This window comes from Ovis aries, chromosome 4, assembly GCF_016772045.2.
Source record: "Ovis aries strain OAR_USU_Benz2616 breed Rambouillet chromosome 4, ARS-UI_Ramb_v3.0, whole genome shotgun sequence".
In the NCBI taxonomy this organism is placed as follows: domain Eukaryota; kingdom Metazoa; phylum Chordata; class Mammalia; order Artiodactyla; family Bovidae; genus Ovis; species Ovis aries.
In genome coordinates, this window is record NC_056057.1 from 27,244,111 (window position 1) to 27,532,468 (window position 288,358).

Sequence of the window (288,358 nt, forward strand, 5' to 3'; positions counted from 1 at the left end):
TGCCAACTAAGGTCTGTCTAGTCAAGGCTATGGTTTTTCCTGTGGTCATGTATGGATTTGAGAGTTGGACTGTGAAGAAGGCTGGGCGCCGAAGAATTGATGCTTTTGAACTGTGGTGTTGGAGAAGACTCTTGAGAGTCCCTTGGACTGCAAGGAGATCCAACCAGTCCATTCTGAAGGAGATGAGCCCTGGGATTTCTTTGGAAGGAATGATGCTAAAGCTGAAACTCCAGTACTTTGGCCACTTCATGAGAAGAGTTGACTCACTGGAAAAGACTCTGATGCTGGGAGGGATTGGGGGCAGAAGGAGAAGCGGACAAACCGAGGATGAGATGGCTGGATGGCATCACGGCCTCGATGGACGTGAGTCTGAGTGAACTCCGGGAGATGGTGATGGACAGGGAGGCCTGGCGTGCTGTGATTCATGGGGTCGCAAAGAGTCAGACACAACTGAGCGACTGAACTGAACTGCACTGAAGTAACTCAAATTACACTTCTTTAAGCCTATTTTACTACAGTGGCTCTTTGAAAAATGGTCAGTAACCAACTTTTTAACTCTCAAAAATTTCCATGTACTATGTGCTGGAGCACCAGTTGTAAATGTGGATATCCATGAATGATGTTTTCCTTCATGTAAGTGCCTGTTCAGAGCTTCAGATTTTTTAAATGCCAAGTATTTTCATGGTCACTTGCATGTAGTAATCTGGAAAACATTCAAAACAAATTGAAAGCCAATAGTATTTAACTAGCCTCAAATGGTGCAACCATGATGTATAATAAAGAATTTGGAACAGATATTGAGCTTGCTATTTGAATGATTAAAATATTTATATTCTGAAAGAAAAAGAAAAAACACCAGTGCTTGTTTCCTTTGTCTGGGTTTCAGTTCAGTTCAGTCGCTCAGTTGTGTCTGACTCTGCGACCCCATGAATCACAGCACGCCAGGCCTCCCTATCCGTCACAAACTCCCGGAGTTTACTCAAACTCATGTCCATTGAGTTGGTGATGCCATCCAGCTATCTCATCCTCTGTCATCCCCTTCTCCTCCTGCCTCTAATCCCTCCCAGCATCAGAGTCTTTTCCAATGAGTCAACTCTTCGCATCAGGTGGCCAAAGTATTGGAGTTTCAACTTTAGCATCAGTCCTTCCAAAGAAATCCCAGGGCTCATCTCCTTCAGAATGGACTGGTTGGATCTCCTTGCAGTCCAAGGGACTCTCAAGAGTCTTCTCCAACACCACAGTTCAAAAGCATCAATTCTTCAGCATTCAGCTTTCTTCACAGTCCAAATCTCACATCCATACATGACTACTGGAAAAACCATAGCCTTGACTAGACGGACCTTCATTGGCAAAGTAATGTCTCTGCTTTTGAATATGCTATCTAGGTTGGTCATAACTTTTCTTCCAAGGAGTAAGCGTCTTTTAATTTCCTGGCTGCAATCACCATCTGCAGTGATTTTGGAGCCCCAAAAAATAAAGTCTGACACTGTTTCCACTGTTTCCCCATCTATTTCCCATGAAGTGATGTGACCAGATGCCATGATCTTTGTTTTCTGAATGTTGAGCTTTAAGCCAAACTTTTTACTCTCCTCTTTCACTTTCATCAAGAGGCTCTTTAGCTCCTCTTCACTTTCTGTCATAAGGGTGGTGTCATCTGCATATCTGAGGTTATTGAGTTCTCCTGGCAATCTTGATTCTAGCTTGTGTTTCTTCCAGTCCAGCGTTTCTCATGATGTACTCTGCATATAAGTTAAATAAGCAGGGTGACAATATACGGCCTTGACATATTCCTTTTCCTATCTGGAACCAGTCTGTTGTTCCATGTCCAGTTCTAACTGTTGCTTCCTGACCTGCATATAGGTTTCTCAAGAGGCAGTCAGATGGTCTGGTATTCCCATCTCTTGAAGAATCTTCCACAGTTTGTGATCCACACAGTCAAAGGCTTTGGCATAGTCAATAAAGCAGAAATAGATGTTTTTCTGGAACTCTCTTGCTTTTTCCATGATCCAGCGGATGTTGGCAATTTGATCTCTGGTTCCTCTGCCTTTTCTAAGACCAGCTTGAACATCTGGAAGTTCACGGTTCACATACTGCTGAAGCCTGGCTTGGAGAATTTTGAGCATAACTTTACTAGCGTGTGAGATGAGTACAAGTGTGTGGTAGTTTGAGCATTCTTTGGCATTGCCTTTCTTTGGGATTGGAATGAAAACTGACCTTTTCCAGTCCTGTGGCCACTGCTGAGTTTTCCAAATTTGTTGGCATATTGAGTGCAGCACTTTCTTAGCATCATCTTTCAGGATTTGAAATTGCTCCACTGGAATTCCATCACCTCCACTAGCTTTGTTTTTAGTGATGCTTTTTTAAGGCCCACTTGACTTCACGTTCCAGGATTTAAAAGATGCTTAAAAGACACTTGCTCCTTGAAAGAAAAGCTATGACAAACCTAAAGAGCATATTAAAAAGCAGTGACATTACTTTGCCAACAAAGGTCCATCTAGTCAAGGCTATGGTTTTTCCAGTAGTTATGTATGGATGTGAGAGCTGGCCATTAAGAAAGCTGAACACCAGAAAGCAGATGTTTTTGAACTGTGGTGTTGGAGAAGACTCTTGAAAGTCACCTGGACAGCAGTCGCTTGAACAAACCATTCAACCCTAAAGGAAATCACCCTTGAATATTCATTGGAAGGACTGATGCTGAAGCTCCAATACTTTTGTCACCTGATGTGAAGAGCTGACTCATTAGAAAAGCCCCTGATGCTGGGAAAGATTGAAGGCGGGAGGAATAGGGGACGACAGAGGATGAGACGGTTCGGTGACATCACTGACTCAATGGGCATGAGTTTGCGCAAGCTCTGAGAGTTGGTGATGGACAGGGAAGCCTGGAATGCTTCAGTCTATGGGGTTGCAAAGAGTAGGAGATGACTGAACAACTGAACTGAACTGAACTGAGGGTTTCCAGATGTGCTCAGCTGGAGAGTTTGTCTTCAGTTAACTACTCTGTTATTGGCAGGAGCCAAAGGTCAATTCTGCTGCTTTGGACCCTACTGTTTTGCTTAGAAAGTTTCAGGCTAGAGTCATGATTTCTCTACCATGTCCAACATGGACGTGCACCAGGAGCCTACAGACAGGCATTTCCTCAGCTCTGCCCATTTATCTCAGTGCCTAAAGCATCTTTTTGACTCTCATCTTTTGGACTGGTGCTCAGTAAGTCAAGCTTTTCATGGTATAAAGGTGTTTCCATTCAGGGCCTAATTTAAGATCACGTCTTGCCACTTGATATAAAAATTTAATAATAAATTATACTGTGGAATAAGGCTGAAGACTAACAAAGATTCTACTCTCTCAGATTCACAGAACAGTCACAATGTTAATGATAATACTGTATTTATAGTTTGAAATTGCACTCTCATCTACTTCTACATTAATTTCCTATAGGGTAAATGAGACACACAGGGCTTAAATTTCCTGATCCCAAGGCTAGCTAAGACTGAAATCTATTGAATATATAGACTGTTTTTACCATATTCGACTACACTCTATTTTTTTTCTGCTTCTAGTTCAGTAAATCTATGTAAGAGAACTGTGATGTTTGCTATCTAAATGGTGGTCACTGTAGGAGGCCTTGTCTACACAGTGGCCTGGTGCTTCTCGGATTGAGCATCCCTTCCCTTTGTAATTTTTTCCAGGCCTCCTGGTTAGGCTTCTGCAGCTCAGATGTTCTTGCTGTCTGAGCAGTGCAGAGCGGTGAATCCCCTCCATGCAGCTTTAGTCTCTCACGCTGTCTCCAAAGGTTTTCTGGTTGTCTCAGTAGTGCCCCACACTTCCTTAAGTAATTTCTCTGTCTTGCTCATGACCTCAAAATAGCGGCAAAATCCCAGCAGGGCCATATGAAGCAGCCTTTGTGCTCCCTACTCCTCCTGAATGCAATTCAGTGGCCCAGGCTGACACCTTTGCCTCACTTTGACAATCGTATAAACGTAGCCTGGCATTTTCCTGAAAAATAACAATCTCTGTCTAAACAAGTGAGCATTCATTAGGACTGAATACTCCAACTTGGGCTTCCAGTTCAGTTGCCCCAGCATTTACATTTATGCAAAGAGTAATCAAGCTGCGAGTTCTCACCCCAAGGTTTGGTGTTTGGCGACACAGAAGTACAACATTCAAAGGATTACCTTCAGAATCTTTTCTGCATAAGTGGGACTTTCTGTCCAATTGGGGTGTCCACATGTATGAAAAGGGCCTCAGGTTCATTCTTTTTAAGGATCTTTTTTAAAATGTTTATATTACTGGGAGTATAATTGATTACACATGAGAGTATAGTTTATACATGGGAGCATAGTTGAGTGAAGTCGCTCAGTCGTGTCTGACTCTTTGCGATCCCATGGACTGTAGCCTTCCAGGCTTCTCTGTCCATGGGATTTTCCAGGCAAGAGTACTGGAGTGAGTTGCCATTTCCGTCTCCAGGGGATCTTCCTGACCCAGGGATCAAACCCAGGTCTCCTGCATTGCAGGCAGACACTTTACCCTCTGAGCCACCAGGGAAGCCCAAAGCTAACAGGCATATAGCAAAGTGATTCAGTTATACTTATACATCTATCTATTCTTTTTCAAGTTCTTTTCCCATTTGGATTATTATAGAATATTGAGCAGAGTTCCCTGTGCTACACAGTTGGTTCTTGTTGATCATTCATTTGAAATACAGCAGTGTGAACATGTCAAGTTCATTCTAATACTGTTCTTTGGAAGGAAAGTTGGATATACCCAGTACTGTTAATACCAACTGATAATTTTCTTTTTTTAATCTTTTCTCTTTGGTTTCTTGGCTCTATCATTACCACCATGTGATGATATTTGGTTAGTCAGTGACTAAAACTGCTAAAAGCAAATGATCAAATACAGAGTTGAACTCTAACATTAACCCTTCAAAAGCCAGGAACTGTTTTTATTTATTTGCACCCCCAGGCACTGTCATCAGGTTCAGTTAGGAAAAAAAAAATGGATCCTGTATGGTCTGGATTAGCAGACTCTGAGAGCCTGCATGGTCCCTTGGGACATATAAAAAGGAAAATGTTTAATAAGTGGCTGGTATTTCTATGCTTTTTTGAGAAAGTTTAATTTTCACTTTTGTCAAGTTGCCCAGTTACAAGGATGGAGGTGATAACAAGCAGAAAAGTTATATATGTGCAAAATCCCTTGAAATTAAAAAATTAATTTTCTTTTGCTTATTTATGGATATCCCAAGAGAATTTTACTACTTTCTAGAGGGAGGAACTTAACCTCTAAAAAAAGAAAATGGATTCATACCAACAGTGGGAAAAGGCAGTTATATATGGAGAAAAAAGTGTCAAATTCATGTCTTTATATTTAAATGTAGCACGAGAGATTTCTGTCCATTTGTTCCAGATGTTTCCTTAAACCTTACTAGTAGTTCATTTATCTGTGAATAAAAAGGATTTGCTCTTTCTCATTATTTCTGCAGATCAAGTTGAGCACTTCTCTTGAGCAAAAAATCAATGTTGTTAGGACCAGCTCTCACTTCATGGGAAATAAAAAACAGTGTGTTTCAAAACAAAGTTCCTTCCACCTAATTTTTTTTCTGTATGAATTTACCTCTCACTCTTGATCAGAATCAAGAACTCCAATCTCAAGTGCATCCCTCAGTGTAAAAGTAGAAAATATTCTATTGAATTCCCTGAAGATAAAAAGAATGATTATTGGAACATAAAGCCTGGCTTTGAAAAATTCTAGAATTTCTGTCAGTGAACAGGAATTTGTCAGTTTATTGGGACATTTTAATGCATATTTATTACAAGGTACAATGAGGTTTATAGAATAGCTTGTAAATCTATTCTTGCCCCAGTAGAAATTTAGAATTGCTTAATTGTTTAAAAAATAATCCTTAATATTCTATCGTACCTAGAAAAAATAAACCTAAAATTTATAAACTCTCAAACACCATGATACTTATGTTTAAGACCTTTAACACATTCATGCATCTAGAAAGCACTCAAAATTTTTGTCAACCATACTATTCTCTGCACTGCTAAAAATTACGGTAAAAATTAGCTGCTTACCTTAATCTACTTTTCATTAACTTTGTAACCCAGAAGAAAAGAACAGTGACACAAATATCTATGAAAATGTGGGGATCTGTTGGTTTGGGATATGTACACTGACTGCGATTGTTTTCATGCTTCATATATTAATATAATGGTGTCTGTTATGAAACCACAGAAAACTTCAAGCTTAGTTGTTTTCTTTCATTAAAAATGAAGTACTTCTGGACTTCCCTGGTGGTACAGTGGATAAGAGTCTGCTACAAATGCAGGGGACGCACATGCAATCCCTGGTCTGGGAAGATCCCACATACTGTGCGGCAACAGCCCATGCACCGCAACTACCGAGCCTGCGCGCCGGAGTCCACCAGCAGCAGTTACTGAAGCTCACATGCCTACAGCCTGTTCTCTACAAGAGAAACCACTGCAGTGAGAAGCCCATGAACCTCAACAAAGAGTAACTCCCACTTTCTGCAACTAGGAAAGCCCGCATGCAGCAACAAAGACCCAACACAACCAAAACAATTTTTTAAAAAAAGTATTTTCGCCCTAAAACATGGGAATCTTGAAGATACTGATAGCAAGTTTAAAAGGTATCCTGTATGGACTGCATTTTCTCATTTATGTAAATTTGTGTAAGATTTTCTCTATATGCACCTGGGCTCAGAGTCATATCTAGAGGTGCATTCATAAAAGCATATAACAATGTTTTTCTCTGGTGGAAAGACTGAAGATGAATTTTACTTAAAATTTCATATTTTTCTTGATTATTTGACTAGCTTTCAAAAGAAGACATGATTTTTTTTAATTTATTTATTTTTATTTTACTTTACAATACTGTATTGGTTTTGCCATACATTGACGTGAATCCGCCATGGGTGTACATAAGTTCCCAATCCTGAACCCCCCTCCCTCCTCTCTCCCCATATCATCTCTCTGGGTCATCCCAGTGCACCAGCCCCAAGCATCCTGTATCCTGTATCGAACCTAGACTAGTGATTCATTTCTTACATGATAGTATACATGTTTCAATGCCATTCTCCCAAATCATCCTACCCTCTCCCTCTCCCACAGAGTCAAAAAGTCTGTTCTATACACCTGTGTCTCTTTTGCTGGAAGACATGATTTTTATTGGTATGGTCAAATCATGTATTCAGTTCAGTTCGGTCACTCAGTTGTGTCTGACTCTCTGCGATCCCATGAATTGCAGCACGCCAGGCCTTCCTGTCCATCACCAACTCCTGGGGATCACCCAAACTCATGTCCATCGAGTTGGTGATGCCATCCAGCCATCTCATCCTCTGTCGTCCCCTTCTCCTCCTGCCCTCAAGCCCTCCCAGCATCAGAGTCTTTTCCAATGAGTCAACTCTTCACATCAGGTGGCCAAAGTATTGGAGTTTCAGCTTTAGCATCAGTCCTTCCAAAGAACACCCAGGACTGACCTCCTTTAGAATGGACGGGTTGGATCTCCTTGCAGTCTAAGGGACTCTCAAGAGTCTTCTCCAACACCACACTTCAAAAGCATCAATTCTTCGGCACTCAGCTTTCTTCACAGTCAAACTCTCACATCCATACATGACCACAGGAAAAACCATAGCCTTGACTAGATGGACCATCATTGGCAAAGTAATGTTTCTGCTTTTGAATATGCTATCTAGGTTGGTCATAACTTTCCTTCCTGTATTGGATGCCCCCAAATGAAAGTTTTGTTCCTTGGGCCATTATTGTGGTTTGCAACTTGAAACAAGGCCTTCTGACCTCCTCAGACCAAAGGTAGGGGGCAGCTTCTTGCACACAGAGGCTTTCTAAGAGCACCTTCAGAGCTGGAACTGGCATAACTTCCCGGGAGTTTCTTAATTATTAGCAACACCTATTTGCAGAAACCTATCAGTTATCACCACATACTCTGCCCTTATCCCACTCAGCTGACAAAACTCACCAGGCAAGGATGTTCCGTTTTTGACCCAATGTGTCTGGAATGGGACCTGGATATCTGTATTTTTTCAACAAGATTATCAGGTGATGCTGAAACACAGCAAAGTCTGGAGCATTTGGACTCAGCATTTCCCAGTGAACGTTCTTTGCCACGGAACAGTCTTCTGTGCTCCCACATTAATCCATTTGGTCAAAGTCTTAGCAACCAGTGAATGACTCCTGAGGTGACTCCTCAATAACATGGTGAACCGGAGCAGTGTCAGAACAAATGTGGCTTAGAAGCCAGGCCTGATCACTAAGAAAGAGCTCCCTCTTTAGCAGGTCCAAGACCACAGGTGTCTAGTGAAAGCTGCCTCAGCTTCTCTCTCTAGCTCAGGAAGGCCTTCGAGCATTAGCACATTCTGATCAAGAATCCAGACTTTGGATCTGACAGACTGGTTTTCAATTCTGGCTCCATCATTAGTTCGTTTGGCCTTTAGGAAGGAGTAGTTACTGTATCTATTCAATAAAAGTAATATTTACTTCATAAGATGTTTTGAATTTTCATTTATTAACAGCTTTACTGAGATGTAATTTGCATGCCACAGAATTCACACATTTAAAGAAAACAGTTCTTTGATGTGGTGGTTGTTGTTTTAAGTCAATTCACAGTTATACTATCAGCACTACCTCCAGAACATCTTCATCACCCTAAAAAGGAACCGCAGACCCTAATGAGCGGTCACCCTATAGCATCCTTTCTTCCTCAGCTCCTGGTAACCACTAATCTACCTTCTATCTCTGTAGATTTCCCTAAATGGCCACATTATGTGGCCTTTCGTGCCTACTTTCTTTTGTATGTTTTCACGTTTTATCCATGTTGTAGCACATACAATACTTATTATTATTGCCAGATATTCCATTGTATAAATATGCCACATTTTGTGTATCCATTCATCAATTGATGGACATCTGTGCTGTTTCCTACCTCGGGCTATTAGGGAAAATGCTGCTATGAACATTCATGTAAGATTTTGTGTGGACATTCATTTTCATTTCTCTTGAGAATATGGTTAGGAGTAGAACTCCTGGTCGTATGGTAACTCTGTGTTAAACAACTTGAGGCACTACCAAATTGTTGTCCAAACTGGTTGCACTACTTTTACATTCTCACCAGCATTGTGTGAGGTTTCTATTATCTCCACAACTTTGTTGTCTGTATTTTTGATTAAAGCCACCTTACAAGTGAATATGAAGTGATAGCTCCTTGTGATTTTGATTTACAATGACTAATGATGTTGCCATCTTTTCACATGCTACTGGCTACTTGTGTATCTTCTTCAGAACAAGATCTATTCCGATCCTCTGCCTATCTTATAATTGGGCAATTTGTCCTTTTGTTCAGTGAGTTGTAGGAGTTCTTTATATATTCTGGACACAAGTCTCTTATCAGGTACATGATTTGCAAGTATTTTCTCCTTGTGGGTGGCCTTTTCACTTTCCTGATAGTGCTCCTTGAAATAAAACTCTCAGTTGGATGAAGCTCAGTTCATCTACTTCTCCTCTGGTTTGTGTTTTTGGTACTGTTGCCAATCCAAGGTCATGAAGATTTCTTTACTCCCCTGTTTCTGGCTTCCCAGGTGGCTCAGTGGTAAAGACTCTGCCTACCAAACAGGAGATGCTTGCCAAGCAAGAGATGCGGGTTTGACGCCCGGTTGGGAAGATCCCCTGCAGAAGGAAATGGTAACCTACTCCAGTGTTCTTGCCTGGGAAATCCCATGGATAGCGGAGTCTGCCAGGCTACAGTCCACAGGGTCACAAAGATTCGGATATAACTTAGCGATTAAACAGCAGCAGCTGTCCTGTAGAATTTTGGTTCAGATTAACTGAGATAATGTATGTGAATTCTAGACATGTAAATACAAGCAGAAAGTAATTATCACATTTAATATTATTATTCAGATAACTCTGGGCTCTGCCTGCCATCCTTATCTGGTTTCTCTAGTTTCCACCCAGTGCTTTTTTCTAGGAATTTCTTCTTGTTTGGACTATCTAGCTTTGATTTCAGACTCTTGCTGATACACTGCCTCTGGAAACTGCATGACTTTTAATTTGAAGCAGGTGAGCTGACCCTTGCTTAATCCAGGCTCTGGACTGTCCAGGAGGGGGCATCAGACAGCCAAAAGAGAATCACCTGGAAAAATCAGCTCTAATCAAATAATTCCTACTATTCACTGAACACTTGCTATATGGCATACTCTTTACAAATATTAACTCGCTGGAGTAACTGTAGCCTTTAAGAATTATCACTTCAGTGCTATTAATGAGCCAGTTGATTTCCAGGGAAGTTTAGTAAATTCCCAACATTTCTTAGGAATTGATGTCCTGAGGTTTGACTGAATATGAAGCCTGTGGTCTTTCTTGTATGCCACTGAGTCTTGCTGTTACAGAATAGTAAGAAGTCTTGAAGCAGCATTAGAACTTCTTTCTTTAAAAGCTCTAAAATGTATTAAAATATAAACAAGAATAACCTCAGAGACTATGCTCTGGACTTGAAGGGCACTGAAGAAACTGGAAACCAACTTTATGGAACTCAAGGACTTGCAATATAAATTAGAATACAAAACACAGACAAGCAGCGTACCCTGAAGGCAGTTACAAAAGGATCCCGCCTCAATAAACTCAGCATTTTCTCTTCTGGACTGGTTTAGGATGTTTGCTATAGTTAAAACACTGACTTAACTTTTAAGAAACTTGAACCTGACCAATTTCTCTGAGTTACTATGCTTACAATTCAAATACCCACCCAGGGGGACAGTTAGCAGTACTTTCTCAAATTTTTGTCTGGGACCACCTGCGGCAGAATCCCTTGGGATGCCTATTAACATGCAGATTCCAGAGCTGGTCCCCACATTTTCTGACATACAGCCTCCTGCCTGTCAGGCTGCATTTCTAAGCAGCTCTTCACTAAAAGCCCAGAAACAGCAAGTAAGAGAGTTATTTCCTCGTTGCTGGATCCCACTTTTTGCCTTTAAGAAATAGCATCTCCCCCTGAAATTCTCTTTTACTATGGGTTCTAAACATTATAAAAATACAGGTTTATTCAAAGCCAAGCCAATTAAAAGCATATTGGAGCAATACAGGAGACCTAGGTTTGATCCCTGGGTCAGGAAGATCCCCTCAAGAAAGAAAAAGAAATGGTAACCCACTCCCATTTTCTTGCCTGGGAAATTCCCTGGATGTAGGAGCCTGGTGAGCTACAGTCCATGGGGTTGCAAAGAGTCTGACACAACTGAGGGACTGAGTGCGTGTGTGCACACATACACAAAGCATATATTGTTTGACACATAGTGATAATAATAGCAATATCAGCAAGTAATAACTAATAGAAAGTAGCATTGGCCTGGTACTATTCTAAGTCCTTCACCTAGATATTAACACATGGGATCCTCCCAAACATCTCATCTGATTGATACTATTACCTTACAACCCACAATGCTGATGAGGAAACAGAGAGGCCCAAGGTCAAGGTTAAGCAGCTTAAAATTGAAAATAGTCAAAATGGGAACCCACAGGCAGTTTAAGCTCTTGAACATCACAATTGTTTTTCTTTAAAAAATGATTTAAAGCAAAAGATTAGAAAACACAGATCCATATGTCCATCAATAGGGTACTGTGTTAAGAAATCACATATTCCCCAAACAATGAAAACCAGATGAAAAAATATGAAGAAGCTATCACTGAGCTAAAAGCCTGTGTATAATGCACTGCCTTTACGTGTAGAATAAATATTTTTCAAAATGACTTTTGAGGGATCTTGTGTGCTGGGCATTCAGCCTTTGTTGTAACAATTTTCTTTCCAGTTGATCATTTGATTTTTGATATGGTTATGGTGTAATTTACCATGAAAAGTTATTTTTCTTTTATGTACTTGAATTGGAGAAGGCAATGGCACCCCACTCCAGTACTCTTACCTGGAGAATCCCATGGATGGAGGAGCCTGGTGTGTTGCAGTCCATGGGGTCGCTAAGAGTCAGACACAACTGAACGACTTCACTTTCACTTTTCACTTTCATGCATTGGAGAAGGAAATGGCAACCCACTCCAGTGTTCTTGCCTGGAGAATCCCAGGGACGGGGGAGTCTGGTGGGCTGCCGTCTATGGGGTCGCACAGAGTCAGACACAACTGAAGTGACTTAGCAGCAGCAGCAGCAGCATGTCCTTGAATTAATTTTTCCTTTCATATCTTTTGGATTTGGAGTCATCACCAGAAAGATCTTTCTCACTTCAAGGATATAATGAAATTCTCCCAATATCTCCTTGATGCTTTTATGGTTTTTTTTACATCTGGGATTTTAAATGTATTTTAAGTTTATCATGATATACTGTGAGGAGTGAACAAGATATTTTCACAACACCCATTATTAAATTGCCTTCGTTGCCCCACTGATATGTGATGCCCTGCTTATCATAAAGAAAATTCTCTATGTATTTTGGATTTTTTGTGGATTTATTTTGTTCCTTTGGGGACCATGTTTTTGATTTACAAGGCAGCCAGAAGTCTTTGCCTTATTTTGTGTGTGTGTGTTTTTCAATTAATTTATATTTAATTGGAGGATAATCGCTTTACAGTATTAGGGCTTCCCTGGTAGCTCAGTTGGTAAAGAATCTGCCTTCAATGCAGGAAACCCCAGTTCGATTCCTGGGTTGGGAAGATCCACTGGAGAAGAGAGAGGCTACCCAATCTTTTGCTTCCCTTGTGGCTCAGCTGGTAAAGAATTCGCCTGCAATGCGGGAGATGTGGGTTTGATCCCTGGGTTGGGAAGATCCCCTGGAGAAGGGAGCTTTACAATATTGTGTTGGGTTTCCGTCATGTATCAACATGAATCAGATCAGTCATAGGTATACGTATGTCCCCTCCTTCTTGAACCTCTCTTCCACCCATCCTGTGTTGTACAGAAAATTCCCACTGGCTATCTATGTTACACATGATAGTATATATTTTTGCCACTATACTCAAATATCATTTCAGTCCTGCAGATACATTTATGGCCTATGTAATGTACCATGTTACAGCCAATATGGGGAAGCTACAGAAGTAAGGAATGGTGTTTGCACAGTGATGGCTTCAGAAGCAAACAGGTCTAGGAAAACACTGTCCTGGTTGATGAAGATTATTGTGCCACTCCCCTGATGAGACTTTCTAATTCAGACAAGACTGTCCACTCAACTCTGCAGGTACCTTTGAGAAAATAGCAGCCATGGGAATTGGGATTAATTTCACATCATCTGCGACCTTGAAGAGAAAACATACTACCTCTATCCATTCATATGCCCTTGGCATTGTGTGAAAGTGCAGGATCAAAATCAAACCTTTCAACTTTCCAGACTCTTAGTTTGGAATGTGTGTCTGCTGTTGGCTTTCAGAATCTGCCCATATTTCCCTCAAACCACAACAAAATGGCAGCTTGACTCAAGAATGTGGAGAGAATGCCATAGGGGCTGCTCTAACTAAAGTCGCTCTTCATTATCACAAAGCTCCAGCATGGGCCACGTTGTGACCCAAAGTCCCTTTAATCCCCCAGAAAGCCTGTTTGAATGGGATAGACTTTCAAACAGTTTTTAAACTCTCCAGACCCCATATCAGACCCATGAGTCTCAAGTTACCCACGGATAGCGGGATAAGGCAGTGAGAGTGCTGAGCCACAAGACCTGCGTGTGATGGGGCCAATGCTCTTAGTTCAACCCCTGCCCCGTGTTAAGTTCCAATAACCCCAGATGAGTGTGGGTGTACTCTTTAAACCTGAACAGCTGGGAAGAAGGGGTCAGTCACAAATTAAATTAGGAGGTGTAAAATGCCGTGGGAAGAAAAACAAACCAAGATGGCAGAAACAGGTGCCAAAGGGCATCTTTTCACAATTTCGTCACAATTTCATTTCTTTGTGTATGATAAGCAGCTAAGCTGCATTACAGAAAATTTCATGCTTCTTTGACCTTTTGATTTACTGAAGAGAAAAAGAAATAACATCTGTTGCTGAGTAGTACGAAGAAGGCAATGGCACCCCACTCCAGCACTCTTGCCTGGAAAATCCCATGGATGGAGGAGCCTGGTAGGCTGCAATCCATGGGGTCCCTCAGAGTCGGGCATGACTGAGTGACTTCACTTTCGCTTTTCACTTTCATGCATTGGAGAAGGAAATGGCAACCCACTCCAGCGTTCTTGCCTGGAGAATCCCAGGGACGGGGAAGCCTAGTAGGCTGCCGTCTGTGGGGTCGCACAGAGTCGGACACGACAGAAGCGACTCAGCAGCAGCAGCAGCAGCTGAGTAGTATCCTCTGTTCCCCAGCAATCTCAAGTGCTCAAATATTTCACATTGCGTATGAATTTAAAGACGTGTCTTTTACATCTATAGAGAACAGACTTGTGGAGACAGTGAGGAAAGGAGACGGTACAGCAATTGCGAGAGAGGCATTGAAATATATATACTACCACATATATGTATATATTTGTAACTTATATGCAGAGTACATCATGAGAAATGCTGGGCTGGAATAAGCACAAGCTGGAATTGAGATTGCCAGGAGAAATATCAATAACCTCAGATATGCAGATGATACCACCCTTATGGCAGAAAGGGAAGAAGAACTAAAAAGCCTCTTGATGAAAGTGAAAGAGGAGAGTGAAAAAGTTGGCTTAAAGCTCAACATTCAGAAAACTAAGGTCATAGCATCTGGTCCCATCATTTCATGGGAAAACAGTGGAAACAGTGTCAGACTTTATTTTGGGGGGCTCCCAAATCACTGCAGATGGTGATTGCAGCCAGGAAATTAAAAGACGCTTACTCCTTGGAAGGAAAGTTATGACCAACCTAGATAGCATATTCAAAAGCAGAGACATTACTTTGCGAACAAAGGTCCATCTAGTCAAGGCTATGGTTTCTCCAGTGGTCATGTATGGATGTGAGAGTTGGACTGTGACGAAAGCTGAGTGCCGAAGAATTGATGCTTTTGAACTGTGGTGTTGGAGAAGATTCTTGAGAGTTCCTTGGACTGCAAGGAGATCCAACCAGTTCATTCTAAAGGAGATCAGTCCTGGGTGTTCTTTGGAAGGACTGATGCTAAAGCTGAAACGCCAATACTTTGGCCACCTGATGCGAAGAGTTGCCTCATTGGAAAAGACTCTGATGCTGGGAGGGACTGAGGGCAGGAGGAGAAGGGGACGACAGAGGATGAGATGGCTGGATGGCATCACCAACTCAATGGACATGAGTTTGAGTGAACTCTGGGAGTTGGTGATGGACAGGGATGCCTGGCATGCTGCGATTCATGGAGTTGCAAAGAGTCGGACATGACTGAACAACTTAACTGAACTGATTCACATATATTTGGAGAAGGAAATGGCAACCGACTCCAGTATTCTTGCCTGGGAAATCCCATGGACAGAGGAGCCAGGTGGGCTACAGTCGATGGGGTCCAAAGAGTCAGGCATGACTGAGCGACTAAACACACACACACACACACATATATGTGTGTGTATACCATATATGTGCATATATGTTTGTGTATACCATATATGTGTATATGTACACACATATTTACCATGTGTAAAATAGCTCGTGGGAAGCGGCTGTAGAGCAGAGGGAGCTCAGCCTAGGGCTCTGTGATGACCTGGAGGGGTGAGTTTGGGGGTGTGGGTGATAAGGAGGCTCAAGAAGTAGGGAATATATGTATACTTACATTTGATTCATGTTGTTGTGTAGAAGAAACCAATACAACATTGTAAACCAGTTATTTTCCAATTAAAACCAAAAAAATAAAAAATAAAGATGTGTCTTTTAGAAACCAACCTTTTCAAGCACTACCTGAACAGTACAACTGTCTCTTTATTATAATTTTTCAATAGTCTAAGGATTCAGCTCAGTTCAGTTCAGTTGCTCAGTCATGTCCGATTCATTGCGATCCTATGGACTGCAGCACGCCAGGGCTCCCTGTCCATTACCAGCTCCCGGAGTTTACTCAAACTCATGTCCATTGAGTCGGTGATGCTATTCAACCATTTCATCGTCCCCTTCTCCTCCTGCCTTCAATCTTTCCCAGCACCAGTGTATTTTCAAATTATCAGCTCTTCTTATCAGGTAGCCAAAGTATTGGAGTTTCAGCTTCAACATCAGTCCTTCCAATGAATATTCAGGACTGATTTCCTTTAGGATGGACTGGTTGGATCTCCTTGCAGTCCAAGGGACTCTCAAAAGTCTTTTCCAACACCACAGTTCAAAACCATCAATTCTTCGGCGCTCAGCTTTCTTTACAGTCCAACTCTCACATCCATACATGACTACTGGAAAAACCATAGCCTTGACTAGATGGACCTTTGTTGGCAAAATAATGTCTCTGCTTTTTTAATATGCTGTCTAGTTTGGTCATAACTTTTCTTCCAAGGAGTAAGTATCTTTTAATTTCATGACTGCAGTCACCATCTTCAGTGATTTTGGAGCTTCCAAAAATAGTCTGCCACTGTTTCTACTGTTTCCCCATCTATTTCTCATGAAGTGATGGGACCAGATGCCATGATCTTCGTTTTCTGAATGTTGAGCTTTAAGCCAACTTTTTCACTCTCCTCTTTCACTTTCATCAAGAGGCTTTTTAGTTCTTCCCTTTCTGCCATAAGGGTGGTGTCATCTGCATATCTGAGGTTATTGATATTTCTCCTGGCAATCTCGATTCCAGCTTGTGCTTCCTCCAGCCCAGTGTTTCTCATGATGTACTCTGCATATAAGTTAAATAAGCAGAGTGACAATATACAGCCTTGATGTACTCCTTTTCCTATTTGGAACCAATCTGTTGTTCCATGTCCAGTTCTAACTGTTGCTTCCTGATCTGCATACAGATTTCTCAAGAGGCAGGTTAGGTGGTCTGGTATTCCCATCTCTTTCAGAATTTTCCACAGTTTGTTGTAATCCACACAGTCAAAGGCTTTGGCATAGTCAATAAAGCAGAAGTAGATGTTTTCTTGCTTTTTCGATGATCCAATGAATGTTGGCAATTTGATCTCTGGTTCCTCTGCCTTTTGTAAAACCAGCTTACCCATTTGGAAGTTCACGGTTCATGTATTGTTGAAGCCTGGCTTGGAGAATTTTGAGCATTACTTTACTAGCATGTGAGACGAGTGCAATTTTGCAATAGTTTGAGCATTCTTTGGCATTCTAAGGATTACCTATTCTTAACCCTGAACTTTTTATTGGAAAGACTTTAGAAAGTTTCAAGCTTATATCAGAAGACAACTGATGGGTTTGTCATAGTCCAAAGCAGTCCTGATGTGCCCATGATGCTTCATGAACTCCAAGCAGGAGACCCAAAGTGCCATATGTCTAGACAATGGCCAACGAGCTTTGCCAGCACAGCCCGTAAGTAAACACGGGGTTGTAAGATAGCCACTTGAGTCTCTGGCTCCACTCACCCTTGCTGGGGGCCCTGCACATACTTGAAGTTTCCCTCAAATTATCCTAGGAGGCATCTCGGTGTTCCTTTACCTAGTCTTCCTGGCTACCCTTTGGCTCTCAGCCTTTTCTTCCTTGTCCACTTGGGGTCACTGTGTTGTGCTAATTAACGCCTGTAGAGGGCATCACCATGGCTGCTGAGGTCCTCATTGTCACTTCTGTGTCCGAATGCAAACCAATGAGCTCCATACTGCGGGATTATCTCTTGGTGCTGACACCCAAGTTCCTGACACTTCATGCCCTCAGGATCCTGGCTTTATTCATTTTTGACCAATCTTCCTTTATACTTTTATCCTTCAGACTCAAAGTGGATACAGGACTTGAGGGCCATTTAAATGAGTAATAGACATCCTGCTCTTCCCTCGAGGCCTACTATTCTTGAACTCTGCCCTTAGAAGAGGTTCTAAGAAGCTTCTTCCATCTCAAAAGTCTTCTCAGTCCTTCACACCAAGGGAGCTCTAGCCAGCCTGCTCCCAGTCCTTCAGACAAGTCTGAGGCCCTGGACAGACGTTCTGCTATGAGATTAAAAGCATCACCAACATGATACAACTTTGAAAATGCTACTTCTTCTTGGTTAAAATGCTATTTCTTCTTGGAATTGGCATTCTGAATATATAATCCTACGGATGTAGAACACTACTTTTATTTCCTTCCAAATCACTGGACGGCAGCAAGCGTCAGAAACTCACCAAAGAAATGGTCTGCAACCATGACTTTCACTGCACAGAAACAGGGCCACTAGCTGGTACACAGCATTAAACATGTTCCACAGTCCTGTGTGCAGCCCAAGTTTCTAGGGGTTATTCTCTTCAAGTGTCAGATGAGCACAGCGGAGGCTCAAGCTGTTCCCAAACCCAGAAGGATTTTGTCGGTGACCAGGGTACAGAGCCAGTGGGTCACAGAACAACAGCTGAGAGTCTTATCCTAGTGTTCTTTCTCTATTTTCCCTCACTGCAAGCTGCCTCACTCCATGAAACAGCACAGGACAGGAGTATGAAAATGACCTTGATTTTCCTCTCCCCAAAAGTGATTCTCCTTTTCCTACTTTCTCTCCCTTGTAAGCTTTACTGGATAGACATTTGCCATACCTGGGATGCTGGACACGTCCATGACATCTATCAGAAATCTCCTTGCCTCCAGTGCCTGCTGAGATAATCAGCTGTAGGCAACCATGCTCTATACTATAATGCACTGCCACAGAGGACCAGACAGAGAATGGCTCCTGATCCAAGGCAGACCTCTGAGGTGGTCCATCATGAAATTTCCACCCAACAGGAATGCCCTAAATTGTATGCTGATTGGATGAGTCAATCAAATCCTCTTTTCTGGACTGAACACAAAGAGACAAAAGAATGGAAACAAATCAAAAAAATGTAGTGATGTCCTCCACAGAACTAACAAATGAATAAGTGGAATCCCAGAAAATGTAAGAGAACAAGAAATAAGAAATGAATGAAGATAATTTGGGGGGGCTTCCCTTGTGGCTCAGCTGGTAAAGAATCTGCCTGCAATGCAGAAGACTTCGGTTCAATCCCTGGGTTGGGAAGATCCCCTGGAGAAGGGAAAGGCTACCCACTCCAGTATTCTGGCCTGGAGAATTCCATGGACTATATAGTCCATGGGGTCACAAAGAGTCAGACACGACTGAGCGATGTTCACTTTTCACTTTCACTAATTTTCCAAAAATAATGAAATACATAAAATCACGAGAAACTCAGTAACTGTTCCAAGCAAGATGAAAAGAACACGTGTGCACATAGACACAGGCAGAAGCACCCACAAATCTAGATACATCAGAGTCAAACTGCTGTGAAGCAGAGATAAAGGAAATAATCCTGAAGTCAGCTAGCATTTTTTTAAAAAAGGATACAACGTACATAAAGAAACAAACAGAATTACATCACACTTCTCATCCTAAACCATGCAAGACTGACAATAAAGTGACGTTTTAAAGAAACATGAGTAGACTTCATTTTTGTTAGTAGTTTTAGATTTACAGAAGCAAGAGATTGTACATAGAGTTCCAGAGACCCAGTCTCTCTCCTGCCTTACCCTCCAACTCTGCACATACTTTTCCCTACTATTAAGATCTTACATCAGTATTGTATACTCATTACAATTCCTTATTGTACTATAATAATGTAGTTAAAGTAATTATGTAATGTACATTATTAGTGTACAATTTTAACAATGGAAACTATGGACTACATTAACTATAGTTTGTGGTTTATACTAAGGTTTACCCTTAATTGTAGTTCTGTGGGTTTTGACACATGCTTAATAACATGTATCACCATTTGATTTACAAAATATAGTTTCCCAACCCCAAAATCACCCCTCTACTTTATCTCTCCCTTCCCTCCTCCCAAACTCCTGGCAACCACAGATTTTTCAACAGTCACAGAGTGGTATATTTAAACTACTAATGGGGAAAAAATATGATCAAGCCAGAATTTTATGCACAGTGAAAATATTGCCCCAAAATTAAGATGAAATAAAGACTTTCATAGACAACCCAATGACAGCCAATATGTACCACAGCAGTGTTAATAAAAATTTTCAGGCAAGAGTACTGCTGTTGCTGCTGCTGCTAAGTCGCTGCAGTTGTGTCCAACTCTGTGCGACCCCATAGATGGCAGCCCACCAGACTCCTCCATCCCAAGGATTCTCCAGGCAAGAACACTGGAGTGGGTTGCCATTTCCTTCTCCAATGCATGAAAGTGAAAAGTGAAAGGGAAATCACTCAGTCGTGTCCGACTCTTAGCAACCCCATGGACTTCAGCCTACCAGGCTCCTCCATCCATGGGATTTTCCAGGCAAGAGTACTGGAGTGGGGTGCCATTGCCTTCTCCGAAGAGTATTGCTACCAAGTGGAAACTTGAATTTGTACAAAGAATTGAAAAGTACCATCAGTGGTAAATATAAACAGTTTTTTTTAATTAAATATTTGACTAACATAAAATAGTCTACTGTAGGGCTTCTTTGTGAAAATAAAATATACAAAAACAATAAAACAATAATAAAGGCAGGAGGAATTGAAAATATACTCTTGTATAATTCTCACATCACATATAAAGCAGTGTAATATTATTTTAAGGAAGCTGTGATAAGTTACAGTTGTACATTTTAAACCTTAGAGGAATCATTAATTTTCTTTAAAGAGGTAAAGCTAAAAGTCACAAGAAAAGATAAAATGGATTAATAAAAAGTACCCAATCCAAAAGAAGAGGGAAAAGGGAATAAAGAACAGAAGGGAAAAATAAAAACTATAGCAAGTTTTTATTGTCAGGTTGCTTTATTTGTGAGCCTTTGTTCATACCCATATTTAAGATATTTATGTAAAAAGCCAACTACGGCTTATCAGTGAGAAACTTCTTAACACTATAGCCCATGGGCTAAGTCTAGCCTGAAGTATTTTTTTAGGGCCTTTATTAATATTAGACAAAGCAGACATAAGAACAAAGAATATTAGCAGGGATAAAGAAGAACATTAAGCAATGATAAAATACATCATTATACAGACATAAAAATCTTAAATATGGGTATGAGCAAAGGCTCACAAATGAAGAAATCTGACAGAACTAAAACAAACCATAGAATCACAATTGCAATCAAGACTTCAATACCAACAGTCCTCTTTCAGTAACTGAGAGATAAAAGTAGGAGGGGGAAAAGGTAAAGATATAGGCCAGAATATTACAACCAAACAATTTGACCTAACCAATAATCACTGAACACTCCACCCAAATACACATTCTTTTCAAGTGCACATCAACGATTCACCAAGATAGATTACAGTCTGGGCCACAAAACAAACCTCAACAGAGCTAAAAGAATAGCAAATATGTTATCTAATCAAAACATAAATAAACTAGAAATCAATAGCAGATATGTGGAAATATCCAAAAATGTTTAGAAATTAAACATACTGCTAAATAACTCACAGGTCAAAGAAGGAGTCAGACAGAAATATCTTTCTAATTACATGAAAATGAATAAAAAACAATTCCAAATTTATGGGATGTTAACTAAATCATACTTAGAGGGAAATTTATAGTTTTAAAGAAATATATTAGGAAACAAAGTTCTCAAATTAGTGATCCAAGTTTTCATCTTAAATAACTATGGAAAAAAACAGCAAATTCAAGCAGAACAAAAAGAAAGATTAGAGCAGAAATAAATGAAACTAAAAGCATAAAATGAATGAAAATCAACGAAATAAAAAATAGTTCTTTGCAATTATTAATAAAATTAATTAAACTCTAGCTAAACTGATGAAAGAAGAGGCAGAGCAGAAGGAGGATGGAGAAAAGAAAAAGACACAGATTAACAATATCATAAATAAAAGAGGACATGGATCCTATGGAGCTTACATACATCAAAAGATAGGAGGGGAGTACTATGAGAAACTATGCCAATGGACTTGATAACATAAATCTGCAGTTCCCAACCAACAGCACACCCTTGGCGAAATATCTGAAGACGCAAGAGGGGGACCTGGCCCTGGTGTCTCGTGAGTAGAGTTCTGGGATGCAGCTAAACATCCATCATGCATGGGATACTCTCCCACAGCAAAGCATCATCCTGTCCAAACACCACTTTGGTTGAGAAACCCTCACTTAAATGAAATGGACAAATTCCTTGGAAGACGTCTACTAACAGTTTTCTCAAGAGGAAAACAACCTGAATAATTCTATGAAAGACATTGAATTCACAGTTCAATATTTTCCACCCAAAAAAAAAACCCAAAAGAACCCCAGAAAACTCTAGGCCCTCGTGGCCTCACAGGTGAACTCTAACAATTTGGAAGAAACAATACCAATTATTTATACATTCTTTCAGAATATAGAAGAGAGAACACTTTCCAACTCATTTTATGAAACCATTGCCCTGTTATTAAAGCCAGACATTACAGGAAAACTAATGTCTAGTATCTTTCATGATCACAGGCATAAAAAAATTTAGTAATAGTGGTTCAAATCCAACAATTTATAAAAAGGATAATAAATCATGAGCAACTGGGATTAATCTCAGAAATGCAAAGTATATTCAACATTGGAAAATCACCACATCACCACATCACATCAACAGACTGAAAAATAACAAGCATATGATCACTGAAAATGATGCAGGCAAAGTATTTGAAAACCATCAACATCCGTTTGTGATCAAAACTGTCAGTAAATAGGAGTAAGGGGAACTCCCTCAGCCTGCTGAAGAGTATTTACAAACACCCTACAGTCCACCTCCAAACTTAATGGTGAAAGAACAAGGCAAGGACGCCACTCTCATCATTCCTATCCTGCAACAGGCTAGAGTTCTTTGTCAATGAAGTAAACCAGGAGTGCAGGGGGGAGGGAGGGAGATGGGGAAGGGGACATTCACACTGGAAATGAAGATTTAAAACTGCCTTTATTAACAGATGACATGATTATCTATACAGAAAATCTCAAGGAATCTTTAAGTGGGCTCAGCAAGGTCACAGAGTAGATCAATATAAAACATTGCATTTCTCTATATCAGCAATGAACATTTGGAAGTTAAATTATAGTACCATTTGCAATAGCATAAAAAATGAAACACTATTAAATCTAAAAAAATGTAAAAAACTTGTTTAATAAAACTAGACAACTGAGAAGTCATACCAATTCATGGACTGAAAGATTCAATAAAATCCATACTTATTATATAACCTACCCATCCTTCTCAGAGAAATTCACCCAAGACAATGAAAGCATATGTCTACACACAGACTTGTACTGAGAGCTTACTCTGACACCAGCTGGTGTACTGAAATACAATTTTGATGTTAACCACTGAGTTAATATCACAATCCACAGGTTTAAAGGCACAGTCTCCAACAAGACTGCCCTTATTCCTGATGCCAGCCATACTTGGGGGTGCCCAGGCCACTGACACTTGTGATTAACTGGGAGTCACCACAATCCCCTCAGGTTCAGTAATTCACTGAATATGCTCACAGAATTCAGAAAAGCAATAAATCATTATTATGGCTTTACTATAAAAGATAAAAATCAGGACCAGTCAAGCAATGAGACACCAAGAGTAAGGTCTGGGAGGTCCCGCAACATGGAGCCTCCATGCTTTCTTCCCTCCCCTCGGAATCAGGGTGGGTGGTCACACTCACTGCCACACAGTGGCAGTGGTCTCCAGCCAGGATGCTCTACTGAGCTTTGATGTCTAGAGTTCTTATTGAGCTTTCATCACAGAGAGATATGACTGAAAGCATTGGCCATTGGCTGAATTCAATCTCCAGCCCTCCTCCTCTCCCCAGAGGTCAGCAGGCTCAAAGCCCCAAACCTTTAATCATACAGACTGATTTCTGTGGTGACAAACCCCATCCTAAGTCAACTACCTTCTTAGTAAAAACTCAAAAAATGATTGAAGGAACTCATTAAGAGCAAAGACAATCCTAATGCTCACACAAGTCCATGGATTTAAAGTCTACCTCCTAGGAACTAAATTCTTTATTATACAACAATGTTTATAGCAGCTTTATGCTTCATTATCAAAATCTTGAAACAACCCAAATGTCCTTTCAACTGTTGAGTGGATAAAGTAATTGTAATATAGTCATGCTCTGGATTAGTATTAAAGATAAAAGGATGAGTTGCTGATATATGTAGTAACATACATGAAGTTCAAAAACAATTATGACAGGTTTTTTTTTTTTTAACAGAGGCATTGTAAATGCAATAATTATCTTCATAGCATTGGCTTATGACCTGTAGCATCAGAGGAATACATCCTTTTTTTTAATAATTACATTTAGTTCAGAGTTTGGCAACCTCAGTGCTATTGACATTCTGGAGCAAACAAGTCTTTGTTGTGGGGTGCTATATATATATATATATATATAATATTATACTATATTATACTATTATTATGCTATATATATATATATTATAGCATGAGATATATATTCTATCTTATATATAGCATATTTAGCAGAATCCCTGGCCCTACTCTTTAAGATGCTGGCAGCAATTTCTCCAGCCCTGACAGTCAAAAATGTCCAGACATTCTCAAATGTTCTGAGAGAGGTAACTTATCCCCAGTCTAAAATTGCTAATGCAGTCAAACACAATTTTTAGAGTTTTCATAATATTAACTATTTTGTGGAGACAAACATTACTTAAATCAGTGCAGGAAACTTGTGGCATTCAAATTATGCTTTCCATAGGAAAGCTCATCCAAATTTTGTATAAGTTAGAAACTTTAGAGTATTATTACTTTTCACACCAGGTAAAAATATATAGTTGTTTTAAACCAAAATTATTAAAGCTGTCTAGTTTGTCCAAGTACTCCCTTTGTTTAGTAATAATATCTAGATTTTTATGCATTTATACACCTAATTATTAGAACAAGAACAAGCATTTTTCTTGTTATTTCTTCTTGTTTTACACATACAACCTTTGTTTCTTATGTTATATCCCAGGTAATCAGGCCATTAATTTAAAGAATGGCTGATTTTTACCCACCTTTTTCAGCAAGTGTTTGAGTTTCACTAAAGAGCTAACAAACTAATCCAATGGACTGTTTTTAAGTTTCTCTCTGAAAATTATTTTTTCCTTTCATTTTAAATGTATTTAAGTCCTACTTAGTCTTTGTAATCTAACTTATTAATTTTGTAGGGACATAAGCAAAGGCATATGTCTATCAATAAATACATTTAGAAAATACTTCGTACTTTGATAAAAGAATTTTACCCATCTCCTGAGCAGTGTAAAGGAACCCTGGAGGAGTTGAGTTTTGGATTTCTTGCTATTTCAGTATTTATATTTTGTTTTGTCTTTAACATAAAGCTCCTTTTCCTATTTTCACCTGCCTCACCATGGAGTTTTGTTTTTAAAGAAATGAGAAAGAAAAATCGGGCTACTCAGCACCTTTCAGGTTGCCTAGGAAGTCAGGAAGTTTGTGACAAACCAGAAGGAATCTTTCCTATTCAATCTGCAGTTCCATTCCACCATACATACAGACTGTTTTATAAAACTGTTATAAGAACCAAGGAAAGTTCTTAATTTCAATCACTCATACTCTACAACCACATGAAACCAATTTCAATTTTTAAAAAAAGTTTTGCATGAATTTTACTTGATGATTAATCTGTATATCTGAATTAGATATCCTCAGTAGTGCATATAAACAATTTAAATGCTCAATCAATTCCCAGAAGTTGAGAGACAGTAACGTGGGTGAATGCCAGCCACAAATATAGTATTACAATTATATACAGACCATTTATAAAAGGCTAATTACTTCTTTTACAAAGACAGAAAAGTTTTCCCACTTATGCGCTTATACACACACACACACAAGAAGCAGGCTCACTTATACAACCTCATCCATGAATCAAAAATAAAGAACAAAACTCACCAATTTGTTGTAGCAGCTTTGGAAGGAGAGTGGTCAGAACACAAAGGATGGAAAGGAGCCACTATCTTTCAAGCAGGCACAAAAACCTTTTTCCTTGAATGTCTTTTTTAGCTTATTTAAGCGCTGTATAAATGAAACAACATGGAGGATTCTACCTCTGGCAGAAGAAACACCATTAGTGGGTGTAGGCGGCAATGCGAACTTCTTAATCTCAAGGCAAGACCAGGTATTGGCTTGGGTAAACCTAGATCTGAAATGCCAGTAAGGATTCTTAACACGCCTCAAGGCAGGCAAACGAAAAAGCAAATGGCTGCTTGAGAGAGAATCAGAAGGTCAGACCACAGAAAAATCAGCTTCTCCACATTGCTTCCACCAATCGAGAAATGAAACAGCTATGCACTAATCAAAATCAGAACCAGATTGACCAAGGCTCAGAGAAAGAACCAGAGGGGCAAAGTAGAAACAGTCAGCCAGGGTGAAAGCTCCAGTTGTTGACTGAGGTTCGTCTGAAGAGGCAAATTCAGGGCAGAAGGTGAGTCACCTGTGCATCTCCAAGCCCTTTACTTGTCAAAGGGAAACAGACACAAGGGGATTTTAGGAAAGGCTTTTTGCCTGTAAAGAAGACTGTGAGGGAATTTTCAGACTCTAGAAGGATTGGCTCACAAATAAAAAGAACAGCAGTTATTTGAGATAAAAAATATCCCAGAAGCATCAATGTTATTGAGTTAATAGCCTGGTTATGGGAGTGAAACAGCAATTTTCTCATGTAATCTTTCATCTCGCATTTTTAAACACCAAGAAAAACCTCGTGTTTCTTGTTTATCTCAGTTGCAAAGTCTCTCTCTTCCCAGCTAGGAAAACTATGCCTACTCAATTTGGTTTTGCTGCCTCTAGCCTTCTCCTCTTAAAGTAGGGAGAGGGGGCCCACTTACATTTTCCCTACACGACCAGACACAAATTTGTAGGTGTAGAAAAGACAATACCCAGAATCGAAGTCTTCAGTTCCTACTGTATTTTGTACATGAGAGCACAGAAGAACTATACAAAAAAGATCTTTGTTACCCAGACAATCACAATGGTGTAATCACTCACCTAGAGCCAGACATCTTGGAATGTGAAGTCAAGTGGACTTTAGGATGCATCGCTACAAAGCTAGTGGAGGTGATGGAATTCCAGTTGAGCCATTTCAGATTCAAAAAGATGATGCTGTTAAAGACTAGATCACCAGAGTTGACATTTCAGCCTGATCACTTATCAGGTCTAAAACTTTCGTATGCGTGAGTTTTCCCATCTATAAACTGAAAAGTATCAATAGTATCTACACTTCAAAAAACTGAGATTCAGTTCAGTTCAGTTCAGTTGCTCAACCGTATCTGACTCTTTGCAACTTCATAAATCGCAGCACGCCAGGCCTCCCTGTCCATCACCAACTCCCGGAGTACACTCAGATTCATGTCCATTGAGTCAGTGATGCCATCCAGCCATCTCATCCTCTGTTGTCCCCTTCTCCTCCTGCCCCCAATCCCTCCCAGCATCAGAGTCTTTTCCAATAAGTCAACTCTTCGCATGAGGTGGCCAAAGTATTGGAGCTTCAATCAGTCCTTCCAAAGAAATCCCAGGGCTGATCTCCTTCAGAATGGACTGGTTGGATCTCCTTGCAGTCCAAGGGACTCTCAAGAGTCTTCTCCAACACCACAGTTCAAAAGCATCAATTCTTCAGCACTCAGCCTTCTTCACAGTCCAACTCTCACATCCATACATGACCACAGAAAAAACCAGAGCCTTGACTAGACGGACCTTTGTTGGCAAAGTAATGTCTCTGCTCTTCAACGTGCTATCTAGGTTGGTCATAACTTTTCTTCCAAGGAGTAAGCGTCTTTTAATTTCATGGCTGCAGCCACCATCTGCAGTGATTTTGGAGCCCCTCAAAATAAAGTCTGACACTGTTTCCACTGTTTTCCGATCTATTTCCCATGAAGTGATGGGACCAGATGCCATGATCTTAGTTTTCTGAATGTTGAGCTTTAAGTCAACTTTTTCACTCTCCTCTTTCACTTTCATCAAGAGGCTTTTAGTTCCTCTTCACTTTCTGCCATAAGGGTGGTGTCATCTGCATATCTGAGGTTATTGATATTTTCCAGGCAATCTTGATTCCAGCTTGTGCTTCTTCCAGTCCAGTGTTTCTCATGATGTACTCTGCAAATAAGTTAAATAAGCAGGGTGACAATATACAGCCTTCACGTACACCTTTTCCTATTTGGAACCAGTCTGTTGTTCCATGTCCAGTTCTGTTGCTTCCTGACCCGCATATAAATTTCTTAAGAGGCAGATCAGGTGGTCTGGTATTCCCATCTCTTTCAGAATTTTCCACAGTTTATTGTGATCCACACAGTCAAAGGCTTTGGCATAGTCAATAAAGCAGAAATAAATGTTTTTCTGGAACTCTCTTGCATTTTCGATGATCTAGTGGATGCTGGCAATTTGATCTCTGGTTCCTCTGCCTTTTCTAAAACCAGCTTGAACATCTGGGAGTTCACAGTTCAAGTATTGCTGAAGCCTGGCTTGGAGAATTTTGAGCATTACTTTACTAACGTGTGAGATGAGTGCAATTGTGCAGTAGTTTGAGCATTCTTTGGCATTACCTTTCTTTGGGATTGGAATGAAACTGACCTTTTCCAGTCCTGTGGCCACTGCTGCGTTTTCCAAATTTGTTGGCATATTGAGTGCAGCACTTTCTTAGCATCATCTTTCAGGATTTGAAATAGCTCAACTGGAATTTCATCACCTCCACTAGCCTTGTTCGTAGTGATGCTTTCTAAGGCCCACTTGACTTTACATTCCAGGATGTCTGGCTCTAGATGAGTGATCACACTATTGTGATGATCTGGGTCATGAAGATCTTTTTTGTATAGTTCTCCTGTGTATTCTTGCCACCTCTTCTTAATATATTCTGCTTCTGTTAGGTCCATACCATTTCTGTCCTTTATCGAGCCCATCTTTGCATCAAATGTTCCCTTGGTATCTCTAATTTTCTTAAAGAGATCTCTAGTCTTTCCCATTCTATTGTTTTCCTCTATTTATTTGCATTGATCAGTGAGGAAGGCTCTTATCTCTTCTTGCTATTCTTTGGAACTCTGCATTCAGACACTTACAACTTTCCTTTTCTTCTTTGCTTTTCGCTTCTCTTCTTTTCACAGCTATTTGTAAGGCCTCCCCAGACAGCCATTTTGCTTTTTTGCATTTCTTTTCCATGGGGATGGTCTTGATCCCTGTCTCCTGTACAATGTCATGAACCTCCATCCATAGTTCATCAGGCATTCTATCTATCAGATCTAGGCCCTTAAATCTATTTCTCACTTCCATATGATTTAGGTCATATCTGAATGGTCTAGTGGTTTTCCCTACTTTCTTCAATTTAAGTCTGAATTTGGCAATACGGAGTTCATGATCTGAGCCAGTCAGCTCCTGGTCTTGTTTTTGTTGACTGTATAGAGCTTCTCCATTTTTGGCTCAAAGAATATAATCAATCTGATTTCGGTGTTGACCATCCAGTGATGTCCATGTGTAGAGTCTTCTCTTGTGTTGTTGGAAGAGGGTGTTTGCTATGACCAGTGCATTTTCTTGGCAAAACTCTATGTCTTTGCCCTATTTCATTCCGCATTCCAAGGCCAAATTTTCCTGTTACTCCAGGTGTTTCTTGACTTCCTACTTTTGCATTCCAGTGCCCTATAATGAAAAGGACATCTTTTTTGGGTGTTAGTTCTAAAAGGTCTTGTGATTATAAGTGCTAAAAAACTGTTTGCTGTTGGAATCTTATTGGAAATACACAAATAGGTTCCTGCAGCTTCTAGGATTGCAACATATAACATTATCACAGTCATTTTATTTCACTCGCATAACCCTTTCACCTGCATCTAAATCCTGCCATGTTTTCACTTCTAGGCTTCTACACAAGGATAAATGGTAACGATCTTCAGTGCAACTTATCACCTTCTACTAGCCATTTCTTTGAATCAACGTATATAGCTGTGCCAAAGAGAGTCAACATAGCGGTATTACTGCTATCCTTTGAAAGTTCTGCTTGTAACGCTGGCCTCTGTTCTCAGGTATTTGAGAACTTAGATTTTAGGAATATTCCTACCGTTCCCAAAACTGATAAAAGTGGCTATGTGTAAACTGTTTGTATATAACATATGGTTTGTGTGTGGAACACGCATTTTCCAGCATTTTGGTGTCAAGCAGTCTTGAATGAGCATCCTTAACCAACCACATTTCACACCTATTGTCACAAGTCATTGCTAGGGGAAAATTAAGTATATCCTGCAAGAGTGCATTGGGAGAGAACTTTTTAAGCTTGTGGCCAGCTTCCCTCAAACTTAGCCATGTGCATCCTTTCCTGTTGGTCTTCTGTGTCACTTTGCTGTAAGAAGTCTGTACTGTATGACTAAAGGCACAGTCCTGTGAGCCCTCCTAGGGAATCATCACATGGTGGTCTTGGAGTTTTCCAACAAACAAGTAGACCTATTGTTTTATTCCACTCAATGACATGTAATAGTTCATGTTTACCATCTTAATTAAAATATCACATTTCATACAATTCTTATACACTGTGCATTGGCAAACAGACACAAGTATAATTTTCATTCCATTAATTTTTTGTGTATGTGAAATACCAAGTTCTTGGCTGCTGCCTTAGATTCTATATCAAACATAGCATCTCCCTATCATATATGGATCAATGTCTGGCACACATTTTAAAAGCTGACCTGTATTACATTTCTCTTTTCTTTGCACTTCCTAGTCTCTTGGACTGCAAGATCAAACCTGTCAATCCTAAAGGAAATCAATCCTTAATATTCATCAGAAGGACTGATGCTGAAGCTCCAATACTTTTGCCACCTGATGCAAAAAGCTCATTGGAAAAGACCTAGATGCTGGGAAAGATTGAAAGCAGGAGAAAGGGATGACAGAGGATGAGATGGTTGGATGGCTTCACCAACTCGATGGATGTGAGTTTGAGCAAGCTCTGGGAGATGGTAAAGGACATGGAAGCCTGGCATGCTGCAGTCCATGGGGTCGCAGAGTCAGACACGACTGAGCGACTGAACAACTCTTTGATCGGGTTTCCCAGGTGGCTCAAGTGGTAAAGAATCTGCCTGCAATGAAGGAAATCTGGGTTCAACCCCTGGGTCAGGAAGATTCTCTGGCGGCCCACTCCAATGTTCTTGCCTGGAGAATTCCATGGACAGAGGAGCCTGGCTGGCTTACAAAGAGTCCACTGGGTTGCAAAGAGTTGGATGTGACTCAGCAACTAACACTTCACTCTTTGATCACATCAGCAAGATCCTTGGCAAGTATCTTTCCTCCTTCTCATGAGACAATACTCTATTATCCCTCACTGAATTCATTATTCTGGTACCTAGAAGCAAATTCAACTTCAATATGTATAATTAATTTTTCAAATTCTCCTTTCTTTCAAACACTGAACTCTGCATTGGAATGATTAAAAAAAATCCAGAAAAACAAAAACAAAATCCCCCATAACACTGTGTCCTAAATCCATTGGTTTTGTCTCAAGTTTCTATTTCCTAATTTTAAAAGGCTTCACTTTGTTTTCTTCCCTGAAGTGGAAGTCTTAGTTGCCCAGTCATGTCCGACTCTCTGAAACACCATGGACTGTAGCCCACCAGGCTCCTCTGTCCACGGAATTCTCCAGGCAAGAATGCTGGAGTGGGTAGCCATTCCCTTCTGCACAGGATCTTCCCCACCCAAGGATCGAACCTGAGTCTCCTGCACTGCAAGCAGATTCTTTACCGTCTGAGCCACGTGGGAAACCCAGTCATAAATATTTATAAGAAAAGATTCTATAGTTAACTAAGTTTGGGAAGTTAGAAAAGCAAAGTTAAACAGTTCTTTATTATATAACTTTTTAGAACCTTTGATACAATCATTTGAATTGTGAAGGAAGATTTCAGGGTTTTGGATAGTATATAGATTTGCGTAAGTTACATAAAAGTATAAAATTATTTCTTCATGAACATCTTAAAGGGGTCCATATTTTACAGTAAGTATTTTGAGAAACAATGTGACTGCCCCTGTTAGGGGAGGAGTAATCACACTGATGTCTGAGGTCTGTGGATCCAGATCCAAGATGGCTGCAAATATTATGACCAATGAGGCAGAGCTACACTGCAGAGTCCTGAATCTATTGCCTTTAAAACTGAAACCTCATCACAGCAGGCACATGATGAATTTAAAAGGAGGTCAAATAAAAATTGTTAACAGATTACTTATAGGTCTTTCCCTTTATGGGAAAATTATAATTTTGTATGTAGGGAAGAATGAAGTTTCTTTAATGCTGAGGTAGTAAATTACTTGCCCCATGAAAGGAAAAAGTAAATTCAATTTGTTGTAGTAAGTCAGTAATCACCCAGTAGTTTATCCATCAACCTGGAACTTGAGTTGCTTGATTTCCAAATTGAAAAGAAAGGAGAATACACACAGATACTAAAGGTAAGACAACTGAACAAGAACTTTTTTAAAAGTAATAAAAATACATCACTATGAAATAAAATTCAACAAAAAGGTTTGTTAATACTTTATTAGTATTTTCTAATGGACAAAACATAATGCAAACCAAATAAAATTTTAAATCTTTTTAGTTCAATAAAAATAACTGACATTCTGATTGCTGTTTCTTCTTTGTTAAAGAAGTATTGATAGAATAGTTAGGCACACAGTTGACACTTATTGTACAATGATATGCACAAGTTATCTTTAAACAATTGTAATCCTAAAATGTGCTCTTTATATTTTTCCCTTGTAATACAGGAGCCATGCTCCTATAAGCAAAATTTACTAATAACAAAAGAATTTTACAAGGAGTGACAAAACGACTTTTAAAACAAGTCCTTAAATAAAAGGATGCAACAACAACGGAATGTAAGTTGTTGGGTTAAGAAGACAGTTTAACTAGATCTCAAAACAGTAAAAATTCATTTATTTTACAATTACTCAAATACACATGCATTAAATGAAAATATTGCACAAATTAAAATTTTAGATTGTGAAATTTTATACTGTTCTTAATTTTTTAAAAATTGGTACACTTTCTAGTAGTGCTTAACTGTTTGATTTTTTTCCAAACACCCGCAGCAGAAACTTAAAATGAAGGAACTGCTATATTCAAGAAAGTTTTAAATGTTTTTTAAAATAAAAATTAAGGCTAACCAAGTGCATCCATTGGTCAATGGCACAATTGTTTTCAGCAACTATTCAGAAAACCCTAATCACAGGAAATGCCCACCTAAGTATTACATTTAAATTATACAATCAACTTTTTAGAGGAATGAACTGTAAGTTAGTAGTGATGGTTTCTAAATAGTTTATGTTACCTGAAAAATCAGAAAAACTCAAAGAATGATTAATTTTGAAGGTTCTTGCCTAAAGGCACCACTGACTTAAAAACACATTCAAAAATCAAATATCAGAAGACATAAAGCCTCTTCCTGTATATATTCATATATGCAATAAATGCATTAAATGTAGTAACTTCATTAAACATAGTACACTGTACTTATGGGTTAAATATTTTACACACAGCTCGACCAAATCACTCAAAAAGTGGATCTAATTTTAGCATGACCACGGCTTTCTCTGATGTAAAACACAGATGTGCAAAGAGAAGATGCACAACCGTTTACATAGACTACCATTTGACATTTCTGCTTTTGAAATATAAACTCTTTTAAAGAAAAATTACTTTAAAAACCCACTTACTCTAATAGTTTTTGGTATGACTGCAGTTAGCTTGCAGGGCTTCATGAAAATCTGCAATACTGCATGACCTTTCCCTGGTTGATGGCCAGCGTTCCTCACATTATCTAGAAATGCGTTTTCACATGTACACAGTAGACTCTTACATGAATTCTTCTGTTTACTCTTAATATTTACTTATGTCAAAAATATACTGGAAACGGGCAGGGGTGTATCTGAAAATCATTGCACTTACGGCCACGCTGATGCTTCCTACAGACATGTTTCACATGTTTCTTCTAAAGCCTGGGGCAGGAAGATACATTGAGAAGAAATATTATTTCTTCCACCAGAGTCAATAAAGATCTTTTCTCATTTGGAAGTTTAAATGAAAGGGATTTAATTTATGTAATTCTGAAGACATGCAACACAGGCTGAATATATGCAAACTATAAGTATGCATAACAGCATTATTAATAAATATGATCATTATCATAAAGCTTTAAAGGAAGGCTTTATTCTATCAGGCTTTGCTTAGTAAGTAGGATCTCAGCAAGAACAAGACAAAACCATCTTGTCCCAATCTTGGAACTCCCAAACAACTGGGATACCAATACTCTGTCCCTTTATCCTAAGCACCCGGAAGTTCTTTTAACACCAGCATCTTGGCTCAGTGGTCTGATAAATAGCTTCACTATTATAAGGTTTTAGTGTTAAATATTTTCAAAACAAAAAACACTGAGACGCCCAAACACTTAGTCAGTGGAAGTTAAACTATGCAGAAATCCTGCATATAAAACATATGAAGACTTCCAAGATGGACAAATGGAGACTGAGAAAACTATAGGAAATGCAGAAGCTCCAAAACTGGAAAAGGTATTTTGTTGTTGGTATAAAATTATTTTAGGGACTTAAATGTATACACCGAGGGGTTTTGCCAACTTGCTTTATTTAGTAGAATTTTACATTATGCAAAATATAAATAAAAGCATATTTTAAAAAATATTATAGTTCTGTTTTCATTATTTCTTTTCATATATGTACACTGTAATAGAGTTAGGAATTTGTACATTTACATATGACTTATAAGCTCATTTAATCCTTTGATTTGCTATTTTTGCAATCACCTAACGTATGTCTAGATCACACAATTTAAAATTATCCTAGAGTAACTTTCAAGAGTACTTTTTAAAAATTTTCATATTTTAAGAAGTATTTGGCAGTTCCTTCAACAAATTCTAGCCCCTATAATAATCAATAATCTCTTAAAGAAAGCTGTAATAACTTCAAAACTTAAGTAAGAGCCACCATATGCTTCTTTTTGCACACAGAATGCCAAAATGAAACTTAATTATGAGTACCATAAGAGCAAACTAGAGCCCTTAAGACATAGAAGAATTACTTAAAATCTGTTTTCTACCAATGAATAACAAATCCAATCAAACTTTGGTTGTGACTGGTTTTATTTTACACTAGGTTTTTATGTCATGAAAACAAAAGTGTAATTTGGATATAATGTCACTTCATACTTCAAGGGCATTCTGTCATTTTCCCTAGACCTGAAACAGATGTTTCAAAGATCATTCACCTGGCTAATCTACACTATATCAAAATTCCGACAAAGATATATAAAACCATTATGCAAAACAAACCCCTCCAAACAGTACATTGCACAGTTTCCCACTGTTAAACAAATTAGCCAATTTATCTGTGAACCATTGTTTTGTGCTTTCCTTAACTCTCATATATACACTCTGGCACTTTGTCATTGCTGGAGAATGCTGATTAGTTTGAAACGGAAGAGACCAACGTCATTCTTGCTTGAGATGTAGGCAGTATCCTCTCAGTGTTGCAAAAATATGCACCAAATCATTTAAGACACAGAAATCTCTCTTGGTACAAGTGGCTGAATTATAGACAATGATGAGAAGAATGGCAGTCATATGATGTATTAATAATCTATTCTGAGACACTAAAAGACTGGTGCAGACACAACAGTATATGAGTTAAGCCCCAGAAGATCCGTCCATACCATTAGTCCTGGACAAAATGAACACCAGTTTCAGAGATTGGAGTGTCACCTTTTCTGTAAAGAAGGCGCTTGAGTAGTTTGAAGTTTCTGTTTATATTTTTGCATCTGCTTTGACCGTGAATGCAGTTTGTTGAAAAGTTCACGGAATTTATACTGTGGAAATAAGGTTTCCAAAAAGCCTTCCAAAAAGACATAAACCATTCTCCTATTTAACTGGTTGTGCTGAAACATTTCAAAAACACGAAGAATACCTTTCCGTGTTGTCTCAGCTCCAATAATGTGCTTCAGTTCATCTAAATAAGGGGAGGGGAAATAAACACAATTCATTATCCAAAGGAAATACAAGGCCAAAAGTATTCTAAGTTAAAACATGTAAAGTACACATTTGAGTGACTGATAAATAACCAGTATTCAGTGAATGACCTTAATATAAGTTTAATAACTGACTTAAAACTTATATATGTCACAATTATGCACACACTTGTGTGGTATTGGGAGGCAATATAACAACAGAGAAAGCAGGACCCAGACTCAGAAACCCCAAATTATGTGTTATAATCTTGTCCCTTAACGTTACTCAGCTGTGTCCGACTCTTTGTGACCCTATGGACGGCAGACCACCAGGCTCCTGTGTCTGTGGGATTTTCCAGGCAAGAATACTTGAGTGGGTTGCCATTTCCACCTCTATGGGATATTCCCGATATAGGTTTGGAACCCACGTCTCCTGCGTCTCCTGCATTGGCAGGCGGATTATTTACCACTGAGCCATCTGGGAAGGCCTGTCCCTTAATACCTATATAACTCACCCACCCTGAGTTTCTTTCCTCATCTGTTTATAATAACCAATATCATTATTACTGTGAGAATTTATAAAGCTTTGATGAGATAAAGTGAAAAGTGATCTGTAAACTCTAAAACACTATAAAAATATTCTCCATCTAATGCACAATGAGAAATACTACAAAGAAACGTAGAAACTTGATCTCTGATTTAAAAAAACTTGTAACACACTAACAGTGCATTGGCGGGATCTGATTGGTATAAACAGATAAAGGATTTAAGAACATGAATAAGGAAATGAGCACCAAGTGGGGAAAACAAGCAAACAAACAAACAAGACAGGCTCAAGAAATGGGGTAGAACAATTTGGCTCAATTTTAGGATTCCTGTAAAAGAAAGTGGTGAAAAGAATGGAAAACTGGCAGTGCTTCAACTGGTAGGGTGAGCACATTTGGAGTTTACTCACAGGCAACATCAAGTTACTAGAGACACTTGAGTAAGGGAACATCATGTAGGATCATTCCTAATTATTTATAAACAGGGCCCCCCAAACAACACTTTATTGCTTTCAAAAGAAACATGCAACTCCCAAAAAGTATGTTTCTAACTACGGTACAATATAATTTTAAGCAAATAGTTTTTTAATTTACTAAAAAACAGGTGAGGAATTCTGTACATATAAAAATACCTATTTTTATATCTTTCCTCACTTCCTTCAAGTCTTCATGTAAGTGTCATCCACTCACAACTGCAACTCACCTGTCATTTCCATTTTCCTGCACTATCTGTCTCCTTGGCTCTTAGCACTATCCAATATACTGTGCTTCATCTATTTCTTTTGTATGTCTTTTGTGTCCCCCTAGTGGAATGTAAACTCTAAGGAGGCAAAGATCAGTGTAAAGAATAGTGTCTGGCTCACAAAATGCTCTCAATAAATATTTATTGTACAAATGCATTAAGATTTCTACTCCGTAACTAAGTACGTCTAAAGCACCATGTGGCTTATTATAAAAGTATATTAATATCCTAGGCTACTGTTTCCCTTTATTTTTCTAAAATGTTATTTCTATAACTTGCTTTTTATCTGCAAATGCAACAGTATAGTCAAGTGGAATAAACAGCCATGTGGCAAATATCCAATTTAATGGACAGAAGAGAATTATAGATTAAAATCTATAATGAAAATTTAAAGAAAAACAAAATTATAGGAAAAGAAATAGATACTGAAAACTTAAGTATTTTTCTATTCCTTACATCCATAATTAAAATGTGGAGAAGAGATATCTAGGTATTTTAAAAGACATTTATCACCATAGGAGAAATCAACAACCCAACCAAACAAAATTTCTCTTACTGAGAGAAGACAAATGGGCAAAGTAAATCTAAGTTAGTGAGATAGCAGAGTTCTAAAATAATTCAAATTACACCAAAACAATGCCACCATGTATACTTTCTTTAGGACCATGTTTTAGCAGAGGTTAAGCATGTGTCAAAGGGATTCTTTCAAAAAATGTGCTTGTTCTCTTAAACAGAACAAATATTCTTTTTTTGAAAACCTCATACTTCATTATACTTTATTATTAGCCCTTTCATCTGTCATGGGCTTCCCTGATTGCTCAGTTGGTAAAGAATCTGCCTGCAATTCAGGAGACCCTTGTTTGATTCCTGGGTTGGGGAGATCCCCTGGAGAAGGGAAAGGCTACCCACTCCTGTATTCTTGGGCTTCCCTTGTGGCTCAGCTGGTAAAGAATCCTCCTGCAATGCAGGAGACCTGGGTTCGATCCCTGGGTTGGGGACATTCCCTGGAGAGGGGAAAGGCTACCCATTCCAGTATTCTAGCCTGGAGAATTCCAGGAACTGTATACATGGGGTCACAAAGAATCAGACACGACTGAGTGACTTTCACTTTCATCTGTCACAGATTTTATCATCAACTTTATTCTTAAAATGTTTCAAGACAGCAAAGTGAAGTGGTTAAAAGTATAATTTTTACTGAAGTGGTGAATACAGTGGTTTCAAGAACTCAAAGCTAAGTCAGAGTTCCAATACTCACTCCTTAAACCTCGGGTGTGTGTGTTTTAGTTGCTCAGTCGTGTCCAACTCTTTGTGACCCTGTGGACTATAGCCCACCAGGCTCCTCTGTCCATAGAATTCCCCATGGAGTAACTATAGCACACCAGGCTCCTCTGTCTATGGAATTCTCCAGGAAAGAATACTGGAGTAGGTGGCCATTATTTTCTCCAAAGGATCTTCCCGATCCAGGGATCGAACCCCAGTCTCCTGCATTGCAGGCAGATTCTTTACCATCTATTCCAAGGTAGATATCAGGGAATCTACCTTGGGTATTTACACTCAATCCCTTTCAGCTGATTTTTTCCCTCATATTTAAAGCTGTGATGTTAACAGCTCCCTAGGCTTTATAATACTGTTATATTAGTGTGTGTATGTGTGTGTGTGTGTGTGTGTGTGTGTGTGTTAGTCACTTAGTCGTGTCTGACTTTTTGCAACCCCATAGACCATAGCACACTAGGCCCCTCTTTCCATGGGATTCTCCAGGCAAGAACAGGTTGTCATCTCCTGCTCCAAAAGGAACTATAGAAAGAAAAAAAGTGAAGGCACTCAGTTGTGTCCGACTCTTTGTGACCCCATGGACTGTAGCCTACCAGGCTCCTCCATCCGTGGAATTTTCCAGGCAAGAGTTACTGGAGTGGGTTGCCATTTTCTTCTTCAATACTGTTATGAGGATTAGTTAAACATATATGAGAAATAACTAGCAAAATGCCTCCTGGTATATAAGCCATCAAATTGATAAATTATTCTAGTCAAAAGGCAGCTAAATTTGCCATAAATTCGGAAGTACAAATTGAGATTTATGCTAAAAATGTTCACTTACCCGGCATAATTGAAAGTAATTTAGTTTTTCCTGCAACTCTTGTTCTCATTCGAATACCTTTATCTCTGCATGGGATAGTCTCGGCTAAAATGCCATTTGGCCAAAAGGCATCTCTATTTAAGAAGATTAAATAAATTTTGTAAACATTTTCATTTTCTAATGATACAAGTTGGTAAAATTATTCTAATTTTCTACAGAAAACACAAATGCAAACAGAAAAAGGAAACATCTCTGAAATTCTATAAAGGTGTGATATTCAACAGATAGCAGGGTTTACACAAGAAAAGAATAACAAAAGTATGCCCTGGAGTAACTGCACCCACATCTTACAGCTGTGTTGATTACAATGTTTCTTTCACCTATATAATCCATTCTTCTTTACTTTACAGTGTGCGGATTACTGTTCCTTAGTTCTTCAAGCCAATGAGAGGAATTAAGCACAATAACTAAGCTTCTACCTGGGATCTGGTCTCAGAGAGAGCCTGGGCAGAACAGTTCTTAACTGACAGCACACTAGAAACACCCAGGAGCTTAAACACTCAATGTCCAGGCCTTCCACCGGATGCATTAAGTCAGACTCTGCAAATGGGACCTAAGGATCTGTCAGCACTTTTTAAAGCTGTTCAAGTGATTCTAATGTGCCCTCCAGAGGAACAACATTTATCCACCCTGAAACAGAATGCACATGCCAGGGAAGGCAGTTCAGCTTTTAGAAACAATATGGTACAGTGAGGAGAAACTCAGCTTCAGATTAGAGAAACTTGTTTCCCCAACTTTCTAGCATGTGAGCCTTTGGGCAAGCTGTTGAACTTCTCAAATTCTCAATTTCCTTGTAACAAAATGGAAACAAAACCCCCTATCTCGTAAAGGAGGATAAAATCAGAAAGTGGCCATAGTCAAGTAGTTGGATGGTGCCAAACAAATATTGTACACTATTGATAGTTGCCTTGTTTCTGTTACTTCAAAGGACATGATGCCATGCATATTTGTGTCCTGCTTATCTCTTACTGTTAGAAAAGATGTTTATTTCTCTGCTGTGCCATGCATTCCTTGAAGGGACTGAATTTTACCTCTCAGTCCCCAGTTAAGTGGGCTAGACACAGAGAAGGGGCTGAGAACATTTTTGGAGAATTGATATATGAACTGGAGTATCACTGCTCTTAATCTGAACCTTTTCAGAGATTCTAAAAAAAACCTCTAAATAAAAGAGCCTAAATAAACATAAATACAAGGGTCTAAATAAAAATTTAGACCATGGTCAGACAAACAAATTTCTAAAATATCTCACTTAAAATCAAAGTTAGCAAATACAACTGAAAAAGATTAATCTCCAAAACTAGTTAATCTGATTATATGACCATGCCATGTAATATTTCAATTATTTTGAAGCCACATTACTGTGATAAAATGTAGCCTAAGATCTAAAAAGCTTTTTCATTTACAATTTTTTTTTTTCTATTCTGGTTCTAAAGAAAACAAAGATTAATAAGTCCAAGGGATAAATGTTCATTATAATTTTTACAAGTCTTTTTGCTCATCAGTGATGATTAAAACCAATGTTATGGCCAAAAAGAAAAGGAACGCAATAAAAGTTAGTGATAACAATGCTCAACTCTGTGCTACCTGCAGAAGACTGTGTCTAAAGACATACCTGAAACGTTTCACTAAGTCGGCTACTTGCTCCGGTGAGGTCATCCAATCAACATGGTCAACTATTTTTCTGAAAGTAAAGAAATTTAAATGAGTATGGTCAAGATTTTAGAAGGTAAATCAAATAGAGAATATTACTTCTTTCATGGAGTAAGCAACTTAAATTTGTGTGTAGATTATCTCTGAGAGCAATAGAATGCTTCAATAACCTTCTTCAAAGGCCCAGAGAAAGAAATTCCCCTACAAAAGTTTGGGTAATCTACTTCTAAAAGTAAAACTTTAAAAGCTAAGTAAGATCAGCTCTAAGTAGTTATTGTTTTTTTAAAAAAGTGGTACCTATTAATAGTATCGCCATATGTAGCTCTTATAAGTTGTTGAAGTAGGTTTTTGATATTCCTTCGCAACCACTGATTTCTCTCTTTTAAGTCGAATACTTCATCCATGAGAAGCAGCATTACCCTAAGTGGAATATTATCATCCACCTGAGAAAATAATGGGAAGAAATGAGATACATTTATTACTCTCTTGTGAATGGCTAATTTTGTTGCTTTTACCAAATGATTACTATAATTTACAGGTTGGAGAATAAGTTATACTATAGCCTTTATAACTGACTTTTTATTCTAATTTAGCAAAAAATACTTTTAACATCTGTTTTGACAGAAAACAGAATTCAACAAATCTACAATGATGAGTAAACTTCAAAGCTGCGCTGAAAAAAACTTCTCAAAGTGGATTCATGATGACCTTGACCTTAGGATTTGGGATCTTTTACTAGAGTCTCTGTTAGTTTATAATACATGCTAGCTAGCCCCTCTGCCTATTCTCTGGAGCAACTTTTTCAAAAGGACAAAATATTCTCAACATTTCTTCTTATTCAATAGAACAAAATAAAGTCTACACAGAACATTTTGCTTTGCTTGGTTAGTGAGTTGTACATATTAGGCATTCTTACAATAAAGAACCTGAAATAAAATCCAGTACACAGCTAACATTACAAAAGGTGACTAAATCACGAGAATTTTCTTTTAATTTTTAACAAGTAAAAATTTGTACACTTTCACCATGGGAATATTCAATTAATGATATAAAAAGTAAAGGAAGACAATGAGAATCCTTCGATGTGGAAATATATAGAGAAAACGAGAAAGGTGCAGATCCAGAACTGCAACAAACTGCATGACTGCTAGTAATTTTACAATTCTTTGATCACTAAGCTATTCTTTTCTATTTCCTCAACAATGTTGCAATTTGAATACTGAGAAAACAGCATGAGTCATTCATTTTTCACTGTGTTGTAAACATTTTCTTAAGTGTGCCTTCTCTTTACATATCAAAAGTTCATGGCTTATCTACTCTCAATACTGCTCTATTCTCTGATCAAGTATATTCATGAGCTTAGTGCCACCTAACAATTCTAATGAACAAATTATAAACATTTACTAAAAGGCATAATGTTACGGATATTATAACAGTACAACACATAATAAACATTCTAAAATATTCTTAAAAAACGAAAATATTATCTTTAAGACAGTTTACTGTAAAGAAATCCAATGAGAAACTGAAGGGGATAATTATAACTTTAAAATAAATCTTTAAAATAAAAATAATAGGACAGAATATAAAGCACAGACTCAAATACATAAAATAATTTAACTTGTAACAAGGGAGAAACATACAATGGGGAAAGCAGGCCTCAATAAATAGTGCTTAGGTCAATTGAACTTCTACATCATTCTACACACAATAAGCAATTCTAGATGAATAGCAAATCTAAGTTTTGGCATGGTGAAGAAAAATGATGTTTGAAGAAAAGCATAGGAGAACATCTATGTGACTGTGCAGTAGGTACAGATTATACACAGAGAATAAAAGCACACAAAGTGGAAGATATTTACAATATACAAATACTTGTATCTGACAAATAACCAATACTCGGATTATACAATGTACTCTTACTAATCAAAGACAAAGACAGACAGCCAAGCCAACAGAAAAATGGGGGAAAGGACTAGACATATAAGACAGGACACTCAAATGGACAACAGACTTATGATCAGGGAAATGTAAATCCATATGAGATACAACAGGCGTAACGTAAACATATTGAATTCTGGCAGGCTGTGAACCTCTGAAATTCTCATGCATTGCTGATGGTAATGTAACTGGTACAACAGTGTGGAAAACTATTTGAGAGTATCTATTAAAATTGAATATATTCATAACCCCTGACCAAGCAATTCCATTTCTGGGTACAGAGAGAAATGTATACACACTTATTTAATCAAAAGATATGTACCCAAATGTTTATAGGAGTACTGTTCATAACATAGCAAATAAATTGTATTATATTTACAAAATGCGGTACTGTAAGGTCACAAGAATGAAGAAACCACAATCACACAGAACAACATGGAAGGCTACCACAATGTTGAACAAAAAAAGCCAGGTATGAAAGGTACTGAAAGGAGTACATACCTTACAGTTTCATCTATATAAGGTATAAAAGCAGGGTAGAAGTCAGGACAGTGATTATCCTTGGCAGGGGAGAGGACAGTGATAGGAAGAGAGCATTAGGGGCTTTCTGGGGCACTGGCAACGTTCTGCTTCTTGTTTATAGTGCTGGTTACTTGGGTATGTTCAGTTTGTAAGAATTCATCAAACTTAATGTTTAAAATATGAGTATATTAATGACATATACATATTATAGTTCATTAAAAAGTTAAAAAGATCTGCAAAGTATGATTTGAATTCCAATTGACTGCTACCAAAACAAAAATTAACTCACAGTATCATCAAGTTGAGCTGAAACGCGACAATGTTCAGGATCTGAATCAGTCTTGGGAATTAAAGGAGGAACCTAGTATTAAAAACAACAACAACAACAAAGTAAACACACTAAAGCAGAAAATGAAAGGACACAAGATAATAAACTGAAACAAGGGTCAAATATAATAAAGAGCACTTGATTTGATTCTGGGGACAATGGATAAAAGTTATAGAGCATTAACAAAGTATTAACACTCTAAAATTAAAAACCAAATATAAAAGGGTAATTATTTCACTATCAACAGATTTTTTCCCTTAAAAAAAAAAAAGGATTCATTTTGAGTTGGAAGGAGATATTAGTATTTCAAACCTCCATACTTTTTAGAATTTAAAGCTAAGGAATGTTAAATGATTTAAAGACAAAAGTGAATAGCACAGTCAGAGAATAGAACTGCAATCTTTTTTCTTCTATCATAAAGAGCCTTGCAGTATGTTAACAGGCTGAAAGAAACTAATTAACTAATTGTTACATAATGTAAGCTGTTGAGAAAAGGGACAGAAAGACCAGTGCTAGCTGGTAATCATTTCTCAGTATAGGAAGGACCACCAAGATCACCTGTTATAACCCCTGCACATACTGGTCAGGAAAAAGAAGCCTACAGAAGTTCAGTATGAAGTCATATGGGTAGTTACCGGCAGAAGCGGCACCAGACAACCCTTCCTTCACTGTTAGTGCACTGCCCCACGATTAGAAGTTCAGATGGAGCATCAGAGAAGATATGAGAGTTGACAGAAGAGTATGACTTACACACACTATATTTTAGGAATTGTCTCTTACAACAAATAAATTCTATCTGTGTTTCTATATATTTCCTCTTCATGGAAACATGATCTAACAAACAAAGTTCTCATACCTACATGATTTCTTTCATAGTCTTGATTATAACTTTAAACAACTAGGTCGAAATTATTTTTTAAAATGTACATTAGGAAGCAAAAAACTACTTGATTCACCAGTATCCACTACTAGTATAATGAAAATGTTCCCAAGCAAACTCCTCTGTTCCTCTCACAGGTATCTACATACTAAGGATTGATGATGTTAAAAGACTCTTCCTCCCTTTCATCTCATGAATCTTAATCGTGTGACTCAGGAGAAATTTATGTTTGCTGATGAATACTAGTATAATTTATACAATAGCATGTACTGGTTTTGCTGTAAATTTTAACATTATAGAGTAAATATGGTATAATGGAATAAAACACTACAAAGAATGTTAACTTCACTAATTTTAAATGTGCTTTAAATTAATTTTTAAATTGTATTGCAAGAGACTGAGAAGTGAGTGCATTTTATAGTATCCACTTCTGATAATCAAGTCTCTTTAGCTTTTTAATTCTTTATGAGACTATGTGTCTAGAGAGCTTTGGACTTACAAAGAGAAATAAGGTAAACCTAAGCAGGAGCTCAGTAAATCTTAGTTGACTTAAAAATCATTTCCTTCAGACATTACTGAAAACACTTCTTACCTTGAAAAATGATTGCCTTATATCTTGACCTAATCTTTCTGACATTTTGCCCATGTTGTCCGACATTTTAGTCATTCCCTCTGCCAAGCTATCAGGAAGGGATTTGACTGCATTTGAAACATTCCTCATAGAATTTCGAAGTGGATTTACAAAAGTGTCCATCTAAAGGGAAAAGATATTATATCATGACTTCACTGTATCAAGTTTATTATTCAACTGAGAAGCCTCAGAAAACCAAATGCAACACACGAAAGGTGTAATAACTTTCCAGTCTGTAATAACTCATTGCCTTTTAAAAGTACTGAACTGTTGTCTTCAGAGTGTCTTTAAAATGTATTTTCAGATACAAATATACAAGTGATATATTTACAGGAAGAAAATGAATATAAACCTTGGGTTGCCTTCTTACTAAGAAAACCTCTGAAAAAAATGAAGAGTTTTCCCAAACAGAAACTTATCCAAGTATAAACAGCCACAACATACTTCTGCCGTGATTCAAGGCAGCAAAGACATAGATATTCTGAGCAATACTGGAAAGTAAATGAGCAGATACAATAAACAAACAGAAAGCTCAAAGAACTAAGATTTATTTAACAAAGTAGTTTTTAGGATAGGTTTCATCCTCAATTAGAATCTATGGAAGGAATCTGGAATCTATTAGGAAAAAGAGAAGCTGCAAATCAGACATGCAAGCCATATTTTACTAAGGCAGAATAGAAAAACCATAAAGAAAATATGCTAAGAGATATATAAAGAAATAATCTCAGAGGGATAGGAAGCTTTAAAATTGACATTCTGACTGTAATAGATGCCAGATAGTTTCAATTAAGAAAGGGAGAGCCATCTAATAAAGAAACCAAAGTAGATGCATATGGGATCTTGATTTTTAACAGATAAAAACAAACAAAACAAATGAAAGCAAGAGAGGAGGAGGGAGGGAGAGGAGGAGGAAGGGAAGGAAAGGAGAAAATAAAAACCAGACACCAAACCAAAGTCAAACAATACTAAGAATATTTTCCAGAAAGTGTTGAATCTTATAAAGACTACCACAGAAACAAATTATGTTCCATGCAGGAAGAAAAAAAAAAAAACACAATAGCAATCATAGCAAAAAACACTGAACTCCACTGTTTAAGAAACACAACATTAATAGATATTAATAAGATAAAATTATTTAATATGCTTTCATGATTTTCAACAAGAAAACCAGAAATGGTGAAATAGGTACTGTAATAAACAATAACAACAAAAGGGAATTTCAAGATAACTGTAGAAGTTTTCATAATTCTCTGGCGTAAGCAGGGACAAGTCTTACAGATATGTTTGCTGGAAAATACAACCTCTAGGAGGGACATTGTCACAATACAACAAATTCACAGTAGAACCAAAGGTGAGGAATGAGGAAGAGAGGCTTGAAAACCGCTGCCACTGAAGAGATACAGAGAATAAAAAGGGTAAAAAGAAGAAGTTAACCATCATGTGTGCACGTGCACTTGTGTGTAAAATTATATATACATATATATATTTGGGTATAAAATTATAATATATATGTATGTGTGTTAATCCTAATTCTATATACAATAGTAATTTTTAGTTAACCAGAACAGTATGTTCAAATCAGTCAGGACATTGCTTCTATACTGACACTATTGCCAGTGTTTTAGAACACAAGAATTCTTAAGAGAGATAAACATGAGAATACCACACTTAAAATGTACAACTTTAGGAAAAATGGCCACCATTCAACTAAGTTTTAATGTTCACAGATAAGGCAGAATTTCAGAAGCATAAAAGGCATGAATTTCATTTGAATCTATTAACTTACATTAAAAATTGTTTGAACACCATCAAAAGTACTTTAGAATTTTATATATCTTACACTTCACAGTGGAAACATGGGTTCAGCTAATACAATCTTAAGTTGGTTAAACGAATACAACCTCAATTGCTGTCCAGGCTTAAGGCTGATGCTGCTGCTAAGTCGCTTCAGTCGTGTCCGACTCTGTGCAACCCCATAGACGGCAGCCCACCAGGCACCCCTGTCCCTGGGATTCTCCAGGCAAGAACACTGAAGTGGGTTGCCATTGCCTTCTCCAGTGCATGAAAGTGAAAAGTGAAAGTGAAGTTGCTCAGTCATGTCCGACTCTTAGCGACCCCATGGACTGCAGCCTACCAGGCTCCTCCATCCATGGGGTTTTCCAGGCAAGAGTACTGGAGTGGGGTGCCATTGCCTTCTCCGGCTTGAGGCTATGCTATGCTAATTCGCTTCAGTCATGTCTGACTCTTTGAGACCCCATGGACAGTAGCCCACTAGGCTTCTCTGTCCATGGAATTTTCCAGGCAAGAATACTGGAGTGGTGTGCCATGCCCTCCTTTAAGGGGATCTTGCCCCACCAGGGATCGAATCCACGTTTCTTATGCCTGCTGCACTGGCAGGCATGTTCTTTACCGCCAGTGCCTCCTGGGAAGCCCAGGCATGAGGCTAACTACCACTAATACTCTTTCAAAATAAGAGAACTTAAATCTACACCATGAGTTACATAATAATTAAAAATAGCTGTCTGAGCACCAATCCTAGACCTTCAGGATCCATTTTTTTGTTCCTATTTTTTCACCATCCAATTTCTGAGGGTAAATCTTAAACATCTGTATTGGTGGTGGAAAGTGGAGGGAGCAAAGGAGCATGGAAAAACCTCTACACATGATTATGTCTCTCAACCATGAAAAAAGTAGAATTTTAGAAGCATAAAATCAGTCTATCACAATCTAACATTTCCAGCAGCAAGATATGTCTTAAAATAGATGTTTAGAGCAAAAAAAAAAAAAAAAAAAAAAAGACAATTACACATTACCAAGCAGACGAGTAAATTATTGATTGCCGGCAAAAGTGTACACTTTGCCTGACTTAACTAGATGTTAGCTATTCATTCAATTGTCACCTCAGTTATTTGTATCAGTTAAAAATGCAAACAAGGGAATTTGAATTTAAATTTAGGTCCCTACTTACAGCTTAAAAATGCCATTACACTCTGATAAAAAAAAAACTGGAAAGATACTGTGTGCATAGAGGAAGACCACTTGTCTATTATTCCTTCTAGGAACTGGCCCATAAATTTTGCAAAGCTAGGCAAATTGTGTGACCAAGATAACGTGTTATAAAGTATTTCTCAAGCTCTGATTCAGTTCAGTTGCTCAGTCGTATCCGACTCTTTGAGACCCCATAAACCGCAGCACACCAGGCCTCCCTGTCCACCCAAACCCATGTCCATTGAGTCGGTGATGCCATCCAACCATCTCATCCTCTGTTGTCCCTTTCTCCTCCTGCCCTCAATCTTTCCCAGCATCAGGGTCTTTTCCAATGAGTCGGCTCTTCACATCAGATGGCCAAAGCATTGGAGTTTCAACTTCAACATCAGTCTTTCCAATGACCACCCAGGACTGATCTCCTTTAGGATGGACTGGTTGGATCTCCTTGCAGCCCAAGGGACTCTCAAGAGTCTTCTCCAACACAATTAGCCACTGATAAAATGTTTGTAGATTATTTTCTCTAATAGCTATTTAATTTCCAGTAAAATACAATAAAGGAAAATATTAAACTACAATTTATCCAAAAAGGAAATGTAGCTGAAAACTCCTCTTGATGTTCATGAAAATTATCCCAACAATCTGAAAGATGTCAAGATGAACTTAGTAATTATTAATATGATTTATGAAAATGTATGTTACTGTGGATTCCCAGAAGTGACTCAAAAGGATTTTTAGACTCTAGTAGTGATTTTTTAAAAAAGCGACATGGAACTATTTGGAGATAAACACACACATACATACATACATACACACACATATGCACACGCTACTGTAGGGTGGTAAAAAAGAAACTGCCTACATTTAATATAATGCTCAAACCAGTCAATCCTGGAGGAAATCAACCCTGAATATCACTGGAAGGACTGATGCTGAAGCGGAAGCTCCAATACTTTGGCCACCTGATGTGAAGAGCTAACTCACTGGAAAAGACCCTGATGCTCGGAAACACTGAGGGCAGGAGGAAAAAGGGGCTATGGAGGATGAAATGGTTGGATGGTATCACTGACTCAATGGACATGAGTTTGAGCAAATTCCAGGAGATAGTGAAGGACAGGGAAGCTTGGCATGCTGCAGTCCATGGCGTCACAGAGTTGGACAAAACTTAGAGACTAAACAATATAATGCTTCTTTTATCTCAAAAGGCTATTATCAATTTATAATTTATCTCAAATAGATGCAATCTTAAGAGATAAACTAAGGTAAACATAAAAAAGATGGAATATTAACATGCATCTCTATTAACAATAAAGCTATTTTAGAGTTGGAATTAAAACTCAATCACTTCAATCATGAAATACAAAGATAAGGTCACCATATTTTCCCCCCATCATTATAAAATACATAACCTAGAATTTCTTATTAAAATAAAACATTCCATTTAGAAATATTAGCATTCACTTGGATGTTAAACCATGGAATCCTTGAGAGATCATTTGAAGTTCTTACAGTTGTTAATTCTTAGTTGTACCAATTCCTTAATCTTTTTTAAACAAGTTAATCTTTTTATAGGGGATGAGAGGTGGGGAAGTCTTTTAATTTTCATTTTGAAATAACTTCAGACTTTTAAAAAGTTGCAAAAATAATACACAGAATTCCTAGTTAGTTTCCCCAACTAATGCTGCAGCTCCTGTTACTATTGTTACTACTTCTAAGAGCCAACACTGATTCAGACAGGCACTGTCATACATAGATTATTCATTTGACTCACACATGCTCTCAATTGAGGATTAACACCTTCAATCTTGAGGAAACTAAAGGCCCAGAGGTTAAGTAACATTTTGCAGGCCACAACTAATAAATGGCAGAACAGGAATTTGAACCAAACATTGCCTGATTCCACTGTTTGCCTTCTCACCCAGTGAGCTCTCACCCAACCTGAGCAGTAAATCATTTATTGTCTTAACCTAGCATCTTATTTCCAGAACAGGCCTGTGTCCCTAAAAATTTAAATAACAACTATTTCACTAAAAAGGCATAAATACTTTCAGGACAGAGTCTTCTTAACATTTTTACTACCCTTACTCCAATTAAAAGACATTTCCTCCCAATAAGAAGGATTAACAGCTCCTTCTTAAACTAGTGAAAGCCTGTGGCTTGTCTTAGGCCAACTTTCCTTAAAGCATCATTCCAGAAACAAAGCTTCTATTTTATTTTCTCCCTCCCCTTTCCAGCTACTACTAGATTTTAATCCACATGTAAAAACAGGAGTTTATTAGGTATACCTATATATAGTAGGCTGGATAAAGCACCAGTTCAGTCATTCAGACGCGTCTGACTCTTTGATAAAGCACAGAAGACACCAAAGAACATTTAATAAAATTTCTAGTTTTAAAACATGCACATAAATTATCTTCTTTTACTGAAAACAAAGAAAACAGACCTATGCAGAAAGCCAATGCAATGGTCTGCTTACCTTGCGAGCAAAATCCCCTTTCCCTTTACTATAGGCTTTGTTCTCAAGGAAATCATACACATAGTGAGCCAAGGCTGGAGACGCTTTCATCATTTCAGGAGTTAGCAGTAACTAACAGGAAAAATAAGAGGCATCTTATATTGATAGGGTACTGGAAATTAACTACTACTTACAATGTCATCTGCTAGAAAGGTAAGAATGTATAGTAAAAAAGGCTGTCATTATTTTTAAAAATATTAACACATTTATCTATTACCTATCTATTTACTTTAGCCTCACCACGTAGCATGTGGGCTCTTAGTTTCCCCTGCAGTGGAAGTGTGAAGTCCTAACCACTGGATTGCCAGGGAATTCCCCAAAATGTTATTTACTATTCCATTTTCAGGTTTTACAGCTTATAACTAAGAAGAGCCATAGCAGTAAACTGCTGTTATCCACATTCTAATTTTAAGTTACCGTTAATGGAAAGTACATAAAACAATTAAAATGAAAACTTTTAAGTATTACAAAGAGGACCCAAAACAAACTGTTGCTTTTACAACATGATATAGTCTAACATTCTAGCTTAATTCCTTCAATGAAACATGTTTAGACATATTGAGATCATTAGGTAAGATGCAGACAGTATAGCCACAACTAAAACATACATTTATGGCACCAGATTTCGAAAAAGGTGCTTATTTTCTAAATTTTATAAATAATTGATACAGATTTTAATGCAACTAAAGTTAATACATTCTAAAAAATCAAAATGTTTAACAAGTCATATAAATAATATCATTTAGCCTTAAGCCAGAAGACAAAGGTGAATAACAGCAGATTTATGTTTTCCTAGCCTTTCAGTAAACTGTAGTGCTATGGAATAGTTGTAAGCAAACTCAATTAAACTTATAGACGTTTAAGAGAGAGAAAACTTCCCCCAAAATATCAAGTATAGTATTGGCTAAATTTCACTAAATATTGGGACATGGTCAGTAAATGTTTTATGTACAGTTTATATAATAATTGTTTTACGTTCTGTGATCCATAATCTGCTGCAACTACTCAACTCCAATGTAGTAGTGTAAAGGCAGTCATGCTGCTGCTGCTGCTGCTAAGTCGCTTCAGTCGTGTCCGACTCTGTGCGACCCCATGGACTGCAGCCCACCAGGCTCCTCCATCCATGGGATTTTCCAGGCAAGAGTACTGGAGTGGGGTGCCACTGCCTTCTCCAAAAAGCAGTCATAGACAGCAATAAACGAAACGAGTGGCTGTGTTCTAATAATATAATAAACTCTAATAAACAGGTGGCAGGCTGGATATGGTCTGTAGGCTGGAATTAGCTGACTCCTAAAGAGTGCAGTGGGGAGCTAATATTAACAGATGAGACATCTTTATAAATCATTCATTAGTATAAAAAACCATAAAGTGATATTATTAAAATCTGGTATTTGGGTACTACTTTCTAAAATAAAGTTATTTCTGACAGTCCTTATTCAGGAAATAACTTATGAGACACATTTTATTATTTCAGAAGTGAAATCTTCCGGGTGTGTGTATGTATCTGTGTGTGTGTGTAGGTGTGGGTGTGGGTGTGGGTATGTATTCATCCAAACCTAAAGGTAAGATTTCTAGCACTGAGTGTGTGTGTACAGGTGTGGGTATGTAGGTGTGTGGGGGTGTGTGTGTGGGGGGGTGTGTGGCTATGTTTTCATTCAAACCTGAAGGTAAAATTTCTAGCACTGAGTGTCCAGAAAACTTCTAAATTAATAAACAGAGAAATAATGTTTATAAATTACTGATCAGATTGCAAGTCACATCTCAGCACCTCAAAAGTGGCTGCTATCTCACTATTACAGTAAAAGCGTTCTCTACCAAAGAAATCAGCTGTATTTGTGTGCTCTATTAAAATGAAACCTACGAGTAATAAACCTGAACTTACCTGCAAATATGCATTTAGATCTTTCTTTCTCTTTTCTAAAAAATCTCTATCCATATTATTAAAAGTCTTTTTACCAGGAAGCTTTAATATGCTTGAGAGATTTTCAAACTACAAAACAAAATACATTCAATAATCTTAGATTATTTTTACAAAAAGAGAAAAGTATTTTCCAAGTGACAATTTCTCTATGTATCAGAAGTATCTTAAACAGATTTTGCAATATATTTTATCTTATTAAGCCGAAATCAGAAAATATAAAATACTGTGCAAATATATCCAAACCACAGTTCTAATGTTATTACAAAGAAGTTATTTTCTAAGAATGACAAACATGGATAACTGATGAACCACATGGTTTTTCATTTTAATAATCTCTCTGATTTTAAGATCATTCAAAATTTTCATAACAAAAGGTTTTAAAAAACATTTTGTTTAAAAACCTTTTGACAAGAATAAAATATTAGCAAATAAACTATTACTAATCAAAGTTACGAGTTTCTAGTTTCTTGAAAAAACTCAAGGAAATATTTTTATATTGACGATTTCAAATCAGTTAATCACTGTAATAGCTAACTATTAAAAGTAGAAGAGGCAAACTTCAAAATACAGATTACAGCTATAACTCTGTCTATATAATGACATATAGTATAACACTGATACTTTTCCCCTGTATGAAACTACATGAAAAATAAATTCATAATAACTAAGAAAATAAAAGAGCTATATAGCATATATCTTATATTTGTAAAGCCACTAACAAAAACAAGTGTACATATCTGAACTTTAGCATCTATAGACTTCACCTTCAGAAGTCCAGATAGTTAGCAATCCACCATGCCTTGTTAAAGCACAGATTTTAACCATACTAGCTGCTAACAAAGTGGAAGAACAATGTCATTCAGCAAGTTATTGCGCTTGGCCAACAATATCTAGTATCTAAAACTTCAATGAGGAGCTTCATTGCTTTTCCTGTGTGACGCATATCCAGGAAGCAACAAGCTGTCTAAAACCATTCTTTGATTAAATAACAATAGACAACAATGAGTCTGCAAAGAAAACTCATTCTTGGTGCAGAGATTAAAGAAAAGAGGAAATGAAAAGGTGTAGGATAATTTTCATCCCAAAACTGGAAGATTCTGATAAATTATTAAATGGAATGGCAAATCAGATGGTTGCTTGGAGCTATAATGTGACAAGTTCATCACATGTTATGCATGAAAGTTAAAAGTAGTTCTTTTACTCTAGCCAAGGAAAAAAAAGTGGGGGCAGTAATTTTCAGGGAAGATGTTATGCTGTAGTCATAAATCTGGTGGTTCATAAAAGTGTAAGAATGGGTTTTTATTGAATATGAATGTATAATATCCTGGTTTTAATTTTTTTAAACCACATTTTATAGAAGTAAATTTACATTTTTCAAGGTGTTCTAAAAGATATTTAGTTTCCTGGAATATGACTTTTCAATGGTATCTTAAACTACTGACTGAATTTTACAGAATGCGTGGTTTATTTAGGCATTACCAATATATTTTATTCCCTCATAATTCACATGTTGAAACCTTAACCTCCAGTACTTCGGAAGTGGTTGTATTTGGAGACAAGGCCTTCAGAGAGGGAATAAAATCAAAACAAAGCCCTTATAAGAGGGATTCAAAGAGCCATCAGGAATGGGAGCATACAATGAAAAAGTCATGTGAGGCCATATTCAGCACCATCTGAAAGCCAAGGAGAGCTGACTCAAGAGAAATTAAACTTGCCAACAACTTGATCTTGGACTTCTAGCTTCCAAAACTATAAGAAAACAGATTTCTGTTGTTTAAGCTGGGTATTTTGTTATGGCAGTTCTAGTAAACTAACATATCAAGGGAATATAGCAGTACTCCCCCAAACAACAATTTCCAAAATTTTGAAACATTAAACCTTATTAATAAAAATTTAAATGTAACAGTTATTTTCTTAAAGCCTAAATTATCAAGCTGGTTTTAAAATTATCTGTCTGTACCAGAAGCATTTTTTCTCAAATATTATTATTTTAAAAGGAAGAAAAATGGAAAAATTTAATACTCTATATTAATTCATTATTAGTTTGATATTTAAAAGATTATTTACAAGTACAAAGTAGTCCATTCCCTGCAAAGTAACAGGATTTCCTCTGCCAAAACGTCACAAAAATATTTTTAAATGAATAATAAAAAAAAAGAAACCTACCTAAAGAACTAATATAAATTAAAATATATTTCAATGTTCACAGAGAACTCAAATACTATACATAAATCACAGATATTCCAAACCCAAAGATTTTATCTTTCCACACTGAATATGTCAGGTCTAGAAAATTTGAAAAACATTTAGAATTTTTTATTAGAAGGATTCAAAGTTCATTTATATCCAAACACATAAAATACATTTTACTCAGTTATCTTAATGCATACTTAATACTTTTAAATTATTGGTATTTTATTTATAAACATAAGCTGCATATTTAGGAATAAGTCATCCAATAAAACTGAAAGGCACAGAGTTATCCACGGAATGCAAGCTCTTAGAGGCAAGGACTCGGTCTGTCCTGTTCATGGTCATAAGCTGAATAATGAACTGGTAGAGGTGGGATCATTTCTAAAATAATTTGGACATTCAACATTTTAATTATTTTCTTTTTTTTTTTCCCTTAAATTTAAAAAGGAAGAAAACATTTTATCCTGAACCCCCCCCACCTCCCTCTCCATCCCATTCCTCAATTATTTTCTTTTAATCCTATAAATCTTTATCCATAAAGTATCAAATTAAGAGTATAAAATTATAAAACATTAAAGAAAACAAATAATAGTTCAAATGTTTAGAATGGGAAAAAAATTTATGTCACAAAGTTAAAGAAACAAAATGAAATCTGTTCTAAAATAATTTAATACTTAGAGAGCTCTGTGGAGTTAGAATTTATTTGCATCCACTGGTTGTACTGTTGCCATCAGTGAACTAAAAGTTCACTGCATTTTCTTATACGATTTGTTTTAAAAATATAAATATAAAATAAAACTAAAAATATAAACAAGGCAGAACTAAAAGGCAAACAGTGTGAGTCTTATTTACAAGTGCTTAGTACTTTCCTTAAACCTAAAATTTCACTTAACAAGCTTAGGTTTTAATTTCTTAAGCTCCAAAAGCAATCCATATGCTTTAGTAATCACATACTATTGTAACTTTAACACATCCACTTCATTTGTCTGCGCTGAGCACTTTAAAACTGAATTGTGCTTTATCAGTTAGTTGCATTTAATTTTGGTGCTGTAATGAAAAGTAAATTTTCTACATGAATTGTTCTATCAATAGAGTTCTTAAAGTATGTTCTTTATCTATATTTGTCAATCTATAAACACAGTATTTACAGTCAACCTAGAATCTTTAAGCATGATTATTCCTTTGAACAGCAGGAAAAAATTACAACTATTCACACAAAGAAAATTTCATATTATACCAAATTCCCATAAATTTGCGAGTAACTAAAACTACTCTCAGTAATTCACATTACTTTAAAATTTGTCTTGTTAGGTTAAAGTGTGAGGATGAAAAGGAAGAGATATATGAACTATGTGATTTAAAAAAAATATCAAACAGGAATTTTGGGGGGCAGAAATTCTTTCACCTTTGCAAACAAATCAAGCTAAACATGGAGATCTATTTAACAAGAACAATAGAAGAGATAGGCCCAGAGTTATTAATTTCCTTATGAATATAATTAAAAACAGTCCTTTTAATATGGGCTTGTGGAGTCAATAATAACCTGGTTTCTAAACACTTTAAAGCTTTATCAGTAGGTTATCTCACTCTATTTACAAAATATTTTAATGAGATAATTATGGTGCCAACCACACATTTTTACATCCTAAGTGAAAGATATATGTTCTGATTATTTATGTAGTAAAATGTCATTTCAAAGCTTTAGTTCACCCAATCAAATGTCATCATTATTATTATTTTATTGGCTTACCAATAATTATATATTTTAAAACATTGCATGAAAGATTATCATGACTTAAAATAAATTTCAGATTACCTATTCCAATTTATCCACTGATAATTTATTTTGTTCTAAGTTAAAAAGAAGAAAAAATATTTAACAAAAGATAAAACAGAGAAAAATACAAATATTTACATTTGTTATGTTTAAGAGTCCTCACACTTCTATGAAACAAGAGAGCTGTATTTGGTAAGAATTAAAATCATTATTTAGTTAATTTTAAATATAATTTAGGCTTCGGTTCTTCAAACAACTTAATGGAGGATTTACCTGTTAGTAGTTGGGAAAGGATGCTATTTAAAATAACCACAGCTTTAAATTATATTACCAAACAGAAAATCACAAAATGTCTTACAATGATCTCTATCTATATGTTAAATAAACCCAAATACCTAAGCAAAGGACAAGATATACACACTCTCTTAAAATCAGACATACACATTTATTCTAATTTTCCAAGGTATATCATTGGTACTTTGTCACTAGTCCATAATGATTAGGACTGTTTAAAATTTATTCGTTAAATGGACAAAACCATTCTAACATTCACTGTTGATTATAAAAAATTGTTACCTTATTTTCTTAGCTTTGGTCATACCTTAGCATTATTCACAACCATTTAGAATCAAACATGGAATCACGGAACAATACACAGTACACAAACTTTAAAAATCTCACTACCTGTTCGGTGATCCTCATGTGGAAGTCGTGGAAGTCACTGTAACGACGGTAGGTTTTCCACATCTCCTCAGTGTTCACATTGCGCCGGTGTACAGTGATGGCATACAATGCGTATGTCTTGCCGTGATCATTACAAACGCCTGCCACAGCATATGGGTCATAGTGAGCATATACTAGTCATTTAAGACAAAATGAAGAGGAACAAAAGACACAAAAAGGAGGAAGATGAAGAGCGAAAACAAAAAGGACAACATGAAATGGAGAATTTGAAATGACAGATAAGACAAAAGGATGTCACCAGGATAAAACAGGCTCCTGTCATCTGTACTCACAGCCATAAGATGTTATATGTGTTGGTTCCATTACAAAATGACCTACAAGGCTATCATGATACTACCAACTACACAGTGATGTCTACTTTGGATTCTCTTTCCAAACAGCTTTTAACAGAAACAAAACAAAACAGTGTTAGCCTTCACTGTTCAGCTGTAACTCAATTAATACTGATAGCTCTGAAACTGAACTGCAAGCAAAAGCTACAGGGTAAGATCTATCTGGACTTCCCAGGTGGCTCTGTGGTAAAGAATCCGCCTGCCAATGAAGGAGATGCAGGTTTGATCTCTGGATTGGGAAGATCCCCTGGAGGAGGAAATGGCAACCCATTCCAGTATTCTTGCCTGGAGAATCCCAGGGACAGATGAGCCTGGTGGGCTATAGCCAATGACAAGACTGAGTGACTAAAACGACCACAAACAACAAGATCTATCTGATCTTTTGGCAAATCTTTCTCATTCAAAATATACAGCAATTTACAAGTGTAATTTATTCTGAAGACTTTTCTAAGAAGTCATTTTTTTTCTATTGAATTGACACAAACCATCCAAGTCAGGCAGTCTTGAAAATCAAAACCTATTCCTATTTTGTACAGATCTTAAGTAAAGAGATGTGCTTTGAATAATTCTTTCTCATTTTCCATTTTCCCACCTGAAAGCCATGTTGTATTCTACTCAAGATCACCTTTTCAGGTCTCTAACACTTTACTAAGTCTCCACTCATCTGTACCTGATCTGCTTTTTAATTCATTCACTCACCTTAATTTCAATAACTATTTTTTGATTTCTATAATTGGATGTGGTTCTTTTTTACAGTGTGGTATCCTTGCCTTATTTTATCTCTACAATTATTTTTATCATATTCCATGTGCCACAACTACTTCAGGATGGCTGAATCTTATTCCACCCACATGTGATATAAGACAGCCTTTCAATTTAATGAGTGATACCATTCCCAACCATGACCTTGACATTCTTTGTTCTTTCTTCTGACAGTAGGCTAAGTTCCTCTAGTTCCTCTTTCATATCAAGTCACCCTCTGTGAATCTGGGCTTTATGCAAAGGCCTGTGGTTCCAGGCTTTCCTCTGCCTTAGCCCATTTGTGCCTCTTTTAAATTTGACGACATAGAAATGCTATCAAAAGCAAAAGAGCAGTCTTTACACTCCTATAAACTCTTTGGCTTCAACTCCTCTTCATCTCCCTATATTTGCTTTTCCTCATAGTCTATTCCACCTGTAGATTTCCCCTTTTAGGTATTTTTATTCTACTGTTTTCAGTTTTTCTATGTATAGGAAGCAAAATTTTGCATAGCAGTTTAGACTATCATGTTGATCAGAAGTATAAATTGCTCTTGTCTAAAAAACAAGTGGCCAAGCTTTGGAGCTGACTAAATATTTTGTATTTTGTACATACCTAGGCAAAGAAAGGTCTGAGCACCTTCTTAGTAAATTAATCACAAAACAGCTACAAATCTATACTGGCAAATGCAGTATAGATTCAGTATTTCTACAGAAATCTCTCCCAGGTTTTCATGAACGTTCTTCTAAGATTTGCACTTTGTATTCAGAATTGTCCTTCATTTCCTTTCCATCTAATATCAGTGTTCCTGATTTGACAAAATATAAGACGGGACTGATGTTGAAGCTGAAACTCCAATACTTCGGCCACCTGATGTGAAGAGCTAACTCATTTGAAAAGACTCTGATGCTGGGAAAGATTGAGGGCAGGAGAAGAAGGGGACGACAGAGGATGAGATGGTTGTATGGCAACACTGTCTCAATGGATATGGGTTTGGGTGGACTCTGGGAGTTGGTGATGGACAGGGAGGCCTGGCGTGCTGCGATTCATGGGGTTGCAAAGAGTCGGACATGACTGAGCAACTGAACTGAACTGAACTGAAGACTGGGGATAGACCCGGGTCATCTTGCTGTCAGAGACTTTATTATTCACTGTTCACCTCTTTCAATTATCCTTCACTCGGAGACCTATGCCGAACAAACTGCACAACACTTTCATCACATTAAAAAACCACCATCACTCAACAGTGTCAGCATGTCAACAAGGCAATGGCTTTACACGCTGTGTTTAAGAAAGGTTTAGGAAAGGAAAACAGAAATCAGAGGCCACTTAGGCAGCACACCATAACCAATCAGGAGTTAATAAAAACAAAGAAACTAGTAAGAAACAGAAAAGGAAAGAAGAAAGGAATGTCAGAAAGCATCTTAAAAAATAATAATCAGATTTGATACAAATTTGATAGGCAGGAAGATCAGACTAGGATGGGTGCACAAAAGGAAGAATATGGGGCTATTATAAAACAAGCCCTAAGATACAAAGGTTATTTGATTTTAAAAGATAATGAGGCTACATACATTTTAACATGATGGTGAGATGTTACAGTGGAAATAAGAGGTTGTGTTTTCATTAGGACAATGTTACTACTCATAGCAGGTGCTGTGCAACCTCTTTGTTACTAATCTATAACCAGATAAGGACTAGGACCGAAATATAAGTAAATCTCATCACTAAGCATATGTCTAACCCAGCCACTACTTTTTAAAACAAGATTCCTCAATGAAGGGCCAGTCCACTAGTCCAAGAATCATTCCATAAGTGCACTGCACTAGTTCTACTTCCTGCCATAAGGTTAAGGACACGGGATCCAGACTCAAAGAGACTCTGGAGTCCAACTGGTAAATGTTTATCGAACAAACACTAATATATAATGTAATACAATTAGTCTATTAGTTCTATGAGGCAAGTATTACTATTATCCCATTTCACAGATGAGGAATTAAGATACAGAGAAGTTAAGACTCATCCAAGTTCACCCAACTATTAAGTGGCAAAGCTGGGGTTTCAACCCAAGCAATTTGGATAAAAAGTTGTCCTCTTAACCACTCTAGTGTACTGCCTCTTTAGTGATTATACATAATTTTGTCTGACAGAAATAACAACTTATTAAAAATGCTTAGTATTATGCTTCCATATCCTTTAAGAAGCTGATAAACAGTTGTTGAATGAATGGACAAAACAGCTAGGATATCAGAATCCTCAGAAAAGAGAGATCCACATAAGAATCATGAGAAGCCAGATAAGAAAACCATCACTGACATTATCTAATAACTCAATAACAATGATGAAAGTATTTTTTTCCTCAATTCACTAGCCATTTTGCACACATGCTAATTCAGTCACGAATCTCACCTCATTCAAGCATTTCTTGTTTTCATTTCTTGTTCTCCTATACAAAAGCTTCATTTACCCAGAAATCTACTGACTTCTGCATGTATGAAAACAAATACTAAACTAAAATCTGCCCCAAAACAATTTAATAAGAATTATGCAGACAATTATCAGCTAGAATCAAAGAAAAGATTGGTTTCAAAGTTTATCAGCAATGACAAAGTGCTCAGAATTTATCCTTTTTCAAATGATAACAGTAACAACCTTAAAGAAAGGAAATACACATATAATAATAAACATTATAGAATTTAATGAAGAATATGCTACAGAAAAAAAAGTAACATGAAAATATGGCTACAGAACAGAAAAATGATTTGTAAAAATAAATGTGGAAGATAAGGTAGGGGTAATGATACTCAATAGTTTTTAAGTAATAATTAAACCACAAAGTCTCTTACCAGTGTCTGAAATGTAAGCGTGAAGTTGTACTGAGTCATCAGAAGATACATTTGAAAGGTCATCTAAAGACTGATGAAGGAAAAAAATTAGAAAACAAAAATTTTAAATTCTATAGGAAAGAAAGTGTTAAAGATTTCTATATCATATATATTACTCATTTTTGCTGTACGTCCTTATCTGTACCTCCCTCTCACAAACAATAATTCTCTTTGTTTATACTAATAGGAGAAAGAGAAGATAAGATTAAACTGTAAAACAAAGTAATTTAATAATCAACTTAATAAATACATCAGATTATTTCTTCCTTCATTACCTGTCCACATACTATAATTTGCTTTTTCTCAATTATATTCAATATATGGCAAGAAAAAATGTGGACAAAAATAAGCAGACATGTTCTTCACTATCATTGTTTACTTTACAATATTGTATTGGTTTTGCCATACACAGACATGAATCCGCCATGGGTGTACATGTCTTCCCTATCCTGAACCCCCCTCGCACTTCCCTCCCCAAGTAGACATGTTCTTAAATCAACATTTCACTTTTTTAATGTTGAAATATATTAGAGCCAACTTTGTATTAACACTTTTGTTAACTTAGAAATAATTTTAGTTAGACTCCTTATCATAATTGTACCTACATCAAAGGGTATGTGAGGACTAAATGAAGACATGTAAAACGTTTAGAAGACTGCCTAACACAAAAAATGTTAGCTAATATTATGATTATTTACTAAATGAAGTGACTCTACAGTTAAGCTTTATTTTAAAAAAATAATAACCCCATAAACAAAAATTATTACTGATTGATTCAGAATAAAGTTTATAACTATAGACTTTGGCTCAAAACTTTTTTGCTCCATGTCTACACACTCACACTTACACAGAAGAGAACATAAGCATATAATGAAGGCGAGACTGTATGGAAAAGAGTTAACACAATAAACCTTAAGTTGCTCTCCTTATAAAGGACGGCCTGGGACAATATCTTGGAAGTTAGATTTAGAAAAAGTTCCCATCATTCCTAACTGCTAAAGTGGCTTACTCTACCTAAACTATCTGTATAGACAATGTGGTTTATACCAAATACCCGCTTTCCTTCTGGGAGTCAGTTTAGTATATGCTAGACAAATGGTGCCTTGTGTGATCTACCTCCAATAAAAACCTGGGCACTTTAGTCTCAGATGAGCTTTCCTGGTAGCAGCATTTCACACATGCTGTCATATTCACTGCCAGTGAAATTAAGTCTGTGCTATGTGACCTCCATGGGAGATTTGTGGAAACTTGAGCTGGGTTTTCTCTGGACTTTGCTCCATCCACCTTTTCCCTTTGCTGATTCTGCTTTATATCCTTCCACTATAATAAATTTTAGCTGTGAGTACAGCTATGCTGGGGTCTGTGAGTCCTCTTAGTAAATCAGTGAACACAGGAGTGGTCTTAGGGACCTATAACACACAGACAGTATATGATTCAGACATATTTTACACTTGAAAAACCATGGGATCTGAATGAACTTTGGATTCCTAATGTAGTATTGCCAGTTATTAATGAGTCATCTAAATGACCTTAATACAGTCATGCATATGACATAAAGCCATTTAAAATTAAGCAATTGCATCCTAACAAGAAAGCCAAAATTCTATCTACTAAAGACTGATCATCAGAAGAAACAAAATTTGGTAACTCCCTACAGATGATCCACAAGTAGAGTGGGAAAACCATTCAATTAAATTAGATCTAGTCAGTCCAGACTTTGCCACTGATAACCTTAATAGACTTTAGCCATATCAGTAAGGCTTTCTTGTATTTCAGTTTTCCCAATGGTAATGGTGTAATATCTGTCCTACAACTCTATCAGGATATAATGTGAATGAAAATACTTTGAAAAGAATTAAAATGCATTTAATTTTTTAACTGATCTACAACAAAACATTTTGACAAATAGCAGAACCTTTGTTTTAGAATTATTTTTACATGAAAGATAGAACCCCAAAGGAAATGGAATATTCTACAAAATTTAAAATTGTTATCTACTGTAATCTTCTTCTAACTATAAGCTAGTACAGGGAATATAAAACAATCACCTTTTTCAAAAAAGCATTATTATTACTGGTAACCCTCCTTTGCAGGTAAACATATAAAAAGTTATATGCTGTTTTCTTATTATTTTAACCATGTTAGCATCTTATACTATGTAAGCCAGAAACTGTTGAAAAACACTGTATATAAATGCCTTTTCTAGCACACATAAAATATGCAATTAATATTTACATTAAGTATGATGAAAAAATTCAATGAAATGTCTCTTAACCATTAGTTACAGTTATAATGCATGCGTAAATATCAACTAGACTATATACAGTTACAACTGATGACATTATAACCATGGAACTACACTGTGATTTATAAGTACTGATTAATCAAAGGAAACTGTGATTTCAAAACAAGTGCATTAATGTTGTCCTGAAATAAAAACACAGGTTGCAAAGTGACTATGGGTTAAGATTCCTGAACTTCTTGCCAAAAAAAGAAGTGTTTCCTGTAACATTATGCTAGGATAAAAACCAAAATTTGAAATTTACTACGATAATCAATTGAGTAAACAGAACTACAATGGCACTTCAAAAATGCTTATATCTATGTGCTAATCTCAATCAAAAAATAAGTAAACCACCACATTAAATATTTTCTTTGTTTAGTTTGCTGAAATAAACTATAATGATCCAGTTTACAATTTTAATACAACTAATAAACATTATCTTCATTAAATATGAAAAAACAATAGTCTTAAGAACAATTTTTTGTAATCAAACTATTGTTAAAATGCAACTGTTTATTCAAATTTATCTATATATTTAAAAAAAAGAATCCAAAAGACTCCAGCTACTTAAGAGCTGGGATTTAGCAGATTCGTGTGAAAAACAAAAACTGTAGGTCACTGATGTCAAGTGTCACCTTTTTCAATTCACAGACTGTTTTGCTTTTATATCACTATATGATAAAAGGAATCTCTTTTATTTGAAAAAGTATTTATCCCAGATAGGGAATGAAGAAAAAGATATTTTTAATAGTATTCAAACACTTGTACAAGAACTACAAACATGAATACTAAAAAATTTCAATGCAAGGAAAAGTTTCATCATATTTGGAAACTTTCTTCCTAATGGGCACTATATTGCTAACACTGTTCAGACTCCAGAAGCTATTCCTTTTTGTCATAACTCTATGGAATATTAGAAGGAAATGGTAACGATAGCAGATAATTTAGGAAAATACTTAAAACATTACAAAATATCTGACATAACACTATGGCTGATTTGCTTTAGTGTTTTGTTAAAGGTTATACATTGCAGTTTCACTTTCACTTTTCACTTTCCTGCATTGGAGAAGGAAATGGCAACCCACTCCAGTGTTCTTGCCTGGAGAATCCCAGGGACAGAGGAGCCTAGTGGGCTGCCGTCTATGGGGTCGCACAGAGTCGGACACGACTGAAGCGACTTAGCATCAGCAGCAGAATACATTGTACAATAACAGAACATTTATACAATAAGGTCATTTTAGAAATAAATGTCATACTAAGGAACATAAGACAATGACCTCTCAACTACTTATCTATTGCAAAAAGTTCAAAAGAAAAAGTCACGTAGGTAGTAGAAGGAAAAACAAAGCAAACCATCTCTCCCCATCCTCAACAAATTCTGGACGGAAACTTGCACACAACACTAATATTTCTCCCTAATAGCATTTTATGAAACAAGGTATTCAATGGCAAGCATGGATATATAAGAGAACTGAAATGTTCATTATTTCACATTTCACCTTGAATATATGAAATGCCAGTGAAGTTTATATGCTAAAAATGTGTCATTCTTAAACCTGTAATCACAGAATATAGTTGCTTAATTCTTGTAAAACCCTCTAAGCTTAAAAAATGTTTTTATTTTTATTTTTTCAATAACGTGAACTTGTTAGTATGGACCTTAAGAAATATCTTTAGGTTTTCAGGCATCCCAACCAGTTTTATATTTCTTTTCTAATTACAAAAAGAAAAAACTAATTCCAGTGTAAACATTTATGTGTCATAAATTTACTGCCCATCATAGCACTGACCAGAGTGAAATATTAAATACTGAGGTTGAAAATAATGAAATCATTATTATCACTTGCAACTAAATCAGGCAGGTGATTTAAACCTATTTTTTAAAAAGAAAATAAACTTCATTTCATTAAGTTCTAATCCACAGATCCCTTATAATGTGAATTTAATATTTCTATAGAAGTGCAACAGCTTCTTATAAAGGATGATTTGAGGGTTCTAATATATCATTTATTTACATATGTTAAGGATCAGTTTTTCATATTATTTTCAGGCCACTTTAAGAATTAAAGTAGTCATAACAGTACTTACCAAATTTATGCTTCCTGTAGGAGACCCATTAAAAGATTCTGTGAGAAGGAAAATTCAACTTAGTATACAGTCAAAAACTCTTTGAACAGTGCTTTATCTAAGGTTCAAGCCCAAGAATGAAAGCCACAGAAGCCAAGAGAGAACAATGAAGAAAACCGTGGTGTGCTCCTCCCAAACACCTGCATTCATGGTTTTCTAAGCCAGGTTGTTTCAGTGAAAACAGCTTTGTACCTAAGTTGTCTCCCCGCCGCAAAATGCATTTATGTACCCAAAAAAAAGCATTTTATATATTTTATTCTCATAGTATCATATTGTTGTTTAATATAAATGTAAACATGAGGTAAACACTGCAGAATGACACTTGAAATTGTAATTTGAAATGAATGACATTTCACAACAGCAAATGTCAGAGGTATTTTGCTACTTCTGTCTCACTGGATTAATATTACAAATAAAATTATTCTTTAATATGAAAAATAAAAAGTTGTTTATTAAACCTATAAAGTCCACTTATTCACAGTTGATCTGCATCAAAAATGCTGAAGTCTACATTCTTAAATCAATATACAATTAGAACAAAAGACACATAAAATTCCATGAGTAATGTCATTTAATTAAAAAGCAACTAGAAATTATTTTTTAAAATTAATGTTAGAGAGTAATTATTAAAAGCAATATCTTTTTCCTCAGAATTTTAGTATATATCTGATCAAATTAAGTTACCAATTAATATATCACTCTGTTAAAAACACAAAGGAATATACGGCAAAGCAATATTCATAAACAGTTTAAAGTTACTATATGGCTTGTAGCATATCAGTTCAGTTCAGCTCAGCTACTCAGTCGTGTCCAACTCTTTGGGACCCCATGAATCGCAGCACGCCAGGCCTCCCTGTCCATCACCATCTCCCGGAGTTCACTCAGACTCACATCCATCGAGTCAGTGATGCCATCCAGCCATCTCATCCTCTGTTGGCCCCTTCTCCTCCTGCCCCCAATCCCTCCTAGCATCAGTCTTTTCAATGAGTCAACTCTTCGCATGAGGTGGCCAAAGTACTGGAGCTTCAGCTTCAGCATCATTCCTTCCAAAGAAATCCCAGGGTTGATCTCCTTCAGAATGGATTGGTTGGATCTCCTTACAGCCCAAGGGACTCTCAAGAGTCTTCTCCAACACCACACTTCAAAAGCATTAATTCTTTGGTGCTCATCCTTCTTCCCAGTCCAACTCTCACATCCATACATGACCACAGGAAAAACCATAGCCTTGACTAGACGGACCTTTGTTGGCAAAGTAATGTCTCTGCTTTTGAATATGCTATCTAGGTTGGTCATAACTTTTCTTCCAAGGAGTAAGCATCTTTTAATTTCATGGCTACAGTCACCATCTGCAGTGATTTTGGAGCCCCCCAAAATAAAGTCTGACACTTGTTTCCACTGTTTCCCCATCTATTTGCCATGAAGTGATGGGACCAGATGCCATGATCTTCGTTTTCTGAATGTTGAGCTTTAAGCCAACTTTTTCACTCTCCTCTTTCACTTTCATCAAGAGGCTCTTTAGTTCCTCTTCACTTTCTGCCATAAGGGTGTGTCATCTGCATATCTGAGGTTATTGATATTTCTCTCAGCAATCTTGATTCCAGCTTGTGTTTCTTCCAGCCCAGTGTTTCTCATGATGTACTCTGCATATAAGTTAAATAAGTAGGGTGACAATATACAGCCTTGACGTACTCCTTTCTCTATTTGGAACCAGTCTGTTGTTCCATGTCCAGTTCTAACTGTTGCTTCCTGACCTACATATACGTTTCTCAAGAGGCAGGTCAGGTGGTCTGGTATTCCCAACTCTTTCAGAATTTTCCACAGTTTATTGTGATCCACACAGTCAAAGGCTTTGGCTCAGATATTATTTGTAGTTTCGATCTCGAGATGCATCTTCAAAGGAAATTTCTATTACTATTGACAGAGGCAGCTGGCACTGCCTTTCAACTTCAACACCTGTACCTGTCTAAGAACATTTCTCAGTTCCTCAAACCTCTGAACATAAAAATAGGAAATTCCACCTAGGATAATTAAAATGTATAAAAAAATAGTTCTTTATCCTCCTTATTCAATTATATGCCTCTTACCTTCTTTGGTCTGCCCACCTCTTAAGTCTTCCCACCAAAGACATGTCAAATTAAAAGAAAAACTTGGAGCAAAACAGGGGCTTCCCTGATGGCTCAGTGGTAAAGAACCCACCTGGAAATGCACGAGACATGGGTTTGATCCCTGGACTGGGAAGATTCCCTGGAGAAGGAAATGGCAACCCACTCCAGTATTCTTGTTTGGGAAATCCCATGGACAGAGGAGCCTAATGGGATACAGCCCATGTAGTTGCAAAAAAGTCACAACTTACCAACTAAATAACAAGAACAATGGAGCAAAACAAGGCATAGTTTACTTTCTTGATTAACAATAAGATTCAGAAAGTTAGACTGTCTAAAGCCAATGGAGATCTATATTTAATCAAGACTTTTACAACTGCTTAAAGATATTAGAAAACAAAAGAAGCTACTGTTTGACATGATGAGGAAAAAGGTGATTGAAATTAAAATTTAAAAGAGAAAGCATAATTTAAACATTTATAAGTCTGTGAATTAGTTTTAATAAAGGAAAAAACATCTACCCTGAAAATAACTTAGAGCTAAACTAACTAAAGAAGGCAATCTCAGGACAAAGACAAGGAAGACGGAAGAGAGAGAGCATGGGCAAGCAAGCCATGCAGCTACCTACCTTCCTACAGAAGTTTAGTTAAATAAGAATGAAATTTACTTAAATAGGAATAAAATTTCTTCTAAAACAAAGAAAAACTACCACAGGATACTATTATACATGGTAAGACTTTACCCACTAACTCTGTGTTCAATTAACCTCCATAAAGAAAAAGCTGGGGGGAGGGGGCAGCTACACACTGAACACTAGATTGGATCATTATTTCAAAATGTCTAAAAAGCAGCTGGAATTTCAGGACTTTAAAAAATACACAGAGTATCAGGAAGCTTAATTTTTAAAAGTCAGAAAATGAATTTATAACCAGAAAATATAAGGTCTATTTTAATTAAACAATCCTATACAAACAAGAAAATCATAAGCATTACTGCTTGAAAAACTTCTAGCAAATGCCTAAAACCTAAACACTGACAAGTATACATAACACCCATTTTTAATAAAAGTGTTTCAAATTATATCCATGATTCCATATACTTAACATGGTTTCAAAAAAGTATTAGGCAATTTCTCAGTTATAAAACATGTAACAGCTCATTAATTAGGACATGGAATGTTAAAAAGCAATGTACCAGAAAGACGAAAAGATGAATGTGTATATATTAATTCCAAACTACAATCAATGATTCCAATGTGAGGGACTACTCAATGACTGACATAAAAGAGTTCATTTGATTCAGATTAAAATCAGCTACAGGAAAAAAAAAAAAACCCTCTTAATCTACTTTGTGTTTTAAATAAATATGACATTTTGGGAGGTTTGAGATCACATAAATAATTTGCTTCCATCAGTCGCATACACGACAAATATAAATGGAAGCTAAAAGTCAGTTTAGAAGATTCTGGAAGAGTTTTTACACTACAGGATCAAAAACTACTCCCACAGAATATATCGCTACTATGATCACTATATGATACATAGATGATTATAAATTAGCTGCTTATGATTTAATTCATCTTCTTTCTTTCTGGGTCATATAGCAAATCCATTTCACTACACTAAGCAAATTTCTAAAGTAGACAAAATTAAAATATACAACGAAAACATTTATAATAGTCCTTTAAGGAAGAAGAGTTTCTACTACAAATTTCATATCAGCTCTGTGAAAGAATTTTCAACAGAGACAGTAAATAGATAAAATATATAATGAACTCGAAGTACACTGAATTTTACTACTGAGCTCCCAGAGAAGTGCTCTTAAAAATAGAAAACTCCCTCCATTAAGCAAACAAATACAGTTAACAGAATACTATTCCAGTTTTACAACAAACCAAGATACTAGATCAACAATCAATATAAAAGCTACTGTAATGTACAAATTTTTGTAACTATATTTCTTATATTATTTAAAAAGTAAAGTCTCACTAATATAGAATAAGGAGTGGGGAGGATGGGTAGAAAAGAGGGGAGGGTAGAGAGCTTCCAAAATAGAGGCATTTGCTAAAGCAATGCTAACCACTTAATACATCTATTGTATCTCCAACTTTAAGTGGTCCTGTCCATTAACTCCATTTATAAGTATATGAGCAAAATTAAAGCACTCTCTTAAATACTTAGTAAAGTCTTTCCCATTTACTTTGTATTTACATTGCTAATTTGCTAGAAAGTTTATCAAATCCTAGATACTCCGTTAGAGTTTAATAAGTACTTCTGCACTGAATCACCAGTAAAACTGGTCATCAGGGCTAAAGTCTGCAAACTGTCTAAGGGCTGCCTCTCGCACTGTTCTTAAACAGCCAATTATTTACTATGAAGAAAAACCGATATTTGTGTTTTAGTTTATATATCATTTTACATACAGAATTCCATTAAAATACAACTCTGAGGTAGGATATTACTACAAGAATATTAGCCTACATTTATAACTGAGAAAAATGAGGCCTAAAGAAATTAAGTGTTTGGCCAACATCACATAGGTAATAAGTAGTTGAAAAGGAGTAAAATCAAAGTGTTATCACTCCTAAAGCCTGTTTTCTTCACTATACAATGTGAACAGAAGAAAACTGAAAGATTGGAATAAATGACTCTTGTAGCTTCTTCTGGCTTATCTTATACAAGATTTGGAACAGAGTACAATTAAAAACAGAAAAAAATGTTTTTAAAATGTTTTATAGTTTACAGGACATTCAATCATCACTTGTTATCTCATTTAATCTTCTCAATGATCCTATCATTAATCATGACAATTATTACTTACAAGCAAAAAAGAAACTACCATAAAAATATTGGGGTGACAATCCCTTTGAAAACATGCTTCAAGAATTTAAAGGAAAATTCTCTTTTCTCTCCCTCTGTTTTTCTTTTATTTTCCCTTTTTTCCTTCAATCTTTCTTTCTTCACTAAGTAAGTTAAATTCTTGTGCTCTCTTTGCTATATTCCTCAGTTGGCAATCTGCTTAGGCTCAGTTTTCCAGATTGAGCATTAGTTAGCTCTGCTTTTAATTGATCAATATCACATTTGGTTTCCCTTGTTTACCAAGTCTATCTCCTGCACTCTTTTCTTTAGAATACTTTCATTACGACTGTATGTGTGGAAGTGAATGTACATGCCCCATTATTTCTGTAATTACCTACCTGCCTAATCTCCTCCCACTAGAACATAAGCACTAGTCACCCCTAATAAGAAGTCAACACAAGCCACTCAGACCAACAACCTCTCCCTCCAACGGCCAAAACCAAACCAAAGAAGGAATACAACCCTAAAGCCTGGGAAAGTGGGACAAGTTAGAAAAAAGAAAAAAAGAAAAGACAAGACAGAGAAATACAGCACAAATGAAAGAACAAGACAGAAAGTCACAAGACCAAATAAACAAAAATGAAATAAGCAATCTACCTGAAAGAGAATTCAGAATAATGACAGTAAAGATACTCCAAAGTATTTCAAATAGAATGGAAAAGATGCAAGAAGTAATTAACACAGTTAATACAATCACCAAGGACACAGAAGAAATAAAGAATAACCAAACAGGTATAAATAACACAATTACTGAAATTAAAAATACTCTAGAAGGAACCAATAGCAGAATAACTGAGGCAGAAGAATGGATAAGTGAGCTAAAAGAGAATGGTGAAAATAACTTCTGAAGAGCAGAATAAAGGAAAAAGAATGAAAAAAATTGAGGACAGCCTCAGAGACCTTTGGGACAATATTAAACACACCAACACTGGAGTTACAGGGAATCCCAGAGGAGTAAGAAAAAACAAAGGCACTTAGATAATTTCTGAAGAAATTATAGCTGAAAACTTCCCCAACATGGGAAAGGAAACAGTCAATCAGGTTCAAGAAGCACAGAGTCCCTTATAGGATATACCCAAAGAGAAACACATCGAGACACATATTAATAAAGCTAACACAGATTAAATACAAAGAAAGAATATTAAAAGCAGCAAGGGAAAACCCATATGCTTAACAGCAGATCTTTCAGCAGAAGCTCTGCAGGCCAGAAGGGAATGGCAGGATATATTTAAAGTACTGAAAGAAAAAAACCTATAACCAAGATTACTTTACCCAGCAAAGATCTCATTCAAAATTGGAGAAATCAAAAGCTTCACAGACAAGTAAATGTTAAGAGAATTTAGCACCACCAAACCAGCCTTACAACAAATACTAAATGGACTTACATACCCAGTAAACACAAGAGAAAAGAAAGACCTACAAAAACAAACCCAAAACAATTAAGAAAATGCTAACAGGAACATATATAATTACTTTAAATGTAAACAGATAAAATGCACCAACCAAAAGATACAGACTGACTAAATGGATACAAAAACAAGACCTACATATATGCTGCATACAAGAGACCAACTTCAGACCTACAGAAACACAGACTGAGACTAAAGGACGGAAAAAGATAGTCCATGCAAATGGAAACCTAAAGAAAGCCAGAGTGGCGATCCTCATTTCAGACAAAATAGACTTTAAAATAAAGAATATTATAAGAGATAAGGAAAGACACAACACAATGTTCAAGGGATTAATCCAAGAAGAAGACATAAAATTGTAAATATTTATGCACCCAACACAGGAGCATCTCAATAAGGAAAACACTAACAGGCATAAGATGGGAAATCAACAGTAATACAGTAATAGTAGCGGACTTTAACATGCCACTGACGCTGATGGACAGATCATCAAAACAGAGACTCAATAAGGAAACACAAACCTTACATGAAACATTAGACCAAATGGACCTCACTGATATCTTCACAGGACATTCCACCAAATGCAGAAAAATACACTTTCTTCTTAAGGACACATGGACTATTCTTCAGGACAGACCACACCTTGCGTCACAAATCAAGCCTCAGTAAATTTAAGAAAACTGAAATTGTATCAAGTTATCTTCTCTGACCACAATGTCATGAGACTAGATATCAACTATAGGAAAAAAGAAACTGCAAAAAACACAAACTCATGGAGATTAAATAATACATTACTAAATAACAAAGAGGTTACTGGAGAAAAAATTCTTAAAGATTAAGATTTCTTAAAGATTCATAAAGAATCCAAAGATTCTTAAAAACAAATGACAACGAAAACATGACAACCCAAAACCTATGGGATTCAGGAAAAGCAGTTCTAAGGAGGGAAGTTTATAGCAATAAATTCTACCTCAAGAAACAAGAAAAGCATCGAACAGACAACCTAAGTCTACGTCCAGAGCAGCTGGAAAAAGAACAAAAAATCCCAAAGCCAGTTGAAGGAAAGAAATCATAAAGATCAGAGGAGAAACAAATAAAAAAGAAGTGAAGTAAACAATAGCAAAGATTAATAAAACTAAAAGCTGGTTCTTTGAGAAGATAAAATTGACAACCCAATAGCCAGACTCATCAAGAAAAAAAGGAAGAAAAATCAAATCAACAAAATTAGAGATGAAAAAGTAGAGGTGACAACAGACAACACAAAGGATCATATGAGGATATTAAGAGCAACTATATGGCTAATAAAATGGACAACCTAGAGGAAATGGACAGATTCTTAGAAAAGTTCTACCTCCCAAGATGGAATCAGGAAAAAAAAAAAAAGAAATTATGAACAAGCCAATTAGAAACAATGAAATCAAAACTGTGATCCAAAATTTCCCAAAAAAACAAAAGCCTAGGGCCAGGTGGCTTCACAGGGGAATTCTATTAAACATTTAGAGAAGAGCTAATGTCTATTTATCTGAAAATCTTCAAAAAACCTTCAGAGGAAGGAATATTTCCAAACTCATTCTGCAAGGCCACAATCACTCTGATACCAAAACCAGGCAAAGACAACACACACACAAAAAAATTACAGGTCAATATCACTGAGGAACACAGATGCAAAAGTCCTCAACAAAATTCTAGCAAAGAGAATTCAACAACACATTAAAAAGCTCATATACCATGATCAAGTTGGGTTTACTCAATAAATGCAACAATTCTTCAACATACACAAATCAATCAATCAATCAATAGATACATCATATTAAAAAACTGAAAGATAAAAACCATATGACCATCTCAACAGATGCAGAAAAATCCTTTGACTAAATTCAGCACCCATCTCTGACAAAGATGTTTCAAAAAATGGGCACAGATGGAACCTACCTCAACACAGTAAAGGCAATATATGATAAGCCTGCAGCAAACATTATTCTCAATGGTGAAAAATTGAAAGCATTCCCTCTATGATCAGGAACAAGACAAGTGTGTCCTCTCTTACCACTATTATTCAACATAGTTTTGGGAGTCCTAGGTATGGCAATAAGAAAAGGAAATAAAGAAATCCAGATTGGAAAAAGAAGAAATAAAACTCACTATTTGCAGATGACATGATACTATACATAGAAAACCCCAAAGAAACTATCAGAAAATTACTAGAGCTATCAGTGAATTTAGCAAAGTCATGGGATGCAAGGTCAATTCACAGAAATCATTTGCATTGCTATATACTTACAATGAAAAATTAGAAAGAGAAATTAAGGAATCAATCCCATTTACCACTGCAACAAAAATAATGAAATTTCTGGGAATAAACCTACCTATTGACTATGCCAAAGCCTTTGACTGTGTGGATCACAATAAACTGTGGAAAATTCTGAAAGAGATGGGAATACCAGACCACCTGACCTGCCTCTTGAGAAACCTATATGTAGGTCAGGAAGCAACAGTTAGAACTGGACATGGAACAACAGACTGGTTCCAAATAGGAAAAGGAGTATGTCAAGGCTGTATACTGTCACTCTGCTTATTTAACTTATATGCAGAGTACACCATGAGAAATGCTGGGCTGGAAGAAACACAAGCAGGAATCAAGATTGCCGGGAGAAATATCAATAACCTCAGATATGCAGATGACACCACCGTTATGGCAGAAAGGGAAGAAGAACTAAAGAGCCTCTTGAAAGTGAAAGAAGAGAGTGAAAAAGTTGGCTTAAAGCTCAACATTTAGAAAACTAAAATCATGGCATCTGGTCCCATCACTTCATGGCAAATAGATGGGGAAACAGTAGAAATCGTGGCTGACTATTTTTCTGGGCTCCAAAATCACTGTGGATGGTGACTGCAGCCATGAAATTAAAAGACGCTTACTCCTTGGAAAAGTTATGACCAACCTAGATAGCATATTCAAAAGCAAAGACATTACTTTACCAACAAAGGTCTGTCTAGTCAAGGCTATGGTTTTTCTAGTGGTCATGTATGGATGGAAGAGTTGGACTATAAAGAAAGCTGAGCGCAGAGAATTGATGCTTTTGACTGGTGTTGGAGAAGACTCTTGAGAGTCTCTTGGACTACAAGAAGATCCAACCAGTCCATCCTAAAAGAGATCAGTCCTGGGTGTTCACTGGAGGGACTGATGTTGAAGCTGAAACTCCAGTATTTGGCCACCTGATGCGGAGAGCTGACTCATGTGAAAAGACCCTGATGCTGGGAAAGATTGAGTGCAGGAGGAGAAGGGGACGACAGAGGATGAGATGGTTGTATGGCATCACCGACACAATGGACATGGGATAGGTGGACTCTGAGAGTTCGTGATGGGACAGGGAGGCCTGGCATACTGCAGTTCATGGGGTCACGAAGAGTCAGACACTACTGAGTGACTGAACTGAACTGAAGGAGACAAAAGAACTGTATATGGAATACTATAATGATGAAAGAAATCAAAGACATTAAACAGAAGGAGAGATATACCAAGTTCCTGGGTTGGAAGAGTAAATGTTGTGAAAATGACTAAACTACCAAATGCCATCTACAGATTCAAAGAGATTCATATCAAATTACCAACAACATTTTTCAAAGAATTAGAACAAAACATTTCACAATTCATATGGAAACACAAAAGACCCTAAATAGCCAAAGCAGTCTTGAGAAAGAAAATGGAGCTGGAGGGATCAACCTTCCTGACTTCAGTCTATAGTACAAAGCTACAGTCATCAAGACAGTATGGTACTGACACAAAGACAGAAATATAGACCAATGGAACATGGTAGAGAGCCCAGAGATAAACCCATGCACATATAGGTACCTTATTTTTGACTAAGAAGGCAAGAATATACAATGGGGCAAAGATAACCTCTTCAATAAGTGGTGCTGAGAGAACTGGATAGCTATGTGTAAAAGAATGAAATTAGAACACTTCCTAATGCCATACACAAAGATAAACTCAAAATGGATTAAAGACCTAAATGTAAGACCAGAAGGTACAAAATTTTTAAGAGGAAAACATAGCAGAAAACATAGCAGAACACTCAATGACATAAATTAAAGCAAGATCCTCTATGACCCACTTCCTAGAGTAATGGAAATAAAATAAAAGTAAACAAGTGAGATCTAATTAAACTTAAAAGTTTTTTGCACAGCAAAGTAAACTACAAACAAGGTGAAAAGACAACCCTCAGAGTGGGAGAAAGTAATAGCAAAGGAAGCAACTGACAAAGAATTAATTTCCAAAATATACAAGCAGTTCATACAACTCAATACCAGAAAAACAAACAACCCAATCAAAAAGTGGGGAGAAGATCTAAACAGACATCTCTCCAAAGAAGACATACAATGGGCTAACAAACACATGAAAGGATGCTCAACATCACTCATTATTAGAGAAATGCAAATCGAAACTATAATGAGATACCACCTCACACCAGTCAAGAATGGCCATCCTCGAAAAGTCTACAAACAATAAATGTTGGAGAGGATGTGGAGAAAAGGGAATAGTTGCATTGCTGGTGGGAATGTAAACCGACACAGCCACTATGTTAGATGGTAGGGAAATTCCTTAAAAAACTAGGAATAAAACCACCATATGACCCAGCAATCCCATTACTAGGCATACACCCTGAGGAAACCAAAACTGAAAAAGACACGTGTAACCCAATGTTCAGTGCAGCACTATTTAGAACAGCTAGAACATGGAAGCAACCTTAGATGTCCATCAACAGATGAACTGACACAGACACTGTGGTACATATATACAGTGGAGTATTACTCAGTCATAAAAAAGGAATGCATCTGAGTCAGTTCTAACGAGGTGGACAAACCTAGAGCTGCTTATACAAAGTGAAGTAAGTCAGAAAGAGAAATATAAATATCGTATACTAACGAATATATATGGAATCTAGAAAGATGGTACCGGTCTATTTATTTTCAGGGCAGCAATGGAGAAACAGACACAGAGAACAGACTTATAGACACAGGGGGAGGGGAGGAGAGAGAGGGTGAGATGTATGGAGAGAGTAACATGGAAATGGACAACATCATATGTAAAATAAGACAGCCAACGGGAATTTGCTATAAAACTCATAAACAGGGGCTCTGTAACAATCTGGAAGGGTGGGATGAGGAAGGAGATGAGAGGCAGTTTGGGAGGTAGGGGACATGGGTGCGCCTATAGCTGATTCTTGATGTGTGACAGAAAACAACAAAACTCTGTAAAGGAATTATCCTTTAATTAAAACATAAATTTAACACAAAAAAGGAATTCTAGGCTCAACAGTTATGTTCTAATTTGTTATCAGGTTTTAACATTTAAGTAAACTTCATCATTTATTCATAGATTTTAAAATATATTACAATTCATATTTCAGCTTTAAGAACACTTTTATGGTATTTGAAAGGATTTCCTTTGGTAAGCAGAATATACACAGGAATATACATATATACACGGATAAATGTACAATGTGTGCTATCTTACCTCCATCACCGTCATCTGATCCTCTGAAACTAGGATCTTTTAACATATCCAGCTCAGCTAACATGCGCACATAAAGTGCATTCTGTCTGAAGGAAGGATAAAATCTTTCATCTCGAAGCATCAATTCATATACCTTATTGAAATAAATCAAGATATTCAATCATTAATACAAATAATGCACTAATTTCCACTAATAAGATTTCAACAAAAGCTAGACAGAGGTATTACTGTAATGAATTATAGGCTTCTTATTTATAAGATGTCAGTAATAAGACTATGTCACAACTAGTGATATTTTTCTGGCCCCTCTAGCATCTAAGTTATACTGAAGAGAGTTCTACTGCAAAACAAGCCACATGACAGCAGTTATACATAACGCTCTACAAAGCAGTGTTCTCTAAGAAACAAATCCAAATAAAGGCTCAAAGAACATATTAAATGAATCTGTTATTTATACATCATCTATTCATAAAATTCTAGAATCTGTATCTGTCACTTCAGCCAGATTCAAAGTAAATAACTCAGCATAGGGATTTTCTGCATTTCTACAGTAAATAAGCAAAGAAAAACGCTACTTTGTGAAGTATTATCACCATAACACATCTTTTTTAGTTATCACACTGTACTTTCATAACGTTTCAATAACCTTTTATAGACAGATTACATGCATATAGACATATACATTGTTTTCAAAAAAGATATAATGATAAATGATGTACATAATACCTTCCTTTGAATGTCATCAAAGATTTCAGGGGTTGGATCTTCATGATTCAAAGTATCTGCTAATTTTGCTACCAAATAATCATCAACAGTAACTCTCGGAGATGCCTGACAAACAGAGAAAAACACAAGTAGCATTAATCTTTGAAATTTCTAAATATAAGTTAAGCCTTCATAGTTGGAGAATTAAATAATTTGTTGTTCAGTCACTCAGTCATGTCTGACTCTTTGCAACCCCATGGACTGCAGCATGCTAAGCTTCCCTTTCCTTCACTATCTCCCTGAGTTTGCTCAAAGTCATGTCCATTTAGTCAGCGGTGCCATCCAACCATATCAACCCCTGTCACTCCCTTCTCCTCCTGCCCTCAATCTTTTCCAGCATCAGGGTCTTTTCTGCTGAGTTTGCTCTTTGCATCAGGGAGCCAAAGTAGGATAATTAAATAATGGAATCATAGTACTAAAAGTAACTGCCAAAAAATCCGTTTGTAAATGACACCTTGATGTTTAAAGGCTGAAATCAGAGCTAGCATTTTTCCGGCCATGAGGTACTACAGAGTAGACTTGTTAGAAAAACATAGATTTAAATCTTAACTTTTGCTGAGCAAGTTTCCTCTCACAAGGCTTCACTTACTCAATCTGTAAAATGGAGATAAATACTACATATGATTATTGTGAGGATGAAAAGAGATTTACGTAAGACTTATGAGTCCAGCACATAGGAAATACTGTCACCACGAGCCAGTGTTGAGCACTCAGTAGTCTTAGATGTGTATTTAATAAAATGTCAAAAGAGTATGCCATGTTGCTACTTATCATTTAACACTAGAAACAATCCTTTTGAATGGCACTTAAAATAGACTATCTTTATCCTAATTCAGTTTTATAATACTGCAGCAAAGTATCAGCATGAGAAGGGACAGAAAAAAATTTGAGAAGTTACTTTGTTTCAATAACTTTCATCTCAAGGTGCATAATGTGACAAATATTACAGACATTCCTCAGCATGTTAACTTTTGTATTTTTAAGTCTGAAGGCTATGGAGAATAAATGAGTGATTAAATGATGGTAACTTTTAGAGACAGTACCAAAACAATGCATTTTTTAGGCAATTTCTCTATGCTATCTGTTAGACTCTCTAAGGAACAGAATAGATAAACCAAGAAGAGAAGAAAAAGTATGTAAGTATCCTGGGCATACATCCAGACAAAACTGTAATCTAAAGGTAAATACACTCTTATGTTCAAAGTAGAACTACTCACAATACCCAAGGCACAGAAACAACCTCAATGTTCAGCGAGAGATGAAATGATAAAGAAGAAATGGTACACACACACTGGAGCATTTCTCAGCCATAAGTAGGAATGAAATCAAGTCATATGCAGCAACACGGACAGACCTAGAGATTATCATGCTAACCGAAGTAGGTGAGAGGGAGAAAGACAAATTACCGTTATCACTTACACGCACGACGTAAAACATGACACAAATTAACTTATCCCCTGGTGGCTCAGACAGTGAAGCGTCTGCCTACACTGCAGGAGATCTGGGTTTGATCCCTGGGTCGGGAAGATCCCCTGGAGAAGGAAATGGCAACCTACTCCAGTAATCCTGCCTGGAAAATCCCATGGACGTAAGAGCCTGGTAGGCTATAGAGTCGCAAAGAGCCGAGCGACTTCACTTCACAAAAGAGAAACAGACTCATAAACACAGAGAACAGACCTGAGATTGCCAAGGGGGAGAAGAGGATGCAGGAGGGATGGAATGGAAGTTTGGGATTAGCAGATGCAAACTAGTATACATACAATGATAAACAACAAGGTCGTACTGTATAGCCCAGGGAACCACACTCGAAAATTTGTGAAAAACCATAATGGAGAAAAATATGAAAAAGGAATGTGTATATGTGTAAATGAATCACTTGGCTGTACAGCAGAAATTAACACAATATTATGTATCAACCATTCTTGAACAAAAAAAATTTTTTTAAGTAAGTAAACAGGAGGGTATGAATGTGCAGCATAAGGGCTATACAACTTCTAATGTCCCCTTGTTAATTCAACACTCTTAGAAGTAAACTCAGGGAGGTGGTGTGGTGGTACTTTTTTGGTTCTTGTAAGGGGCTTTTTGGAGGAAGAAGAAAAGGACACTTACCTATTATTTGTTTGTGTATGGGTGTGGTGTTCCCTCTCCCACCCCAACCCTGAAAAACAGAACTCAACAGCTTCAACTATGTGACAAAGATCAAAGAGGAACATGATTTAAGTTAGTTTCTGTCCTTTCATGTGCCCTCTGAGCTCACTAAACTTAGTTTCTAGGAAATAAGAGACAAATTTGGAAAATTACATTTTCAATTTATCTAGCTTAATTTTTTCTATAATTTCAGGTACACAGAATTGGATTAAGCCTTATCCTTGGAATATGTATGGCGAGCAATACTTTCAGAGAGCTAACATTGGGTGAAACTAACCAAGTCCCTTTTTCAAAAAACCACAGTAATATAGAAGAAATATTTGCACATATGATACTACTTTAACATTAAAAATACAAAAACTGCATGTTTTCCCCAAAATTATCTATTAATCTGTATTGTTTACTTCCATATTACACAAATGTAGTTATTTAAACAAAATGACTAGTTAACAGTGGCAACTGATAATTAATAGGACTAATCAAAAAATATGTCTGAGAAAACAAAACAGTTTACTTAATAATATTACTGTTCTCTGATACAGAAACTTATTTTAACATTTTTTAAACTTTTTACCTAAATTTAAAATTGGTAGGCAATACCACTGTTTATTCTTAAAATATATATATCTAAGACTTTTTAAAAGATTATACACATAACAGGACTAATAAATACATTTATATTTAATAAAAAATAAACAATTACATTTACCTTTTATTCTATGATCTTGTAGGGTATTTTTGTGTGCCTTTTTAAACAATACTTTTCTGATCTACTTGCAGTCTTCAGGACAACCCTTTATACAGTGGTATAACTAAATACAATCAACTATAAAATAAAATTCACTATGACTTTCAGCTCTGATCTTGAGCCTTTATCACATTTATTTCTCTTACCACTGCAATGTCATGACATCAAGTGAAATATCCTTTCAACAAAATCATTTAGGCAAAGAATAATGGGATTTTACTCACTAAAAACAGCAAGTGTTTAGACCTACAAGGATTTGTTTCCAGCTTTCCCCAAAAAGTGTCCATCAACTTTGTATCTCCAGGTTTGGTAGACCAGCTGTTTGTCAATCAGGTTCTCTGCATATATGAATTTATCATACAGGTTGCCCATGTCTAAATGCCCATTTTTTAAGTACTTCAAAGCATAAAGGATGTCATAAGTTAACAACCTCTCCTTTTCAAGGAAAATGGTTCTAAAACACATAGATCATTTAAACGTGTGAGAATAAAGGGGCATTTCAAAGAAATTATAGTTTTATTAAAGAGAGTGAGGAAACTGTGTTTAAGCTGGCTGTTCCTTTCTGGTGATATCTGAGTTCTCAATAGCTTTATTTTCAAAAAATGAGTTATTTTCTTCATTGTATGAGTTCTTGCTATAGCCTACATGTACTCAGTTCTGTACATTTATTTCAAGGTTAATTTTAGTCCCTTCAAAAATCATTCAATAGTTTTAGAGAAAAATAATATAAATTTGTTTACTGTAATTCTTTTCACCACACACATTCTTGATGTATTTTCAAATGAAAGATGGATATTATTCTTGTCCCATGCTAAAAAAATATGATTACTGCCAACAATGGCATCTTTTCTACTGCTGGCAACAATGACAGCCATCTGGAAGGCAAATGTCTAAAGTTATCTCTCCTGACGTTTTTGTAATGTCAAAATCTCATGAAGCTGAAGCAGTAGTGTTATTTAGAACATATAGGTACAGGAAAACTGTATGGGAAAGTAAGTGAATAATTAGAGAAAAATGGCTTCATCAGAAAGCAAGAAAGTAAGGACAGACAAAGGCACATAGGGATCTTTTAAAATACAGATAAGTAACTCAGTTATAGCCAACCAACCCTTTGTGACCCACTGACTATACAGTCCATGGAATTCTCCAGGTAATCTTTCCAACCCAGGGATTGAACCCAGGTGTCCAGCATTGCAGGTGGATTCTTTACCAGCTGAGCCACAAGGGAAGCCCTTTAAAATACAATGGACGTTCTACTTCTAAAGCTGAATTGAGTATATAAAGGCATTTGCTGTACTATTATTCTTAAAACTGTGTACTCTTTTAAATACAATATATTTCATAAGGCAAAAATGTAAGCAAGTGCACAAATGAGTGGTTTCCAAATAATATATATACTTACAATTAAAATATAATTCTGTGCTAATAAGTATGAATTAAAAGGTATTATAGCAAGATTTTAAAATTAAAAAAATAAAAAACTGAAAAAAAAAAAAGGTATTATAGCATAGTCATTAAAAATACTGGAGTGTGACTCTTGAGGATTATTGTCCATATTCATGAGGGACTCAGTCTGTAGTTTTCTAAATGATGTCTTTGTCTTTGATAAGAGAATAACACTAAATTCATAAAATGAATTGTAAAGTGTTTCTTTTTTCTCTATTTTCTGGAAGAGTTTATGAAATACTGGTATTATTTCCTCTTGAAATATATGATAGAATTCACTATTAAAACCATTTAGGCGTGGGCTTTTCTTTGAAACATGATTTTTAATTATTAATTAAATTCATTTACTGTATTTTCTATTTCTTCTTGAGTCAGTCTGACAATTAGTGTATTCCCAGAAATCTGTCCATTTCATCTAAATTGTCTAATCTGTTGTCACAGTTGTTTGTAATACTTCTTTACGGGGCGTCCCAGGTGGCTCAGTGGTGAATCCACCTATCAATACAGGGTTTGATACCTGTGTTGGGAAGATCCCCTGGAGAAGGAAATCACAACTCATTCCAGTATTCTTGCCTGGGAAATCCCATGGACAGAGGAGCCTGGCAGGCTATAGTCTATGGGGTTGTAAAAGAGTTGGATACGACTTAGTGACTAAGCAACAATGGTATTTCCTTGTAGTCCCTTTAATTTCTATAGTCAGTGGTGATGCTTTCTCCTTCATTCATGATTCTGGTGATCTGTATCTTTTTTTATTGGCCAACTGAGCTAAAGTTTTCTAAATTTCATTGTTCATTTTACAACCTTTGATTGTACTACTGATTTTTCACTATTGTCTTTCTGTTTTCTATTTCACTGATTTCCATTTTGATCTTTACTACTTCCTTCCTTCTGTTTGCTTAGATTTGTCATGCTTTTCTTTTTCTAGATTTTTAAGATGAAAATGTATATTGCTGATGTGACATCTTTCTTTCTAATCAGGCATTTAAAGCTACACATTTGCCTTTACACATTTCTTTAACTGCATCCCATAAATTTTGATGTATTGTTTTTTTCATTTTCATTCAATTGAAAATATTTTCTAATTTCCTTCTGACATTTTTGACACAGACACTATTTAGAAATTTGTTGCTTAATTTTCAAATATTTATAAATTTCCTCAAATCCCTTGTTTTTGATTTCTAAGTAATTCTACTATGAGAAACGGACATACTCATATATAATTTTAATGCCTCTAAAATGAGAGTTGTTTTATGGCCTAACTTATGATCTATCCTGGAGAAGAAAATGGCAACCCATTCCAGTATTCTTACTTGGAGAAATCTGTGGACAGAGGAGCCTGGTGGGCTGCCATCTATGGGGTCACACAGTGGGACATGACTGAAGCAACTTAGCATGCATGCATGCACTGGAAAAGGAAATGGCAACCCACTCCAGCATTCTCGCCTAGAGAATCCCAGAGACAGAGGAGCCTGGTGGGCTGCCATCCATTGGGTCACACAGAGTCAGACACGACTGAGCAGCATGCAGCAGCAGCAGCATGATCTATCCTGGAGAATGCTCTATATGTATGCTTGAAAATAACACTGTTGTTAGGAGAAGTATTCTACAGATGCATTTGGTCTAACTGGTCTAAAGTATTGTTCAATTCTTGCACATCCTTGGTCGTTTTCTATCGAACTGTTTTATCAGTTTCTGAGAGGGGGTACTGAAGTCTCCAACTATTACTATTGAATTGCCCATTTCTCCCTCAATTCTGTCAGTTTGTTCTTCATGTATGTGTGGGCTTTGCTGTCTTATCATCCTGATCAACTGACCTATTATAAAATGTTCCTTGTTTATCTAGTAACTTTTTTGTCTTAAAATCTATTATCTAATATTAGTATGGCCACTCCAGCTCTGTTTTAGTTACTGTTTTCAAGGTTTACCTCTTACTTCCTATTATTTAAAGTCGTGTGACCCTGAATCTTAACTCTGTTATTTAGCATCTACATGACCCTGGACAGGTTAATTCAATTTTCTAATTCAATCAATTTCTTCACCTATAAAATGAGAATAATATACAAAATACTATGTTCAGGATAAAACAAGGCAATGTAAGACAGTTGTGCATAGCAGCATGAACAATGGATGTTTACAAGTACTACAAATCATTATTATCTTCTTTGGCAGTACCACTATTAATTTTAATTATTAATAATCTACCATTATTAATGACACTGTCAAAGAAGAAAACAAAAAGTATCCTCAAATAAATTAAAGTATATCCTCACCTTTTCTGATAAATACTGTTCATAAATTCCAACAGCAGCTGCTCTTAAAAGACCTTTCGTTTGGTTGGTTTGATGTTTTCCATCTTTCTGACGACTTGATAAAACTTCTAGCTGCTGTTGGGCTGTAACCCGGTATCCTTCCACTGTCATCCAAAAGAAGAGATGTGCCTGACCTCCAGTTTGCTGCATGTAGTCTACCAAACAAAATTCATAACAACAGGGATATTAAAGTCACAGATTTTTGAGTACACACAGCTGTAAGACAAGTTAAGAAAGATAATATTTGAAAGTTTCAAATACTTAAAACTTTGCATTTTGAACATGTTTAGAAAATGCTGGAGGTTAAAAAAAAAAGTCATATCATAAACTGGTTAAGCTGAAGAGACCAATTATGCAGAAAATAGAAATGGAAGTGCATTTTAAAAAACATCTGATTTTTCATGAAAACACCTCTTGGGAATAAAGCTGCCAGGGAAGGCTTCATCAGAAATAAACTACTCCACCAACATTCAGCTTCCATTCTCAATAAAAATTAACTATAATATTACTATTATATCGCATGTATTAAAAATAAGGATTGGGCTCTTCAATAAGCCATGCATTTCTTTTTGTTCATGAATATGAAGACTCAGGGAATTTTGCTGGAAACATCCCCTAGATAAAAGCAATTCTGTAACATGAATAAAATCAATTAACATTTATATATAAAATGGTATAAAAATAAGACCCTTTCCCCATTAATGCACAAAAATGATACAAGCAGGTTATATATACCATGCTTTCCTGATAAAGTCTCTTTTTCAAATAATTAAAATTCACAGTAGAATCTCTTGGGGTTTATTTAAAAGCAGATTAGCAAATGCACATTGGAACTGCAATAAACATTTATTTCCTTAAAACCAAACAAATCTCTATCCCTATGGTTTCTAAAATAAAAATGGGGGATGTTTCAGAAAATGAGGAGTGGAAGAGAGATATATATGGCATGCCTAATATCAAGTATTTAAAATTTAACAATATATACAATTATAAAAAAAACTTGAGGGTTGTATTATTTTTATAAAATGGATTTACCTACCCATAAAAAACTGTAGTGCAACATTGTCTACAAGAATGCTGTCCAGGGGGACTGTGCAAAGTTTCCCAAAGTTTGCTGCCAGTTTCACAGTATTTATCTCCTACAAATAAAAGTTTTTGCAGATTAACATCTCATCTATTCACTCACTATGTTAAAGATCCTTCAGTCAGTTCAGTTCAGTCGCTCAGCTGTGTCCGACTCTCTGCGACCCCATGAATCACAGCACGCCAGGCCTCCCTGTCCATCACCAACTCCCAGGGTTCACTTAAACTCATGTCCATCGAGTCGGTGATGCCGTCCAGCCATCTCATCCTCTGTCATCCCCTTCTCCTCCTGCCCCCAATCCCTCCCAGCATCAGAGTCTTTTCCAATGAGTCAACTCTTCACATCAGGTGGCCAAAGTACTGGAGTTTCAGCTTTAGGATCATTTCTTCCAAATAACACCCAGGACTGATCTCCTTTAGGATGGACTGTTTGGATCTCCTTGCAGTCCAAGGGACTCTCAAGAGTCTTCTCCAACACCACAGTTCAAAAGCATCAATTCTTCGGCGCTCAACTTTCTTCACAGTCAATTAAGTTAAAATGGAATAAAGTTTCTTCTTCTTGTACAGGTGGGTTACCAATAAAAAGTATCAGTTCACTGAATTTCCTAGAGTTATTTTAAGAGCTGCTTACTAAATATACATTAGAAGCACAATATGCACTCATTTCTTCTAATAAAAAATAAACCTAAATGTACTTTCATGTATTCCCTATTTTTACCCATTCCAAACAAAAATGAACATGATAGGGACTAAAGGGGCTATTATGTTGAAGAATAAACAAATCCCAATATTTTCAAGGAGAGGTTGAAGTCTACCTACTAGAAAAAAATAAAATATTCCTAACTAGTAGATTTGCTAATTGGGTAAAAATTCTATAATCTTTGTAGAAAATGTGTTTCTTTTCAGTCTACTTAAATGGTAAATTACATAAACTTCAAAGCAAGGAAACTACCCATATACAGAGAAAAAAGTTTCTAACAGGTTCAAAGTTTAGAGAATCTACACGTCCAGCACTGCGCTAGGTGCATTACACATATTACTTCATTAAATCTCCACAGCAATCCTACTGGATAAGCATCACCAATCCCACTCAACAGATAAGAGGTTGATGGTCAGAAATGTTGCCTATGATTGCAAAGCTGGTTAAAATGAGTCAGCATCCTCAAAATCTGATGCTCTTTCCACAAAAACCAACAATGTTTCTAGAAATGATTTCCACCAGCTTTTCTGCATTCCCAAATCCACACTCATAAACCTCTATTTTCAAAAAAAAAAAATGCACAGGTTTTCTGAAAGTTAGACACGGCTGCCTTATTTAGGGGCAGATACTAAATTAGGAAAAACAAGATGATTTGAAAAGAGGAGAAAAAACTTCTCTTGTAATTAGTATCTCCTCTTCATATAAGTACGTAAGAACAACAACAGATTACTGATTTGAAATTACTGGGGTAAAGCAATCTACTGCAAACTGCACTCCTTTCACATACTAGCAAGGTAATGCACAAAATCCTTCAAGCTGGACTTCAACAGTATGTGAAGCAAGAACTTCCAGATGTACAAGCTGGATTTAGAAAAGGCAGAGGAACCAGATCAAATGGCCAACATCTGCTGGATCATCGAAAAAGCAAGAGAACTCCAGAAAAACATCTGCTTTACCGACTATGCCAAAGCCTCTGACTGTGTGGATCACAACAAACTGGAAAATTCTTCAAGAGATGGGAATACCAGACCACCTACCTGCCTCTTGAAAAACCTGTATGTAGTAAAGAAGTAACAGTGAGAATCAGTCATGGGACAACAGACTGGTTCAAAATTGGGAAAGGAGTTATTTCAAGGCTGTACACTGTCACCTTGCTTATTTACTGCTACTGCTGCTAAGTCACTTCAGTCGTGTCCAACTCTGTGCAATCCCATACACGGCAGCCCACCAGGCTCCCCCGTCCCCGGGATTCTCTAGGCAAGAACACTGGAGCGGGTTGCCATTTCCTTCTCCAATGCATGAAAGTGAAAAGTGAAAGAGAAGTCACTCTGTCATGTCCGACCCTCAGCGACCCCATGGACTGCAGCCTTCCAGGCTCCTCCATCCATGGGATTTTCCAGGCAAGAGTACTGGAGTGGGGTGCCATTGCCTTCTCCTTGCTTATTTAACTTATATGCAGATGACATCATGTGAAATGCTAGGCTGGATTTCCTGGAGAAATATCAGTAATCTCAGACATGCAGATGCCATCACCCTAATGGCAGAAAGTGAAGAGGAACTAAAGAGCCTCTTGATGAAGGTGAAAGACGAGAGTGAAAAAACTGGCTTAAAACTCAACATTCAGAAAACTAAGATCATGGCATCTGGTCCCATCACTTCATGGCAAGTAGAAGGGAGAACAATGGAAACTGACAGACTATTTTCTTGGGCTCCAAAATCACTGTGGAAGGTTACTGCAGCACTGAAATTAAAAGAATTTAATTTTTTTTGAAAGAAAAGCTATGACAAACCTAGACAGCCTATTAAAAAGCAGAGACATCACCTTATCCACAAAGGTCCACATAGTCAAAGCTATGGTTTTTCCAGTAGTGAAAGTTGGACTATATAGAAGACTGAGCGCCAAAGAACTGATGCTTTCAAACTGTGGTGCTGGAGAAGACTCTTGAGAGTCCCTTGGACTGCAAGGAGATCAAACCAGTCCATCCTAAATATTCATTAGAAAGACTGTTCTTGAAGCTGAAGGTCCAATATTTTGGCCATCTGATGGGAAGAGTCAACTCACTGGAAAAGACCATGATGCTGGGAAACATGGAAGGCAGAAGAAGGGGACAACAGAGGATGAGATGGCTGGATGGAATCACTGACTTGATGGACGTGGGTTTGAGTGAATTCCAGGAGATGGTGAAGGACAGGGAAACCTGGTGTGTTGCAGTCCATGAGGTCACAGAGCTGGACACGACTGAGCGACTGAACAACAAAGCAATCTAGTACCAGCACATGATTCCCCCTATATAAGTCTTCCTTCCTCAGATTTGATCACTTCTTGGTTCTATCCAGCAGCATCTCTATAGATATGGGATGGAGAACAGTATTCACTATCACTTTATTTGTAATAAAAAGAATAAAGCATCTCAAAGACTTTAAGATAAGCAGTATGGTTAAAAAAAACTCTATCTCTGAAGATTCTGAATTTTCATCCAAAGTAATACATGCTATGACTTGAGCTATTAAAAAAGGTAAAGCTTCATATTCAAAATAGAGTTGACAAGCTTCCAAACAAAGTTTCTAAATTTTAAAAGGAATTCAGTATCAAAAAGTATTTAGGCAAACAGACTTAAATAATGATGCTTAAGGATCACCAGGGGCTTCCCTGGTGGCTCAGCAGTAAGGAATCTGCCTGCCAGTGCAAGAGACCTAAGAGAGGAGGGTTCAATCCCTGGGTGGGGAAGATCCCCTGGAGGAGGGCATGGAAAACTACTCCAGTATTCTTGCCTTGAGAATCCCATGGACAGAGGAACCCAACAGGCTACGGTCCATAGGCTCGCAAAGAGTCGAACACGGCTGAAGCTATTTAGCCCGCAGTACACAAGCATCACTAACTCTTAAGATCTAGGTAGGGTAACTAGATAAAGAAACAACAATCACAAGTGAAACCATATTATTCTTCTATTCTGAATTTACATGTGTATATAAATTCATTTTAAAATATAGTTAACTGAACAAAGACAGACATACATACACCTGCACACACACTTATGACAAATAGAGGCCTCAAATAATGTGTAAGTTATAATTAAACTAGCAAACTAAACTCAAAATTTAAAAATAAGGCTTCCATTCCTTAAGGAATGTAAGTATACTGCAAAATTACAAGACCAAAGAGTCACAAATCAATTTCCAATAGAAAACCAGCATAAAAAAGGTGACTACACTAAAAACTAAAGGTAGTAAAAAATTTGTTTCAAAGCCCCAGATCTCTGCTCTCTTACAATGAAACTCACCCAAACAGCTACCTATAATGACTGTTTCTAATTCATTTCTTCCCATTTTCTCCTAACTGACTCCCATCAGGGTTTTTCTCCACTATTCTACCAAAATGCTCTCATGGATCACCAACAACACCCCTGTGGCAAATCCAACAGTCAATTCTAAATCTTCATCTTACTCAATTTATTAGTAGTTTGTGATACACCTGTGATACACTTTTTTTTTTAGCACTTTCTATACTTTAGTTCTAGGATATCACACTCCTTTGCTTCAAACTCAACAGTCATTTACAGTTTGTTTGGCTAGATCTTTGACTTTGTCTTAAACACTAATAACTGAAGGGCCTCAGGACAAAGTCTTTGGTATCTTCTTTCTTAAACTCATTCTTTTAAGTAATCTCATCCAATCTCTCAACTTTAAACAAGCAGCTTATAATCCTGAGGATTCTCAAAGTTTGTTTCATTCACGAAATTTCCCTTGCACTTGAATTTACCAATTAGAATGTCTACTTTAACATCAAACAGGGATCTCAAGATAAAACATTCAAAACTTGATTCTCTCTTCCAAATTTCCTCCTCCCTCAGTTTTATTCATTTCAGTGAATAACAACACTATTCACTCAGGTGCTCAGTCCAAAAAACTCTGGAATCATCCTTGAGTTCTTTTTTTTCTCTCAACCCATATTTAATACATTAGCAAATATTGTCTCTAATTAACTTCTCACATGAACCCACCAGACATCTCTTACTAAACAAAAACAAGAGTCGTGTAAACAATCTGTTAGTTTCCATTCTTGTCTCCACCACTCCACCACAATCTACTCATCACAAAGAGCCCAAATAATCATTTTACCTCATAAGTCAGATTATGTCACTTGCCAGGGCGAATCTCCAATGGATTTCTATCACAGTCAGACTTAAAAAAATCTTACTATGGAAGGCAAAACCATGTATGATCTAACCCCTAAGGTTCCTCGCTAATCTCATTCCTCCTACAAATCCTATCATACATTCCGTACCAGTCACAATGACCTCCTCTAACTCACCAGGCACTTTCCTATTCCAGGGACTTCACATTTGCTCTCACCTTTGCATGAAAGATTAAAAAACAAAAAAATTCACAGGATTCTCTCATATTATTCAGATCTCCCTGTGCTCAAATGTTACCAGATCTCTCAGCATCTATCTAAACCACTTTGACATTCTCTACCACCCTACTTTGCTTTACTTATTTTCTTTCACATTTTAGGTCTTTTTTCTTTTTTTACATTTTATTTTTTCACATTTCACTTACTTTTACATTTTTTATATAATATATCAATTTATGTATTGGTTTATTTTCTCATTCTGCAACAAAAATGTAAGCTTCATGAGAGAGATTTCCATCTGTTAGATCCATCTAAAATGGTGTCCAATGTACAAAATTCAGTAAATGTTGAATTCTGAATAAATGAGTAGATAAATACATAAAGAAAAAAAATTTACTTTTCATGTAATATTTTAATCTCATTAGCTTATTTTAATAAATACACTACATTGTATAATATAATTTTTTTCTAAATTTTTAGTTCTGTAAAATGCCACAGTGGTTAATACTCAACCTTTTGTCATTTGCTGGATATTTTAATGAAGAGAAATTATGTATAGGTAAACATTAACTCAAGAGTATTTTACTCACTTTGCCTGACTGCAACCGTTGTATTCTTGAGTCACATACTTTCTTCACAAATAATAAGCTATTTATTTGATTTTTGATGGTGTTGATATCTAAAAATAAACAAATTGATTATGGGGTAAAGTGGCAGTGTTACTTGTGAAATACTTTAAACATACACTTACTGTAATTTAACATAATAACCAATGAATACAGCAATTATTTAAAAAATAAATAACGAAATTTTATAGTTAAATTATTTAATTAAAATTAAACTATGCAAATTATCTTTAGTGATAACTGCAATAATAAGAGTCTCACATTCAGAAAACTATTATGCTTTACTCTCAGAACATATTAGCATAATAAAAGTCAGATTCAGTTAAGGTGAAAACCATTAATAACATAAAATGACATTTAGGTAAATTCAAGTTTTGTTTGAATATACAGTAATTGTTAAAGAAGTAAAACATTCTTATTCTTAAATAATTACTTACCATCACCAGCTGTATCTAGAGATCGAAGATACTGTAATTCTTCTGCTGCTTTATCTCTGACTGCTTCGAGCTCTCCAATATTGTCACTCAATTTAATAATGTTCATAAAGGCCTCATAGTTGCAATTAGAATCACGGATCTGAAAATAAAGTTTAAAATACAGATGGGAGGGAGATTCACTTAAATGAAAACAGAATCTTGAGTACCTACCGTGGGCCAGGCAAAACTGTCCTCAAACAAAATGAAAATCTCTTTACTCATGGTACTTAAATTCTCCTGGGTCACAGACTATTAACAAAGTAAGAAAGATATATAGCACACTGCGAAGTAAAGAGCACACTCAGAATGTCTGAGGCCAGCAAGGAAGCCATCCATGGTGACTAGAGCTAAACCAAAGAAATGCAGATGAGTGCTAATGGAAAAGCAAACATGATAGGGTTTAGTAAATGGCTTGGCTTTCACTGTGAATGGAATGAAAAGTTACTGGAGAATTTTAAACATTAAGAGTGGCATTCTCTGACATAAATTTAACAGAATCACTGTAATAACATGAAAACTGTTATTTCACCCTTCTTCTCCAGCCACTTGCTATTTAAGATTAAGAATGGAGTAGAACATTAAGTTGGATTTAACCAGAATGTGGTTTCACCAAGCAAATAAAAAACTGAGAGAGAGAAGAAAGGTAGTTGAGAATGTTATAAGGATCTAATGACTATGACTGTCAATAAATTTAAGCCAAATAAAACAGTAAAGGGAACTATGAAAAGGTAGCCAACTTGGTTGTCCATTCTAAACAGGAGTCCAAGTACTGGTGATTGCCAATGTTCAGAACTGTGGGGAAAAGCAGGGGGGGCAATAAGCACCTGAAAAAATGTTCAGAATCATTAATCATCAAGGATGTGCAAAATAACCATAACAAAATGAAAATGCCAAATAACTATCAGAATGTGGAGAGACCAAATTTGGTCTTCACGTTCTCAAACAGTTCAATTAGAAGTACAAAATTATAACACAACTTCAGATAACTACTTGGCGATTGTCTCTCACTTTGTGTAAATTTTACTTCAATAATAAAAGAAGTAAGTTATTAAAGACCTGATTTTTCTAAGAATACATTAAGAAACAAGTAAACAGCTGTTCACTAATCTGCTCTAGTAGGAGATAACAATATAAACCAATTAAGTAAACTATTCCATAGTCAGAGAGAAGAGTTTACAATTAACTAGTTTGTCCCCAAAATATATAAAATATATATTTTGAGATAAATAATGCAAATTGGCCAGTACTATCTTTAGAAATGACTTAAAAACTTAAAACTTCTGTTAGGTAATATGAACATTTTACTTGGACAATATATGTTACTACTACACTGCTCTAAACTTTTCCTTTCAAATAAACTATACAATTAGGTATCATTAATAGGAAATTTACCTGGCAGAAAGAATAAGAACTGAGCCAATTTTATAATACCTATGTGCAAAGGGTTTTCCACATAAATAATGTCAAGAGAATAAACCAGACAACAAAGCAAGCTAAAGATTCTTTATTGATATATTTTCCTCTTTTAAATATATTTTTTGATATTTTACAGCAAAGCACAATAGTGATCAATCACTGTTTAAAAAGACCCCAACCATGATACATAATAATAGTACCAGCCCAACTATCCAGAGAACAGGTAAAAATCTGGTGGCTTGAATTCTGTTCTGAGTATGTGCTAAGTCCCTCAAAAATGTTTTTACCATGTAACTAATTATATATTTAATATAAGCTCAGCAAAATAAAAATTGAAAAGAAAAATAGAAATAAAAATAATTCCTAATCCCATGAGTATGAGATTACCATAATATTCTAGTAAGCTTGCATCCTGTTCTATACTATAGGTAAGATTATACAGTACTGTAAACTGATTTTTTAAGGTTAGTATATGATATTCATTTTTGTGTTACAAAAAAAATCTTTTTAAAGATATTTACTTTTACTTTACTACTTAAACGTTTTAAAATTTTACCTTTATCCTACTTCTTAAAAAATCACTTATGACATAACCAGTACTTGTAGTAAAGTGAAATAAACAAAAGAGAAAGCTTAAAATTTTCAGGATCCTACCTCTCTACAACAGAGGATGAGATGGTTGGGTGGCATCACCAACTCAATGTACATGAGTTTGGGCAAGCTGTGCAAGTTGGTAATGGATAGGGAAGCCTGGTGTGCTGCAGTCCATGGGGTCACAAAGAGTCAGACAGGACTCAGCAACTGAACTGACTGACCTCTCTATTAACATTTCAGTCAGTGTACAGCTTATCAGAATCAGAGTCATTCATAAATATATAATTACTTATATATTTATTTTTAAAGGAATAGATATCTATACATACATCATTTTTAGTTGTCCTTTTCACATAAAAAATAAACACATCTTTTCATATTCATAAACACATACTACCATCAGAGTATAAACACTATTTATTGCATCAATATTCCTAAACTATTCCTCTATTTCATTGTTCAGTTGCTCAGTCCTGTCCAACTCTGCAACCTCATGGACTGTAGCACACAACAGGCTTTCCTGTCCGTCACCATCTCCCAGAGCTTGCTCAAACTCATGTCCACTGAGTTGGTGACGCCATCCAACCATCTCATCCTCTGTCACCCCCTTATCCTCCCGGCCCTCAATCTTTCCCAGCATCAGGGTCTTTTCCAGTGAGTCAGCTCTTCACAGGTAGCCAAAGTATGGGAGCTTCAGCTTCAGCATCAGTCCTTCTAATGAATATTCAGGACTGATTTCCTTTAGGATTGACTGGTTGGATCTCCTTGCTGTCCAGGGGACTCTCACAGAGTCTTCTCCAACACCACAGTTCAAAAGCGTCAATTATTTGGCTCTCAGCTTTCTTTACAGTCCAATTAGCACATCTGTACATGACTACTGGAAAAGTCAGCTTTGACTAGACAGACTTTTGTTAGCAAATCGATATTTCTCCTTTTTAATATGCTGTCTAGGTCGGTCACAGCTTTTCTTCCAAAGAGCAAGTGTCTTTTAGTGTCATGGCTGCAGTCACCGTCCACAGTGATTTTGGAGCCCAAGAAAATAAAGTCTCTCACTGTTTCTATTGTTTCCCCATCTATCTGCTGTGAAGTGATGGGACTGGATGCCATGATCTTAGTTTTTTGGATGTTGAGTTTCAAGTCAGCTTTTTCACTCTCCTCTTCCACTTTCATCAAAACACTCTTCAGTTCCTCTTCACTTTCTGCCATAAGGGTGGTGTCATCTGCATATCTGAGGTTACTGATATTTCTTCAGGCAATCTAGATTCCAGCCTGAGCTGTATCCAGCTCAGCATTTTGCATGATGTACTTTGCATGTGCATTAAATAAGCAAGGTGACAATGTATAGCCTTGATATACTCCTTTCCCAATTTTGAAAACAGTCTGTTGTTCCATGATCGGTTCTAACTGTTGCTTCTTGATCTTCATACAGGTTTCTCAGGAGGCAGGTAAGGTGGTCTGGTATTCCCAACTCTTGAAGAATTTTCCACAGTTTGTTGCGATCCATAGTCAGAGGCTTTAGCGTAGTCAACGAAGCAGTAGATTTTTTTTCTAGAATTTCCTTGCTTTTTCTATGATCTAACGGAAGTTGGCAATTTGATCTCTGGTTCCTCTGCCTTTTCTAAATCCTCCTCGTACATCTGGAGGTTCTCAGTTCATGTACTGTTGAAGCCTGGCCTGAAGGATTTTGAGCATTACCTTGCTAGTACGTGAAATGAGCACAATTGTGCCTTTATGCTGAACACTTATATTGCCTTCACTTTTTTTTAGTATTATTAGCAAGACTGCCATTAGTAGTCTTAAACTGAATTGTTATAATCTCGTTTATTAGCACTTTAGGATAAATTTTAGGAGCAGAATTCCTAACCAAAGGGTTTTTTTCTTTCAGTTATGGGGATATGCAAATTTTTAAAGTTCTAGGTACAGCCTAGCAGGACTCTAAATAAGCTGACAAAGGAAATGAAAAATTAAGTTCTATGAACTCCATGAAAGATTCTAGGAACACAAGGCTAGGAAGACAATGTCTGTCTACAGGGGACCCATAATCTGATGGGAGAGACAAACACTGTAATAGCAACAACAATGAAAAATGGCAAGTCTGAAAATGGATATGGTTATATACAAAGAACCATCAAATACTTCCTTTCTAGAAAAGCTAGACTGAGTAAAAGAAGACAATGTGGGAGAGAAATTTCAGATTCACAAAAAGGAATCAAAGACTTAGGTAACCACCAAAGTAATTCCCAGCAACAGCCCATTTACACACACTTCCTCAACCATTAATTTACTGAGGAAAAGCATATATAATCAGAAAAATAATTAGAACTAGCAAACTTAATAACCACTAACCCTTTGATACATCTGATGAATGAGAAAACTATGAGTTATCTAACTTATTGACATACTAAGCAACTTACAGAAACGTATCTAGAACTTAGATCTTCTTCTCAATCTAAGGTTCTTTCCTCCATATTTTCCTCTACTATTTAGCATAACATTTAAATTGCATGGTACTTAAGTAGTTCAGATTAATTTGAAATCAAACAGCAGTTTTAAGAAGTACTTATCATCTATACACACAGATAAGAAAACATCCTTTTTTAAATTTAAATAAGTAGAAACAGCAGGAACACTGTAAGGAAGATTATCTTATCAACCTACTTCCTTAAGGGAAATCTGGCTAGTACATTCACCACATAAGCAAACAGAAATACTGAAAATATAAAAGATTACCTTGAGATATATTTTTACTTAATTTCTTTAATAAATTATTGCTTAATCATCCTGACCTCCAAATCGTATTTATACCTTTTAAAAAACTGTTTTAAAAACAAGAGCTGCATTTTAGGAAGTACATACCATCCATATGATATATTGATTAATATAATCAGGATCACTGAGTTGATTTATTAATGGAAGAAGAACTCCACGTGCAAGGATTTCCTGGACAAAAATTTTAAAACACAAAAACAAATTTAATCTCATACACTTCGCAAATCAATAGCACAGTGTAAATGTCCTAATTCAATGCTGTTACTGAAAAAAGGTAAGGTATGGATAAAAGTAAACTTGGTAAATGACATGACTTACAAAAAGATGAGCCAGCATACATCAGTTGAATAAGATGAAGCCATCTATATCAACTTAGATACATGGCCACAATAGTAAGTACAGTTGAGTGAAAAAAAGCTAAAGTATAACTCTAAAAAGTTAGCATTTATATCCATTTATAAAAGGCAAAACATGGCACTATATGTATTTATGGACTCCTACATCTATATTAAAGGTATAAAAACAAAAAAAGAAAAGATAACATCAGAACAGTGACTGCCTTCAAGGGAGTCAAGGGAGGGCTAGGCAACTACAGTAAAATGCTAACACTGCTTAAATCTGGTTTGTTGGTGCAGAAATGTCTACTATATTAACTCTCTATACCTGTCTGTTTGAAATTTATCTAATACAAGATAATAAAAATAAAATAACATTTATGGTAACACAATTACTTAATATTCTTTGACTATACCTTCTCATTCTCTGCAACTGTTTACACTTTTACCAAGATTCTGGCTCTCCTCCTAGGATTGCCTACAGAATTAATTTTCCAATTAAATTAACCCTGATTGTTCTGATGAACACTATTCACTTATATGTTTGAAATACACTCATGCTTTGTATTTACGGCATTCATCACATACCCCTCTTTAAGTAATTCTGTGTCTTCCACTTAATACACTACAGTTCTTTCAGAACTTTTTGTATGTGAGTGGAGATTAGTTAAAAGAGATAAAAGACTTACCTCTCTTCAAAAACACTCTTATCTTCTCAAGGTCACTGTCTTAAATATAGCATGACTTTGATAAACATTAAACAATGCAAATCAAGAAACTAAGTGGCTCAGACGGTAAAGCCTCTGCCTACAATGTGGGGGAAACCGGGGTTCAATCCCTGGGTTAGGAAGATACCCTAGAGAAGGAAATAGCAACACACTCCAGTATTGTTGCCTGGAGAATCCCATGGACAGAGGAGCCTGGCGGGCTACAGTCCATGGGGTCACAAAGAGTAGGAAATGACTGAGCTACTTCACTTTCACTTTCAAACTTAGACAACAGTCTACCTGTTTAATCTTCAGTCCTCTATGCTTGTGATATCTAGATTTATGAAATAGCATTTCTTATGAATAGTAGAAAGGCTAAATAGCCAAGCCAAGCCAAGTTTAACAGGATGTTTCACTTTTCTAAGTAAAGGACCAATTTATTTATTCCTTTCCAGATTTCTAATTTATCTGTGCCATTTTCTGGTGTAAGTTCACAGAAGGGGGCCTTCACTTTGTTTTCCTTTAGAGAAATATTTTATATAAATTCTACTTCTATAAGTTTTACAAGTCTTTGACAACTTTCATCCCATGGTCAATTAATATTTCTAAAAGGCACCAGTGGAGGCTCCACTAACTTTTCGAAATGTGTTTTAAGACATCTTCCAGTCTCAAATTAGAAAATTGCTTATTCTGGATCAGGTTTAATCTCTAACTTTTAAAAAATTATATTTATCTAATTTCTTCCCTCAAATTATGTATCTGACCACACACACTCAAATTTTTAAATGTATTCTGTAATGATATAATTCACAAACAAAAAAGTGCTTTATTGAAAGTTTATTTTCAAAGTGAGTAAAAAACATATGGGTAACCTTTTTGAATAACTTTACTGCTTCATATTAGTTAAGGCAAACAATCCTTATGTCTCTGAAAACTACTCTGATCTCCTAATTCGCCTCATGACAGAGTCTGGTTAGTCATGTGTATGTGCGTGTCTGTGTGTTTAGTTGCTCAGTCATGTATGACTCTGCAACCTCATGGACTATATAGCCCACCAGGCTCCTCTGTCCATGGCATTCACCAGGCAAGAATACTGGAGTGGGTAGCCATGTCCTTCTCCAGGGTATCTTCCCGATCCAGGGATTGAAACCGGGTCTCCTGCATTGCAGGCAGATTCTTTATCATCTGAACCACCAGGGAAGCCCTTGGTTAGTCATATGACTCAATAATTTCCATACAGTTTTAGTGAGAGCAAAATATTGCAAATATTATAAAATATGTGGCAATTTTCATATACTTTAACACAAGCATAAGCTGTCAAATATGAAGATTTAAAAGTTACAGAGTCACTGAGGCCATGAATCTTTAAATAAATAAAACATGGTAATGGGAGAAAGCAGAGGTAATTAAATAGCAATAACAGTCAAATGCTGTGATTTGTACAACTCATACAAAGGATTCATATAAAGGAAAGAACTAAGAACTCTCTAATCTGTTATTTAATCTGAACAAACTGTCTTTTGGAAAAGCCTACATTTAATTATCAACAAAAGAAAATGATAAAGAACTATTCAAGTTAATAGAAAAACAAACTGACCACAGAGCTCTACAATTACATTCACTCAATTAGACTCAAGCAAAAAGAAATATTGGCCTAAAAGAGCAATCTATAGCAAAACATATTTGCTCTTTCTTTAAACAACCCTACTTATTTTAAACATATTTTAAGCCCATGTAACAATACAGATCGTCATTCCTGTCTCCTAAAAGTCAGTTTAATCTTTAAAGAGTAGCAGTAGCATGTGCCCCATAGCCAGCAAGAAGGTCAATTAGGTTTCCTCTCAGATCACGAACTCCTTACCATCAAATTCAGACTTAAATTGAAGAAAGTAGGGAAAACCAATAGACCATTCAGCTATGACCTAAATCAAATCCCTTACGATTATACAGTAGAAGTGACAAAAAGATTCAAGGGATTAGATCTGATAGAGTGTCTGAAGAAATATAGATGGAGATTCAAGACATTGTATAGGAGATAGGGATCAAGACTATCCCCAAGAAAAAGAAATGTAAAAAAGCAAAATGGCTGTCTGAAGAGGCCTTACAAATAGCTGTGAAAAGAAAAGAAGTGAAAAGCAAAGAAGAAAAGGAAAGACATACCCATTTGAATGCAGAGTTCCAAAGAATAGCAAGGAGAGATAAGAAAGCCTTCCTCAGTGATCAGTGTAAAGATATAGAGGAAAACAGAATGGGAAAGACTAGAATTCTCTTCATGGAGAAGGCAATGGCACCCCACTCCAGTACTCTTGCTGGGAAAATCACATGGATGGAGGAGCCTGGTAGGCTGTGGTCCATGGGGTCCCGGAGAGTCGGACATGACTGAGCAACTTCCCTTTCACTTTTCACTTTCCTGCGTTGGAAAAGGAAATGGCAACCCACTCTAGTGTTCTTGCCTGGAGAATCCCAGGGGCGGGGGAGCCTGGTGGGCTGACGTCTACAAGGTCGCACAGAGTCGGACACAACTGAAGTGACTTAGCAGTAGCAGCAGCAGAGTTCTCTTCAAGAAAACTAGAGATACCAAGGGAACAATTCATGCAAAGATGGGCACAATAGAGGACAGAAATGGTATGGACCTAACATAAGCAGAAGATATTAAGAAGAGGTGGCAAGAATACACAGAAGAACTATACAAAAAAGATCTTCACGACCCAGATAATCAGAATGGTGTGATCACTCGCCTAGAGTTAACATCTTGGAATGTGAACTCAAGTGGGCATTAGGAAGCATCACTACAAACAAAGCTAGTGGAGGTGATGGAATTCCAGTGGAGCTATTTCAAATCCTAAAAGATGATGCTGTGAAAGTGCTACACTCAATATGCCAGCAAATTTGGAAAACTCAGCAGTGGCCACAGGACTGGAAAAGGTCAGTTTTCATTCCAATCCCAAAGAAAGGCAATGACAAAGAATGCTCAAATTAATGTACAATTGCACTCATCTTACATGCTAGTCAAGTAATGCTTAAAATTCTCCAAGCCAGGCTTCAACAGTACGTGAACCGTGAACTTCCAGATGTTCAGGCTGGATTTAGAAAAGGCAGAGGAACCAGAGATCAAATTGCCAACATCCGTTGGATCATGGAAAAAGCAAGAGAGTCAATAAAGAAAAACATCTATTTCTGCTTTATTGACTATGCCAAAGCCTTTGACTGTGTAGATCATGACAAACTGTCAAAAATTCTTAAAGATGGGAATACCAGACCATCTGACCTGCCTCTTGAGAAACCTGTATGCAGGTCAGGAAGCAACAGTTAGAACTGGACATGAAACAACAGACTGGTTCCAAATCAGGAAAGGAGCACATCAAGGCTGTATACTGTCACCCTGCTTATTTAACTTATATGCAGAGTACATCATGAGAAACACTGGGCTGGCAGAGGCACAAGCTGGAATCAAGACTGCCGGGAGAAATATCAATAACCTCAGATATGCAGATGACACCACCCTTATGGCAGAAAGTGAAGGAGAACTAAAGAGCCTCTTGATGAAAGTGAAAGAGAGTGAAAAAGTTGGCTTAAAACTCAATATTCAGAAAACTAAGGTCATGGCATCTGGTCTGCCACTTCATGGCAAAAAGACAGGGAAACAGTGGAAACAGTGTCAGACTTTATTTTGGGGGGCTCCAAAATCACTGCAGATGGTGACTGCAGCCATGAAATTAAAAGACACTTATTCCTTGAAAGAAAAGTTATGACCAACATAGACAGCATAGTAAAACGCAGAGACATTACTTTGCCAACAAAGGTTCATCTAGTCAAAACTATGGTTTTTCCAGTAGTCATGTATGGATGTGAGAGTTGGACTGTGAAGAAAGCTGAGCGCCAAAGAATTGATGCTTTTGAACTGTGGTGTTGGAGAAGACTCCTGAGAGTCCCTTGGACTGCAAGGAGATCCAACCAGTCCATGCTAAAGGAAATCAGTCCTGAATATTCATTGGAAGGATTGATGCTGAAGCTGAAACTCCAATCTTTTGGCCACCTCATGCGAAGAACTGACTCATTAGAAAAGACCATGATGTTGGAAAAGACTGAAAGAGAAGGAGAAGGGGACAACAGAGGATAAGATGGCTGGATGACATCACCGACTCAATGGACATGAGTCTGAGTAAACCCCAGTAGTTGGTGATGGACAGGGAGACCTGGTGTGCTGCAGTCCATGGGGTCGCAAAGAGTCGCACAAGACTGAACGACTGAACTCAACTGAACTATGCATTAAAACTGATTATCTGATTGGTATATGCTATGTGGCAGGCACCGTGAAAATCAGTAAGTACACAGTGATACAGGACACAGAAATGAAGACATGGCCCCTGTCCTCTAGGGCTTGGGATTCCATTAGGGGAAAGAGGCATCAAGCAAGTTAACCCAACAATCAAACTTTCATGTTAAAATATGGTAAATGTCAAGAAGGAATACAGTACCTACCTATACTAATAGGGAATTATGAGGGGGCTTTTAGAGAAGGAGGTATTTCTGAGGAAGTGAGATGTGAGGGACAAATGTAATTTAGCCAGGAGAATAAGACAAATCATTCTAAGCAGATGAAAAAAAGAGTATGAGATAATCCTATAGTGGAGAGAAATGGCACTTTGGAAAAGCCTGTGTGGTTGGAATACAGTGATGGCATGGAATGAAGGCCAGAGAGGTTAAACAAAGCCACTCACCCACAGTCTTATTATAAGCCTTTTAAAAGGACTTAAGATTTAAAACATTTGCTGGGTGGTCATTACGGGGATGAAGAAAAAACTTACAAAAGGTAAACAGGATTTGACGGCAAGAGTAAAACTTCCATCTTGTGCATGCAAAGTTTAAAAGGGCTGTGCATCAATGAAATAGTGATTTTAGTAGGCAGCTGGTGGACAGTTCAGAAGGGAAAGATATAGGTTATTAGCATTTGGATGGTATTTAAAGTCACAGGGATGGATGAGCAAGAAGGCACAACTTGCCTATTTAAAAGTTAAGCAGAGTATCAGGCAGGCAAAGATTGCTCCAAATAATCAGCATGAATGAATATGGTGACTGATTAACAGTATCTTCCTTCAGTGGCAGATGTGAATCCAGACACAGACATGCAAGATGTTGATAACGACCAGCCCAAGTCTTCAATGTATATAATCTATCAAACTCTTCCCACCAAAATCAAGCATTTTCTATTCATTTCACGGTATTATTACCCTACCTGAAAATGCACTGAACTCAAGTTAGACAGCTATCAGGATGCTGCTAAATTGATACTGCTTAAATAATAATAAGCAAAAAAGCACAGTTTAGGAACTGAGGTGTTGTCCAGGAACCTCAGGGGTATAGCGAAAGGAAAGCAAACAGTGGTATTTTCAGAATGGAGCAGGATAGATAATGGAATATGCTTGTGTATTTCTGTGTCCCAAAATTCCTTAGTTTTAATATTTACAATACAATAAATATTGACAGACAAAGCCCACATAAACAGAAGCTATTGGGGTCCTTAATAATTTTTAAGTGTGTAACAGGGTCCTGGGACCAAAAATTTGGTAATTACTACTCTAAGTTTCTTTACAGTCATGTATTTGTTACGCGTTTAAGCTTACCCTGACAAAGTATCGCATGATCTTGTTCTGGAAATCTCCAGGAGGTAGCAATAAATATAATAAGACCTCACACAAATCCCTTAGGAATCCTAAGGGGAAAAAAAAAAAAAAGAGGGAGCTATAACAACAGAAAATACAAAATTTCCACCTACTCTTGATATAAAACACAAATAAAGTGGCAGGATTAAGCAGTTTGCTGATTATACAAGCTTATTATCTTAGTAATTAATCAGTATTCAATAAAAATCTTTGTTATTCTCCAAATAGCAAATATTCATTAATCAAAGTAATACACACTTTTTTACTTTGCCCAGTTCTACCCTATATCTATGAGATGGCTAGATGGCATCACGGACTCGATGGACATGAGTCTGAGTAAACTCCGGGAGCTGGTGATGGATAGGGAGGCCTGGCATGCTGCGATTCATGGAGTTGCAAAGAGTCGGACACGACTGAGCGACCGAACTGAACTGAACCCTACATCTTGAGTTGTTGAGAAACTTCAATTACAAAAGTGTTTTCCCCCAAAAGTTTCAGTTGCACCAAGTATTCTACTCTTCTACCACACATCTCTACATACTAAAGTTATCTGCACATTTAAAAATATACTTACAATTCTTTTTCAAGAAAAAACCTCCACTAACTTGGCAGGTAATAAGAAAAAGAACATGCTCTTCTAGTTTACTGATTGAAGAGGGCTTGATTTACATAAAAGCACTATACATCATTCTAACTATTTCTTACATTTAGTTATTTCATATTAATGCTAAAGCAGTAGCAATTAAAATCTGAATTGCATAATAAACATAAAAAGGAAAGAAGAAAAAAGGAAAAGAACAGAAAAGAAGGCAAAGACATAGAAAAGCTGAGCACATTTTAAAAATCTAAGAAAACAATTTCCACAACTAGCAATGTTTTTCTGACTTGTTCATATGCTGACACTTCCTGGGAAGGTAATTATATAACTGATGATCAAAACAATATGCCAAGTAGCACGGACTCAGTCATTGTGAAACTAGGAAAAGACAACATCCTCAGCTAAAATTTATCTAGTCTAACCTCTCAAAAAGAAAAGTCAATCCAACTCTATACATTTCATTTGAAACATTATCATCATTCCCTTAGAAAATATTTACGATAATAGGCGTACTCTTGAATTAGAAATAGTAAACTCAAGATGAAGATAAAATTACTACAGATCAAAAAAAGTAAATTCATAAAGATAAAATGTTTGTGTTTGCTATATTTTAAAAGACAACAAAAGTTCTCTTTAATTGAAAAGGCTCTCTTTAAAAGAAAAAAGAATCTGGAAATTTACTTTTAAGAGTTAAAAGATAAAATGAGCAGTAGTGTTTTTACTAAGCTTCCTGTCCTGTAAGAATAACTTTACTCTTAGATTTTACCCTGGTATTTGTTAAATGGTTCTGCTAACTTGACTCTACTAATGTGAACAGTTAATATGCTCAAAAAGTTAAATGAAAAGAAAACCTTCTTCATCTTTGGGAGAAGTGCACACTAGGTCACGGCAAACATCCTTTTCCATTTCAACTTCAACTTCAAAGAAGGTATCTACAAGATCTTCTGCTGTACCTGGACAGAAAAGGAACAGTAAGATTAGAGAATAATAAAAACAGATTTTAAAATCCTAATTTTCAAAGGGGATAAAGATATTATTACCTTTCACTTGATCATCTTTCTCTGTTATCTTTTGTTGGGCCTTTCTGAATACTCGTAGGTGTGTGCCAAAATCATCTACAAGGCGTGTAGTAAAATAAGGTTGCCAGTCTATTTCTTTAGACCTTATAACAAACACATTACATAAAAGGATGACTTTTTTAAATCAAAAAATAAATTTATTCAATGACTATTGAAAAACAACATGATCATCACAGACTGAATTTATTTATACTGAGATTTTGTCCATTTAATTAGTATTACATCTTAGCATTCCTTTTCAAAAGACCCATAGTTTATCAAATCCATTTAAACTCCTGAACAGTATTCTTTGAAGTATTTTCTGTGTTGAAGCTTAAAAGTACTAAGTGCTTAAAATAAAAAAAAAGGAAAGACAACAGGCAATTTCTCATCCCAGACATAACAACACATTAAGAACTGAGAATGCTTTTCCTTGTTTTTAAAAGAGCACTTGGGATTTTTGATTCTTTCTGAACCCTTTCTGAATTCTCCACATTATTCCATTTAGTTATACAGTCCAAGTTTTGAACCAAATACCTTTGGTGTGAGCCTGATTGGTTTCTATTTGCATATATAAAACTTAAAAACTCAACTATTCAAAATAACTATAGTCACTTGGAAATGGTTCAAAGAATAATGTATAAAATACCACACTTACCCCTGAAAAAGGTGGTAACTAATTTTATTAAGCTACCTAGTACTATTATAAAAGAAGACTTCAACAAACACCACTAATCTAGCACACCAGTGAAACAAAACGAATACAATAGATAAATATAAAACAGATTACACATCTCTTTTGATTAAGTGATATTTTTAAATAAACTTTTTTTTCAATGCTGTTTTCTTTATATTAACACTAAAATTAATTCATCCCTTTAGGAACATACCAAATAGAAGGCAAAGAGTCTATTCATAAAGATGCTGAGCAATAAAGGAGGAAAAAAAAAAAAGTATACATGGTGGAGAGGTCTGACAGAATGTGGTCCACTGGAGAAGGGAATGGCAAACCACTTCAGTATTCTTGCCTTGAGAACCCCATGAACAGTATGAAAAGGCAAAATAATAGGATACTGAACGAGGAACTCCCCAGGTCAGTAGGTACCCAATATGCTACTGGAGATCAGTGGAGAAATAACTCCATAAAGAATGAAGGGATGGAGTCAAAGCAAAAACAATACCCAGACGTGCATGTGAGTGGTGACAGAAACAAAGTCTGATGCTGTAAAGAATAATATTGCATAGGAACCTGGAATGTCAGGTCCATGAATCAAGGCAAATTGGAAGTGGTCAAACAAGAGATGGGAAATGTGAATTTCGACATTCTAGGAATCAGCGAACTAAAATGACCTGGAAAGGGTAAATTTAACTTAGATGACCATTCTATCTACTACTGAGGGCAGGAATCCCTCAGAAGAAATGGAGTAGCCATCATGGTCAACAAAAGAGTCCAAAATGCAGTACTTGGATGCAATCTCAAAAACGACAGAATGATCTCTGTTCGTTTCCAAGGTAAACCATTCAATATCACCATAATCCAAGTCTATGCCTCAACCAGTAATGCTGAAGAAGCTGAAGTCGAACGGTTCTATGAAGACCTACAAGATCTTTTAGAACTAACACCCAAAAAAGATGTCCTTTTCATTACAGGGGACTGGAATGCAAAAGTAGGAAGTCAAGAAACACCTGGAGTAACAGGCAAATTTCGCCTTGGAGTGCGAAATGAAGCAGGGCAAAGACGAATAGAGTTTTGCCAAGAAAATGCACTGGTCATAGCAAACACCCTCTTCCAACAACACAAGAGAAGACTCTACACATGGACATCACCAGATGGTCAACACCAAAATCAGACTGATTATATTCTTTGAGCCAAAGATGGAGAAGCTCTATACAGTCAGCAAAAACAAGACCGGGAGCTGACTGTGGCTCAGATCATGAACTCCTTATTGCAAAATTCAGACTTAAATTGAAGAAAGTAGGGAAAACCACTAGACCATTCAGGTATGACCTATATCAAATTCCTTATGATTATATAGTGGAAGTGAGAAATAGATTTAAGGGCCTAGATCTGATAGATAGAGTGCCTGATGAACTATGGAATGAGGTTCATGACACTGCACAGGAGACAGGGATCAAGACCATCCCCATGGAAAAGAAATGCAAAAACACAAAATGGCTGTCTGGGGAGGCCTTAATAATAGCTGTGAAAAGAAGAGAGGCGAAAAGCAAAGGAGAAAAGGAAAGACCCATTTGAATGCAGAGTTCCAAAGAATAGCAAGAAGAGATAAGAGAGCCTTCTTCAGTGATCAATGCAAAGAAATAGAAGAAAACAACAGAATGGGAAAGACTAGAGATCTCTTCAAGAAAATTAGAGATACCAAGGGAACATTTCATGCAAAGATGGGCTCGATAAAGGATAGAAATGGTATGGACCTAACAGAAGCAGAAGATATTAAGAAGAGGTGGCAAGAATACACAGAAGAACTATACAAAAAAGATCTTCACGACCCAGATAATCACGATGCTGTGATCACTCATCGAGAGCCAGACATCTTGGAATGTGAAGTCAAGTGGGCCTTGGAAAGCATCACTATGAACAAAGCTAGTGGAGGTGATGGAATTCCCAGTTGAGCTGTTTCAAATCCTGAAAGATGATGCTGTGAAAGTGCTGCACTCAATATGCCAGCAAGTTTGGAAAACTCAGCAGTGGCCACAGGACTGGAAAAGGTCAGTTTTCATTCCAATCCCAAAGAAAGGCAATGCCAAAGAATGCTCAAACTACCGCACAGTTGCACTCATCTCACATGCTAGTCAAGTAATGCTCAAAATTCTCCAAGCCAGGCTTCAACAATATGTGAACTGTGAACTTCCTGATGTTCAAGCTGGTTTTAGAAAAGGCAGAGGAACCAGAGATCAAATGGCCAACATCCGCTGGATCATGGAAAAAGCAAGAGAGTTCCAGAAAAACATTTATTTCTGCTTTATTGACTATGCCAAAGCCTTTGACTGTGTGGATCACAATAAACTGTGGAAAATTCTGAGAGAGATGGGAATACCAGAGCATCTGACCTGCCTCTTGAGAAATCTGTATGCAGGTCAGGAAGCAACAGTTAGAACTGGACATGGAACAACAGACTGGTTCCAAATAGGAAGAGGAGTGAGTCAAGGCTGTATATTGTCACCCTGCTTATTTAACTTATATGCAGAGTACATCATGATAAATGCTGGACTGGAAGAAACACAAGCTGGAATCAAGATTGCTGGGAGAAATATCAACAACCTCAGATATGCAGATGACACCACCCTTATGGCAGAAAGTGAAGAGGAACTAAAAAGCCTCTTGAGGAAAGTGAAAGAAGAGAGTGAAAAAGTTGACTTAAAGCTCAACACTCAGAAAACGAAGATCATGGCATCTGGTCCCATCACTTGATGGGAAATAGATGGGGAAACAGTGGAAACAGTGTCAGACTTTATTTTGGGGGGCTCCAAAATCACTGCAGATGGTGATTGCAGCCATGAAATTAAAAAACGCTTACTCCTTGGAAGAAAAGTTACGAGCAACCTAGATAGCATATTGAAAAGCAGAGACATTACTTTGCCGACTAAGGTCCGTCTAGTCAAGGCTATGGTTTTTCCAGTGGTTATATATGGATGTGAGAGTTGGACTGTGAAGAAAGCTGAGCACCGAAGAATTGATGATTTTGAAGTATGGTGTTGGAGAAGATTCTTGAGGGTCCTTTGGACTGCAAGGAGATCCAACCAGTCCATTCTGAAGGAGATCAGCCCTGGGATTTCTTTGGAAGGAATGATGCTAAAGCTGCCACCTCATGTGAAGAGTTGACTCATTGGAAAAGACTCTGATGCTGGGAGGGATTGGGGGCAGGAGGAGAAGGGGACGACAGAGGATGAGATGGCTGGATGGCATCACCGACTCGATGGACACGAGTTTGAGTGAACTCCAGGAGCTGGTGATGGACAGGGAGGCCTGGCGTGCTGCAATTCATGGGGTCGCAAAGAGTTGGACACGACTGAGCGACTAAACTGAACTGAAGTTAATTTGATTACTATTTTTGGAGCAAAATCTTATAAATGTGGTAACGGCACTGAGGAATATCACAGATGGCTGTTTTCAAATAAAAACAAATTATTGACATCAATATACTTTTTAATGTGCAATTATAATCTATTATACACATGGAAAGTAAATTGTAAGTACATGAAATACAAGTCAACTTAATGAAAATAAAGGTAACCTGAGCTCTCAGATTTGCAGAGGAGTTATCATTAGACTATATGAGCCATGTATATAAGAATACACTAAATAGCGATATTCAGTCTCAACATAAAACGTAAATACTTAGACTTAGAAGTCTCTAGAATCTTTGTTTCTTATTTTAAAGAGAAAAGCATTATCTGTGTAAGCATCTTTCAAAAATCCTTACATGAATATTTGTACAAAATCATCCAAACTTGAAAATTTGTATAAGAACAAAATTTACTTGGTATAGACCATAAATTCATTTAATCCATAAAAGGTTCATTTTCACAAATTTAGAAGCAGAATCTTTCAAATTGTATGTGTTCTGTTTCAGGTATAGTGCTGTTATAGAATTTACTGAAATTCAAACAAAATAAATTCATTAATTTTAGAAGGCATTCTAAAACCTATCTCAGTACATCTTATAAGATGTAAACGAAACATTTGAAGAAGATATAAAAGGATGTAAAAGTAATATTTAATATGACCGGATGTTAATAATGTAAATATAAAAAATTATTTTAATTATTAAATGCGGATTTCTACTTTCAATATACAAATACATTGAGGTGAGGAAAACAGGAAGCAGAATAGTATTCCCTGTCAAAGGTAATTATTTTCCCTCTGCTTGACTCATTTTCACTGAATACATCCAAATTTAATGTAAATCTCAATTCAAAGGAATTATTCTAGGTAAGGAAGATAAGAAGAGCAGTAATACATTACTGCCCACTTATAAATTAGGAAAATATCTACTAATGATTTCTAGTAGTATTTACCTTATAATTTGAAAACATTTTGTTGACAGTGAAGTACTTCCTAAAATTACGGTATATGACTAATATATAGCAAGTACAATTCAAACATAAATTTAAAAATCATTCAATTTATTTAATAGCCACATTTCCTTCTATTGATCTACAAATAGCTTTCTATTTGAGTTTGTGATACTATTATTTTTAAATCATGACTTCAGTCAAGGCTCTTTTTCATTTTGTTTAAAATATTTCCCCACATGTCTTCTAGTAAAAACATGTAGATTATTATACAATGAATCCTATTATCTATACTTTCATTTTACTACTACTTAGAAGTTTTCATTTCTTGAATTTAAAAATGAGAGCATACTTCCTATATGACCAAGAGAATAAGGAATATATTCAACCCTACCCCCCAAAAATAAAATTTACAGTAGGTTCCTGTAGCTTATATATCCTGATAGAATGATTGCATGAATTATAATGGTTAACTAGGAATGCAAATAAGAAATGAAGTCTCAAAGAACAAAAACAACAGTCAAACTATAAAGTGTACCTCTCTGAATATATGTTAGGCATGCCTTATCTTCACCTCTAATACCAGCATCTTATTCCTGGCCTTTTAATTGGTCTCCCATGTCCTTTCTTGTCTCTCCCTTCATTCTATTTTCCATAGAGCAGCCAGACTGATCTTTTTAAAAACACAAATATGATAATACAAAACAAGAGCTTTAAAAATACTTTAATGACTCCCTGTTCATGCATATCTGGGTCCCTGCTTACTTCCTCATTGTCTGTTTCGCTCTCTTCCTTCCTCTTTGGTTCTGTTCTTATCTCAGTGCCTCTGGACAGACTATTTCCTCTGCCAAGTTTGCTCACCCTGTCTACTCCCTACAAATTTACTTTCTCTCCTCCACATTCCCCTGACAATTCCCACGTATACTTTCGAGTTTATCTAAAATGCTGGTTCCACACACAGCACCCTGCACTGACCCCCACCCTGTGCCGTACTCCTTCACACCAGGTCTAGAGATCTCTGCTTACAGTGCTTAGTTCTACAGCACTTAGAATCTGCAGTTAAATAATTCAATTGCTGAGGTAAGTCAGGGATTTCATCTGTTTTATTCCACTGTGTTTTTTTTATTCACAGTGTTGTTCCTAATGGCTAAATAATATGTTAAACACTGGAGGCACTCAATACATACTGATTTATTGATTTCTCTTTCAGGGTCAGAGCACTGTTAACAGGTATCTGGAGAATGGCCACATGAACCACCTAAAATAGCTTCTTCCTTACTCCTTAAAGTTCTGAAATAGGACACAGATTGATTGAGAAGCTCTTTTTCCCTCTCTAAAACCTAAAGCTACTTAATGCTAAAGCCTAAAAAAGGCAATGAATGTCCCAAATATGGGGCTGAGACTGAGATTACAAAACTGCTTCACTGGTTCCATCTATTCTAAGCAGTATACAGCATATCTTCAGGAATACAAAACACACATCAAAATCAATTAAAGACTTCTATAAAGAGACCTGGACTGGTATACATGCCCTTGATTCAAGTAAAAGACACACCATTTCAGTAGTTGTGAAATTTAGCAAGTCATATCACATCCCACGGTTTTTCTCTAGGGATACTTACAGCTTTAAGAATCTATGATTACCCAAATACAACAAACACATACGCAGGCACACAGGAACACAGTACATGGAAAAGTGATAATGGGTAAATAAAATATCTGATCAAAAGAGGGAAGCATGAATGTATGTCATTTTAACTTCAATCATATAAATCACTTCATGTAAGACCAAGACAAGACCTTTTGATTAGCATTTTGCTAAGTGTTATTAATGTAGCCTTTGTCTTGAATAAATCATTCTCACACTGAAGAAGTTATGGTTTCAAGTTTCTTTTAAATGACATAACAACTAAGGACATTCGTAAACAAATCTGAACGCAGAGTAAGAGTCTTCCAAGGCTTTTCACCAGTATTTTGTAGTTGTCTTTTGCACACCTAATTCAACTGCAATCTATTTAGCAACTTGCTCTGAGTAAATTCCAAAGCAAGTGACCTCATTTTCACAGGAATGCCCCGTCATACTCATATTTCTTCAAAATAGGTAGGAGTAAATTAAATTATATGATTATAATAAAAAGTATAACCAGGGTACAACTTCCTTTTTTAACAGAGTCAATTGTCTTGCTCATCCATGTTCAGCTCACACCACAGACCTATTATATGAAACTTTCTTTGCCCAAGAATCTATTAATACAAGTGACTTTTGATAACTTTAAATCTCAGAAAGTGGGAACAGAAATGGGCAGCAGTACAAGAAAGTAGTCTATCAGCCTAGCTTTAATGCTACGGGCATGAGTCAGTATGTCGTACAAAGTGAATGGACTGGCTAACTAAAGAGAACTTCTACTACAGTAGTACAGAACTCGTACCATTCCAAAAAGAGTTTACAAATTTTTCACAATACTCACACACACAGAAATAAGCAGAAATTAAGTGCTATGTCATGAGTGAATTAAGTGCAGAAGTGCTATGTCATGAATTTAAAAGATGAATTTAAAAAATCTTGATGAATGAGTACTATGATTGATGAATGAGTACCTGATTGATGAATGAGTACCATTTAACAGGGAAAGTAAGGATATAGGAACCAGCAAAAGGGAATGAGCATGACCAACCCGCAGCTGATCATGTAGTCATCATGTAGACCTGCCTAACTAAAGAAGTGGGTGACTGCTGGGCAGCAGAGGCAGTCTTCACACACTTGGCAGAACACTGTCCTAGAAAAGGTCCTTCATGTCAAAATGAAAACAGTCAGCTGATCTTCCCACAGAAACAATCCTGTGATAAATGTTTCATTCCTGATGCTATATTATTTTTTCACAGGGATGATTACTAAGATATTATTTTAAAACATTAAGAATGACACAGTATATTGCATAGTATATACACTGTATAGTATTCATGTTTGTATATGTGTGAATATATATCAAAACTCATACACACTTATCACATATAAAGGCTTTAAAATATATATATTAATCAATAAGGGCAATATAATAACCAACTGCATAAAATACAATAATATGTATTAATCTCCTAAATGAGGTCTTTTACCTTCTAAAGAAATATCAGACATTTTTTTAAAAAAATCACTAACAAAATTCTTAGTTTTACTGGGTAGATTTTGACAAGCATCTTTGAAGACATTTTGAGAAGTTCTATTCCACTAGATTTTATGATCACCTGACTCACAGCCATCTTTTGCCAAAAGTGAGTGACCTATCTGTAAAAGAAAAAAATTCCTTCCTTGAGTCACTGAATCAGACAGTTGACCCCCTCAGAATTCACTATCATAAAGGATATATACTCTTTAAAATACATAAACTTTTACAGGTTTCCATCCTTAAGAGTCCTTGAGGGAGTACTTTGTTAGCATCAAAAGCTTCAGCCTAAAATCGAATTTGAGCAATATTTTAAAAGCAAAGAATTGTAAACTTGCTTCTAAATCCATTTAAAGACTTTCCCTTCTTCCAGTCTCAATTTGCTCATAAATATTTCAAGTTACTATAACCACTTCCCTAGAGCATCTTTGCTTCCCTTTTAAAAACTACTTCAAGAATTTAGTTATAAGGACTGAGTATAAAATAATTAAACTGATTTTTTCACAACATTCCTAAATGTATATTAAACTTATGAACACTCTCTACCACAGTCCTCAAAAATACATGGAGCATCACTCTTTCACAGGAGCTCAGTTAGCAACCATGCGGACACAAGTTTCACTAGTTTATGGTTCCTGATTAGTCTGCGCCCTTCCCTCAGCTGCACCTCCTCCCCCTGCGGGCTGCAGCATGTGTGCAGGCTAAGTCGCTTCAGTCAAGTCCGACTCTGCTATCCTATGGACTGTAGCGCGCCAGGCTCTTCTGCACATGGGATTCGCTTCCCTAGGGGATCTTTCCTGACCTAGGGACCGAATCCATGTCTCTGGTACCTCCTGCATTCGCAGGTGGGCTCTTTACCTCTAGCTCCACCTGGGAAGCCCCATGTGCTGCAGGGGGAGAGCCAAATGAGCACATCTCTCTCCCAACCCCACATGCAGTGACTTTATGCTCACAGCTTAAAATCAACCACGGTGGGAACTTAAAGTAGCAGACCTACAAAACTACAAATTTATTGTTTTCGTATTCTATAGAGAAGAGCAGTAGTTTGGATAATCAAGCAAAAAACTGTCAAGTTTCATGGATACAAAACTGCTTAACTATAGGGAAAAGATTGGTCTAGTAAATATCTTAAATGTTTGGAGTCTTGCATCCTTTCTGACAATGCAGAAATGTAATAAAAGGTTTAAATATAGTTTATCATCATCCTACTTTAAGATATACTACCAGTAAAACAGCAGACCAGAGAAGTACTTTAATCCCAAAGTAAATTAAATCTAAAAAAATAACTCGCCAAATGGTATTCAAAATGTGGGGTGTGATAGAGAATGTGAGTGTTTTGAAGAGGAGATATGAGTGAAGGCAAACAGATCAAGATTAGTAATAACCAATCAGGGAATCTCAGTATTTCAGAACTGAAAGAGATCTGAAAGAATTACCACAAACCAAAAACGTAAATTACTTATTCCAGATTAGTTACTGAGATAAAAGTTTCGTTGAAACAAAAACAGGATTCCTGAGTTTCAATTCAGTTTATCTGCTACACCTTGAACTACACGAAATCTTCTGACTCATAAAAGTTATAAACAAATTGATAGAAATGGAGAGAAATCTGGGCCTGCAGTTTTATATAGCCATAGTATGGAAATGGTACTCAGTGAACTACAGCTCCACATAAGAAATCCATCCAGTTCTACATCTTTGGCACCAGTGTTTCAAAGAGGTCAACAATGCAGAAGTTCTAAAGACCTTCAATCTCCAAATATAAAGAAAAACTTAGAAGAACACACATACAGCACACTCACCTACTTTAGAGGTTGAGTATAAAAAACACAGAGCTGGGAGCCTTAAGCTACATGAAAAAAAATAACAACAACCTGGGGCTAAGTGTGCATCGTAAGTATAATGTTAAGCACTAAAAATTAAATTCATGTTATTAAGTATTTTAATAAACACGGTTTTCAGTAAAATTTATCTGATAAATGAAACATTCGTAGACCCAACAGTGAAATACATTAAATTCTGTGGGAAAAAAATTACCAAGAAGTCATAAATGGAAACTCAGTTAACAATAATCTATTGAGTATTGACTACCCCATTATGTACAAAAACAACCATATTTAAGCACTAACTTCAAGATAACTTCCCAAGGAAGTAAGGATACAATGGTTGTCTGTACAAAACATGTCATATATAGCTGAAAAAAGAATTTTTATTTATGTGCTCATAATAATATAAAAAACAGGAAAAAAAATTTAGTTGAAAAAAGTCATCCTAGATATATTTTTTTTTAGTGCTGAGCACCAAATGTTCCTGTCTTGGGCTACAAGAATAATGCATGCCTATTTTGTAAAATGTCATTTCTTTCTTTAGATTTTTCTATATCAGACATAAATTAGCCATACATCCACAATCCAAAGATCACTGTTAATATTTTACTATTTTTTTCTCTTACTATTTGCTATGCTCATATATTTACAAATTTTAACACACCTAAAACCATACAGTGTGCAACTTCTTTGTATGAGTTTTATTCCAATATTTTTACTATTTCTTGAATAATACTTCTTAATTACTAAGAAGTATACAAAGAAGTTGTACACTGTATGATTTTAGGTGTGTTAAAATCTATAAATATGTGAGAACAGCAAACAGTAAGAGAAAAAAGACGCTTACTCCTTGGAAGAAAAGTTATGACCAACCTAGATAGCATATTCAAAAGCAGAGACAGTACTTTGCCGACTAAGGTCCATCTAGTCAAGGCTATGGTTTTTCCTGTGGTCATGTATGGATATGAGAGTTGGACTCTGAAGGAGGCTGAGCACCGAAGAATTTGATGCTTTTGAACTGTGGTGTTGGAGAAGACTCTTGAGAGTCCCTTGGACTGCAAGGAGATCCAACCAGTCCATTCTGAAGGAGATCGGTCCTGGGTGTTCTCTGGAAGGAATGACACTAAAGCTGAAACTCCAGTACTTGGCCACCTCATGCGAAGAGTTGACTCATTGGAAAAGACTCTGATGCTGGGAGGGATTGGGGGCAGAAGGAGAAGGGGACGACAGAGGATGAGATGGCTGGATGGCATCACTGACTCGATGGACGTGAGTCTGAGTGAACTCCGGGAGGTGGTGATGGACAGGGAGGCCTGGCGTGTTGCGATTCATGGGGTCGCAAAGAGTTGGACATGACTGAGCAACTGAACTGAACTGAACTGAATATTTTAATGGATGCAAACTTTCTCTAAAGAGCCAAACAGCAATGTTCCAGGCTTTGCAGGCCACATCATCTCAGTCAGTTCTGCCACTATAGCACAAAAGCAGCCATGGACAAAATGCAAACAAATGAGCACAACTGTCCAATCAAACAATAAAACTGTATTTATAAAACCAGGAAGCAATACAGTACAGTCAACAATGGCCTAGTTTTAACACAGGGAAAAGCTCTGAATGACATTCTCTGTGCAAGATATACAAATAACTAATTAGCACAAGAAAAGACGCTTAATATCATTAGCCATCAGGGAAAGGTAAATCAAAACCATAATGAAATACCACTTTAGACCAAGGAGAGTGACTTTAATTAAAAGCCAGACAATAACAAGTACAGGCAAAGGGGCAGAGAAATTGGAACACTCATACATTGTTGGCAAGAATGGACAGCCACTTAAAAGTTTGCAGTTCCTCAAAAGATTAAACAGAGTTACCATACAACCCAGAAATTTCATTTCAAGGTATACATCTAAGAGAAATGAAAACATTAAGTCTACACAAACATGTACATGAATGCTCATAGTAGCATGCTTTATAAAAACCAAAAAATAGACACAACCCCAATGGTTACCAACTGATGAATGGATTAAAAAACACGGTATGTCAATACAATGGAAAATTATTCAGCAACGAAAAGGAGTAAGTAATAATATATGCTACAACAAGGATGAAGATTGAAGGCAGGAGGAGAAGGGGACGACAGAGGATGAGATGGTTGATGGCATCACTGACTCAGTGGAGAAGAGTCTGAGTAAACTCCGGGAGTTGGTGATGGACAGGGAGGCCTGGCACGCTGTGGTCCACGGGGTCACAAAGAGTTGGACACGACTGAGCAATTGAACTGAACTGAACAACAAGGATGAACCTTGAAAACATTACACTAAGTGAAAAAAGCTAGTCACAAAAGATCATATATTATTTCATCCATGTAAAATGTCGATAAAGACATAGAAAAAATATATAGTTGACTACCTAGAGGTAGAAGCCTTGTAGGGGATATGGGAAGAGACTGATTAGTGGATACCATGTTTCTTGATGGGGCCATCAAACCATTCTTAAATTAACTGTGATAAAGGCTGCACAATTCTGAATACACCAAGAGCCAACAACTTAAAGTGGGTGAACAGTATGGTGTAAGAATTATAAAAATATACAATTAACCACTAACCTCTACCTCTATACACCCATTCTTAAAGTTCAGTTTTGGCCTCAAACCACATCAGGTTTTGATCAGGTACTCTGGTCCATTCTATCTCTAGATTAAATCCTTTAAATACCACCCAAATAACCACTTTCTCTCCATTTCATGTGTTTCAATTTTGCTTCCTCTGCCCTTCCCCGTCAAAAAACAATGAAGCTAAGAAGACAAGAGAATCTGTGTGCATATATTCCCAGGAATGTAAGAAATAATAAAAACAACAAGAAAGAAGTTAACAGTCACTGAATACATACTATGTGCCAGATTCCTATGGTGTTTTGCATGTTCTTTTCTCTCATATAATTATTACAACAACCGTATGAGAAAATTACCTCATTTTACTGATGCTGAGATTGAGGCACAGAAAGTTAAATAACTTGCTCAAAAAATCATTGATTGGTTGATAAACACTTTATGAAATATTACATGCATATCATCTCATTTGCCCCTCACAACTCAGCATTTGTGACAAGTATCAGTAGCAGTATTTTACAGATATGTTAGGAAATTTTCTAAGTATACTATAACTTAATGGTACAGGTAGAATTACAATACAGATCTCCCAGGGCTTTCTCTCCAATGTCATGCTATCTTATTTGCAGAGAGAATTAAAAATATACAGGTTATCACAGATTCAACCCCTAAAGTTCCAGCTTAATGCCCAGGTTCCACATAGAACTAAAGAGTTCCCTGGGAAGGTTTCCTTCCCCAAACTGCTACTAGAAACAAGTACTATGGTTGGGATGACGTGTTAGCATTACAATGTATTCTCTCATATCTGATGCCATTTAATCTTAACAACAACCTGATAAGCAGATACAGGTTATCACTAGATGCAAGAATTTATGTTTCTTATCCATTCAAGGTCATGTTGTTTAGTCACTAAGTCATGTCCGACTTCCTATGACCCGTGGACTATAATAGCTCACCAGGTTCCTCTGTCCCTGGAATTTCCCAAACGAGTACTAGAATGGGTTGCCTTTCCTTCTCCAGAGGATCTTCCCAACCCAGGGATCAAACCACCATCTCCCACACTGGCAGGTGGATTCTTTACCGCTGCACCACCAGTGCCATCAGCTCAGTTCGGTTCAGTCGCTCAGTCGTGTCCGACTCTTTGCGACCCCATGAATCGCAGCACGCCAGGCCTCCCTTGTCTATCACCAACTCCCAGGGTTCACTCAGACTCACGTCCATCGAGTCAGTGATGCCATCCAGCCATCTCATCCTCTGTCGTCCCCTTCTCCTCCTGCCCCCAATCCCTCCCAGCATCAGACTCTTTTCCACTGAGTCAACTCTTCGCATGAGGTGGCCAAAGTACTGGAGTTTCAGCTTTAGCATCAGTCCTTCCAAAGAAATCCCAGAGCTCATCTCCTTCAGAATGGACAAGTTGGATCTCCTTGCAGTCCAAGGGACTCTCAAGAGTCTTCTCCAACACCACAGTTCAAACGCATCAATTCTTCGGAGCTCAGCCTTCTTCACAGTCCAACTCTCACATTCATACATGACCACAGGAAAAACCATAGCCTTGACTAGACGGACCTTAGTTGGCAAAGGGTCTCTGCCTTTGAATATGCTATCTAGGTTGGTCATAACTTTTCTTCCAAGGAGTAAGCATCTTTTATTTTCATGGCTGCAGTCACCATCTGCAGTGATTTTGGAGCCCCAAAAAATAAAGTCTGACACTGTTTCCACTGTTTCCCCATCTATTTCCAGTGCCATAGAGCTTAATAAATAACAAAACTAAAGCTCAAAACCAGAACTTCAGACTCTACATATATCCTTTCCCTCCTGTTATAACAAAATTAGCATTTTGTTTGATGCCGATATTCTGTGATTGTTTCCTCAAGGTGCCAAATAAATATGAACACTAGAATCTGGTTGTTCTAAATCTTTCTGGGGTTCACAGGCCCTTTTTGAAAATAAAATCTATGGAACCACTCAGAAGAAAAAAAAAGGCACAGAAAATTTTGCTTAAATCTTCAAGGCTTCATGGGCCCCTGGTTGAAAACTACAAGATTGAAATTTGAAGGAGAGAAGAGATAACATATGCTTCACAGTGCACAGCAGACAAGAATAAGAATTCAAGAAATATTCAAGTAATGATTATAAGCACTTAATTTTCTTGATATTCTCATTGGAAACAGTCAAGGAGTCCCTGCGAAGACATATATTTTAGTATGGCTTTACTAGAAAAAGCCAATGAAAGACAAAAATAAAGTCATTCATTGAAAAGGCACAAACATTAACTGAGCTTCACTATATGCTACAGACTTTATATCATATCGTTTTTAGCCTGAAAGCAGTCTCAAAAGTAACATTATCAGCTTTTTATGAATAAGGAAACTAAAGCTCAAGAGAGGCTGATTAATTTGCCCCAAAACTTAAGGCCAACAACCAAGCAAAGACAAAATTCAGATCAGTCTAGGATGGAAGAAACTTGGTTCTTCCTATATCACCCAATATTTAGCTTGAAAGCATAGAACATTAGTAGAGAAGGAAATGGCAACCCACTCCAGTATCCTTGCCTGGAGAATCCCATGGACAGAGGGGGCTGGTGGGCTGCAGTCCATGGGGTCGCAAAAGAGTTGGATATGACTGAGCAATTGAACAATAACAGAATGCTAGAGAGGGGGGAAGAAAAACTGTAACAGGAAGTTTAAAGAAAAGGTAGTTAGAAGATCAAAGAACAGGCAAAGCACTGCAGTGATATGACAGGTGGGGGAAGCCAAGATGATAATCTAGATCACAATGTATCTGGTAGGGACTGGGGACAGGATAGTGACTGTTAAGAACGACTCTAATTCTTACTCTGCCCCCAACTCAACAGATACTCTTGGACTAATTGCTTAATCTTTCTGTAATTTAGCTTCCTCATCTGTGAAACTATGGGTGAAGGGTGACATAAAAACTTAAATTTCTAAATTTCTTCATAATTTTTAAAACATTTTCACATGAACTATTTCCATTACATTCTACCGACCAGGGATTTTTGCTTCATTCACTGCTGTATCTGCAGCATCTGGCTAAGGCAAAGTAGACACAAAATATGAATTAAAGAACATATGAATTTGCTCCAGACCAAAACCTTGTGAGGAATACAGTACAGGGCAGGTATTTATGACACTTATTTCACACATGAGAAAAACCAAAATCCAAAAAATTTAGAACACTTGCTCACAGTCCCATAGCTAAATGAGAGAAGAGGATACAAACTCACTCAAGTCTTCCAATTACTAGTTCAAAATTCCTTCTAGGTCTAAAATTTTTTATATTCTAATATAATCTTAAGCAGGCAGACAAAAGAATAATGAACTCTTCTTACTCCCATCTTTGCAGAGAGGGGGGAAAAATCATTAGAAAGGTGTTACTATAAAAAGCAGTGACCAACAGATTCAGAATAATGATCTTAAACAATACCTAATATGCAATAATGTTACATATATAGACTAAAGGACATAAAATCCAATTTCTGACTTCTTTGATTGTATGTCAGTATATTTTCTATATTCCACAGTGCATCTACACTCATAATGGTTGGCTACTTTCCAAATATTTGCTGTTAATCATAAAAGAGAAGGGGCTCCAATCTAAGTAAGGTTAAAATTCAAACTATGAAACCTACTACAGCCTGCCTCAGTGACCAGAGGCTGAAGAATTCATCTTCCACTCTAAACCTTAAGATCAACTGAATTATAGAAGAAAAGTCTTGACAGGGCAGCATGAGCTGGAAATATCTATTCAGACAGAAACAGAAACAAAGAAAGAGCCCTAAGGCAAAGCTCTACTCTCCAAGACTCTCAGAAGTACAAAAGTGCATTTCAAGAACCTAAGTGGGGAAGAAGAGGGGCTGGCTAGAGAATAACACCTTCAGATTTGAGAACCTACTTGTGACACAGCAATGCAGCCTCCTGCCTTGAGGCCATAGGCTTGTAGGAAAATCACTGCATGTACTAGGTAGAAAAATCTTCTATTAAAAAAAAAAAAAAAGACAGCAAACTTACCCAAAGATAAAATCCTTTCTTTCAAACGTAAATAATTTCTGCACATGAAATGGCCCCTTAAAAATCAAGTAGTTTAAATACAAGGATATAGACCAAAATACTTAGGCAGTATATAAGGGGGTGTTTGTAAATTGAGACTTTTAGTATATCTCAGAAAAGTTTCTTAAAGGAAATCTCATTAAAATGTACTTCTCTTCTGAAAGTAAATAAATAAACTGAATATTCTCCACCAACTGCTCCTTTGAGTTCTTCTAAGAGGACTCCATTAGGTATGTGCCTAAGATAAGTGGGCAGTTACACTGAGCTCTTCTCACAGCACTTGAATAAAGCAGACTATCTGGGGTGACTTTGGAACCTCAGTGCGCCGCAATCTATCCCCCAGAACCACCGCCATGGATGGCTACAAGGTGGTGCTAATCCCACACAGGAAGAGTACATGGACCCGGAGGATGGCTTCACTGGTTGGTGAGAAGCCAACACGGGCACGGTGGGCGTCAGGAGCTGAAGCACAACATGCAGGTGCTGCAAGATAACGGTTATGAATCTGACAGCTGCTTCACCATGTGCAGAAGCAAGTAACTGGGACTCTATGGACTACACGGGATGCCACTGATCAACTGTGGCTGCCAGTAGTGCAGACTTAGCCTCAATAAGGCAGATGTTGCTGCCAAGCAGGATGAAGCCCAGGTAAAGATCTGGAGATGCTGTGATGTTCTACCATCTCCAGTGAGGCCTGACCATCCCTTCAACAGCAACACCAAGACTGCAGGTATGCAGACCTCAATAACCATCAGCTACCCTCCCGTGAAAGTCTGAAGGACACTACTGATAGAGTTCTGCCCCTTTGGAATGAAAAAACAGTTCCCCAGATGGAGGAGGGGGAGAAGATAGTGAATACATCCCTTAGCATCAGGCTTCCGGGCATCATCAGCCCTCTGGAGGGACTCTCTGAAGAGCTATCGTGGAGTTGCACCATTCCCACTGCACAAGAACTTGCAGCCCATCAAGCCCATGCAGTTCCCTGGGAAATGAAGAGCCCATGTGTGGCGTATGGTTGCCCAGGGCAAGGCCGATTAAATGAAGCCAAGCAAGGACACCTTGCTTTCCCCAAGACATGAGCCCTGCCACTCCATTCCTCTGCACCTCTTCCCTGCAAGTCTGTGGGCATCTTAAGTTGTATCTCCAGGTGGGGGTCATTGGCTCCCAATTTTGCTCTAGCCATTTTGTCTCTTGCTCCCACTCATTTCATACAATCTAGTCAGAACAGCACCTATGGGGCATGGGTTCTCAGTCTAAGCCAAGCAAAGACTTATTCAAGAGGGTGGAAATGCAGTAACTCTGGGATTTTTTTCCCTAGTACTTTGTTTATTACTAAAGCCCTGCTTGGGTAGGAGATTGGCAGGAACCATGCTAAGGTGTGACCAATAATGAGGAACAAGCTAGCTTATTTGTGTTGCCAGAAACTAGTCCGGTACTATTCTGTGGCCAGGTAACTGTCAAAGAGACTCTAGTTATTCCAATGGAAGACAAATGTAAACTGCATGGGGTTCAAACAAATATTTCCTCTGTTACTCCAGAGGAAATGATTCTAGAAGATTGGGATCCATCCTGTTTGTCTGTTTACATTTACTTTTACCATACACACAGACATACAAATATATATAGATATATATGCACACCACACATACTGCATCTGTGTTTGCACATATTTATACATTTCATATATTATTTATATAAACATTAATATTAAAAATGCCAACAATAACAAAAACCTTCTGAGGTTTCTAGCGGTCGGTTGGCATCAGAATACAAACCATTCCTTACACCAATCTGAACCAAGCTCCTCAACATCTAAGGTATAGGACCTGACCCTGCCTTATGTTTCAGAACCCCTCCCCCACCCTACTGTTCTGTGACAGTGAGACACCTCCTAATCATGTCCAAGAGCGTCTGTCTTCCACTGGCAGATTTCTGAATCATGTTCTGACTGTCTGGCCCTGCCACCTTGGTTCAGTATTTACTTTAAGTTTAACTGTACTAAATCTTATTTCCAGAACAATATAATAAAAGAATGATATTGCAATTAAAAAAAAAAAACAGTATCTGGGTAAGAGGGGAAAAAGTATTATCAATAAGTGGGATGAAAGACTCTGAACTGTCACATGATTGGACAACTGGGTCCTGAGGAAGACACTGACATACAGACTTAGAAAACAGGGATTAGTCGAGATAAACATTCTGCAGTTGTAAAAGAGGAAAGGCTTTTCAGGGCTCTAGTTCCATAAACTAAGAGTTATCCCACAATAACAATCTACTGCTCTACTTACCTTGGAATAACCAATTTTCTCCTTCCATTTAAAAGTTATTTTCCCTATTGATACAAACAATATTTAAATTTTTCTGCATAAATACAATGCAGTGACCTTACCTAGTAGCAAACTGAATGAGAGCATTCTGAAGAGTCTGCCTAATTTCAAGAAGAAAAGATTCGTCATCACTTAGTGTATAATACCAATACTGGACATAATCCCTCAAGGAAAACTGGATAACCTAAAACAGAAATACAGGAAAAAATACAGTTTTTAAGGATTTAAAAAGTAACAGTGGCAAACTAAAACTTAAAAAGATTATGTGAAATTCTCATTTATTCTCTACCTAATAAATTGTGGTAGTAAATAACTATCTTCATTACAAGAGCATCAATGTGCTAAAAAGCATTTCAAAAAATTTTAAGTTATTTTGTTAGCCCAATTCATCCACTGCCTAATTTTTTTTAAAATTAAAGAATTATCTATGGTGAAGCCCTACCCAAATTCAGGTTAAAGATGGAGCTTGCAGAAACATTAATTTCCAGTGCTTAAATACAAGGAAGAGTTTTAGTTAGTTTGATGGAATGAGATGCAAAATAATATCAAGAGATCCTAGTAACCTTGAAAAAAATGTTTTCTTTGAGAGTATAATCAGATTCATTGCAGTCAAATGACAAAAATGACATAATTCACTTAATTCTAATACCAGTGATAGTGTCAATAGCATTGTTACCCAATAAATGGCAAATCATACAATGTAATGTATAATTTTTCTGCAAATCAGATAAACTAAATAAGGGTTTGTCTGTAAAATAATATTTAGAATTTTAAGGTACACATTATTTGCAACAGTCATATAACTGAGCATCAACGAAAATATTTTGGGAGAGAATAATTTTAATTTTTAAAGTATTTTTGAATGAAACCAGTAATATCTATTTTAAAAAGTAACAAAACCAGTAGAAAAACCTCTGACTTATCAAACCACTAGCTTAGTCATCAGCTGAAGAACAAAAATTTTTGAAGAGCAACATTTTAACTCTTAAAACAATTAGAAACACTATCAGATGTCAGTAAAAACTTTTTTTCTCAATGTAAATTCAACCAAAAGGCTTTAATACAAAGCAAACACATATAAATAAGTTCATAAATAAGGCACCAAATTTACATAGAGAATCCGAGAATAGCATTATAATAAATTTCCAGCATATTACAAAAATAGCAAAATTATTTCTTAGTATTTCAAGAGAAATGCACCCAGCATACAATATATGGAATTCAAATACCACATACTGAAACTCACTTGCTGGAGAGGTTCATCAATTATATTGGCACCTGTCAATCTTCTATCAATCTTTATAGTTCTGGCTTCCCGTTTCATTTCTTCTAAGCACTGAAAGGGAATCATAATGTTTTACTGTATAGTTTCTTGATTCAAAATCTCTATAGCTTATTTCTAACTAAATATTCACTGTAACATCCCTGTCATCATCTTCAAGCTAATAAATAACCTTATTTCTTGAGACTCAGGTATCAAGCAAACACTATGTCTCCAATTAACAAAACTAGACATCCTCAGGAACGATAATCAGCAGACATCATTTAGAATGTGAGACACTGAAAATGTCAGGTACACTGCTATCATATTTCAATGAAAGTTTAAAACCGTAAATTAGTGTTTCAGGTGAGGCAAATTAATAATGGTCTCTATTAAACACACCCCCATTTCCTTCTCCCTCCCAGCCCAAAGGAGTATACCAGCTGCCAAATTAACATATTTTTAATTAATTTTTACTAAGGGATGGTTCTCAGCAACTAAACAATATTAATTTCTTTTGTCCATAGTTTTCAGAAACATCAGTGACCTGGAAATACGGTAAAAAGTAGTTGGATACTCTTTAATTAATACAAACCAGCGCTTCCCTGGTGGCTCAGCAGTAAAGAATACAGCTGCCAACGCAGGAGACACAGATTTGATCCCGGATCTGGGAGGATTCCACCTGATGTGGAGCAGCTAAGCCCACGCACCATAACTGCTGAGCTTGTGCTCTAGAGCCGGAGAGCTGCAACTACTGAGCGAAAATGCTGCAACTACTGAAGCTCACGCACTCCAGAGCACATGGGCTGTGCAATGAGAGAAGCCATGTACAATGAGAAGCCCGCACACAGCAACTAGAAAGTAGCCCCATGTGCCACAACTAGAGAAAAGCCTACAGAGCACAAAGAGCCAGCACAGTCATAAACAGACAAAAAAAAATTTTTTAAGCACAAATGCACATTAAAAACATAAGTTTCAAGTTATCCCATGCAACCACTAAGATTTTTTCATAAAATATAAATCATTTTAGAAAAAGCAAATCAAAATCACTGTTTATTTATACCATATACCAAAAAATAGATCATAAAGATTTAACCAATCTTGATTATGATTTATTGCTGTTTAAAATCATAATTCTTAAAATATTTTGCACCATCCTCTCTATGTTCCATTCAAATGAATAGAAACTATGGATGGCTAAGAAATGATTCAAAAAGAAAAGGCAAAAAGTCAAACAATCCAAATGAAAAATGGGCAGAAGACCTTAATAGACATTTCTTCAAGAAGACATACAAATGGCCAGTAGGCACATGAAAGGATGCTCAACATCACTAATTATCAAAGAAATGCAAAGAAAAACTATAGTGAGGTACCACCCACCTTACACCAGTCAGAATGACCATCATTAAAGTCTACAAATAACAAATGCTGGAGAGGGTGTGGGGAAAGGGCAACCCTCCCACACTGTTAGTGGGAATGTAAGTTGATGTTGCCACTATGTGAAACAGTATGGAGGTTCCTCAGAAAACTAAAAACAGAGCTACCATATGATCCGGTAATCCCATCCCTAGGCATATATACCTGAAAAAAACTGTAATTCAAAAAGATACATGCACCTCTATGTTCACAGCAGCACTATTCACAACAGCCAAGACATGGAAACAAACTAAATGTCTAAATAAAAGGGGTGTGTGTAGAGTACAGAATACTTCTCTGCCATAAAAAAGAACGACATAATGCCATTTGCAGCAACACGGATGTGACTAGAGATTATCATACTAAATGAAGGAAGTCAGAAAGAGAAAGACATATACCATATGGCATCGCTTATATGTTGAATCTAATATATGGCACAATTGAATCTATCTATGAACCAGAATGATAGACACAGAGAACAGGTTTGTGGTTGCCAAGAGGGAAGGGGGGAAGGAGAGGGAATGGCTGGGAGTTCTGGGGTAGAAGATGCAAACTATTACCCTTAGAAAGGACAAGCAACAAGGTCCTACTGTATAGCACAGGGAAATGTATCAAATGTGGGATAAACCATAATGGAAAAGAACATTTAAAAAAAGAATGCATGTCTGTGTGTAACTGAGTCACTTTGCTGTACAGCAGAAATTAATACAACACTGTTAGCCAACTATACTTCAGTTAAAAAAGAAAAGGTCCATTACCTCAAAAAGGGGTAAGCAAATGCAGAGAATACACACATTAACAGGGGTTTTAAAGGGAGGCAGAGGTAAGTTTCAGAGATTATTTTAAAGGTTACACTAAGTATTAGAAAAACTATTTACTTATCAATATGAAAGTCATATTAGCACATAATGGACATGCTAATAATTATAAAATTCAGTTACTGGCACCGACTCCAGACCATTTTCTTCTCTTCATACAAGAAAAGTCATTACAATCCCACAATAGTAACTGAAGGCATTGCGAATCTGAAGCCTACATCTAGTATGGAAACATTTCAATAATTGACAATGACATGATGGTGTGATGCATCAAAATTCTATGTTAAGACAGCAGGAGAAGATTCCAAATTTTTATCTTTTCCTCAAATTTGCATGCTCACTTTTAACGTCCAACATGCATTTTCTAAGCCTGATCAGCAGTCTCTCATAAATTTGTAGTGAGCATTAGTGAACTATAGGAAAATGTGCCAAGCCATGTAAAAGCGATCACATTATCAACACTACACACAGCAGGGCTTTAAGGTTTTACATTCCTTTACCCTTCTTACCTTAGGAATCCCAGTTGATGTTGGAGGGAGAAATGAATGTTCACACTGCTCTAGGTACTTCTCTGAGTTTGTTTTTCCAAACAGGAGAGTAACAACAAAACCCCTGAAAGAAATTTAATTATAGATACAAAACAAAATTTCATTACAATTTAACATATATTTTTCTGATTTAATAGATGGCTTATCATGCACTAAAAAGTCAGTTTGTGACTTTGGCAAGGCAAGGAATCGACAGGCTTTGTTAAGTTTTGAAGTTTAAAAACACCATAAACATTTTGTGAATTTATACAATAATGCCTTTCCAAGTTTTCATTCAATATTATTTCATAAGAATCTCAGGCAACATTTTCAAACTTTAGGATAATAAGCCTTCATTAATTAAGCAGGCAAGCTAATAACCAAGGATAAAGACAAATGAGATGTATTTCTATAGGTCTGTTAACTAATTAGAGAGAGAAAGAGAACTTGCCACTAGGAATATAAACAAAGGCTATACAGAAAAAAGATGATCCAATTTATAATTCATTTGAAATAAGTCTGGAATTTAAAAAGAAACATAAATATATCCCAAAAAGCTATTTTTAAAACAATGATGGAGTCAAAGTAAGACAAATACTGGTTTAGACCTACTTTAAGTGTTGATTAAATGCTATCAGCATTTCCTACATTTAAAACTGACCAAACAAACTGAAGCACTACTGAGTGGACAGGAAATCCATAAACGAAAATTAAATTTTAACTTTATAATGATTTATAGTAATCTTACAATGATTGGAAGAGTACAGTGACAAGAGGAGAAAGTGAAAAATTAAACATAGTCAGCCTCAGCTACTGAAAAGCAGTTTCAAGGTCCTCTGCTTTTTGTGGCTATCCGCTACCTTACTGCTCTTCAGCACAGGGAGGCGCGTGAAGAAACAGATACACTGAAGTGAATTTATGTCCTCAAGTCTGTCTCTTTTTTAAAAGTCTGGCCACAGAATTATAAGTAAATTTCACATATCTGTGTTGTATCAAACATTATTACTAAGAATCAAGTTGGTCTTGTATTTCAGTTTTACCTAGACACAATAAAATGCTTATATTACGTTAACAATGTATTTCTAAAAACATTATCATAAACCAGACTGATAAAATGTGCACCTTTGCCCACAGTGTGACAGTAGAAAGAAAGCTAAGAACAGCCTGATCTTAGAACCTAATTCATAGCTTCAGCCTTGAGGTTTAAGAAAAAGCAGGTGCTGTAGAAAACTGCATGACCAAACATAACGGAATGCCATTAAATAATCCACACTGGTATTTAAAGTATCCTAAAATAACAATCCAAAAGGAAAAAAGAAAAAACATCAAAGGTTTTCTTTACATTACAAAATAAGTGATTAGCTTTGACTATAAGCACAATGTATACATTATCAACACTGTATACAGGTAAATTGCAGAACTCAAAAACTTAAGTCTGACTAGCCAAAACCACCCCCAATTAAAAAAACACCTGGTAGCTTCCATAAGAAAATGTATTAATCCTCTTCTGACTTGCATGTTAAGTAGGCAAAAGAACAAAAACATACTCTTAAAATTTAATGAGAAAAAAATTAGTAAAACTCAGATGACTTTCAGTTATATTATTTTACTTATATACTTTTATTTATTTTATATAGTAATTATTTTACTTTATATATACAAAAGCCTGCTTTTGCTTTTAAAATTCATAAGGCATTAAACTATATAAAGCTACATTAAAGAAAGGACCATCGTTCTGCATAAGGAGAGCCAAAATAAGAAAGATTTTTGACTCAGGAATTATGATACTCATTGACTGTAACTGAGTAACCTGGGAATGCTTAATTAACTGATCCTGAGATGATTTGGGAATGCCTATTAATATATAAATTGAAGTCCCCTTACTGTGGCAGCAAGTTTCAGTGAGATAATTTGGAACGGAATAACAGATCAATTTACGACATAAAACGAACTTGGAATTTCAGATCCTTTCATGTGCCTTAATGTTTAATCCAGAGTTTTTAGTGGTTCTTCTACAGCCTATCTATATCTCGCTTTATCTAAAAAATTTCACGGAACTTCAACAAAAGTATTTAAAAATTTTACAGAACACCAAAAATAAAAAATTCTTAACTTTTCAAATTATACAAAAAAGTTTATATCACCATAAAATAAATTTTATTTTTTAATATAACTACCCCTATTGCTGGTACAAATCATAACTATTGATACTTTTATTTCTTTAGGTATCTTAATTTTACTATTTTTAACTTTGGTAAAAATAACAGCATTCACAAAGCATACTGCCATTTCTCATGGTCACGCTTTTTTTCTTACTGCAGTATCACGGTCATGTTTCCATTCTGAACCACTGAACATGACATAAACTATAAAAGTATCATTGAGAATACTTACCCACCCACAAAGCAGAGGATATAAAATGCCAAATAAAATATTACAAAGGGTCCAAATGTTATTAGAGAAAGGACAATGCCAAGGCTTCCCCATCCCCATATGGATAGACTGGTCTGAAACAAAGCAGGAAAAAAATCTTTTTAATAAATAAATAACTTTCCACAGGAACTAGAAAAGAACCAACAAAACTTTTTCATAGTTTATATTTTTTTCCTTTTAAGCATTTCACAGTACTGTTTCAATAATTTTAAAAATATTTACTTCTGACAGTGCATTACTGGAAATTTATCTCCAACAATATATCAAATCTATAAGTAGAAATAAATTCATAGTGTATCAGCAGTGTTTTAAAAAATCCACTGGGAAAATAAACGAATAAGAAAAAGTTATATAAACTCTTGAATGATATACTGGAATGAGAATAAAGTACTTATAATAAAAATGTTTACATATTTATATATGCAACAGCAAGTATAAAAGGTACAGATTTTACTTGTGTAGAATACTCTTTTTTAAAACTATAGCATGAGACTTTTTAAAAATTAAAATTTCAAGGTATGAAATCTACCTTTCACTGAAAACTGATATTTTTCTTTTGCTCAAATTGTGTGTGTAGATTTGTAAAATTGTAATTGCACAACTTACAGTTACCAAAATTTACCATAAGTACAACAAAACATCTCTAAAAATTTTCCATCTTTATAAACAAATCCTATTTTATTTAGAAATACTCTGTTTTATCTATTAAAAACACTCATTTTGTTGAAGGCAAACTGGATTCTAGCAATTTATTATGAGTAAATAAATGTATTCAGTTCAACAAGTTCCTACATCCATTTGCCTTGTACTGTGAGGTATACAAAGGATGTATTTGTCCCACTCCTGCCATCAAGGAGCACAGAGAAGAATGTCTTACAGGAATGAAACAATTAGACACTGAACCAAAAGAAAATAATAGAAAGCAACAGAAACCAAAAGAAAATAATAGAAAATATGCTAAACTGAACAAAATTAATGACCAAAAAAACTACGGAACAGACAATAAGTACTACGGATTATGAGAGAAAGTTTTACTTATTTATTCATTCACCAGTCATTGACTGCTTCCTCTGTGCTCTAAGTTCAAAGTGCTGGGGCTATCACAAGGCATAAGACATTCTAAGTAGGGAAGAACAACAAGCACACTCTCATGAATTTACATACCTTCATAAGTTTACATTCCAGAAGAAAAAAAAGACAAAGAAATAAATATATTTAGTGAAAGAAGAGAGTGAAAAAGCTAGCTTAAAACTCAACATTCACAGAATTAAGATCACAGCATCCGGTCCCATGACTTTATGGCAAATAGAAGGGGAAAAGGAGAAAACAGTGACAAATTTTATTTTATTGGGCTCCAAAATCACTGCAGACAGTGACTGCAGCCATGGAATTAAAAGACGCTTGCTCCCTGGAAGGAAAGCTATGATAAACCTAGACAGCATATCAGAGACATCACTTGGCTAACAAAGGTCTGTATAGTCAAAGCTATGGTTTTTCCAGTAGTGTACAAATGAGAGTTGAAACATAAAGAAGGCTGAGGGCCAAAGAATTGATATTTTCAAATTCTGGTGCTGGAGAAGACTCTTGAGAGTCCTCTGGACTTCAAGGAGATTAAACCAGTCAATCCTAAGGGAAATCAACCCTGAATATTCATTGAAAGGACTGATGCTGAAGCTCCAATACCTTGGTCACCTGATGCGAAGAGCCGACTCGCAGGAAAAGACCCCGATGCTGGGAAAGATTGAGGGCAGGAGGAAAAGGGGGCAACAGAGGATGAGATGGTTGAATGGCATCGCCAACTCAATGAACATGAGTTTCAGCAAGCTTCTGGAGTTGGTGATGGACAGGGAAGCCTGGTTAACTGCAGTTCACAGGACTGCAAACAGTCAGACACAGCTCAGTGAATAAACAACAAAATTAGTGTCAGATGGGGATGAAGGCTATGGAGGAAAATAAATTATGACTGGTCTAAGAAGTTTTCAATGATTAACACATGAACAGAATCTTGGATAAGATTTAAGGAGAATTTATAATAGTGAGTCTTCCTATCCCCAAATTAGTACCTTTCCCTTTATTCATATCTTCTTTTATATCCCTCAGTAAAGGGCTTTTTTATTTTTTCTTCTACATATGAACTATACAACTCTACTTCATTAATATTTTTATATTTTTCCCTCAACCTGGCCACTCATCTTTTTAACCAGACAACAATGCCTGCTGATGAAGTTTCTACTCTGCCTTCCTGATCAGCTCCTTGAATCAGCTGGGGATACCACTGTACCTACAGAAGTGGTCTTCCCTGACCTTTTTTTTTTTCTGTCAAAATTCATTTTTATATATAGAAAATAAAGACTTATTCCAGTTGTTATACTTGAAGTTGCTAATAAAAATTTTTTAATCACTAGTTAATAATCCTATTTTAACTAAAACAATGAAACTGTGGCTTTAAAAAAACGTATTTAGCATCATTTGCTTATAGGCCTTTCAGACTTTGTTCTTAAAGTTCCTGAAACTTTCCTGTCTGTAAAGTACAGGAACTGCTAAGCTACACAAGGAACCCTCTCTGGGGCAACCAACAAGAAGGTTAAGCAGTCAATAAACATTCAGCCTGGTGATGTGGACTGTACAAGATCCCATCCTCTCCACTCCAGCTCAGGAGGGACCTGCCTCCACATACTAAGCTACGAAGAGCCCCACCATTAGTAGCTGGAAAGACCAGTTTTAACAGCAAGTAACAGTAAATCTCTGGCACAGAGGCTACTGTCTTTAATATCCTGTAATTTTAGGAAATTTTGTAAACAGCTTAGATTTAGTCCAATTTATTCTGAAATGAAACCCACTTATTAATAAGGTTAAACTACTCTGCTAGGGTATGTGTCTGCTGGTTTAGTATCCTTACAGAATATAAAAATATAATCCATGTAGGTAAATCATAGTCTTAAAGTATACTTAGAATACAGCATTATTTAAACCGAAGTCTAACAAAATCTCTACAAATAGAAGCAGCTAATGGAACCAAAACCAAAGCTACGACAAAGGAGGCTCTCTCACTTGCAGCTGTGTCGCTTAGAGAACTGAGAGCCACTCAAGGGTGGAGGCAGCACCTTCAGACAATTTCAATCAGGACCAGAAATCAGCACTCTTCAGAAAAGCCCACAGAAGTGTTCCAAAGACTCTTATGCAAAAGAATGTCAAATTTTCTGCATCAGTGAGTAGTAGTGCCCATCAGAACTTCCTAATAACTCAAAGACAAAGGCAAATCCAACTTGATCAGATGTCAAAGGAACGGAAGGCGGACTATCAGGTCGCCCTCACAGCTTCTGCTGGCTTTTTACTATATGCTGTTCACCAATGTGGGTCAGGTGGACTTCTGTAAGAGAAGTGTTTGGTGGCCAGGACTTCTTTGGGGCATTTCTTCCTAACTGGAATACACAACAGATAAGGAAGAGGGGTTCTCGGGTAATGCTAGTAGTAAAGAACACACCTGCCAAAGCAAGAGTCAAAAGACACAGGTTCGATCCCTGGGTCAGGAAGATCCTCTGGAGGAGGAAACGGCAATCCACTCCAGTATTCTTGCCTGGAAGATCGCATGGACAGAGGAACTGGGGGGCGGCTACAGAACATAGGGCTGCAAAGAGTCAGATACGACTGAAGCGAGCACAGCACAAGGAATAGGGGAGGTAATACCCGGAAGCTACTCTGTCCAGCTCAGAATGAGTTAATTAAGTCCATATATGCATTCAACAAGCCCATGGATCCTCTAGCTCTGGACAGTGACTGATGTGGTCATCCAGAATCGACACCGTGGACCACATCAGTGTTTTCCTACATAGCTCCGAAAACCCTAGAGATTCACTGGATCCAATGGCCCATAGATAAAATGCATAGGAATGGAAACAGACAGAGCTCGCACCAGCATCTTCTGAACTTCCTCTGATGTACTGCAAAGACTGTCAATAACCACATTCCCATCACTGTCACATATCCCTGCCCACATGTCCCACAGCTCACTCTCAGAGGGGTGGGTGCCCAGCCTGAAGACTATGTGAGATCACAAGAGAATTCCTCATCAACTACGTGAGACAGGGTGACAGCATGCCTCCACCTCTGAGAAGTTTTTGGAGAAGGAGAGGACAGGCAGTCTCAGGAAATAAACCTCCACTTGACAAAAAGAAACTGTACATGGTAAGCAGACCAGATCAATTCTGCTTGAACTTACACAACAGCTTCTGAGCAACAATATCCCTAATAGTCATGAGACAACAGGTTGATCCTACGGTTCTGAAGTCCCAGATGCCGCAAAGCACCTTCACAATGCTGGCCTGCTCAAATATGGAATAGTGATGTGGTCTCGGTTTGTTGCTGAGGCCAAACGCTAGGAAATTGAGAGCAATCACTCAATGAAACCTGAGGGTCTGACCTTCTGAAATTTTGTACCAATCATAGCTGGATGTTGGAAAGCCATGTAAAACCACAACTATCTCTGGACTCCCAACCACATCCCATGGAGAAGAAGATCCCATGGTAGAAGATTCGAAGTCCCTTGAAAGTAAAAACTTTGCCTGATGACTTCCATGAGTAAAGAGTAGCTGAAAGCTGGGGGCAGGGGGCAGGGACTGCAGACAGGCCACAAGCAGGGGCACAGCCAACAGCCCCAGTGGACCCACCACTACTTCCTCCTGATTAAGGTAAGACCTAGCCTCCAAGACTCCATGTTGGGGGAACCAGGCTGTGCCTCCCCTGACTTCTATGTAAGAGCTAAAACTAGGACATGGTGGCTTAGAAGAAAGTACCGAGTGTTTAGTCCCTTTGACAATACTTCTGCAGAACACCCAGTCCTGGGAGATGGCCAACTACAAGAAACAGATGCTATTCCAACCAAGATCCACTCAAATAAAACTTTCCACTGACTTTCCTGAAAAGCATTCTTATAAACTCTCAGGAAAGCCAAACCAGACCATGACCCAGATAATTTATCCAACCTACCTTCTTCAGTGAGATTTGACCCAATATTAGCAATACTACTCCTTCTTTACAAAGTTATATTTATGCTTGCTAGCCAGTTTTCAAAGCTAAACAACTTACTGGTTAACCACTTACAACTTAAGTAAGTTAACAACTTACTATTCAGAGGTTGTATGAAACCAAGCAAAGTGGCTGTCTTTGCCGATGAAGGAAGGAAGGCAGCAGGCAACTGGAGGACAATACACGAGGGGCTTCTCAAACAGTACTCAAATGTCCTGGTTTTTAACAAAGCATTTGCTTTAAACAGTATAAACATGTTTTCCATCTGTTTGAATATCAATTCAAGAAATTTAAAAATTAAAAAGATTTTCAAGAAAGAAACATAATTATATAATCTGAGAAAGATTATTAACTCAGTTATTTAACGTGAAGAGATGCTCAACTGTCTAAAAACTCACATTTTCAGAATCTTACAAGTCTCTTCCTACTTGTTGGAAGATGGTAGCAAAAGTCATCAAAAAAACAAACTCTTATAATTCATTCATTTGACAAATATTTGTGAATACCTACAATGTGCCAAACACTAGTGAATTAACAGTAAACAAAACAGACATTACTGTCACACGAAAAAAGAAAAACCTACAGAAAACCCTTTACCTCAATTAAGTTTGAGAGAAATTTCTATATTACAGGGATTAACAAAATTAAATATTTCCAATCAAGTAACTCAAGTGCACATTTGTTTTGTGGTTAATCTTATAATATTTAACTTCAAATAGTAAGTAAAGTAATGCCTAAAATTCTCCAAGCCAGGCTTCAGCAATACGTGAACTGTCAATGTCCAGATGTTCGAGCTGGTTTTAGTAAAGGCAGAGGAACCAGAGATTAAATTGCCAACATCCACTGGATCATCTGTTTCTGCTTTATTGACTATGCCAAAGACTGTGTGGTTCACAATAAACTGTGGAAAATTCTGAAAGAGATGAGCATACCATACCACCTGACCTGCCTCTTTGAGAAACCTGTATGCAGGTCAGGAAGCAACAGTTAGAAATGGACATGGAACAACAGACCGGTTCCAAATAGGAAAAGGAGTACATCAAGGCTGTATATTGTCACCCTGCTTATTTAAGTTCTATGCAGAGTACATCATGAGAAACACTGGACTGGAAGAAACAAAAGCTGGAATCAAGATTGCCGGGAGAAATATCAATAATCTCAGATATGCAGATGACACCACCCTTATGGCAGAGAGTGAAGAACAAAAGAGCCTCTTGATGAAAGTAAAAGAGGAAAGTGAAAAAGTTGGCTTAAAGCTCAACATTTAGAAAACTAAGATCATAGCATCCAGTCCCATCATTTCATGGCAGATAGATGGGGAAACAGCGGAAACAGTGTCAGACTTTATTTTGGGGGGCTCCAAAATCACTGCAGATCGTGACTGCAGCCATGAAATTAAAAGACTCCTTGGAAGGAAAGTTATGACCAACGTAGACAGCGTATGAAAAAGCGGAGACATTACTTTGCCAACAAAGGTTCGTCTAGTCAAGGCTATGGTTTTTCCAGTGGTCATGTATGGATGTGAGAGTTGGACTATAAAGAAAGCTGAGTGCCGAAGAATCGATACTTTTGAACTGTGGTGTTGGAGAAGACTGTTGAAAGTCCCTTGGACTGCAAGGAAATCCAGCCAATCCATTCTAAAGGAAATCAGTCCTGGGTGTTCACTGGAAGGACTGATGTTGAAGCTGAAACTTGGCCACCTGATGCGAAGACCTGACTCATTGGAAAAGACCCTGATGCTGGGAAAGATTGAGGGCAGGAGGAGAAGGGGACGACAGAAGATGAGATGGTTGAATGGCATCATCGATTCGATGGACATGGGTTTGAGTGAACTCCGGGAGTTGGTGATGGACAGGGAGGCCTGGCGTGCTGCAGTTCATGGGGTGGCAAAGAGTCGGACACGACTGAGTGACTGAACTGAACTAAACAATGAAACATCAGTATAGAGAACTGTCCAAAATAAGTAAGTTTTATGTTAGATTTACGTTTCCCATTTATATGTTTGGCTAATATTATAATCTTATTATCCAGTGAGATTAAGAAAAATATTTCATCTAAAACCATTCAAAGTTTTTGAGTTCTGATTATTTTCTTAGATGACACAGGATGATACAATTTAGGACAGTTTTGTACTACATCAGAAATTTTTTACAAATTCAGAATGGAAGCCAAAGAATAGAAATAAATCCAGGTAACTGTGATCTTTATTAAAACAATACTTTTCAGTAAAATAATATTTCATTAAAAGTACTATTTTCTTCTCCAAACACAATATCAACACTGAAATATCCATATGTCTGCTTCCCTAAGGTTATCGACAGACAACTGTAAGATGGAAGAAACCTCCAAAATCATCTCTTGCAGTACTTCTCAAACTTTAAGGATCGAAAATGCAGGTTCTTAAAGTACTGATTCTGGTCCATTATGTCTGGGATGGGGTTTGTGATAGTTTCATTTCTAATAATTTACCAGAACTGTTCAGAACTAAGGACAATTATATATCTATAATGCTACCAAAACTAATCCCTAAGTCCACAAAACCTTACTCACAATTCCAGAACCTCTGAAAACCAAAATTGTACCAAGTATTCTACATGCGTACCTCATGTCCTCGTCAGAACGACCTAAGAAGTAATCGAGAAGGTAATATAGCACAGTGCTCAAAAAACATGAAGTCTGGAGTTCAACTGAATGGAAATCTAACTTTCACTATTTATTACCTGTGTAGCCGCTCCATGCCTTCACTTCTTCGTCTATGCTGTATGGTTTCTCCGGGTAGTAAACGAGTCTATGCTCTAGTGCAGGCATCCCTAACCTCTGGGGTCTAATGCCTATTGATCTGAGGTGGAGCTGATGTAACAAAAATAAAAATAAAGTTCACAACAGAGATAACGCACTTGAATCATCCCAAACCCATCCCCCTTCTCCCTGGTCCATGGAAAAATCATACTCCATGAAATGGGTCCCTGGTGCAAAAAGGTTGGAGACCACTGGTCTAGTGATCGATTTTGGCTTAATCACTATTATTATTTCTAGTTTAACAACAGAGAAACTAAAGCACAGAGAAGATTTTTTAAAAATGGTCCAAGGTTACACAGCTATTAAGAGTTAAGAGTGGGATTTGATTCTCTTCAAATTCTGACTCCTAAGGAACCTTAAAAATTGGCAGTTGACAACTGCCACAGTAAGAAAAAAAAATTAAAATCATAAATGAGCCATTTCTTTTATTTAATTAATCAGCTTAATATACCACGCAAGAATTACATTCAGAAAACTACTTGTAATGAATGTAATAAATTCCTGATTTGAGTACAAAGTACATAAATATAAAGTATAAGCTTTATTAGATGATCAGTTCACCCACATATTCCTTACATAAATGACGGAAATAATTTTGGTTTCAAAGGGTATCAGTTTACTACCATGCATGTATCAGTTATGCATATCAGTTTGGCCTTGAGCAGAGAGACACACAAAGACATAAAAAATGACCCCTGCTGCCGTGATGCTTAAGAATCAAGAAGTGACCATGTAAAAAGTCTTCCATGCCTCCTGATAGTAGAAAGCATGTATAAGTAATTTACATTGTAGTATTTCATGTCTATTAATTCATACTACCATTTATCTCATTTGATCCTCATCACAGACTTCTATGACAGGAAAGGTAGCATAACACAGTACTAAAAACAGAATCAGAAATTACAGGTTCCAGTTTGCCACTAAAGTTCTGTGTAACCTCTGCAAAATCACTAACCTCTCTTTGATTAAGAATTCACACTAGCATAATCAAGGAGCTGAGTTGTGAAATTATCTCTCAAGTCAAGTCCATCAAAGGCAGACTGATTAAGTAACTTTGATGTAGAGCCAGGCATAAACTCTCCCGGTTATATGTGGAGAGTGGGGCTAAGTGGAAACAGCTATTTTCGATCACAGGAAGAACAGACTGTCAGAGCTTCCAAAGAACAGACTTTGAACTCTCCTAAGGAACCAGAAATCAAATTCGCAACATCTGTTGGATCATCAAAAAAGCAAGAGAGTTCCAGAAAAAACATCTACTTCTGCTTTATTGACTATGCCAAAGCTTTTGACTCTGTGGATTACAAAAAACTGTGGAAAATTCTTCAAGAGATGGGAATACCAGACCATGTGACCTGTCTCCTGAGAAATCTGTATGCAGGTCAAGAAGCAACAGTTAGAACTAGACATGGAACAACTGACTGGTTCCAAATCAGGAAAGGAGCACATCAAGGCTGTATACTGTCACCCTGCTTATTTAACTTATATGTAGAGTACAGCATGAGAAACGCTGGGCTGGATGAAGCACAAGCTGGAATCAAGACTGCTGGAAGAAATATCAATAACCTCAGATATGCAGATGACACCACCGTTATGGAAGAAAGCGAAGGAGAACTAAAGAGCCTCTTGATGAAAGTGAAAGAGGAGAGTGAAAAAGTTGGCTTGAAGCTTAACATTTAGAAAACGAAGATCATGGCATCTGGTCCCATCACTTCATGGCAAACAGATGAGGAAACAGTGGAAACAGTGGCAGACTACTTTTTTGGGCTCCAAAATCACTGCAGATGGTGACCGCAGCCATGAAATTAAAAGATGTTTGCTCCTTGAAAGAAAAGCTATGACGAACTTAGACAGCATATTAAAAAGCAAAGACATTATTTTGCCAACAAAGGTCCATCTAGTCAAAGCTATGGTGTTTTCACTAATCATGTACTGATGTGAGAGTTGGACTATAAAGAAAGCTGAGCACTGAAGATTGATGCTTTTGAACTGTGGTGCTCGAGAAGACTCTTGAGTCTCTTGGACTGCAAGGAGATCCAACCAGTCCAGCCTAAAGGAAATCAGTCCTGGATATTCACTGGCAGGACTGATGCTGAAGCTGAAGCTCCAATCCTTTGGCTACCTGATATGAAGAACTGACTCACTGGAAAAGACCCTGATGCTGGGAAAGATTGAAGGCAGGAAGAGAAGGGGATGACAGAGGATGAGATGGTTGGATGGCATCACCAACTCAATGGACATGAGTTTGGGTAACCTATGGGAGTTGGTGATGGACAGGGAAGCCCAGCATGCTGCAGTCCATGGGGTCACACAAGAGATGGACACGACTGAGCGACTGAACTGTACTGAAGAGTCTCAATAAAGTGAGTCAGCCACTCCCAGTTATATTCACCTGGTATGTCTCAACACATTACATGGCATAGGGCAGCCAGCCAGAAAGGGCTGAGACTCATAAAGCTGATATTACTTCAGTGCCAACCTGAGTCACAGAAACTACAGACAGGAATTCAACAGCAAAAGTAAGTACCCAGAAGAAGAATGGCCTTACTGAAACTATAGATTGTTTTCCTTCCACCTTATTCCATCTGTAAGTGATTGCAAGAGAATGAGCTCCTGACACTGAACTTTGGCTCATTCAACAATATACAGTAATTTAACCAAGGCCTGCTACAAAGCTGCTCAGTAAATATGGAACCAATTAATTCATTTACTAACGAGAGAAGTAAAATGAGGGAAGTAACAGAAAGAGACGGGAGAAGGGCAAAAGGCGGGGGGGGGGGGGAAGGAAAGGGCAAGAAAAGGAAAGGGAAGGTGAAAAAGAAAAGGACCCTAAACTGAAGTCCTCCTTCTCACTCCCACCTTAGGACTGTATGCAGAGCTACACATTCCTACCAGCATAACCCACAACAAGGCCCCAATCTCAAAGGAAAAAAGAGGAAAAGGTTGAAAAAAAGGTTTCAGCATACCCCACACCAGCCTACATCACTACTTCCCATTCAGGGAGGCAGCACGGAGAGGCTGCCTCAGAGGGACCATCAGTACATTTAGCTAAGTTGGTCCCAAATCCCTCTTTTGATACTCTGCTAAGTCACTTCAGTCGTGTCTGACTCTGTGCAACCCCAGAGACAGCAGCCCACCAGGCTCCCCCGTCCCTGGGATTCTCCAGGCAAGAACACTGGAGTGGGTTGCCATTTCCTTCTCCAATGCATGAAAATGGAAAGTGAAAGTGAAGTTGCTTAGTCGTGTCCGACTCTTAGCGACCCCATGGACTGCAGCCTACCAGGCTCCTCAACCCATGGGATTTTCCAGGCAAGAGTACTGGAGTGGGGTGCCATTGCCTTCTCCGTTTGATACTCCGGGGACATGTAAATAAAGATCCTCTTCCACTCACAACTAGTTTATCCTTGTGAGGATGATTAAACACCAGCGTGATATGGTGCATGTTTTCAATCCAGCTGCTGGGCCAAGAAGGACAGAGGGCCTTGTCTCTAATAAGACGGCCAACTGCCCGGCTGGCAAAGATTATGGCCACTGGGTACCTGTGGACTTTCTCCTCCCACTCCCAACCAGGGGTGCCCAGATATGTATATATGTATACATGTTATATACATACATATACACTAGCCCCATGTAGTCAGTTCTCTAGTAACAGAACTCTCTCCCTTAAAATGGAGGTCTACAGTTAAACTTTTACATATTTTCAAAAATTAATTATGTACACACATGTAAGTAACTACTTTAACAAACCCTTTAATTTTTTATTAGAGCAGTAGTTATAAAAGGTCACATACTGCTATGTAATTAGCACACCTAGCATCCAATGACAAAGAAAACACAAGAAAACAAAAAGTGATACAATTAATTCAGTGTCTTTTAAATGAGATTCCATCAATTACAAAATAACTATATACAGTTTGAATAAATAACAGGTACATTCATAGGCATTTGCTTATTCAGAATACACACTAAGTTGGGCTGCAGAACCTCTCCCCACCCCCACAGCCCATACATTGGGAACCACTGGAATTAGAGTCTAAAAGAAACTACAGTATTGAAAAAACAAAAGACTGTATTTACTGAATGCTTTCCCTTATACAGAAAGAATAATAAAAGTATTTAAAATGTGGATGGAGCAGTATAGCAAAGAATAGTCCCGACAGGCTTCGAGCAGGCTCAAAGCCTCCAACTGCAAAACCACATTAACAAGGTTTCCTGAATTTCTGATAAAAGGCCCAGAAGATACATAAAGCTGAAATAAATTAACCAAAGGTGCTTTTTAGAAGCTATATTTTTCTAACTACACACAATGCTTTTGTGCCTTAATAATAAATAACTAAAAATACAGTAAAGAGTTTTTAAAATAACCTTTTAATCTTTATCAAAAAGAAAATTACTTTCCTTATGTTTCCATTTGACAGATAAATGTCTATTTTTAATTTATATATATATCAGTCTCATTATATATATATATATCAGTCTCATTCCTAAACAAATATATATGTGTGTGTATATATGTATTATGTATATATAAATGACATGTGAAAAGGAAAAGTAGCCCCTTAAAAATAACTGATCAAAGCAAGTTTTAAAGCTACTAAAGAATAAGACAGCTGAATATCTAATTATGCAAGCTAATCAAACCCATCAATATATTAGAAAATGCCAATTTTGTGCATTTTGAACAAATTTTTTTGTATTAGCATATGTACCCAGATTATTTTTTGAATTCAATTACATACCAGGTAAAGAAAAGTATGTATAGCTATCATTCACCCAAGAAAGGGAGGGTAACAGTTATAAATATAGAAACATTTGCTTATACTTTTAAATATAAGTATATACAGAAACTTTCTTAAATCATCTACAAGGAGAAAATGGGGTAAAAGAGGATGGGTATGCGAACTAGGCACTTTGAAAATACTTTGCTCTGCAGATCTAATTTTGTATTGGTATAAACATCTTACACATAAAAAGAATTTCAAAAGCAATCTCTAAAAAGCAAAGTGAAATTTGAAAGTCTAACTGTATATACTAACAATGTGGAAAAACCACATAGAGGAAGTATTTCAAGTGATTTTAAAATACAGTAATTTTACTGTGAATCATTGCTTCAGTAACAAATAGTGTTGACAGTTCCAACAAAATGAACTCAGGCTATTGGAGGAATGGCTAATTTCAAGGCTAGAGCAGGAAATGAGTTTAAGATGGGTCTGAACACTATCATATCAGAAAGCTACCAAAGATTACTGAAAAAATGTCAAACTCAGCAGACAACCTGAAGAGGTTTCACCTGGCTAAAAATGGAATCAGCAACAATAACAACCACAATGGACTGGAGTACTTCAAATATCTGAGTTCATGAAATTGTAGATACTTTTAAATTTCACTGATCTTTGAAGGGTTCTAAAGAACCAACTATTTTTGAAAAGTGTTAGAGAATTAGGCATTTACAGGGGTGATCAGAGAGTTGATAAAAAATCAGTTTCTCTTTAAGGAGAAAAATTCACATAATAAGAAAGGACAGAATATTGCCATACTGCAATCCCTAATATATTAAGAATTGATGCTTTTGAACTGTGATGTTGGAGAAGACTCTTGAGAGTCCCTTGGACTGCAAGGAGTTCCAACCAGTCCATTGTAAAGGAGATCAACCCTGGGTGTTCTTTGGAAGGAGTGATGCTAAAGCTGAAACACCAGTACTTTGCCCACCTCATGCAAAGAGCTGACTCACTGGAAAAGACCCTGATGCTGGGGAGGGATTGGGGGCAGGAGGAGAAGGGGATGACAGAGGATGAGATGCCATCACCGACTTGATGGACGTGAGTTTGAGTGAACTCCGGGAGATGGTGATGGACAGGGAGGCCTGGCGTGCTGCAATTCATGGGGTCACAAAGAGTCAGACACGACTGAGCGACTGAACTGAACTGAACACATTAGTGATTTAGCAGTCTAGGTAAGGCATTGGAGGTGGGGAGGGAGGAAGAAGGAAAAGAGAGAAAGAGAGAATATGAAACAAACATACATGCCTCTTGGAATAAAAATACACATCAATTCAGTTCTGTCACTCAGTCGTGTTTGACTCTTTGCGACCCCATGGACTGCAGCACGCCGGGCCTCCCTGTCCATCACCAACCCCCAGAGTTTACTTAAACTTATGTCCATTGAGTTGGTGATGTGATCCAATCATCTTATCCTCTGTCGTCCCCTTCTCCTCCCGCCTTCAATCTTTCCCAGCATCAGGGTCTTTTCCAATGAGTCAGTTCTTCGCATCAGGTGGCCAAAGTACTGGAGTTTCAGCTTCAACATCACCATCGATCAAAGTTTCGTGGGGGTGGGGTGGGGGGAAATCAAACCTGAATCTGACTGAGGAAATGCACAAAGACTGAGAAAATGTTACATCATGGAGATGAACTAAGCAAAATTCAGACTATGAGAAACAGTAAAGGGAAGAAGATCCAATTCCTGCAACAAATACAGGGCAAGGGGGAAAAAGAGGAGGAGGGGAGAGGAAGGTTAAGGAGAATCTGCAGGTTAACACTGCAATATGCAAACTTATTCAACTTGATTATAACAAAAATACAGTGGAGAGAGAAGAAGGAGGATGAGGAGGGAAAGAAGGAAGAGAAACTGGGTAATTATAAACATTTTTTAATGACATTAACAAGTTGCTGTTTATTTTTTGGCTTGATATAATGAATGGTACCAGCTATTATGCTTTAACAAAAAGAACCCTTAATGTTTTAGAGATGCATGATGAAATATTTAAAGATGGAATCATATGATCTAGAATACGCTTCAAAATAATCCTGGAAGTAGACAGTAGGAGAAAAGTAAAAAAGGATCAACACAAAATATAATTAGCCATGAGGTGATAAATGTCTAAGCTGGGTGTGACAGAGGGAAGTTCATTACACTCATCTTTCTACTTTTAAGGTTTGAAATTTTTCACTAAAAACATTTTTTAAAACACACAATAATCACAAAATTCACTTACATAGTAAATGCACTTGTATTTCTTAAGGAATCAATACCAGAAATAAACAGTCCATAAACATGCTAAATGTTCATAGCCCAGAGACTTGGGATTAAAAGATTTCTGTGATTAGTTGACAGTAAAGCAATATACACTTGGCTATTCAATCAAGACAAAGATTCTTTTAAATGTGGAACTACTTTAAGTAATGAGTTTTAACATCCTACATGGGTTATGCATTCATTTTAAATAAGAACCATTGTCTTCTAAAATTATTGTTCTGGGAGGTTACACTGATCCTATAATAACTGGGCAGCTATGTATTGGGCCTTAATCCTACAAAGATGAATCAAGCAGTTTCTGCCCTCAAAATGCTCACAAACTAGGAAGGCAAAATACACATGGAACGATAAACAATTGTAGTAAGTGCCATAATAAAAAGTTACAAAATGTTTGAGAATACAAAAAAGATAAGTCCTCCAGAGCTTAAACAGTAGAGATAAATTTGCTTTGTCTTCCAAAAGCAGTTTTGCAGGTGAACAAGAAAAATCAATCTCTTTTCTTTACAGTTACCCTTTCTTTCCATCAAAATGGTATTATTGGAACCTGATCAGTAAAATTCCAAGTGAACAAAGATTTTAAAATGCTAGCACTACAGAAGAGTATGCCAAAGGGGAAGTACCCTTTGACTCAAAAGTAGGACAGAGAATATCATTTGTTTACTGAACTTAAGCCCAATGCTCAAGGCTATTTATACTTTTATGTCTAAGTATATTTAAGATTCCATCTATAAAAGGCAATAAAGTAAGTTGTGAGGGATAAATACAGTATTGAACAGTTTCCAAAACTACACAAAACCAAAAGACAGTCTTTTCAACAAACGGTGCTATCAAAATCAGACATCCACACGCAAAAAAAATAATCTAAGACACAGATCGTATACCTTTCACAAAAATTAACTCAAAATGGACCATATACGTAAATGTAAAACATTAAACTATAAATCTCCAGAAGATAACATAGATGACTTTGAGTATAGTGATGCCTTTTTAGATGTAACACCAGACATAATCTATGAAAAAATTAATTGATAAGCTAGATGTCACTAAAATTAAAAACTTCTGCAAAACAGTATTATGATAATTAAAAGACAAGCCACAGACTAGGGAAAAATATTTGCAAATGACATATCTAATAAAGGCCTTTTTATCCAAAACTACAAATAACTCTTAAAACTCAACAGTAAGGAAATAAATTCTGGTTAAAAAATGGCCCACAGATTTTAACAGACATCTCACCAAAGAAGATATGAAAGTGAAAGTCACTAAGTTGTGTTCAACTTTTTGCAACCCCGTGGACTGCAGCACACCAGGCTTCTCTGTCTGTGAAATTCTCCAGGTAAGAATACTGGAGTGGATTGCCATTACCTTCTCCAGAGGATCTTTCCAACCAAGGGATTGAATCCAGGTCTCCTAAACTGGAGGCAGATTCTTTACCATCTGAGCCACCAGGGAAGCCCCAAAGAAGATATACAGATGGCAAATGTGCACATGAAAAGATGCTCCACATCATATGTCCCCAGGGAGACACAAATTAAAAACAGAATAAGACACCACTACATACCAATCAGAATGGCTAAAATACAGAATAACTAAATGCTAGCAAGAATGTGGAGCAACAGGAACTCACTGGCAGCAAGGCAAAATCATACAGCCACACTGGAAGATAGTTTGGCAATTCCTTACAAAACTAAACACACTTTTTACCATACAGCAATCATACTCCTTGGGATTTATCCAAGAGAACTGAAAACTCATGTCCACACAAAAACGCAGATCAACTTATTCATAACTGCCAAAACATGGAAGCAACCAGGACATCCTAAAGTAAGTGAATGGATATATAAATTGTGGTACACCCAGACAACGGAGTATTGTTCAGCGCTAAAAAGAAGTGAGCTACCAAACCATGGAAAGACACTGAGGAACTTTAAATGCATGCTACAGAGTGAAAGAAGCTAATGCAAAAAGGCTACTTACTGTATGATTCCAAGCATATGACATTCTGAGAGACAACACTATGGAGACAATAAAAAGATGCGGCGTGGTATAAGACTGGGTGGTGAACTGGCAGAGCACACACAATTTTTAGGACAGTGAAAATACCCTGCAAGTTATTATAATGATGGATATACATTGTTATTTTTTTATCTAAGCCAACAGAACATACAATACCAAGAGTTTTGAACCCCAAAATAAATTATGGACTTTGGGTGATTATTATGTCTATATAGGTTCATCTTTGGTTAAAAAAAAAAAAAGCAGCAGTCTGGTGAGAGAGGTTGCTAATGAAAGAGACTCTGTGGGAGAGCAGGGAGCACACGCGAAATCTCTGTACCTTCCTTTTGATTTTGTTACAAACCTAAAACTGCTCTTTTAAAAAGTCTTTTAAAAACTACATATAAATAATCACAAGCACAAGATAGTTTTACAAAAAGAGACAATGGTAGCAAGACACTATCAGTCATTAATTATAAAAAACTGGTACACAGCCATAGCCAGCCTTATCAATGCCCGAAAGTACAAAACTCAACTGTAAAACTGCTCAAAATTCATTCAACTTTAAATAAAGTATAAAGAAACCTATTTTTACATTATATTAAAATCAATTATTTAGATTGATTTTACAGATTTCATAATCTCTCATCTTAGTATAGGAAATAAGAGATCAACATCTCTGATACAGGAAAACCTAAGAGAACATACACAAAATACGTGTAATATATTTAAGGAAAATTGTTAGGTGATCAGAATTTTAGTTGACATAACACATTAACACATACTTCAACCAGCTCCATCGAAACACCACTCCTCCCAAAGAAAATCACTGTCTTTATTCCGGATACCTAGTGTGTAAATTCCTCTCATAATATAATCTGGTGTGGTCAAAAACCAGCTAGATCAAAATCAACAATCAAATCCTAACATCTTGTGGGACAGCTTTTTAAATATAATTTTTAATTATGAGATCTAACATTTTTATCTGGGAAATCCCCCCTGGCGAATCCCATGGACGGAGGAGCCTGGTAGGCTGCAGTCCGTGGGGTCGCTAAGAGTCGGACAGGACTGGGTGACTTCACTTTCACTTTTCACTTTCATGCATTTTTCACTTTCATGCATTGGAGAAGGAAGTGGCAGCCCACTCCAGTGTTCTTGCCTGGAGAATCCCAGGGACAGAGGAGCCTGGTGGGCTGCCGTCTATGGGGTCACACAGAGTCGGACACGACTGAAGCAATGCGGCAGCAGCAACATTTATACAAATGGAATCTATTACAAAGGGAAGTTGTTGCAAAAAGGGAACATGCACACTCAAAACTATGACAGTTCCAGTTGCAGGAATCATTCCTTTTCCCTCCCACGGAGCATAAACAGAAAAGCCAAAGGCCAGTTCCAACATATCACCCTAGAGGAGATTTTTCTATAAAGAGCCTTTACTTTGACTCAAACAAAACAAATAAAGATAATACAGCAAGCCCTAACAAATTATACTCAGAACTTGAAACCCACCAAGTGACAGAAACTTATTACTCATGCGGGTTACATTCTGGTGGCAAAATACCAGAGCTCCATTTGTATGTGTGTGTGTGTAACTCTGTGCTTAAACGTGTACAATAAAATAATAGGAAATACCCTCCCTAACTAAATACTCTAGTCTCAAGTCACTGACCATGGTGTCCAGGATCAAACCTCAGCAAACAAGGGACTGAGGCGGGGAGCATTCACTGTCAGCTTACTTACTGAAAATGGGGTAGGTCTCAGCCCATCCGACTTCATGGCTCATTATTACTCAATCCTCAAAATCAAGGGATTGAGCCTGTCTCCTTTTCCACTAGTCAGCTGAGGCTTTCAAGTCAAGTTTCCTCTCCTACCCTAGTATGTAACAGAACCAAACGTATCTCAGACATTTCAGCAGGTCATGAGGGTTGGTCTTTGATACAAAGAATTTAAAATTCAATAAAGGGATCAAAAATTGCCAGCACATTATTTTGTTAAATTCTGAATAAAAATTTTTTTTGAATCACCTAAGAATAAAATAACTTTTCTCGAAAAATAGAAAAATCGGGAATCACCTCTGCAAGGCAATAATGGAATAAAGCTGAGTCGCAACAATCTCCATGAAAATGAGCCACAAAATGATTGTCACAGTCCCAACACATGCTACAAGGTGTACCTGATGTGAGTCCAAGATGTGATTTATCACTTTATAGTTATTTTAAAGAAAGAAGCAAAATATTTATCTATATCTATATCACTATCAAAAAAGGAAAAACAAAAGATAAACCAAGAATGTAATATGTTTAAAAAATGGCAGTCTGTTTCTTAGTAGAAGTAAACTTAGAATACCTATGCCCGTTTCATGAAGGGATGTGAATTCACATAAATGATTTAAGCACTTCCTTTTCCCTAGTTTAGTTTGACAACAGACACTTCAAAAGAAACCAGCTGCATGAAGAATGAATTGAAATGAAATCATATCTCTTATGATTATACAGTGGAAGTGACAAACATATTCAAGGGACTGGATCTGATAGACAGAGTGCCTGAAGAACTATGGATGGAAAGAGGTTTATAACACTGTACAGGATGTCGTGATCAAGACCATCCCCATGGAAAAGAAGTGCAAAAAGGCAGATTGGCTGTCTGAGGAGGCCTTACAAATAGCTGAGAAAAGAAGAGAAGCGAAAAGGCAAAAGAGAAAAGGAAAGATACACCCATCTAAATCAAGAGTTCCAAAAAAATAGCACGGAGAGATAACAAAATGAACAAAGCCTCTTTAAGTGAACAAAGCAAAGAAACAGAGGAAAACAACAGAATGGGAAAGAGAGATCTCTTCAAGAAAACTGGAGATACCAAGGGAACGCTTCATGCAAAGATGGGCTAAATAAAGGACAGAGATGGTATGGACCTAACAAAAGCAGATGTTAAGAGGTGGCAAAACACACAGAAGAACTGTACAAAAAAGATCATCACGACCTGGATAACCATGAGGGTGTGATCACTCACCTACAGCCAGACATGCTAGAGTGTGAAGACAAGCGGGCCTCAAAAAGCATTACTACGAACAAAGCTAGCAGAGGCAACAGAACTCCAGCTGAGCTATTTCAAATCCTAAAAGACGCTGCTGTTAAAGTGCTGCACTCACTATGCCAGCAAATCTGGAAAACTCAGCAGTGGCCACAGGACTGGAAAAGGTCAGTTTTCATTCTAATCCCAAAGAAAGTAAAAGTGAAGTCGCTCAGTCATGTCCGACTCTTTGCGACCCCATGGACTGTAACCTATCAGGCTCCTCTGTCCATGGGATTTTCCAGGCAATAGTACTAGAGTGGATTGCCATTTCCTTCTCCAGCAGATCTTCCCAACCCAGGGATCAAACCCAGGTCTCCCACATTGTAGACAGCCGCTTTACCGTATGAGCCACCAGGGAAGTCCTAATCCCAAAGAAAGGCAATGCCAAAGAATGTTCAAACTACCATACAATTATGCTCATTTCACATGCTAGTAAGGTAATACTCAAAATCCTTGAAGTTAGGCTTCAACATACATGAACCTAGAACTTCCATATATTCAAGCTGGATTTAGAAAAGGTAGAGGAACCAGAGGTCAAATTGCCAACATCCACTGGATCATAGGAAAAGCAAGAGAATTCCAGGAAAGCATCTACTTCTGCTTCATTGACCATGCTAAAGTCTTTGACTGTGTGGATTACAACAAACTGGAAAATTCTTCAAAAGATGGGAATATCAGACCACCTTACCTACCTCCTGAGAAACCTGTATGCAGGTCAAGAAGCAACGGTTAGAACCAGACATGGAAAAACAGACTGGTTCCAAATTGGGAAAGTACATCAAGGCTATATATTGTCACTCTGCTTATTTAACTTTTATGTAGAGTACATCATGTGAAATACCAGGCTGGATGAAGCACAAGCTGGAATCAAAACTGCCAGAGAAATATCAATAACCTCAGATATGCAGATGACACCACCCTTATGGCAGAAAGGGAAGAGCCTTCTTGATGGAAGATAAAGAGGAGAGTGAAAAAGGTGGCTTAAAACTCAACATTCAAAAAAACGAGTTCATGGGATCCAGTTCCATTCCCATTACTTCATGGCAAATAGATGGGGAAACAATTAAAACAATGGCAAACTTTATTTTCTTGGGCTCCAAAATCACTTCAGACTGTAACTGCAGCCATAAAATTAAAAGACGCTTGTTCCTTGGAAGAAAAGCAATGACAAACCTAGACATCGTAGTAAAAAGCAGAGACATTACTCTGCCAATAAAGGTCTGTATGGTTAAAGTTATGGCTTTTCCAGCAGTCATGCAGTCCAGCAGTCTTTTCCAGCAGGATGAGAGAGGTGGACAATAAAAAAGGCTGAGCGTCAAAGAACTGATGCCTTAGAACTGTGGTGTTGGAGAAGACTCTTGAGGGTCCCTTGGACAGCAAGGAGATCCAACCAGTCAATCCTAAAGGAAATCAACCCTGAATATTCATTGGAAGGACTGATGTTGAACCTCTAATACTCTGGCCACCTGATGCAAAGAACTGACTCACTGGAAAAGACCCTGACGCTGGGAAAGACTAAAGGCAGAGGAGACCAGGGTGAGAGAGGACAAGATGGTTGGATGGCATCACCGACTCAAAGGACGTGCGTTTGAGCAAAGTCTGGGAGATGGTGAAGGACAGGGAAGCCTGGCGTGCTGTAGTCCATGGGGTCGCAAGGAGTTGGACATGACTGAGCAACTGAATAACAACAAAGAATGAAAGGAACAAACAGGGGCTGCAAAGAGGAAGTTTTCGAATTCTGATAAAGTTGGAAAGAATAAAGGGAAATTGATACTCCTTTCCAAGTATTCCAGATTATCTTTAAGCAGAACACCTGCAAGTCCCAGGATTCTGTTTTTGCTTTCCTACAGCCATGCTATATATGCAATCCCTAAGTAACCTTGTTTACTTCTAACTACCTCATATGTACCATGACTTCCAAAGCTGTGTCTCCAATCCAGATACACCTCCTGAGTTTCTAACACTTATATTCAACAGTATGCTGAACGTTTTTGCCTGAATTTCTCACAGGTATTTCAAACTCATCATGTCTAAAATCAAATTTATACCATACCCCAAATTTCCTATATTCCCCTATTTAAATTAAAAGGAGATACCAGCACCTAATCAATCACTGAAAAAAAGAAATCTTAAGAGTTATTCTGAACTGCCCTCTTAGAACTCTCACACTCAACTAATTAGTTATATTTTACAGCTTAAGCATCTCTCGTGGCCCTCTGTCTCCTGAACACCAAAGCCTGAGATAAGACCTTTGCTCAGGCCTGCAAGACTACAATTGCTGCTTCTCCTCTATTCCATCTTCCACCCTGCCTCTCCTCTATTCTATCCTCCTTTTTTTCAAAGGCCAAAATGACCTCTGAATTAGAAATACCTGGCTTTTTCATGAGTAGGACCTGTTCTCTTGGTTTTGTTCTCTGGGATGGATTCTCTCTTCCTAGCAAAACCTCTATCAAGTTCCCTTCAAGAATCAGCTCAAACTTCTATCTTCTATCAAATAAGTCTTCCCTTAGAAGCACCTCTCCCTTCCCAGCTGGAAGGTTCAGTCCTCGCATTCCCTGTCTCCACTGCGCTACTTAAAGTTCTACAGCAATTGTTTATGCATATCTACCTTTTCTAGACCAGAGACGCCTTTCACTCACTGATCAAACATTTAGTAAAGTCCAGCATGTGCTCCCTACAGGCAGGTTCTGCAAGTAAAGGATTGTTCTGGGTCTCAATAAGCTCACAATCTTGTGGAGGAGGAGAATTACATATAAAATAATACAGTAAGAAAATGACAAACACGCATCAGCTATTACAAGGCACTAGTAAGAAGGAGCAGGTACTCCAACCCAGCCTAAAAAGGAGGAGGGGCGACAAATCAGAGGACACATCCTGAGGAAGGTGGTATGTAAGATTAATCTCAGAGGCTAACAGGACACAGCCAAGTGAAGAAGAGGGCAACTGCCGATGAGAAGACAAGAGGAGCAGGCACTGAAGCAAGAGAGTATCCCATAGGGAAGCCACCGCAAGCTGTTTTTAAAGGATAGACTGTCAGAGGCATATGTAATGTTCAAGTTTAAATCATTCTATCAATTATGTGCAAGATTTGAAATAGGCAGGAAAATCTATAAAGAGCAATTATAGTCATATTACCTAAAAGCCAGAAACAGAGCAAAAGCAGGTGTGATGAACAGAAATCTGCATACAGGAGGAATATCTAGAAGATCTGATCAACAAATCAACAGACTGCATGGAGCGTGACAAAGAGCCATCATCACAGCTTCTTAAGCTGACTGAACAACTAGTCACCCTAAACAAGATACAAGAAAGAGGGCTGGGGGATGGTATGTTCGCTGTTTTGTTTTGTGGATGAAGAAGTGAAGTTCAGTATGGGACATATTCAGAGTAAAGATATATGCAGAGCTTAAGTGAAGACAGCCAGCAAGCAAATGGATATAGTAGTATAAGTTATTTTCAAGGGAATATTCAGGACTAACAGATTCAGAACTGATCACCACACAGTCATCTAAAAAAAAAGACAATGAAGCATATTATGAAGAGAGCAGAAAGTCAAGGATGAAATACTGGTAACATCAACGTTTTAAGAAGCAGAAAAGGAAAAATGAAGCTCATGAAGATGACTTGAGAAGGTAAGCTCAGTTCAGTTCAGTTCAGTCGCTCAGTCGTGTCTGACTCTTTGCGACCCCATGAACTGCAGCACGCCAGGCCTCCCTGTTCATCACCGTCTCCCGGAGTTCACTCAGACTCATGACCATCAAGTCCGTGATGCCATCCAGCCATCTCATCCTCAATCGTCCCCTTCTCCTCCTGCCCCCAATCCCTAAGCTCAGAAAGGTATAAAAAGAACCAGTAATGGATGGAGCCCTACAATCTTAGAAAGCACGATCAACAGGTCTAAAGGAGAAGAGCTCAGTAGGCAAGGCCAGGAAATGTCCAGAGGATTTGACAACTAGAAGGTAACTGAGGGTGACATCTAAAGAGTAGTAAACACAAAAATAGACTGCAGTAGTTCAGAGGTGAGTGGGAACAGATTTGTATAGATATATCAGGTTTTAGGATGGGAAGAAATGGCAACCCACTCCACTATTCTTGCCTAGTAAATTCCATGGACAGAGGAGCCTGGCAGGTACAGTCTGTGGGGTCACAAAAGAATTGGACGCGACTGAGCACACACACGCACGCACTCAGGCTCTAGGGAAGGATCCAGCAAAAAGCAGAAGTGAGATAAGGCATGACGCACAGAGCAGTAGGTGAAGGAATCAAAGGTACAAAGAGAGTCTGACCTCCTTCATTAGAGACAGTTCAGCTTCCAAAGCACAGAATTCTTTAAGAGCAGAGAAAATACCATATTCAACTTAATGCGCCCACAGCTAGCAAAATTCCTGGAACACAATACAAAGATTCTATGATATGTATGAATGCATGCATGAATTCAGGAGGAATCTCCCTTTCTATCAGACTAAACATTCATTCACCAAAAAAAAAAAAAAGGACCATAAAATATTAAAGTGAAAGTGAAGTCGCTCAGTCGTGTCCGACTCTTTGCGACCCCGTGGACTGTAGCCCACCAGGCTCCTCCATCCATGGGATTCTCCAGGCAAGAATACTGGAGTGGGTTGCCATTTCCTTCTCCAGGGGATCTTCCGAACCCAGGGATCAAACCCAAGTCTCCCGCATTGCAGGCAGACGCTTTAATCTCTGAGCCACCAGGGAAGGATTAAAATAAATAATCTGACCAAAGGGGGGAATCCTTAAAAGAAACATTCCCTAGAAGCATGTATCTCCACTCTTGAGAGCTACTACTTTTGAGATTTTTTTACATTTAATAAACTTAAAAATATCAGAAATGTATGGGATCTAGAGATATCCCATGATAATGTCTATACAGTCTTTGCCATTCAAAATAAGATCTATTTAGTAGTTTACTGAACAAACAACTAAAAATGAACTCAGTCATTCTTACATACTGTAGAAGGCATGTGGCGGTCTCATCTTCTTACCCACAGCCCTGAGAACTGCACTGGCCTGCCCATCCTTCTCTGCCTCATCTCCAGCCATGACTGTACCAGGAATACACACCTGACGCAAAGACAGCCAAGGAGCGCCAGGGCTGTGCGCCGAGGCACACGGTGTCTACGCCTGGTGCGGCCGCGCTCCACCAGCAGGCTGAGCTAGACTCTTTCTCGGCAGTCTGAGAAGTTTTAGCTGCCTGTCGATGACGGGCACTGAACCTGAAAAAGGGTATGTATATTCTGGGACTGGAATTTTAAGGGGACATACAGGCCACTCAGTAAGCAAGGAAGCCAAATGAGAAAAGCAGAAATGAGGCAGATAACACTCTAAAAAGACAAGACGAGAGACTCTGTGATTCCCTGAAAGAGAGAGAACTGAGATTTTAGGTCAGCATTTTAGTTCCCACAGGACCAGCTGCATTCCACTGTACTACCCTGGATTCTCCGTTTTATGTGATATAACTAGGGTATATGTCTATTCCTTACAAAGACAATCAAGTCATAACTGGAAAAATTCCTACACAAGATTAGATAAGTGCCAACAACATGGAAGTCATTTTTGTTTCAAGCCTAAATAGATACCACACACTGTAATACGCAAGTAGCTACGCTTTCTAATCTGAGCTCTGCTCACAGATCATGTGACCCTGGGCAATCAAAATGTCTGTCAACATTTGTTTACTCACTTCTAAAAGGAACTGAATTACATACTTCTTATACTTAAATGGCTTAAAAATTAACTTGAGATGATAGTGAGGGGTGTGTGTAACAAATTCACAGATATGCTCGAGGCAACTCCTTGGAAGTCTCTTGTGAACGTCTGTAAATGCAAGGAGAATGTAAACTTAGGAGAATAAAAAGGCTCTATCCTAAAACCCTTAACTGGGTTATACGTAATAAATTATTTTGCTATTGAGATCATCATTAAGACTACCAGAAATCCAAAAAGCAGTACCTGCAGCAAATGTAGTTATCTATGTGAAAATAACGAAACTGCCAATGAGGACAAAGCACTCATCTGATAGACTGCCTCCCTTCCTGGGCTTCTTAAAAATGCCTTCAGACTACGGTTTAAACCATCTTCCAAGGGATTCCTGAAGTATAGATCACCATGCTCTGAACTGTAAGAATGACCCCCATCACACTGGGCCATAGTTACAAGGGTAGACTTCTATAGCTGGTTTAATGGTCTTTGAGACAGCAAAACAGAATAGCTCTATCAAATAATATAGGTAATCAAGAGTAAGTGGTGACTGTCATCTAGCCAATAAAATCTCTTGCGACTGTCAGCTGAGGTGATGAGAATAAAAGTAGCAGTGAGATAGCAACAGAGTTAATCATGATGGCACAGCGCCAGCATAGGCAATGATAAAAGCCTAATGCTAGGGAGTGTCACAGGGTAACCATTAGCTAGATCTGGGTGTGTGTGTGTGTGTGTGCATTAGCTAGATCTGTTTTATATATATATATGTATGTGTGTGTGTGTGTGTGCGCGCGCGCGCATTAGCTAGATCTGTTTTATATATGTGTGCACGCGCACGCATTAGCTAGATCTGTTTTGTGTGTGTGTGTGTGTGTGTGTGTGTGTATAATGTTCTGGTGGTCAGACATGTGTTTAACTCCAGTCTAGATCTCAATCTATTTGAAATCAGGAAAAGCAACCATTTCTGGTATACTGTGAAGTCTGGCTATCTAATAAGACTCTTTTTTCACAAATTTCTCCAGTCCCTTATAATATAAAATTCTCATCACTGAAGATAACTCCAGAATCTCTGTGCCTTAAATAATTTTTTTAAAAAAGTCTAACATAGCTCATACTTTTCATAAAGCTAAAGACCTTTTCAGTAGGTCTCTATCTTTAAAACTAAAGACATAAAAACAATGACCTTCAGATTCTTTCCTCAGTACTACAGACATAAGTTTATATTCTATTAATATATTCTCTATTAACAGAAAAACTCAATTAGATCTTTCAGAGTTGACATTAGCATCTTAACTTTTTTTTTCCTGGTAAATATAACTTAGGGTCATTTTATGACAAAAATCAAATTAAAAAATGAAATATGGAAAGAAATAGGCAGACTTTAATAATGTCAGAAGGTCATTATTTACTCCAAACTAAATTAAAATCAACCTTACTCAAAAACTTAAGGTATCTAATGACTATTTACCCTATCTTAAACCATTTACTTTGAAATTTCTCCATTACCCATTTATCAAGCATAATATAAAGCATTGTTTTCATAAGTAAGTTATAGTGACAGGATGGATAAAGAGACAAAAAACAACTGCCAAAGCTCTTTGCAAAAGTAGAACACAAAGAAATCTCACCCACACTAAAGTCAGAGCCTATAAATAACCTTGAAGGTACCCAAGACTATTTTCGCTATTATTGTTTCTTTATTTTTTCTTTTTTATCATTTTCATTTTATTTTGTACAGCAAACAGATTAATGGCACCCCACTCTAGCACTCTTGCCTGGAAAATCCCATAGACGGAGGAGCCTGGTAGGCTGCAGTCTGTGGGATCGCTAAGAGTCGGACACGACTGAGCGACTTCACTTTCCCTTTTCACTTTCATGCATTGGAGAAGGAAATGGCAGCCCACTCCAGTGTTCTTGCCTGGAGAATCCCAGGGACGGGGGAGCCTGGTGGGCTGCCGTCTAAGGGGTCGCACAGAGTCGGACACGACTGAAGCGACTTAGCAGCAGCAGCAGGCCTCTAAAGGGCATACCAGGTGGCGCTAGTGGTGAAGAATCCACCTGCCAATGCAGATGTAAGAGACGCGGGTTTGATCCCTGGGTCTGGAAGATCCTCTGGAGAAGGAAATGTGACCCAATCCGGTAGTCTCGCCTGGAGGATCCCATGGACAGAGGAGCCTGGCAGCCTACAGCCCATGGGGTCACAAGAGTCACACACAACTCGGCATGCATGCACAGACCCCTAAAACCATTCTTATGGATTCTAACGACATAAATACAGTGAGAGAGAAGAAGTGAAGGAGCACAACTTCACTTCAGTTTGAATGAAAGGAACAAAGCAAGATCATAGTCAATGAACCTCTAGACAAACCATAAACCTGTTTGAAAAATCTATTTTATTAGATGTATCAAATAGAAGTTGACACCTTAAAAAAAAAAAACAAATTGTTCTTTGGTTCATTTTCCTTTTCAAGTCACCATGATTTTACAAAGAGAAGTAGAAAGGAAACTGGGGATATGTATGTATTAATTAAATCATGTAGCCACTGTGTAAAATGGACTGACAGTTACTCAACACTTTAAACATACAACTACCATATGACTGAGAAATTATACTCCTAGGAATGTATCTAGGACTGAAAACTCAAATACATATACGTATATGTTCACAGCCAAAAGATGGAAATAGCCTAAATGTCCACTAATGAATAAATGGATAAGCAAATTGTGGTCTCTCCTTATAAAAAAGTATTTATTATTCAACCATAAGAAGGAATGAGGCAGTAGTGATATATGCTACAGTGGGGACAGGACATTATGCTAAGTGAAAAGGGCCAGGCTCAAATGGTAGATATTATGTGATTCCATTTATATGAAATACCCAGACTAGAAAAATCCCTAAGACAGAATGTAGAACAATGGCTGCCAACTGCTGAGGGAAGGAAATGGGAAGCAGCTGTAGTGGGTACAATCTTCCTTTCAGGGTGATGAAAATGTTTTAGAACTAGATACAGGTGACCGCACATCTCTGTGATTATACTAAATGCCAGTGAATTGTTCACTTTAAAATGGTAACTATCTTATTCAATTTCACTTTCACCTCAATTTTTTGAAAACTTTTAAGTAAGAAAAAAAAAAACTGGGTCAGCTGTTAGAAGCCACAATTTCTAGAACCGGGTTCTAGGCCAGCCACTTATAGCTGACCTCTCTGAGCCTCAATTTCTTTATCTGTAAACAGGTTGGGAACAGATGATATCCAAGCTTCCTCTCATTAACTGTTGCTCTATATGTGCAGCTCTGAATTTTTAAAGAATTGTATCAAATAGGAATTTATCTGGGAAAAAACAAGCATGAAGTACTGGTTAATGTTCTCAGACTGTTTTACATGAAAGTCATTATAAAGTTTAACAAAACTGCCTCTCATAATGACTTTAAATTAGGTGGACATACATTAAAAGGCAAGTCAATAAAGGCAATCCTGTAGAAGTAAAACTAATGTGTTCTAAGATTGTAATTTTCTAGTAGTCACGCTATATCCAAGGACCGAAGTTAGAGAACCTAACCACAATTACAAATAAATAAATGAAATTTGCAAATCTAGAAGAAAGACTGGATTACATAACTCTCAGGCATTTTCCCTTAACATCAGTTCTTTCAGGCTTTAAGAGGTGCTGAGCATTATGTAACCTGCAGTCACTGACTGTTGGTAGTCTGTATTGCAGATTCAGAGTTAATCTATTAATGCGCTGTGCTGTGCTGAGCCTAGTCGCTCAGTCGTGTCCTACTCTTTGGGACCCCATGGACTGCAGCCCGCCACGTTCATAGGATTGTTTCTGCAAGCAAGAATACTAGAGTGGGTTGCCATGCTAGTTCCTCCTCCAAGGGATCTTCCCAACCCAGGGATCGAATCCAGATCTCCTGCATTGCAGGCAGATTCTTTACCTTCTGGGCCACCAGGGAAGCCCTAATCTAATAATATACACAGCTAAAAATAAGGTAAACCATAAATACTAAAAAGCCTAACTAGTGTTCTTACAACTCTTATAAGTTGGCAGACTAAAGCCACATAAGCAAGCCAAAATTTTCCTCAGGAAGCAGCTTTGGCTATATTCTAACATAACAATTGTTGACCTGAGTTATCAGAATCTCCCACCATATAATATAGCAGAAATAATTTTGGTCTAGAAAACTTAAGCCAAATGATGTCAGCTGCCACAGCCAAAGAAATATCTTAATAACACTCCTATGAACTGCTTCAATCTGTACTGGCAAAGTAAACTACGAGATGTGCCCACAAATGATTGAGCCAACTGAGTAGCTGTGCAGCTTTTTTTTTTTTTTTTTTTGAGTAAATATCAATTCAGCTTTAGAAAAATGGGTACCATTCACACCCACCTAAACATAGGTAAATCAATGAATGCAAACCAAAAAAGAGAAAAGGGAAACAAGCATCATTTACCAATAACTGCTCTTCAGTCATCTTGCTAAGCACATCTGAAAACCATGAACACAAAAGATACATATAAAAAAGATGCATGTCACAAGCGACTGTTAAAAGCATCCTCTCGATGTAACCTAAACCCCTATGATCCATCATAGGCATCATATGCTTGGTGTCACAACATCAAAAAGTTAATTTTCCTTTTATAATTCAAACGTGAAATAAGATCGCTGAATACAAAATCAATTAATTGTTAAAAGTATAACAGCTTTTAATCATGGACCTATGTTCTGCTTAGTAAGGGCACATGGGTTTTAATTACTAGCTGACATAATATACTGTAATTATGCAAAAGTATATTTTCCACTTAGCATATAATTTTCTTATTTATATATCCAGCTACCACCAAATTGATGACTATACTACTTACCCTATTGTGACCAAAAATACATTAAATTTTTTTATGCTTTTGAATGTACTCGTCTTTCAGAAGTAATTCCATAGTTCATTTGTATAACTAGAGTAGCTCTTGAAGTCTACTAGTATTATACTTTAAAAAGCTTTAATTTAAAAGAAAAATAAATTTGCTACACTCTGTTGACATCCCTCGAGTTTAACAATGCAAAAAAGTCAAGTTATGTATCAAATTAAACAAATGAAGTACAGTAAACTAATTTACTCTGACAAATGTGAATCACTGAAACAATTATAAATTTCTAGTTCTATATATAGTTTATACTTTAGTTAATCCAGACTGAATGGTTTATGAAACTCATCTCAATCCTCTATGCATAAAATGCCAATGTATAAACTTTCCCTAGGTAATACACAAGGTCCCTTTTCACTGTTTCTAAGTCTACACCACTTCTTCAACACTGAAAAAAATCTGGAGTTGTGCAATTAAAATTGTTTCTGAAAAGCATCAAGTGTAAAAATTAAGAAAAAGCAAAGGGTTTGCTATTCTTAGGTATAGCAGAGCGTCCAACTCACACAAGTAAGCATGCTGGAGTGAGAAGAGCTATGCTGGGCAGAACTAACCAGACCCTGATACTCCAGAGCTGCCTCTTGCTACTGTGGTAACAAAAGAGACCAGTCCTCTCAACACTCCCCTAGCAGCTTGTGGAACAGCAGTGTGAAGTGCTGGGCTTCTCCATGGATCTTACACAACCAATCCACATCCCTTAACAGAGAGAAGAATACAGAGCTAGGACTTCCTATGAAGTTCAGCCCATCTAGGTCTTACACTGACTCCTGAGAGCCATTCACCCAATTCCCGACTCTCACTGACCATGAGACCACTAAATATATTTTCCAGACCAATTCTGCACCCATGATGCCCTGGTGTCATCGCCATGTCACGACCAAAAGATAAATGTAGTTATCGGTCCTCTCCTGCACTCTCACCACTGTACTGTTCTTGTTACTTCCTCCTTTATCCAACTTCCCGTTGCTTCCCTTCCTCCCAAAACCTCCCTCTGGGTTATTCTGCTATATGATAAAAATAAATGCATCTATATCATCAACAATTTCACTGTCTGCTTTACATAAAAGCTGCTTCCCCTGCAGCACTCTCAAAGGTTGCTTATTCTTTCATTTATCAAGTACCCCAACTTCACAATGAAGGGTCATAGTCCTAACCATAACTCTCAGCCAGTCTCCTGTAAAAAGGAAAAAAAAAAAAAAAAAAAACCTGTCACTGTGCAATTGCTGCACATCACAATTACCTAGGGGCTTCTTAAAGTCCCACTGCCCAGATTACACCCCCATACAAATTAAATCAGAACAGCTGAGGCTGGGAACTGGCCATTGGATTATCTAACGGGAAGCAAAGTTAGGCTAAGTAACATTGGTAGGTTGCAAAGTTCCCCAGGTGATTTTGCAATCTGCAGTCACAGGTACAAGCCACTGATCCCCAAGGCATTCCTAATCATTCACTCAAAACTCTTGACACATAGCACATGACAAGCTTCTCTATCCTAAATACCGTATAACCTTGAATTATTTCAACATACATCCATTCAACACTCTTTTTTTTTTCTGAACACACTGCACCACTTGTGGGGTATCAGTTCCCCAACCAGGGATTGAACCCGGGCCACAGCAGTTAAGGTGCTAAATTCTCACCACCAGACCACCAGGCAACTCCCAGCTCTACTGTTAACATCATAAGCATTTCACTTCCACCAACTTTCACTGCAAGTCCTCTTTTGCCACTGTAAGACCGCACATCAAACTTCCCCATTCTGTCTTCTCTGGATGGGAAATGTGACTGTCTTACCCTCTGTTCACAGTCTTCCAGTTCTACACTATTTAAACCTGTTAGATCTATTTTTCATTATTATTCAGAATTGCAGACGCCTAATTCTTCTACTTTCTCCTTACTTAGCCTACTTCTGCATTCACTTCCCTATTCAGATCAGACTCCACAGTTCACCATTTCAACCACTCTCTTGCCACTATCTTCTTTTATCATATTAAGTTGGAATTGTCTGCTTATTTTCCTGTATATACCATATGCTCTAAGTCTCATGAGAACATAAATTGTGTATGTTTTGTTCACTGATGTATTCTTGGTGCCAAGAATAACATCTGGCATATCCAGTATACCCTGAATAAGTATATCCAGAATACACAAGATCTTCTCACTAGTCATCTAAATCAGTGTTATAACACATCAATATTTTCTTCCTAGTGATAATCTCCACCAGACAACATTCTTTTCTTATCATTAACTGGCATCTTAACACTTAGATGTAACTTGCCCTTGATTTTTGTGTCGAATCAATTTAGTGAGCAACTACTCTCTATAGGGAAAGGGAAGTGAAGACAGGAGTAAAACGTGCAACAATAAATAAACTCTACTGGAAAAAGCAGACAAACACTTCAGAAGCTTATAAAAGCAGGAAAGGATAATTTACACTGCCACCTTTAAGAGTAAATTTTTAATTTAATGAAAATATTCTCTCATGTGTAAGTTCATTCCCAGACTGTTTTTAAAACAGAGAAAGCAAACAATACTTGCACTTTCTACTAAACATTCTTCTAAACTGGTTTACTTTTCAAGCTGCATGAACTTTTTTAACATATATATATTGCAAATACTACTTTATTATTTTTAAACTACACATATCACTTTTCCTACAAAAGACACACCATATCCTCAACTCATTTTATTTACATTCAACCAACGGTCATTTAAAATATTTAAGTGGCAACACTGCTACGGGTGTTTATCTCTATCAAGCAATGATCATGATCATAGAACCTGTATTCCACCATGTGAGAAACACGACACTGACGCCTTGCTTGAGAAAGCAGGGCAAGCAGTCAGTCAGACTATGGTGAGACTAGGGGAACAGCTCAATACAGAACCTTCAAGATGAACAGTCAGTCAGACTATGGCGAGAATAGGGGAACAGCTCAATACAGAACCTTCAAAATGAACGTGCTATGGAAAAAATCTTAAAAACGGACACTTAATGACCTGCTGCTGCTGCTGCTAAGTCGCTTCAGTCGTGTCCGACTCTTCATGACCCCATGGACTGCAGCCTACCAAGCTCCTCCGTCCATGGGATTTTCCAGGCAAGGGTACTGGAGTGGGGTGCCACTGCCTTCTCCACTTAATGACCTAGATAACCACAATGGTGCGATCACTCACCTAGAGCTAGACACCCTGGAGTGCTAAGTCAAGTGGGGCTTGGGAAGCATTACTATAAATAAAGATAGTGGAGGTGATGGAATTCCAGCTGAGCTATTTAAAATTCTAAAAGACGATGCTGTAAAATTTCTTCCCTCAATATGCCAGCAAATTTGGAACACTCAGCAGTGGCCACAGGACTGGAAAAGGTCAGTTTTCATGTCAATCTCAAAGAAAGGCAATGCCAAAGAATGTTCCAACTACTGCACAATTGCACTCATCTCATATGCTAGCAAAGTAATGTCCAAAATTCTCCAAGCTAGGCTTCAATAGTACATGAAACAAGAACTTTCAGATGTTCAAGATGGATTTAGAAAAGGCAGAAGAACCAGAGATCAAATGGCCAACATCTGCTGGATCACAGAAAAAGCAAGAGAGTTCCAGAAAAACATCTACTTCTGCTTCACTGACTATGCTAAAGCCTTTGACTGTGAGGACCACAACAAGCTATGGAAAATTCTTCAAGAGATGGGAATCGCAGATCACCTAACCTGCCTCTTGAGAAGTCTGGATGCAGGTCAAGAAGCAACAGTTAGAACTGGACACGGAACAACAGACTGGTTCAAAACTGGGAAAGGAGTACATCAAGGCACATAGCTCATGTAGAGTACATCACGTGAAACGCCAGGCTGGATGAATCACAGGCTGGAATCAAGATTGCTGGGAGAAATCTCAATAACCTCAAATACACAGATGACACCACTGTTACGGCAGGAAGCAAAGAGGAATTAGAGTCTCTTGATGACAGTGAAAGAGGAGAGTGAAAAAACTGGCTTAAAACTCAACATTCAGAAAACTAAGATCATGGCATCTGGTCCCATCACTTCATGGAAAATAGATAGGGAAAGAATGAAACAGTGTCAGACTTTATGTTTTTGGGCTCCAAAATCACTGCAGATGATGACTGCAGCCATGATTAAAAGACACTTACTCCTTGGAAAGAAAGTTATGACCAACCTAGATCGCATATTTAAAGCCAGAGACATTACTTTGCCAACAAAGGTCCATCTAGTCAAGGCTATGGTTTTTCCAGTGGTCATGTATGGATGTGAGAGTTGGACTATAAAGAAAGTTGAGTGCCGAACAATTGATGCTTTTGAACTGTGGTGTTGGAGAAGACTCTTGAGAGCCCCTTGGACTGCAAGGAGATCAAACCAGTCCATCCTAAAGGAAATCAGTTCTGAATATTCATTCACTGGAAGGACTGATGCTGAAGAGGAAGTTCAATACTTTGACAACCTGATGGGAAGACCCAACTCACTGGAAAAGACCCTGATGCTGGGAAAGATAGAAGGCAGGAGGAGAAGGGGACGACAGAGGATGGGATGGTTGGATGGCATCACCGACTCAATGGACATGAATCTGAGCGAGCTCTGGAAGATACTGAAGGACAGGGAAGGCTGGCGTGCTGTAATCCATGGGGTCGCAGAGTCAGACACGACTGAGTGACTGAACTGAACTAATTTGTATATTGTCAAGGTTTACTTAAGTAGTAAATAAAAATGTTAAGACATTAATAAGTATAAGAGTAACAAGGTGGAGGTGATGAGGGCAGACACACTGCTGCAAGCACTGTGAAGAGACAGCTGGACCACAGTCAGAAACGACCCTCAAGACAATCACGACTGAGCTGCGACTCCTGACATGGAGTGCTGCTCAAAAAGTAAGCCAGCCTAGTTAGGGATCTGCACAGTCAAGACCCAGAGACTCAGAACATGCTTGCTGTTGTTCAGTCTCTAAGTCGTATTTAACTGTTTCGCGACCACATGGACTGTAGCCCACAAGGCTCCTCTGTCCATGGGATTATCCAGGAAGGATACTTGAGTGGGTTGCCATTTCTTCTCCAGAGATCTTCCTGACCCAAGGATCAAACCCACGTCTCCTGCTTTGGCAGGTGGATTCTTACCATTGAGCCACCAGGGAAACTCTACTAGACATTAGGGAAATGCAAATCAAAATCACTACTGAGATACAGATAATAATAAATATTCCTGAGAATGTAAAGAAACCAGAATCCTCCCATATGGCTTGTGGGAAAATAAACTCAATCACACAGCAAATTACCTTAAGCTCCTCTTACAAAAGTAAGTTAGAAAGAATGAATTTAGCTAATACATCAGAAGACTGCCAAACTGTTCTCTACTAAAGTACACAAAACTTTTACCACGGCAGTTAACTAGGACAATATAAGATAAAACAGGCAATATTCATAAGTGTCCCTTTGCCTCATTCATATAAGACTTTAACAATACAAAAATAAAAAGTCCCAATATTGACAATTCAACTTCTGCTTTTCCCCATAATAGACAACAAAAGGGAAAGTCACAGTAGTTAGATGTCCAAAGCACAGCCTAATACTGAACTGCCACCAATCTCCTACTTCTCCTTTTACTTCTTATGAAAAGAAGCATCCTGTTTTAAAGGAGTGCTTAGTATTAACTGCTCAGTGCTTTGCTAGCCACTTTACATATATTTCTAATTATCACAACAACTCTATGACATGCTATATTACTAACTCTAATCTATAGGTGAAGAACAGCTTAAGACACAGAAGCAGACCATGAACCAAGGTTTGGTTTAAAGTTCAAGCTTGTCCTGAACCATGATTTCACACTGGCTCTCAAGTAGGTTCTGTTTTTATTTTTTTAATGATGTGGAAGTGATGGGCAAAATTCTGCACATGTATCTAAGGAATCAAATGAAAGGGATTTATTAAGATTTAAAAATTCTTTTTATCAGAAAAACCCGAAGTGATTAAACTGACATATCTTAAAGTCCTTGGTACTCCTTAAGAATCTGATGTAGATTTTGTAGGTATTACTATTCAGATAACTTTCCAAGGTATATTCTAGAGTTGACACCGGTTCAGAAAAATTCCCTTCATGTTCCTGAAGGCTGTACAGTAACAACGCAACAAAACAATGATTCTGAAAGTACTATAAGCTATTCCTGACTCACATAAAAAAATAAAGCTCAACATCACTCATTAACTCTGAGATTATGAGGCTTTTTAATCAATAAATTCAGACAAGAAGGCATACAACACAAAAGGAAGTTATACTGAGTTGTATTGTTTAAAATATGTATATAAACTGTGTGTACATTTGCCTTTTAAATTAGCAATGGAAAATATTTTTAAACCTATTAAGTGGAATATAACTTTAAAAAATAAAAGCTAAACTCTTTATTGCGGCCTGTTAAATTTACTTCAGAGGGAGAGAAAAGGGTGAAGGTCAAGGGAAAAAACCAAGAAAGGAAGCTGCAGAACTAGACACAGAAGAGAATAATACAAGACAGAGATGAGGGGGGAAAATCAACATTCCACAAAGCAAAAACGACAAGGAGGAAAAAATAACTATAGTAAGGAAAACAGAGACAGGCACAGATTCACCCACAGAAGACCTTGATGGCACAATCTTCAGCTAAGTAAACATTATTATCACATGAACACTCCTCTCCTCAAATATAACAATTTATTGTACTATTACAGGAATACAGATAAGGAACTGCTGAATAAAGGAATTGCAATTATTTATGTTCTTAATACCCATATTTAGATGTACAGTACAATTAATAATTTACAAATGAAGGTCTTTTTCTTAACCTACTATACAGTACTAAAAGCTAACTACATATTTTCTTTTAAGCAAAGGATTTTAACATTCCTCATCTTTTTCTATTCTCTATAAAGGAACAACTCAAGAGAAAAGCTTATATAAATTCTGAGTTACTTCACATAAAACTTGATTACATTAACAAGAACCACAGTATTTCCCATAGCAGAAGACTACACAAGGCTGACACTTTTTAAAGCATAACATGAGAATACTACAACCTTTTCCTTTCACTTCATCTACAGTAAAAGCTTCAATGGCCAGAAGAAATTACTGGTCAGTGAAAAGTTCCAGTTATGGTCATGACAAATGTCACCTCTCTTGATGTCCTCCTGATATTTAGTCTAAATTTAGCCCTAGTGCAATATATACATTCAGTTCAGTTCAGTTCAGTCGCTCAGTCGTGTCCAACTCTTTGCGACCCCATGAATCGCAGCACGCCAGGCCTCCCTGTCCATCACCAACTCCCGGAGTTCATTCAAGACTCACGTCCATCAGTGATGCCATCCAGCCATCTCATCCTCTGTCGTCCCCTTCTCCTCCTGCCCCCAATCCCTCCCAGCATCAAAGTCTTTTCCAATGAGTCAACTCTTCGCATGAGGTGGCCAAAGTACTGGAGTTTCAGCTTTAGCATTATTCCTTCCAAAGAAATCCCAGGGTTGATCTCCTTCAGAAAGGACTGGTTGGATCTCCTTGCAGTCCAAGGGACTCTCAAGAGTCTTCTCCAACACCACAGTTCAAAAGCATCAATTCTTCAGCACTCAGCCTTCTTCATAGTCCAACTCTCACATCCATACATGACTACTGGAAAAACCATAGCCTTGACTAGACGGATCTTAGTCAGCAAAGTAATGTCTCTGCTTTTGAATATGCTATCTAGGTTGTTCATACATTCGAAAGTTAATAAAAACTGAGAAAGTAAGGGAAGAATTAGATCATCTGAGTCAAAAGGGAATTACTTTATTTGATCTGACATTTTAAAACTTATCCAATGAAACAAAGACAAAACACAAAAAACAACTCTGAACAAATTTTAAACAAGTGGTTTACATAAATAAACCACCTGTTATTTACTTCTGAGGAAATAATAATAAAAGCTAGATATTTCTTGGGTGTTACTGTGGGAAATACTGTGTGCAGTACTTAACATGCTATTTCACTTAATACTGAGAACAACCCTATGGGCTAAGGATCATTAATTTAAAAGTTACACCGATGAGAAAACTGAGGTTCATAAAGGTTAATAACTTTCTAAGGTCAAAATACTCCAAACTGACAAAACTTACAGATTCATATCCAAATAATCTGACACCAACTGTCAGTCTTAACCAAAAGCATATACTCTTCTTCAGAAATTAAGACTGTAAGAATGTTCAATCTGTGTTTAGAAGAGATAAAGACATAAATGATTAACACTCTTTTTGAGTTCCAGCAGAAAGATAACCTCACTAACTTCTGCAGTCCTATAAATTTTACATTACTGCTTAGTATGTCACTGAATATTATGAGCTATCAGACATTAACTTGTAGAACTTGGTTCAAAAAACATTTTTATATAAAATACTCTTAAGCCTAATCAACTTTTCTAAAATTTTTATATAATTAATATACCCATTATTTGTACAGCCTATCATTTCAGTTTCTCTTTCTGTACCTTTGTTGTGCTGTACATTTCAAGTCGTCTCCACCCTCCCTCTAGCACATTTCCTCTTATTCTGCTAACTCTTACCAGGATTAGACCATTCCAACAGTTTAAGTGTTGAGCGCTCAGGTAGTACACAAGAAAAAAGCATCAGATATTAGCAATTAACAGTAGATATTAAAGTAGCTGGTTATATTAATAGCTGCAATCTAATTAACACCCTGAGGAAAATTCTGAGGGGGGAAAAAAATGCCACCGCAAATAATCTCAGGAAGAGAAATGAAGAACAAACTCTAAGGCATCTCAGGACTTGGAGAAACACTGGTAATACATAGCATCAGAGTATCTTAAAACCAGACCACTATTTCCCCAAACTGAGGGGAAATTAAACGGAGGTGAAATTTTATTTCAGACTCTACTCTTCCATGAAAACTGTACAACTTCAACCAGTTTTATAAATTCCAAGCCTCAAATGACAGTGAATCCAAGAGCCATTCTCCATACACGTCCCATTGTCACACAACACTAGCCTGAAAATAAAAGATGTCACAATACAAAGAACCACATACTCTCTCACGTGCCAGGCCACAGCCAGGCTAAAAATAACTCCAGGGTTCCAGGAGCAAAAGCAAGTCAGATTTAAACAGGAGTAACACTCAAAAAGGCTCTCCAATAATGCCGGGCTAAGGTCGAAAGCAAAGCAGGATTCACCTTAGGAGTCTCCTGGCTGCATCAGAATTAAAAGTCCCTCAGGAAACTGGAGAAAATGGTGCAATAATCTAACAATGCTGAATTATTCCAGATTGTATATGAGCCTCTGGTACTAACTGAAAGACTATTAAGCCAGTTTAATTTTCACCACTGCACACAGCAGGATTATATTATTCAACTTTTCTGGTACATGTTATTTCTGAACATACAATGGAAACAGAGATGAGTGAAATGAGCAAACAGTAAGAGTGACATGGAGAGATATTTTAGGTAAGAGATCATGGTAGCAGCTGCCCTCCTAGAAAATGTACTCCCCAAATTTCCAAATTTTTGAAATTCATGACCAAATTTTACTTCTGCAAATTTCAAGACAGCATTAAAGGTCATACAAACATGAAGCACTCCACAAAGCACACAGAAATGTGCGCCACTGTACTATTATAAACAAAGTCTTCAGTTTATCTAGTTCTGGAATACAAATGAAATCATAAAAATAAAGCAGTAAGAGACATAAAATAAAGTCCAAGTCATTCTTGCATTTATAATTTATTACATAAAAGCTAAGATCACACCAACCTAATCATATTTTTCCCTGTAGGAAAAATTAAAACAGAATTACATTCTAACTAAATGCCTGATGTTAGCTATTTTTTTTTTTTGGTCAAACTTTTGTGTGTTTTGTGATCACAAACATAATTTTCAACCACAGTGTACTATTTAAAAAATCCTTACTGGGGTTAGATACCAACCAGTCTTTAAAGGGTAATTAATGTGACAGTTTAAATTTATCAAAGACAATTTTTGTCCTAGTAATTTTTCAATTTACTTTCATTTTATGGGAGGGAATATTCAACATTCTTTTATTCGACAGCTATTTAGTGAGGACTAAGTGTTAAGCTCTGTTCCAGACACTGGGAACACAACAGTAAACCACATATTCGGGAGTTCATGTGAGTATGTAATGTATGAGGGTAGGGACCAAGTATTACTTTTTACCAAGGTAATGGAATTCAGCCAGGTCTTTCAGTATAATTTGGTAGACCTCCTAAGGAGTGATAAAGAGCTTTTTTCAGAAAAACAAAGCAAACAAAAAAAGACAAATTCACCAATTTTTTTTTTCACTTCTGTGAATTAGCTTGGAGCAAACAGAGACAGTAGAAATGGGTCAACTCTTCACTTGTAAGAAGCAGTTCATTTTAGAACTGCCATCTCATCCAAACTGGTAGTTTCACCTGGAGTTATTTAAAAAAAAAAAAAGAAAAGAAAAGAAAAAGCAAGTAATTACCTGTTAATTACAAATTCTCCAAACTCGTCTCTTAATTTTTCACCTTTTAATTATGTTTTATTATGAAAAAAAAAAAAAAACCTCAAGGCTTCAGCTGAATGATGGCCAAACTGCCAACATTAGCTCTGATGGTGAATTTTCTGAGAGGAGGTTTCAGGTCAAAGGCAACTTCAGCACCAGAACTTAGCATGTGCCTACCACACAGTAGGGGTATATACACTTGGTAAACAAAGTGACCCACAAAAAGTAATCTTCAGGACAAGTTACTATCAAAGCTTTTTAAACACTGTACGAAACAACAGCTTTTCCTTTTTAGAACTTACCAGGGGTTGTTTAAAAATAAAAGAATTCTTTTGCCACAAATATTTCATAATATGTACACCCAAATGACTATGAGCCCCCAAATAAGCAACCTTTTCCAAAATGTTTTTCGGAACTTCCCTTGCAGAATTCTTTGGAATGTTTACCAACCACACAAGAAACTATCCTCATCACTAGCTGCCAAGACCTGCTGTCAGTCTATTCTCTTTTTTCTTTCCCTTCTTTTGGTCTAATCCCTGACTCCCGTTATTGTACCAATAGCCAGAGGACACCCTCTTTTCTCCTGGGATCCACCCACCCGCTGAGAAGCTAGTAAGCCATGAAGCTAGATGGAGCCTAGGGTTTGAATTCATGTAAGTGCACAGAGAGGAAAAAAAATTATATATTAACCACTAATATTTGTATAATGATTGAGTTTACAAAGAGTTCTACTCTACCATTTGTTCAATTTTCAGAACAGTATGAGAGTAACTAGGAAGGTGTTATCATCTCTGTTTTACATAGAAGGAAACTAAGACTCAGAAAGCTCAAACAACTTTCCCAGTGTCACTTCATAAATAAATCATGAAGTTAACACTCATCCTTGTAATGCTTAACACACAGGTCATACGTGGGTAGCCTCACTATTGAGGTAGCTAACAGACAAAGTATCCAACACCATGACTCCAACCTATTATTCAAACTTGAACCATTTTTAACATGATAAAAACAGAGCTGTCCACTTGATTCAAAAATGGAAAGTCAATGTTAAAAGTACCATCAATTGAGGGGGCACTTGGTCTCTGAAACCACAAAATTTCAAAACACAGTTTAAAAAGTCACAGCCTTGAACCTCACACAGGAATGCCATCAAGTCACGGCTTTGCCATCAAACGGCTAGTTAGCGAGTGGCCAGCAGTAGAAACTCTCAACCGTGATAGAACCTGTTCTCTTCCTCTTCCAGAAGCTTACACTCTCTCCTTTTCCACTATTAGTCAGCTAACAGAGCTTACTTGATCCCACCTAAAACAATCTATTTCAAACATCCTCTCATAGCCTTTTTTCCTCTCTTTAAGCATACTCTATTCCATAGATAAACTAGAAATGACACTGAACATAAACATAAGCACATCTAACAATGCGATGATTAAGAGATAAAGCACCTTTTACAACCTGCAAAACTCTGTATGTACTGCTAGTTACTGCACACAGAAACAAAGAGCCATTTCTGAAGTGTGGCCTTACTATTCACAAACCAATGCCTTGTTATCTTTTAAACTACAAACATTTGTACTCAGTTCTTCCAAATTTAATTCCATATTTCCTCAAATAAAATAATTCTATAAACTTGTGGCAATTAGTGCAAAACTTTTAAACACAGTGGACTAGTTAAGAAACTTTTTAATATCAATTTTTGTGAAAGTAAAAGTGTTAGTTGCTCAGTCGTGTCTGACTCTTTGCAACCCCAAAGACTATAGCCTGCCAGGCTCCTCTGTCCATGGAATTCTCCAGGCAAGAATACTGGAGTGGGTTGCCATTCCCTTCTCCAGGGGATCTTTCTGACCCAGGGATCAAACCCTGATCTCCCACACTGCAGGCAGATTCTTAACCATTTGAGCCACCAGCGAAGCCCAATTCTTATGAAACAAGAAAAACTTGTCAAAAAAAACTTTGGAACAATCCGTCTGAACATTAGGATCTCCAAACCCAGGACATCCAAGGATGGTTATGGAAATCTAAAGCCTCTTTTTTAATATTCTGAAGTGCCAAATGGAAAAGCAAGACTTACCTAATATAAAGTTAAAGGGTTTAACTTAAAAAATTCAAACATATCTGCTTTTGTTTGCAATTCTATCAATGAGTTAGCTAGCTGTTAATCAGAAGTGATGAAAAATGGGTATATGTGTGCTACAGTAATAAAATATAATGAAAATAAATATGAAGTAAGAATAATTTATGTATAAGGTCTCTGAAAATCTGGAATCAATGGGGCAAAAAAATGAAACATAGGTCCTCTAGAATTCTTGAGAAATGCCTTACAATATTCAATTTCGTTTGTCAGAAGATCCTAAACAAAGTCATATGTAGAGTGACAAGGTGGCCTCATTTTAGACAGTGATGTCCTTATACTTCCCTTGTAAAATCTCTTTCCCACCTCTTAACATCCTTTGAAGGTCAATGGGCCTATAGTTCTTGTTCTGGTTAGTAGCCTTTAAAATGTCATTAATTAATAATTAAAGAAATAGATCACATCACTTAAGGAATAATCCACCACAAGTGTATGTCTCTGAGCAAATATATTAATCAACAAAATCAAGTCATAATTTTTTCTTAAGCACTTACTATGAGCAAGAGTGTATGTGAGTGTCTTTTAAAAAGAGCTCTGAAAGTCCAAAGATCTCCCCTGATGCACAGCTCATCACATCGCAGGGTTTCCCAAAGCAAAATACAACAAACTCTTTTAAGTCTTTATATTAAGACAGGGTTCTCCAGAGAAACAAAACCAACAGGAAAAAATGTTTTAAGAGATTTATTATGAGGGACTGGCTCACAAGCTTATGGAAGCTGAGAAGTCCCACCATCTGCCTTCTGCAAGCTGGAAGGACAGGAGAGCCAGTGGTGTAATTCAGCCCAAGGGCCTGAGAATCAGGGAAGCTGATGGTATAAATCATGGCCCAAGGGTAGAAGAAGATGAAACGGCACATTTGAGCTGGCACTCAAACAGTGAAGCAGAAAAAAGGGGCAAATTCCTTCTTCCCATTGTCTTCCTCAGGCCCCCGACAGACTGGACAGGGCCCACCTACACCACAGAGAGCGATCTACTCTAAGAAGTCCACCACTTCAAATGCTGATCTTGTCCTCATCCAGTTATACCCTCACCACTATACCCAGAAATACTGTTTAATGTGACACTCCAAGGCCGGTCGACACACAAAATTAACTATCACAGTCTGTACGCAATTTGACACAAATTCTAACACTTTCTCTGAGAGTAAATCACCTATCAAAAGCTATAAGAAGTCCTATTTAATTTTCTGTAGGCAAATCTTCCAAACGTACTTGAATCACAAAATTGTACTCCCTTAACTATTAACCTGGGCCTTCTAAAAGAGCAGCAGCTTATGCCTTACCCATCTGTACATATTTGTTAACCACAAAATCAAGAATGAGCATTAATATACAAACAAATCAATAAATCTGGATAGAACTTACTTAGCACAACCGTAAGTAACATTTACTGCTGTTGCTGCTGCTAAGTCACTTCAGTCGTGTCCAACTGTGTGTGACCCCAGAGAGGGCAGCCCACTAGGTTCCTCTATCCCTGGGATTTTCCAGACAAGAATACTGGAGTGGGTTGCCATTTCCTTCTCCAATGCATGAAAGTGGAAAGTGAAAAGTGAAAGTGAAGTTGCTCAGTCGTGCCCGACTCTTAGTGACCCCATGGACTGCAGCCTACCAGGCTCCTTAGTCCATGGGATTTCCCAGGCAAGAGTACTGGAGTGGGGTGCCATTATGCCCCATATTTACACACAACCCAAACAACTATTAAGTTTAAATAACTACTATTTTTATTCACTATTTTTAAAAGCATGCATGTCAACAGACTGCTGATTGGTTCTCATGCAAAGATAACCTCCAGAGTATGCCATAGCACTGGACCAAATTCAGCACACTGTTCTACATCTTCTATACCTTTCAGTTCAGTTCAATTCAGTCGCTCAGTCGTGTCAGACTCTTTGCGACTCCATGAATCGCAGCACGCGAGGCCTCCCTGTCCATCACCAACTCCCGGAGTTCACTCAGACTCACGCCCATTGAGTCAGTGATGCCATCCAGCCATCTCATCCTCGGTCGTTCCCTTCTCCTCCTGCCCCCAATCCCTCCCAGCATCAGAGTCTTTTCCAATAAGTCAACTCTTCATATGAGGTGGCCAAAGTACTGGAGTTTTCAGCTTTAGCATCAGTCCTTCGAATGAACACCCAGGACTGGTCTCCTTTAGAATGGACTGGTTGGATCTCCTTGCAGTCCAAGGGACTCTCAAGAGTCTTCTCCAACACCACAGTTTAAAAGCATCAATTCTTCGGCGCTCAGCTTTCTTCACAGTCCAATTCTCACATCCCTACATGACCACTGGAAAACCATAGCCTTGACCAGACAGACCTTTGTTGGCAAAGTAATATCTCTGCTTTTGAATATGCTATCTAGGTTGGTCATAACTTTCCTTCCAAGGAGTAAGCATCTTTTATTTTCATGGCTGCAATCACCATCTGCAGTGATTTTGGAGTAACTACTCACTTACCCATGCCCTAAGTCTGATATGTTGAAATTCACTCCTATTTTAGTGCTAACAATGCAGGTAGACAAACGAAATGGGAGTTCAATTCCTGGTTAGGGAAGATCCCCTGGAGGAGGGCATGGCAACCCAGTCCAGGATTCTTGCCTGGAGAATCCCCACGGACAGAGGATCCTGATGGGCTACAGTCCCTGAGGTCACAGAGTCGGACATGACTGAAGCGACTTAGCACGCACACAGAGGATAAGTAAGTGAGCTTTAAACAAACAATTTTCAAGTATAGTATTTACAAATTATTGGACAAATGTTATAGGAGGAACATTAAAATTAAGAAGTCCTGAAAAAAAGTTAAATGGACATCAAGAGAAAAAAAAAAATCCTCTCATCCATATATGGAAATGCAAAGGACACAAATACACAAACATAGCTAGCGAGTCTTCTAACTACTTCAACAGTATTTAGAATGAAAACAAAACAAAGTCAAAAAACTTAAATTGAGAACTATGTTAATAACTTCTCTTTACATTAAAAAAGAAAAAACAGCACGATGATCCACTGGGGCTCTACTTTCAATTCACACTAATCTATCATATCTCACAGGTTTCTGAGCTCAGTGTATACAAATGAATTTGCTCAACTGGAGAGAATTTTCCTTTCAGCTTAACTTAATGTAGCCCTTAACTGAACACTTGCATGGTTTCTCACTTCTGCAAAGGTTCAAAGCCCTAGTCTGACAAAACGCAAAAGTGAAAAGTTTCACAAGAATGTTTATTCTCATTTGATACGAATGCTGCATCAAGTAGCCATATTTTTCACATCCCCACCTCAGTTTAAAAAAAAACAACCAAACTAAAAACAGTGTACTGATGATTATGAGCTACAAAAAAAAAGATTAATGATGCATTCCACACTGAGCCACAGAAACAACAAACAATTTGGAATGAGTTCCTAGGTGTGATTACTGACTCAACCAGTTGTATAATTTTTAAGCAAGCTATTTTAATTCTCAACCTCAGTCTTCTTATCTGGCTAATGGGGCTATCACCCGCCCCAATGTTGTGATGTGAAAGAACTAAGCAGACTATATGATTCACCACTTTCTGGGCACAGTATACACTCACTGAACAGAGCTCATCATTATACATTCTGAGATCTCACATAAAACAAATCACAGCCCCCAAACACGCTGATGTCTAAGTTAACACTACGAGAAGCACTAAGAAGAAATCTCACACCACAATTTTAGTAAATCAATACTGAGTATCATTTTATATCCAAAATATTTCAAAACAGGACTATTTCTGAATGTGGTCCAAAAAAAGCTAAGGTCAAGCAAAAAAGTCTTTCTCAAGTAATAATAATTTTCAGCTTATCTACTACAATATTCAGACAAAGCAGCAGTATGTTTTAAAATCTATGAAGAGAGCTGAAAATTACTCATAGGGAGCAACATGGTCAGAGGTCTGTACCTAGTCAGGAGATGGGATTCCAGTTTCACCTCTGCCACCAATAATTATTTGGCCTTGGACAAGTCTCTGGGCTTCAGTTTTCTAATCTATAAAATGATTACTCACAGACATAGATAAGATCCAAGTAGTATTTAATCTGGGCCTTACTTTGGAGAAACAATCCAGGGTAGTTATTAACAATGGACTCAGCAGAGATAGCCAAGGTTGGAACCCTGGCTCTGACTCTTAAAAGCTAAGTGCAGCACACACACGTACGTGTACACATACACACACACCTAAAGCACATCTAACTACGCACACACACACACACACACATAACTAAAGCACCTCTAACTACAATGACTGACTTACTATTGAAAATATCTCACTGAAACATGAAATTATTTTAAAACAGGGAAGCTTAGGGGAATTCCCGGGTGGCCTCGGGGTTAGGATTTCAGGCTTTCACTGCCCATGGCCCAGGTTCAATCCCAAGTCAGAGAACTGAGATCCTACAAGCCATGTAGCATAGCCAAAAAATAATTTAAACAATAAAACACAGATGCTTAGAAAATTCAGTCCTCCCCATTTTACTAGAAGCACAGAGTTCATGTGAAAGCATTACAACTCTTCAATGGCTGCTAACCTAAGCCAAATCTAATCAAAAGATCATCTCATAAAATACTGTATATTATCAACAGCACTGAAAAATTATAAGGCTAATCTTTCCCACAAAATATCACACTAAAGGTAAAAATAAAACTTCTGATACTTATCTTTTTTTTCCAAACCTAATACTGCTAATGACAACAGAAGCTTATGATGTACCATAATCTCTGGAAATAAAATTAACTACTGGAGTGAAAAAAAAAAAATCTATGGGATACAGAAATACAAAATGAACTACAAACTACTAGAAATAAGTAGTTCATGAGCTAAAATCAACCAATAAGGATTGACCAGGCACATCATATGCCAGGCTCTGCACACATTATCAAGTACAAATACCGAAGTATGAAGTTCCTCAGAGTCAATAAAGTAGGACAGCTCCTCTAATACCATGTTTTCACACAACAAAAGCCACTCATCTACACACATTTCTATCAGTCCAAGTAGGAATACTTCCCACTGCCCATTAAAATTTCTTCCTATCCTTAGTTCAGCCCACAGAGATGCCCAAACTAGTCCCTGACAGCTGACACTGGAATTCTCACAGGACTTCAAGTGAGTAGCTTCTAAGACATTTCCTCAAATCCACAAGCCTCAGAATTTATCTTCAATGACACCCAAGAGCATACACCACAACACCTAACTGTGAGGTCAAGTACCTAGTTACATCAATTGTGTTCTTCCCCTAAAAGTAGTGCGACAGAAGGCAAACTCTGCTTCTTCAAAAAGTCTACTTTTTGCAATGGACATCAGACAACAGATAAGGGAAACTGGCTCGTCACACTTGCCCTACTTCCATTTCAGGACCAAGGAGGAGGAGGGGGGGGGACCACACAAAACTGTTCCACTGAAAGTACCAAGGGTGCCTTATGCAAATCAAGAGGACAGATGCTAAACTCAACTTTCTGATTCCCACGATTTCAGCGAAAGGTGAGGGGTGTGCGATAGGGCGTTAATGTAACCGGGCTACCCAAGTGTCCCCTTAGACAAAGAGGTCCTCTTCACCAAGTAGTCAAGGTGGGGGGTGGGAAACCAGCCAGACTGGCCGAGTGACAAACCCAGGATGCTGACCGAGTTGGGAAGCGGAGGGCCCCGGAGGCCAGGGACACGAGAAGGGAGACCCCTCGGGCAAACCGTGGGGGAACAGGAACCAGCACGAACGCAGAGAGACCGACGCTGCCACAGGGCAACGCGCAAGGGGACGCCACGAAGGGAGCGGCGAGTCAGGAGGCAGCGACAGCAGGAGGGAGACCAGTGCCAGGGGCGACGGGCGAGTGGCAACCGCGAAACCAGAGGCGCAGGCAAGCCGGAGGTGCTGGGACTGTTGAGTCAGCACCGCTCCTATTCAAGGGGCACTTGTAGGATCCCCGCTGCTGCTCGGCCCCTGGGGCCCGCTACCAAAGGTCGGGCCCGCCAGCGGCTGAAATGATGTTATCTGACCGGCCAGCGCCGGCCCCTTCCCCATTTCACAGGTAAACACTGGCCGCCGTCGCCGCTTACCTCTGTTAACATTATTACACCCCGGGGAAGTGAGCTCCTCCCTAGCCTCGCCGCATGGCAACAGCCGTAGCAGCAGCGAAAACTGCCTGAGCCGCCGCCAACGGCGGCAACAGCTCCTTCAGTCCTCTCCCGGGCGGCGGCTTTACTCGGCTTCGCTGGCTTCCCCCCTGCCCGGCTGCTCGCGACGGACGCGCCGCCATCTTGGAAGAGCGACGTCCGCGTCTCCCTGCGACGTGCGCTCCCATTGGCGGGCGCAGGGGCCGCCGGCGTCTCGTGACTGTCGCCATAGCGCCGGCGCGCGGGGAAACGGAGGCGGGCGGCCGGAGACCAGCTCAGCGCTAGTGGCCAGGGCCCCGGGGTTGGGCGCAGTGGCTGAGTTGGGGCCGCCGGGAGGGCAGACAGGCCCCAGCGCGGGGCCAGCCCGGGAGCGGGCGCGAGCGCTCGAGGCGACCGCTTATCTTCGTCCGCACGCCGGGGTCGGTCGGCCCTGGGGTGGAGCGGCAGAGGCTGAGGCTTCGACGGATGGCGCGGCGGACCTCGCGCGTCTCGGGGATAAGGAGGCAGAGGTCCAGGAGAAAAACTTCCTTCTCGCATTTCCCTGGCCCTGCGGCGACCTAAGAGCAGCCGGGGGATGTTCTTTCTCCACTGTCTGTGTCTTAAATATGATCTGAAACTGCTCCCTGCTCTGTCCCTCTCCTTCTAAACTTTGCCAGAAAGTTTCCTTTGTCCTTAACAGTCCTCAGCGAGTTCTCTACTGGGGTGCGCGACGGGTAGTAGAAGCTCTACAGGCATATCAGCTTTACCCATATCGTAGCAGTTAGACTGTCGCTGATTCGACGATTGGCCAGCACCTGTATAACAATGAGGGCTTGGTTTTGCCCCTCATGAGAAATCTCTAAAGAAATCAAGGCCAGTTTTCCTTTTTAACTGAGGTCTGTACAGCTCTACTGGCTTCTTGATGCAATCAATGTGTGTTTGTGTGAATATCATAGCAAATTTCAGCGGGTATCATTGTAAATAGTCATGACTTGAATGGGACAGAGCTCTGGAACCCAGCATGCATAGAAGCCCCGAGACAGACACCGCTCTAAAGCTGCAACTAGATGACTTACGATGTATGAAACAAAGCAGTCACTTCTACCTGAATTGTAATGAAAGTAGTTTACCTGAATCTGCTCTCTATAAAGTGTGTTGCCCTGTTGTAAGAAACCAGTTTCCAAGGAAATTGACAAGTTTTCAAATTTGACATGCAGAATCCTTCCATCTCTTTTAAGGGGATACGAAGGCGTTTCAGAAAACTAAGACCAGTAGAAGTTCCTCTCTACTGGAGTCCCCCGTCCCTCTTCCCTAACGGTAGTACTATTGTGTGAAATGAAATTTACTTAATACATTACTCTTAAATTCTCAAGGCGTTACAGACCTTGTGTTACCTCTTGTCCTCATCAAGGAAACAGGATGGTTCATTTTGGTAGTCAGAAATTCAAGATAAATCCTGATTTTACTCAATTCAACTAATTGAGGCAAGTAATTTTGTGTTGCTTTGATCTACATCTGGTACATAATTTCCATATTAAGGGGCCAGCAAAATTACGACCTCTGCAACAGAATAAAATGTGTTACTGATATTGACAGTATAACCCATGAATAGGAAATAAGATTGGAAAATACTATCTGGCCCAAGATACTAAGGGAAATGAAGAGATACTAGAGACAAGAACCTGGAAAAAGACAACTGTTCCAGTGTATAAATAAAACAGGAGGCTCATTAATATTTAAGATACCAACTAGTAAATTAAAACTGTAATTTAGGTGTCTGCCCTGAGTAATTTTGTTTCACATATTTTTCCCATCAGAAGCAAAGCATTTTCACGTGTTTTAAAGGTGGTAAATTAAGTGTAGACACAACTTGAGGTTTGTACCAACCTGTAATATGACATGGGTATACTTTTAACGTTTAGGAGTTTGTAGACCAAAGAGTAAGTCAAAATCATTAACTCCAAGTTTTCTTACCCAGAGTTCTTTCTGTGACCTAAAAAAGCCCTTGTGCTATCTAGTCTCCCCAGTCCCACCCCACATCCACCTCTCTGACTTCATTTCTACTAAGCATTGCTCCTGTAAGCATGGTATCCTTCTAGCCCTGGGGCCTTTGCACTGACATTTATCTGGAAGCATCTTTCCACCAGATACCCGCATGGCTAGATCTCTCACTTCTGTTCCATCTCTGCTCAAATGTCATTTTTTTCTAAGGAAGACTGCATTTAAAATGTTACCCCTCCCCCCAGCATCCTCCTAAAAGACCCTGAGAGGACAAGGCGTAATTAAAACTGAATTTTTAAAAAATCCCTGGTGTTGAATTTTTTTTTAATTGACCATTGTGTTTTCTTATCTTCATGTTAGTCGGGGAATTACTTTTACTGTCAATAGAATGCTGGAGAGAAGTTTATGACAGAATTGTAAGCTGAGCCTTTCCCTTAACCTTGTGTAACTGCTGATATTTTCAATGGCAGTAATAGGGGGGATAAAAAGATAAAATATGTTAAAAAAATTTTTTTTCCTTAGGTATATGTACCTTAAGCATGAGTTAAAAGTTATTTTGTTAGCAAGGGAAGCAACATTTCAGAGACTTATGGAAGTTGGGAAAGAGAATGCTTACAGAAGCAGCTAGCTTTTAAAAAAAAAAAAAAGTAAACCTCCAATTTGGCACAAATTGCAGTTTCATTCCATGTGGTCTTAAAAACATCCTATCACTTGTAAAGGAAACTTGGGACAGGCTGACCTAAGATGCCAGGTTTTTTGGCTATCAATCAGAAATTTAAAACAAAACAAAACAATCCATCTTAAGAAACATGATAAGGATACATCTGTGGTTGTTACTGCAAAAGGTTTAATTCCTCAGCAGCCAGTTTGTCCAGTTAACACAGGATGACGAAAAGGTCAGAGGCACAAATCAAGTGTGTGATGCTTTTAAATAGGGCATTGCTGGTGATTTCTAAACCTTGGAGCAACAATTCAGAATATCTAGTTTGTCTTTTTAATTTTAAAGCAAAGAAAAAAATTATTCTACATATTCAGGTTGTCACATATTGGCTGTAATCCTTTCTGAGAAACTGGGAAAGTGTAATGTCAATCTCCCAAGCAAATTCCATCTATCGAACAGTTGGCGCATTTAATCCTTTGGTTTCTTAAGCCATTTTACTAGCTACAGTTTATTCATGAGGCAGTGTCATCAGTGTCACCTATCACCTCTACTGAACATTAAATAGTACCATATGTTCATTAGTAAGGTCCAGTATGAGAGTCAGTGTATCAGTATTGAAATAATACATTGCCAACAGAAGAAACACATTATAAAACAGACAACAGCAGGATATCCTGATTCTTTTTTACAGCTTTAATACGACACCAATAAGACAGAAATTTCAAAGTATTTAAGAGTGATCTGAAGTCTAGCTTAAAATAGCTCAGTATGTGCTTTTTCCTTAAAACAGTGTGTTTTGAAGAAATACTGAGGCAACTCAAGACTAAGAGGCAGATATAATATGGAGTTTCTCTAACATCAGATAGAGCCATAAAATAATAATATTCACAAATATCTTCAATAATAGCTCCACAACGGTACCAAGGTCGTCAAAGAAAGGACATTATGAATATGTAGAGGTCTGTAGTGTACTTCAGAGGTTTTGCTAGGTCACTGACAACCTCACTCAGTAATTTTTAAAACAGATGTTTGTACACCATAAAAATTAGGCCTTGAGCACTTTTCAAAGAGTTATTTCTCAGTTGTTGATACTGTCTTTCAGTGTATGGGCCAGGTGCTGAGAGTGGCATTTCACATACATTTAACAGCTGAAAATGACTATCCCAGTTGATCTTAATAACCTCCAAGCGGTGAGGTTTAGTAACTTAACTTAGATCACCTATCAGGAATACATGCAATCAGCATGATCCTGATGTTGACCTCAATCACCACCTCCTCTTTGAGTATGTTGTTCAGTCCCTAACTCATGTCCCAGTCTTTGCAACCCCATGGATTGCAGGACACCAGCCCCGCCCCCAACCCCCACCCCTGTCCTCCACTATCTCCCAGTTTGCTCAAATTCATATCCATTGAGTCGGTGATGCTTTCTAACCACCTTATCCTATGCTGCCCCTTTCTCCTTTTGCCTTCAAATCTTTCCCAGCATGAGAGCCTTTTCCAATGAGTCGGCTCTTCACATCAGGTGGTCAAAGTATTGGAGCTTAATCATCAGTCCTTCCAATGAATATTCAGGACTGATTTCCTTTAGGATTGACTGGTTTGATCTCCTTGCAGTCCAAGGGACTCTCAAGAGTCTTCTTGAACACCACAATTCAAAAGCATCAATTCTTCGGCACTCAGCTTCTTCATGGTTCAACTCTCACATCCATACATGACTATTGGAAAAACCATAGCTTTGACTTTGTTGACAAAGTGATGTCTCTGCTTTTTAATATGCTGTCTAGGTTTTTCATAGCTTTTCTTCCAAGGAGCAAGTGTCTTTTCATTTCATGGCTGCTGTCACCATCTGAGTGATATTGGAGCTCAAGAAAATAAAATCTGTCACGACTTCCACGTTTCCCCCTTCTATTTGCAATGAAGTCATAGGACCAGATGCCATAATCTTAGTTTTTTGCATGTTGAGTTTTAAGCCAGCTTTTTCACTGGCTCTTTCACCTTCATCCAGAGGCTCTTTAGTTCCCCTTTGCTTTCTGACATTAGAGTAGTATCATCTGCATATCTGAGGTTGTTGATATTTCTCCTGGCAATCTTTATTCCAGCCTGTGCTTCATCCATCCCAGCATTTCGCATGATGTACTCTGCATAGAAGTTAAGCAGGGTGGCAATATATAGCCTTGATGTACTCCTTTCCCAACTTGAAACCAGTCTGTTTTTCCATGTCTGGTTCCAACTGTTGCTTCTTGACCTGCATAACAGGTTTCTCAGGAGGCAGGTAAGGTGGTCTGGCACTCCCATCTCTGTAAGAATTTTCCAGTTTATTGTAATCCACACAGTCAAAGGCTTTAGCGTAGTCGAAGTAGATTTTTTCTGGAGCTCCCTTGCTTTCTCCGTGATCCAGTGAATGTTGGCAATTTGACCTCTGGTTCCTCTGCCTCTTTGAAACCCAGCTTGTACATCTGGAAGTTCTCAGTTCACATATTGCTGAAGCCTAGCTTGAAGGATATTTGATCATAAACTTGGAAGTATGTGAAATGAGCACAATTGTACAGGAGACTGAACATTCTTTGGCATTGCTTTTCTTAGGGACTGGTATGAAACTGATGTTTTTCAATCCCATGGCCATTGCTGAGTTTTCCAAATTTGCCGACATGTTGAGTACAGCACTTTGACAGCATCATCTTTTAGGATTTTAAATAGCTCAGCTGGAATTCTGTCACCTCCACTAGCTTTGTTCATACTAATGCTTCTTGAGACCCACTTGTCTTCCCACTCTAGGATATCTGGCTCTAGATAAGTGACCACACCATTATAGTTATCCAGGTCATTAAGACCTTTTTGTATAGGTCTGTATATTCTTGCCACTTCTTTTTAATCTCTTCTGGCTTGTGTTAGGTCCTTAAGCTTTCTGTCCTTTATCATGCCTATACTTCCATGAACTGTTCCCTTGGTATCTCCAGATTTCTTGAAGAGATCTCTGATCTTTCCCATTCTATTGTTTTCCTGTATTTCTTTGCCTTGTTCATTGAAGAAGACCTTCTTTGAGTATAGATCTACATAAATTATTTCAAACTGCTTTGCATAAGACACTTGCTTCCTCCGTTTTTTATTGATTCAATCATTTGTTTGTATGAGTATGTACTCACAGATATTTATTTTATACTTTGGGATAAATCCAATACTGTCTTAATTGTTTGCTCAAACTGTCTAAGCTTTGGCCATTGGGAGTTCTTTCATTTGTCCTATGTCCTTTTAATATAATCCCATCAGTGTAGGATTTTTTTTTGTTCTTGTTTTTAAATACTTCCTTAATTTCTCATATAAGATTCTCCAGGCTCATCATACCTCAATTCTAGAATCAGTCATTTCTCTAAGGAAAACTGGTTCCTTTTTTGGAGAATCATATTAGAAACCAAGATCTGTTCTTGGTTTCTGGAAACAAATCTAGAAGCTAGAGGTATTCTTTTCTACTCATGGTGTCCTTTCTTTTCAGCTCTTGTGGCTATGAAAGCAAGGAAATGTATGCATGTGTATTAAGCCATAGATATACATCCATTATATGTATTTCTGTTTAGAACCATGTAAAGTAATGCTCAAAATTCTCAAAGCCAGGCTTCAGCAATATGTGAACTGTGAATTCTAGATGTTCAAGCTGTTGTTAGAAAAGGCAGAGGAACTAGAGATCAAATTGCCAACATCCGCTGGATCATGGAGAAAGCAAGAGAGTTACAGAAAAACATCTATTTCTGCTTTATTGACTATGCCAAAGCCTTTGACTGTGTGGATCACGAAAAACTGTGGAAAATTCTTCCAGAGATGGGAATACCAGACCACCTGACCTGCTTCTTGAGAAACCTATATGCAGGTCAGGAAGCAACAGTTAGAACTGGACATGGAACAACAGACTGGTTCCAAATAGGAAAAGGAGTGTGGCAAGGCTGTATATTGTCACCCTGCTTATTTAACTTCTATGCAGAGTACATCATGAGAAACGCTGGACTGGAAGAAACACAAGCTGGAATCAAGATTGCTGGGAGAAATAGCAATAACCTCAGATATGCAGATGACACCACCCTTATGGCAGAAAGTGAAGAGGAACTAAAAAGCCTCTTGATGAAAGTGAAAGAGGAGAGTGAAAAATTTCGCTTAAAGCTCAACATTCAGAAAACGAAGATCATGGCATCTGGTCACATCACTTCATGGGAAATAGATGGGGAAACAGTGGAAATAGTGTCAGACTTTATTTTTGAGGGCTCCAAAATAACTGCAGATGGTGATTGCAGCCACAAAATTAAAAGACGCTTACTCCTTGGAAGGAAAGTTATGACCAACCTAGATAGCATATTCAAAAGCAAAGGCATTACTTTGCAAACAAAGGTCCATCTAGTCAAGGCTATGGTTTTTCCAGTGGTCATGTATGGATGTGAGAGTTGGACTGTGAAGAAGGCTGAGCGCTGAAGAATTGATGCTTTTGAACCGTGGTATTGGAAAAGAACCTTGAGAGTCCCTTGGACTGCAAGGAGATCCAACCAATCCATCCTAAAGGAGATCAGCCCTGGGTGTTCTTCGGAAGGACTGATGCTAAAGCTGAAACTCCAATACTTTGGCCACCTCATGCGAAGAGTTGACTCATTGGAAAAGACTCTGATGCTGGAAGGGATTGGGGATAGGAGGAAAAGGTGACAACAGAGGATGAGATGGCTGGATGGCATCACCGACTCGATGGACATGAGTTTGGGTGAACTCTGGGAGTTGGCGATGGACAGGGAGGCCTGGCATGCTGCGATTCATGGGGTCGCAAAGAGTCGGACACGACTGAGCCACTGAACTGAACTGATTCCCATAGTAAACTAAGCATGAATTCATAGGAATGTCTCCAACTCTAACCCATTACCAAATGGATGATTCTAGCCTGTTTTCTTTGCTTATCTATAAATTTTTACTCCAACAGTGAGAAACCCGATTCCTATTATCAGCCACCCATTTCAATTGTAAATTTCAGTATGCATGTATAGCAGTATCAGAATCATTAGCCATAACCCCTTGTGAAACTGAGTACAGTGTCTAGGTGCAGTTTCTTTTATCTTTAGTCTTACAAGCTTCAGTCATTTCCATAGTTGCTTAGTTCAGCACCTTTTCCTCCACCCCCTTCAGTGAGGTCATTTAGAGTCTCTTTTTGCAGTCTACTTTCTTTCTTGAAATTCTCCCAACCTCCTCATTAATTTGAATTTTTAAGTTTGCACACCTTAAGTTTCTCTGTGCTTTGTGCTGACTTTTGACAAATGTATAATATCATATCATAGAGAATAGTTTCACAGCCCTAAACATAAAGAGAAATGCATAGTGAAATTACTTTTACACTTTATATTTTTTCAGACCCAAACAACTAATGATTTTATAAAAGAAACTTCACTTGGATATAGATAGAGATATCTATCTATCTATCCATATGTGCAGCATGCCAGGGTTCCCTGTCCTTCACTATCTCCTGGAATTTGCTCAAATTCATGTCCATTGAGTCAGTGATGCTATCTAACCATCACAGCCTCTGCCGATTCTTGGGGTCACAAAGAGTCGGACACAACTGAGCCACTGAACTGAACTGATTCCCATAGTAAACTAAGCATGAATTCATAGGAATGTCTCCAACTCTAACCCATTACCAAATGGATGATTCTAGCCTGCTTTTGCCTTCAATCTTTCCCAGCATCAAGATCTTTTCCAACAAATCAGCTATTTTAAAACTAAAGTTAGTTAACTTTAAAAACTAAAATTTTTCAATGATCTTGTCCCTAATTTCTTTTGTGAATCCTAAGAATAGTGATTGACATTTGACCTCCTGTATCTGCCTTCAGGCAGAGGAGGAAATGAGAAGAGGAATCAGTACTCATAGGCAGAACCAAATATATCTACTTATTTAAGGCTTACCTCAGCTAGTTCCATTTTTACAGAGTAAGGGCAAAATCAAAGACTGCATTTATATTGCTTCCTAATTTACTAGCTTAACAACAAAGGTAAAAAATAAAATTATTCTAAGACTCACTAGTGTTTTTAAAAGGTAACATATTACATTATTTAGCACAAAGTTAATAAGACCTACCTTCACCCTTGCATATATGGTGATCTTTCTATTTCAAATAAAACATTTAAGTTTGAAAATAACTGTAATAGTTTTGGGGTGTTTTTGTTGTTTAGTCACTGTGTGTATGTGTGCTTAGTCGCTCAGTCGTGTCTGACTCTTTGTGACCCTATGGACTGTAGGATGCCAGGCTCCTCTGTCCACGGGAATTCTCCAGGCAAGAATACTGGAGTGGGTTTCCATGCCCTCCTCCAAGGAATCTTCCCAACCCAGGGATCAAACCCAGGTCTCCCACATTGCAGGCTGAATCTTTACCATCTGAGCCACAAGGAAGCGCTCACTAAGGCGTATCCAACTGTTTTGCTACTCCACGGACTGTAGCCTGCTAGGCTCCTCTGTTCATGGGATTTCCCAGGCAAGAATCCTGGAATGGGTTGCCATTCCTTCTCCAGGGGATCTTCCCATCCCAGGTACCAAGCCTGATCTCCGGCATTGGCAGGCAGGTTCTTTACCATCTGAGCCACCAATGAAGCCTTAAGTATGTAGATGTGCATACAACTGAATGGGATTAGACACATGCCACATAATATCGTCAGTGGAATGAGAATAGATGCCTGAAAAGATTTGCACTGTGGTCCCGTCTTCGCTATTCATGACGCTTAGTCATGTCTGACTCTTTGCAACCCCATGGACTGCAACACACCAGGCCTCCCTGTCCATCACCAACTCCCAGAGTTTACTCAAATTCATGTCCATTGAATCAGTGATGCCAAGCAACCATCTCATCCTCCGTCATCCCCTTCTCCTCCCCTCTTCAATCTTTCCCAGCATCAGGGTCTTTTCCAGTGAGTCAGTTCTTCAAATCAGGTGGCCAAAGTATTGGAGTTTCAGCTTTAGCATCAGTCCTTCCGAAGAACACCCAGGAGTGATCTCCTTTAGAATGGACTGGTTGGATCTCCTTGCAGTCCAAGGGACTTTCAAGAGTCTTCTCCAACACCACAGTTCAAAAGCATCAATTTTTCGGCCCTCAGCTTTCTTTGTAGCCCAACTTTCACATCCATACGTGACTACTGGAAAACCATAGCCTTCACTAGATGAACCTTTGCTGACAAAGTAATGTCTCTGCTTTTGAATATGCTATCTAGGTTGGTCATAACTTTCCTTCGAAGGAGTAAGCGTCTTTTAATTTCATGGCTACAGTCACGATCTGCAGTGATTTTGGAGCTTCCCGAAATAAAGTCAGCCACTGTTTCCACTGTTTCACCCATCTATTTGCCATAAGGTGATGGAACCGTATGCCATGATCTTCGTTTTCTGAATGTTGAGCTTTAAGCCAACTTTTTCACTCTCCTCTTTCACTTTCATCAAGAGGCTCTTTAGTTCTTCACTTTTTGCCATAGGATGGTGCCATCTGCCTATCTGAAGTTAATGACATTTCTCCTGGAAATCTTGATTCCAGCTTGTGCTTTATCCAGCTCAGCGTTTCTCAGATGTTCTCTGCATATAAGTTAAATAAGCAGGGTGACAATATACAGCCTTGATGTACTCCTTTTCCTATTTGGAACCAGTTTGTTGTTCCATATCTGGTTCTAACTGTTCCTTCTTGACCTCCATCCAGATTTCTCAAGAGGGAGGTAAGGTGGTCTGATAATCCTATCTCTTTCAGAATTTTCCACCGTTTGTCGAGATTCACACTGTCAAAGGCTTTGGTGTAGTCAATGAAGCAGAAATAGATGTTTTTCTGGAATTCTCTTGCCTTATTTGTGATCCAATGGATGTTGGCAATTTGATCTCTGGTTCCTCTATCTTTTCTAAATCTAGTTTGAACATCTGGAAGTTCATGGTTCACGTATTGTTGAAGCCTGACTTGGAGAATTTTGAGCATTACTTTGCTACTGTGTAAGATGAGTGCAATTGTGCAGTAGTTTGAGCATTCTTTAGCATTGCCTTTCTTTGGGATTGGAATGAAAACTGACCTTTTCCAGTCCTGTGGTCATTGCTGAGTTTTCCCAGTTTTGCTGACATATTGAGTGCAGCACTTTCACAGCATCATCTTTTAGGATTTGAAATAGCTCAACTGGAAATCCATCACCTCCCCTAGCTTTGTTTGTAGTGATGCTTCCTAAGGCCCTCTTTACTTCACATTCCAGGATGTCTGGCTCTAGGTGAGTGATCACACCATCGTGATTGTCTGGGTCATGAAGATCATTTTTGTACTGTTCTTCCGTGTATTCTTGCCACCTCTTCTTAATATCTTTTGCTTCTGTTAGGTCCATACAATTTCTGTATTTTATTGTGCCCATCTTTGCATGAAATGCTCTCTTGGTATCTCTAGTTTTCTTGAAGAGAACTCTGGTCTTTCCCATTCTATTGTTTTCCTCTTTCTTTGCATTGATCACTGAGGAAGGCTTTCTTATCTCTCCTTGCTATCGTTTGTAACTGTGCATTCAGATGCTTATATCTTTTGTTTTCTCCTTTGCCTTTCACTTCTCTCCTTTTCACAACTATTTGTAAGCCCTCCTCAGACAGTCATTTTGCCTTTTTGCATTTCTTTTCCATGGGGATGGTCTTGATCCCTGCCTCCTGTACAATGTCAAAACCTCTGTCCATAGTTCTTCAGGCACTCTGTCTATCAGATCTAATCCCTTGAATACATTTCTCACTTCCACTGTATAATCATAAGGCACTTGATTTAGGTCATACCTGAATGGTGTAGAGTTTTTCCCTACTTTCTTCAATTTCAGTCTGATTTTGGCAATAAGGTGTTCACGTTCTGAGCCACAGTCAGCTCCCAGTCTTGTTTTTGCTGACTGTATAAAGCTTCTCCATCTTTTGCTGCAAAGAATATAATCAATCTGATTTTGATATTGACCATCTGGTGATGTCCACGTGTGGAGTCTTCTCTTGTGTTGTTGGACAAGGGTGTTTGCTATGTCCAATACGTTTTCTTGGCAAAACTCTATTAGCCTTTGCCCTGCTTCATTCTGTAGTCCAAGGCCAAATTTGCCTGTTACTCCAGGTATTTCTTGGACTTCCCTGGTGGCTCAGACAGTAAAGCGTCTGTCTAGATGTGGGAGACCCAGGTTCGATCCCTGGGTTGGGAAGATCCCTTGGAGAAGGAAATGGCAATCCATTCCAGTACTGTTGCCTGGAAAATCCCATGGACAGAGGAGCCTGGTAGGCTACAGTCCATGGGGTTGCAAAGAGTCGGACACAACGGAGCCACTTCACGTTCACGTTCCAGGTTTTCTTAACTTCCTACTTTTGCATTCCAATGCCCTAAGTTGAAAAGGACATCTTTTTTGGGTGTTAGCTCTAGAAGGTCTTGTAGGTCTTCGTAGAACTGTTCAACTTCAGCTTCTTTAGCATTAATGGTCGGTGCATAGACTTGGATTACTGTGAGATTGAATGGTTTGCCTTGGAGCGAACAGAGATCATTCTGTCATTTTGAGATTGTATCCAAGTACTGCATTTCAGAATCTTTTTTGACTGTGATGGCTACGCCATTTCTTCTAAGGGATTCTTGCCCACAGTAGTAGATATAATAGTCATCTGAGTTAAATTCACCCATTCCAGTCCATTTTAGTTCACTGGTTCCTAAAATGTCAATGTTCACTCTCGCCATCTCCTGTTTGACCACTTCCAATTTGCCTTGATTCATAGACCTAACATTCTAGGTTCCTATGCAATTTTGTTCTTTTTACTGCATTGGACTTGACTTCCATCACCATTCCTATCACCAGTTGGGTGTTGTTTTTGCTTTGGCTCCTTCTCTTCATTCTTTCTGGAGTTATTTCTCTACTGATCTCTGGTAGCATATTGGGCACCTACCGACCTGGGGAGTTCTTCTTTCACTGTCCTCTCTTTTTGCCTTTTCATACTGTTCATCGGGTCCTCAAGGCAAGAATACTGAAGTGGTTTGCCATTCCCTTCTCCAGTGGACCACGTTTTGTCATAACTCTCCACCATGACCTGTCCGTCTTGGATGGCCCTGCATAGTTTCATTGAGTTAGACAAGGCTGTGGTCCATGTGATCAGATTGGTTCGTTTTCTGGGGTTGTGGTTGTCTGTGTGTTTGCCCTGTGATGGAGAAGGATAAGAGGCTTTTGGAAGCTTCCTGATGGGAGAGACTGGCTGAGGGGGAAACTGGGTCTTGTTCTGATGGGCCAGGCCGTGCTCAGTAAATCTTTATTCCGCTTTTCTGTTGGTATGATCCCTCCCTGTTACTTACCTGAGGGCAAAGTATGGTGGGGGTCATGAAGATAATGGTGGCCTCCTTCAAAAGGTCCCATGCGCACACTGCTCCACTCAGTTCCCCCCACCCTGCAACAGTCCCCCACCGACCTCCGCCTCCGCCTGGGACTCCTGGACTCTCACAGCAAGTCTGGGTCAGTCACCTGTGGGGTCACTGCTCCTTTCTCCTGGGTCCTGATGTGCAAGGTTCTGTCTGTGCCCTCCAAGAGTCCGTTTCCCCAGTCCCGTGTAAGTTCTGTGTAGGTGTTCTGCTGTCTTCAATATTAAATAGGAGTAAACCTTGGAAGTGAAAATTCATCATTTTTTGAGCTTCAGTCTTTTTCTGTAAAGTTAGGAGGTTGAAACATATAATCAGATTAGCACTAATATACTGTGTACATGAATAGTCAGTTGTTACTTGAAGAATTGGGCAGTGCATTGCAGCTCAAGATCAAATGCCCTCTCAGGTTTCTTCCAGTTTTAAAACTGTGCTACTTATGACAGTAAGTTGCAGTTCAATTTCTTATCCCTTTCCTTCAACAAGCATGTTCATCATCGCCTTTCTCAAAAACCTTGCTATTGAGTACAGGCTGCTGTGAACTGTTGCTGTGAACTCCTTGAACTATCACCTTTCCACTTAAAATGAGACACTTCCTACATTATAATGAACATGTACACATCCATGAACAGAGAAATCAGCAGAAATGCCAAGAAGAGTGATGGTGTATAAAACACAAAGCAAACAATCAAATAAAATCATGTCATTCTTGAAACCTATAATCCGCCTAATTTGGATGAATAAGATTTATCTTGTTCACTAAATCAGCAAAGTGCTGAGGGCTTCACATTTTATTTTTAAAAATAGATGTCCTTTTCAAGTTTTCCTGTTGTTGGGGAAGTGTTCTTTCTGTTGCTAACAGAGACCTAAGTGTTCTGCTGTGAATGGGACACGTTTGTTTTTATCAGTAGGAGTGTCAGAAGGATGAATTAAGGAATCCTTTTTGTTAAAACTGTGTTTCTCCAAGTGAGATGTCTACCTTCTGGGTCAAAGCCTGTGATTGGTTGTTTACCAGAGTAGCCTTTAATAGAATCATGGAATTTGCTCATTTGTTTACACGTTATTTTATTCACTAAACCTTAAATGAGCTCACTATTCAATTTTTAAAGATCACAGGGCCACAGAATTCTTAATAAAATATCCATTATCACTCAATTTCTGATAGTTAGAAGGTACAAAGAGATGATTTATCATCTTTGCATTTTTGGCTGATATAATTTAGCCTCAAAGTATAAACAGATGAGATCTGGCTTTCCCTGCAAATCTTATGATCATATAATTAAAATACAAGGCATCTTGCCCTTCATCTTTGTATATCACTGTTTGCACTGTTTAGGGAAGGAAATTGAAGGGGGAAATATCACAGGCAAGCAAATTTGAGCAAAATATTACTTTGGTATATATTATGCTTAAAATTGAATGAAAAAAATGGCCATTCTGGCAATCCTCAGCTTAAGATAAGAGTTACAGAATTATTTTTAAAATAGAATTTTCTTAACTTGAAATTAAGTTCTGTATTATCACCATCTTAATTATATTGTAGTACTCTGTGAAAAACTGTTGATTTCCCAAACAAAAACTTTTGTTTTGTTTGAAGCTGTGTCTCTGAGTAGTTCATCAAATTTATACTTTATAGTTATACCAGAAATTTTGATTACACTGAAACTCTATACTGTGAAAAGTGTAATTGAGTTACCATCTTCCACATTTCATTTTTTATTCTTTAGAAGTAAATTGTTAATCTGTGAGCCCCTGGTTTTGGGGATAGGGGGAATATTTCATTGTAGCTTTCTAAATGATTCTGTGGCATAATGATGTTGTGTTGGCTTAATCATTTCATTTTCCTCCTGAGCATTTAGGGAGAGTACAAATCCTACTATCTAGGTGGGGTCGAGTAATGACCCCATGTGCTGGCTCAAAGAAATGCAACTCCCAAGGTGACCTTGAACACTACTTGAGATAACAAAGGCTTGATGTGGAAGGAACTGCACAGGAGAATCTGCCCATTAGATTTAAAAAAAAAAAAAACCACCAAAAAAATAAATTAAAATAACTTTGAACTTTGCACAAGTGACAAATTCTTTTATTATCATGAGTTGTTGTTACAGTGTTAAAACCCCCTATGACTTCTATTTATTGACAATAGAAAGTGTCTAACTTGAGAAATCCTCCCCTTCTCATAAGCCTTCCTCCCCAAGTGAGGGTGCTGTTTAAAGTAATATTACTTAAGTAGATTCTCAATAGCTACACATGTTTTTAAGGAGAGCCACTTTAAGTCATGGCCTGGGTGTTACAGATTAGACAGACACACACACACACACACATAGACACACAGATAGCTCCTAAAGATTTCTGAGAGAGGGGAATGGATTGAAGACACTGTTTCTATCTGTCTTCTCAGAGAAGAAAACCGGGGAAGTTAATGGAATATAAAAATGTAAATAAGAGATAGGCATGAACCAGAACCAAGGACCAAGTGCTCTGAAAATTCCAAGAGCCTTTCCAAACTAAAGGAACTAAAGGAGAGTTCAGACCAGACTAAATTTGACTCAGGTATTTCATCAAAGAATGACTTCCTGGTCATTTGCAAGGTTTTGCCCTGGGGATGTCTTACACATGCTCCTTACCTCTGACTCTCCCACACTGAACAGTTCACTTGGGCACAAGGAAACTAACGTTTCTAAATGCCTCTTCTGTGCCAGGTGCGTTCTGTACATCTCATCTTTGAACCTTATGGTTAGCCCTGTTAGCCCCATTTTAAAATGAAGAAATTAAAGCTGAGAAGATTATTTAATTTGTCTAAGAGTCCTCTGCTAGTAAATAGCAAATAGATTTGAAGTTTCTGACTCAAAATCGAATTCTTTTTGTCCTACTATACCTTCCCTAACACATACCTGCTCAGCCTCAGATCTAGGAGATAATATACCCTTTGAATGGCCAATAAAACACCTCTTTCCCCCAAACATTTCCTGCTTTTTACAATCCAGAGCTCTTGAGGATCTCTTGGAATAAACCATTGTTTATCTAGTGGTGACATGATTTTCCAGTTTACTAACTTCCCCCCATCCTCGTATGAGAATAGATAAGGGGATGAGCCCCATAACATTCTGATTTGTTCTGTTAATTTGTCAAGTCTAAGCACAGTTCTTCTCTAGTGTAAACACTCTTTACCTCTCCTGATTATAAAATGCTAATCTCATATATTTATTGAATTTTTCTTATTGATTGGCTTGCATTATATATTCGGCTAATTTCACAAAGCCCACTTGAAGCCTCTTTATCATTGACAGCAATATGATTTTCTTGTGTCTCTGTCAGATCTACTGGACGGCGCCTCTTGCCTTACCTGCCCCATAACCAGAGGGTATTTGGTCTGTTTCTTTCATTTGTCCTGCCTTTCCAAGTGAGGTGCCAGACTTCAGCTGTGCCAGTTCTGTTCTCCTTTACTTTTTTCCCCTCAGAGGCTTATGGTTTTGTGATTGTGCAGATGAATTAGATCTCCCCCTCCTCATCTGCTTCTGATGTTGACAAATCCATCATTAATGAACTCTTCTTCTTTTTCCTTAGGCTAATCCCTCGTCCCTAAAGTATCCTTCATAACTATGGTCATAAGCTCTCTCTGAGCCCCACTGGAGCAGAAAGGGGTGACCCTGTGGTCTGTAACCAGCAAAACCACAAAGTACAGGTTGTGACTTCGCCAGCAGTCCTATTTTGCTGCAGCCCATGGACATTTTTAAGAAGCTAAGTCCAGTTAATTTGCAAAGTCTTCCATTTTTGACATGAAAGGCCACTAATATAAATTTATTTTCAGTCATTTCTAATGATTTTTCTCCTAAGCTCCAGGTTATCTTTTCCTTATTTATTAGTCTCATTCATTGTCCCTTGTCTTTTTAACCAGTTCCTCAGAAACATGCTTGGTATGCTGTATTTTGCATAATTGCATGTTTTTCTTTGCTTTGCTCACTTTAAGAAATAGATACTAAAATGTAAACATACACTGAAAAAAACAATAATGTTTTACAACTATTGTAAGGTATAGTTCGGGCCGAGGCAGAAAAAAGAAAAACGACCTCAACAGAAAGTAGGTTACCTTTATTCGGGTAAAGAGGGGCGACAGTTGGCCTAACGACCAGGCTGATAGCAGAGAGGGATCAAGGAGGCTCCATATTTGTAGGGAGGCTTGTGGAAGCGATAAGGAAAATGTTAATCAGGCGGGATGTTTTGGGTATTTTTTAGTTGAGATGGCATTTGTAGTTGGGCAGGGGGTGGTAAGTCTTTTGGGCAGGTGTAGGGGGTGGAAGGTTTCTGGACAGGGGGTGATAAGTCCCAGATAGATGCAACTGGCCTGGAGCATCAGGGCAGGACCTAAAGTTCTGTTTTGTTTTCTCCAAAGTTAGATGGTTCAGCAAGGGCCTTTGAGACTGTTGTTTTATTTTCTAGGCCCAAAAGACTCCTTCAGTCTGAAGGCCCCTGAAATCATTAAAAAAAAAAAAATGGGGAAAAGGGTGCCGTATCTCTCTGGCTACTTCCTGCTGGATAGGGGCGACTGTTTTGAGTCTGGAATGGAGGATCGTACTAGGGCCCAGGGTCTCCTTTTTCTGAGCTTGGGGTGAGGCTCTCGAGAAGAAGAGTGGTCTTGACCTGATCTCGAGAGATGGCCCGAATCCGTTCTTGGAGAAACCTTTGAAAGAGATTGAAGAGACAGGGTCCAAATAAGAGGAATAGAATGGTAAGTACCAGTGGTCCCAGGAAAGGAAGCAACCAAGGGAGGACCTGTTGGAACAGGTTTTGGGGACTGTAAAGGTTTTGTAACTCTTTTCTGCGGCGTTCAATTCTGTCTCTAAGTTCTTTGACTCTGCCCTAGACTATGCCTGTTTCATTAACAAAATAGCACCTGTCCTCTCCTAGGAAAAGGCAGGTCCCCTCCCTTTTCTGTGGTGAGAAGGTCCAGGGCTCGCCTATTTTGTAGGGCCACAGAAGCTAATAAGTTAATTTGTCTTTGGATTGAAACGAAGGACTTTGCTACCTGTTCCATGTCTTCTTTAAGTTCTTGGGACACCTTGTAGCAGAAATGGACAGAGGTTGAGATGCCTCCAATCCCGGTGCCTAGGGCTGCTGCTATGCCAGTCCCAGTCAGGACGGGGGCTATGACGGCTCATCTCTTCCTGTGGGAAAGTTCCCCTTGGGGGTAGACTATTTGTTCTACCTCTTCTTCTTTGAGGAATGTTAGGCCCGGGGTCAGGAAGACCAAGATGCAAGGTCCGGGGGGGGTCCAAGGGGAGACATGAGTAGGCATAGGTCCTGCAGAGAATGAAGATTCCCGTATTGGTGCAATTATTGGTGCTGTTCCAGAGAACCCAAATGGAACAGAAGGAGGGAGCAGAGTTTGTAAAACCAGTGTAGTTGGGACTAGAGTAGTTAATACAGGTTAGGTTTGAAGAGGCTGAGAGTAGGACATTGTCAGAGACTGGCCCAATGAGTTGTGTAGTTTTTTGTTGGGAAGGGGAGGTATAGTTGCCCTGTAACAGCCAGGTTGAAGGTAAAGGAATTGCTGTGTGCAGGGAGGGAGACAGTGGCATGCATGTCCAGCACTGGGATGTGTGTTGTGTGTACTGAAAGAATTGGAAGGAACAGTTGAGAAGGCGGGTAAGGTGTTGGTTGCCAGAGGGAGATTTTAGCAGAGGCCGTAATTGGGAAAGGAGGTCTAGGCGTTTATAAGGCTCAGGGGTCGCCTGTAACTGGGAAATTATGTTCTTTATGACTTGTTCTTGTTTCTTTTCCCGATTTTGATCTAGTACCCTGACCCTGTCTGAGTACCGTCAGTGGGTAATGGGATAGAAACATGCTTCTTCCATTTGGCTTTTGGCAGGCACTCATGAAACGCCCTCTCTTTTGTACTCTAACAGTGAGTAGGGATTTGGACTTCCCGCCCCCGAGGTTCATGGTGCACGGTTTTGGAGCTGTATTATAACATGAGGAATGTACACAGGGATAAATGTCAGAGCAGGGCAGGGAGTGGCAGAAGGCTGCGGAGTGCAGCAGGGATAAGGAACAGAGGAGTCATGGGGCTGTTAGTTAGGCAGTGCCGAGGAAGTAGCGCCCTAGGTGTAGAACACAGCTAGCAACGCAGGCGATACCCAAGGAAAGACGAAGGATAGGTGGCCAGTCCTGAGGGGAGACAGTTACTAGGCCTATAGCAAGGATTGCGACTGAGAGAGAGACAGGGAGAGGCCAGTCAGGGCGAGGGGGAAAAGGCCCCAAGTTGGTGGTTGTTTGAATCTGGGGGGGAACAGTGTTCTTTAGGATGTAGAATGACGTAGAGAATGAGAGTAAAGAAATCAATTTTGTTTGGAGTCAGGTTGTAGAAGGTTCCCTGGAGCCACAGTTGAGACACCAGTGTAGTCAGGTCTTTGAAGGAGGTTCCTGTCGGGGCGCTGGTCCAGAGGTCTTGTAATAGTTGGGTCAGGAACAGTTGTAGGTTGAAGAGAGTCCAGGTCATTCAGTGTCTTCTTGGATGGTTGACAGAGGTTGTCGCCAGGTGAATTTTTAGGAGGTGGGTCCTGAGAGGGAGACCTGAGGGGGGTCAGTTAAGGAGGTGACCCGTTTTTGGCATGAGAGGTATACCCAGGAGGTGACCTTCTCGAGTTTAGCTGCAGTTGGGGTAAGGAGGATGATTTTGAATGGTCCCTGCCACTTTGGGGTTAGGTCACCCTGGGGATTATCAGACAGATAGACCATGTCCCCAATTTATAAAGGGGGCAGGGAGGCTTGGGGATCAGGGGCAGGCAAGTTGTGGTTGACGTATTTCCAGAGGGCATTGTGGAGTTCCGCTAGCAGAGGGGAGTGTAAGAAGCTTGGTATGGGAGGAGGTTCAGGGGGCGTCCAGGAGGGAGTATGGGCCTTCCATACATCATCTCAAAGGGGCGCAGCCCCAGGGGCTTTCTGGGCAAAGCCCGTATTCTGAGAACAATTGGCAAAAGTTTAGTCCAATCCAGATGTACTTCGAGGGTTAGTTTGGTAAGGGTTTCTTTGATTATTCTATTCATCCTTTCTACCTTTCCTGAGGACTGAGGATGGTATGGAATGTGAAATTCCCAGGGTATCTGTAAGAATTGGACAAGTTGTTGGGTGACCTTGGATGTAAATTCTGGGCCCTTATCAGACTGTAGGGATGAAGGCAGGCCAAACCTGGGGATAATTTCTGTGAGGAGGATTTGGGCCACGGTGTGGGCTCTTTTGTTTGTAGTGAGAAATGCTTCTACCCATCCCGAAAAGGTGTCCACAAGAACCAGGAGGTATCTGACTGTCCGGAACGGGAGATATATGAGTAAAGTCTGCCAATCCTGTGTTGGGAGGCTGCCTCGCATTTGATGGGTTGGAAAGGATGTCGGTTTAAGGTTGGAATTGGGGTTAGTACGTTGACATGTTTGACAGAAGTGGGTAAGGTTATCTAAGTAATGTTGGTCAGCATTGGATATGGGGAAGTGGTTACGGAGGAACTGTTGGAGTGTCTTGGATGAGGGATGAAAAAGTGAGTGTAGATAAGAGAGGATTTCTCTGGTGGTGGGAGGGTCTGGAGGAGTCAGAGCTAAGATGACAGGGGACTGGAGGGAAGGATGGGACAGTGTTATCTCCTTTGCCTTCTGGTCCACTGCATTGTTTAAGGCTGATATGAGACTTCCCTTTTGATGTCCCCTACAGTGGAGGATGACGGCTTTGTTTGGTAAGAGTGCTGTCTCTAGAAGTTTGTGGATCAGGTCTGAATTAATAATGGGGGCTCCCTTTTGGGTTAGGAAACCTCTTTCTCTCCATATTAGGATGTTTGAGTGAAGTATGTTACAGGCATATTTGGAGTCTGTGCGGATGTTAACCCTTAGATTTTTAGCCAGAGTTAAAGCTCTGGTGAGAGCTATCAGTTCTGCCTATTGGGAGGTGGTGGGAGGTGGCAGAGGTGAGGCTTTAATTGTCTGGGTTTCGTGATTGTGACAAAGGTCCCCCTGGATGATGGCATATCCTGCTGCAGAGGGTGGGGATTTTTGAGAGCTGCCATCAGCGAACCAATGTGGGGTGTCTGAGTCTAGGATGGGCTGATCTGTTAAAGGGGTTTGGGGTAAGATCTACTGTTAGGCTGCAGCTATGCAGAAGGAAATCTGTTGTAGACGACGTGGGTAATAAGCTGGCGGGGTTAAGGGGAGAGCAGGGGAAGAATGAGAGCTGAGGGTCGAGGAGAAAGGTGTGTAGGACCTGTACCCTGGAAGGAGGAAGGGAGAGGAAAGCCCGATGTGATAGTAAGTCTCGGAAGGTGTGTGAACAGACTGTTAAAGGGGCATATCCAGAGAGTTTATTTGCTTTGGTTATGAGGGCTGCGATAGCAGCCATGGCCTGTATACAGGGAGGCCACCCCTGGGTCACCATGTCAAGCTGTTTTGATAGATAGGCTATGGGAGCCCAGGTGTCCCTGGCCCGCTGACACAGAAGTCCCAGGGCCTGTCCTTGGTTGGAATGTGCAAAGAGAAAGAATGGTCTGGTGTGATCTGGCAGGTGAAGAGTTGGCACTTGGAGGAGGAGGCTCTGGGTGAGCTGGCGAAGAGGATTGGCCAGTGAGGAGGAGTTAAAGAGGGGCTCATCCAGACATCCTTTAGTTGCCTCATAGAGCAGCTTTGCAATGAGGAGGAAGTTAGGGATCCAGATACGGAAAAAGTTGAGGAGGCCGAGGATAGACAGGAGCTCCCTTTTCGTTTTGGAAGTGGACAGTTAATTAAGGCCTAGATTCTATCTGGGGGAATAGTTCTTTATTGATGGGATATGGGGGGCCCCAGATAGGTGACGTTTGTCCGGGCTGTTTGGGCCTTAGATTGAGATACCCGATAACCCCAGGATCCCAGGGCCCCAAGGAGTTTGGCAGTATGTTGGAGGCAGAGTTTTCAGGTTGGGCTACAAAGGAGAAGGTCATCTACGTATTGGAGGAGATGACTTGGGGCTAGGTTGAGTGTCTGTAGATCCTTTTGTAAAGCCTGTCCAAAAAAGCAGGGACTGTCTCTGAACCCCTGGGGAAGAACTGTTGGGAAACATGAGTCTTGGGGTCTTGCCAGGTGAAGGTAGACAGAAGGGTGTAAGGGTCAGAGACTACTGGGAATGTTGATGTGATGGCCTCATTGACTTTTCACAGATCCTGGACCAGTCTCCAAGAGTTTGGTCCCTTCCTTACTGTCAGAATCGGGGTGTTGTGTGGTGAATGGGTAGGAGTTAGGATAGAGGCTTGAAGAAGATGGTCTATGATAGGCTTAAGTCCCTTGTGGGCCTCCAGGGTGAGAGAGTACTGTTTTTGGGTGATTATAGTCAAGGGGTCTTTTAGGGTAATGTGGACTGGGGGATGATGTTTGGCTATGGATGGGTGATCAGTATCCCAGACTTGGGGGTCTAAGGCGGGTGGATCCAAAGGAAGGTCAGGGGTGAGGGATAGGGACTGTCCAGGTGTCATCTGCATGTAGAATATAGAGACTGTATCGAAGGGGGTATGGTAATAAAGACCCCAATTTGGATAACAAATCTCTCCCTAGGAGTGCCATTGGGCACTGAAGCATTATGAGGAATGAGTGTGTAAGGGTTGATTTTTCAAATTGACAGAGTAACGGAAGGCTGATTTTTGGCCTTAGGGGAACTCCAGAGACCCCCTTGATTGTGAGTTCTGAGTCTTGAGTTGGGCCAGAGTAGGAAGTTAAGAGAGAGAAAGTGGCTCCAGTGTCTACTATGAAAGAGGTGTTTGTTCCAGCCACTACCCCTTCTACCCTAAGTTCCGAGCTCGTGTTCGGAACATGGGCCAGGGGGCTGGAACCCGGCTCCCATCATTGGAACAACTCTCGTAGGGTTGGGTTGGGGTTCTGGGGAGAAGTGGGGATTTCCCCAGAGGCGCCAGGGCGTCCCTGTGGACATTCCACTCTCCAGGTCTGGGAGGTGGGGACCTCCCCAGAGGTGCCAGGGCATCCCTAGGGACAGTCCATCTTCCAGTGTCCCCATTGGCCACAGGCTGGGCATGCTTTTGTGGGGGGCCACGGGTTTGGGCATGCCTTTGCCCAGTGTTCTGACTGGTTGCATGGGAAGCAGGGTCTTAAGCCCCGTTCTGGGATGACTTAGGCCAGGCTGATCTCTTCCCTTAATTGCTGCCGCCAAAAAGGCATATTTAGCTTTTCTTTCACATTCTTTTTCTCTCTTAGCCTCCTCCTGTCTATTATTGAACACCTTGAAGGCTACTTCTAGAAGGTCTCTTTGAGGGGGTCTCAGGGCCCTTTTCTAGTTGTCGAAGCTTGTGTCTGATGTCAGGGCCAGACTGGCTGATGAACTGAACCTGAAAGTAGAGTAACCCAGCAGGGGTGGTGATATCTAGATTGGACTGCTGCTGTGAGGCGCGCCAAGAATAAGGCTGGATTTTCGTCTGTCCCTTGAGTGATTTCTCTGACTTTATCATAATTGACATGGATATGAGTATTTTTTTTGCATTCCTTCTAGAATGTAGGTAATCATATGATTGAGTCTCCTGACACCTGGGTCACCGGGCTGGTAAGTCCAGTGGGGCTCTAACTGAGGCACCGCCTCATCAGCAACTGGGCTATCCCAGTCTTGGTTATGTAAGTGACCAGTATGGGCTTTTGCCACGTGCCAGATACGGTCTTTTTTGTCAGGGGTGACAGTGGCATTTAGGATATGATATACGTCACTCCATGTGAGGTTATAGGCCTGGGAGAGTATCAGGAATTCTTTTCTGTATCTGGTAGGATTTTCAGAAAATGCTCTTAACTTTTCTTCTATCTGGCTCATATCTGACAGTGAAAATGGCACATGGACTCGGGTGGAGCTCTCTGGTCCTGCCTCCTCTCTCAGGGGAAACGTACTGGGTATGTGACCCTGTGTGTGTGTGTTGGGGGGGGGGGGGGGGGGGGGGGGGGGGACTTAGGTTTCCTTGCCAGTAGGTGAGCTGGATGAAGGGGAAGGAGACGGGTGGCAGGGTGGCGGTTAGGGAGGGGGCTCGTCAGCGAGGTCGAACTCCGGGGGTGCAGAAGGTCCTGGTCTGCGGTCAGTTGAGGAAGAAGAGCCCTTTTGCTTGGGAGGCAATGTGCATAGAAGGACCTCGTGGGTGGAGCAGGCCTTGCATAGGGAGGCCTGCTCCGAAGGGCCCAAAAGGCTTCGGCTTAGGGGACCTCCGGCCACTTGCCATTCCATTTAAGGAAATTTGTGGAGTTTTGAAGAATGTTAAAGTCAAATGTGCCAGCTTCAGGCCAGCGGTCTTGATTGTCTAATTGGTATTGAGGCTGAATTTGTGTACAGAGTGTTTTTAAACGGTCAGCTTTGAGTTCAGTGAGTGAGAATGGTTTGAGACCTTTGAGAACACAGGTCAGAGGGGAGTCTTTTGGGACAGATTGGCCAGAGCTCATAAGTGAAAGGCAAGCAGAGGCTCCTGTTGAGAGCTCGAGTCGTCACCGGTTGTCGCAATAGGAGTTATGAGAAGAGAGCTCTGTGTTGAGGTAGAGCGTCCCCCACCATCGCCTACAGAGTGGCCCTGGGCCGGGGGTCCAGGACTGAGTTCTGGGGCGCCTCTAGAACACCGTCCGGATCTTACCTTAGCCTAGGGGTCGGCTTGAGTGGAGTGTTGCATGTAGAGCAGTCAAATGGCGAGAGTTTCCTATTCCGGAGGTCGTCAGAGAGAGAGAGGGAGGGGGGTAGAGCCGAGGCCTGCGGGTACGCAAAGCATCAATAAAGCCTTAGCACAAGGATTGCACCGCTCAAGAAGGCACTGGGCGCCCCCCGAGGGGAACTTGAGCCCTGGCAGAAAAGTGAGCTCGGAGGATGTTCACACTCCCAGACTCCGGGAAAAGGGAAAGCAATGAGAGGGAGCGAGAGGGAGAGTGAGACGAGTGCCTCTTTCGGCACCAAGAATGTAAGGTATACTTCGGCAGAGGCAGAAAGAGGAAAGACGACCTCAACAGAAGTAGGTTACCTTTATTCAGGCAAGGAGGGGCAACAGTCGGCCTAATGACCGGGCTGAGCGCAAGGGATCAGGGAGGCTCCATATTTTAGGGAGGCTTGTGGAAGCGATAAGGGAAATGTTAATCAGGCGGGATGTTTTGGGTGTTTTTCAGTTGAGATGGCATTTGTAGTTGGGCAGGGGGTGGTAAGTCTTTTGGGCAGGTGTAGGGGGTGGAAGGTTTCTGGACAGGGGGTGATAAGTCCCAGATAGATACAACTGGCCTGGAGCATCAGGGCAGGACCTAAAGTTCTGTTTTGTTTTCTCTCAAGTTAGATGATTCAGCAAGGGCCTTTGAGACTGTTGTTTTCTTTTCTAGGCCCAAAAGACTCCTTCAACTATGCAATGTTTAAAAGCAATAGGTCTATGTGCAACATCAAAGACAGAATAATTACTAAATGACACAATTACTACCCAGTTTTTAACTTAATTTATTCAGCAATTACTCTCATTTATCCATTTCTTTTACTGATTAAAGCACATGAAGGTTTGAGTTGTTGGAAAGCCAACAAGCAGACACCTCTGCATTCAATGTTAAATACATAAAAGTAGAGTATTAAATTAAATATCAAAAATGTTTCTCACTGTCATTTTCCTTTATTCTTATTTCTTGGTCAAAGCATACTCAAAAAGATAGCACTATATCTGAGATAAACAGCATATTCCCAGTGTTCATTTTCCCACTTTGTCTAGTATAGTTTTTTAAGAAAATTACTAGAGTGTGAAAGAGATTCTGATAGAGTTTATAATGTGAAGAAATAGAAGTCAGATTTTAATCACACACTTCAGTGAAGGAGCAGAAAAGGCTTTCAAAGATCTTGATTTCACTTCCTTTTCTAACTAAAATATAAAGCTTATGGAAATCACACTTTTTTGTAAATGTGATAAAATAACTTCTCAATCACTAACACTAATAAAAAGAGAAAATGGTTTTGAAAAATCCAAAATAATGAATAATCTAAAACTTGTCAAATGATAAAGTAAAGCCATTGAAATTTGAGTGTGTCTAATGTGGAACACCCACCTTGCTGTATTTACTGAGTATATTGTTTTAGATAAATCACAGAGATGTCATGGCAGAACCTTAATTTCACATGCTAGCTCTCTATTTCACAATAACTTCAAGTTATTTATTATTTCTTCACTACCATTTCTTCATAAGACTCATGCAAACCATCACTAGTGGTGTGCTAGAACTGGTTTGGACTGACTCATGAACTAGGGAAACTGTTAAAATTCTTGGAAATTTACTAGTCAGTTTTTAGATATAGTAATTATTAAAAAATAGAGTATACAAATTTATAATTAAACACATTACAATAAAACAAAGGTAATAAACACAAACAAATCTTCACTTCCCAATTATTATACTACTCTTTATTATTATCTATCTATTACTGAGGTTATTTATGCTTAGAGTATGGTGAAAATACTATAGAATAGTGTGCTAGTTCTTATTTCTTCCCAACTTTTTGTTTATTGATTAGTATTTAAAATTGGCTTTGGTGGGAATATTTACATCATGGAAATTGGCAATTATAACAAACTATGATTTGAATTATCATTTTGTTGATTTTCTAGAATTAGGGAAATGATCAAGAATATGTTAATAATGCATATTAAACTTTAAAAGTGTCATAACTAGTTGTCACATTGTAAATAACACATAAAAATTAGAGGAGCTTCCACTATTCAAAAATTATTATCCAATTCAGCAAAGAAGTTGTTCCCCACACTGACAAACGAATGAAGTTCTGACATTTTACTTGCTAATGAAAAATAAAATATAAACCAATCTTTATGTTCATCAAAGACCTGTCAGTTGCAACCACAGTTTAGCCAGGATATAGGAACAGCAAAAATCAACAAAAAGCATTAAAAGAGAATCAACTGGCTATATTCAAATAATAAAAATATTGAACATTATATCATTTTTGAAGATGTTAAGAAGAGGGGGCAAGAATACACAGAAGAACTGTATAAAAAAGATCTTCACAACCCAGATAATCACGATGGTGTGACCACTCACCTAGAGTCAGACATGCTGAAATGTGAACTCAAGTGGGCCTTAGGAAGCATCACTACGAACAAAGCTAGTGGAGGTGATGGAATTCCAGTTGAGCTATTTCAAATCCTAAAAGATGATGCTGTGAAAGTGCTGCACTCAATATGCCAGCACATTTGGAAAACTCAGCAGTGGCTACAGGACTGGAAAAGGTCAGGTTTCATCCCAATCCCAAAGAAAGGCAATGCCAAAGAATGCTCAAACTACTGCACAATTGCACTCATCTCACATGCTAGTAAAGTAATGCTCAAAATTCTCCAAGCCAGGCTTCAGCAATACATGAACTGTGAACTTTCAGATGTTCAACTGGTGTTAGAAAAGGTAGAGGAACCAGAGATCAAATGGCCAACATCCGCTGGATCATGGAAAAAAGCAAGAGAGTTCCAGAAAAACATCTATTTCTGCTTGATTGACTATGCCAAAGCCTTTGACTGTGTGGATCACAATAAACTGTGGAAAATTCTGAAAGAGATGGGAATACCAGACCACCTGACCTGCCTCTTGAGAAATCTGTATGCAGGTCAGGAAGCAACAGTTAGAACTGGACATGAAACAACAGACTGGTTCCAAATAGGAAAAGGAGTAGGTCAAGGCTGTATATTGTCACCCTGCTTATTTAACTTCTATGCAGAGTACATCATGAGAAACCCTGGACTGGAAGAAACACAAGCTGGAATCAAGATTGCCGGGACAAATATCAATAACCTCAGATATGCAGATGACACCACCCTTATGGCAGAAAGGGAAGAACTAAAAAGCCTCTTGAGGAAAGTGAAAGAGGAGAGTGAAAAAGTTGGCTTAAAGCTCAACATTCAGAAAACGAAGATCATGGCATCTGGTCCCATCACTTAATGGCAAATAGAAGGGGAAACAGTGGAAACAGTAACTGACTTTATTTTTGGGGGCTCCCAAATCACTGCAGATGGTGATTGCAGCCATGACATTAAAAGATGCAATTCTCCTTGGAAGGAAAGTTATGACCAACCTAGACAGAATATTCAAAAGCAGAGACATAACTTTGTCAACAAAGGTCTATCTTGTCAAGGCTATGGTTTTTCCAGTGGTCATGTATGGATCTGAGAGTTGGACTATGAGGAAAGCTGAGCATAGAAGAATTGATGTTTTTGAAGTGTGGTGTTGGAGAAGACTCTTGAGAGTCCCTTGGACTGCAAGGAGATCCAACCAGTCCATCCTAAAGGAGATCAGTCCTGGGTGTTCATTGAAGGACTGATATTGAAGCTGAAACTCCAATACTTTGGCCACCTGATGCAAAGAGCTGACTCATTTGAAAAGACCTTGATGCTGGGAAAGATTGAGGGCAGGAGGAGAAGGGGACGACAGAGGATGAGATGGTTGCTTGGCATCACAGACTCAATGGACATGAACTTGGGTGAACTCCAGGAGTTGGTGATGGACAGGGAGGCCTGGCGTGCTGCAGTTCATGGGGTTACAAAGAGTCTGAGACAACTGAGTGACTGAACTGAACTGAACTGAAAAACTATGTGTCATTTATTCTTTATATCGATAAAATATTTGATAAATATATATGCATCTTTAAATATATGCATCATGAATTTTATTTCCAGAGAGTCAGCTTACCAGCTCATTACTGTCTATTACTGACCCTCCGCACCTTTCACAGAGACTTAGTTTTTTTTTAAATTGGAGGATGATTGCTTTACAATGTTGTGTTGGTTTCTGCCATACAACATGTGAATCAGCCATAAGCATCCCCTCCCTCTTGAGACTCCTTCCTGCTGCCCCATCCTATCCCCCTAGGTCATCACTGAGCACTGGGCTGAGCTCCCTATGTGTTATACGGCAACTTCCCACTGGCTCTCTGCTTTACATATGGTAATGTATATGTTTCAATGCTACTCTCTCAATTTGTCCCACCTTCCCCTTCCCCTCCTGTGTCCACATGTCTCTATGTCTGTGTCTCTATTTCTGCCCTGCAAATAGGTTCATCAGTACCATTTTTTAAGATTCCATATATATGCCATTAATAAGTGATATTTGTTTTTCTCTTTGTGAATTATTTCACTCTGTACCCACTTTAGGGTTCTTGGGCATCCCCAGTGGTTCAGACGGTAAAGACTCTGCCTGCAATGTGGGAGACCTGGGTTCGATCTCTGGGCTGGGAAGATCCCCTGGAGAAAGGAGTGGCTACCCACTCTAGTATTCTTGCCTGGAGAATCCCATGGATAGAGGAACCTGGCAGGCTGCAGTCCATGGGCTCACAGAGTCGGACTCCAGTGAGCGACTTTCACTTCACTTCACTTCACGACAGGTTCTAGGTTCATCCACCTCAGATCTACTGACTCAAATTCATTCCTTCTTATCAGCCTCAGTTTGTTATCACTTGCCAGCTTACGTCTCATGCCTCCAGTCTCACATTTAGTTGGTTATGACTTGAATGATAAAGTCCTTCTCTGGTTTTGAGACCTGGATGCTCAGGAGTGCTATTTTTCCTAGGGTTGCTAAGTCGGATCTGCTGGCAGGTATGTTCTCAGCCATATGAAGAAGGAATTTTTAGCAACATTAGAAAATGAAATTAGCATACCAAGAGAAGTAAAGACAAACAGAAATGAATGCAGATTGAGTATGTCCTGGTGATGATTAGTTTCCAGACCCAGTTCTTCCTATAGCAATTTCTTTATTTCAATGTCTTCCCAATTATGTGAACTGATACACATTTATCTTTGCCTCAAGATGGCATGAGCTGGTTTTCTATCAGTTGCAGTATTAAAGCCCTAATACAAACCCCCATGCAGTTAATGGGCAGACTTCAGTGAGTCTGTAAACTGCTTGAAATTGTGTGCAAGATGTTTTTAACCTAGATTTTAAAGTCTTCCTCAGTTCAGTTCAGTTCAGTCGCTCAGTCGTGTCTGACTCTTTGCAACCCCATGAATTGCAGCACGCCAGGCCTCCCTGCCCATCACCAACTCCCGGAGTTCACTCAGACTGACGACCATCGAGTCAGTGATGCCATCCAGCCATCTCATCCTGTCTCATCCCCTTCTCCTCCTGGCCCCAATCCCTCCCAGCATCAGAATCTTTTCCAGTGAGTCAACTCTTTGCATGAGGTGGCCACAGTACTGGAGTTTCAGCTTTAGCATTGCTCCTTCCAAAGAAATCCCAGGGTTGATCTCCTTCAGAAAGGACTGGTTGGATCTCCTTGCAGTCCAAGGGACTCTCAAGAGTCTTCTCCAACACCACAGTTCAAACGCATCAATTCTTCGGCGCTCAGCCTTCTTCACAGTCCAACTCTCACATCCATACATGACCACTGGAAAAACCATAGCCTTGACTAGACGGACCTTAGTCAGCAAAGTAACGTCTCTGCTTTTGAATATACTACCTAGGTTGGTCATAACTTTTCTTTCAAGGAGTAAGTGTCTTTTAATTTCATGGCTGCAGTCACCATGTGCAGTGATTTTGGAGCCCAAAAAAATAAAGTCTGACACTGTTTCTACTGTTTCCCCATCTATTTCCCATGAAGTGATGGGACCAGATGCCATGATCTTCGTCTTCCGAATGTTGAGCTTTAAGCCAGCTTTTTCACTCTCCTCTTTCACTTTCGTCAAGAGGCTCTTTAGCTCCTCTTCACTTTCTGCCATAAGGGTGGTGTCATCTGCATATCTGAGGTTATTGCTATTTCTCCCGGCAATCTTGATTCCAGCTTGTGTTTCTTCCAGTCCAGCGTTTCTCATGATGTACTCTGCATAGAAGTTAAATAAGCAGGGTGACAATATACAGCCTTGACCTACTCCTTTTCCTCTTTGGAACCAGTCTGTTGTTCCATGTCCAGTTCTAACTGTTGCTTCCTGACCTGCATACAGATTTCTCAAGAGGCAGGTCAGGTGGTCTGTATTCCCATCTCTCTCAGAATTTTCCACAGTTTATTGTGATCCACACAGTCAAAGGCTTTGGCATAGTCAATCAAGCAGAAATATATGTTTTCTGGAACTCTCTTGCTTTTTCCATGATCCAGTGGATGTTGGCCATTTGATCTCTGGTTCCTCTACCTTTTCTAAAACCAGCTTGAACATCAGGGAGTTCATGGTTCACGTATTGCTGAAGCCTGGCTTGGAGAATTTTGAGCATTACTTTACTAGCATGTGAGATGAGTGCAATTGTGTGGTAGTTTGAGCATTCTTTGGCATTGCCTTTCTTTGGAATTGGAATGAAAACTGACCTTTTCCAGTCCTGTGGCCACTGCTGAGTTTTCCAAATTTGCTGGCATATTGAGTGCAGCACTTTCACAGCATCATCTTTTAGGATTTGAAATAGCTCAACTGGAATTCCATCACCTCCACTAGCTTTGTTCGTAGTGATGCTTTCTAAGGCCCACTTGACTTCACATTCCAGGATGTCTGGCTCTAGATGAGTGATCAGATCATCATGATTATCTGGGTCGTGAAGATTGTTTTTGTACTGTTCTTCTGTGTATTCTTGCCACCTCTTCTTAATATCTTCTGCTTCTGTTAGGTCCAGACCATTTCTGTCCTTTATCGAGCCCACCCTTGCATGAAATGTTCCCTTGGTATCTCTAATTTTCTTGAAGACATCTCTAGTTTTTCCCAATCTGTTGTTTTCCTCTATTTCTTTGCACTGATCGCTGAAGAAGGCTTTCTTATCTCTTCTTGCTATTCTTTGGAACTCTGCATTCAGATGCTTATATCTTTCCTTTTCTCCTTTGTCTTTTGCATCTCTTCTTTTCACAGCTATTTGTAAGGCCTCCTCAGACAGCCATTTTGCTTTTTTGCATTTCTTTTCCATGGGGATGGTCTTGATCCCTGTCTCCTGTGCAGTGTCACGAACCTCATTCCATAGTTCATCAGGCACTCTATCTATCAGATCTAGGCCTTTAAATCTATTTCTTACTTCCACTGTATAATCATAAGGGATTTGATTTAGGTCATATCTGAATGGTCTAGTGGTTTTCCCTACTTTCTTCAGTTTGAAGACTCATGAATTCAGACAATTTGGTAATAAGGAGTTCATGATCTGAGCCACAGTCAGCTCCCGGTCTTGTTTTTGTTGACTGTATAGAGCTTCTCCATCTTTGGCTGCAAAGAATATAATCAATCTGATTTCGTTGTTGACCATCTGGTGATGTCCATGTGTAGAGTCTTCTCTTGTGTTGTTGGAAGAGGGTGTTTGCTATGACCAGTGCATGTTCTTGGCAAAACTCTATTAGTCTTTGCCCTGCTTCATTCCACATTCCAAGGCGAAATTTGCCTGTTACTCCAGGTGTTTCTTGACTTCCTACTTTTGCATTCCAGTCCCCTGTAATGAAAAGGACATCCTTTTTGGGTGTTAGTTCTAAAAGATCTTGTAGGTCTTCATAAAACCGTTCAACTTCAGTTTCTTCAGCATTACTGGTTGGGGCATAGCCTTGGGTCACTGTGATATTGAATGGTTTGCCTTGGAGACGAACAGAGATCATCCTGTCATTTTGAGATTGCATCCAAGTACTGCAATTCAGACTCTTTTGTTGACCATGATGGCTACTCCATTTCTTCTTAGGGATTCCTGCCCTCAGTAGAAGATGTAATGGTCATCTGAGTTAAATTCACCCATTCCAGTCCATTTTAGTTCACTGATTCCTAGAATGTCAACGTTCACCCTTTCCATCTCTTGTTTGACCACTTCCAATTTGCTTTGATTCATGGACCTGACATTCCAGGTTCCTATGCAATAATGCTCTTACAGCATTGGATCTTGCTTCTATCACCAGTCACACGCACATCTGGGTATTGTTTTTGCTTTGGGTCCATCCCTTCATTCTTTCTAGAGTTATTTCTCCACTGATCTCCAGTAGCATATTGGGCACCTACTGACCTGGGGAGTTCCTCTCTGGTATCCTATCATTTTGCCTTTTCATACTGTTCATGGGGTTCTCAAGGCAAGAATACTGAGGTGGCTTGCCATTCCCTTCTCCAGTGGACCACATTCTGTCAGTCTTCCTGAGTCTTAAATCCCAAAGACACTTAGTTTTCATTTAATTCCTTCCTTGTTGTTAGTTCCTTCACATACTAGCCTATTTCTATATGTGTGATGTTGTTAGCATATTTCTCAAGAGATACTAAAATGGGAGGCACTTGTTATTCATTTGACTTACAAAACTTCAAGGAAGATGAACATCTAATACAAGTCAGTATTTATATTCTATCAAAACTTTAAAAATGACTTATATCCATGTTTAGAAGCCACTTTCAAGGAAATAATGTGTGTGTGTGTGTGTGTGTGTGTGTGTGTGTGTGCTCAGTTGCTCTGTCGTGTCCATCTCTTTGCAACCCCATGGACTGTAGCCGACCAGACTTCTCTGTTCGTGGAATTTTCCAAGCAAGAAGTTGGAGCTGGTTGCCATTTCCTACACCAGGGGATCCTCCTGACCTGGGAATTGAACCTGCAACTCATGTTTCCTGCATTGGCAGGAAGATTCTTTACCACTGTGACACCTGGGAAGCCCAGGAAAATAATATCAGGCATTCAATCCCAATATGATAAAGATGCAAGAATTGTGTTAAGATTACTTTCAGAAAGACTTGTAAGTTAAGAGGCTGATAAAATTATACTAGAGGACAGGAAGCATCTTCTTTGGGGCAAAACTGGCCTTACTATGAATGAGAAAACAGTGAAAAGTAAGAATCCGTCTTGTTGTGTTGTGAGGTTAGCTCTCAAGTAGAAAATAACTGCATTCGATAGGAAGCAAAATAAAGTATTCCCAGTACTAGGTAGCCAATATCTTCAGTTCAGAAAAAGCGAAAGCAATTTCAGAGGATGATTTTTTTCTTAAAGTAATTTATTGCTTGGATAAGCATGACATAGAAGGCTCTGCAGGTCCCACTCACCTAACTGAAGCAATATTTTGTTAGCTTTTGTAAGAATTTTGATTGATTGCACCTATTGCACTAAAAAGAAATTATTTAAATCTCATTTAAAATATGTGTGGACATAAATAAAGTAACATAGTCAAAATGCCTTTGAAAATAAATTTGGTTTGGAAATTAAAATATGATAGATTAAAATTTCTAAAAAAATAATAAAAGTTTGTTATCAAAGCCAATAGACAACATTATAAATATCCTATCAAGGCAGTAATGAAAAAGCAAAGTTTCAGGCTTATACTGAATACAACTAGACTAAGACATCAGGTTAATTGGTAAGTCTAGTAATGAGAGTTTAAGAGGTAAAGCTGTCAAGTTAACAGGATCATTTTAACAAAAAAGATACTACATTTAAACTTTACTCTTAGTTGAAATTTAGTGTTGCTTCTCTAAATCACATAAACCATTAAATTGAGGATAATTAATCGACGCACAGAAGAAAATTCTAGCCTTAGTTCAAAAGCTACAGAGTGGGTTATACGTATTTAATGGGTAGTTGGGCTAGTACAACTTCTAAGGCTACAGTCTATAATTATCTTGGAGTCTGTAATTGTCTTCATCAGTGGTGCTTGTGCTATTGGCTATAATGTTCATCCAAATGTGTACAAATAGATTCATAGATAAGCATGACGCAGAATGTTGTAAAGGCCCTTTACAACAGAAACAATATGTTGTCATCGTTTAATAAGGCTTAGTACAATAAGAGTAAGACGTTGACCCTGGATGTTTCTGACTTCAAAACTTGGATTTTCATGATAGCTTATTATAATAGAAGTGTAAGTTATCACGGCTCTAGGTGTTCAGCTCTAAGAAGAAAAAGTTAGATGGAAAAAATCAGTTTGGGACTAGAAATATGTGGTTCTTTTACTCTTCATTATCTACTTACTGATATTATTCGTTTCTTCCATAAGATGCCTTACACTGACGTCAAAATAACCTACCCCAACTAAAAATAAACTGTAAAACTGAGCTCGACACATATTTAAGTTGTTATTCTACGCAACATGCAAACAGAGTCCAAAAAGGGTAAAATAGATAACCAACAGATCCATGTGGCAACTCTTCACAATAAAGACTCTAGATACGGAGGCGTATAAAAAGCAACACACACTCGCCTGCACGTAGCACTAAAAGTTACGGCATGTTCACTCTGATACTATCAGGGTGAAAATTACAAGCAAATGATATGCACAGTTCATTGATATGCTTAATACACTTACCTCATGAAATGTAGAGGAACTGTCAAAAAAGAAAATATGGACAGTGTTTCAAGCCTTTAGAAGTGTAATGTTTTTATTTCAGAAGAGTAATAATTAAATACCATTTTCTATTTCATACAAGTTACTTAGATATCTACATAAATTTCCTCCTACATATAAAAAGCAGATAATACCAAATGACAATAAAACAACCAATGATGCCACTAATATTGACATTTCTAGAAGAAAGGCGAATAGTGTGATCTTTCACAGCTAACAGGGTTAGGACGAGTCTTGGTGGATGGTCTTCTACTGGGTCTCTTCTTGTAACTATTTCTCATTTGCAAGCTTGTTCTCATAAGATAACAGCCTAGTTATCAATAATAACCTTTGTTTCTAGAAAGAGCTTCTGCCCTAGGTCCCTCACTTTAATAAACAGGGAAGCTAGAAAAAAAATCTTTAAATATTCTTTACTCAGTATCTCCTGAAATATAACATCTAGAATTAGTCCTAAGCAGTCATCTTAGTAACTTCTCTTTTATACCATACCCTAACCTTTTTATCTTTTCTAGTTTATTGGTGACTCAGGTAGTAAAATATCTGCCCACAGTGTGGGAGACCTGGATTCAATCCCTGGTAGGGAAGATCCCCTGGAGAAGGGAATGGCAACCCACTCCAGTATTCTTGCCTGGGAACTTCCGCGGTCAGAGGAGCCTGGTAGGCTCCAGTCCATGGGGTTGCAAAGAGTTGGACACAACTTAGTAATTGAACAACAACAACAATGTTAAATTAACATATGAAATAAATAACTTTCACAGAAAAATAACCACTTAAATCATACAATTAAAGAAAAATATTTATAGTAATATCCAAAGTATTAATACTTGGATATAACCTTAACAGAAAATGTGTTTAACCTAAGGAAACCTTCAATACTCAAACTCAGAAAGTAGCTCTAAAGAAATGGAAAGACATTCTTTATTTTTTTAACAGGAAAACTCAGTATTATAAAGATGTAAATTCTCTCCAGGTTAGTATATGAATTTAATGTTGTCTAAATTAACAATCCCCTGAAGTGTGTTTGATGAAGATGGATTATTCTAGAGTTCACATTTGAGAATAGATAGGGAAATTCTAAAGACAACCTGAGGGAAAACTAGACCTATGTGATATAAAACATATTACAAAGCCTCTATAACTAAAAATGTGGGGAGTGGATGCAAGAATAGAGAGGCCAATGGAATAGAATACTGTGTCCAGAAATAGTTCCAACTAAACACGTATGGAATTTAGTAAATGATAAAGGGGGCAATTTAATTCACTGGGAGAAATGATAGACTTCAAATAATTGTATGAGAATACTAGATATAATTTTGGAAAGACAAAACTAGATGCATACCTCACCCATACAAAAGAGAAAACTCTGAATGTGTCAGAGATCTAAATATAAAATATTAAGTCATATGAGTACTAGAGCAAAACAAGGGACTTTTTTTTCCTGGTTGGTTTTTTATTTTAAATTTAGCAGTGTGTACAGGTCAACCCCTAACTCCCTGACTATCTCCCTCCCCTACCTTTCCCCCTGGTAACCACAAGTTCATTCTCTAAGCCTGTGAGTCTGTTTTGAAAGTAACAGAGATTTTAAGATGTGGTTATATGACTCAAAATCTAGAAGCGTTAAGAGGAAGTATTTTATTTCCCAGCCTTTATTGTGACGGAATCTCTAGTCAATGGGAAGTTGAACCTGTACTCACCAGAACAGGGAAAACCAGTCAGAGGGTTTGGAGGTGAACCCTGCAACCGAAGGACCAGTATCATCACGTGTGTGTGTCCCCTGCCAGATGTGTCTCCAGTGCAGCCTGCCTTTACCCCCAATGGTACTGCTCACTTCAGACACCTGGGCTTCTGCCTTTGCTTTTCAATCTGACATTCCGCTAAGACTGGAGGCTCTAGCCTGCTTCTCTGATACCTGGTGATCCTGCATTAAAATTTACTACCAGCTCCCCACAAAAGGTCACATCCTAGTCCCCAAATTCCCATACCATTATCACAGACTGAGGACAAGTTGTGAAGTAATAACCTGGAACCATAAAACTGACTTCTTCCAGTATTTGCATTTCCCTGTAAATACAGTTCATACTTATTACCCTGTTGTGGCATGGACTCCTTGCCTGGCCTATGATCATTTTCGTTAGTTTCTCAGTCCTATCCTACTCTTTGCGACCCCACGGACTATAGCCGGCCAGGCTCCTCTGTCCATGGGATTTCCCTGGCAAGAATACTGAAGTGAGTTGCCATTTCCTTCTCCATTATTATTGCAGAAGTGGTTCTCCTCAAATAATGACTCCTGTTAGAACCAAGCCCAGGGCTTCTTTCAACTTGGCAATTTGAACTACTGGCCTGGCTTCCCCAGCATCTTAACCAGTACAGAAGTCACTCTTTTCAGCAACCATTTTCAGGGTAATCCTGTCTTCCTTCTCCATGCCCAGTCCTCTTTGATAGACTTAGCTGGCTAAACCTATGTCATTTGCCCCTTAATCACCAAGTTGCTTTTCATTGTGTACGGTAGACATTACAATGCTCACCTATATCTATCCTTCCTGGAAATACTGTGCATTACACTGCTTTGCCCGGGTTTTAGTTAGGTGGTACTCTCATAGCTTGAGCTCCCCAAATGCAGCCTCTAGAATAAAAATGTGTGAGCAAGTGATGGATTAAGTCAATGTTCCCAAGAGAGAATGATAAGGAAATGAGAGAAGCAAAACAAGAATGAAATAAAATCGAGCAAGAGTATAAGCTAAACAGCCACAGAGGGCTGGCTTTAACATGCTCGCACAAGAGAATTCTGGAGGGTAGGTGATACCTCTGAGTTGTCCTAAGTTAAGGAAAAAGAGTTGAGCTCATATTCCTGCACAAGACAGTCATTAATCAACAGCCACTGGGAAGAGGGGGTATGTGACCTCCTGGTTCTCTGGACAAAGGAGTCCCAGTAGCTCACAGGCAGGCTGCTGAAGAAGACCAGTGCTGGCCATTGAATGCACACAGACTAGAGATTTAAAAAGATACACCAAGGAAAAACATTGTCTGTGAACCTTGAGTGTTAACGTGAGTACTTCTGGCCAATGATGGAAACACTGGCAATGACTGTCACAGGTGAATTTAATTTTGAATGTGCAGTCCTCCAGCATATTATTCTCCTGTCTTGGCAACTTAGAAGCTTACCTGCTCCAGGCAATCCAGCACCACAAGGTGGTACAGTCTTGTCAGCCTGTATCCTGAAGTTATTGGAGCCGAGCCTCCTTCCTGGAGGCTGTTTTCTCTGGGCACCTCTACTTACTAAGTGAAAAACAGACTTAGGCTGGGTTTGTCATTATGGCATATCCTCTCCTATCCTGACTAATATGTGTAGCATTTATACATTCTTCACTCAAAAATAGTTTTAAGCAAATACCATATGCTAGGTATTGTGTTCGAGAATATAAAGATAGAATAGTTTTTTCCCCTTCAGAAAGCCCATTTGTCACAATAGAATATAGTAAGTACCATAACAGAGATACAGTGTGGAATCCAGACGGCTGTATGAACAATGAATAGCAGATTCTAAATCAGACAGCAAGTTGGGGAAGACTTCTAAGAGGAGGTTACAGGCAAGTTATAAAGTATGAGTAGAAATTAGCTGGAAAAACAAAGAGACTAAGGAAAGAAGGTCACTTCAGGTAACGAGATTATTTGATGTAAAGCTCAGATTCCTGATGCATGGGACAGGATACACCAATGACTCACAAAATACAATGGTACACAAATTAGTATTTTGATATTTTGTTTGTTGTAGTTTAACCTATCAGACTGACCCACAGACCAGTTGACTGATAGGAAGTCAATTCAAATGATGAGCTAGTTCATGACCTAAGGCAAATCAGTATATTACCTCACTGTATCCTGTTTGCCTACTCTGAAAGATAAAGGTACTTACTGACCTGCTTCATAAGGATGTTGTTTAATTAATATTTGAAGTTGCTTTTTGAAAATACCAAGCCCTTCTCAAATGTGAAGAACTAACACAATTTTCTTGGGAGCTGTGTTGATAAAAAGGCAGCATGATTTTTAAATCTTTGGACTAGACTAAATGTAAAGAAGAAAATATGCTTCCCTGGTGGCTCAGCTGGTAAAAAATCCACCTGCAATGTGGGACACCTGGGTTCGATCCCTGCATTGGGAAGATCCCTTGGAGAAGGGAAAGGCTACCCATTCCAGTATTCTGGCCTGGGGAATTCCATGGACTGTATAGTCCACGGGGTCACAAAGAGTCAGACACAACTGAGCGACTTTCACTTTCATCGGGCTCCCCTTGTGGCTCAGCTGGTAAAGTATCAACCTGCAATGCAGGAGATGTAGAGACATAGGTTCGATCCCTGGGTAGGGAAGATCCCCTGGAGGAGGGCATGGCAACCCACGCCAGTATTCCTGCCTGGAGAATCCCCTGGACTCCCCTGGACAGGGAGCCTGGTGGGCTACAGCCCATGGGATCACAAAGAGTTGAACACAACTGAAGCGCCTTAGCACACAACTTAGTGACTAAGCAACAACAAAATTCCCAATTATAGGATATCCCTGAGAGCCCTATTCATTCTACATTATTTTAAAAAGCCTAATACAGATCAAAATTAAAATAAATTACAACTGGTGATGTATGAGTAATATAACTCATTACATCAATCTGAAAAGATACAATTATGAGAGCAAAGGTCTATTTACTTCTCAAGTGGGCATGTTCTGTTGTTTTTGTTTGTATGGAACATTAGTCAGATTTTGGATAGTCACATAGTTTTCATTCTGTAAGAGTTGACTCATTAGAGAAGACCTTGATGCTGGGGAAGATTGCAGGCAGGAGGAGAAGAGGAACGACAGAGGATGAGATGGTTGGATGGCATCACCGACTCTGTGGACATGAATTTGAGCAAGATCCAGGAGTTGGTGATGGACACGGAAGCCTGGTATGCTGCAGTCTGCTGGGTCATGAAGAGTTGGACACGACTGAGCAACTGAACTGAATAGTCATGTGATAGATTCATAAAGTGACAATGAAAACAGTAACATATTTATTGAGCACTTACTGTGTACCTGCATTTTGTTACTGGCAAAGCCCACGGGAGTCTTCTGGAAAAATAAGATGGAATCCAGGTGATAAGGTCTTCCTTTTTCTTTTGTGCACAGTCTGGTTTCACTTGCCAGTTAGGGGATGTGTGGTAGGATTAGAGGTCCCATGTAGGATTAGAGGTCCCAGCACAGGTGCCATGTCTGACACCTCACTTCTGCGGGTCACCTGCTGTAGCGCTGCCCAGGACACCTCGATTCAAGATGGCGGCTTCTGGCCCTGTGCTGAGAGACTGCTGTGCCCAGCAATGCAATATGGAGCCAGCCCAGCACTGCTGCGACAGACTAGGGAGAAAAGCCCCTCCTGCCTCACTGCAGAGACCCCAGAAAGTAGCTCCGCTCATGGCCTGTCTAGGAGAACGTGTTTTCTGGAGATCCAGCTCAGGAGCCTCTATTCTCTAATGAAAGAATAAAACTTCCCTGTGCTTCTGAACTGAACTCAGTCTCATTCCATTAACGCAAGTGACACCAGAGAGGAAGACCCTTGTTGAGCCCCAACTTGAGAGAGTTGGTAATGATTTGACTTGCATTATCTCATCTAGTATCTCCTCAAAAACCTATGACTTATATCATATATACTATGTATACTAATTGATACACATATGTGTAAATTTGTCTAACTTGTATGTGCCTAACTTTCCCATCCCACAGAAACGAAACAGGTATCTAAATGATATGATTTCTATGACAGTTGTGAAAATCCTTTTAGTCACCCTGCATTGGCATATGGTTTTCCCATTTGTCACTTATTTTTTAATAGAAAATATCTTTTACTCTCTAGGGGTTTACTTATTACTTCTAGCAAGTTTTATTTTTAAAAAAATAGGCTATCATTTCCAGATGTTGACAAGACTCAAAAATTACCAGAGTGAACAATTAGGGAAGATTAGAGGGGAAAAGAGAGGGTCTGGGGCTCCAGCTGTTTATCAGTTCAGATGGCAGCAGCCAAAAGTCACTATTAGGTTGGGAGAGACACAGCTGGGAGCAGGAAGGGGAAGAAAAAAGTTAGAACATTAACTTTGCATTAGAGTCATAACTTAGGCTAGAGACAAAGACCAATTTCCATTTCACACAAGAGGAACTGGAAACATCGAACAATCACACAAAGTCACACAGGTGGTAGATCCTAGAATGAAATCCCAGTCTGTCTGATTCCAAATAATTGCCACCATTTTTCCGTTTACAGTAGAGCGTCCTGAACTCATGTGCCTTTTTTTTTTTTTTTCCCTTTGCCATGCTGCTTGTGGGATCTTAGTTCCCTGATGGGGATTAAACTGTGTCCCTTGCAGTAGAAGAGTGGTGTCTTAATCACGGGATCACTGGAGAAGTCCACCTTGATCCTTTTTTATTGCAATAGACTGAAGTGAGCTGACTTTCCCACCTTCCTCTCAAAGAAACCTAGGTGGTCTGATGTCTTTTGAGATTCAGCACTCGTGTACAGTAGAACTAATTAGGAAGAAAAGTTTAGAGAAGTGCTGAGCTTGGAAGCCATGGAGCCTAGTGACTAGTCTATGAACTCTGGAGCCTGATCTTGTGATGTTCAAATTCCAGCTTTACTACTTAATGCCTGTGTTTCCTTGGCCCAATTACTTACAATTTTCATGCATGAGTTTCCTTATCTGCAAATTGGAGGCAATAATATGCAGTTCCTGGAGGCTTTTTAAAAACATGAAGTGATAAATATTGCAGAATGCAGAAAATAATGCCTTTCACACAAGGAGTGTTCAATTCATGTTGCAAGATACTCAACATAAACAGCAAGACACTAACGTTATGGTTGGATGTGGGAGTAGAAACCAAGAAGGCAATGAAGAATGAGGATTGGAATCCTCTAGAACAAACAAAAATGGCTTAGTGGAAGTGGGAGAAGAAAGGAAAGAGAAAACATAGAGGGACTTCTAAGCAAGTTGAACTGAAAGAATAGGGTGCAAATATCAAATACCGAGAAGTAAAGCACAACTTAACAATATGGAAATTGCTGGGGAGTGAGGAGGAAACCTTCTTTCTGGCTGATTGTAGAAGCAGCAAAGGCAAGAGCTTCTTAGGGGGAGATTAAGGGAGGCAAAGATACCTACGGAGAACCCAGAGGAGAAAGAGGTTATGAAAAATAGACAGGATTAAGCACAAGTACACCCTCAGGGGATTGGGTCATGGCGGTCACAAGGAGAGGAATGGAAATGAGGGGGAAAAGATTGTTGAAAGGGAATTTTATGTAAAAGAATGAGGATAATGACTTGGGGCTGGAAAAGTGGGTGGGGTAAATAAGAATGAGGAAATACTGGAATAGGAGAAATTAGGACATTATATGAGGCAGAAAGGCGTCTACAGCTTATTTTCCACTTACCGAGAGACTTAAAGATAAATCATGGTCAGGGTTGAAAGGTGAGGGTATTCAGGTGATTAACATACAATCAGAGAATTGTGCTGATACAGAGTTACATGGCTTACTTCTAAATCTTCATCTCATAGACATTCTTTGCTTGACCCAGAAAATCCACGTTCACAGTGTGACACACACAGAATACAGCTGGTTTGTGAGTGGTTACATACACTTTGCATGTGAGAGGTTAAGATGTAGCAATCCTTTTCACACTTGTATGTAGGTGCAAATATATAAAGAGAATGAGCTGTTCGCCATGTATTCAGCTGAGTGGGTTCTTCTATGGCTACTATATGAATTTCAGTTTCTGACAAGTGTGATTTTAGAACAACCTAGTTAAGGAAGTGAAAATTCAGCTTTTCAGACCTTAGAACAAGTAACTGTCACATTTAAATTTGAATAGTTCATCCAGATTTTGACAGTGATCCTGGTGTGCGATAAGACTTTGGCCCCCCAGTGAGGCTGTAAGTGAAGCAGAAAAACAAATAGGCTATGAATGCAACAGTTGGGCTGAATATAGTTTTGTCCTAGGAATTTATAACATAAGGTATCCTAATACTTTGATTTTTTTTGGAGTACTGATCTATGTTAATATATTAAATATATTTTCCCAAAGACTTGTTTTTATAAGTATAGTCAATAAATATCAACATATTTTACTTCTAGTAGTCTTTTGTTTTCCTCATAAAAATATTAGTTTTTTAGGGAAGAACTTTCAAATATAGAGAGACATAAAGTTTCAGAAGTAAAGGACTTCTGTGTTCATGTAAATACTGGGGCATTAAACCATCTCATATTGTTAGGATCATTTTCATATTATATTTTGAACTGAAGTAAAATTTCAACTCTAGGTGGCAGTTTACTCCATCACTTACTTATGTTCATTTAACAAGCAGTAGCTTCATTCACAGTTTTTCCATGAATGCATAATTTTGTGTAAAAATTAGTCTCTGGCTCACAGTTGCTGTTAAAAATAGGTTTGATTTTAGGAATAAAATCATGGCTTGAGATGCAGGTTTTCCATGTATCTTGTCATTCTTGATTTCATTAAGTTGATGAAATGAAGCAAAAAAGAATAAAGATGAACGTTTTAACCATTTTTTTTTTTGAGGAATATAATCTTCAAATCATGGCAACCATTCTGTGTCAAAGTTGTGTTTCTATCATGCAGAATAGAATTTAGGATGAATAATTTTTCATGAATACACTAATTTCCAGAAATATCAAGGATGTTGAATTCAAGACATTGAATTTTCTGAAATTTAAAAAAATGATATTAACTTATTTGAAGGAAAAGTACACATCCAAAGGAAAATTACTTATATCTGAGTTTCTCTCTGCATCTCATTGATGGAACTAGCTAAAGCTAGTGTTTTTTGGGGTCATCAAAGACCAAGATCCTCATCAGACTGCCCAGATAAAAGCAACACTTCCCCTAAACCACTCTGCATCGGTATTTTGTTTTGCCTTACATTCATAAGGACACTAAAATGGGTTATACAGAATAACTCCAGGCATTTACCACTCAAATAACTTGCCACTTCATATTTCTTTCATTTTTTTTAGTTCTAACAAGAGAAAATTGATATGGATTTAAATTGTCCCCGAATTAGGTTTCCTTTAATGTGGGGGTAGTAATAATATCTACTTGACTGTATTGTTGCAAGCTTGAAAAAAAGATTATGTTTGTACAGTGACTGGCAGCAAATATTCTGTATTAGTTATTCTTACTAACCTCTTTGTAAAAATTAATAAAATGTATCAACTAGAACCTCAAGAGACTGGTCAATATGACAAACTCATGAAAAGTTTTTATTTATGGATTCGCATGACTCTGACTCCCCAGGGCCCATCACTGTCTCCATAGTCTCCTACAGTTAAAAGGAACATAGGAAAAAGCCATATGGCATGGGTGTAGGGGGTGAGAATATTAGTCACTGAAGTGAGAAAATGAACAATTTCCAAAATGTGTCTAATTGTTTATAAAAGTGAATATGAAATTATATTTGGTAAAACTGGGTGTCCGCATTTCTCCTTGATATATGTATATGTCTCTATATAGGTGTGTATGTGTGTGTATACATATATATACACATATATTTATAATATGTGTGGATGGAGAGATATATATGCATTGTAATATCATCATCTGTACTCTCATTTTATTGAATGATACTCTTCAGGGTTTATATAGAAATCAAAGATACTGACTCTAATAATAGAATGGAATCTTTTATTTCACTCAAGTTCCATTTCTATATCATTCACATAAATATGTCTACCTAAAACATCCCTGTGGCACAGCACATTCCTAACTGCAGTATCCCAAAGAGGCAGATAATAGGAATGCTGTCATATTGATCCTCAGAGGTGTTAGGGCTCCCAGGTGGGGCCTGAAACAGCTCAGCATGGAGCCAGTTGACCTCATCCATTTAACCCAGGGTGTTATACAAATATTACTTCTATGTATGCTCTTATGTGAAAAAGATTGGAAAGAACTATCCTAGCATCATCCGGTATTCTCATTATCAAGGGCTGGATGTGGTCTGCAATTATATGACCTCTCAATAATCTTCCCCCAAAAGAGTACTAATCATCTACAAAAGCTTTAAATGACTTCCCATTGCTTATTGTGTAAAACCCAAACTTCTTAGGGTAGTATTCAAGCCCTTACACTGTCTGGTTCCTGGCTACCCTTCCAGGTCTATTTCTCATCAATATCTTTCCATACCTGACACTGGAATGCCATCTCACTTCCACATACCTAAACCCTATGTAATTCAAATGCAACTGTCTCTACATGGCCTTCTTAAACTAGAACTAATCCCTCCGTTTTCCAAGTACCCTAGGCATTTTATTTTGCTCTCTTTATGACTGCTCTTATGTTCTATATGCATCTTGCACCCTAGTTTTCGGTAGGATTAAGCTCCATGTAGCTAAAAATTACCCTAATAATCCAAAATAATAAGAGCTTAAACAGATAATTTTGTTTTCTCGATCATCTAAAGTCCAGAAGGAGCAGCTAAGAGCTGTTGCAGTGCTCCATAGTGTCACCAATCTAGATTCTTTTGTGTCTTTGCTCAGCCCTAATCTGGCACATGGTTCCAGTCACTTGGTCCAAGATGGTTGGTCAAGCTGGGGCTTGACTGGGGCTGACTATGTCAGGAATCTACCCAGCTGAAGATAAAAGAAGAGCATTATGTTAGCATTTAAAAGGATTCTTTCTGAAAGTTATATACCCCACTTATACCTGTATTTTGTTATCCAGGATTGAATCACACATACGCATCTAGCAACCAGGTCAGTTGAAAAGGCAGCCTTTATTCCACTGGCCATATCCCTCATTTTTTTTTTTTCAATGGAGGTTATATTACTAGATGGAACAGAGAAGATGATATAGGGGAAAGCTACTAATTTCTGCTTTATTCATCTGTGAGAAGTATAACCTTTTTGAAAGACAGACTTGTATTTGATTTAACCTTGTAATCCTAGAATCACACACACACACTATATATTGAATGAATACGTGTGTACTTAAGAGTAAGACATGGGGATATTAGTCATCTATTGGAGTCATCTTTTATTGACTTGAATATACACACACACTAAATATTGAATGAATACATGTGTACATAAGAGTAAGACATAGGGATATTAGTCATCTATTGGAGTCATCTTTTATTGACTTCATTACTTCAAGTGACATTGAATACTGAATTTGAATATATGGAGTTTATTTTATTTTGATATACACACAAGGCTATGGGACATTGACAACCAAGGGATAATTAAATGTAGGGAAGCAAAATGAAAGAGATCACTCTGAACATATGTATAATGGGAATCTGGAAATCATGTGCCTTAGACTAGTGTTAACACCAAGTCTGAATATCACTATTGGCAAGGCTATCGTCATTGCTCTCCTCCAACTATCTGCATGAGCACAGGTGAAATAACAAATCACATCCCTTTCCTGATTATTGGAAACATGGGGACTGTCACATTACACGTTAAAAGAAGAACTGTGAATCACTCCTCTTGTTTCTTTCTCTCTGAGGCCAGTGACAAGTTGTGTCACTCTGTCACTAGTAGCTACTCAGATGTGAAGAAGTTTTCTTAAATTTACCCCTCCCCACCTTCATCAGTGGAAGATACTGGCTTTGGAGAAGTTAAAGTTTATCCCTATAAAAGTCTTCCCCTCCCCCCCACATTATACTTTATAAGTTAATGTCCCTAGTTTCTGTCTTAGATCGTGATTTTGGTAGAAGACTGTTGGAGTTCACTTTCTAGTTCTTTTTCTGTGGGTCATTATTAGGCCTCTGGAACTCACCATCATGTTTTACATGAAGTTTTACAACATTTCCTTAACAACACACAGACACATTATTGTGAGCAAAGGACTTTTCATTTGGGCAAGAACAGCAAGAAGAGGGGAGTAGAAACTAAAAACTACAGGAACTTAAAAATAAGTTGTACCTCTGTCTTACATTCTCTTAAAAATGGCTAAAATCTCCTAATTTCCTTTGACTTCTTTTTCTGTGCCTATCACCACGGAGCAGACTTTATTGTTAAAATTCAGGATTTATTGGGTTTTGATTAAGATCAGAAACTTAATCTTCTATAAACTGACAGAAAGATTTAAAATCCAATCCATCCATCCAGTCAACAAGTATTTGAGTGGCCATAGTATGTAAGGTGCAAATATCAACATCTGAAATGAATACAGAGATGAATCCTGTATCAGGTTGGCTCTCAGAAAGATGGCAAACTAACCGCAGAAAGTAAGCATCATGTAAGAGATTTTGGTCAGCATTAGGTTTAGATGTGAGGAATAGGAAAACTCAAAACAACAGTGGTTTAAAGAATGTATTTCCTATCCATTTTAAGGACTCTCAAGGTGGTCAATTCCAACAATGAACAGTGGTGGCAGGGTTACTCTGCTGTGCCCTCCTTGCATTTCCAAGCCTCCTTCATGGTCTCATGCTGCTTCGGGAGTTGCATCTTTCATTACCAGTCAGCAGGAAAGGGGAAGGGAAAGAAGAATGCGTAGCTTTTGCATTAGTTTCCTAAGGCTGCTGAAAAACACAGCTACAAAAGTGCTGGTCTAAAACAAAGGAAATCTTCTCTTACAGTTTTGGAGGTCAGAAATTTGAAATCAAGGTATAGACAGACAGGGCTGTACTCCCTCCAAAGTTCTTACTGGAGAACACTTCCTTGCCTCTTCTAGCATCTGATTGCTCTAGATATTCCTTGATTTGGGGCTGCATAGCTCCATGTTCTGCTCTGTCCTCACATTGCCATCTGCCTTGGATGTCTCAGGGTCTCAAATATCCCTCTGCCTTTCTCGTCTAAGGACACTGTCATGAGATTCAGGGCCCACCCTAAATTCAGGATGATCTTGTCTCATGATCCTTCACTTAATTACATCTGCAAAGACCCTTTTACCAATTAAGCTCACATTTACAGTTTTCAGTTCAGTTCAGTCTCTCAGTCGTGTTCGACTATTTCCGACCCCATGAATTGCAGCACGCCAGACCTCCCTGTCCATCACCAACTCCCGGAGTTCACTCAGACTTACGTTCATTGAGTCGGTGATGCCATCCAGCCATCTCATCCTCTGTCGTCCCCTTTTCCTCCTGCCTCCAATCCCTCCCAGCATCTGAGTCTTTTCTAATGAGTCAACTCTTCGCATAAGGTGGCCAAAGTATTGGAATTTCAGCTTTGGCATCAGTCCTTCCAAAGAACACCCAGGGCTGATCTCCTTCAGAATGGACTGGTTGGATCTCCTTGCAGTCCAAGGGACTCTCAAGAGTCTTCTCCAACACCACAGTTCAAAAGCATCAATTCTTCAGAACTCAGCTTTCTTCACAGTCCAACTCTCACATCCATACATGCTTACTGGAAAAACCATAGCCTTGACTAGATGGACCTTTGTTGGTAAAGTAATGTCTCTGCTTTTGAATATGCTATCTTAGTTGGTCATAACTTTTCTTCCAAGGAGTAAGCGTCTTTTAATTTCATGGCTGCAGTCACCATCTGCAGTGATTTTGGAGCCCCCCAAAATAAAGTCGGACACTGTTTCCCCATCTATTTGCCATGAAGTGACGGGACCAGATGCCATGATCTTCGTTTTCTGAATGTTGAGTTTCAAGCCAACTTTTTCACTCTCCTCTTTCCCTTTCATCAAGAGGCTTTTAGTTCCTCTTCACTTTCTGCCGTAAGGGTGGTGTCATCTGCATATCTGAGGTTACTGATATTTTGTCCTGGCAATCTTGATTCCAGCTTGTGCTTCATCCAGCCCAGCATTTCTCATGATGTACTCTGCATATAAATTAAATAAGCAGGGTGACAATATACAGCCTTGACATACTCCTTTTCCTATTTGGAAGCAGTCTGTTGTTCCAACAGTTTTCAGATTGCTATACCTTGCAGCGAGTTATGATTTAACCCACTAACTCCTCTCACTTTAAGAGGGCTTCTAAAAATTGTTCTCATTGCTTCCATTTCTATCCTATTTAATAGAACTTACTTAGTACCCATACTTAGCTACCTGGGCAGCTGAGAAATGTAGTCTTTATTCTGGGTGACGATGTACTAAGTTAAGAAGCAGGGGTTCCATTAATAATCACAAGGAAAAATGATATCGCTATTTAGAAATGCTATGGATTAGTATGACATGCTTGTCCATTTGGGCCAATGTTATTCTAAGTTAGAAGTGTATGAGTTATAAGACTTTTACACAGTAATTACGTCTTATAAAGAAGGAACTGTGGAAGCCCTGCTAGGAATTTGGTACACAACCAATTCTATAATGGCCACATTTTCCTAGAGAGTTTGTGAGGTTTAGTGTGGCTACAAGAGCCTCTTCGACTCCTCTCCCAGTTGCTTTTCTATGCTTTAATTTGAGTTCCTAATAAAGTCTGAGAACTCACAGACTTGCTTTTTAATCAAGAAAGAAATCAGTTCATGTTTGAGAAGAAAAATCTGTGAAAATTCACAGACCTGGAATTTGGTGGCAATAAAGTGTTTCTTTTAGTAAAGAGGTATCAACTATATACTCAGTCGAATCAGAACCATTTGCTGTCGGGTTGAGAATGATAGATGAATAAAATCTTAGGGTTTAAAATGAACTGCATTAGATGAGGAGACATTTATGAGACTCAATCAGCAAACAGCTTGATACTCAAAGTTCTGGGCAGTGGATCTTGGTTTATAAACTGGGAAAAATCGAGCCCCTCAAGATAAGTAAGGATCTAAGCATTCATAAACCTATTGACTAAACACATTGCTTGTAATTTTAGAATTTTCTCTTGTTAAAATTTTCAGTTAAATTTGGGTATTCTCACAAAGATTATGTGAGACTTTTGTTTGGTTGGTTGCTTTTTTTTTTAATGAACCAGTATTGCATCTGGGTGCATCCCAGGTGGTTCTAGTCGTAAAGAATCTGCCTGCCAATACAGGAGACATAAGAGACGCAGGTTCATCCCTGGGTTGGGAAGATCCCCTAGAGAAGGTAATGGCATTCCACTGCAATATTCTTGCCCGGAAAATCCCACAGGCAGAGGAGCCTAGAGGGCTACAGTCCATGGGGTCTCAAAGAGTCAGACATGACTGAGAAGTTGAGCAATGCATTTAAAGTAGAGGTTCAAACAGGAAAAGGAGTATGTCAAGGCTGTATATTGTCACCCTGCTTATTTAACTTATATGCAGAGTACATCATGAGAAACACTGGGCTGGATGAAACACAAGCTGGAATCAAGATTGCCAGAGAAATATCAATAACCTCAGATATGCAGATGACACCACCCTTATGGCAGAAAGTGAAGAAGAACTAAAGAGCCTCTTGATGAAAGTGAAAGAGGAGAGTGACAAAGTTGGCTTGAAACTCAACATTCAGAAAACGAAGATCATGGCATCTGGTCCCGTCACTTCATGGCAAATAGATGGGGAAACAGTGTCCGACTTTATTTTGGGGGGCTCCAAAATCACTGCAGATAGTGATTGCAGCCATGAGATTAAAAGACTTTTTTTCTTGGAAGAAAAGTTATGGCCAACCTAGACAGCATATTCAAAAGCAGAGACATTACTTTGCCAACAAAGTTTCATCTAGTCAAGGCTATGATTTTTCCAGTAGTCATGTATGGATGTGAGAGTTGGACTATAAGGAAAGCTGAGCATTAAGAATCGATGCTTTTGAACTGTGGTGTTGGAGAAGACTCTTGAGAGTCCGTTGGACTGCAAGGAGATCCAACCAGTCCATTCTAAAGGAAATCAGTCCTGAATATTCATTGGAAGGACTGATGCTGAAGCTGAAACTCCAATACTTTGGCCACCTGATTTGAAGAACTGACTCACTGGAAAAGACCCTGATGCTGGGAAAGATTGAAGGCAGGAGTAGAATGGGGTGACAGAGGATGAGATGGTTGGATGGCATCACCGACTCAATGGGCATGAGTTTGAGTAAAGTCCAGGAGTTGGTGATAGACAGGGAGTCCCGGTGTGCTGCAGTCCATGGGGTTGCAAAGAGTTGGACACAACTGAAAAACTGAACTGAACTGAACTTGTCAATTCAAAATTATCTTCAGATGTCCTTTGCTTGGCTAGAGATTCTTTTTCCTGCTGTCCTGAGGTCCTCTTGTACCCTAGAGCAGAATGCCTCAGCTTAAAGAAGAATCTTGCATTTGCTACATGTTGTACATTGAAAATTGGTTGAAATGATATACAAACTCATATGAGGAAGTGATTAGGAGAAAGAGAAACTCCTCAAGAAACATGGAGCATAACCTTTTACAGTAATTATTGGCTATCAAAAAGTTACCAATCAGATTTAGACTCCTGGGCCCAGTCTCTTGTTGTTGACTCTGTGAAACTGCCCGTTAGGGCAAACTCTGGTACACAGAAGGGAAATGAACACTTCCTTTCTTGTATGAAGTATCCATCTCCAGGATATTAGCCATCAAAAGTGCAAAAAACTTCAAGTTGTAAAGCTACCACCCCCTGAGCATATTATATGCTCAGTTTTGTCCACGTATATTCCACGTGTTACCATTTAGAAAGTTTGGGTGTTGTTTGTAGCTAACTTTTGTGAGGAATTTTCCATTTAGCAATTAGTGTTCTGCATGGGAAATTCTTAATTTTTAAAAGCCTCTTTAACTTTCAGTATCACTAAACTTCAATACTTTGGTATTAGATTTCTGGGAACTGCTAGAAAAGAAGTCTAGTTTTCTTTCCCTTGTTTCCTTGGAAACAGGCAAGATGTTGAAATGAAAAAGCTTCTTGATTCCCTTTTAGTGTCCTTTTCCTTCCCCCCATCTATAAGACCTCTCTGAGGCCGTTCGATTTTCAGGGCACTCACTGTTCCCAGTCATCTCATCTCCAGTCCTGGGGTCCAGATTCCTCCCTTACAGCCTTCCATTAAGCACTGTGAGGAAAGCAAGCTGATTGAATTAGTTTGAATTCTGTGTCAGTGAGTAATAGTTTCTTTAGTCTCAAGTCATTTATTTTACTAAAGGGGAAGGCTTGTTACCCAGTAAGAATGGCTAATGGGAAGAATTTCATTTAGGACAATGAAGGAAAGTAAAATATATAGTTCTTTTAATAAGATGAAAAATAACTTTTAATGCTCCTTTTAACCCCCTTGTTCTTCAATTTTATGACAGAATAGGAGTTGTATAAGGGGCAGAAATAAGGGATTGTTCAAGGGACAGAGAATTTTGGCCACAGGCCATTTTCCCTCCTCTGGAACTGTTTCCTGGGTCTACCCCAGCCTCAGGTTATTGAAGTTCTTTAGAACCAACTGGGACTTGGAGTTGGAAACATAGAAATATAATGAGTCAATATGTCCAATGGAAATATAATGAGTCACATACATGTAATTTAGAATGTTCTAGTAGTCATATTTTAAAAAGTAAAAAGAGTAACTTTAATTTAACCCAACATATCTAAAATATTTAGCATTGAAACATTGATAACCAGTATTAAATTATTAATGAATGTTATAAATTATTATTTTCATAGTGAGTCTTTGAAATTCAGTGTGTATTTTATACTTACAGCACATCTCGATTCAGACTAGTAGCATTTCATGTGCCTTAATAGCCACGTGTGTCTAGGGGTTACCTACCAGGTGCGTGAGTTCGTGTTAAGTCACTTCAGTCAGGTTGACTCTTTGCGACCCCATGGACTGTAGCCCACCAGGCTCCTCTGTCCGTGGGATTCTCCAGGCAAGAATACTGGAGTGGGTAGCCATACCCTCTTCCAGGGGATCTTCCCGACCCAGGGATCAAACCCATGTCTCTTACATCTCCTGAACTGGCAGGTAGGTTCGTTAGCCCTAGCACCACCTGGGAAGCCCAGGGGTTGCCGTATTGGACAGTGTCGTCTGGACCGTGACTCTCCCTCTTTGCTGTACATTAAGATCATCTAGGAACCTTTAAAAAACCCTGATGTCCAAGTCAAACCCTAGACTCATTAAATTAGAAGATTCTACTCTTTGGGGTAGAATTTGGCCTCAGAAACTTTTTTTTTTTTTTAGTTTGGTTGTGCTGCGTCTTCAGTGCTGCATGTGGGCTTTTTCTAATTGCGGAAAGTGGGGGCTACTCTCTAGTTGCGTGTGCAGGCTTCTTATTGTGGTGGCTTCTCTTGTTGCGGAGCGGAGACCGTAGGGTGCTGGGGCTTCAGGAGTTGTGGCTCTTGGGCTCCAGAGCGTAGGCTCAGTAGTTGTGGCACATGGGCTGCACGTATGGGCCCCTCAGCAAGTGGGATCTTCCGGGACCAGTGATCGAACTCACCTCCCCTGCATTGCAAGGTGAATTCTTAACCACTTGACTGCTAGGGAAGTCCTGGCTTCAGGAAATTTTTAAAGATACCTAGGTGATTACATTGGGATGCTAAGGCTGAGAAGGTGCTAGATTTGTGTTTCTCAACTTTGGCTTAGAATGTTTGTATAGCTTTTGGTTTGAATAGCAATGCCAAAAATCCACTCCCCAGAGATTCTGATTTTAATTCATTTAGATTGGCTACAAGGCAAAGATGTTTGTTCAGATTTCCCGCAAGAGTAATGTACAGGCCAGGTGGAGAAACATAGGCAGATGCTTTTTTCATTTGACTTCTTAAAACTGAAGTATAGTTGATCAGCAGACACTTTTGAATTCAGTTTTCTATCAGCAGCTTTCTCTATGATATTCTCGATGAGCTAATTAGTCTTCTATTTGGATTCTAAGATCCACTTCTCTAACTGTACCCACGGATCCTTGTTTTTGTTTCCCTGCTTGTTTTGCTATTTAGTTGCTGAGTCATGACCAACTCTTTGCGACCCCATGGACTGTAGCCCACCAGGATCTTCTGTCAGTTTCCCTACCTAGGTCCCTACTTAACTAACCCACAAAGTATTCCATTTCCCGTAGATCTGTAAGTCCTTTTAATTTTGTTGTTAGTTTCCCCTTCAGGCATTAGAATTCTCTCCCAAGACCCCACCCAGTAAACAGGTCTCCTGCCAGATAGCCCCCGTGATAGTTGTCTGCCTGCTGGGATTCCTAAATCATACCCTTCTCTGAATTTTATATCATTGTTGCCCACTGGCCACTTTCCTCAGATGACAACGTGTGTGTAGCATATGTACACATGTGTGTATGTATGTGTTAGTCGCTCAGTTGTGTCCAACTCTTTGCAAGATTATGGACATAGGCCAGGCAAGAATACTGGAGTGGGTAGCCAGTTCCTTCTCCAGGGGATCTTCCTGACCCAGGGATCAAACCCAGGTCTCCTCCATTGCAGGCAGATTTTTTACCATCTGAGCCACCAGGGAAGCCTCTCAGATCACAGTAGATTTCCTGCTTACAGGGGATTTACCTCTACCACCGCCTACTGCCTGTCTCTACCTATTCCAGGTGCCGCAGACTACCTCAGCCTTCAGCTGTACTTGTCACCTCGGGCCCCACCCTGGTATTATATTCAGGTTGTATATTCCCCCACTCTGTCTTAGTGTTTTTAGGGGAAAAAAGTTTTAATTGATATATTTAGCACAATTCTCTTTATAAAATATACTTATTTTAAAACCCTGAGCAAAAACCCTGTCATTCATTTTGAAATCAAGTCATTTCAGTGTTGTCCTTTGAAGTGCCTGCAGTTTCTTCCTCTGGTCTCAAAGAAGGACAAGGGGTCTGTTCTTCACGTAGGTCATCAGGGTGAAAATCCAGGAGAGAGAAATCCTGTTGTAGCCAGTACTGTTCTCCCCTAACACAAAAAGACCCTGCACCTTCAGGACACAGGGTTGCCCGCTGCCCCACAGCAGAGCCTGGAGCAGTTTCGAGGTGACTATGCCTTAGTGACATCTGAGGGAGGGGCCATAACTGTTGAGCCAATTAGGAGAAATGTTGAGAAGAATCCTCTCTGTCAGCTTTGATCCTATATGGTCACACATCTTAGATATTCGATCTAATACGGTCATTAAAGATAGTGATTTTAGATGCTATCCCTTCCAAGGTATTCTCCCAACAGGTGGTAGTGCCTAAAAAGTTGTCACAAAGGAATGCTATAGACAGGGTCCCCCACGGTGTCAGAGATGACAGGGAAGTTAGTCTAGCTGGTCTTAGGACTTAATGAAGCTTCAGTTCAGTTCAGTTCAGTCACTAAGTCGTGTCCGACTCTTTGTGGTCCCATAGACAAGCCTCCCTGTCCATCACCAACTCACGGAGTTCACTCAAACTCATGTCCATTGAGCTGGTGATGCCATCCAACCATCTCATCCTCTGTCGTCCCCTTCTCCTCCCACGTTCAATCTTTCCCAGCATCAGGGTCTTTTCAAATGAGTCAGCTCTTCACATCAGGTGACTAAAGTATTGGAGTTTCAGCTTCAGCATCAGTCCTTCCAAAACCCATGCACAGTATGAACAATATAATTAAGCTTAGGCTCCTTAAGTCTCATCACTGAAAGAACTCAGTGAGAGAGAAAGCAATAGGTAAGCAGTGAATTTGTTTAGACAGATACACATTCTTTAGGTAGAAAGTGTGCATATGCTAAGTCCCTTCAGTCATGTCCAACTCTTTGCAACCCTATGGACTGTAACCTGCCAGGCTCCCCTGTCCACGGGATGCTCCAGGCAAGAATACTGGAGTGCATTGCCATGCCGAGGGGATGTTCCCAACCCAGGGATTGAACCCACGTCTCCTGAGTCTCCTGCATTGGCAGGCGGATTCTTTACCACCATGGCCACCTGGAAAGCAGTCCATCTCAAAAGACGAGAAAGGCCTTGGTAGAAACACACTCCTCAGCCCAAGTATGGGCCATCTCAGAAGGTGAGACGCTCACTCAGCCTGATTCTGATGCAGCCAGAAAATCTCATAAAACTTGTGAGAAGGACTGTCTTAATGATGGACACACATTTTCTCGTCAGTCTTCCCTCCCTGGAAGCTCACACTAAATTCCCCTACACTTTTGATTATAGTTCCTTCCCCTAGTTCTATTTTTATGCCAAATTCCTCTTCAGATTCTGCATTTCTCAAGTTGGCTCTTTCTTTCACGGGCCACCTCTCAGGCACCACTATCCATCCACACCTTTCCCTAAGCTAGGAGAATTGGGAATGTTCTTGGCTCCCTTAATCCCTACCTTCAGTTTGGTCGCCATGTTCTTTTTGATTCTGCCAGTTTTATTTTTCACTTAGCAATATTTCTCCACTGCACTTATCTTTCTAAAATACACTGAAGCCTCACACATTTGTTTAAAATTTCCTGGCTTTCATCTCCTACAAAAGTACAAATTCTTAAGCATGGCATATAACAATGAAATTGATCATGTGTACGATTGCCAGGACTGGGTTAAGACCCTCCCATTGTTTAGGCTGTCCTCAGTCTTTGTGTTTGCCTCATCTCGCTGCATTCATGCCTCCTACCTTCTGTCCAGATGCTCTGAACACGCACTGTGCATATGTGTACTTTTTCCAAGTTTGCTATTCTTTCTACCTGGAGTACCATTCCTCCCACTCTTTGCCTGGGAAACATTTGAATAGAGTAGCCATTCTAAAATTTTGAAGTTTGACATTCTTTTTCTTTGGATCTTTAGCTCTTTGCATTGAGTTACATTGCTAGCAATTACTGAATTACTTATTATATTTGTGTGTCTACCCAGTTAGGATGTGAACAGAAATTTCTTATCTATCTTTGCGTTCCTATTTCTGGCATATGTTAGTTATTCAATAAATGTTATATATAGTTATTGCATAAAAGGATCATGGCTTCTTTTATATGGAACTATGTAAATCCTTTTATTTTCACCTTCTTGGGGAATTAACTGTTGGTATACATTCTGAGACCATTTAATAGAAAAATATATGAAGATTTCAGTCCCAGGTTTCATTTTTCTTCCTTGTCTTCTTGTCATAAGCATCTTTACCCAATCATCCAGTGCTATTCATTGCCTTGGAGGAAGACAAGATATTGGGTTGACCAAAATATTTGTAACATCTTATAGGAAAATCCAAATGAGTTTTTGGCCAACCCATAGAATATGGAATAAAGCACTGATAGTTATTTATGAAAATTTAGAGCAAAGACAAACAATAGAGTAAAGCATTTTGATTTGCTAGAGTCAAACAATTATAAGGATGCAAATATTTAGGTTCCCAAAAGTCAACTTTTGGAGAACTGAGCATAGTTGATACCAGAGCCATTCAAGCTTTTTTTGATAGTAACTCACAGAAACAAATACATATCCAACATACAATACACAGAGAATTAAAATAGAAGTTTTATGAAACAGTAATTATTTTTATTATGTGGTAGAGTAGTATTTTCTGTTTGATTTGATTCTATTTAATTTTTAAGAAAAATTTATTTATTTTATAAACTGTTACTGAGTCACAATTTATGGTTTGAAAATCTGATTTACATGACAAATCCTAAAATGGAAAGAATCTACTATTTAATGTTAGGGGCATCTTTTTCACCACTATGAAAAATAGTAAAATTTCAGCTAGCTGTCAAGAAGATGAGAGGAGCATGACAAAGATTTAGATCCCTCCTAATCTAGAAAACCCCAATAGGTTTAGAGGGAATTCAAGGAAAAGAAAAGAAAAACAAAGGCCCCTTACAGAAGCTCTGCAAGAACCTCCATGTGTAGGACTTTGATGTCCATGCCTGGAGGAAGAGTCTGGGCAGCAGAGACTGAAGGTCTCATAGAGGCGAACACACATTCCAGCATGGGAAAGGGGAAAGACTTGGGTGTTCTGGAACTCTCAAGAGGTATATAGAAGTGCTGAAAATCTGGAGGACCAGCAAAGGGCTGAAGTTATGATGAGAAAAGCTCCAAATGCATGAGATCACGTGACTAGGTTCTAAGTGAAGTGAAAGTCACTGAGTTGTGTCTGACTCTTTGAGATCCCATGGACTATAGAGTCCATGGAATTCTCAAGGCCAGAATGCTGGAGTGGGTAGCTGTTACCTTCTCCAGAGGATCTTCCCAACCCAGGGATGAATCCAAGTCTCTCACGTTGCAGGCAGACTCTGTACCATCTGAGCCACCAGGGAAGCCCAGCCAGGTACTAAACCAGCACCAAACCAGCACCATATCTTGGCTGTCAGCAGCAGATGGCAGCTCATGATTTCAAAGGCTAAAATTAGCCAGACATAGCAGATGTCAGGTCATGATGTCTGAAGGCCAGGTGTGACAAGAGACAGCTAACCAGACTACAGTTCTCCCGCACACTCAGCTTCAACACAGAGATACATCAAGCTGATGTATAGACCCCAGGGAACTTAGTTCACTTAGGGGAGAGCAAGGAAGACTGAATAGGAGAAAGAAAAGGAGAAGGGAAATTTTCTTCTTATTGTTTGTCTTGTCAAAGACATTGAATTTTAATGATACCAAGTTTAAGACATTGAAATGGTAAAAATATGAGATTTTCACCACCATTTCTGTGCATTTGAGTAACTGACTGCACATTTTCCCCTGGTGGCTCAGTCGGTAAAGAATCCACCTGCAAAGCAGGAGACTTACGTTTGGTTTCCCCTGGAGAAGGAAACGGCAACCCACTCTATTATTCTTTTCTGAAAAGTCCCACAGACAGAGGAGCCTTGTAGGCTACAGCAAGAGTCAGACATGGCTTAGTGACTAAACCATCACCAAACACAGCTGCCAAAGTGATACATTATCTAACGGTGAGTGTCTCTCATCATCCCTCTGTCATCAGCAGAGGTTTTCTGATTATACATGTAAAGATGAAAGTTTTAGCATTCTTCCTTCTACCTCAACTAAAACCAGTCAGAGGGAGACTGACACCTGGCACCAGCCATTGATGGTGATCTCTTGAGACACCTAGGAGCACTTCAGCAGCCGGATGGAGGGAGGAGAGAGCAGAAAGGCTAATATGTGAAGATGCTATTAATCAAGAACAACCCTGGGCTACAGGGTTGACCTGAAAGGAAGGGTTTGATCAATACCAGGGAGCAGAGTCATGGCTTGGGCAGGATCCCGAAAGAGGATGCTTGCAGAACCCCTTACTGCATGGGAACCCAACAATAGGGAGAGAGAATAGGGTTCACTACTGGATAGTGATGAAGAAGGACTCTGAGTCATCTGAGAAAGCCAGTCAAATTCCAGTGGAGTAGGAGACAGGTAGTACAAATGAGCTGGCCTGGCCAGGGGAAGCTGGGATATTCACCTCCTGATGTGAGTTTTGTTGACTGCACTTTGGACTCTCAATCAGCCCCACCTGCCTTCGAACGCACACTGCCCTTGGACATGGAACTCTTATGAATAACTGCTTTGGTTTCCTCAACATTCAGATGCATCATTCTGGCCTCCTCTCTACTTCCTTTCAACTTCAAGAATATCTGCATTCGCTTACAGCCCTCGCTTGCATCTGCCCATGACACTTGCTTTTCGTTAGCTGATGTACCTCATAGTGTGTGACGTCTCTCGCTAGCACCCTTAAATATTTTGGTCAATCCTTCCTGAGAAATTTTAACTCTAAAAGTTATATAGCTTGTCTTTTTTCCCCTCTGTTCCTCTGTTATATCCAGGCTGTGAAGCATGTTTATAGAATATTAATATATAGAATGGGGCAATTCCAAACATGGGCTACCCAATCTCAGTTGGTCTTTTAATACTATATGAACATCTTTTTCAAAATGTAGTATACAGTCTCCCCAAAGCTTTTGCCATCTGTCAGCCTGTTTACTTGTAATAAAATAATTAGTAGTTAATATCTGAACTACAAACTGTGGAAAATTCTTCAAGAGATTGGAATAGCAGACCACCTGACCTGCCTCTTGAGAAATCTGTATGCAGGTCAGGAAGCAACAGTTAGAACTGGACATGGAACAACAGACTGGTTCCAAATAGGAAAAGGAGTATGGCAAGGCTGTATATTGTCACCCTGCTTATTTAACTTCTATGCAGAGTACATCATGAGAAATGCTTGGCTGGATGAAACACAAGCTGGAATCAAGATTGCTGGGAGAAATATCAATAACCTCAGATATGCAGATGACACCACCCTTATGGCAGAAAGTGAAGAAGAACTAAAGAGCCTCTTGATGAAAGTGAAAGAAGAGAAAGAAAAAGTTGGCTTAAAATTCAACATTCAGAAAACTAGGATCATGGCATCTGGCCCCTTCACTCCATGGGAAATAGATGGGGAAACAGTGGAAACAGCGGCAGACTTTATTCTTTTGGACTCCAAAATCATTGCAGATGATGACTGCAGCCATTAAAATAAAAGACGCTTACATCTTGGAAGAAAAATTATGACCAATCTAGACAGCATATTAAAAAGCAGAGACATGACTTTGTCAACAAAGTTCCATCTAGTCAAGGCTATTGTTTTTCCAGTAGTCATGTATGGATGTGAGAGTTGGACTATAAAGAAAGCTGAGTGCCAAAAAACTGATGCTTTTGAACTGTGGTGTTGGAGAGGACTCTTGAGAGTCCCTTGGACTGCAAGGAGATTCAACCAGTCCATCCTAAAGGAAATCAGTCCTGAATATTCATTGGAAAGACTGATGCTGAAGCTGAAACTCCCATACTTTGACCACCTGATGTGAAGAACTGACTCACTGGAAAAGACCCTGATGCTGGTAAAGACTGAGGGTAGGAGGAGAATGGGATGACAGAGGATGAGATGGTTGGATGACATCACCGACTCAATGGACATGAGTTTGAGTAAACTCCAGGAGTTGATGATGGACAGGGAGGCCTGGCATGCTGCAGTCCATGGATTTGCAAAGAGCTGGACATGACTGAGCAACTGAACTGAACTGAACTTAATATTTGAACACTCATTGTGACTGGTATTGTACAAGCATTATCTCATTTAATTTTCACACCCACTCGTGGCAAGTACTATTATTGACTTCATCTTACAGGTGAAGAAATTTAGAATTAGAGACATTTGCTCCTGGTCACAATTGGTATATGAAAGTGCCAGAGTTCAGATCAATTCCTCTCTGATTTCAGAACATTACATTTTAAACACTATGTAGCTCTGCACACTTCTCAACAGGCTACTCTTTTTTTTTTTAGAAAAAAATATTTTTAATTATTTTGCTAAATTAATTTTTTATTAAAGTATATTTACAATGTTGTATTAGTTTTAGATGTTCAGCAAAGTGATTCAGGTACACACACATACACACAAGTATACATGTGATGTCTGTGTCTGTGTATGTATATATATGCAGGAGATGTGGGTTCGATCTGATCACTGGGTTGGGAAGATCTGCTGGAGAAGAAAATGACAATCCACTCCGGTATTCTTGCCTGGGGAACCCCATGGACAGAGGAGCCTGACGCATTACAGTCTATGGGGTCGCAAAGAGTTGGACACACCTTAGCAACTAAACAATAACAAATGTATATATTTAGTTTCTACCGATTTCTGCTCATAATCTTCATATCAGCGGGCCCAGGTTACACTGGAGGAGACAGGTGTAGTTTCTATTCGCTTGGGAGTACTCTAAGGGATGACATCATATCCTTTCATGTCCCCCAAATATAACTATCCTCCTGGCATCCTGATGTTATGACACAAGTTCCCGAGGACCCGGCAGAATGTGAAACCCTGAATGGTCAAGCTACATAGTTTGACATGTTAAATGTGTAAAATGTTAGGTTGAACTGAGATAATAAAAACTCAGTTTGTATACCACATTTGTCTCTGCACTGGGAATGCCACAAACTCAGTACCAAAATTTGCAAAAATCAAAACTTGAGCACTTTGATATTAGAATTTTATGGAGTTATTCCTGCCCTTTTCCACAATACCCACTGATGGCTTTCTTACTCCTTGCTCATCCCACCTCCATCTAGTCGACCCTCCTGTCACTCACTTTTTGGCATGAGGAACTCGGCCTCTGCTTGTGCCTAGGCTCATTATGTGGCAGCTGTTTTCATTACCATCTCATTATTTCACTGAGGGGGAGATGTTTCCATGGTGATGCTGAATTGCATAAGTAGAGATTTTACTACACTGAGCTTTTATCTACTCAATGTTCCAGTTATAGGGGAATTGAGCTAGAACCTTTTTCTAGTAGGAAAAGGGATTGTAAATCTCTCTTGTTTACTGTTAGGTGTCTGCACTTTTTATCAGTGAAAGTATGCTGTAATTTTGATTTCTAAACAACAGATGGAAGTTGATGAAGAAAACCAGGAGTTGTTTCTTTTTATTCTAATTAACTTGCCCTTTACCATACCCATGGAAATTTCCAGAGCAGCATTTCTTGGGATAATTGACTAGCACTCTCAATATTTTTTTAATAGCCCCACAAGGAAAAGAGAATTTGAAGTCCCAAGAAAAAATCTATATAGCAACTAGACCCAGTCACTAATGTGATTACTCACTAAGGTTTGATTGCTTCTAAAGTTGTCATTGCCCAGGGAAACAAAGGTCCCAACAGCATGGAAATGACTATTGAATATTTTCTTCACATATGGATGAGTGACACAGCTTTTCATTAATTGCTTTGTGGTTAATCCTACATTTGCAGGAAGATTTTTATTTACACACTTTCCCTTGTAGTAAGCCTTCAATAATTTGATCTTCACTAAAAGTAAGTCTGTCCATAGCTTCAGATTCTTTTGTCACCATTTGCCTTTGGATTTTTAGCCAAATCAAGCCATATTTGTTTCTTTTTTTTTTTTTTTAGTTTTTTATTTTTTAAATTTTAAAATCTTTAATTCTTACATGCATTCCCAATGTAACAACTCTGTGCTAACTGAAGTCCAAAGGCAATTAAAAAGTTTAGAATAAATAGCATTGACATTGATGGAATTATTAAGGACATTCATTAAACAAATTCACCAATAAGGTAAGTACATTGGAGCATGTTAAGGTTAATACAGAGCATGAACAAAGCAATTACAAGCTGGATTCAGTCTAATATAGGTTGATTTCTGACTGAATTCAATGAACTTTGGATGAGTGGAGTATTCTTTTCACATAGTTACTGGTGCTACGGAGATTCTCCCATGGCTGATTTTTAATAAATTAAAATTATTAAAATAAGTTTGCCTAATTAAAATTATTAAAATAGATGGTACAGAAGGATAGAGTACCATGGAACACTTCTTGAGGAACTATTATGTATTACAAATGATGGAAGCTCTTTTCCTATTACCTCATTTTTTCCCTTGCACAGCATGAGGCAGATGTTACCATTTCCATGTAAAGAATGATGAAACAAATGTTTGGATGTTAAGTACCTTATCAAATGTCAAACATTGTCGGTATTAGCACTGGGGTTCAAATTCTGGTGTTCAAGTCTTCATCAGAAGCAACTGTGAAATTATGATAGTCACTGTCAATCTCCAAATAAGAAAGTTTTGGGGTGTGTATGTGAACAATTTAAGAGTGAGATCGTGATGGCAAACCATAGAAGAGCTAGCAAAATCTAGCACAAAAATCTGCTTTTATGAAGTTTTTTGTGTTAATCATTAATAGCAATGTGCTCTGCAGTGCTTAGTCACTCAGTTGTGTCCGACTCTTTGGACTCTTTGTGACCTCATGGACTGAGGCCCACCAGGCTACTCAGTCCTTGGGGATTCTCCAGGCAAGAATACTGGATTGGGTTGCCATGCCCCCCTCCAAGGCATCTTCCCAACAGAGGCATTGAACCCAGGTCTCCCACATTTCAAGTGGATTCCTTTACGGCTGAGCCAGCAGAGAAGCTCAAGAATACTGGAGTGGGTAGCCTATCCCTTCTCCAGGAATCGAACTGGGGTCTCAGGCATTGCAGGCGGATCCTTTACCAGCTGGCTTTGGACAATAAATCACATATTAAAATGAAAAATAGAATCTTTTTGTGGATGAGGATTGGTTTGGAGGGCAGTACAAATTCAGTGCGGTTTATCCTCTCTATGAGGCCTCATTCAAATCAAAGGGCATTTGCATTGTTCTTCACTGTATTTTATTTTAAGCTGTTTCTATTTCAGTCAAAGTCCCACTTCTAAGGGGAATAATGTCTCCTATCATCACATGAAATCCAAGTGCTCTCTTCCTTAAGTGCTTAGATATAACCCACAGAATCCCATAACCTGTACATTTGAAATACGTGTAGGTTCAAAACATGGTGGTCTTGCCTTTATATTCCATTTGGCATTCGAAGTTCTATTTCACTAACCCACTGAGCTAGATTAGGTAAAATTCCATCTTTCCTTATTAGAATATTTTATTTTTGTTAGAATATTGCTTATTATAATTACTTACATTCCCTGTCAAACTTTGCTTTCTATATTTTGAGTTAAGGGGACAGTATAGAGTTGAAAAAAGAGACACAAAGAGACATAGGGTAATCAGGAGAGCATCTAGTCAGGATATTTCCAAACTATGCAGGGTGAAACTAACACAACCAGTGTTCAGTCCGATGTTTGTAGAATTGAGTCCTTTGAAAAGTGTAGGTGTAGATAGAGCAGAGCTCCATTTGACTGGGAGCCAAGTATCACCTGGTACTATTTTTGTACAGTCTATTATTATCAAGCAATGTCTTTACAGAGAGTGAAAGTATAATGACCTTTCAGTCCTCTAAATGTGGATAAGATCTCAATGTCAAAATACATTGCTATGCCTCACCACATAGCACGAAAGAAAATTAATCAGAATTTTATGTGTGCAGATGGAAATGCCTAAGCCAGTTTTACAAACCAATTACTGTTCTGTTCCAAAATCCTGTAACTTGTTCAAGATTTAATACACACTGAACAGCCTCAGAACTCCTTGAAGAATAATAATTCACACTTAATTTAGAATGTAAGTTGACTGCTATTTCTGTGTTCTTTAGTTCCTATATTTTTCAGTTAAGGCAAGTTATAATTCAGGACCACGCAGGAGGTGCCTTTGTAGAATATGTTTTCTGCTGATTGGCCTTTTTACAAAGACGTATGCAGCATATTTTTAGTGATGTGGTACCATTGCTATTAGGGGTTCTGATTCTGCACTCCTTATTCAGAATAGATGTCCTGAGAATCCTAGATAAAGACAGCTGAATTTAGGATAAAGAAACAAGGTTTTATTTTAGCATTTGTCATGGCTAAACCATGACAAATTACTATGAAAGGGTCTAATTCTGCAGGAAATTTTGTTGTTGTTATTGTTTTTGCTTAGAAAAGTTGTTGATGTCCAGATCAAAGAATACACTTTGCTGTTTTATTTTAAAATTTTTGTTACAATGTAAGTAATATTACATGTCTTTATTATAAATTAAAGACAGAGATAAACAAAAATGAAAATAATTCACACATAATTTTACCACTCAGAGATAATCATTGTTAATATTTTAGCATTTAATATTATACATAATCTGATGAACACTTTTTAAATAATTGACATAATATGCTAAAATTGATAATAGTATTACATTTTTAACATTTTATTCTAGATTTTTAAAATTGTAACATATCACATTATGACAGTCACTTAATAAGCAATATATTTTGAATGTTTTTCCATGTCTTCAAAAAACTCAATTATGATGGTAAGAAAATATTATAGACTAAATATAAAGTGTCCTATATATGAATCTTGAATCATTTTTATTATTCCCTAAAACTTTTTGAAAAATTCAGATATCCAATTGCTCATTTTAAGTAAATATTTACATTTTAAATCGTGGGCTTAATAGCTAACAAATGTGCCATGTCTGTAATATTAAAATATTAACATTTTAACTTAAAACTGTTACAGAGCTCTTAAGTATAGCTAATGGAATCTAATGTCATAGCGATTTGGTGCCCACAGTCATACATTTGAAAAATATATCAAGATGTTTTTGTCAGACAGTACACATTATCCCTTTTCCTTCTTATACTCATATTTCCATTACATTTACCCCCACTGATTTTTCTTGTCCTAATAGAATATATTTTTATTTTTGAAGTATTTATGTTTCAAAAAGATTTATTAATTACATTTTTATACCTCTCTGAAGCAAAATATACATATAAAATGACATTTGCAAATTCACTTATTATCTACTACCATTTTTGGAAAATTCTTTTGTATTGTGTTATAATTATATTTAATATTGAATGATCAATGATAGATAAGTGAATTGCATTTTTTATAATTTGTTATTAAATATTAAAGTAAGGTTATGTTGGAAATTTATTTCTTAATAAAATGGATAGTTTTTCTTCAATAAAGGTCATATCCACAGGTGAGTATGCCCTATTCCTAAAATGAGACAAATTTTGGAAATTGAGCATTCACTTATAAGTATGTGCTGTACTGTGCTTAGCTGCCCAATCGTGTCTGACTCTGCTACCTCATGGACTGTAGCCCGCCAGGCTCCTCTGTCCATGGGATTCTCCAGGCAAGAATACTGGAGTGCGTTGCCATGCCCTCCTCCAGGGGATCTTTCCAACTCAGGGATTGAACCTGCATTGCAGGTGGATTCTTTACCGCCTGAGCCACCAGGGAAGCCCACTTACAAGTATATGGCTTACAAATTTCTTTTTACTGTTGTTTCTAAGTGATTATGAAAGAATTCATAGCACATTTCATCTAAGTTAGCCTAAATTTGAATAAGTATGTGGCAGGAATGGAAAAATACATAGAGAAGTAGTTGACATGTGATGGTGAACAGGAGACCTACCCAAAGAAAAGACAAATACAAATTTACAATATCTATGATATTTTAGCAAATGTTACTGAAAATATATGTCATATGAGTCTGAGTATATGTTAAAAGGACTCTGAAATCTATTAAGCTACCTCCACCACTTTTTTTTTTAACCAAAACTTGAGATGGTCATAAGAAGTAAAAAAAAAAAAAACAACCAACATGTATTATATATATGTATTATATTTCACTACATCCTTCTTGAAATCATTTTTTAAAAATAAAACAGAGACCCAAACAGTGTCTTGATTAAAGGAGGCTTCCAGATGCCAAAATTTTGAACTGTTGTTTGGTACCTCATAATCTTTATGCAATACTTTATATCCTTTATACAATACTTTGGCCACCTGATGTGAAGAACTGATTCATTGGAAAAGACCCTGATGCTGGGAAAGATTGATTGCGGGAGGAGAAGGGGATGACAGAGGATGAGATGGTTGGATGGCATCACCGACTTGATGGACTTAAGTTTGAGTAAACTCCAAGAGTTGGTGGTGGACAGGGAGGCCTGGCATGCTGTAGTCCATGGTGTCGCAAAGAGTCAGACACGACTGAGCGACTGAACTGAACTGAACTGAATCTTTATACAATGCAGTTTGTAAATTCAGAGTGGATGAGAGATGCGGTTTTGTTGTTGTTGTTTTTTAGTAAAATAGACAAAAGCATTAGGGAAAGTGAAGCTAAGGAAGGAAAATGGACATGATATTTTGACCATAGGCACATTCAAGAAAAAATTAATTTTAAAAAACGAAGATCTGAAAATTGATTTTCTTAACATATACTGTCATATACTGTCAATACTTAAGTTCCATACAGAGTGTCTTCAAATATCCTCAAAGATACTAAACCTTGGGTTGAATATCTTTGGTGTGCTAGGTCTTTAATGCTAAAACATCTGCCTAAAAATACTAACAAGTGATTAATATTAAAGCACAATTGTTTTTAAGGAGGTTACTCAGAAAGAGGACATTCCGACACTCCAAGCAAATGTTTGTGGATCTGCATTAATACCACACTTCAGATATTCTCTGGGTGGTTCCCTATTTTGCATGTCTTTTCAAACTTGTCTCTCCCACCTGTCTCTTGCTCACCCATTAGTCTCTCACTACTTCACAGCTTTCGCTAACTAATGCTGTTTACTTGTTTACTACGTTACTTTTTTCCTGGCCCCTTCTCTGCCTTAAGACTTTCCTTGTACATCCTTTCAGCTTCAGTCTCACTGCCTGATTCCTTCAAAATTCACAGTTGCAGTTTCCTCAGAGCAAGGTTCTGATTGACACAGCTTACTCCATTTGGTCAGAGATTTTTCTTTTTAATTGGAGTATAACTGCTTTACAATGTTATGCCAATTTCTGCTGTACAGTGAAGTGAATCAGCTATATGTATACACGTATCCCCTCCCTCTTGAATCTCCTTCCCACCTCATCCCACCACCCTAGGTCATCGCAGAGCACTGAGCTGAGCTCCCTGCGCAATACAGAAGCTCCCTGCTAGCTACCTATTTTACACGTGGTAGTATGTGCATGTCAACGCTACTGGATGTGGACGGATGTAAAGTCGGTCAGAGATTTTGATGCCAAGATACACTGAGCTTATGACCAGCTCACAGACTGGCTGCCCAGTTTGATTTGGTAAAGGTGGATGGTGTCATCTAAGGCTTGAGACTGCCCCTTCAGTAATGATTCACCTTGCACACAGAACACCAGTTAGTACTCCAAAGAACACTGCTATATCCTCAGTAATACTATTTTGCGTCTTGTCTTTTTGACAAAGCAGTATATTGTAAACATTTCTTCATGATAATACGTTTTTGTGATATCACCTTAATATAATAGTTTCCAAACAACATTGTTCACTGCAACTGGGAGCTTAAAAAATAATGATACCTCAGTCTCACTCTCAGAAATAATGATTTTTGAAAAGTGGCCCAGGCTTTGGAATTTTTAAAATATCTTCAGATGATTCTAAATTGCAGACAAGTTCATGAACCATGGCTTTCATGGATCCACAGTGTCCTTGAGTGGATGCACTTTAACTTATTTAATAAACTTTTTCTCAATAGATATATTTTAAGGTTGTCATTTCGTCTTCACTACCTTAAGCAACACTAACAAGAATATCCTCTTAGCAAAATTTCTGAGCACATATGTGATTACTTTCCTAGGGCACATTCTTAACTACTGGAATTATTGAATCAAAAAGCATAAACAATTCAAAACAGATCTCAAAAAATCCACAAATTTATACTTTTGCAAACAACATATGCATTAATATATTTGCCTAAACCAGGTGGCTCAATGATAATCTGCCTGCCAATGCAGGAGATGCAGGAGATACAGGAGATGCAGGAGATGCAGGAGATGCGGGTTCAATCCCTGGGTCAGGAAGATCCCCTGGAGGAGGAAATGACAACCCACTCCAGTATTCTTACCCAGAAAATTCCATAGAAGAGCCTGGTGGGCTTCAGTCCATGGGGTCGCAAAGGATCAGACAGGACTGAGCGAATGAGCATGCACATACTCATGCTAAGCCCAAATAATATTGTGGTGATGATTTAGTTGCTAAGTCGTGTCTGACTCTTGCGATCCCATGGACTGTAGCCTGCCAGGCTCCTCTATCCATGGGATTCTCCAGGCGAAACTATTGTAGAGGTTGGCCATTTCCTTCTCCAGAGGATCTTACTGACCAAGAAATCCAACTGTGGTCTCCTGCATTGCAGGCAGAATCTTTACCGACTGAACTATAAGGGAAGCCCATTTAGTATTGAGAATTAATTGTTTTTTCTATTTGGAAGTAAAAAAAAACTGTGTGTTTTAATTTTCTTTCTTGCATTACTAGGAAGCTTAAATTCCATCGCATTCTCATTTTGCCCTTGTTTTCCTTCTGTGAATTATTCATACTTGTTTATGTTCATTTTTTTCTGAGATGATCATCATTTCTCTGATTCATTTATTTCTCTTTACACACTAAAGCTATAGATCATTTGTCATATATATCGTGCATATATTCAAGATTGTTATTTGCTTTCATTGTTGCTTTGCCATATAGGTTTCTGTAAGGTTAAATAACCTCAGATATGCAGATGACACCACCCTTATGGCAGAAAGTGAAGAGGAACTAAAAAGCCTCTTGATGAAAGTGAAAGAGGAGAGTGAAAAAGTTGGCTTAAAGCTCAACATTCAGAAAACGAAGAAGATGGCATCCGGTCCCATCACTTCATGGGAAATAGATGGGGAAACAGTGGAAACAGTGTCAGACTTTATTTTGCGGGGCTCCAAAATCACTGCAGATGGTGACTGCAGCCATGAAATTAAAAGACGCTTACTCCTTGGAAGAAAAGTTATGACCAACCTAGGTAGCATATTCAAAAGCAGAGATATTACTTTGCCGACTAAGGTCCGTCTAGTTAAGGCTATGGTTTTTCCAGTAGTCATGTATGGATGTGAGAGTTGGACTGTGAAGAAAGCTGAGTCCCGAAGAATTGATGCTTTTGAACTGTGGTGTTGGAGAAGACTCTTGAGAGTCCCTCGGACTGCAAGGAGATCCAACTGGTCCATTCTGAAGGAGATCAGTCCTGGGATTTCTTTGGTAGGAATGATGCTAAAGCTGAAACTCCAGTACTTTGGCCACCTCATGCGAAGAGTTGACTCATTGGAAAAGACTCTGATGCTGGGAGGGATTGGGGGCAGGAGGAGAAGGGGACGATAGAGGATGAGATGGCTGGATGGCATCACTGACTCGATGGACGTGAATCTGAGTGAACTCTGGGAGATGGTGATGGACAGGGAGGCCTGGCGTGCTGCGATTCATGGGCTCACAAAGAGTCGGACACGACTGAGCGACTGAACTGAACTGAACTGAAGGTTAAATAATTCAATTAAAAAAATTTTTTTTCTATTTTTAGTACTAGTTTCTTTTTTAATGTGTTGGTATAATTGACATATAACATTAGATTAGGTTTCAGGTGCACAACACAAAGATTTGACGTTTGTACATTTTGTGAAATGATCATCACAATGTTTAGTTACCGCTACCACCTGAATAGTGTCAATTTTTTTCTTTTTCCCTTTTTTTTTCTTGTGATGAAGGTTTTTTAGATTCACTCTCTCAACAAGTTTCAAATATGCAATATTATATTATTGAGTGTGGGTGAAAGTTGCTCAGTCGTGTCCGACTCTCTGCGACCCTGTAGACTATACAGTCCATGGAACTCTCCAGGCCAGAATACTGGAGTGGGTAGCCTTTCCCTTCTCCAGGGGATCTTCCCAACCCAGGGACTGAACCCAGTTCTCCCGCATTGCAGGTGGATTCTTTACCAGCTGAGCTATTAAATACAGTTATTATGCTGTACAGGCTTGCAGGTGGCACTAGTGGTAAAGAGCTTGCCTGGAAATGCAGGAGACAAGAGATGTAGGTGCAATCCCTGGGTGAGGAAGACTCTCTGGAGGAGGGCATGATAATCCACTCCAGTATTCTTGCCTAGAGAGTCCCATGGACAGAGGAGCCTGGCGCATCCATAGGGTTGCAAAGAGTTGGACATGACTGAAGTGACTTAGCATGCACGTGTGCACCATGCTGTATATTACATCCTTATGACATTTATTTGTAACTTGAAGTTTGTACCTTTTGTACTGATTCCCTTCACCTGTTTTGCCCGCCTCTGGCTACCACCAATCTGTTCTCTGTATCTGTTAGCTTGGGTTTTTGTTTACTTTATTAGTTTGTTTTGTTTTTTAGATTTCACATAAAAATGTGGTATCATATGATATCATACAGTATTTATCTTTCTGTTTGACTTATTTCACTTAACATAATGCCCTCGAGGTCTATTCACATTTTTGGAAATGGGAAAAAAAAATCATTATTTTTCAAGGCTTAATAGTATTTCAGTGTGTATGTGTGTGTGTGTGTCTGCATATACACTATTTTCTTTATCCACTGATGGACACTTAGGTTGTTTCCATATCTTCAGTTCAGTTCAGTTTAGTCGCTCAGTCGTGTCCAACTCTTTGCGACCCCATGAATCACAGCACACCAGGCCTCCCTGTCCATCACCAACTCCCGGAGTTCACTCAGATTCACGTCCATCGAGTCAGTGATGCCATCCAGCCATCTCATCCTCTGTTGTCCCCTTCTCCTCCTGCCCCCAAACCCTCCCTTTCTCAGGGTCTTTTCCAATGAGTCAACTCTTTGCATGAGGTGGCCAAAGCATTGGAGTTTCAGCTTTAGCATCAGTCCTTCCAATGAATACTCAGGACTGATCTCCTTTAGGATGGACTGGTTGGACCTCCTTGCGGTCAAGGGACTCTCAAGAGTCTTCTCCAACACCACAGTTCAAAAGCATCAATTCTTCAGAACTCAGCTTTCTTTATAGTCCAACTCTCACATCCATCCATGACCACTGGAAAACCATAGCCTTGACTAGATGGACCTTTGTGACAAAGTAATGTCTCTGCTTTTGAATATGCTATCTTAGTTGGTCATAACTTTTCTTCCAAGGAGTAAGCGTCTTTTAATTTCATGGCTGCAATCACCATCTGCAGTGATTTTGGAGCCCCCCAAAATAAAGTCTGACACTGTTTCCACTGTTTCCCCATCTATTTGCCATGAAGTGATGGGACCAGATGCCATGATCTTCGTTTTCTGAATGTTGAGCTTTAAGCCAACTTTTTCACTCTCCTCTTTCACTTTCATCAAGAGGCTTTTTAGTTCCTCTTCACTTTCTGCCATAAGGGTGGTGTCATCTGCATATCTGAGGTTATTGATATCTTAGTTGTTGTAAATAATGCTGCAATGAACACAGGGGTACATATTTTTTTTTAATTAGTGTTTTCATTTTCTTTGGATAAATACTCAGAGTGGAATTGCTGGATCATATGGTAATTCCACTTCTAATTTTTTGAAGACCTTTCATACTGTTGTCCTTAATGGATGCTCCAATTTACGTTTCCACCAATAATGCACAAGGGTTCTCTTTTCTCTACATCCTTGCCAACACTTCTTAGGTCTTGTCTTTTTGCTAATAGCCACTCTAACAGTGGCTTCCCTAGTGGCTCAGACAGTAAAGAATCTGCCTGCAATGCAAGAGACCTAGGTTCGATCCTTTGGTCAGGAAGATCCCCTGGAGAAGGAAATAGCTACCCACTCCAGTTTTCTTGCCTGGATAATCTTATGGACAGAGGATCCTGGCAGGCTATAGTCCATGGGGTTGCAAAGTATTGGACACAACTGACTAACTGCACACACACACACACACACACACACACACACACACACAAACACACACTAACAGGTGTGAGGTGACATCTCACTGTGGTTTTGATTTGCATTTTCCTGGAAGGTTGGTGATGTTGAGCATTTTTTCATATGCCTAGTGGATATCTGTATGCTCTCTCTGGAAAAATGCCTACTTAAATTTTCTGTGCATTTTTAAATAAAAATCATTATATTGAGGTCTATGAGTTCTTTATATATTTTGGATATTAACCCCTTATCAGATGTATGATTTGCAAATTTTTCTTTCATTCTGTAGGTTGCCTTTTAATTTCATTGATGATTGCTTCTGCTGTGCAGAAGCTTTGCATTTTGATGCAGCCCCACTTGTTTATTTTTGTTTTTGTTGTCTTTACTTTCAGAGTCAGGTTCAATAAAACATTGCCAAGACTGATATCAAGGAGCTTATCACCTATATTTTCTTCTAAGAGCTTCATGGTTTCCTTTCACTTTTAAGTCTTTTACCAATTTTGGGTTAATTTGTGTGTATGATGAAAGAAGTAGTCTAGTTTAATTCTGTTGCTTGTGACTGTACAGTTTTCCTGGCATCGTTTATTGAAAAGACTGTCCTTTCTCCATTGTATATTTGTGGCTCCTTTGTCGTAGATTAATTGGCCATATGAGTGTGAGTTCTGGGCTCTCTGGTCTGTTCCATGATCTATGTGTGCCAGTTTCTTGGCTTAAGAAATACAATCCTTCATTGACAATTTTTCTAAACCCTCGGAAAAAAACTTATTGAAACTGAAATTGATTGTTTTAGATGATAAATAAATGAGATCTGAAAAATATAACAGGTTTGTATTATTCAGCCATTATTTGCATCCATCTCTTACCAGAAGCATAAGTGACTAAACACAAGAGATGTAAAAGTTTACCTCCAAAACGTGCTTCATTTTCACAACAGCTCAGCAACTGAAACTTTGAAATATTCCTGGGTATACTGAAGCAACAGGAAAAGAATAGTGATGGTATAATGAAGCTAGATGATGTTCAACTGAAGACTCTTTTGCTCATTTTGTTTCATAATCAAGATTCCAAACAGAGCTTTTAAAAGGGATTTGGTTCCCCATAGTGCTACCCTGATGCCTGTGTTTGTCTGTAATGTAATCCTTAGATGTAGATACAGATATCAAGTCCTGTGGAAAGTTAGCATTAAATTACTGGTTAATGTAACTCTGAGAGAATTGTGTTCAGTACAGCATGTCTTTCAACCAACTCAAATATCCTTATACTTGTCCTTCAGTTTATGATGCTGAACGTATGGTGCTCTAGCCCTATAAGAAAATAGTAAAGATGAGATTGCTGGGTAGTCTCATTTAGACAGTTAATTTTATCTTTGTTTTCTTAAGTCACATTTCATTGTTCTTCTCGATGGTGCAAAACTAATTGGCTCTTATCACAGTTGCATTACCTTCAAAGGCAGATAAAATTAATGCAAAGTAAAAGATCACTAGAATCAGAGTTATCTGGTTAAAAGGGAGACAGGCTTGCATAAAGTGGTCGCACAATCCACAGAAGGCTCTGGCAGAATAATAAATCATTACTTTCTCCAGGTTATCATTTTGTACTCTAGTTCATTATTTCGTATCATTTCGTTTTAACCTTGGATTGTCCCTACTACATCTGCTCTGCTGTGATTAATTCTGCTGATGGAAATAAACTGTTGAAGGGCAATGCTGTACTGCATGACTAATTAGCCTACCGAATTATGTCCATAAATTAACATTTTGTTTTTATTCATTTAAATAAATCAAAGTTGTCCAAACTTATTTTGTAAAGATCACTCTAATACCAATTTATTTTTGTAACCTTTTAGGTAGATCAGGTTACTTACTTTTCGGTCGACTAATTCCAAACGGTTTCTTACCTGTGTTGTACTTGGTTGCTCAGTTGTGTCTGACTCTTTGTGACCCCATGGACTATAGCCTTCCAGCAAGGATACTGGAGTGGGTTGCCATGCCCTTCTCCAGGGGATCTCAACCCAGGGACTGAACCCAGTTCCCCTGCATGGCAGATGCATTGTTTACCAGCTGAGCTACCAAGGAAGCCCTTCTTTCCTGTACTTTTCTATAACTACTAAAGGACCTACCTATAGTCCAACCTATAGTCCCAGTTGGTCCAAGTGGAAGGAAACATTTTTGTTTGTTTGTTTTAGTTAAGCTGAACTCTGCATCAGGCTTTCCACTCTAGTTTACGTGTCCTCTGCTTCCTCCTGCCCCCAGTTCTGGCCACAGCCCTTCATCCTCTGTTTCTATTGTTATATGAAAGTGACTGTACTGTAGAGCAAATGTTTGCATCTCCCCCAAACTCATATGTTGAAGTACTAACCCCCAGCCCTAAACTCAGAGGTGGTGGAAGGTGGGGCCTTTGGGAGGTAATTAGGCTGAGATTAGGATGTGAGGGTGGGACCTTCATGATGGGATTAACATCCTGATAAAAAGAGGGGGAGATACAAACTCTCTCTCCATGTTGTGAGGATGTGATAAGACGGCTGCAAGCTAAGGAGGATGGGCTCATCAGACATCATGTTGGCCAGCACCTTGATCTTAGACTCTCTAACCTCCAGGACTGTGAAAAATATTTGTTTAAGCCACCCAGTTTATAGTATGTTTTTCTAACAGCCTAAACTGACTAACATAGACTACTATTGAGAACAAAAACAAAAACCCAAATTCTTCTCATAAGAATCTTCTAGGGCCTCTATCAAAAGAAAAAGAAAAGACATTTTATAATACTGAGGCAGGGACCAAGCCATTGATTTTTTTTTTAAGCCTTCACTTAAAACAAGTTAAGACCAAGTGGGCTCACAGGAAACTTTCAAAGTCTGCTCAAGATTGCTATATGAAGTAATATTATTTGTTATAGAACAGATTACTTTAAGAACAGAAAAATGGATGGGAAGCGTTTCTATATATTCTGCAACATTGGGTTATCTGCCTCCAAAGATAATTTGAGGATTAGGACTTAGTCTTTTCAGAACCTTCTTTCACTGGTCTTATTTTAATAAAAGCAATTAGGTCCTTTTCAATAAGGGGTTCACTCCCTGCCACCTCAGGAGACTGAATAATATGAGAGAATTTGCAAGCCTCATGTTGATTTCAGAAAGCTTTCACAGTAACCGTCCTAAACTCATATGTAAGAGTGTCCTGGACTGGCCCCTTCCTGCCCACTGGACCTGTTGTGCACACGCATCCCAGTTTCATGTTCAGTGAGGACATGTTGGTAGCTTGAATTTGGCAGGAGGAGTATTTATTTCATGAAAATGTGCAAACAGTGCCAGTTAGGACCTAAGTTTTGCAGAAAGCTGGTTGTCAAACCTTTACCAGCATCCCACTGTTTATAATCCAGGTCAGCATCTCTAGGCATGGCTCCTTTACCATGTCTTTTTTGCATTAAACTCTTCACTGATTCATAGAAGAAGAATCTTTATATTCATTCCTTCCTGGAGAGGTTTCCACAGTTATAACACCTGTTTCTTCTTTACCGAGGCAGAGCCACCTTATGTTTTCTCTGACACTCAGATGGCTTTGACAGAGGAAAGGATCACATGATTGAATCACTGTATCATGCACAACTAAATCACAACTTAGTGACCAGTGTGTTTTCAGTGGAAATAGATTTGCCAAAGGGCACTTTTTATACCAAATGAACATTTTTTTTCCAGTTTATTTCATGCCTACTATTACTGTCTTAAGCACTATAAGGGATACAATGGTCGTTTCTTACAGAATCCTTTCAAACTTCTTAGGAAATTCACTGAATTTCTAATGATCAGAGAAATTCATTAGCCAGGACTAATGAAATATATGAAACAAATAGAAAAGGCGGGTAGTAAGAGCCAATCATTTAACTTTCTGAAATTTTAACCAAATGATCCATATTTTGAAGAAGTATACATGCGTGAGGAGCAGACGAAGCAGAGAAGTTGGAAAAATTTGAGAGGTATTTGCATTCAACTTCAGTAAAATGTTGAATTACTATTATCTTCAGAGAGTGTATTCTTCTGATTCATTTAGGAAATTTTTCTGGACTTCTTATATTTATTTTTTATTTCTTCTTATTTTTTATATTTATTTTTCTTAGGTTCATTTAACTTTTCTGACTCTTCATGGTAGTAGAGCGCATACAATGTAATATTACTTTAAAAATTGGAGATTGCATAGAACTCAGCCATTATTCTTTCCTGAAGAAGCAGAAAGCATAATTTTGGACAATTCTTTATTAACTCCAGGACCCATATTTTTGTAAATGAGGCCCCAATTTGAGTTTATCTTTTTTATCATTTGCTTGTAGGAATTCAATATATTCTACTAATGATGTTGAGGGTACTATTTAATTCTAAGGGAGTGTGATTCCATGGTTTCCTTACAAGTCTAGGGCATATACCTATACACTAAAAAGGTTAACTGAGGATTTTGCTTGTTTGAATATGTGTAAGTTATCAAACTTTGAATAAATAACATTTTAGAGTATTTCTTAAGATTTCCACATTACACTATCCAAATTCTGTTACCAAATAGAGGAACACAGGAAACAGTCTCCTAAGCAAGTCTATTAATAGAAGGAGATTTCTGTTTCAAGCAAAGGAAAGGAGGAAATCTAGGCTTTATTTCATGTACACACCATGTGACCAAAACTGTTCTAGCTGTTTCACACATGTTCATCTTGAATCACAGCGATTGTGTAAGATATTTTGTCTCCATTATGGAGATGAGGAGTCAGAGATTCAAAGACATGTATTAACTGGGTGATAATATAGTTGGTAAGCAGTATATGCAAGAATGGAAATCAAGGTTTATCTAATTCTAAAGCTAATTTTTATTTTCATTGCCCCATGCTCCAGAAATATGTCTATATATGTAAACTTTTATAAAAGAAATGTCAAAATCCATTTTTTTTCAGATTCTGAAGCAATAAAGTCTGTATCAATATATTTCTGAGTCCAAAAACCAAAATTATCCTTACAGATCAATCCCCAAACACAAATACATTTTTCATGTATTAATTCAATATTGCTCAAAATAAAAATCACCTGAGACATCTGCTTGGTCTAGAGATAACCCTATAAGAGGGATGTCATGTAAGTCTCATTTCTTATGTCAGATCTTATCCCTTGGTAGTGGCTTTGGATTCCTGCATGGAGAAGAAATCTGAAGTTATCTCTAGAGCCAAGGAAGTACCTTGGGATTCATCAGAGATGAGGACCATGGTCATGGGAGAGGAAAATGGCAACTCAGGGACCTTGAGTTGGCTAGAACTGCCACAAATATTAGTAAAGCAGTATGTAATTTGGGATGCTACTGCCCAAAATTGCCTTTGACATTCAAAGTTATATTTATCTCACTTTGGGGGTTGTATTTCCTAAGTTTGCCTGATTATAAGAATCATCTGGATTAATTGTTTGAAAATACTGTTTGCCAGGCGTCCTCTCTGGAGATTCAGGAGGTTAAGAGTGGGAAGTCAGGAATTTTATGATCTGGCAAGTTTGGGAATATTTAAATTGCTTTTGCATTCAGAAAGTCCCTGTGAAGGCGAGCATTAACTTATTAAGCAATAATAAACTTAAGACATAATCTTCCCAGTAGAGACTTGAGCATTTATAGGCCAGGGGCAAACCATAAATCAATTTGATGGTGACTAGTGATTAGAGAAATTCAGAGCATGTGATAGCTTCCTTTATCCAGCTTGCTTTGTTCAACTTACTAACTTTTAACCTCATTCAGCAGAGGTTTTCCTCTTGTTCATTCTGCTCCAGGCAGACTGGTCTTCTTTCTGTTCTAACATGTACATGTTCTCACCTCAAACTCTTTGCCTTTGCTGTTCCGTTGCATGGTATATCATTCCTGGAGACCCTCACAGGGCTGGTGTCCTTAATTCTCTTTCAAGTGGTAGGGCTGTTAAGTGAAAAACCCAAATGCAAAGCAAAGAGGAGGAAGAAAAGCACGATTTTAAATGTGTGAAGCAGATTCATTGCTTATCTGACAACCAAACATTTTCATTTTGTAAAAGGGAGGCTCCTGGCTCTTTCCTTGCTCTAAGCAATGAGTTATACCAGTCATTGCATAGCATCTGCAAAGAAATCAGGGTAAAGAAAGTAATGGCTTTCCTAGAGAACAAGGAAACAATGACAAATAAGAAAACAGAGAAGAGAGTCACTAGTTGCATAGTAATTAAATCTGGGTAAAATGTATTATTTAAAACCATTCAATCACTGCCTTATCTTTTCTGATTCTTCAGGGTGCTCATAAGTATAATCATCTGACTGTATCTTTGAAATAGCATTAGGAATTGGGAAGCATCTTAATAAACACTAACTGAAGCCACTCTGAAGAAAACATCATTAATCATGTCATCTGATAAGAGATACTGTCAGTGTTACATTTAGGAATTTATACTCAGACTGAATTCCAGTAAACAACTCATGCGTGCATTAGGGATTAAGAAAGTGAGGGCTTCTTTGTTAGTGCAAATCAAGAAAATATTATGTTGGCCTAATTTTTAAAAACGGAACCCACCTGGACACATTTGTTCTCCCAGTTGCACAGGCTTAGTAATCCAGTGCGCTTTGCACAATGCAAGGACATTCTCCTCCTAACGTACAACAACCATATACTGAAAACATACCTAAAAAGCCACCATAGTTCCCGATTGGTTTTTAAATAAATAAAAATCTTTAGGTTGTCATTTAGACACTTACTTATATATTTGTAGGTTTACCCATCATTAGGTACTGTTTCTATCTTAAAAAAAAAAATCAACCAACCCTTAATACCTGATTGCTTAGTATTAAACATTATATGAAGCATCTTGAAGATACAAAAAATATAGGAACTATTCCCAACTCTTAATGACTACCCAAATTAATCTCACAAGAGAAGGCAACATTGTAGAGAGTAATGAAAATAGAGTTTATGGGAGACAGAAGGAGATCAGATATTGAGATGTTTGTAAAAGAAATGGAAAGTAAGATTTAGTCAAGTGGAGGATAACAGAGAGACTATTGGAGTTAGGTGATGGCACAGAGGAATTATGGCAGAGATGTGCATATATTTCCTGGGCCTAGGGTGGAGAGTTTATTTTTTACATTCGTTTGTTTATTTGGCTGCATCAAGTCTTAGTTGCAGCACGTGGGACCTTCCTTGTGTCATGTGGGATTTCTTGTCGCTGCACATGGGCTTAGTTGGCACTCAGCATGTCGAATCTTGGCTTCCTGACCAGGGATCAAACCCACATCCCGTGCATTGCAGGGAAGATTCTCAACTACTGAACCACCAGGGAAGTCCCAAGTGGAGTGCTGATAGTGAGAGTAGTGGGCCAGATTTTGGTGGCTATATATCAAAATACAGGGTGGATTTTTTTGGTAAATAATGAAAAAAATGAAAAATTCGATCATGGGATTAAAGTAACAAAAGTACCATTTTAGGAATAAGTCTGGCAGAAGTACATAGGGAATGTGGAGGACCATATTACAGGAAGGAAGTGTTTACCTTAGATACTAGTCTATGACAAGGCCTCCACACTTCAGGTTGGGCCACAGAAGCTGAAATGAGCTGTATCACTGGGATGATAGGGAAGAAGTTTGAGAAGACCAAGAGTTGGGGGTAAGTCTCTGGACTATAGCATTATAAAAAGTGAAGAAGACACCTTGATAAGAAAATAGTCATACATCTTATAATAGTTTCTAGAAAGATCAAAGAGAAGAAGAAAGGGCAATAATAAAAAATAAATACTTAGCTTCAAGGGAAGCCATCAAAAGACAAGAAAAGTAAATAATTTCCAGTTGATACAAAGTATATGGAAACCAACTGCCAACAAATCCTAATGGAACGAAAGAATTAAAGTTCATAAAGATAAAATAATCCCCCACAAGGAAGCTGTGTAGCAAATCTCAAGATTAATTCTCAAAGGGTTATCAGGTACTGAGAAATGGAAGGGTCTATGAGCAATTTATTGAATTAAATTAATACCTTAAAAGGCTTCCCTTGTGGCTCAGACAGCAAAGAATCTGCCTGCAGTACAGGAGACCTAGGTTTGATCCCTGGGTTGGGAAGATCTCCTGGAGAAGGGAATGGCATCCCACTCCAGTATTGTTGCCTGGAGAATTCCAAGGACAGAGGAGCCTGGTGAGCTACAGTCCATGGGGTTGCAAAGAGTCTGACACAACTGAGCAACTAACACACACAATACATTAAAGGGCAGTGGAGAACTTCTCTGGTGTCACAGTGGATAGGAATCCGCCTGCCAATGCAGGGGACATCGGTTCTATCCCTGGTCCAGGAACATTCCACATTCCGAACAGCAGCTAAGTGCATGTGCCTCAACTGCTGAGCCCTGAGTGCTGCAACCACTGAAGGCCTCACACCCTAGAGCCTGTGCTCTGCAACAGGAGAAGCCAGCGCGACGAGGAGCCTCAGTACTGCAACGAAGAGTAGCACCCACGAGAGAAAGAGAAAGCCTGTGCAAAGCAATGAAGACTCAGAGCAAACATTAAATAAATACATAAAATTTTATATAACAAATAAAGAGCAATGAAATGGTAGTGACTGTCTCCAACTGTTATAACAGTGGACTTCAGCATTTTGCCATGAGAGACAATTTGTGAGTCTGGTTCTTAGAAGCAAGAGGGAATAATTTCACAGAGGGCTTTTAGGCTTGAAAAGTGCAATATCCAAAGTAAGTTATGGTCACCCCAATAGCTAGGAAATCTTTGAAGCCAGAAGTCAAAATATGCACCACAAAGGAAAGGCTACCTGCTATCCTTCTTTTTCTCTATTACAGTACATCCTCAATAAAACAGCTAATATTGGGAAATAGAATTAAAGGCTAAATATAATTGTAGAACTAAGATACTATGTTCCATAAAATGAAAAATAATATCAATGATATCAATTACAAAAAAGAGAGGCTGCTGTGAAAAACAAAAAAGTATGTGAACGTTAAAAGCGTGATTGTTGATGTTGAAAGGAAATCTCATCCCATCTCATCAATAGATGGGATGAATCATATAATTAATTAGTAACTGAACTGACTGAATTAAACTAGAGGATGAAATTAAAGAATTAACCACTAACCCACTGTCAAAGAATACGTGATGAAAAATATGAGGAAGTTAGGAGATAGGGAAGATCTATCCAGAAAAGAACATACCTTTTAATAGGGGATCCAAAAAAGATAATTAGAGAAGGGAAAATATGCAATGTGGTGGGTTGAATAATAGCCCCTAGTGACCACTTATTTTATCCCATCTCTGCTTTGATTTTGTGTCTGTCATGGGGTCCCCACCATGAGATAACAGAGAACCTTACCAATCCTTCTTGCACAAGTATGACTACTCCTGCCTTCTGCTCAGATGGAGATTGGATCTGTGAGTCACACCATCCTCTTCACTTCTTTCTGAGCTTTCCCAGGAATCTCCTTTTCTGTCTCTATCTCTACCAATAGACTCTTCAAAGTAATTTAAGCTCTTATTATCACACACCTCAAAATTCTTCCAAGTCTTTCAGGAACCTAGCCAAAAATCCTAGGCAGTTCTAAGGCAAAATCCAGGTCCCTTTCTAGTATAAAAATGATGACTTACGATCATAATTTAAGTGTATTTTTTAGCATAGGAGACCCCATAAGTTTGAAGAATGGTATTTTGAAAGTTGTTGTACCATGTTTGAAGGGAGCGCTTCTTGGGCACCGAAGGGCCATAGATCCAGTGGCTTACCAAGATTAGAATTTTCTACCTCGCTTGATAAGCATTCAATAGATCACTAGGTTATATTCTCTAAATTCATGGATACTGAGCTGGACTGTGTTATTCACAGAAATAAATTTTCTCATAAAATAACTAATGATTGCACCCCAAGCTGCACTGCAAAATGTTCCTTTTAGACAGAAGAATGCCTGCAGCAAATCCAAAATGTCATAGAAAATGATGCTGTCTTCACCTTGACGTTTGTACAGACCATCTAAACACAACCTAAGTTTGAAATCTATCTTCTGTTGAACTTTTTCAAAATAAAATGTGCATTAAAATAAAATTCTTCCAAGCCTATTCGCCATACTTAATTCCAAAGCCACTTCCACATTTTTAGGTGCTGGTTACAGTAGTGCCCTGTTTCCTGGTATAGAATCTATATGAGTTTCCTACAGCTCCAGTAACAAATTCCCACAAACTGGATGACTGGAAGTGACAGAAATTCTTTCATAGTTCTGTAGGACAAAATTCTGAGATCAAGGTATCAATACACTTGAGTGTTTCTGGAGGTCCTGAGGGAGAATTTGGATAGATCTCTCCTTGCTTCTGGAGGCTGCTGTAATCCTTGACAATCCTTGGCTTGTAATACACCACTCCAGTGTCTGCCTCCATCATCATGTCACTTTCTCCTCTGGGTCTCTCTCTCGAATATCCCTCTGCTTTTCGCCTTTAAGGATACCTATCATTGATTTTAAAGCCTGCCCTAAGCCCAGGATGATCTTATCTGGAAACCTAAACCTAATTACAGATGTCAGAGTTGGACTATAAAGCTGAATACCAGAGAATTGATGCTTTTGAACTGTGGTGTTGGAGAAGACTCTTGAGAGTCCCTTGGACTGCAAGGAGATCCAGCCAGTCCATCCTAAAGGAGATCAGTTCTGGGAGTTCATTGGAAGGACTGATGCTAAAACTAAAAACTCCAATATTTTGGCCACCTAATGCAAAGAACTGACTCTTTTGAAAAGACCCTCATGCTGGGAAAGATTGAAGGCAGGAGGAGAAGGGGACCACAGAGGATGAGTTGGTTGGATGGCATCACCGACTCAATGGACATGAGTTTGAGTGAACTCCAGGAGTTGGTGATGGACAGGGAGGCCTGGCGTGCTGCAGTTCATGGGGTCACAAAGAGTCGGACACGACTGAGCGACTGAACAGAACTGAACTGAAACCTAATTATATCTACAAACACCTTTTATCTAAATAAGGGCACCTTATCCAAATAAGGTTTCGGGGTTATGACACCGATGTATCTTTTGTGGGAGGGGCCTCTATTGAACTCACTACAGTCTGCTCTCTAGCCCCTGCCAAATTCCTATCCATACAAAACACATTCACCTCATCCCAACATTCCCTCAAAGTCTCAACTCATTACAACCTCAACTCTAAGTTCCAAATCTCATCTAAATATCATCAAAAGTCCCAAATCTCATGATTAAATCATCTGAATCAGAGATGAGTGAAACATCCGGGAGCAAAACTTTTCTCCATCTGTGGATCAGTGAACATAGAAAACAAGTTATCTGCTTCCAAAATACAACGATGAAGCGGGCATGGGATATACACTCCTATTCCCAAAGTGAGAAATCTGAAGGAATAAAGGGGTTGTGCATCCCAAGCAGGTTTAAAATCCCATAGGGCAGATTTCTTTAGGTGCTAAGGGCTGGGAATGATTCTCTGTGACTTGATGCTCCACTTGCTGGGCCCACAGCTCCAGCCTCGGGGGCTGCAACGGTGGCTCCATCAGTCTCTGGGTTCATAGCAAAGTCTCAGCCAGCTTCTAGTCCTCTCTCAGTGACACTGCACCTTTGAGTGGCCTTTGCACCACTCTTGGCATCTCTGCCCTTAGAGTCATTCTTTATTTTTCTCAAAGAGTACCGCATGTCTGCAGCTGAGTCGCTCTGTCAGCCTATTATTTCCTGTCTGTAGAATCCTGGAAGTCATGCCTCAATCTCATCTTTTATACATTTTTATAAATTCTCTTTTACAAGAGTATAAAAGTTATTCCACATGTTCTTCCAGGGCTTTACAGTTTGTTTTTTATAACCATTCCTTCTGGGTTTTACTTTTGTGCATCATTTAAAGACAAAACAGAACAAAACAAAACTGGTATCCCAGTTAGTAGTGAGTTATTTAGACTGATTGGTGTGTTATTTAGCCAATGACATTATATGACAGTTTTATCATATATATGAACTGGTATGTGATAAAATTATTGAGTATATTAGACAACTTTTGGCCAATAAGCACGAGCACACTGTAACTTTCAGCTAGGGAACCTGCTACTTTTCTAACCATGGGGTGAGTATATTCTGCAGTGTGTGGTATTTACTATTCACCTATTTCATATTCTCAGAACAGTTTCTCCAAAATTACTGCTTACATATGTAAAAGTAATATTGGTTATTCTTCATATAAACAAGGTATAATGTTATGATGGTACTTGAAGTGGAAGTTTTAAAGAGGCCGGAGGTGCTTTCCAGGATATAATCAAGAAAGCAGAAAGTTAAGATCATCAAGGAGCTAGATCCCTCAGTGCAGGGAAATTCTTTACCATCTGAGCCACAAAGGAAGTCTAATTGATAAATGAAAATTGACATTAAGAAGCCCATTATTAGCATCACCATTATCTGACTGATCAACATTTGTGTGAAGATACTTAAGGAAAAAAAACAAAAACAAAAACAAAAAAACAACTATGGCAGGAATCTTATCCCCCATTTCAGAGAATCTGAGTAGATTTCAAGGGTGGTTGCCAAATCAGTGTATCAGGAAAGCATCTCCAGAGGGACTTTGTAATAATGATTCTCCTATAGAATTGATTCAGTTATGCTCATTTTTTTCCAGTAACACAATCCCTCCACTAAATAGGCTATGTGTGTACTAAATTCCCGTAAGTATACCTAGATCTGTTTCGGGAACCTAAATTCTGTAGTATTAATTTATGTGTTCATTCCTGCATCAATACATCAGTCCTATCACTGTAGCTTTACAATGTTTAACATATTGTAGTATAAAAACATTTTCAAAAAGAACTTGAATATTTTAAATCTCATTTTTCTAGATTAACTTTAAGATAAGCTTACAAGTTTTCTTTAAAAATCTTCAGATTTTTATTGGGTTTATACCGACTAGATTTGAGGTAACTCATATTGTTCTTCATATTTAGAATCATAATGCATTTGTTCAGATATTTTTTGTATCTTTTAGCAGTTGTTTTTCATACAAGCCCTACAGTTTGGGGATTTATTGCTGGTTATTATGGAGATTTTATTGCTCTAAAAAAAAAAAAAAAATCCATGCTCTAGTCCCTGGTGGCTCAGATGGGAAAGTGTCTGCCTAGAATGTGGGAGACCTGGGTTCCATCCCCAGGTTGGGAAGATCCCCTGGAGAAGGAAATGGCAACCCACTCCTGTGCTCTTGCCTGGAAAATCCCATGGACAAAGGAGCCTGGTAGGCTACAGTCCATGGGGTCGGAAAGAGTCAGACAGGACTGACCGACTTCACTTTCACTTTCAGTGCTAGGTTGCAGAAACTTTTTTCAATTAGGATTTGTTGGTATTTAGAAAAGGCTATTATTTTATTTATCTGATGTACAGTCACTTTACTGACCTCTTGTAGGAATAGATTTTTTCACTGCTGGATTTTTTTGTTGACAATCATGACATTTGCAAATAATGAGAATTTGCCTCTTTTCCCCATGGTATTACTAGCTCTTTTCTTTTTGCCTTATTTCACTGGCTTTGAAAGTTGCCTGATTTTAATGGGAGCATTTTCAATTCTTCATCATTAAGAATATCTTTGTAGGTCTCCAGTAGATTTTCTTTATCAAATCAAGCAAGCTTCATTCTATTACTGTTTTACTGAGAATTTAATTTTTCAAAGTATAGTCAGGATGATTGTATATCCATTTACTATATATGGTCTTTATAAATCTTTTTTAAAGATTTATGAAGACTTTTAGTGACTTATTGCATCTTTAATATTATAAATGTTTTCATTTAAGCTAGGAAAATGTGAATTACTTGTTTAGATTTTATGCATGGTTAATGTGATATGGAGTTATTTAAATCCTATAGTATATCTTTTCTTGATTATTTATGTGAGAGTTCTATTAAAATTTCACTCTGTAAGTTATACATTTCTCTTTATATTCTCATGGATTTTTTTTCCTTAGACTTTGATGTTGAATTGTTAGGTTCATAAAGATTCATAATCAGAAAAATATTCTGTTTTTACTTTGACTGGAAGTAACACTCCTAGTTTCTCTTGGTAAGCATTTACTTGGTATGTTTTTCATCGTCCTTTTATATCCAATTTTTTTGTTTTGATGTGTCTCCCCTAAACAGCATGTCATTAGATATTTTTGCTACTCATTCTGATAACTGATCTCTTAATTTAACGTATTGACTTTAGTAGTAATAACAAATATTTGGTATTTTCTACTTTGTTTCCTTCCTCATCTATTTCCTATATTCAGCTGGATGTATTTACTTTGTTTACTGTGCCATTATGTCAGGAGGAGAAGGGGACAACAAGGGATGAGATGGTTGGATGGCCATCCAACCATGGACTCAATGGACATAAGTCTGAGCAAGCTCTGGGAGAAGGTAAAGGACAGGGAAGCCTGGCATGCTACAGTCCATGGGGTCAGGAGTTGGACAGACAGAACTGACGGACTGAACAACAACATGCCATTTTTTTTTCTGTCTAGGATTTTGGAAGTAATTTATCCCATTCTTGTCTTCTCTTGCTTGTTCTTAAATTGCAGAAAACTTTTATTTAAAGTTATTTTCTTCTATAATGTCAATCATTCATGTCATTAACGGTCTTTCCAAACATAATAAGACAGTTAATATACACAAACTAATCCTAGTCCCTCATGTTTTGTGGCTACTACCTGGAATCTTGTTTATAGATTTTTTGGAATTTGCTTTACATTGTGATTCAATCATTGGTCTAATTTTACCTTAGTAATTATAATGATATTCATAATTTCACAAAACTATGTTTCTATCAGTTTCAGTTATTTCTCTGCTCACTATCACCTCTTTTATTCCATATGTTCCTCTTAGTTGAGCATAGTTTCTGTTTTCAGTATCCTCAAGAAATACTTTCAGGACCCTTTTATGGTGGTAAAGTTTCTGAGTCCTTTAGTACATAAAAGTCCCTTAATTTTGCCCTTAAACTTGGTAATAGTTTGGCTAAGCTCAGAAACTGTTAAAAATAATATTCCTTTAGAGCTGTAAGAGTATTGTTCCATTTTGCTTATTACCTGAGAGATCAAATGAGAAGTCTGACAGAAATCTGAATATTGTTTCTTTAAAACTATCTTATGTTTTACCTTGCAGAAACTTTTAGGGCCTGTCTGAATTTTCTTGGAGTCCAGAAATTTCAGGATGTAACTAAATGAGATGTTAATTTTTCTCACATACATGCAGATTTTTTATTGGATTTCTCTATAAGGGACAATAATATAAATTTTAAAATGTAAATCTGAAGTCATCTTAGAGGCCAACCAAATGCAAGGAAGATTAAATGCTTAATCAAAAGGTACCACAACATGCACCTAAAATTTACTTCCATGGCAGTAGTAGATTTAGATTCAGTTCAGTTCGGTTGCTCAGTCGTGTCTGACTCTTTGCAACCCCATGAACTGCAGCATGCCAGGCCTCCCTGTCCATCACCAACTCCTAGAGTTCACCCAAACCCACATCCATTGAGTTGGTGATGCCATCCAGCCATCTCACCCCCTATCGTCCCCTTCTCCTCCTGCCCCTAATCCCTCCCAGCATCAGAGTCTTTTCCAATGAGTCAACTCTTTGCATGAGGTGGCCAAAGCACTGGAGTTTCAGCTTTAGCATCATTCCTTCCAAAGAACACCCAGGACTGATCTCCTTCAGAATGGACTGGTTGGATCTCCTTGCAGTCCATGGAACTCTCAAGAGTTTTCTCCAACACCACAGTTCAAAAGCATCAATTCTGCAGTGCTCAGGTTTCTTCACAGTCCAACTCTCACATCCATACATGACTACTGGAAAAACCATAGCCTTGACTAGGCGGATCTTTGTTGGCAAAGTAATGTCTCTGCTTTTGAATATGCTATCTAGGTTGGTCATAACTTTCCTTCCAAGGAGTAAGCGTCTTTTAATTTCATGGCTGCAGTCACCATCTGCAGTGATTTTGGAGCCCCCCAAAATAAAGTCTGACGTTGTTTCCACTGGTTCCCCATCTATTTCCCATGAAGTGATGGGACCAGATGCCATGATCTTCGTTTTCTGAATGTTGAGCTTTAAGCCAACTTTTTCACTCTCCTCTTTCACTTTCATCAAGAGGCTTTTTAGTTCCTCTTCACTTTCTGCCATAAAGTTGAGCTATTTCAAATCCTGAAAGATGATGCTGTGAAAGTGCTGCACTCAATATGCCAGCAAATTTGGAAAACTCAGCAGTGGCCACAGAACTGGAAAAGGTCAGTTTTCATTCCAATCACAAAGAAAGGTAATGCCAAAGAATGTTCAAACTACCACACAACTGCACTCATCTCACACACTAGTAAAGTAATGCTCAAAATTCTCCAAGCCAGGCTTCAGCAATACATGAACCATGAACTTCCAGATGTTCAAGCTGGTTTTCGAAAAGGCAGAGGAACCAGAGATCAAATTGCCAACATCTGCTGGATCGTTGAAAAAGTAAGAGAGTTCCAGAAAAACATCTATTTCTGCTTTATTGACTATGCCAAAGCGTTTGACTGTGTGGATCACAATAAACTGTGGCAAATTCTGAAAGAGATGGGAATACAGACCACCTAACCTGCCTCTTGAGAAATCTCTATGCAGGTCAGGAAACAACAGTTAGGACTGGACATGGAACAACAGACTAGTTCCAAATAGGAAAAGGAGTACATCAAGGCTGTACTCACATAGAACTCACAGTGGGAAGTAATTAACAAAATTCTGTAAACCAATTATCCTTAATTAAAAATAAATTGAAAAAAAAAAAAAAACATAGTCTCCAAACATGGTGACAGAGTTATTTTGTTCCTCTCAAGTAGCATATCCTCATGATTCTCCCCAATGGCTATTCAATCTGAAAGCTGCTGCTCTGGCCTTGCAGGTGGCTCAGCAGCCAGGTAAACTAGGTTTGGGACGCACAGGGCTCTTCATGTAATTTAGCACAGATCTTAGAGAACTTAGGATACTTGGGGATGGTGTGGGGGTGGAAAACAGGGAATAGGGAGGGGTTGGTGGTATGGCGATTTGGTGGTGACAATGGGGGACTGGGTTGGCTGCATTGTTAGCTATTCTGGATAAAGTAAACCCTGAGGCATTCCCATATTAAGTACATTAAGTTTCCCCACTTACTTTCAAAGAACTCCACACAACACCTTCAAAGTCTGAAGTCAGCAGCTGACCTGTAGTTAAAGCTGCAAGGCTCACAAACTCATCAAAGAAGCCAGAATGAGATGACCTAGATAGGAAATTCTAGCAATTATTTTCCATCAGTCTTTCTCCAATCTAAAATAAACATCTAATATACATGATGTGGGATTTAGAAAGCCACGCTGTAGCAAGCAGGGTATTCTGTCAAACTTTTAATCAAACATCAAGGGAAACTAATGGTCAGGATATATTTTATCTTATTTTATTTAATACACAACTCCCAACATTATTCTATTATGATGGGACATGGCTGAACAGGTAGGAGACAGATTTCCCACTGTGAGTTCTTCTGATGGCTTCTGCAAGAATCATGGAGATGTCGATCACCTGTATTTTGGAGCAGTGCTTCATCTTATCCTCCTGAGGTACGGTATTGGTGACTACGACTGCTTCAAAGCCTGCACTGTTCATGCGAGTAATGGCTGGGCCAGAAAAGATTCCATGAGTCAAAATCGCATAAACTCTGGTGGCTCCAGCTGAGAGAAGTTTGTCGGCTGCGTGGCAGATTGTACCGCAAGTGTCAGCCATGTCATCCACAAGGATAGCCACACGATACCTTACATCTCCCACTAGCACCATTCCGTCCACTCCACTAGCTTTCTTCCGTTCTTTGTGAATCAAGGCAAAGTCCACATTCAATTTGTCTGCAATGGAGGTCGCTCTCTTAGCTCCACCAGCATCTGGGGAGACGATCGTGCAGCTCCTCCACTCAGAGATACTCTCCTTTATCCACTTCAGGGCAGCGGGTTCTGCACACAAATTGTCTACTGGTATATCAAAAAAGCCCTGAATTTGAGAAGCATGTAGGTCCATCGTGATGATATGATCTGCGCCTGCTGTTGACAACATATCTGCAACAAGTCTGGCGGAGATCGGGGCTCGGCTCTCACCTCTCTTATCCTGCCGGGCATATGGGAAGCACGGGATAACTGCGGTAACCCGGCCTGCTGAAGCAATCTTGCAGGCATTAATCATGATCAAAAGCTCCATCAAATTGTCATTGATTTCGCCACAGCCACTCTGCACGATGTAGACATCCTCTCCTTGCACACTCTCGCCAATTTCCACGCAGGTTTCCTGGTTGCTTAATTTCTTGGTCATCACCTTGCCCAGCTCCAGGCCCAATCGGTCGGCGATTTTCTGGGATAAGTCCTGGTGGGAGCTGCCGCTGAAGATTTTTATATTTGGCTCTTTGGTCAACTGCAGTAGGCTCTTTGCCTCCATTGATCACCCTGGCAGCTGAGACAGGAGCAAAACTCAGACTGCAGACTACGCCAGGCGCCACCTCAGGCGCCAGATACTATAGACTCTAACTAACGGCTTCTGGTTGTTACTCTGTGCTTCCGGTCCCGTCAGGCGGTGCGCGACTTTAAACTGCTGCTGCTGCTGCTGCTAAGTCGCTTCAGTCGTGTCCAATTCTGTGCGACCCCATAGACGGCAGCCCGCCAGGCTCCCCCGTCCCTGGGATTCTCCAGCCAAGAACACTGGAGTGGGTTGCCATTTCCTTCTCCAATGCATGAAAGTGAAAAGTGAAAGTGAAGTCGCTCAGTCGTGTCCGACTCTTAGCGACCCCATGGACTGCGGCCCACCAGGCTCCTCCATCCATGGGATTTTCCAGGCAAGAGTGCTGGAGTGGGGTGCCATTGCCTTCTCCGTTAAACTGCTACCCTAGATCTTAAAAAAAAAAAAAAAATTCCTGCTTGGAACGGACCTCACACTGGTAAACTAAAGAGAATTAAACCTTTTTTCAGTTCGTGAACTTTCCCCGCCCCCCCTTCTGTTAGTGCCTGTTTTAGTTTCCAAGGGCAGCTTAAATCTGAATAAATGAAAATATAAAATTTCTGTTAGGCAAAAAACGTAACTTCCAAAAGTTCTGGACTGGAGGAAATATCTAGAATATGTCCTGAGTTCTTTCAAGCGAGGAAAGGTAAGTTAATAAACATATGAAAAAAAAAACCCACTAAAAATCATTTCACACACCAGTTGAGCCAAAATTATGATAGATAATTCCTTCTACTCTAATGGGATGTTTAAGTGAGGGATTTTGTGAGGGAAATTTTTCATGTAAACTTTGACTCAATGTGTCTTCTAGGAATCTACTCACTAGAAATATTCTTAAAATATATTGAGAATTATTTCTTTCTGTATTAATTCTTTTAGTCAAAATTTCCTGAGGTATTATGTATGTCAAGTTGTTGAGCCATTTACAGAGTACAAGATGGTGAATGATGAATAGTAACTCTCTTGAATTGCTTATAAAAGCAAAACATGGAAACCAATAAATGTCTGTCAATAGCTAAATTATCAGGTAATGTATAGTTGGTATACAGGGCTGCTGTTAAAGAGATTGTAATAGTCATGTGAAAGAAATCATATAGAAGTATCTCCAATGTATTTTTTAATGTGAAAAAATTCATAAAAATATGCATAATTATGTTTTTAAAATTAAGTAATATAGTCAAAACATCAAATAATTATGGAAGTCTTTAAAAAATTATTTATTTATTTTTGGCTGCCTGGGTCTTCCTTGCTGCATGTGGGCTTTCTCTAGCTGTGGCCAGCGGGGGCTACTCTCTAGCTGTGGGGCACCGGGTTCTCTTTGCAGTGGGTTTTCTTATTGTAGAGCACTGCCTCTAGGGCACTCAGGCTTCAATAGTTTCAGCGTGTAGGGTTAGTTACCTTGAGACAGGTGGAGTCTTCCTGGATCAGTGATCAAACCTGTGTGCTCTTCATTGGCAGGAGGATTATTAGCCATTCACTGAGCCACTAGGGATATCTTATTTTTATTATGATTACCTTTGGAGATGGGAGTAGGTTGATAGTAGTTGGGGTTAGTTATGCACAATTTATTGACATTGTTAATGTGGTATTTGAACCTTCATTACTTTTATAATTTAAAAAAGACTAAAAAATATATATGATGATTAACATCTTTGCTAGCAAATTTAAGTACATTGCTTCCAAATGCATTAGGGGTTGGAGTTATGGGCTGAGAAGTGGAGGGGATCATAGATACTAGGAGTTTCGACAACACACCGTGTTGTAAAAATAATGTAGACATTAAAGATCAGAAAACTTTATCATGTTAATCGTGTGTTTGACATTTGGTTCTGGGATATTTTTATTTCATCTAAAACCAAAATAATTATTTTATAATATTTTGAAATTACTAAATAATTTTTTGAACCTACAACAGCTCATTTCAGTCCACAGCCCTTCATTCATGTTCTTTCCTATCACAAAATCCACAGACACACCTATACTATATAAGTCTCATCCTCAGCCAAGATTACATACAGTGCTTTCTAAAGAAAATTCTGTGGCTTAATTTAGCAGCACTGAAAAGTACTTGCAGCTTCGATTGAAATGATTTTTCTCCTAGTGTTGTCAACATGTCGCACAGTTTTCAGTTTTTAAAGAAAAAACAGGTTTTAAAATAGACTTATTATTACCCAAATTAAAGTGAATGCTAATGTAAACATTAAAAACCATAGTTGGTTGCATTTTCCTTGAGGTGTTAAGTAGGAGAAATTTTTGTGTTGCTGCTATTTTTGCTCCATGTTCTCGCTCTTGCAACACCTCACACTTTAAGGGATTTGTCTAGAATCATAAAATGTTAAAGATGGAAATGACCTTAGAAACCACCAGGTCTAACATCCCAATTCACAGATAGGGAACCAAGGCTGAGAGAAATGAAGCAAGTTGCCTGGGATCTAACAGGTATTTGAGGCAGAATGTGGATTAGGACACAGAATCCCTGAATTTCCAAATAGGGCTTTTCTTAGTGTATCATGCTTGGCCTTTTATTTGAGGTCTGTCAGAATGAACGAAAAGTCAAAAGGTCATGCAGAAATAGTTGCACAAAAATTTTACTCTTCTGTTGAATATCTACAACAAAGAACAAAACCCCCAAACTGAGACTGGAAAATCCTTTTACTTTAAAAAATTATTTCCAGAAAGAGATAAGTGATTAGTAATGTCATGGAAATATCCTTATTACTCTGATATTTCCTTACATGGATCTGCTGTAAGGGGATTTAGCTACTGTTTATTTTAGTCTCTGTAAGTTGAGAAAGACATCTATCTTGTCACTGTTTCAGACCAAAGTTACAGGTAGGCATAATGCCCATAGAATAACACATTCTCTCTATTTAAGACATTGTTTCTTAATAAATTACTCTGGAAACAGAAATTGTGGTACGGAGAAAATGCCTTATCTTTCTCCTTCCCAAGGCCAGCATATTTAAATGTCATCTTTACAGATCTGTAAGAATTGCTGTTTTTTGAAGGTCTTTTGAGTGAATACCCAGAATATATCTATTACCTTGGTAATAGTTTCTTGCTTTACTGATTATTCTTTTACCCTTCACAATTCCAACATAAATAATTCAGAGAGCCTTGATACAGCTTGATCAGCTAAGGAGAAAAGAAATTCAGGCAGTTCTTTCAGAAAGTGGAGAAAAATGGTTGTTGTATTTTAAGTAAAATAAATGCTTTCACTAAACACGCTTCCAGTTGACAAAATGCTAGATGTTTAGGTGGCAATTATAGTTCTTTGATAAACTGTCAAATCTTGTCACAACACACGTTACAAACAAGGACAGATTTAGATGTCCTTTATGACAGCTTTGTGTAGGTTGAGAATGTTTGGCAGTTAATTTCAAAAAGTAACATATTTTTCTTTCCAGCAGTTATCTGCTTGTTTATTAGGAAGAGTTTCTTTGTGCCTTTAATCTTCCTCATTTGACTCACAGTTCCAGATCATTATTGTAACATTACTTTACCCCTTTTATTTTGTTCATAATAATCATCTTCAATACTTTGAGAAAACAATTTCCCACAGAGCTTTATATTGGTAGAAATGCTTTAAAGTTTGTTTTGTGATTGTTTACAATTAAAGTTGACTACTGTGTGTGTTTACTGAGCTTTTAGTTGGAAATCTGTCATTTTATACAATAGATGTGAAGATGGTACTTAGGTAAGTAAATATGAGTGAAACAAATAGAAGAAAAAGACAAAAATTTTGTTATTCAGAAATGTGACTTTAATTTTGAGTATTATATTAGACTTATGATGATATTTTTTAAACACATTTTGGAATTAAAAAACTTTCTAGTGAACTTAAAAATCTTAGCATGAAAAAATAGTCTTGGAATAATAATGTTAGGTGTGCTGCAATATAGTTGAGGCAATATATGGATAGGTTCCGTAACTGGTTAATTTCAATAAACGTATCTCTCTAAATATTTATGTGAAATATTTTAAAGTATTTTAAGGCAGCTATTGATAATAGATCTTTCCCCTTCTCATGTAGAATATCAGTTTCCTGAAATTAGTAAAAAGATACTTATGTTAATTTGACAAAATGCAAGTTCCATTTATGCTATTCAACCCATTTTAAAGACTTTGTTTTTGCCTTCCATTGCGATCATTTAATCTTCATAATAAACATTAAGACCAATTGTCCATTCACATAAGAATATATTGAATGTCGTATGGTTTGAAATGGTTCAGTGATTCTCCAGTTTTATGGGCAGCAGGATCACCAGTAGGGAGTATGAGGTTCCAGAGCCTCATCCCTATAGTTATTGATCAGTCAGTCCTCCAAGGGGGGCCTCAGGCTTCATGTTTCTTACCAGACACCAGGTGATGCTGATGCCGCCATTCTGGTGACACACTTTCAGGACCACTAGTTTGCATCATTTACATTTATTTTACCATTTGGGAAGATAGAAGGTGCTAGTTGATTTACTTTCCTTCCACTCATTTCACTAGCCCTTGTAAGTTTGGCACATTTTATTTTGCTTCTAGATCTTTTCATGTCTTTTTGTACATATAAATATTGGTTTAAAGTATCACATAGTCCTTTATGGACTGTATATATATATATATATATATATATATATATATATACATACATATATATACATATATGTATATATATTTATATCCTTCAACTTAAAATACCTATAGTATGTAAGATGTGAATTCTTATTTGGGTATTTAAAAAATCATTAGATATTTGAACAACTGAAAACTAATTACCACTTATTAGCACTGAATTAGCGATGAAGAATTGAATGAAGTGAAACTAAGAGGCTTTGGAAGGAATGATGCTAAAGCTGAAACTCCAGTACTTTGGCCACCTCATGGGAAGAGTTGACTCATTGGAAAGACTCTGATGCTGGGAAGGATAGGGGGCAGGAGGAAAAGGGGACGACAGAGGATGAGATGACTGGATGGCATCACCGACTCGATGGATGTGAGTCTGAGTGAACTCTGGGAGTTGGTGATGGACAGGGAGGCCTGGCGTGCTGCGACTCATGGGGTCGCAAAGAGTCAGACACGACTGAGCGACTGAACTGAACTGAAGAGGCTCTCCTGTTTATTATCCCATTTCCCCTCCTTGAGTACCGTACAATATTCATCACTGAGAAAGTCTTTTCGTCAAACTCTGAAAAGCACATGTCTAAGATGATCCTAAGTATTGTACAGAGTAAATACTTGCTAATTTGATCTGATGTTGCCATTTGGGAGAAAATCATTGTTCAGACTCTTTCTAACTTACATTGGTTCAACTAACAATTCTTCAACCTTACAACGTAGTAAAAGAAATAGCTTTCATTATAAACTGAAGTTCGATTTTGCTCTTTTCCTGGGCTAGCAATATGTGGTACAGTACTCTCTGGAAATGCTAGGGACAGGTGGCAGCTGCAGCTCCCAGCTTCTTCTCTTTTAAATGACAATAAGTTATTGTAATTTTTCCATAGCAATCTATCCTCAGATATGTATTTTTACATTTATGATTTAAATGGCATCATGGGAAATTGTATTTTCTACTACATAGTAATATATTTGATAGTCTAAATTTTGTGTCTGTTCTTAAAAGATTTATTTGTGACTTTTAAAAGTTTCTATATAAGCCATATATCATCTGGAAATAAATAACAACATAGCTCTTCATTCTGTTCCTTGTATTTTCCCTCCTTCTTGCTTTGTGGTACTAGCTAGACCTCTAATGTCGGGTTGACTAGAAGTGGTGACAAGTGGGCATACTTGCCTTATTTCTAATTTTAAAAGGAAAATTTTTTAATGTTTTACCATTATGTATGATGTTTGTATGTTGTATTTAGGAAATACTCTATAAGGTTGAATCCATCCTATTATTAGGTTTTTGAATGTTTCTACTTCTTTTTTTTTTAATCAAGAAAGGGACTTGGATTATATCAAGTGCTTTTTTCTGCCTCTTTCATGATTGTTATGATTTTTTGTGGCTATCCTCTTAACATAGTAAATTATACTGATTTCTAAGGTTAAAGAGACCTTACATTCTTAGGATAAACCCAATTCAATCATGACATATTGTCCTTTTTATGTATTAGTTGATTCAGTTAGCCCATATTTTATTTAGAATATTTTCTTGTACCTTTATGAGAGAATTTAGACCATAATTCTAGGTTAATTTCTAGGTTAAGAAAGCAAGGTTATGCTACTTATGTATGAGTTAGAGAGCATTTCATCTTTTCTATTCTATGGAAAAGTTGTATAAATTATGACATTAGGTGAAACTGCACCAGAAGATATTTGACTACTTATTCAGTTTTTCTAATGGTTATCAGTTACATTTAGGTTATAGATTATTATTTATGTACATATTTCCATGTTTTGGTCAGTTTTCTTAAGTTTTATTTTTCTGCAAAATTTCTTTTATCTAAATTTTCAAATTTATTAACAGTACTTCCCACAGTACCCTTTTACTGTATATTTTTATATTGCAGCATATTTAATATGACTACCTTTGTCATTTCTGGTATTAGATTTTGAAACTATTCTCTTTCTTTTTGATCAGTTTCACCAGAAATCTGTTAATTTTATTATTTATTTATTTGGCTATGCTGGGTTTTCCTTGCTGTGTGGGCTTGACTGAAGTCAGAAAACGTGCTCTGTGTGATTTAAGTCCTTTGAAATTTTCCAAAACTTTTCTTATGTTCGTAGGTGGTCACTTTTCCTAAGTATTTCTTGTCTGCTAGAAAAAGTACATACTCTTGAGTGCTATATACATACACACACACATTAGATGAGGTTTGTTTGTGATGTTATTTTTATTTTCTGTATCTTTACTGATTTAAAAAAATCGATTTTATCAAATACTGAGAGAAATATGTTAAAATTTCCACAGTGATTATTGCTATATATCTCTCTGTCCTTGTGGTTTTTTTTAAATTTCTCTGTATTTTGAGGCTTGTTATTTACAAATTTAAGTTGCTGTAACTTTTTGATGAATTGAGATATCATTTTAAAGTAATACTTTTCTTTTCTAGTAATGCCTTTTGGCTTAAATTCTAATTTGTCTGGTGTTAATACAGTCATGTTAGTAATCTTTTCCTAAGTTTGGTTGATTTTCTTATTTTCCTTCTTTCCTCCCTCCTCTTTTTTACTTCTGCAATCACATTAATATTGTTATTGTATGTAATCAACGTTCATTTACATATACCTGGTGACACTAGTGGTAAAGAACCCACCTGCCAATGCAGGAGATGCAAGAGACTCTGATTTGATCCCTGGGTCTGGAAGATCCCCTGGAGAAAGGAATGCAACCCTCTCCAGTATTTTTTCCTGGAGAATCCCATGGACAGAGGAGCCTGGCACAGTCTGTAGATTTGCAAAGAGATGGACACAACTGAAGGGACTTAGCACGCATGCACCTGTGTATATGTAACTATATGTACCTACTCTTTTTGCTCTTATTTTTACCTTTTAAGCCTTTCATTTGGGGTCATTTGCGTCTGCTTGAAAAATATCCTTATAGATTTTCAAGATACTGCTGTTGAAAAACTTTGACTTGGAGTTTAGAACTCAGTCTCCTTTAATGCTATTCTTTTAAAAATAATACATTTTTTTCTCCTCCAGATGATTTTGATTTTCCTTCCTTCATCCCTCCCTTCTTCTTTCCTTCCTTTCTCTATTTCCTTCTTTCTTTCCTTTTCCTTTTATTTCTTTCTGATGCACAGTCACTATTATATGTCTAGGTGTGGAATTTTGTAATTACTTGCTTGAGATTCGTTTGGTTTCTTGAGTCTATAGGTTGGTGTTTTTCCATTAGTTGTGAATTGTTTTTTAATTGCTTCTTCAAGTATCGCTTCTGTCTAATTCTTTTTCCTCTCACTGGAATTCTGATGAAACTCAAAATATATCTCTCATTCTATTTTCCATGAACCTGTTTCAGTTTCTTTAAAAAATATTTGCACATCTGCATTGTATTCTGCTTCTCTTCCCTGTCTTCCAGCTTACTCATTCTCTTTTCATATTTGTGTGTGTGTTAGTCACTTAGTCACTATGCCAAAGCCTTTGACTATGTGAATCACAATAAACTGTGGAAAATTCTGAAAGAGATGGGAATACAGACCACCTGACCTGCCTCTTGAGAAATCTCTATGCAGGTCAGGAAGCAACAGTTAGAACTGGACATGGAACAACAGACTGGTTCCAAATAGGAAAAGGAGTACATCAAAGCTGTATATTGTCACCCTGCTTATTTAACTTATATGCAGAGTACATCAAGAGAAATGCTGGGCGGGAGGAAGCACAAGCTGGAATCAAGATTGCCAGGAGAAATATCAATAATCTCAGATATGCAGAGGACACCACCCTTATGGCAGAAAGTGAAGAAGAACTAAAGAGCCTCTTGATGAAAGTGAAAGAGGAGAGTGAAAAAGTTGGCTTGAAACTCAACATTCAGAAAACGAAGATCATGGCATCTGGTCCCATCACTTCATGGGAAATAGATGGAGATACAGTGGAAACAGTGGCAGACTTTATTTTTCTGGGCCCCAAAATCACTGCAGATGGTGATTGTAGCCATGAAATTAAAAGACGCTTACTCCTTGGAAGAAAAGTTATGATCAACCTAGACAGCATATACAAAAGCAGAGACATTACTTTGCCAACAAAGGTCCATCTAATAAAGGCTATGGTTTTTCCAGTAGTCATGAATGGATGTGAGAGTTGGACTATAAAGAAAGCTGAGCAGAGAAGAATCGATGCTTTTGAACTGTGGTGTTGGAGAAGACTCTTGAGAGTCCCTTGGACTGCAAGGAGATTCAACCAGTCCATCCTAAAGGAAATCAGTCCTGAATATTCATTGGAAGGATTGATGCTGAAGCTGAAACTCCAGTACTTTGGCCACTTTATGTGAAGAGCTGATTCATTGGAAAAGACCGTGCTGCTGGGAAAGATGGAGGCCAGGAGGAGAAGGGGATGACAGAGGATGAGATGGTTGGATGGCGTCACCAATTCAATGGACATAGGTTTGGGTGACTCTGGAAGTTGGTGGTGGACAGGGAAGCCTGGAATGCTGTGGTTCATGGGGTCGCAAAGAGTCAGACAAGACTGAGTGACTGAACTGAACTGAACTAGTCACTTAGTAGTATCTGAATCTTTGTGACACCATGGTCTGGGGCCTGCTAGGCTCCTCTGTCCATGGAATTCTCCAGGCAAGAATACTGGAGTGGGTTGCCATTTCCTTTCCAGGGGATCTTCCCAACCCAGGGATTTGAACCTGGGTCTCCTACAGTGCAGGCAGATTCTTTATCATCTCTTTTTATATGGGTTTGTTATTTTATAAACCAGTTTATTGAGTTATTTAAACAACTTAATTTTTTAGAACAGTTTAACCTTACAACAAAATTGAGAACAAGGTATAGAGATTTCTTATGTACCCCCTGCCCTCACACATGTATAGCCTCCCTTATTATCAACGTTACTCACCAGTATGGTACATGGTGAACCTACCTTGTGACAGACTTTATTTCTTTGGGCTCCAGAATGACTGCAGATGGTGACTGCAGCCATGAAATTAAAAGACATTTGCTCCTTGGAAGAAAAGTTATGACCAACCTAGATGGCATATTAAAAAGCAGAGAAGTTACTTTGCCAACAAAGGTCCTTCCAGTCAAAGCCATGGTTTTTCCAGTTGTCATGTATGAATGTGAGAGTTGGACTCCAAGGAAAGCTGAGCACTAAGAATTGATGCTTTTGAACTGTGGTGTTGGAAAAGACTGTTGAGAGTCCCTTGGACTGCAAGGAGATCCAACTAGTCAGTTCTAAAGGAAATCAGTCCTGAACATTCATTGGAAAGACTGATGCTGAAACTGAAACTCTAATACTTGGCCACCTGATAAGAAGAGCTGACCTATTGGAAAAGACCCTGAGGCCGGGAAAGATTGAAGGCAGGAGTAGAATGAGATGGTTGGATGACATCACTGACTCAATGGACATTAGTTTGAGTAAACTCCAGGAGCTGGTGATAGATAGAGAAGCCTGGCATGCTGCAGTCCATGGGATCGCAAAGGCTCAGACATGACTGAGCCACTGAACTGAACTGAACTGAAAAATTTCACCTCCTTTGTTAAATATCAAGGAGTGTGATTTCTGGATTGTATAGTAAGAGTATATTTAGTTTTGTGAGAAAAATGACAATCTGTCTTCCAAAGTGACTGTACTGTTTTGTATTCCCACCAACAATGTATGAGAGTTTGTGTTGCACCACATTCTCACCATTATTAAGTGCTGTCAGTGTTCTAGATTTTGGCCGTTCTAATAGATGTGTGCAACTTGGGTGGAAACTTGGGTTGGTTATAGCCTAGTTAAGCGTATTTTTATTTTTCTTATTTATTTATTTAAGTATAGTTGATTAACAGTATTGTGTTAGTTTCAGGAGTACAGAATAATAATTTAGTTATTTTTTTCAGACTGCATTTCATTTTACATTCTTATGAGATGTTGAATATAATTCCCTATGTTATAGAGTTAACCCTTGTTGTTTATTTTTATGTCTAGTAATTTGTATCTGTTAATCTCATACTTCTGATTTGCCCCTCCCCACCTCCCTCTCACCTTTGGTAACCATAGGTTTGTTTTCCATTTCTGAGTCTGGTTTTGTTTTGTATATAGATTTATTTTGGTATTATTTTTTATACTTCAGATATAAATGATATAATTTTATAGTATTTGTCTTTCTCTAACTTTATTCAATATGTTAATTTCTAGATCCATCAATCTATTAAAAATAGTACAATAGCTGTTTTATAAGATGCATCTAGTAATTTCAGTATCTGAAGTTTTTGAAATCTGTATCTGCTGTTTTTCTTGCTCATGCTTGCTTTTTTTCCTTTGTGCTTGTTTATACTTAGCTATGTACCATTATGGCATATGAAATTTTATTTGAGGAAATTCTTTGAGGCCTAGAATGAAATTTTTTTCTTCTAGAGAGAATTTGCTTCTGACTCCTGTATGGAGTTGCTGTTAGTCTGGGACTACCTTAAGTTTCCCTGGACTGTCAAGCTGATATAACCCTAAGGCTGCAGAACTGTGCAAGGGTAACCTAAGTTCACAGCTTCTCATGGATCCAGACCTCCTAGCCCCTTCACCTCTGTTTCTTAACACTGTTTTTCTCTGCTGTGTGCTATGCTCAACAACAAACCACCTTCCCCTCCTATAGATTGTGGGGGCATGTTTACCTGTGGTTCATCCTTATTTCAATCATAGAAAGCTTTGGGGCCCCAATTTAATGAGTTGAAAGTCTCCCATGAGACTCTTCACCTTGGACAGGCCTCAGACCTTAACTTCCATTACTTTTGACCCTTGAAATCTGTAAAACTGAAACCTAAGATAATTATAGTTAGTCTTAGCTCTTGAATCCAGAATTTAGGGTGAGAGTTTGCTCATATTCCCTCCCTGAGGGCAGAATGGGGGAAGCAGGAAGCAGCAATTGCCACAGGCAAAGAACACTTGTGCTTGAGAGAAGCCATCTCAGGAAGGTTAGTGGCAGCAAAGACTGTGTCATGGTGGCTGATAAAGAGACTGGACTGGACAAGTCTGCAGGCTATTTATAAGTAACAAAAACCGATAGTTTGAGAAATTGTCAGAAATAGCTCACAGTGGGACCTTCAGAGACAGCGCTCATTTTTTGAATTAGCTAGAGTGTGCTTATGCCATGGTAGTTATAGTTCCAACTTGGTTTTCTTGTGTTTGCTAGGAAATCAAGGTTATTCTTATATTTATTATAAATTCTTATATTCTTATATAATAAAAATTCTTATATTCTTATATTTAATATATTCTTATATTTATTATAAATTTAAGGTCAGTGATAAGACAGACTAAAGATATATAATAAATGTATATTCTATATACTATCTTCTAGTAATTTGGCTTTAAAAATATTGCTTGTGATTGTTGTTGACTTTAGCAGTTTACTTCAGCAACAGTCACTTTTTGTGTAAATACATTCTGCTTCATATCCTTATATGTTAATTTACTTCTTATCAATTCAATTCATGAGCTCTCTTTTCAAATAAACTACAATGGAAAACAAGAAACAGCTTATTAGTGTCAATCTGTTTTCTTCTTTTTGTAGACATGAAAAAAGAGGTTTTGCCAGTGGATAAATGAATTTATGACAATGAGATATTATTTTATTTCTTGAAAATTATATATAAATTTAAAGCATTAGTTTATTTTCACTAACTTTGGCTGGTTCTGCACTGTGTTTGGTGCCTAGAAAGGTAGTGATTAATGATGCTTCCAAGTATAATGTGGAGAATGGAAAAAGGCAAGTTTTTATTTTTTGTATATTTAATCCAACAACAGAGGGGCAGTTTCGTGTTATCAATTTGCATGCAGGGTCTGATGCCAGATTATTTGGGTTTGAATTCTGGCTCAATAGCTTAACATCTTGGTGGCTTTGGGCAAATCACTTAACATGTCTTTGCCAAAGTTTCCTCATCTATAAAAAGGATGACAATAATAGTATCAACCTCTTCAGATTGTGAGGATTAAATAAGTAGAACAATTATGAACCACCAGTAACCGTTACTTTTTATATGTATATAGCATATACTTCATAAATGTTAGCTATTTATTTGCACAGAATACAGACAAGCATTGAAAATTTTCATCAGTGACAGCAGAATTGGTCTACATGGAGACCTGCTCCAGTTTCTTCTTTCACTTGGCATTTATCTTTCTCTGGGAGTGGTGATAACAGTATAATAGATCAGCAAATTATTGCTGTGTCCATATCTCTCCTGTGAGATTAGAGAGAGTTGTAATGAGAGGGTCACATGCTGAAGATATGCCTGTTCCAGAGAGAACATGGTTCCAGCTGACTTCATGAACGAGTTTCATTACCGAAGTGCTCCTGTGTCAGGTGAGAGTTGGGAAGACACTGACAGCCTAATCCGTATGATAGCAGATTTTCTCTGCATGTAAGGATAGAGTAAGGTCTCTTTAAAAAATAAAGTTTGTCATAGGCCATGTAGAAACATATTGGTTAACTAAAAAAGGATGGTTTCTCATTTTCTTTAGTTATCTAACAGGGACTGAGCATATTTTAATTATAGACCACAAAATCTTTTGAATAGTTCAGTGTTTAATTCTTCTGATGACATAGTAAGTCTCCATTTTTAGAATATTTGAAAGCAGTAAATGGTGATTGGGAAGCATGGTCTTCCTATCCTGAGTTCTGATGGTAGTAGACTATTCCTCCCAACAAGACTTCACTGAAACATTTTGAACAAGAATATATACCTTATGTATATACATCTCCAAGGAAGGAAATCCCTCAGATATTTTTGATGATTTGCTCTTTTAAAAAACATAGCTGATATAAGATATCATCTGATATCTCACTTAAGTCTACTCTCCTGAAATTTAATCTTATTTTTACTTATTCATTCCTCAGTAAAGATGGAGAGCAGCTGATATCATCCTCTTCACACACTTGAGAACCATTATTAAAAATTCCTTTGCTGAATAATCTCATTTTTGTCAAGACTTTTGTTATAGGTTCTATTTTTAAATCCTTTGATCATTTTTACTGCTCTGTACATCTCTTTCTTGAATCTCTGAATCTAAACAATTTGTGCTCACGTGGGTCTGACCAGTGCTTTATTTATTTATAGTTTTATTCTGGATGTGTCACTTCACATTCCTAATGCTTAACTGCTATTTATGCATCCCAGGATCACACTTGCTTTTTTAAGAACAAAAGCATTTCAGTGGAGGTGATACATTATCTCCGAGCATTTATTTGTATCACAGGTAAACTAAGGCCATTTGAAAACAGCCTCCCTTCACACACACAACTGTGTGTGTCTTCATTATAAATTTTTTCTAATTAGACTAATTTATTTTTTATTTTAGCAGTTGTGAAAGAACAGCACCACTTTTCAGAGCTGCTGCTGCTGCTGCTGTTAAGTCACATCAGTCGTGTCCGACTCTGTGTGACCCCATAGACGGCAGCCCACCAGGCTTCTCTGTCCCTGGGATTCTCCAGGCAAGAACACTGGAGTGGGTTGCCATTTCCTTCTCCAATGCATGAAAGTGAAAAGTGAAAGTGAAGTCGCTCAGGTGTGTCCGACTCTTAGTGACCGCATGGACTGTAGCCTACCAGAGCTCCTTCAGGTTAATTATGATCTATCACACATTGAAGGTAAAAAGAAAATAAGGGTACAAAAAGGGTAAAAAGAATGAATTTTAAACAATTAATTGAATTATATTTCTTTAAAAAATACAATATATCTGAAATAATCAGATTTTTGGTTAAATTCTTAGATTTTATCAATGAAATGCTTTTGATCTTTCCAGTTTAAACATGGATTATAGTCATAGTGTTTGCATTTGAAGTTTGCATCTGTCCTCGCTATGGATGCAAAAAAAAAAATGATTAGAATAATTATATTATGAAACTGGAACCAAAATTGGCAAGGTAACTCATTGAAAGTTGAGATTTCCTTGATTATTGTGTTAACTATCAGATTATAGCTTGAATTTATGATTAATTCAAAGAGTACATGGCACAGATTGTTTTCTTTAATTCTGCTTGATAGGTTTATGATGTTGCTTTGTTGAAGGACAGAATTTTACTTGCTTCTTTCACTTGTGTCTTTGTGTCTTTAAGAGCTTTTACTGCTTTCTAAAAACATTACATTCAGAGAAGATTTTCATTAAATCCTTCTTTCCATAGTTACTCCCTTGTTTTGCTGACTAAATCTTTGTTTGCTTTTCTTTGGGAGGTTTAAATTATGGCTAACTATTTACAGACTATTTACAGCATGTTCATAATTTATTTATGACTCAAAATAAAATAAGACCAAAAATTAGTGAAACTTAACACTAGAAAAGTTCCATATGCTGGGATGTGCTCAGATTATTATTTTTTTGCCTATAACTAAGTTACAAATCACCGAGATTAACTTATGTGCCGAAACTGTATGGGATTTCATGAATATTTAGTGCTTTGTTTCTATTTCTAAGTCTGTTAAGTTTCATAAATCAGCACTGTTTTTGCCTGGTTGCTACATAGCTGTGATTTTTGTGCTGTGTCTTCTGTATTATAAGGACTGAGTTTCATACAGTTTGTCTATGGAAATAATTCCTAGTAGGTAAAAGATGAATTATGTTGGCTCAATGTTAAGGATTATGGTTTAAGTGTAATGGAAGCGGAAAATACACATTTAAACTTCACTTTAAACCTCCAACTCCTGTATGTTGTTTATAGGTTAGTAAATAATGAGATCTTATGATTCTATTTCCAGTTTTATGATCTGGCATCCAAACTATTACCAGCTATTTTTAGTCTGAGAACTCCATTGGCAATGTTTCTATAGATTTCATAACTGTAAATAAAGACTCTCAGCTATTTTATTGGCGCATTACATGTTCTTAGGGCTTCCTTAGAAGCCCTGGTGGCTCAGCTGGTAAAGAATCTGCCTGCAGTGTGAGACCTGGGTTCAATCCCTGGGTTGGGAAGATCCCCTGGAGAAGGGAGCGGCTACCCACTCCAGTATTCTGGCCTGGAGAATTCAATGGACTATATAGTCATGGGGTCACTAAGAGTTGGACATGACTGAGTCACTTTCACTTTCAATTTCACCTGTTCTAAAGCAGCAGTTCCTAATATGGTCAATCATCATATTGGGCTGTTTTCTGAAAATATAGATTTCCAGACTCAACCTTAGGAAATTTTTATTTTTCATTTTTACTTGGTAGCAATTAAAACAGAGTCTCAACCTTGGTTACAGATTAGAATCTTCTGTGGAGATTACCACCCCCTTGCCAAACTTGATGTCTCAGCTCCATCCCCAGAAATCCTTATGTAATTCTGGGTCACCTTAACTTTAACCCAAACTAAGACTTTTTCAGACTAATGTCCAGGTACTTTTGAGAACCACTGCTTTAAACAATATATTGCTTGGTTAGAAGTATGATATTCAGTGTTTCTTATAGTGAATATTGATTTGGCTTACAATTTTACAGTTTCATTACCATCATCAAATATTTCCTTTTTGTTGTTGTTGTTTATAAAGTTATACTAATAACCCCTTTGAGGCTGATACCTCTGAACAAGTTCTGGCATGGGAAGATGTCTGAGACTATTTACTTCAGCAGGAGAAATATATGACTTTGAGAAATACTGTAGAAGCAGAATTGCCTTCCTCCCACCAGACAGAGAGATTAGGGATAGTAACATTAATAAGTTGATTTTGCTGTGCCCAGGATAACAAAGAGGCCTACTTTAGCTTGAGTTGACTCCTTGACCCTTGGTAATGGTAGCTAACATTTATTGAGTACTTACTATAAAACAAATTCTTAGAATTCCTCACCATAGCCACACTGTCATTTTACAGGAAAGAAAATGACAAGCACAGAGAGGTTAAGTGTGTTTCCCTGAGTCACATAGTTTTAGTATTCAGTAAAGGCTGGATGTGAACTCTGGTGTTCTGACTCCAGGGCCTTTATGACTGCCT

General features: G+C 38.2%; 2 protein-coding genes and 1 pseudogene across 2 annotated transcripts; all 3 read right to left on the reverse strand.

The window, feature by feature from the left end:
* Positions 1-32,450: 32,450 nt before the first annotated feature.
* Positions 32,451-180,421, reverse strand: SNX13 (sorting nexin 13). Its single transcript, XM_027968500.3, has 26 exons — positions 180,211-180,421; positions 130,936-131,048; positions 128,524-128,626; positions 125,766-125,855; positions 124,582-124,703; positions 105,479-105,600; positions 105,290-105,391; positions 103,802-103,890; positions 97,223-97,306; positions 92,318-92,456; positions 91,845-91,933; positions 86,157-86,256; positions 85,079-85,272; positions 78,428-78,532; positions 77,702-77,834; positions 65,779-65,816; positions 61,368-61,437; positions 57,391-57,530; positions 52,698-52,805; positions 50,777-50,887; positions 45,277-45,438; positions 43,766-43,837; positions 41,311-41,456; positions 40,976-41,044; positions 39,325-39,437; positions 32,451-35,944 (listed from the first exon to the last, which is right to left on the reverse strand). The coding sequence occupies exons 1-26, from the start codon at positions 180,220-180,222 to the stop codon at positions 35,697-35,699; spliced, it is 2,874 nt and encodes a 957-aa protein (XP_027824301.1). The 5' UTR covers positions 180,223-180,421; the 3' UTR covers positions 32,451-35,696.
* Positions 133,304-162,404, reverse strand: LOC101118439 (mesoderm-specific transcript homolog protein-like; annotated as a pseudogene).
* Positions 180,422-270,782: 90,361 nt separating the features above from the next.
* PRPS1L1 (phosphoribosyl pyrophosphate synthetase 1 like 1) lies at positions 270,783-271,772 on the reverse strand. Its single transcript, XM_015095153.3, has one exon. The coding sequence runs from the start codon at positions 271,770-271,772 to the stop codon at positions 270,783-270,785; it is 990 nt and encodes a 329-aa protein (XP_014950639.3).
* Positions 271,773-288,358: the final 16,586 nt, after the last annotated feature.

Excerpts from the sequence above, each read along its gene's own strand:
- SNX13 (XM_027968500.3), bottom strand. Across the intron at positions 128,627-130,935 it reads ATCCTCTGCTTTGTGGGTGG|GGGTTTTGTTGTTACTCTCC; the intron begins GTAAGTATTCTC and ends AATTTCTTTCAG. Across the intron at positions 91,934-92,317 it reads TCTAGATACAGCTGGTGATG|ATATCAACACCATCAAAAAT; the intron begins GTAAGTAATTAT and ends GTTTATTTTTAG.
- PRPS1L1 (XM_015095153.3), bottom strand. The coding sequence starts at position 271,772 with ATGGAGGCAAAGAGCCTACTGCAGTTGACCAAAGAGCCAAATATAAAA.